Source organism: Falco peregrinus, chromosome 5 (genome assembly GCF_023634155.1).
Source record: "Falco peregrinus isolate bFalPer1 chromosome 5, bFalPer1.pri, whole genome shotgun sequence".
NCBI classification, from domain to species: domain Eukaryota; kingdom Metazoa; phylum Chordata; class Aves; order Falconiformes; family Falconidae; genus Falco; species Falco peregrinus.
In genome coordinates, this window is record NC_073725.1 from 33112485 (window position 1) to 33321872 (window position 209388).

At 37.5% G+C, this 209388-nt stretch overlaps 1 protein-coding gene across 1 annotated transcript; it reads left to right on the top strand.

Annotated features, from left to right (window-relative positions):
- The first annotated feature begins 1540 nt into the window (after positions 1-1540).
- On the top strand, positions 1541-193571 carry AGMO (alkylglycerol monooxygenase). The gene is made up of 13 exons (XM_055805891.1): positions 1541-1717; positions 8255-8385; positions 21702-21853; positions 78451-78554; positions 84411-84506; positions 98229-98295; positions 99877-99942; positions 100047-100126; positions 101309-101443; positions 101928-102044; positions 110307-110389; positions 111897-112002; positions 193104-193571. Exons 1-13 carry the CDS (start codon positions 1589-1591, stop codon positions 193182-193184), a joined length of 1347 nt encoding a protein of 448 aa, XP_055661866.1. The 5' UTR covers positions 1541-1588; the 3' UTR covers positions 193185-193571.
- Positions 193572-209388: the final 15817 nt, after the last annotated feature.

Below are 209388 nucleotides of genomic sequence, written 5' to 3' on the forward strand. Positions count from 1 at the left end.
TACCATGTGTCATTGCCTGCAGTGAAGGATCTCGTCAGAACAGTGTTGATTTGTGTGATTTAGAGAAAATTTGGAATTTACATGAATTCAGATTTTAGAAATTAATAAATGTCTGTAAGAACCTGTGACTACCATGAATAAACACTAAAATTGACAACACTAGGGTATAATTTTAAAGCATTTTAATAGGTTTATTAGTTTTTACTTGTATCATAGTACTAGTATAAACTATAATAATAAGAGTACTCAAATCTTTCACCATTTTAAAATATTTGTTCTTTGTTCAGATTAAAGTAAAATATTTTATTGGTCCTTCCAGTAATTTTCTGACATTCATCCACTACAACTTTGTTAAATTATTCAAACTGCAGAATATTGTTTAAACCTGCTGCCCCGCTGTTGTTTAAAAGGCAACATATTTAATAAAAACATCACAAATGTGCCCTATTTCAGTTATTTTAATGCTGATTTGTACATGTTTCTTTTTCTAAACAGAAACTTTCAGCTATGAAATTACCTGTCATAGTTCCCTTCTAAAAGTCAGGGTTGATTCACAGTAGAAAGTTTTTCTTGATTTATTGACTGACAGGATTTAAATTGTGGTAAAATACTTTACAGCAGGATTTTACCACCCATTTCTTCTGCAAAGACCGTAAGTGGGCCTGAACATTTGAGATGAAGGGGCTGTGGGACATTCTGTTATTTTATTTCTGGCTAATCTATTTTATCACAAAGCTTATTATTTATAGTAACGCCGAACATAGAGAGTATGATTGTCAAACATTTGATAGGGAAATGCATGCTCCTGAGCTTCACATTGGAGGCCTGAATGTGCAAAGCTTGTCTTTATTCCCATTTCTAAAAGCTGTTTTCTACAAGGACCTAGCATAATATATTTGCACTGTTTCTTTGTATTTTCTTAGTTTACATTCCTTTGTAAATGAAAATGTAATAGATAGCTTCTAGTCATGTTGACTGGAGCTGTGCTAAGCCCTTCTGAAAGTTTACAAAATAAAAACTCTTAATGGGAAGAGTGCTGGTCTGACCCATACAGCTGAACTACAAGGCCAACACAAGCACACCTTGGCTTGGCTCACAAAACCCTTAACATTTTAATTTTATAAAATTCTGCTTTTTATGCTGAAGTCAAAACTTGACCAAAATGTTGTGTGTGTGGAAACCCATCTAAAAATGAAAAAGGCTAGCCTGAGCTCTGCTGCTCGGAGTTTTTTGCGGGTGAGAAGGGATCGGGGACACGCAGTGGGCAGGTGTGTGAGCGCTTTCTCTTGACTCCAGAAGTGGCCTGCGTGTGATGTCATGTACAAAGACCCCCAAACACCTCCAGAGCAGCACGATCCATAGAGAAGCCAGAAATTCCAGGCTCTCCCCAAAGCACCCAGCTTTCAAGCCCCCCCAGCGCCATGGGGTAAGGAAGCACGGCCGGCCGCGCTGCGCCGCGCCTGGGGCCGGCGCGGCCGGGCGGAGCGGAGCGGTGCGCACGGGCGGAGCGGAGCGGAGCGGTGTGGCCGGGCGCTCCCTCCCCCGCCCGCTGTCAGGACACCTGCGGCGGCGGCGGCGCGGCCGGGCCATGGGCAGCCAGGGGGGCGGCCCGCCGGCCACCTCGCCCGGGCAGCAGCTCCGCGCTCTCTTCTACGTGCTGTCGCCGGGCGAGAGCGCCTTCCGCACGGTGGAGGAGGTGCCCGACTACGTGGAGAAGGTGAGAGCCCCCTCCGTTCCCCCCCTCCCCAGCTCCTCCGCCCTCCCCCCACCAGCCCCGCGCGCAGCTCCCGCGTGCCATTTTTCTAAAAGCCACCGGCGGCCAGGGGGGATACGATGTCCGCGAAAGGGCACCTACATTAAGACCAAATACCTTGTCTTGCACTGACTGCTTGCATTCCTGGGCTTTCTCTCTGCAAGCTGCCTGCCTAACCGTGCGCTCTGATGTATTTTAAATGAAGGCTCAGGTGCTTCCTCCTGATACCAGGAGCGGACATGTTCAGAGAAGCACTCCACACATCTGAGGGTTGGTGCTAACGTTTTTCAGGTTGTCGGTGCTGCAGGATGCAGGGACAGCAAACTGAACTGAGCAAACCAGAAAATGTGATACTGTATTTGGCTATTATAGTTCTCAAAGTCAGCAGAAAGTCAGGTCTCTTTGCGCTATTAAGGCAAGTGCTACACGCTTGGTTAAAGAAAGAAAAATAAAAAGATCTATCTAAAATAAAAATTAAAGGTTGTTTAAGAAAAATGAGAACAAATATTTGTGTTGGGGCCATGCAATCTCCTAAAGCTCCACAGCAGGAGTACAGAGGTCAGGGTTGACAGCTCCCTTGTCAGCAGGCAGCAGCGTATCCCTCCCTCCGGCCCTGCCTGCTTCTCCGCTTCCCTGAAGGCACCTTTGCACCCTTCTGTCCTACATATGGCACTGACCTTGGCACCCAGCTCCTGCTGAACCTGGACCAATGTGAGCTTTTCATACAGACAGCAGATAAACACTATTTTGCCCTTGTCAAAGTGGATTCAGTCCAGCATCGCTTGAGGATCTGCAGTTTTCAGGCGGGTCCTGGTAGCTCTGACTGCTTCCTCTGCCAGGTGACCCTTGGACTGCTGCGCAGCAGCTGCTGTTGGGCTGCAATGGGGGTGTCCTGGGTTGCGCAGAGCAGTGCAGCATCGTCAGCAGCTTTCTGGGAACTGTAGTATGCGGCAGCTCCCTTGCTGATGGCTGTTATCAGCAAACGTTGCCCTTTGGATAAGGTAAGCAGACAGCTGCTGTGAACGCAGACTGCGCATGCACTGTCTGATCGATGGAAAGCTTTCCTCAGAGGCATTTTGCAACTGAGCTATAGCATCACGTTCGAGGAAGACTGTCTAAAGCTTGACAGTGTTTCCCAGTCAGCTGATCTCTCCCTCCAGCTTGCTCTTTGTCCATCTCAATCCCTTTACTGTTCGCACATTTTCAATGGAGTATCATTCACTTTCTTGCCAGCAGCATTCCTTAACATCCCTGGACTTTCTTCTCCAGGCAGACCTGTGCAATATTTAGCTCAGACCTTGGCCAAACCTGGAATTTCTTTTACTGGGCACACATCTGTAAAAGTTTGTGGAAGGATTCTTAATACTTCTTTGATTAAAAAAGTGCCTGCAGGCATCTGCTGTTGTAGAACACTGTTGTGATAAGTTTGTAAAGGAATATATACCTCGCAAAAAACTACACTTAAATAAAAGGTTTCCCGTTACGGTTATACTTTCCTATATAATTGCTATCTTGGGTTAGGTGTACTAGAATCCCCCTCTAGTGCGTGTGTTGCCAGAACGGATCTTTTGATGCTTGGTTAGATCAGTGTGTAAGTCTTTTAGCGGTACAACTGTCTTAAGTGTATGGCTTTGGTCTGAGCTTAGGCAGTGTTCACGCCTCTTCTTCTGGCCATGTGTTTGTAGGCAGAAGGTAACTACCTACAGTTCCTCTTCAGCAGCTTTTGCTTATTTGACCTACTAGATCAGCAGCTTCTCTTGGACTGCTTAGGGAAGAATTGCAAGAGGAGCAGATGCATTGGTTTCAGCAGGGCTAGATTTAATAGTGACCTGATGAGCCATTCAGAGGGGCTTGGAGTGGTAATCCCTTGAGTTGGTACAAATACAGAAGTGGATGCTTGAGCTCTGCCCAACATAGAACAAAAGAAAATTTCTAGTTTAGAGCTGGTAATAAATGAAAGCCTCAGCTCAAATAATTTACTGTAAAAGATGGTAATGATGATGCGTGCGTGAAACAAACTGCTGGTTACATCAGTGTCTCCTAAACAGTTTTGGGTTTTTTTTCTGAGACACCTGATAGAAGTGGGATGTAGATCTTGGCTCTGTGATGTATCATGCCTGTCAGATGGTTGAGGGTATTTCTAGTACCTTAGATCACATGGCTACAGCTGTGGGGTTATGCACCTTCCAATGTAAGGTAGGTGGCAGAACTTCCTAATTCACTCAGATTTTCATATTTTTTGTGATCTGCAAAGTTGACCACTTCGGTGACTTACAAAATATATGCACTTCATAGGAGTAACTCCTTTGAGCTAGTCAGCTGTGCTGTTACATCTGGGCAGCAAATGACAGCAGTGGGTGAAACAGCTCTGATGTTGAGAAAAAAGTAAGTTGGTTAGCTTAACTTGTGTGGTGTACTTCCTGGCTGTGGTTATATTACTTCAGTTTTCAGAGGCAGGACAGCTCCTGGTCCCTGCATTGCACTCTGTATGTTGGCAGACTGTACGTGAAGGCCCCAAGTCCTGTTTAAAATACAAGCTGATCAGCTGCCAGTGACTAGTAGAAAAACTCTTTAGAAATTCCCAGGAAGAAGTCACCCCTCCAACTAATCTCCAAAATTCTGGGAAAAGGGGTACAAATCCTGGACCCTAATCATAGAATTTATTTTTATGTGAGCTTCGGTCATGTAGAATTTGAAACCCTTGAATCCCTCCCTAGAGAAGAGAAGGCGTATGTCAGTTTTCTTTCTCAAGGGCAGAACATCCTGACTCTTATATCATACACTGATGCTTTCCCTGTCCCTTCACGAGCATCCTCTTTGCTACAGATACAAGGTTATGCTCTGCATGCTCTGCTTTTTTGATTCTTTCATAATCTACTAATGGGAAGATCGGGTGCTCCTTTTTGCTTGCTGAATATAATTTTCATGAACAACAACTTTACATTGCTCCTTGTTATCTTCTGAAATTATCACTTGTGCTCAGTAAAAACTTTCATGAGTCAGACTCGGGAAAAGCGTGCACTGTTTCTTCTGCTGAGAGCACCAAAATGAAAGCTTTCAACTTAATAACCACTGTTTTTCTTTTCTACTTACTCTATGCTTTTGAGATCCTAAAGATTATGTTCACATTTACGCTCAATTCATATTTTAGGCTTTACTCCTAAATAATGAGGCACAGAACCTTTGTATTTAGTTTTACATGAAAGTTGAGTGTCTTACGTTATAAGGACTTGGGACTTTAAGAAAATAGAAACTGTTTCAAGACTTGCACTAAACCCATTAATTTATGCTGAGTTTCAACTTAGGATATTATTTTTTGAAACTGGGTGTAAGGCAGAAACTGATTTTAAAGGGTCCTTTGCATTCTGTAAGAGTTGGATACTTGTAAGGGAACCCCTCTTACTCAGTGCTCAGAGTAAGACTTCAAGTTATGGATCAGTTATTCAAGTAAACCACAAGCTAATGCAAATGTCCAGTAAGTATTTCTGGTAATGGGTGAAGAGAAAGAAACTGGAAACAGAGACAATAAAACATTTATAGACCAGAAGGTATCGAAAGGATCCATCTTCTGTGTCTGACTTGCGATGCCAACAGTGGCTATTTCTTAACTTTGTGCCGTTTTGTTTGTAGGGGCAATCCTTGAAATCCTTGCAGAGCTACCTATCCTCAACAAGTTCCTTATATGTCTTCATTGTTATTTTCACTTAAACAAAAAAAGGCGAAAAAACTAAATTAATGGTTCAGTCAGTGAGACTCTTGTCTGTCTTACTGTCTCCTTTTTTTCTGAATTATTTGCATTATCCTTACACTGTTTACATCTCATCCTTAAACTGTAGGCTGTTTGGGACAGGGAGTACCTTTTCCTTCTGTTTGTATGGCATCTAACACGGTAGGATCCTGCTCCTTGACAATAGCTGTTAGGTGTTATGGTCACATAAATAATAACATGCTAGTCTTGACATAGTTGATCCCTCTGATCTGCTTTGGGCAAAGCTTAATGTGGGTGTGTGGGAGGAAGGTAGTAATGTCTTAGATACGAAGAGGTATGCCATAAATCTTTCCTTATGCAAGCTGCTTGATGGGCAGGAGGTTAAGGCTGAATGTTTCTCTGTCCTCCTTGCTATGGCACTCCCTATTTTTGAGTCTAAAAATGCTGTCAAATGCTTGGCAGTCTCACAGCTTCACAGAGGGAAGAAAATATTTAATGAAGTCAATGGGAAAGAAGTTATATTAGTGTGTATTAGTACAAAGTCAAGTATGTTAACTGTTTGGGAGGTTGCTAGGTAAAGTGAATTGCCACATAAGAATACAGGCATTGTGTATTTCCTATTCACTATTTTCGTTTCTTGAATAAAGCGGCCCACTTTTTTCTGTCCTGAGCCCATTCAATTTACAGTGCAGCTTCTGCTGTTCCGTAACTTCAAACTGTCTGTAGTCTGTGCTAGACCTGGCTCCTAATATTGTGGTCAAGTGTTTCTTGCCTTAGTTGTTCTTTATAATAACTGCTGGAATGTACAGCTGTGGTCATCAACCTTTGCTTGATAAGTTAACAATCAGTTCTTTAACTATATCAATTAAGAAAACTACATTAAAACTCTTGGTTTATTATTTATTGTATTTAGAGCAAAACAAGGAGTATTTATATTTTCCTGGAATGCTTTAAAATGATTTCAAATAGAAGGTTGTACGGTTTGGTTTGTATTTATTTATTATTGATTTAAAATATCCAAAGATTTACCATGTTGGTTTTCTTGGGTGCTGTTTAGGCTTTATCTGTAGATCTTCCTTGGTTTCAATTTTTTTTGTGATATCAGTTAGTGCATATCCCAACCAGGCTTTGAGAGCAAGCTAGGCATCTAAATTAAAAAGTGCCATGTTGATACTAATCTCTGTTCATCTGTTATTGTAACCTAACCCTGAGCTGCTGAAGTTTATGAACTTTAACATTGCCTAGATGCTATAAATCTCTTTCTGCTTGCATGGTTTGAATCACGTAGTTCTTCTTCGACTGGGCAATCTGGTCTGTATCCATCTTTGTCTCTTTAGTGTCCCAGCCTGGTAGGAATTCCCAGATCATATCTCGCTTGGCCACAAAAATGAGCACCCTCCAAAATGCAATGGCATTTGCAGAGACAACATGCTCCTTCCATCAAAATGTTGTATAGGTGTGAGCAGCCTCCCTTCTACAGCAGTGCAGTCCGGAGGGTTTCAGTCTGTGAATCTGTGTTTGCAGGTTATTTGGAGGGGGCAGCTGAAGATTACTATGGTGCAGAAAGTCTCACTGGTCTTGCCTGCAAAGCATGGTGGGAATTTTATGCCTTAATACTACTGAAGTGTTGTCTGAATGTCTCCAAGGTCACTTAAAAGTTTTCTACAGAGGGAGGGAGGCAGGCAGGCAGGCAGTTGAAGGAACATTCATGTGCACAGAGTTCTGATGCAAGTAAAGCTGCTCCTCCCTGTGTACCACGCCACAGGCTGCCTAGATTTTGGTGGCAGTGACTGATATGCTGCTGCTGCCTTGTCATTCCTTCCATTAACTCCAGTGTCAGTAAAGAAAGAGTATATGCTCTACCAGTTACTGTTACTGAATCTTTTTTTCTTGCCTATGCCGATGAAAATTTGAGGGCAGCTATAACAATCTTTGTCCGCTGATGAAAAATGGTGTTGTGCCTATAATGTTACCAGCTACAACTAGGCACAGCCGTACCTTTCTGTACTGGGTTCCGCTGTTGTGCATTTTCAACTTGCCAGTTGATTTGGGACACAAGACAATGTGAACTGAAACCTAGACTAAAGCAGTGTTGTGAGATGTTTCAGTGTCGTTCATCATTGTATTTCTCTTCAGAAAGGCAGAAAATTATTTTCCAGTTAGTACAACCCAAAATAAAAAAGAGAGCACTGTGTGATTCCTGATCGGTCTGGGCAGAGAATATATTGTATGGCCCAGATCAAAATGGACTGCGTAGTTACTGGGTTCTCTGACGAAAACGCATACAGAAGAGCTGTTGCTATCTTCAGCAAAAAGCACGGCAACATAAAAGAAACTCGTTTTGCCTTTCAGATAATATTATTGGATGCCAAATTCAGTGGCTGAACACATTCAAAAACCACTTGCGTATCAAATTGAGAGCAGATTCTGTTTTACCTTGTGGTTAGAGGAGTCTACAAATGTTGCTGCTCTCACTGGTTTACTTGAATATGAGAATATGAGTTTGGAAAGACTTTGTGTTTAGTTTTGATGCCCTTTAACAATGTATGTGCTGAAGAGACAAAAGAAGATAATACGGCAAGAGCTTAGTGCACTGGGTTTATGCTGGTGTTATGGATTAAATGGTGACCTTGGTGGTTCTGATTTGTAAGGTCCATGTGGAGCTTTATCATAGTAGCAGCTACTGAGGTGCCAGCCAAACCAAGAAGTATCTGGCTGAATAAACTGCTGTTAGGAAAGGTTGAGCTAATTCTATTTGTGTTGTGACTTCTTTTCTTCAAATTGTTTTTCAGAGTATTCCGTTCTTCATTACTTTTATTGGGCTGGAGTTTGCTGTCAGCTGGGTTCAGAAGCGTAAACTGCCAGGTCGGATCAATGACGGCATAAGTTCTCTTTCTTTAGGTATCCTGTCTCGACTGCCAGAGTAAGTATGTGTGTTATATTAGCTTAAGACTCTTTTTTTAATCAGTAAGAAGGAAGAAGAGAGACATATATTGAAGTTGTTACTGCTATCCTAAAAAGATTAAAAAAAGGCATCTAGATCTTACTTCACTAAAATGAAGTAAGAGTGTAAATACCTTTCTAATCTGTAAGGCTAAATATGATACTTGCAGGATGTTTTCCAGCTCCAGGTATATTAATTTATATTTGATCTTGGCTGTTACCTTTTGCTGATTCTGGGTCTTCAGATGACTTGACCATATCTTATGTTAGACTATATGTTGAAATCTGAGTTTTCTTTCATTAAACTTCAGAAAGAAGAAAACTAAACAAAACCAAAAAACCAGATCCATTATTTTCACTAGCCTTAAAAAAAAGTGTGCATATAACCAGATTGATAGAATTGTGAATATGCATGTGATCAAAAGTTCTTTGAACTCTGTCATAATCCTGTGTTTGACTTCAGTGGATTTCAGTGCCTCAGAGAATTGTTGCAAACATGGTCATCTGATCTACTTTCCAATGTAAAGGTCATAAGATTTAGCTGAATTAGTTCACAGTGAACAGAGTTGTGTTTTAAAGCAATATCCAGTGTAGATTACTAAATATCCAGTAACAGGGAATCCAGAAAATTCTTTATATAGTTTCTCTAAGTGTTTTTCAGGACGTCAAATTATTTCTAAGGAATATCATGTTTGAGATCTGCCTTTGCATGATACGAGTTTCCAGATGATAGATTTTATTACGTCTTTTCTGTTAGAATGGGATTACATTTCTATTCCCAATGTATGAATTTACAGGTTACCATCAAATTGCATATAATCTGTTCATTACATGAACAAAAGTTTGTTATTTGAATTTGACTATATGGTGTATGTTCAAGTCTTTCAGTTATTCCCACAGTCCTTTTTCTGAATCCTCTGCAGTTTTTCAGACTTCTTGGTGCTGATGTCTCAAGTACACTCCATACTGCAGAAACTACTATATCAGTGCCAAATAATGAAGTAATTTGTTCTCTATTTCTGCTTCTTGTTCCTCCCTTTATATATTCCAGGTCCTTTGAGCAATCCTTCATCCCCAAATATTTTTTGGATTCTGTGGCTTACATTCCTCATTCATAGGGAATATGTTCTTATGCTTGGCCACATAGAAATACATAGATTGTACATTTGGTTGTCCTGAAATAGTTTGAATCCATGAAGTGTTGTCTTTGTTATTTAGAGATCCCTGGTTTTTGTCACTGTAAATTTCACTAGAAATCTTCTTTGAATCCAGGTATTGATAAAACACATTAAAAGAGCACAGTAACACAAACATTATCCCTTCTGGTGAGTAGCACCCATTTTCTAAAATGTGTAAATCAGTCACTTTATAATCTATTGAATGTTTGACATTTACTTGATTTTTTTTTTTTTTTAATTTTAAAATCAAGGAAAGTTTTGAAAGCGTCTGTGTCTGTGCCTTTAAATTAGGTACAAAGACAGCTTGTGGTGGATTATGTTAGCAGGAAGTATCATGGGCAAAGCCTTTTAAGGGGTATGGTAGATAAATAAGGTCACTTAGAGACACTGTCCCAAACTCTTCATATATCTGCAAATAAGAGGCATAAGCTTTTAGCATGAGAAATATTCAAACATAATAGCTGAGAATTTCATGAAGCTATTTTTGCAGCTAGTATACAACCTATGTTGAAACCATTTTGTTGCTTTTAATATGACTTTTGAGCATAATCTTGAAGGAGAAACATCTGTTTTCTTGTTATATTTTAAGCTGTAATAATATATATCAATACATTAGACTTATGTGCACCAACACACAACCCTGATAAAGGCTTAGTCTAGTTTGCATGCACCTAGTATTGAAATAGTTCAAATACTGCTTCTTCAACTTAACCCAGATTTTCTAGACAGTCACACATTTGACTAGTTTACCATGCTAAATATTTTTTTTTTCATCTGAAGTATTCAGGACTGGTTAAGTTAAACAAAGGGACTGAGATATATGTAAAGTAACTTTGAATGGTTTTGCGACGCTTTTTGGCTTTATTTTAAGAATACTAAAATGCTTCAAATGCACTTACTCCTGGAAGAAATGCTTGCTGAGAAAACTAGTGGTGTGTGTGTGGAACGCAGCTTTGCAAGGTGCTGAGTACTTTTATTATTTTGGCACTCAGTACTTCACTGCAGAATTTGGCTTGCGGGCTATGCAGTTTTCTTTTGGATAAGAATTATTTTGCAAGGTTGTTTCAACTGAGTAGGCCAAATGATCCCTAAGGACACAAAGTTTGCAAAATCAGGCAAATCTGCAGGATCAGTACACTTATCCATTGCTACACCAGCACAAGAAGTATCTTCCAGGTTGCTTGTGCAGCTCTTGTGGCTGGAAACAGAAGACATTCTTCAGCAGCTCTTTTAAAAAAAGAGTTCTGTAAAGCTTTTAACTTTCTGACTGAATGTGAAAAAAGTAGGCAAAATATAGACTTCCTAAATTATTTAATCACGTTACTATCACAATTCTAATGGTGATTGCTCAGTGTAACAACTATTTTGTAAGAGGAGTTGTGAATAATAGACTGGCTAAAAAGGCTTGAAACAAAAACCCAGAACAGTTTACATTTCTGTCTTCTGCATCCATAGTGTGAAAGAACTGGGTCAGAAAAGAAAGGGAAAAAGGAAACAAAAATCAAATGCAAAATCTGTTGCTAAGACTTTCACTTCAGTCTTTCCCTTTCAGGCAGAGAAAAGGTAGGGAAAGTTGACAGAAACTGCTAAAACAATATTTCAGCAGAACCCGCAGCATCAGGGGAAATAGTAGTGCAAATCATTAACAGCTGAAGGTTAGATTAACACACCATTGATTGTATCCTCTCCCAGGGACTAATTTTCATTTTCTCAACTAGCAGCAATGGTTTGCCACTTCCTTAAAAAAAAATCTGTGGTTGAATCTAAAATGGTGGGCTTCGGTATATTAGTTAGAATGAAGCTTCAGATGCATCGTTGCAAAGAGGTCTTTACGCTAATGAAAAAATTAGGAGTCACAGACCATATTCAACCTCTAAGTATGTTTTTCCATTTCACAGTCTGTATAACAGAAGTACTGCATATCTTGAGGGAAAACAGTATTTATTCAGTGTTTCTTACTTCATTGTTGGAGAAAATGCAAATCCATAAATTGTTGATATTTGTATGTCAAATACTAAAAATGTAGGTGCAAGAGGCAAAGTCTAATTGGGCAAGGCAATGTGTTTTGTTTTTAGGCTTATTAGACTCAACAGCATGTAGCAAGTTGAATTGCTTTGTGCATACACAGCATTTCTTGTAAAATAGCTCATGTATTTCTTAAATATAATTCTCTCTGCCTTAATGCATACTATGCATTCCTCTGCATGTGTGAATACTCAATGTTACATGCAATGAAAAGTAATTTGTGGGAAAGGGAGAAACTGGAATTACTAAGCTTACTCCCATCATCCTAAATGTTGGTGGTTGAAAAATTTCTGAGAACTTTTATTCTAAATAAATAAATAACTTTTCTAACTAACTATTGCCAGGAGATTTGAAATGCTGCTTTAAAAATACACTCCCAAGAGAAAGTTTATTTTGGGTATAAATATCCACTATGCAAGTATGTGCATTATTTCATATTGACCCATTTCTTCTTTTAAAGCAGCAGAACATAAATCAACCCAAAATGTGTTTGGGGGATCCGAGGTAGGTACGTTTTCAAACTAGTTGGGAAAGTCTCTGTTCTTTATGGTTATGCTCAGTTGCCAGTTTTTAGTGTTCAACTCTGCAACACAGTCATACAGTGTGTGAGTGTGTATATATATATTGTCTAACAGTTTTTTCAGTCGAGTCTGCAACTTCTCCATTTCTAAAGAGAACATTACCATATTAATACATTATTTACTTTGGGTTCTGAAACAGGAGATTGGAGTTCTCTGAAGTGTTGTTGAACATCAGAAAAGAATGAGAAAATACTTTTTGTTTAGTTCACGCTATTACGCATCTTAAGGTATCTGCACATCAGCAATAATTGAATCAAAGGAGTACAAATCCTGTTTCTGCTGTAGAGCAGTGTATTAATATTTTTGTACGTCATCTAGATTTTACCCAGAAGTTAGATTGAAGAGGCAGTTCCATATACATCGTAGACCACTGCTGCCAAATGAAGCACCTCTGACTGACTTGTACTTCTGGTTGCTCATTCCTGCCTCTACACCTTCTCTCCCCTTTTGCCAGCATCAGCATTTGTGTTGCCCTATGATGAAGTGGCCCAGGAAGCAGGTCCAGCACACCCCACCCCCCCCCACCCCATCATATTAACCTTTATCAGTCTTCATGGTTGTGCAAATTTTTGGGCTAGTACAAGAGATTGGCTTGGAAAAAAGCAGTCAGGGGTGCAGGACAAGAAATACCCAATTCTTTTGTAGCATTACTGAAGTACCTGCTTTAAAACATACGTTGAATTGCAATCTGAAACCGGAGGTTCTCCATTCTTAATAGCAGCACTGATTAGAATGCAGAGCTGATTAAAATATTCTTGGTTCAAGTTGGTGCAAGCAGTTGACAACCTTGTGGAGCTGGCAGTGTCTTGACAGAACACAAATACTTGCCTGCATGGATGTAGCCATTTAAAGTATGTCCTGGTTTCCTGAAGTATCTACTAGACACGCCATGTATGACTACAGAAAATTATAATCTCGTAAATTAGTGGTGGCATGTCTTAGAAGAAAATCTGGTACATGCAGTTTCCCAGAAGTTATATTTTCACTTCAAGGCTTATTAGGTACATTTTTTCTCCACATCTGTGTGACTAAGGCTTTGGACAGATGTTTATTTAGAGCATGGTCAGATGTATTGCTTCTGATCCAGCTGCCCCCTCAGATCTGCCAACATAACTGCACATTTAATTGCTCCCTAACCTGGTCCTGACAAAGTGATCCAGCTAAAAGCAGAAACAAAAGCTCCCCAAGAACTATAAAAGAGGTGTTTAAACTCAGCTGTATTCATTTTGACAGAGCCAGGTCAGGGAGCGGCTATGCATGCAATTAAACTGGCAGGTCTGAGGGCTGGTAACCACCACACTTAGGGCAGTGATGAGCAGATGGGGCCAAACTGGAAGGGGAATCACTGAACCTGCTTAAATGGCAAGTAAAGCTGCTGTGCCATACCATGCCCCTAAACCAACCTAACTGCTGGCTACTGCACTTCTGCCCTTCTGTACTCATTTATGTTGTCCTCCCTTTCTCTTGTGTTGGGTCAGGTGCTCATCTGATCCCATTTGGAGTTATTTCAGTTCTCTGTGGGAGCAAAAAGGTATTTGCTTAAGGCAGAGAGACAGGCAAGTGAGTGGCAATGGGGCAGCCAAGAGCTGTCAGGCTCTAGGCTCAGGCTCTACTGAACCTGCAGTCACAACCATGGCTGCAGCAGATAGCTGTGCCAATTTAACACATTACCTGTCAAGGCATGTTACTAAAACCAGGATTTTAATAGGTAACAAGCCTGAAGAGACAGAACCTACTCACCTTCCCGTTCCTCCCTCTCTCCAAAAGCACCCTCCTGGCTGCACTGTCCCATACGCACCGCTAATTGTTCCCACATTTTGCCAAAGGTCGCAGCCCTCACAGCTCTGTGAGAACAGGTTTTGAAATAACTCACTAGTCTTCTGTAGGTAAAACAGTCAGAGTAGGGTAAACAATTTCAATAAGAGGGTGGTGCTGTGCAGCAGGAGCTGGTAGGGTTTTCAGCAGGCAAACCTGATTCTGGAAGCGGGTTTTCTAAATCAATTCCGTTCATGGCAGTGACTGTCCATGTGAACAGTCTTTCTTTGGTCTAATTAGTTTTTTTTTTTTAAATCTAGTTTGTCATTGATAAGTAAGTGGAACTAAATCAGTAAAAGTTAGGATAATTAATCCACATGAGAGTTACAGTCTTCTCACTGCATCAGTTTTAATGCAGTTTTATAAATTTGGCTTCAATTATGCTGTGTCCTCAGGCAAGTCCAAATCCAGCTGTGCCTAGTAAAGACACTAGTACTTCTCACCTGCTGTCAGGTGCTCCATCTTTGCTGTTAACTTCTCTGCTTCTGTCAGTGGTGAGTCCTTCCCAGGCATATCTGCAGCATTACCTTCAGCGGTTTAAACCGTAGAATTTTATTAACCTGGCTCATTTTGTTTGAAGCAGACTGGAGAGCACCCCTGTGGGCAGCACTGCTAGCAGAGCCCAGGAGTACCAATGACCAGCACTAGACAGCCTAACACGCATGGAGTGCTTTTTGGTGATGAGTAAGGAAAGCTCTGATCCAGAGTTTAAAATGAGTTTCTAAATTAAATGACATATATACTAAACATTTTTGTTTAATATAATAAAGGATTTGGGAGAGAGACTTGGGAGAGTTGAGATGTTCTTGGACTAATTGACTGAAACAACTGGTCCCTACCTATCGTAATGTTTTCGAGATTGCTGTATTTCACATAAGCTTGTCAGGGAGCCAATTACTCTTTTAGGCTGTAACCTCTTACACAGACACAGCTGTTTGCAGAATGTATATTTGTCTACATCCTTAGTATTGCATCATTGCCTTTTTTGGTACAGTGAGGCCAGTAAATGGCTTGGTGATTGCCTGTTTGTGCATCTCACAGCCCAGCTTTGCACCTGCCGTGTCTTTAGAAAAAAAGACAAGCTGTCAGTGTGTGTTCTCAAATATACTTGTGCTCTTCTGACTGTGAACAGAGTTTATCCTTATTGGAAATATGTCATTAATTAAATTCAGTAGTTTCTGTAGCTTAAAAAATATACCAGTTCTCAAACCTATTAAACATTGTGTAGATCTTTATTCCATGTTTCTATGTTTTTCTTTAAGATAAATTGTGTCAGTTTGCATGCATTTTGAAAAAACTCTACACAGAAGTTCATTAGAGTACCCTTCTGACTGAAGCACTTCTCTGCTAAAAGATGCATTAAGCTTAAACCAGGATTCCACTAGATGGAGCACAGGGGTAGCGTTTTTAGAGCTGGCCAACCTAGTTTCCTGGGTCAACACCTAGAAGATATGGGAACTGGCAGAAAATGTCTCTGATCCTGTAAATCAGTGTTACAGATCTCAAAAGAATAGACTTTGACCACTGTGTATATCACAGACAAAAAAACAAATTATAATTTTAAAAGTTCAGAAGTAGGACCAAAGCTGTTCAGTAGAAATTCTTATGTAAATATTTTTCCTCATTTCATCATTTGATGTGCTATAATGTCTCACAGAAGTTATTTCACTATATTTTCATAGGAACAGTCATCTGTTACCAGTTCCTTTGTTCTAGATAAACTCAGAACAACTCTGAGTTGAATAGAATACCCTTTTCTCTTTCCTCATTACTTGCTTATATGTGACCTTTGAGAATATTACAGGCTTGTTCCTAATCTAACTTAAACGGTAATGCAAATTTGCAGACTTCAGTGGAACAATCCATTAGGAGAGGTCAAAATCAGATTCTCTATTGGAAAAAGGTACTAAGTAAGCATTTGTATTACACATCTATTTATACAAATATTGAAAGGTCGTGTGGGCTCGCAGAAGATGATGTTCTAGAATCTCCCAGTATGCTGTGTCTTGAAGTTACTGGAACAGAATTTACTGCTGGGTGTGCTGGGCAGGTATGCATAGGTCTAGAGAAATACAGCTTCCATTCTCATGAAGGAAGAAGAGTAAGCTACAATGCCAGAAGCTCAGCTGTTACTGAAGTTTTTGAACCAGAATTTATAATCTTTTAAAGATCACATGTAATGAAATTTACCAGAAGACTTTGCATAAACTTAAGGCAAAATGTGTTACTACTATGGATTATATCACTAAAGGCAGTGGAACTTCTCATGAAAATATTTAAGTTGTGCTAGTTTATTAATTGATTGCTTATTTATGTATTAGAGCAAAGATGAACAAGTGCACCTGAATTACATAGACAGGACTTGGACTTAATAATAAAAGAGCATAACACTGACTTGTTCTTTTCCTTCCAAAACCTGTTGTTTTATGTTTTATTCCACCCACTACTGTAAATTAATATTAGTGTCTTAAATTAAAGGATAAAAAAATGAAGTGCAACAGGAATAGGCTTGGTGGAGAAAGGTCAGCTCTGTCAGACAAAATGTTATGCAATACTGCATACAACACAGCTAGTAGGGATACTGAAGTCACCACCATTTCACTTCATTTTGCCTGTGGTAGGTTTTTTTTTCTCCTTGAGGAAAACTGGGGATTTGCATTATTTAGGCTAAAACGCTATAAAGAGGGAAGCCATACTGAGGAAGAGGAGAGGCTTTGAATCAGCTTTTGTGTCTGGTGGGAACATTTTCTCAAAATGTAGGTGCTATTTCCTGTAATCAAGGGCTTTCCAGAGCCTGATAATAATTTCCCAGCTGTATAATTTTGGTGAATTATTTTTTAGCCTTGGGTTATTTCATGACTAGTTTTGCATATTAAGAATGGGAGAGGATCATATTCATCTTGATGATAGAAAACAGGGAATAGAACTCCCACAGCTCTCTCTCCCTTTCCCTCCACCTTGTGGAAAGTTTGGCTTTGTGCTAAAGCGTGAAAAAAGCTTTGACTGCAGTATGTCAGGCATATTTCAGCTCGATTTGTGTCAACTCTAATAAGTCAGCTGACAAGGTAATAAATTGGGTGTCTGTTCAAGACCTGGCACCTGTACAGGAAATAAAAGGGGATTTCAGTTGCAGGAGGTTTGCTTTGTTTTGCAAATGGACCTTTTCTCAAGGCTCCTCGGCCTCCTCCCCCCTTCTCTTTACTGAAATCATGTTATCAAAATGTTTATTTCAGTTGTGACTGGAGCCAGTTTTTCATCAGGAAAAGAACGCTCTGTGACTGTCCTTGGAAATGGAAATCCTTGTGCTTTCCACTCTGAAACAAAGGCTTACAGAGCATTTAATTATTCATGTATCCTGCTGTTACATATATGGTCTGAATAATTTCATATTATTGAGAAGAAACTGCCTTTGTTCAACATTTTGAAACTTCACATTCATACAGTTTGAATCAGGCTAGGAAAACTGAATTTATTTAACCCAGGGAAACTGTGTTAGTAGTATCTTACTATTTTTAATGATAATATAACCTTGTGACCAGGGTATCTTAATATGTTTCCCTCTGTGCCTGACCTCCAAGGATGCAAGTCTGTTTATAGCCCTTGAGAGCTGAGCTTTTGTAGGTCCAGCTGTAGAGTTGTGTTTTTAGCTCTGGGGTGCCAGTTTGGTTCCCAGTGTGACACAAACTGGTGACTGCAATAGTGGTGAGAGCCTGAGGTGGTTTCCCTGGGGTCTTCTCTTTCAACACACGGATCTTCCTTCATGCTCAAAAGAGAGACTGTTAACAGCTACTGTCTCTGACCCTTTTCCCTTTGGGGGACTGTCCTGGGCACCATGGAAGAGGTTTCCTAAACCTTTGGTTTCAGGCTGTAAGGCTGATCTGTGAGTTGGAGGATGCAAAATAGGACTTTGTATGCTTTGAAATGGGCAGCTGCTTTTTCTTCCAATTGAATTTCCTCAACCTTTTCCCTCCTTCATTATCCCATAGGGATCTACCATAAGTAGATCTTCATTTCCTTGTGGAGATTTCATCTCCCAGAATTTCCTCCTTTGATTTTTTTTAATTAGAGGAATTGATAATCTGGCCCAGTAGAAGGAGGAGGGGGAAATGGTTTATTAAAACAAATATTATCACCTTTGAGTAAAGTATGTATGAACTTTAGAAACAAGGGGATGAGATCTCTCTCTCAAAGTCCAAACAGTTGCCTAAGTGCATACTTTGTACATAATAAGAAAATCTTCAACAGAAATGTTCAAAATCCGAGAAATCTATGCAGTGTATGTAATAAGGTTTTCTGTACAGTCTATCTGTTCTAGGATTTATTACTCCTTATGCAGAGGACTGGACTGGATGACAAAAGTCTTACCTATCCGCTTCTGTCATATTTATGGTTAAAACCTAACATTTAAATGACAAGAAAGGTTTTTTAAGTTTTCTTCAGTATTTGCAAGAAGTGAAAATGGAACTAGAGGGAGGAAAAAAAGGGCAATATAAACCTTTAAAACTCCAGCTGAACTTTCAGAATTATAATTGAAAGCAAGCTCTGGACTTTCCTATCTATCACACTGTAAATTTTTTAAAAAATATTTAGCTAAGCAGCTCTTCTTTTTCCAGCACTGCATAGTGATATGATGGATTACTCTAATTACAGTTAATCAGCTAGTGTTATGTGCTGTAGAGTTGTGATTCAAGCATGAAGGAAAGAATGAACAGCAAATTACATATATAAAAAATGTGTTGCAGGGTTAGCTCAAGTTTTACACCTTGGCCTCAGCCTGGGGGGGGGGGGGGGGGGGGGGGGGGGGGAAGGACTCAAGGGTGAAATACTGAAAGCTGATAAAAAATGGAGGAAATGTACCAGTTCACGTATCTTTGGATGTACTGCAAAGGCATTATATGTTAATAAAAGTGAAAGAATAAAGTAAGAAAACAGTACCTAATAAGAACTGATACTCTATGTTGCCAGAGGTGTTTTAAATTTCCTGGCCATTGAAAAGATGTTAAGAAATGCCCATTTCTTTGTGTTTGAATAAAATCAGCTCCCTTCTGACCGGTTTTGAAAGGGATTGAGAATTTATACTGAATTTTACAGATGCCTCGTGAGGTGAATTGCAAAAATCTGGTTGGACACCTATAATCTTCTTTAAAAATATTTATAGAACACAGCTCTTATGAAAATTAAACATGTTCCAGGTGTGTACAGTCCAACTTCTGGGCATAGCTAAGTTGTTTTTGAAGTGGTAGATACACCTGTTGTTGCTAGTCAAGAGAAATTCTTCATCTGCCAGCTGCTGAAATGAAACTTCATGGGTTTTGTTGTGTTTTGCAAGAGAAAAACTGGGATGATTGTGCTAAAGGTAGGAATTAGTTGCAGGCAAGGTGTGGCAGCTGGCTGGGGAAAACACATTTGTTCTTTTCTTCCTGAGCAACAACTCCTTGTAATGCTTCAGCTTCTTGCGATAAAATGGTGGATGTGATACTGTTCTGCTTGCAGGCTAGTATCGGGAGCTTGGGATTTTCAGCTGATTTTGTTCCTTGTTAATAGAGAAACTAGTAGTGGGAAGATTAAGATGTTTCCTTCTAGCCTTATCCAAAACACTGTTGTGGGAAAGAGGTGCTAACGCCAGAAATAAAAAGCTCTGAATGGATGTCTCTGCAAAAATATGGAGATGGCTGTAAAGTTCAGTCATAGCATCATAGCATGGGGGATGGTTTGCAAGCTGACACAGTCATGTTTGCTGAGGTTCCCTCATGTGTCAGTGCAGCTACCCAAAAGAATAGAGCATGGCCGGACTGTTTTCAGGGATATATTCCAGGTGTGTGAAATAGGGCTTTAAGAGGAGAAGTATAGCGTGCCCTTTTTTAGTTTTGCCAATTTAAGTATTTTTGGGCTCATGCTATAAACTATATAAAAAAACAATCTACCTGAAAAAAAAAAGGGGGGGGGGGGGGGGGAAAGGCAAGTTTGGGAATAAGCATCATTCAGAAGTGTCACCGAGACAAGTATGAAAAGACATGGACAGAGAGATGCCTGGAGACTTTCAGCTGATTTCAGTGTAAGGTGAAGCTTTAAGGGCAGAGTAAAGTGAAAAAGCGATGTTGGACTGTGACAGTCTTTCAGCAGAGGTTTTGCAAGGCTGACACACCTATGTGCAGTTTGTTACCACCTCTATTCAAGTGGTTTTTTTGCAGGTGTGACATTTGCTATCCCCATTTGTAGTTCTCTGAATTTGAATCCCTTAGTCTTCCTTCAACCATCAATATGATTTACAGATTTCTAAAGTCTTTCACAACTTTGCACAAAGGCATTGTTCTGCTGATAATACTGCCACCCTCTCCCAAAAATATACCAACAGCAAAACATCTAAGAACTAGATTAGTTTTTATTGTGTGTAGGTGATGGTGCTAATGATAATCTTATTTCTGGCTCTTAGGCCCTAAACTGAGGTACCTTTAATCCATTGATACATAAAAAAGAATATGTGTGATTTTCCTACAATTAGTATTTTTCCCTACTCTTTTTCTGCATGCTGATTTTCAGAGGCAGCTCCAGTTCAGTTCACCACAGTCCCACAAACACAAAACGGCAAAGGAGGGTAGTGGCAGGGCGTGCAAGGAGGCTGCTGCAGATCATGCTGTGGACAACTCTCTTCCTCAAAAATGCCAGTTTAAATATGCATCAACCTACAGCTGAGGCACCATTTCAGCTACCTAAGCCAATTGTCACTTGAGCCACCCCAGTGTCCACAGCCTCTCATTTCTGTCACACTGGGGCTAACACATCCCAATCTGTACAAAAACTCAACCAGCAAAACCAAAGCAATTTGGAGGCAGATCCCTCTCTGAATCAGTGAAACAAGGTGGGAGGTGGTGGGGCACTGCGGGGAGTGTGTGATCTTGGCAACCTAAATTTGTATTAACCTAAACAGCTGTGGAGAATTACCAGTGGATCTGGCCTGCCCATCCCAGAGCTACTTTCTCCTTCTCCTGGTGTTAGCATTCATCTGTGTTAGGTCGGGGGTAGTTGATCACTCCTTGTTAGCCAGGAACTGAGCAGCAATAAAAACTGCTGTTTGGTGGCTTTTCCGCCTTTGCAAATTCATGGGTTTTCTCCCCCTTTCTGGCAGTCCTGCCATTTTTCTCTATCAATTGCCCTTTCCCTTCTTTTTGAAGGCATTGGGCTTTGTCTCCTCCTGCTGTGTTTATCCCCTTTTAAAGTGAAGTGATATGCAGAGCAGATTGAATATCTCGTGGCTTCCAAAAGTCCTGTCACCATCCATGCCCTTCCTTACAGTGGAAATAGTCATGGTATTTTAATGTCATACATTAGTATTTGAGCATAAATGCTGCTATACTTCAGTCACCTCTACCTTGTAAATTAGCAGGGATGGCTTTCCTCCAGATCTTGGAAGAACAGGAACACAATAATACCTGCAGAGCACTGGAGTGCTTCAGCCTTTGAGCATGCTGCAACATAAGTGATGAGCAGGTAGGGTCAGTTTCAAAACCTTGTAGATCTTAAGCAAAGGTTCCACTGAAGTCAATAGTAGTACTTGACAGAGGTTGCAGAACTTGGAGACTGGCTTTATATGTGTTACAAAAAGACTCCCATCTGATAAATGGTAAGTATAGAGTAAAAATATTATGTAATTAAAGTTGACAAAATTATTGATAAAACATTTTGGATCTCTGTTTCAGTGTTTTATTCAGAAGTGTTGACTTAATTAGTTATATCTATATATGGGATAAGTACAGACTCTTTGAACTGCCCTGGGACTCGCCATGGACATGGTATTTGACACTTCTGGGAGTGGACTTTGCATACTACTGCTTTCATCGCATAAGCCATGGTAAGATTTAACAAGCTTTTAATGTGTTAAAATAAAAATTATATGAATTATTTATTAATAAAGTGAGGTATTTAGTTTTGTTTCTATACTTAAACTACTATAAGCATACATAGTTGCTTTTCTTCTCAAGGGTTAGCAGAAACTCACTTTTACTTTGAGCATGGAAAACAGTTTATACATCATAATCTGTATAATAAACGTGGTTATGTGAAAAGAGTATCAATTTGAAAGCAGTACCACAGTGAAAGTAAAGTATCAGGGAAAAAATAGGGAGTACATAAAAATTAAGGGTTAGTATCCCTACACACCTGTATGAAAAATGCAGCATAGTATATAGATAAGTATTTCAAAATAATCTAATGGATGTACAAAATGGAGAGTAATAAAAAGAAGGGTGGCCAAAATAATGAAAGGACAGCTGACTAAATGTGTTTTAAAATATATTTTTAATTATTCAATCATTGTTTAATTGGTAAATGAATAAAATTTTTTCTATACTTTATATATCTATGGGCATAGGTATATATGTATGAATAAGTCATGTTAGAAATCCTGTCTGCAATTAACACTTGACTACATAAATGCAAGTCTTGCCTTGTTTTTTTAGAAGTATGTTTTTATCCCTTTTAGCTTTTATACATGGAAGAGAAAATGCACAGCTTAGAAAGGATTTAACTTTTATTTATTGTAACAGTGGAAGCCCATGTAAATCATCCACTCATTTCTGTACACATATATTTGAAGATGTAATAATATCGACCCTTGTGTGCCTGTGTCTTATTACATATTTCTGTTCTATACCGACAACATATTTTTGTTCTAGCCTTGTATATCCTATCTGAAAATACAGTAACACTTCTATCAATCCAAATTTTGGGCCTGATCTAAAGTCCGTAGCGATGAAGTAAGAATCTTTTTGTTGTTTAAGAGGCTTTGGTCTGGGCTTCTCAAGCCAGACTGCCTATAGCTCGCAAAAGCGGTGGGATCTAGTGACAATAGTTTATGTAATGTGCTTTCAGAAAGGGAAAATGTTTTGATGCCAATAGGTCAGCGGAATATATGGAAGTAGGTAAGAAAGGAGCCTGAGCTGCAGCGGGGAGTGGGAGGGAGGAAGGGTCCCTCCCGGGTGGGGATGGCAGGCAGGCGTGAGAACAATGCAGGGTGGGTGCAGGGGGACAACAATGGTGGGGGGACAGGGCGGGAGGCGAGGAAGCAGGGGGACCTGGAACAATGCAGCCGGGGGGACATCGCGGCCGGGAGCTGGGAGCCCTGCGTGGGTGTACGCGAGACTGGGAATATGCTTCGCAAACAATGACATTAACAGTGCTGGCAGGGCTACAGCCTCAGGCTGAGAACTGGACCAGAGCAGGAGGCTATTCCTGCATTTTAAAATAAAAATAATTGCCTTCAAGTGTTGGAAAATCACTAGCCAGGCTGTGCTTTCACTGGAGTCAGTGGTAGAATTCCCACTGGCAGAGAAGAGAGCAGGGTCAGTTCTGTGCTCTCTAAAGCAATTGCATGTATTTCTGTTCGTGCAGCAACTTTGCATTTACTCGTCTGTTTTTCTCTGTTCAAAGGGGGTTGCACACTTTGAAATGAATCTTGCTAGCTGTTTTAGAATTAAAATCCAAACCAATTCTGCCTAAACGTAATGGAGTTGAGGAAACCGTATAAGAAAATACTGCTCTTGTGTTAATAAGGTCAGTGCTGAGCATTCAATAAATGTTAATTTACTCTCCAGATTACAGAAATACTGCTTGCAGTTAGGTCTGAGCTACTCGGCAGGGAACTGATGCAACATTGTAGAACATCACTTGAAGTGGAGATTTTAGTTTAACCAGTGCTTTTTTCTCTGGTCAAGCAATGGTGAAATCTGTAGCACAGCAACACAGCTGCGAAAGTTGGCCACTTTGGAAGTTGTTAAGGAAATTTAAGTGTAGGAGGTGGGTTTAAAAAGTAAATTGTAAACTCATGAAAAATACCTTTGCACTTTGAGAGGCCAGGGCACTGAAACAGTCTCTGGTATAAACGGACAAAACACCCTTGCACTAGAAAGTGACAGGGCCTGGTAATTCAGGCTTGGATCCCAGAGCAAAGTTAAAAATTAATAGCATATGTATATCCCAGGAAATTCAAGCTGTGTGGGCTTATGTGTGGGGATGTAAATAATAGCGCTAATTGTTTCAAACTGGAAAACTAAAATTCAGATTCATTTTGCAGTTGCATCTTAATACTTTATTATTTTTGATAAAAATAATAATCATCAACACATAGCTTTACTTGTCTCCCAAGCAACAATGTGATAATTCGAAGCCCTGTCTTTTTACTACCTTATCTCATCTCATGTTGTCCATGCAATAATTGGATTGTCCATTCTGCTATTTGAAGAAATCGTCTGAGTCATTACAGATTTTAAAGTTTCTTCTGTAGCAGAAACTCTACTATACAGTATCAGGTTTTTACCCAGCACTTGGGAAGCTATTTTTTCCTCTTCACTATATGTGTGTAATAGCTATTATCATAAACTGAAGTTATACAGCAACAAGAGGAAGTATTTTTAGGTGTGATCTCATTTTGCAAAGGATAGAGTTATTCTAAGTATGTGCTTGTATTTTCCATTGTTTGCAGTAGCCACTAAAAAGTTAGAAAATAAAATGTTTCACCAGTTATTCCAGCATTCTTCTGGGCTTGATCCAACAGCCATTGCAGTCAATGGGAGTACTTGGTTAGCCACTGCTTTTTCTCCTGGTGTTTTAATGAATTTATAAATCAATGTAACTCTTCCCTTTGTTTCAGTAAAAACACCCGTTGTGGCTGTACTAAGGAGAAAAGAACGCTGTAGAAAATCACAGGTTTTGGTTTTATATATTTTTTTTTTCAGGGAAGGATATGTGTGGGTTTGGGGGATTTTTACCAGTTATTTTAATCTATCATATCTGGATTACCCTTGAAGCTTCCCCTCCAGGTGCAGAGTCCTTGCAGAGTTACTCTTGCAGGAGAGGGGGATTCGGTGGTCCCAGAGCAGTGCCAAGCCCCAGCCCTGGTGCAGCACACACCTCCCCGTGCCCTGGCCTCACAGATACTCCTGTTGCAGCTACATGAAAACGGCAGTAAGGAATTTGGAGGCTCTGTAAACTAATTTCTTTAGCAGCCACACCTTTTAATCAGGGGAGGAAATCTAGAGACTTCCAGATCCAGGCAAAAACAAGAGGCGCACTTGTGTGGAGCCCAGGTCCCGGCTGTGGAGCGGCTGGCTCTGGTGCGGGGTCTCTGCTGGGCCCAGGGGCACCCCCTGTCTGAGCAGAGCCCATGGCAGCGGCTGCGCTCCCAACCCTGTGCCCCAACAGGGGACAGTGGGGACCTGTAAAACTCTGGTCCTCAGTGTCAGGGAGTAGTTTTTAATCTGTGCTCCCCGCGGGATTGCATCCTGCAGAGCAGTGTGATTTTCTGTCAGCCAGGGGACCCTCCTCTCCTCTTTCAGGCCTTGGAAGAAGCTGTCCAAGTCTGGCAGCCAGCAGATTTAGAGAGCCTGTGTCTTTTTAACGGCAGCTTCCAACACCTCTTCTTTTGTTCTCCTTTAGTGCTGGGGAATTTCCATTGCTTCAGCGTCCCTCCCCTCAGACAACCTGGGAGAAGCGCGTTTCCTTCAGCAGGCCGACCTCCGCAGCAGCTGCATTGTTCTGCCAGGGCTGCGGCGGCCCGTGTCAGCCGCTTGCCCCCATTGTCCGCTGGTGGCTTCCAGCTGCCCTGTGGGATACGTGACATGGTCCCTGTCAGCAACGGGCCGAGCCAATATGAGCTGATGGTTTGAGTTATGTGCAGAGGTCATAAAGTAGACCTCAACTGATAAGCGTATCCTCAGCAGATTCCCCAGCTGCTACATAAAATGTTGAGTTAATGGCGTGTCTCTTAATAATTCTGAGTTTGTTTGTGGTGGATGAGAAATAAGTCTTCTACTATACCAGGCATATTGTGGAGAAATAGGCTCCAAGTTCCACAGATTCTCCCACCCCACAGGACCGATATTTTGGCCAAAGCCAGCTTCTGAAGGGTCAGAAGCCAAAGAAGAAAACCTGAAAACTCATTTCAGTTTTGTCCCTCAAAAGGCCATGCCTCAGGTATGTGGCAGAATGTCTCAGCTGAGGATATTGAGGAGGTTTTCTTTCTAAGATTTCCAATAATCCGAAGCTTTGTGAACTTCTCATATTCTGTTTTGTATAATTTTAAAAAGTGGGTTTCCCTGTTCATGGCTTACATTGCTTCTTACTTTTCTCCCAGTAAGCATCTTTTCTTACAGTTTCATAGAACAACTTCTTCGGCAGCAGAGCTGACTTCAGAAGTTTCTGGCTGCTCTTTCCTACACCATGATGCAGTTTGCCACCCACTCGGTTCTGGAAAAAACCTCCTGCACCACGACTGTGTGCCTGAGGTCACTGAAACAGTCCATGTTGAAGAACAGAGCTGTGTTGAGTTTCCTAAACAATTTGGCTCAGTTCAGTAGTCATGGTGTCAACTTAGCTGTGGTCGAGGACATATGCAACATAAGCCAGACTGGCTAGCACAGAATCTATGGGAAACTTGGAGACTTCAGAGAGAGCAGAGAGAATTTTCTCGGTCGGTAGTGCACAGGCAGGTAACTCACTCTTTTATAAGGACCCAGAATGGACAAATCGAGGCAGGTAGCATCTCAAGATTCATGCCGTTAAAATGACTGGAATAGGCAACAGTAAACCCCAGTCCTGTTCTTTCTGCTAACAATATACGTAGTCTGCAATAATAATCCTGATATTATCGCTCTGGACACCAGTGCAATGCTGATGAGGAACGAGGAGATAAGTTTGAACTTGCAAGCCTGTGAAGACAGCAGGGCTCACAGTCTCTTCACCATCTACATTTACTGCTCATTTTGGGAGGTTGCATTGGAATCATATGATAGTGCTATCTTTATTTATCTGACCCATTCCTGCCTTTGAAGTGCTCCTTTCATCTGCATTTTATAATGTATTTGTCTGAAGTTGGTATATTAGAATGGACTTGTTCAGCAGATTTTATATTAAGAATTGATAGTATATTGATATAATCTTGGATTTAAAGTATTTCAGATTTATGGGAAAGTCATTATAATAAAATTATGTCTGACTTTTGTTACTGGCAATATGGTCAGAGACACAAAGTTTTCTTTTTGGGAAGATCTGTATTCCCCTAGAAATATGGTAAATGACAATGTTCTTTTACATGCCAAAGACTCCATCTGAGGGGCAGAGGGAGAGGGTTGTGTGCTGGTGGGTTTTTAGGCTTGTCCTTGCACTCTCTTATCTGACCAGAAATTCAGTACTATATTGATTATCCAGCGTGAAACAAATTTAATTCCACCCCAGTGAAAGATAGAAAACTTTGGGAACTGTCAAGTGCCTGAGTGAGGCTCTGCTCTTTCTCGTGTCACAGCTTGTGTTGATTGCAAAGGGAATTGATACCCAGTGATTAAGAGAAATATATTCTCTTCTTGTGAATTTTAGAGAAAACATTTTTTGCCATTCTGTCAGGTGTTTTTTCTTATTTTTTTTAAACAGGCTTGGGAGAGCAGGATATTAAAATGCTGACTCTGCTTGCCTCACAAAAATAGCAAAAGCAATAGCTGGTTGTCATATTTTCTGTTCTATCTTCTGAATGATTCTAGTATAATACCTGCAGACAGCATAACATGAATTGAAAATAAATAGAGTTCATGTGATTATGATTCATTCCCTGCCTTCCAAGTCCACTGTAAATAAACGACACCATTTGTTATTTCTGTATGCTTGTTTTTATACCTGTATCTTTTACCTTTCTCTGACTTTTCAGAAATAAGAGGTGCTCCTTTACCAAGTGTCATTTAATTTTCTGAGAGGACACTAAATTTGTAGAAGACCACCGTCTATCTAAGCAAACCAAAATGTTGCATTTCGTTTTGAAATGTAAATATATATTTTGGTTGAGAAAGTTCGCTTGAAAACTACCTCAGCTGCAATGAGGCTTCCTGACGTGGAGTGGTCTAGGGTCCCATAAAATTATAGGAGCCTTCTTGTATTGTTTTCAGGTTGTTATTGTTCGTAATAAGTTCCTGTTGTTTGAAAGACTGATTTCTTGTATACTGGCAAGAATAATGTCCTGATATGAAGTGAGGTTGACTCATTTAGTCTGTTAAATTTATTGTGGCACATACAGAGATAACAAGACCCTTCTGTTTTACTTTAGAAGCTGTGAGATAAGTGACTTTCTGAAAAATCTCCATAACATGAAGAGCTTGGAAGATGGAAATAAGAGGAAAGCCACTAGAGCGTTCTCACTTAATCTTAATTTCTGAATATCCAAAAGACATTTACAGGTGAATAGATTTTCTAAATATGTGAAATGCCAGAGGTTATTAAGAATTACGATGACAACCAATCTGCCAGGAAGTTGTATGGCAGACAAAGTGGTTGGCCATGGATTTTTGGCTCTTTCGAGCTACTGCCTCAGAGTGGGAATATGATGTAGCAGAGGACAGGACATGTCTCATTGCTATAGGTGAGGAATTAAGCTGCATGATCTGAGTTCAAAATATAGTTCAAGACATAAGCAGCTTATTTTTTTTTTTTTATGATAGAAGGATACCAGCAGAAAAGTCAGTATACACTTGCCATGATTTTTACAGGTTTTCTGTAAATACCTGGTAATTGCTTTTCTTTGTCGCAGGATACTGGGAGAGGTGGACCTCTATGGTTGTTATTAGGGCTTCATATGTGTATGAAAGCAATCTTTTTGAAATTTTCTGATATACCAATATATCTTTTAAATATCATGACATATGCATTCCTGAAAGCGTGAGCTGACACTATTATGACACTTCTTACACCAAGCATTCAGGTGGTAATTCCATCTCCTCTCAGCACTGTTTATCTTTTCTCAGGCTTCCACCATGAAGAGGCCTGGCAAGCTCCCCAGTACAAAGTGAAAAAGAAACCATATTCCTCCGTTTTCCTTGCTAGTCATCTTTTCTTATGATTGGGAAAAGGGGCCAGCACAGTTAATATTCCTCTTAAGTATCACGCAAATCCTGCTTTGAGGGTTTACATAAAACATTGGCATTCTTGAGGCTCTATATGTAGACATGCATTTGCTAGAGGTACCTATTATGGGTGTTTGGAGGGTAGAGTTTCATCTTTTTCCTACCTGCAGTGCCTGGATTGTTCCTGAGTGCACAGACTGGGGAAAACGCTCTGGATCAGCTTGCACAAAATCAAGTTTGTAACATGCTTTTAAAATAAAACATTAGAAAATGTAGAATAAATATCCTTAAATATTCAAAGCTGTGGGAAAAAGTCACTTTTTTTTTTTCACTTAAAATTTTCTTTAAGGTGGTAAAACCTAAAATTTCTGAAGCTTGAAATGAATTAAAAAAGGCATTTGTGAAATGACTGTCTTCTGAGATACCAGGAAACATTCATAAGTATATGGACTGAGCAGGTGGATGTAATGAAGAAACCCACACATTGCACACATGGCTGTTGTGATTACAGTCATGCTCCTGACTATTAAACTAATCTGACAGAAGCATCACTGCACATGAACAACTTAAAACAGTATCTTATGGGATGAAGTGGGAGAAGAAATTTTGCTATAAATTAGCATGGATTGAACATTCAAAAAGTCAGCTGTCTTCACACATTTGTATCCTTGGCTATTGCTGCCCTCTAGTCTGTGCATGTGCATTTTAACCGGGAAAAAAATCACTCCCTTTTTAGTCTTGAGTGGAGACATGAGTATGAAAGCATCTAACTCACTATGCAGAGAAACAGTTCATTTGACATGCTTTTCCAAGTGTGCTGCTGAAAACCAATGAAATGGTGCATAACACTTGTACTTCTTAAGGTGTTATAGAACATAAAGTAAAATATGAATTATCCAAGTTTTAAAGTGAACCTTTTTGCAGTTAGTGCATGTGGGAGTGGAGAAACTAATTCTTCTGCAATAGTGTGAAGATACGGGGCTTTACCTGAAAAAAAGATTTGAAATAGTTCCATTACACACTATTTGACCTCCTAAATGTTTTAGAACCACCTTCAATCAGGTAACTTCGTAAGTTGAAGAGAGAGACTGTACGTTTGGAAGTTTAACTACTTCCAAGTTCTAGAAAAGCAGTGCAGCTATGTCTGTCTTTTATTCTTTTTTTGAAACTTATATTTAGAGTAAGTGAAAACCCACCTGAGAATATATATTCTTTTTTCTCTTGACCTAATTTTAAGCCATGTTACTTATTTCAGCTAAAGGCTTCTTACTTAGAAACATAAAAATGCTCACTAATACCTATTTCCTGAATAAGCTGCACACAGATCACTTCGTTCAGGCTCATTTTAAACACATTTTTTTCCTAAACCAATTTTAATTACTTTGGAGATGTCAGTTTTGGATACAGCAGCTTTGCAGACTGTCTTGCTGTAGGGCTTTGTCCTAGACTGGAGGGATGTTTGAAGATGGGCAAGGTTCATTTTTATGCCCCTTCCATGTTTTGCCAATCTCTTGGAATTAGTAGGTTATCAATGAAAAGTAGCAAATGTAGTGACAGTTTTAAATTTGTGATATGAAAAAGTGATTGTAAGGAATTCGATTTAGAGTAAAAGCACACGTCATGTAATTCAGCAAACAGCAGCAGGGGTAACTACTTTTTGTCACTTAAGTTTTAAAGTAGAAGCAGAGGCCTAGAGATGTAAAAGGCATTGTTAAAACAGATGGCCCACTGAAATGCTTGTGCTTTTTCTGTTACAAAAAAAAAGTTGTTTTTCTCCTGCTGTGCTAGTAAAAGTTGCCTGATCATTATTGCTCTGTTTTTCAGTCTGTATAATTTTAGCATGGAGAAAGAAATGCACATGCTGTCTCTCTGCATCCCTGCCTCTGAAGCAGCGCTTTACTTAATAGTCATTGTGAAGACCTATAGTATTTCGTAGTTTCAAAGAGCTGTTTTGAATTTTCTTTTCAAACGCTTCTCAAACTGTCCAGAATTTAGCTTTGGAGCACCTTCACAGTCTACCTGCAGGGAAAGGTAAGGTGGCTCCTGGGGCATGTGTGCAGTTCTGTGGCTGGGGGATGTGGAGCAGGGACATGGACGCAGCTCTCCTTCTGGGGAGATGGGCCGTTCTGAAGGGCTTGGGCTTGCACTTCTGTTCTTCAGCAGGATATTGTTAAAACTCTCATTTCTGGAGTATTAGGACTAAGGATGTATCAGAAATACCATTGCTCTTTCCATTTATTTCATGCTCTTTTTGCAATTTTTTCTGTAATTTAAATAGTGTGTATCCATAATTACATGTGTATCTTATGCATGTATACACAGACATTTTTTAAATTATATGTGGTATTAAGTTGTGACTGAAATATTTCCCAGTGTGTACAATTGATCATTTCAGAATTAGCTAAAATTTAAAAAAAAATAAGTTAAGAAAAAGATTGTGCTTTGCTAATTACACCCTCAGTTTTACTGACTGATGTGCACTCCTTGCAAAGAATAGGCACATGATTATTTGCAAATTTGAAAAAGCTTTTTTTTTTTTCTTTGAGTAAGAAATTTAAAATTACTTTTTAAAGCAGACTAGAAGTGCATTCCACCCCAGCCCCCAAGTGGCAAGCTGTTCCTTTCAGGATATTACTCAGATTTCTAGAAGCTGGATGTCTGTAATAGTTTCCCTTGCTTGCTAAAAATCTAGTGAGGCCATTACCATTTAAAATACTTTATTATACATTTCAAGATTGGCAATTAATATTTAAAGTGTGTGTGGAGCAGACAAAATATTATTGTGTCTGGACAATGTTCTTTGCATGTATGTTTCCTTCAATGCATCTTTATTGCCTTAATTAAAGTATTTAAACTGCCAAAAATGCTTTTTAAGTGTAGGAATGGCGATGTTTTCCACATCACACTCTATCTAAACTGATAGCATGCTGGTGGAAGATGTAACAATAAAAATTGCTAGCCAGTTTTTTTGCCTTTTCCCCCCTCTTTTTAATAGCTAAAATTATCAGTAAATCCTTTTTTGGCATAACTTTTCTTTTTTCCCAACCACAGGTATTTAAATAACCTACAGTATTTCTCCATTAGTTTTCTCAAGAATTAGTAATTGTCAAACCTGAATAAATTCAGCAAGGTTAAATATTTTAAAAGTAAAATTACTTTTTTAAATCTTAATGAAGATACGCTCTAAATAGAATGTAAATATCCTGTTGCAAGAAGATATCTGCAATGTTCTCTTGTATAAAGCTGTATGAAAGACAGGTATCCTAAATAAGAATTACTCAGCTGTTATAGTATTCATAGCTGGGTTTTTTAAAGCACTTGGATTTGGGCACTGGATGTTGGCCTCTGCAAATTATTTTGAGAGCTAAATGCAAACCGAAGCATTGTGAAAATGTCTTTCTGTTGATGGCAACCAAAAATTGTGACTATTTAAGTCATATTGGTATGCATGCATGGGGAAGTCCAAGGTTTTGTAGGGTCCATGAGGACTCTCGAATCTATCTAGTTACTAACTTTCCAGAAACTCTTACAAACTTTTCCTCTGAAAAAAAATGAAACAATGTTCAGCCTCTCTGATGAGGACAAGTAAGTGGCAGTCATTACGCAGACTTACTAGGAAAATGGGGGGGGGGGGTATTGCTTCAGAGAATGCAGAGCAACATGGACACGCAATTTGTAAACATGGGTGAGATTCTCCCTTGCTACTTTTAATACAATTAGAAGAATTTCTTTCTATTTAATGATCATATTCCACTCATATCACTGTTCTAAGCATACCTTGCCATTTTATAGCTGCAAGTTCAGCAGTGGCAAAACTATTGCTCAGTATAAAAAGGGGAGTGCAGAATCTCAGACTGTAATAACACTATGCCATGCGACATGTTTTCACAAGGAATCATTTCAGACATCAGTGATGTCAGGTTCATGCCTTCCATCAACTGGAAACTGGCCTATTAAAGTGAGACAGAAAAAGGTAAGTTTTTTCTTTTGATTTTACAGCACAGTGGTGTAAGGAAAGTAGATGCTTTATATGTGCATCATATATTTTACATGCTTTTGTGTTTTTATTTAATTTCATTTTAAATTATAGTTCCTATTAACACATATGGATGCTCAGATCCTAAAAAGTTTGTAGTCATAAAATCTCATTTTTCTTCAGTAAGGTAACCTATAGTGTGCTACAGATACAAAAATAAAAAGTGTTTCTTACTCAAAACTACCTTTTAATTATTATACTCTTGACTGGAAATTACCTTCTGTCTAAAAAAAGAAACAAAATAAATAAGTAATTAAAAAAAGAAACTGTTCCTGCATTGTTTGTTGCTTAGAAATGATGTGAGGCAGGAATGAGCAAACCTGTCAAAGCCAACTCTCAAGTCTTTCCCACTATTTGTGGCTTTGCTTTTCTGATTGCTCTTATCCACTCATTCTAACATGAAATTTTAATTCTTTTAAATTATAAATGTTGTTGTGGTACTTAAACATGAATTTTATTTGTTGATTTAAAGTTGAAAAATAAATCTAGAAGTAGTATAGAGAAATGCAGAGCTAAGTCTGTAACCTTGTTATATCATTAGTAGCTTCCTTTGTACCATATGGTTAAAATGAATCTGAGTCATGAATGCTTTGTGGCATTCCTATGGGACAAATGGCAGTGTGCAAAGTGCCCACAGTACACATAAAATAAATACATTCTAAATGATAGAATTTTAAGAAGCTGTAATATTAATTTATGCTCTTTTGTCTTTAAATATGGTATGATTTTCAAGTTAACCTCTCTTCTAAGAGCACTTCCACTTCACCAAGCAGAGTGAAGCTAGAAAGCATGAAGCTGGTTTAAAGAAATAACAAAGGAAAAGTGAATGCGACCTCAGTTGAACAACAGACTTAAAAAAACCTCATTGCATAATTTGAATTCTTGTCCAAAACGTTTTGCTAAGCAATTCAGATTGGATACCAGGTTGGTGATTTGGAAAATTTAAAGTCAGCAGTAGCTTCAAATTACTGAATAGCAAGAAAAACTAAACTCATATTTAGATAGATTCAGAAATGATTACAGAAATATGTATCTTTGGTAATAACATCTGAGTCTCTTAGAGCGGTTTTTGGTTTTATTCCCCCCATAATTAAACTTCGAAGTGTTTTGCAAAGGAGATAAGTGTCATTATGCCTCTCTAAAATAGGGGAAGGAGAGCACAGGCAGATGAAGAGACTTCTAGAACAGTGGCAGAGCAAGGGACAAACTCAGGGGTGACCTCCTCAGGCTGGTTCCTCCAGTCCAAAGGCAGTGCTTCCATTAAAACAACTCTACAAAGAAGGTTATTTTATTTTAAATTAATTGATTTTGATTTGTAACTATCCCAAATCTGAAGTTTAATTGGCATAAGTTTTGCTATATAATTTATTCACAAATCAGTCTGTATTCTGATTTGAATGGTTTCTTCTGGATATATGTAACACTTTAAAATTAAAAAAAAGCCTGTTTAAAGATGTATGATATTTTGCATGTATTGCAGATATAACTGTGTAATAAATACAATTGCATATGTATGCTCCCTGTGGCTTCAGAAGTACATATTCACAGAATAAAAACTACAGTCAAAGGAATCCAGACTGCTTATTTTTATACTTACTGATATCCCAGGGAAAAGGTAAAAAGCAGTTTATAAAACCTGGACAAAAGAAGGATGTAACTTTTTTTTTTTTTACTCCCCTGGGCTGAATCTCAGCTGAAATAACTGACAGTTTTTGGACTTACCGAAGGAAATGATGAGTGAAGATAAATATCCAGATGTTTGCAGGCCAGATGTGTAAGGTTACATTTTGGAAGGCATGAATGCTCTACCTGTGTCTTCTGAGAAGGAAGTTGTAAATAGTAAACATGTTAAATTTTTATTTCTACAACTTTTTTGGGAAAAAAAAGGGGTTCAGAGAAAAATTCTGTTTTGCCTTCCATCTAGCGTCTTAAAAACAGATGCAGGTTGCACATGCAAATTTGCACTGCCCACAAGTGGGATTTTTTCAATACCCATTATGTCTGTGTGGCTAACTTAACACCCTTTGTGCATTGTTTTTAATTTAGGTAGGGGAGATGCAGCTTATGGAACTGTCTTAATTTTCCAGCAGTAGGAAATAGGTGTGTCGAGCCTTCAAAAGTTTCCTATTTTCTGTTCCCATGTTTCAAGCTCCTTATTTACGACAACAAAAATTTCAAACCTTGACTTTTTCCCCTCTTTCACCCGCCTACGCTGTCTCTCCCTTTCCCACCTAACATACAGATCTGCTTCTTTTCAAATAAGTTGTTGGAAGCGGCTGCCTGCTCATAGAGCAGCACAGCTCATCTCAGCTTGTGCTTGCTCTCAAACTTGGGAAGGGGAAAGAAAAATCTTGTAAAAGTCAAGTAAATAACTTAGCTGCTAGGCAGTAGGAAAAATATTGGATTTGATTGTGTATTATTCCCATATGGGTGAGATATATTTAAAATTGAAAAGGAAACCAGCTCCCTTAAAACTTAAAGGGACAGATTTTCAAGAATTGGCAGCCAATTTTCACCTATAATTGTACTTAATGTGGAAGGGATTTTCCTCTGCTGATGAGGGATAAGAGGGTCTTGCCACCAGACTAGCAGCGACGCAGAGGAGGTGCCTTCCAGCACGTAGGTGTTGTTACTTGCCAGATCTTTCTCTCCTTCCTTGGGCTAAAGATCTCCCATGGCCTGCAGGGCCCCAGAGAGGCAGTGAGGGCTGGAGCCTGCCCCAGTGCATGGGAGGTGATGAACTCAGTTATGTGAACTCCTTACTCCTTTAGGAGCTCCAAAACAAGCATGTCAAAAGTGAACCCTTTTTTTTTTTTTTCCCTCTCTTCCAAAAGAGAAAAAGGCTTTTACACAGGGTTATCCTTTTCCTGGGCTGGCAGTGTTGCAACATGTTCGAGCCTTGCAAACTCCCTTAAATGGCATGGCCTGTAATTGTAAATGGAAACAGCCTTGAAGGGTTCTTTGTTTGTTGTGTTCATGTAGACTTGTTTTTGTATTCCCATTCTGCCAGTGTGTAAATTCATTAAAAGACATAATAACCATATAATTACAGAAGTCCAGTCTCTTCCTCAGAAAAATTAGAGAGCTTCCAGAAATCCTTGTCTCAAAGACACAGGCTGTCCAACACCCGATTTCTTCAATGACTGACTTGTTTTTTCCCAGTTGTGTATGAAAACAAATAGGGTCTGGAGCATGACCTGAAGATCAGCCATTGCAAGTGTATAGAAATAGCTTGTTTTAATTTCAGTTTAATCCTCAAAACATTGCTTGGAAGTGTCACGTACTCGGGACAAGGGAGAATGTTAAAAGGTGCAAAGAAAGTGTGGAGGTATCACCAGATGCAGCACATACTGTGACAAGTATTTGCTTATAGAGAGAGAAGGGAAGTGGTTAAGAAGAGAGAACAAGGTAAAGGGATGAAGAGTGACCATGAAAAAGAAGCGATGTAGTTGCGGTGGTGTATATATCTATACGTATAAAGAAGTGGTATAATCCTGGTCCTGGGAGGCCATCCCTGCTCCTAGGGCAGCTGCTGCTCCTCGTGACAGAATAAATTGCCAGGCCTTGGGGAAAAAAAACCCCTTCAGCTAAAGGTTGAGTGATGAGCTGGCACTCGGAAGCTGCCCTGATGGAAGCTGGTCCATCACTGTGGTTATGGTGGGCACCACAACCCCCTGGGAAGGCAGAGGTTCTGGACTGTGCCACCCACCTGTTCTTCCCACTTATGGCTGTGGTTTCCTCATGTGGGGAGGGGGTGGGCAGGACAGCAGTGACAAAACACATAGTTCAGATTTGCTAGTCAAACTTTTGTTTTTCAGGCATGTTGTGGTGGCTTATATGCATGTGTTGCCAGGTCTTGCAATATTATTGTCTGTCTCAATAACTTTATTTGCAATGTTGGTTTTGCTGAGATTATTTTTCTTCGGCTTTGTTTTTTGTGCTTATAGGACTCATTTACTTGGTTTTGTTCTGCATCTTGGAGAAGTGAAATCATTTTTATAATAATGGAAAGGGTCTAGACTACAGCAGTTGAAGCACTAAGAGAAATTTTAGATACCACAACAATAACTGTATAGAAGGAGAAGGCTGGGGCAGGCAAGGTTGGGTACATTCAGATAGGAAAATGCTGTGGGTCGGCCTGTATGAGTGGGACAGGGAAGCGCTGCTGGATGCGGGGGAGAGTGTGGGGAGGGCTGGATGGAGCCGAGGAATGTGACAGAAAACAGTAGGCATTGGAGCAGTGTGGAGGAATGTATGTGGAGTCAGGATGAGTTTAAGAGGAGTGGTCTGAGGCTGAGGGAGGAAATTTATGATGTATAGATTTATGGCTACTGCATGAAAAAGTTGAGGGATAAAGCTTTGTCCTATTGAAGCCTGCAGAAGTTCTGCTGTTCGTTACAAAATGAGAGTTTGCACCAAAAATGAAGTACTCTTTTTATATGAGGCACTAAGAAATCCTCTGGTTTTGTATAAAGCTAAAATGAAACTATGGCAGTTTGATCAGCCCTCTCTGGTCTGCTGAAAATACTCTAGTCACTTCCCAATTAGTTATGCTTCAAAACCTTGTGATTGTCAAGCAAGTATAAAGATTTTTCAATGTGTAGAACTGGCAATAGTAGGTTTTAGTGGATGAGTTGGGGGAAATTGTCCTCTACTCTCTGTTACAAAGGAAAACGAAAAGGCAGTGCTAGAGGACTATATTTTTAGGTATATTCTGTATGGGGGGTTTGTATATTTTTTTATCTCTTTAGAGATATATCAGATTTTTCATTTGATTATGTTCAATAAAAGGCTGTAGTAATATTTTTTAGTTACATACAGATTCGTATCTATTAGTTGAGTAATACAAGCATCCCTTGAGAGGTGCGCTACTGGGTGTTAATATAATTGCTGAAAAGTTTCACACATTTTCTTAGCTGGGAATAATACCTAATATGTAGTGTCTTTTGTGTGAGGTGATAGCACAACATTTTACACATTAATCAAAATAATTCACAGAGCTTACTTCATCTTCCACTCTAGTAGGATATGGTTACTACACAAATAACTTTAGGACAGGAAGTAAGAATAATACTGTAATTAACTGAAATTGCAGGGGAACTTAGGTAGTCAGAATGTAATTATGCAAGGCAGAACTCAGTCAGGAAACGGGATTAACTTTCCTGTTCTTTTGAAAAATGCCAGATGATCGCTAATATTTATAAATGGTTTTTACACATCAACTGAATGATGGTGCCTGTAACAGAGGAGCTGCCTTTAAAATTATGCTAAGCAGTTGGTTCCTCTCTGACTCAGTGATAAAGATGCTTCCTCCAGAAGCAGCTGTTAAATTTCCTTCTTGCAAGATAGATTTCCTTAGCGGTGTCACATCCAAACATTGGCCCAATCTCTATTAGTTTGTCAGGACTAATTTGTTTGCAGTATATCCAAAGTCAAATTGAAAATGACTGAGTAAAACTGGTTTATTTTAGAAAGAAAAACAGAAGTGCATATTCTATGTTATGTCAGACAATGATACAGGAAAGTTCAGCATAGGAGATGCTGGCTCAATAGTGAAATGTAGTTATCTCTAACTTTCAAAGGATTACAAGGCCCCTCCTAACTTTAGTAGAAATTGTTTATATAACCTGGATCATTGCAGAAAGTGTTTGCCACTTGGTTCAGTAGTGGCACAATAGAAGTAAAGTCAGAATTACTGTGCCAGAAGAAATGGAAAATAGGAGTATTGTCAAATAAAATCTAAATTCAGGGAATGATACCTAGTTCAGGAAGAAATAAATTGTATCTGTGATTTGCTCAACAGAGAGCTTTGGAACGCTAATTGAAACCAAAGTATTGCAGCCCCCAGGTCCGACTCAGGTGAATGCGATATTGACAGTGGCTTTGAATGCTAAATACTAACAAGGTCAATGAGCCACGGTGTAGTCCTACAGTATGCTGTCAGTCCCCGTACATGAGCCACAGCAACTTTTAATTGCAGGCCTGGTGTTATTCTACAGTCAAGCCATGAATTTCACCTTTGATTATTTTATTTATTTATTTATTAGTTATTTTTCAAATTGTGCTTGCAGTACTTTTAAGGATTTTAAAATTAAATCGACTACTATGTTAAACTTTGAAACAGGTTACAGCTGTTAGCTATTTTGAGACAGATAATTTTTTTTAAAGAAGAATTCAATTTTTTCTTCTGAATTTCTTTTCTCTCCATAACTGTGAATAACTCTGTGAATTCTCTATAACCCACTAGGTTAATACACTACATTTACAGTATGATGACCATTAAATATGTTATTTTGTAAAAGACAGCATGATGTTATACTGATTAGATTTTAGTGTACAATCATTATTTATGATGCTGTAATCTGACACTTCAGGAATATTATTCTCAGTGCAAACTAAAATTGTTAATTCTACACCAAATTTTACTGCATTGACTGAGTCTACAGGGTAAAATCACAGTAAATCCTCTGCCCTTTGAATGATCTTGAGAGATTTGTTCTGCTTTTGACATGTATATCTGTATGGAAATAAGATTTCAGTAAGCAGTATGGTTTACATTAGATGCCTAAGTGCCAGTCTTTCTGATCATAGCATCCTGAACGGAAGCGCTGAGGTGTGACAGTTCTGTACCTTGCTTTAAGAGAAAACTAACCGAAAGCTTACTGCTGCCTTTTTTGCTTCCCGTAGCGGTGAGCAGATCAGCAGAGAGATACAAAATGTTAATCCTTCATACTCACTAAAGTATGTCTGACATCATGAGCACAATTCCACGGTGTTTCTTAGGGAAAGACTTGCCAAGACTGCTAAGAAAATGTTTTTGTAGGGAGCCTTACTTTGTCCTGACATTTATGTGAGGACACAATTCGCTATGAACCTTTTAGTCTTCCTCTTCCTTCAGAGAATAATGAAAGGAGCCTATTCATCCCAGTCTCTTGGCGTTTTCGTGGAAAAATAATAGTTCAACTGCACAGGCCCACTCCTCATCTGAAATATGAGTAAGCCCTGGAGCCAGAGCAATCTGTGCCCACTGCATATTTCTACCAGGACGCTGGACTGTTGCCACTGTTAATAATGTTGAACCTAAAGCCAGCATCCACAAATTAAAGAAACAGATAAAAATACTTATAAAGATCAATGCTTATAGTATAAATATACCGAAGATTACATTAGAAAAAATATGTAGGATAACTGTTTATTATTACATTATGTTTTAAAATATTTACACTTAGAAATGGCCTTCACTCATTTTGTAGTTGGGGAATATTCCTTTGGGAGCAATGGCAGGATGTTTTCTGTTAACCTCATTTTTTTTTTTTAACTAGAGAAGGAAAACCTTTTCTAGCCAATTTTTCTTTTTTTCTCCCTGTAACTAGGTAATAAAATTGTATCTAAAAAAACACTTGCTAGAAAGTGCTGTTATCTGTTTAAAATTTACGGAAATACTGTAGTTTAATGGTACAATAACTAATGCTCTATTATAGAGGAATTCCTCCGGAAGAACAAGTCATGACTGCAAGTGCCAAATAAATCTGGTGGTGTGACACGGATAGTAAGATTTCATAACAATAGTAATCTAAGGGTTATGTTTTCAAAGCAGATTGTGTTGATAGTACTGCAGCTGACCTGGCCATGTTTGATTTGGTGTATATGTGAGGTATGCTACTAAACTATTGAGGACTGAACAGTGTGACTCACTGTATATAAGGTAAAGACTCATGGATTTATAATCCAGATTAAGTACTTTAAAACAACAACAAAAAAGGTATCGTGGCTGTGGAGTTCTCAAAAACCTGAGTCTTTCCTCAGATTAGTACCCCTAACTGCAGTGTTATAACCCAAATGCATGACTACCGAAATAAAGCAAAACATTTTAATAATGACCTATAAAAAGGAAAAAAACCTAAGAAATTGAAGAGGAGAAATGAGGAGAACCCTTTTCAAAATTAGAATATTATCATATAGAATGAATTTAAAAACAGAATCGCCACAGGCACTCTCCAGGTATAATATGTAGGAGAAGAGCTGCAATTTCATTGCTACTGTGAGTTGCAAGACTGCTGCTGTGACTAGTATTGGAGTTAGAGAAACAGGTAAAATTCTTAGATTCATAATGCTCTGAGCCTCCATGTCCTTGTGGTATTAATGGTATTACACACACCACCACCACCACCCCCTGAAAGATTCTTAGATCTTGAGAAGTGGACCCTGTTGTTCTTAGATATCTGTTTTAAAGTGCTTATATTTTTACTAACACATTAAATAGAACAAAGTATTACTCAATTTATTCTTTCAGATAATTTAAAAGTACTTTCTGTTGCTGGAAGTTCTAAATACAAATCTACAACAAAGTTTAATGATCCTATTTTATTACTTGTTAATACATTTGCTTTTAATATTTGAGAAAAAGTATTCTATACCTCTATAACTGTTGCTATTTAATTTTTTTTCAGAGCACCTGGTAAAAATGCAGAGCAGACTTCTTTAAGAAGTTCGTTCCTCATTTATATTCTGGAAATATGATAAAGAACCAAAGTTTTCTTACACTTTCAGGTTTCCAATTAAATGCGACAGTCCTGGCAATTGAAGACATATTTTTTTAATGAAATAAGATTAATTGCTTTTAGGACTATAAAGTTTTTTTCCGATGAGAGGGGTTTTATTGTTTTCATCTAATAACTGAATCAGAAATTTTAATTTTCTAGTTGACTGAAGCGATGTGCTCAGGTTTTGTATGAGCATGATTTGCAATGGTATAGATTCCTTAAAGGGTGCACAAAATAACATTATTTTTCATAAGGAGAAATGAAGGACTGGGGAGTTCACTCAACACTTTTTTAGTGAATATAGATGACGTAAGAAGCATAAATAAAAATGTTATCTCAGAAATCACTCATAATTTGGTTGCTAGAAACATTAATTCCATAGCGTAGTGAAGGGAGTAATTACTACAGCAGATGGTTATTTTGTAGTGTCTTGAATATGGTGATGGTCTTGAATATGGTGATGGCACTGTCATTTTAAAAGAACATGTGTAGAATTCATATTTTGTTTAACACATGATTTATATAAATTTCCAACCATATATTAATTTTAAATAATAAGTAATCGCTTTATAGCAATGCAGTAGCAAGTACCAAACCCCTAGATTTTAAAATTGTATGTATCAAAATTAATTATCAAGGTATGTGTATCTGTGGAAATAACATTGTTTTGAGAGGTGATTCCACAAAGCTGATATTTAAACATCTCTATTCTAGCTGAGAGAGAGCGTGAGCAGGCGAGTGCGCGAGCTTGGTACATTAGGACCATAGTGGAGTAACTTGCCACTAGCTCTACAGATAAAGTGAAAAACATTTCCATTACTCAGAGTTCCCATCACTTTGGAAGATTAGGTGACCTGAGGGGAAAGGTATAAACCATAGCTGACCTAGTGGTGGAGAGGGAAACAGGCATGGCAAAGAAAGGGCTGAATTTCTCAAGATTTTTATTTGTCTTGCTTCTTTGGGAAAGCAACTGTGAACTGTTGCAAAGTAAGGCGTGAGGACAGTCGCTGCTGTTGCCTGAGAAATTAAGGGGTCGTTTGAGTTGGAGCCTCCTTTGCATGTGGAAAAGGTCAACGGAAATATTACTGGGGCTGTGCTGGGGCTGTAGCACTTCCCTGCTGGCTTAGGAGGGCAGGCCTTTCCCTTACTGCACTGTGACTTGTAATGTACTTTACATCCAACCGTAGTGGAGGAAGTATGGAAAAGTCATCTTTGCAGGAAGAAATGTTTTTGAACCTGTGCACGTCTAATGGATGGCTATTTTTATATGTTCATAACTTTATAAATATATGGATTATTTTCTCTTTTAAAATGTTTTCTGGAGACAAGTGAAAACCTGTAGACTCTATGAGGGGTGAGGCTGCAAGGGTAACAAAATGTATTGCTTGATAAAAATACATCTTTAAAATTAAGTATGCAATTGTTGAATGAGAAACAACTTCTGCTAGTCAATGTCCTGAAAACTTGAGAACGTCCGTGTGATTTTCTGTGTATATATTAACTTCACCTGTTACTGAATGATACAACTGTTGAGTTGTACCTATAAAAATATAACCTTAAATAGTGCCTAAAGTTGCTGGTAGATAATATTCTTGCCATAGCTTATAATGCCATGTTAAATATATTTTAAATTGTATTTGATTATAAAATAGGATTTTTTTAAAAAAAATCAGTTTGTGATACCCTCAATATGGAGCTACCTAGAATCAGAACCAGAACTTTCCATTTGCCAGCCCAAAGTGAATTGTCAGCCACATTTTCAGGTTGCATCTTGGTTACTTGTGGATTCTGCATCACTAGGTTCTACTTTTCAGTGCAATAACCTGTAAGATGAGTCCGATCAGTTAACTGAGGTAAGCCAAAATATATCAATCTATTTTACTAATTCATTAGATTGATCCTATCCTGTGATCCTGAGTCACTGTGACAATTACAGGAAAATTTATAGATCTGTGTTTGAACTGAGCACCAATTTCTGATATTTTTTGAAGAAGCTTGGATTTAAGGGAGAACACTGCACTACTTTCTCATGTCTGAAGGGAACAACCTAAGGAATACTTTTTCTCTGGAGAGACTGAGTAACATTGTCTCTTCCAGAATAGCTGTGTTCTGTGGTAATTGTTCTTGTGGAAGTAACTGCTACTCATGGGGATGTCCTTAATCTTGCTGTTTTATTTCTGATAGCCATGGAAAAACAGCTCATTGCAAGCTCTAGGACTGTTCTGACAAAGCAGGATCAGTTTGTTTTACATTTTGCTGCCTTGGTTTGCAGTACACAAAAGAACTAGTTGCAAATTAGCTTGGGTAATTCTACCCGACCTAGGAAAGTCTTCACACTTGGTGGCTTTTATCTCATATTGCTTTAAGCAGGAATTAGTTTATCCAGTAAGGACACATAGAACATATGCATCCTCTGAAAGCATATTGTACTGGCTGCTGTTTCACTGCCTATGGAAGAGCTTAACCACGGATTAGAACATACCTTAAAGCAACTTTCAAAATCTGTGTTGCACAGAATGATGGTTAAGTTTTTGGGAGTGGTTTTAATTAATGAAGGCAGATCCATAATTGCTAATATGTTGTTTGTAAAGGTAAGCATGATTCAAAAATTTGTGGTTTTATAAAAACTTTTTTGTATGTGTGAAATGGCTCCAATGAGAAAAATACGGGTTTGTATAGCATGGATGTTATTTTACTACTAACACGTTCTGCCTCAATAGCAACATGTGCATATATTTTTGAATGAAAGACTTTTGCAGTTGCTCAGTGTTCAGGCTGAATTTATGATGAAATATTTAAGTGCTGTTAATGTTCTCTTTAAGCAAATTAACAGCTTTTGTGGGGGGTCAGTGTTCATTCAACTTGTTTCCTTACTCTTAAAATTGTCCATCATGTGAAGGATTTGTTTCATTGATGTACTCTCCTACTGGCCCAACCAAAACCAAAACAAAACCAAAAAACCCCACCAACCAGCAAATTCTAATTTAAGACAGGATAACCCCCACTTCTATACACAGTAAATGGATGTGTCAGGGAACAAAACCTTCATTCCCTCTATCTGTCTTACTAGACTTTGGAAGCAGTAGCCTTCAGTTTAATAAAGGCCCTGTCCTCCAGCTGGATTTGTGAAGGGAAATGCTCCCACACAGAGCTGATTGAAACTAATGCTTCTTTTATGTGAACATGTTATTCCTATCTAGACCTTACAGTACGTGATACAGGGAATGCAGTCTACTAGTCATCAGTATTTTATAAAAGTGCACAATTTAGTTTGTGATGTATCAATACCCTGTCATTTTACAAGCTTCTATTTATCATTCAAATAATTAGCATTGTATAGTGCTTGTGGTTTCTTTATGTTGTTGATTTCTATATTCACTTTAAAACTTGATTTAAATTCCTTATGCTTTTTGCAGTACATTACCAATAAATGCTTCTTGCACATTGTTCAGTTTATAGCAGAGAATATTACTTTTTTATTGGTAATTGCACAGCAGATTATTATGTGGTGAAAAAAAATCCATTCTTTTCCTAAGGCATAAAACCAAGTTCCTGTCTGTTTTGCGGATGTTAAAAATCCCTTGACACTCAAAGAAGAAGAGTGGGAGTATTAACTCTCAGGAACCCTTGGCTGAGTATCCATGAAAAGAGTCTTTCTCCTCCCAGCACAGGGGACTAAGCTTGTTAGGAATGCTTACTGTGAAAGAAACACTTTATGTAATCTTAATAAATAAAATAAATTTAAGAGCATTTTCATAAGCAGGAGGGGAGGAATGGGAACAAGTTCAACTTTTTATGTTATTAAGAAATATACAGAGTAGGACAGATTATCAGAGGATTTGTCCAAGCTTCTAAGCATGAACTGCTTTGGGGAAAATGACTGTAAAAACAATTTTCCCTACCTATTTTTAATATTTGATAACTTCAGTGGAAAAAAAACCCAAACAATTTTTCTCCCTCTTCCAAATGATATGTGCAATAAATATCCAAACCATTTATACTGTAAAGGTCATGAGGGCCTTGGAAGTACATTTTAACATGGTAGCAAAGAATCTCTTAATTATTAGAAATGACAGGAGTTTTTCAGTCAGGGTGACCGCTCTACATACTCGAAAAATATTAGTGACTGGCACATAAAAATAAAGGGTCTTGCACTGTAATTCAGTATAATCAGAGCCTCTATAATGCTTTTATTAGTTTGCCTTGCAAACCTTTTACAGATTTTGCGGATTTGCCAACGTTTCCAAATATGTAAAGGTATATAACCCCACCGGTACAAGTCAAGCCCTTAGAAACCCACAGTGGTTCCTGGAGGTGCGGGTTATCTTGGCTGACACAGGTCTGGCAGATAGCAGGAGACAGGGCTACCGTGCCTAGGGGGACTGCTGGCCGCCTGGGCTAGAGCCGAGGGCTTTGTGTGCGCTGGTTGTTAAGACAAACAGGGAAAGCGAGTGCCAAGAGAGACCGCCCTGCAGAGCTGCGGAGAGATGTTATTATTTTTAAGAAGCAGCCCTCTGGTGATACAACAGGGCTGACCCTGTTAGGAGAGGCTTCATAAATCTTTCTCAAGTGAAAGTTCCTGGCCGTGCAGGTTGGAGGGCAGACAAAAGAATCAAAAGAGCCAGGATGTGAAGTCTCTGTACTGTACATGGGAGGGCTGCCTATGGGACTCTGCAATAATACAACAATAGCCAAGACTGCAAGGCACAGCTTCAGTTCACTGCCTGCTTTCAACTGCTTCTAATAACAGTTTTAATTTTAGATTCCTCATGGCCTTCTGCATAAATTCTTAAAACTGTAACAATTCCTTAAAAAGAAAAATTAAATACCATTGAAATCTCAGCTTAGAAAACTCTCTCTTTCTTAGCAATAGAATAGTAATTAAAGATGGTGATTAGAATAGAAGACATAAAAAGATAAAGTGGCTAGAATATAAATATGTTGAATACACTTTGACTTCCCACGTATTTGCCGTACTGTGGTGAAAAGAGCTTTATGTAATGTATTATCTGTCAGCCTACAGGAGACCTTATTATCATGTTATCATTTCCTAATCACTGGAGTGAGATGCTTTGCAGTACAGGATCTTCTCAAAGCTGACTGAAGAAGCTCCTTGGAGCATACAGATGGCATGCCAGTCTCATAGTCCAGAATGAAACTGAGAAACTTTCTTTGTGGTTAATACTTGCACCTGTTCAAACATGATATATGTGTATGGCATATACATAGCCTTTCTCACTCCATCTGTGCTGAAGCCACAGGCCTTGGTGTTTGCCAGCTGTGTACTGGTGACCCTGCAAATGGTATAGACACTTTGCAGGTCCAAAAATCACAAGACTTCTGCCATTTTGAGCTAACTGGGCTTATAGTAGCAGTTAGGTGGTTTTGCATTGCAGCAGGTATTAGAGATGATGTAATCCCTAATTCTGGTGTGTACCTGAAGCTTTTTTTTAATCTCTCTGTGCAGTTGTGCATAACCAGTTGGAAATCAGTTGTGTTGCCCTGGAATCCGTATTTCTTGTGCAAGAAGAAAGGGAAGGGCAGAGAAGTGAAAGTATCATATTCAGACAAGAATACAGGGCCAGCTTTAAGGGTATTTGAATTGAATAGGGAGACTCAGGTTTTTCTACTTGGAGCTGGGACAGGAGCAGAATGTATGTTGGTAGAGTTTATGTGCTGTAGTATTTCTAGGACAAGTTTTCCTTTCTTTATTTGCTATTTTAACATTTCAGCATACCATCATTCCCCCAAGTGGAAAATTTACATGAGGTGAAACATAATGAAAACAAACAAGCAGCCTTGATTGGCTTTGCAATTTATGTAAAACGTTGGCAAGAGCTTTGATTAAGGGTTTAAATTCACGCAGGCTTAATCAAAAAGAAATTAAAATCCTATAAAAAAGCTACTCAGGATTCCCTTACAGAAACCAGAATTGTCAGCAAGAGCTAATTTTGTGTGTTTATATCAAGCCCGGGAGAAAGGAATGGAAAATAGAATATAATGGGCCGTTGAAGTGTAATTAATACATGTACTCCGTGTACTTCCAGAAAATATGATAAATGATACGCGCTGCAGAGCTGCGATCTTGGGGCAATACTACTCACTGGAAGACCCAACCTGATCTGGTTGACAGGGAAAGGTACTACCCTTGCAGATGCAGCCTCGTGGCATCCTTGAGCCAGGAATGAATGAAGATAACCATAACAGCTGGTAATGGGTGGAATTAATGTTCCTCCACAGTAAATCTGCCCAGACTTTTACCCCCTTACATTATAACCTATGCTCTTTTTTTCTATAGTTCAGGAAATTCTTACTGTACATGTTGGAAATTCTCAGGCAGCACATTATACCTAAACAAAATCAGACTTTGTTGTTTTCCATATGACTGAGTTATCATTCACATTATCCATCATCAGGAATGCAAGTTGTGCATTGCAGTGCATTTTAATTACATACCAGGAAAGAAATAAAATGTAGACTAATAAGTTCAGAGTAGAAAGAAAGAAATGGAGAAAAGATCAAATTTTTTAAAATATTTAATGCTGATTTTAAAGAAAGATTCTCTGCATTAATGATTTAGCCAGTCGTTCTTTTACACAATCTTTTACAGCTTATCAGACTGGAGAAATACGATTAAAATAAAAACAAAACAAAACAAAAAAACCCCAACCAACCAAACAAAAAAACCCCACAAAAACCTTCAGTATTTGACAGGTCAAGATTGAATTATTTTTGATAGTTTTTGTTAGTATTTTATTATTGTGGCCTGAGCCACCTATTTTATAGCAAATTTCAGAAAGGTGTGGATCTGAAAGGAATTTGGCCTGATAATTCTCATTGGAGATGCCCTGACACTCCTGTGCTTCCCAGTCTTTACCAAATGAAAAAAAATCCACTTTTCCAGCGTGTGTCAGTAATGTATGTAGGTCAGTAAGATGCAAAATGAGCAACGTCTGTATTCTCGCTAACTAATGTTCACCAAAACTTTTGAACTTAATTATGGAATTTTTAAATGAAAAATAATCCACAATAATTTTTCTAGGGGCATGTTATTACTGGGACAACTAATAATTTCCCTTATGAGGGTGTCAGCTTTTAATGTGTCTGAAGCTATTTTGTATTTTTAGCAGGTATTTCACAATTGTAAGTAAGTTTGAAATATGCCAAATGTATGATCCCAATGGACTCTGCTCAGAGAATAGGTTATAGCAATTAGAAGAAAATCAAGGTCCTGCATGTTGGCATACATGTTGCTGCCATACTAGGAGGTCTTTATTTTAGCCAGCTACAGACCTTTTGTATTATGGGGAAAGTAATCAATAAATTGCGTGCTAGTAACAACTGTTCCATGTATCACATCATATTTCTGTATTTCAATACCCAGCAAGGGTAGAGGGTCCCCATATTTTATTATACTGAACTGTACCTGTTCAGTTCTCAGTCAGGTTAGGAAGAGTTGTTTTCCAATTCATAGTAATTGCAACAGCAAAAAAATCACTTCCTTCTGCCAAAGGGGAACAAAGCAGGGCATTGAACAGAAAACTGTTCACCCAACATTCTTGCTTCCCCACTGTCTGTGGCCTTAGTAAGGAATTGAAAATTGTGCAAAATAAGTGAACTGCATTCCTTGTAAGAAATCTTCATGAGTAAACTGCTCAGATGATAGTCATAGTCCCTTAAAAAAAGTCAAAGGTGCTTCTGACAGTAACAGTTTAGATGCTTTGACACTGGGGCCTGAAGTATTTAGACTGATTTAACAGGAAACCATTTTATATGAAGTTCTGATTATTATTTTTTTTAATCTTAAGAAGGGATTCAATTTGCAAGCCCCCAGTTTATAATACAGGCTGTAGATACCAGACATGAATGCATATACTGTGAATGTGATTCTGCAAAATACATTGACTTTTTTAAATCCTGCAAAAAATGGGCATGGTCCATCATCAGCTTTCAAGGACACATTCATTTAGTAAGTCTTCATAAAATAGCAGATAAGCCGAGTCTTGTTATGACAACAGGTTTCTTGGAGATGCTCAATATTTTGTTTATGACTAAAGCAGTAAGGTTAGAAGAAGGAACCATAACAAATGCAGAATAAAATGGCTTCTGATATGCATTCTATCTAACCTTTAGGTAGTCAGTATAAAGAGTTGAATGAAGAAAGAGACCATCTTGAGTTAATCAGAATAATTGCTAGAGATTTAAATCCTGTTGCACACAAGTAATTTTTTATTAAAACTGATTTGAGAAAGTCTGCATTTAATATAAAAAGCAGGCTTTTCTGCTGGCATGGGAGTGAGAACAGCAGTGTGATCTGTGATGACAGCACGTGACATGTCCAGTGTCCTAGGATCCAATGGTTGTTTTGCTTGGCCAGCATCATGCAGCAAATTCCATAGGATTTTGTACCCCATTGACTGTGCTGGTGACAAGATCTGAAGTCACTCAGCAGACAGAAAATCAACAGCTATTCGGCATATTGCTTGCATGTGCTTGACTCTACTGTTTTCTGTAAGGTTTATTAGCTGCTTTCATTATTTTTGGTAGTAAGCATTGCACTTTCTGATCCAGAACAAGTTTAGACAGCAATAAAAAGTGATTTTGTGCTGTTTTGTACAGTTTTAACTGTCTTTAAAAGTAGAAGCACATGACAGTTTATTGAGTTGCATTGATTTTAATGAGTTTTCAGCAGCTCATCTTGGATATTTTTTTTTTAAAGGTTGCAATTCCAATGTGAAATTTCCTCCCTAATGCATTTCAGTTAGTTGTTCAGATTACACTGTAAAATGAGATATTTCCTTTTTCTTCTTCAGTGGCAAAAGTTGGCATACTGTTTGTTTCTCAGTATTTCAAATAACTGCTCAAACAAATACCCGTGTTTGTTGAAAATTATTTCCAATTGCGTGTACTGGAGCTTCTATATGTGTACCTGTGAAAAAAACCAGAGAACTAGCATTGAATTCTTACCCATTAGTGAATGAAATTCCTTTTTGAGCTGTACAGTAATTCATAGGCAGTGTTTTTGTATGGCCATTACAACTGGCATATCTCATTACCTCACAAATGATATTAAATATTTCCTCCCAAAGGGTTATTTTCTTTTCACAGCATCTTTTGCAAACATCAGCGTAAAAATTATCTATATTTAAATGTCTTTCATTTCAGTGTTCTGTTGAAATAATTTTAACAGACAAAACCAATTTCATGATATATTCTGTCTTTATTAACAAATAGCGTGCTATTAGGAAACTGAGAAACATTTGAAAAGCACCATGTCATGGATAACTTTGTGTCTGTGGTACTGATCCTCATTTTAATATGTGTAAAAAGCTGCTGTTAAGAGAGGGCATATGTATGCCAGTTAGATCAAAGTAGTTTTTTCAGTAAGCAGTAATTCATGAATGTCATTCAAAAATGACCAATTTGACTTTGCACTTACAAAGAATATAAAGAATTTTCTTACCATGGAAAGCCCAGGCATTGCTTTTACTTTGCATGTTTTGGTGCCATCTGTGTATCAGTAGCACATTACTGTCACCTTTAAATCTTGCACAACTCTTTTCCAAAGCACACTTTTCTGCAGGAAAGGAGGAAGCCTTTTCTCTTACATATTTACTGTCTGTGGTGGGCAGCAGCAAACAAGTGCTGGGAGTTAATCTACTCCTCCCACTCACCTCTTCCCCAAGAACAAAAAAACCCCCCATCAATATATTTCTTTTATCTGACTCAGCTTATGAATAATTTGTAGGAACACTTGGCTATGAATAAGCCCACAGTAATATTCAAAAGGAGAAGTGTGTATGTACATGCAGATTTTTTAGGTGTCTAGGTTGGCTTTTAACAGTCTGACACTATGTACAGATGATAAATGAGCTGAGTGGTCACCAAAGGACAGACACGTGCATAAACAAATATATGTTTGAGGAATTAAAAAAAAAAAAAAAATTACAAGCATGCCAGAAAGCAGGGTACCTTTAATGTGAATATATATACACATCTCTAAAGCTTTTTTTTTTTTTCATTATTTTCAGTCAAATTCTTTATTGTCCAATCTATCTTCCTTTCTCCTTTGTACAAGATCTTTGGCTGCACTTCTGTGATGAGTTTCTAGACATGGTTCTATTTTTTATTTTGTTGATCTTTAAGTATGCAAAATGCTGATGTATTAGCTCTTCTACAATGAAAAGCAATTAATATCTTGAGATGTGTTTTGGAACAAGTCTGGATTCACAGTCCTGCCTAGGACTGGATAGGGTTTACAGTCCAGGGATCCCTGCACCTATGTTAACACCAGAGAAGAGCAGGTCGGTTGTCTGTATCCGACAGGATGACTTAAGTACTTTAAGCAGCAGCCTTTCAGGTGAGGGATCCAGCTTTCCCAAGACACAGATATTGGGACTGCAGGGAAATGCTAAAGCATGAGATAGGCAGAGTTTGAAAATGCTTGTTTGACATTTACTTTTGGTTGTCTGAAGTTCAGGACAGCGCCTGGCCTTCTGGACACCTATACCTTTCCCCACACACGTGATGTGGGCTAGAAGTACTCTTGGAGCTCCATGCCTGACTTGTAGGTGTTTCTGTGCTCACTGTTGTTAGAACTGTGTTTTTATAACTGGGTCCAAATGCTATCCATGCTGGGAAAAGCAGGGGTTAAAAGGAAAACTAAACAGATGACAGAGCCAAGGATGACAGTCCCACTACTCCTCTTGTTTTACAATCCCAGCCAAAACCTAAGCCAGTGAGCTGAACTGCCCTGTTGAGTGTTGTGAGTGCCAGAGCGAGCAGGAGTGTGTGGGTGTACAGGAGGGGAGAGGGGAAGAGCAGCAGAAGAGGGACGTGTGATTGCTGCTTTGGTTAGAGCAAACTACCAGATGGGCTTTGCCGTGTGGTCTGACTTCTCCCTGGAGTTCTGTTCCCCTTCCCACAGAAAACATTTCCTTTCCGTGTCTCCAGATGCAAACTGAAGTAGGACTTTAAGGCCTTTCCACTTAGTGTGAACCCAGCGTAGCCAGGGCTCCACAAGGGAAATCCCTATGAGACTGGTTTTGGCAGATTTGCATGTCCCTTGTAAATCTCCACATTTCCATTATTTTTGGTGGACACACACTGTTCAATGCTGCCAGGGCAGTCACCAGATCTTCAGGGAGAGCTCTCAGCTTTCCATTGCTGCAACAGGCAAGGACTAACCAGAGGTGAAGCATCACCACCTCCTTCCAGGGCTTTGGAGAACGCAAGGTCAGAAGGAAATCTGTCTCAGAATTTTGAGAGGGGCAAGGCTGTAGCTGAACCAGAGCTGGTCATTGAAGAGAATAAGCTGCCAATCCACAGGGCTGATAGGAAGAGGGGGTGAAAGCAGCAGCTGGCAGGAGCTCTAGGGAGAGGTGGGAGTTTCCCAGATATCATTCTAATTTTTCTCCTGTTTCACATTTCTTCCAAGATGCAGTTTCACTGATTGCTAAGCATTTTCCACACAATTTCGTTTGCTTTTTTATTATTTGGCTTTTGAGTGAGGAAATAGGGGGTGGGTTGGGTGGGTTTTTTTCTGTTTTCCATCAGAAAAAAACTTCAGTGACTGTCCTGTCACGTTCATCAAAAACATGCCACTGGGGCTCCCTGGCATCCTACCAGAGGGGAAGAGAGAGTAGTTCAGAATAAAACCTCAATTGATAAATGTCAACTCTGATAGTGTGTTGCTGTTTTCTCTTACCTGTAGTATACTGCTGCAGCGTCAGCAGCTTTTGCTGATGTTTGACTGTTGTAAGTTCATGTGAAGCTTTTGGATAAGATTATTTTTAATGCATCATCTACATAAAATGTGTTAAAGTTAAATTTCTGTCCTGGCTTAAAATCACTTTTAGCTTAAAACCACTATGAACTACATTGGTCCAATGTTTTTTTAGGAGTCTATATGATTCTGAAATAAAATAACAGAGCAAGATACCCTGGGCTGAAAGCTTGTAGATAACAAACTGTATTGGGTTTGTGTGGCAAGATTTTTGGTAGTGGGGAGTCTACAGGGGTGGCTTCTGTAAGAAGCTTCTAGAAGTTTCCCCCATGTCTGATAAAGCCAATGCCATCCGGCTCCAGGACAGACCCACCAAGCCCATCAATGATGGTGGTAGTGCCTCCGGGATAACGTATTTAAGAAGGGGGGTGGTGTGGGTGGTGGGTGTTTTCAAGATTTGCTTTTATTTTCTCAATATTCTCCTCTGATTTGATTGTTAGAAAGTTGGACTGATTTCCCTGAGTTGCATCTGTTTTGCCCGTGACAGTAACTGCTGAGCGATCTCCCTGTCCTCATCTCGACTCACGAGCCTTTTGATACATTTTCTCCCCCCTGTCCAGCTGATGAGTGGGGTGACAGAGCAGCTTTGGTGGGCACCTGGTGTCCAGCCAGGGTCAACACACCACAGTCATTTTTGGTTCCCAACATGGGGCATGACATGAGGAATTTGAGATCAAGATAGTAATTTGGAGAGGTAACGGGCAAAACATGGACTGAATGCAGCTAGAGGGTGAAAAGTGGAATGATTGTGAGGAATTTGTAGTTGTAGTTGTAGTGAAGGTCTTTTAAGGTTTAGGTTTTACTTCTTGTTATCCTACTCTGATTGTGATCGGTAATATTAAACTAATTTCCCCCAAGTCAAGTCTGTTTGGCTTGTGACAGTAATTGGTGAGTGATCACCCTGTCTTTACCTCAACCTAAGAGCCTTTCATTGTATTTTCTCTTCCCTGTCCAGTGTAGGAGGGGGGAGTGATAGAGTGGCTTTGGTGGGCACCTGGCATCCAGTCAGGGTCAGCCCACCACACAGACAAATCATTTTAATTCTGTAGGAGACAGAGTATTGACAATCTATAATTTTAAGAGTGAAAGGAATAGCCTTTGGCCAGGCCCAGAAAACATCAGCAGATACTGGTACCCTCGTACATTGTCACTGTTCCATTCTCTAAAATTATTTTCTGCTTTGCCTCTCAAAGTAGGAGAAGCACTTCATTTCCTGGATGTTTGTATTTAAAATCCTTAATGTCAAGTAAAGCTTGACAGAATGCAGAAAGTAACCTCGAATAGGACTCAGAAGATGTGTAAGTAGCTGAAATTATTTCACATTTGAAGTATATCAGTGAAGAATTAAAGAACTGTGAAATAAATCTTGCTTTGTTTCAGCATAAATCTTTTTTCAGCAGACTGTGGTTAAAAAACCCCTGATCGTTGAAGCACAGAAAGTGTTAAACTTTGGATTTCTAATACGTACTGTTACTGTGTTCATTCCCATAACATATGAGAAAAGCCTCCTCATAAACTTATAATACGCACTTCTAGTGGCCCAGCAGCATATAATAAATATATCTGCTTTTTGTTAGCAATGTATCTCCTAGCTGCTTGAAAAAAATAATAATATAAAGACACTCAGAAGGGAAATGAATATTTTATTTTATCTATTTGTTTCTAATTTAAAGTTGAAAAGGAAGGTGAAGCTTTTTCTGTCTGTAATAAATTCGGATTTCCTAGAAGGACACGCAGATTCTTTTGCACTTATCTTTCAATTTTGTATTCAATAACTCTTCCAAAACACAATACATCATAAAATATTATTTATACAAAACATAATAAAAACCTTTCCTTTACAACTAGGTGTTTGTTATTTCTGAGTAGTCTAAAACCAGAGACTTCAGGAATATCCATCCTAGGAATATAGGGTCTCTGGTATAGCCACATATAGGCATTTGAAAGGCCTTCTGTTTCAAGCCTCTGCTGGCTTTTAAATCACTCTAATCTCTGCTGCTAAAGTCACAAAGTAATGAATGTTGTTTGGTGCTGACTGGTAGATTTTAGAGACAGCCAGAATGCCATGATACCCTAGAAGAAATAATTAGGGTTCAGACTAGAGAAAATAGTGCAAAAAGCTGTCTGAGCCATTCAGATTTGAGAGGCAAGCTGACCCTGTGTTTTCTTACGTCAGTCAGCAGAGCCGGCCTGTGCCATCTCCAGAACTGTGCCTGTTCAGATTATACACAAAGTGTCCTCTCTTCACAGTAGCATGACATTTCAGTTTGTCATGTTTGTACCCCCAGCAAAATGACCAAGTGTCTAATTGCTAATCCAGACTGGTTTTGCTCTTCCACACCAGATATCCAGGTCTATTTTTGCCAGCCCTCAAAACACCTTTTGTGTTTTGCTGGAGGAAGTCTGTACTGCACAATCTGCTGAGCCAGAAAGCTGAAAAAGTCTAGCTCCTTTCATTTTCCTGGGAATCTCTGGGATTGCACATGTCCTCACGGAAGGGCTGGAGAAATGGACCAGAAATCCCACCACTCTGGAAGGGTGCTGGAGGAACAGGCTGTGAGGACAAGGAAGGTCTCCTTGTAATGGCAGTATTGGGTCCCTCTGGGCACAGAGGACTTTTCCCACTGCCCAGGGTACCGAGGCCATGTCTTCCCACTTGACCCCAGGTATAAACTTTTTCTGTTGCCTGGTTAGGGAAAAGGCTGCAGCATGAGATAAAAAAAAAAAAAGAAAAAAAGAAAAAAAGAAAAAAAGATGTTTGGATTTCATTCCATATGCAGTGGATTATCTGTGACTTTGGGGAGGACAGTGCATGCCTAGCCCTATTTCCAGGGTGTTCCCAGCCACACCAAGTAATTTCTAGAGAAGCCCCAGGAGTACAGTACTTTGCAGGAACAGGATGTATTTATTTGCCAATGTGTGGATTTAGAGACTGATCACATCAGAAAATCTTGGGTTTGACCTTGGGTTACATATATGATTTGTGTATGTATCCACACAATATATATACATTGATGCTATGTGTGTTCTTATAACATGTACAGTTCATGTGATTTGCATGTATCTATTTCAGGGTAAGAAAGACAACACTGAGCCGGTGTCACTGTTTTTCTCTTACATGAAACTAAAATTTTGGTAGTGCAGCTTGATTGATTCCAGCTATAACAAATTTGGCAAATAAAAAGTAAATTTTTCCATTTTTTTAAGCAAGCCCATAGAAACAATGTTGAAAAAGGAAATTGTATCTGGCAAGGTAAAGCAGCCTGGATTGCTATTCTTTACTTCACTGCAACATACACGCACACAAACTTTGAACTTCATTGCATCCTAAATTCCTGCTGGCTGCATTTCCAAAGATTCAAAATATTTCTAATAAAAGAAGTCATCAGCCAGCTTTTCCCTCTGATTTCTGAAATAGATGGTGTGACATGCAGTTTCCAAAATTAATGGATGAATCATAAGAAGACATACTTCATTCTTGTTTATAATTTGAAAATGTTGGCCCTTGTGTTTAGGAACTTTTTTTTTTTTTTCATTATTCACAATTTCATTATTATAAATGTGGGAAAAGTTCATAGTGGGAAAAGAATGTTGCACACACACACACAGATCCCAAAGCCAACCCCCGCATTGCAATTTTCCTATTGCCTCACATCTGGAATGTGTAACTTGCAAATTCAACCATAACAAGAATTATGGTTGAACAAGTTAAAAAGTTTGCATTTGATGAGGAGTAACGCTGACCCTGATAAGGACATATTTTTTTTTTCTTTATATGAAGCCACATCTTTTTTCTTAAGGACAAGAAAAAGAAAATATGTGCTAACTTTTAGCCTAAACTCAGGAAGTTAAAACCCCGCTAATGAGAGCTCAAGCTCACACAGCTGGCTTGTAATCAGGACTGACTGTACTCCACATTATCTTGCACATATATCCAGTCTTTTTTTCTTCTTCTTTTAAACAATTATCTGTACATTTCAGCTGGGATGTGGTGATTTTTTCAGTTCATAGTTTGTAGCTCATATTTAGTGAATAGCGTAGTGGTGGGTAAGTTGAAAAAGGGGTATTGGACTGGAGATTTTAACTTTATCTTTCATTAAACATAATTCATAATTTTTGTACTAATAATTGGATGGAGTAAAATAAGACCAAAGTGAAAACAATATAATTCACCTAAAATGATTATTTATTTCAAAGTATGCAGAAATCATCAGCATAAAAGATAACGTTTAATCTATGCCTGATATAACTCAACTGAATTCAGTAAAAGTACTTCATCGATTATTTTCTCCTTTCATCGTTTCTAGTTGGACAATTAAGTATTATATTTATGGAAACCTTTGCAAACCTGTTGTGTCTCAAATCCTGATTATAGATTTTGTGCAAATTGACAAAATCTAGTTCAATACCAGTGTCTAAATGTAGAGTTCATGTTCCCATGAGCTATGCAAGAATGTATAATATGTGAATCTATAGCTGAACAGTAATTTTTTATCTTCTCTAACTTAACAAAACTCTAACAGAGTTTATAAACATCCATTACAGGATGACCTAAGCCTGATTCAACAATCTTACAGTCTTTGTAAAGAAAAGATCAAATGGATCCAATTTCCATTTTCCATGGTCAAAAGTTATGGATGGAAAAATTGCATAAAAATTCTATGAGATCATAACCACCAAGTTATAAGATTATGATTCTGTTTTCAGGGCTGATACTGCCAAGTAGAGATTTGAGTCTTGCCAGAGGTGCACTTCATCCTGCATGAGTAAAGAAATGGAAGATCTGCAGGCTGACAGAAATCAAGCAAAAAGCTTCCTAAAGAACTGTAGAAAAGTAGAAAATTTTCACTGTGATCCCCTAACAAAAGTTTGTCAGGAAGTTACAATTCAGTAAACTCGTGAAGACCTACTGCATTTCCAAATAGTGGGAACTGGGAGGGAAGATATTAACTGAAAGGTTCAATTACATAAATATAACAATGATGATCATAAGCAAGTCATATAATCAAGAAAATGGAAAAGAGGTGGATCAATATGAAGCCACAGTGAACACTGAGGGATACTGAGGCAAGCTTTATGACCTTACTAATGCTGAAGATTAATAAATTTTTACAGATAAATAAATTATTACAGATAAGATCTCCACAGCTACAGACTGATCTGTTAACTGCTGATGAATTTATGTGTGTTACTTGTTAAAAAAAAAAAAATAATGGGAAGATTCCTGACTACTGCAGCTAGATGCATGACATGTTAGGCATATTTTTTTTCAGATGTGTGCAATGGAAGTATGCTTTCCTGAGAGCTTAAATCTTTCCACTCAATGATTGAACCATTCTTCCTATCTGCTCCCATTACTGATATGTAAGAGAACGCTGTAAAATATGGGTGGACACAAGATCAAACGCACCCTGGAATTTGCTGATCATCTGAAGTTGAAAAAGTCAGGTGTTCAGGATAAAGATCTTCACAGTGAACTCCCCTAAGTGAGAAACACCATTATCTTTTTCAAAATAAGTTGAGCTGTTTAGCAACCTCCTAAAGAAATGCAATATATTATATTAACCTGGCTGTCACCTCCTTTCAATAGCTCAGTTTCCGGATTTTTCTCATGTCCTACAAATTCATGGTTTTTTGTGCTTGATGTAGTTTTGGTGGTGGTTCTTTCCAGTTTAACTGCAAAGGCAGCTAAATAATTTAACAAGGACAATGTTGGCTGTGCAATAAACTTGGCCAAAATGGAAGTTATTGCATCCATGGATGCCTAAAATTATTGATTGAAAAGCAGGTGCCTGTGAATGGTGCAAATTTCAAGTATTTGATTTCCAGATACCGTTTCTGACACTTGGCATCTAAACAAATCTATTGTATCTGTAAGGAAGATGATGAAATGAAGGCATTTCTGGTTTCACCAGGTTTCCTTTTTACTACTTTCAGGCAGGTTGTTGTCTTTTAGAAATATAAAACTGGTTTGTGCTCATAAAGAGGTTGAAAGCCATTAATAATATTGGCTATGCTTACCTTCCCACTGTACTGCAGAAAAGGAATCAAACTTCTGAATCCTACAGAGCATCTGGCTTTCCCAGCTCAATATGTGCACATCATGCGGGGGTTGAAACACCAGCTTCAGCATTTCACTATGTTATTGCTGTATGCCCCAAGAACCAGGAAGTAAAAAACCCAGAAACACAACCTTCTGCCACACCACCATCCTCCTCCATTCACACCCTCCATCCCCTGGCATTTTCTTCTCTTTTAAGTTCAGCTGCCCTCTCACTCTGACTGCTTTGTTGCTCAGGTGCACATCAGCTTTTTCCTTGAGCTGATTCAATTTTCTAATCCACTATACTGCCAAGGAAAGGCATATTTTTACTTTTCCATGGGTGTAAGATCCAGAGACATAGGCAATCTTAAGCTACAGGTAATGTTATAGTTATCTTTATTATCATCTCTGAATCATCTCATCTATTTAAAACTGTATATATACTAAATTTCAACACTCTTGTAGGAAAAAAATGAAAGATTTTTTACTTTAATTTTGATATCCATTGCATTATATTGTCTTTTGTATGAAATGAACAGAGAACAAGACTTCAATTAGTAATTACTAACTAGAGCAAAGTCACAACATATCCATGATAAATTTCACCTTTATTGAAGAAGCATCAATACTTTAAGTTATAAAGATCATTTAATCTGCATAAATATAATATTAAAAATTTTGGGTTCTTATGTGTGCTTTAGTACTTGGTATAAGTCTGCAAAATCCTGCAGAATCCTATGCATTTGGGTGATCCATAGCAGCAAGATAATTTACACCTTTCACTTAATCCTGCTGTCCACGAACAAACATGGTTGATCAGCTGGACACCAGTATAGGTTGTTAATAACTTATTAGTGCTATTGAACAGCTGATCCTGCTCTACTTCCTATTTTAACTTGAATTCCCACTGAAAGAAATAGGCCTATTTAAAACTTGTCATTATTTTAAAAATACTGATAGATTTAAATTTACCACAATCTATTTTAAAATTTGTTGACAGTACTTTTCATAAGAACTATCCTTTGTCCCTAGCATTGCATTGATTCCGCCCATTAACTGCTTAACCAAATTATTGACTTTCCCACAGCTATAAAGAAATTAAGACATTTTGGACTTAGTAAGTAAATAGTTAAAGTGCATACTTTATATCTGTTAAGTTCTTAATATTAGAACTGTTGAAGTTTCCCTGGAATTTCAGTATTAACGATTTCTTTGTTATTAAGTTATATCCCCTAGCCTCTTTTCTTGGAGGCTTTCCTTCGACGCTTTCCTTCATGGCTCCCTCAGCAGTACTGAGGCCACACGTAGCAAGTACATAGCTGATCCTTATTTACAGAGGATTTGACTTATCCCTTCTGCTTGCCCCTTGCAAATTCTCCTTATGACCTCCACATTTCACTCGGTCAAACCCTGGTAAAATTCTGCTTTTTTTTGTGGGATGTACGTTTTATGAGAGAATATAGTATCATTTTCCCTGGGTTTTGGTCATTGTCCTCACAATTGCTATGGTGAGGTTGGTTGCACAGATGATGTATTTTGAGCTGAAAAATTTTCATGACAGTTGTGTAAGGCTGCCTTAATTGCAGCAGGCTTTCTCAGCCGTCCCTTGGCTGTGACCTATGACATCTTCACTCCCCTACTTCCAAAATCATTTCATAATAGAACCCAGCAGATCTCGTCTGTGATAAATTGTAATTCTGGGTTGCAGCTGGAGATCTCATCAGATCAGTGCAGTGTGTTCTGGGGCTCATTCATTAATCCAAAATAGTGGCCACAGGCAAGTCCCTACATGCACGTTTGAAGTTTTAAAGTCCAGTTCTGGTGAAAACTGGCCTAGTAAAAGAGGCAGTGAGTATCTGTGTTGATAGTCAGTCACCTCTACCCGTACACCAATGTGTGACTGTACTGCAGAGGGGATGTCATTAGATAAAATATAGTAACATGCAGAATTGCAGAGTATAACGTGTTTATGGACTCAAAATGTTACTTGCATGTTGCCCAGCTTTCTTGTTTTTACATTTGTATAACTTTGTCTTCAAAGGAGCCATCTTGTTAAAAGCTCAAAATCGCACCTAATCTCCTCGTGTGCTGTCCATAGCCTGCCTCTCTTCCATATTTTAAGTGATTTTGTACTGATCTTCTGGGCTGAAGAAGCATCAAATCCATCTTGACATGCAAAGTGATAAATACCTGAGGGGCAGAGGAGTGTTCTTGTTCTTTGTTGAGGGCCATAAGCATCACTTGGGCTCATGGCAACGGGCCTAATTCTAAACCAGAGTGTCCCATGAGGAAGTTGCTGAGGTAGGACAAAGCCATGTCTTGGAAAATCAGCAGCAGTGTATGAGTTGGAGCTGGTGAGTTGCTCTCACAGGCCCTGGAGCTGTCGCTTGGCCATTCCAAAGACCTGGTGACACCCAGAGATCAAAATGTTAGGCATTACACTGAAACAATTAACTTGTATAGATTTGGGATAAATGGCTGGGGGGGAGGTGGGGGGGGAAGCCAGAAATTTCAGGCCAGAGCAGCTACGTTTCTCATCTCATTGATCTTTTCTAGTATGACCAGAGATTAGCCAGTAGGTTATTTTTTTTGTCAAGACTTCCTCCAACATTTTGACATATAACAAAAAGTTACAAAGGAAACAATTTTATTTTTTTTTAGTTCTGTGACATCAGCAAGTTTCCTATCTGGAAAAAAAAATGAAGTAGGTTTCTGAAAGTGACTAGGACAATCTTCTGGATGTTTATGGTTGGTGATCATCTTGATTTATCTGAGAATTTAATGCAAATGTTTGTCATTTGTGGTTCACTCTTTAAGCTGCAGGAAAACCACCTCACCTGTGGATTTCGTGGTACACAAGGTCATAAACTGCATACCCCTTAGGTCATGAGGTTGGGAATTTATGTATAAGGTCCTAACATCCATAGGACACCAGATGTGTGAAATTCTTCCAGAGTTTAAGTTTAACAAAATGTATTTATGGTCTCTAGAGAGTCCTGGTTTTTTTCACAGGCTTTAATATCTCTTGTTGCTCTAGTCTAGTGCTGCAGCTCAAGAGAAGACTGATACAGGCTACTACTGTACCTACACACTGCTGAAGCCTCAGCACCTTGCATTCAGATAGGATTAAGCCCTATCTGAAAAGCTGCTTGTGAGGGGGACTTTTTTCCCTGAGCTCAATTTATACACCATTTTTGTTTAGTCAGAACAGATTATGATAGGAATACCTAAACTGTTTCAAAACTACTTAGGTGATATAAGGCAAAATGCGAAATAATATAATAATGACATTATTTTTCTGATTTTTTTAAATAATAAGCATAATTATAGAAAGAAAAAGTTACTTTTATCCTTAAACTGGAATAAAATGAAAGCTTCCAAGCAATTTTGATAAAAAATGTCCAAAAACCTTTAAAGAGTTGAGAAATACCAATGCTCACAGCAAATCCACTCACAGATTTTTCTTTAAACAGTTCTTTATCCCTGGTTAGACTCTTGAAACCATGAGGTTTCAGTCTAATTTGATCTGTTCACTTGATTTCTCTACTTGGAGAGGAGTTGCATTAAATGTGAACAGAAAGTTGTGAGCATGCTATTTATTTAGTGTTGTTGAGAATTCTCTGAGAAGTGTGGTTGTTACGAACTTCCTGTTTTGTTCATGTTCATTTGTTGATCTAAGACTGAAGTAATTACACTTGAAAATATGCTAGAAGGGTCATAGAAGTGACTGTGGTAGCTGGCATAGAGTATATTGGTTTTGCCCTTGATTCTTTTCACTTTGTAAATGTCCCTCTGATATTTAGACTGACTATGTATAAGCGTTCTGCTCTTCTCTGCTGCATTAAAACAGAGGGAGAGTAAGTAGTCCAGAATAAATATCTTCATTAAAATATGCAAAGGCCGAATCAAATCTGCATAAATGAACATCTGTATATACCGTATGCTAACACAATATTTAGTCAGATGATCACACAGGGATTATGGCTGTGGACTTCAAGAGAAAATCCCTCAAAGAACCTCTCAGCATATTTTGCTGCATAGTAAGTTCTTTCAGCTCAATTTCTTGCATTAATGCTGATTTTATTGTGGTGAATTAATGTTGCTGGCATTAACTGATGTAAGACATGGATAAATAAGTTGTTTCAGTTCAGTTACTTACACAAAGGCTATCGAGACTATGTGGTGTAAAATAAAAGAAGCATTTTTAAATCTCTGTGATTCTGATTGAAAAAAAACCACTTGAACACACAAATAATCACATCTCCGTATGTAGCAGGTTGGAAATTAATGAGACTCTTGAGACAGAACTGCTCATCTGACTTTCCTTGAAATGTAAGAATGCTGAAATACAGTGAAGACTTTCCCATCTCTAAAGCTCTGCTTTACCGCAACAGTGGATACATGTATAAACTAGATCAAGAAAAGTCTCTGAATACAGATACGGAAAAACTTTGAAATGCATCAAGCCGGAAAAAGATGGGAAAACCCATGTATTTCCTGCCCACTGTGTCATTTCAGGGAGGGGTGCAACTCCAAGAAGTTTATGGTGACATCCCGATTTGAATAATCCGTGCTCTGTGGAAAGTCTTCTTTCCATCAGCTTTGGTTATGCTCACTCCACCTGTCATTCCATTGCCAGGCCAGCCCAGTATGTTTAAAGAAAATTTGCTGTGTACTGCCACTGTAAATGGCAAACAAACCAGCCCAAACCCCATACCACATGTCAATGAAAATGCCTGTATGTCTACAGAATCAGGATCAAGAAAATGTACGAAGTATGTTGTTAAAGTAATTCCTGAAATAAAATCTATACTGGGAGCCATAGGATACTTTTAGTTTCAAACTGGTCCTTCAGCATTCCTCTGGAATAATTATGAGAAAATGAAGCAGCAATCCATAATTATGAATATTAGTAGTTGAAGGAAGTACCATGTTCTATGCCTGCTTTAATAAACATATATAAGGAATAGATGTAGTTTATGCATTTTTGTAGTTTCCTCTAAGGCTCCCAGTAGATGTGGACTGGAATTTGGCAGTTCTTCATGTGGCCTCATGCTCCGCCTGCACCTGGAATGCTTGAAGAGCTGAATCAAAACTCAAACTCTAATTGATCAAGATGACATTTGAACTGTAAATAAATATAAATGCAGAATAATCTCATAACTTTTGTGAGGTGTATGATAGGCACAGTTTACTCTTAAATATGATAATGTATGATATTAAAATACAGTGGAGAGTGCTATTCTGGAAAGTAAGGATAGGTGTTGCGTGGATTGCTTTTATGTCCAGTCATAATGCTGTAAAACTTGTCACTCCTGTAGTGTTTGTTAACTTTTTCAGTGGATTATTAGAATCTTTACATCATCAGAGTATATACCCCACGACTGGTACTAAGTTTGCTTTGCTAACATGGATTTAAATCTACTGTCATGCAAAAGCCATTCCCATATTAGTTTGAATGTTAAAATAAGCTTTATTTTATATGTGAAAATTGCTTGTATAGTTTTGAAATAAATTAATGCAAATTGGGAACTTAGAGATGTTATTTTTTTTCCTTGCACCTGCGAAATACTTTCCTGAATTTAAATTTATAGCCTCTGAACTGTGACCCATGTTAGATGAAGGAGAGATTTAGGCATGGTTGGTGCAGTTGTAGATTAACGTGTCATGGAATCTGTGTGACTACAGGTTAGTCATGCCCATTAGTTTTCCTTCAAAATTTCATCTTTTAATACAGGAAATATGGTTTAACTTTAGATTTTGTTTGTATCTTAGTAGCACTTAATCCTCTAGATTAAAGGGTTTTTGTTTTGTTTTTTCTTTCCCTTTTTATATGGTTTGCTACATAATTTGTGTTGTTAAAGGCAAAACTTCGGTTACACCTACCAGTTTCTCCTCTGGGTAGGCAGCATTGTAAATTATTAAATACAACTACAGACAGTGTCATGATAACTTTTAATGTGACGGTGAAGTGAGAGCATTGATCTTATGTAATTTGAGTCAGAAAAATCTGAACAGGTAAACTATTTGTAACTTCTTACAGCTGAATAGGAACATAAGTAATATTAGTAACAGAAAAAAGGCCATCTGGTCCAGCTTGCTTGAGTTTGTTTGATTGGTTGGTTATAATCTTAACCACCTGCTTTTCCACTGAGCTCTATTTCACCAGTCCTATCCTATTCCAGAAACAAATGTATCTGTCTCTTCTACACCTTTATAAATCTTTCCTTATAACTTTGATTATTCAGACCTTATGTGGGCTTATGGTGCAGGACATTCACAAAGTCTCAGAAGAGATTGAAGCTGGTAGGTTCTGGATGCTCAGCAAATGCATGGGAAGAAATGATCCTGATCTTAAGGGGGCTGTAATCTAGCTTACAGAGAAAATATGTGGGTGATTGGAAGAGTGGTGTGATAAAGTTAGGTGAACATCTATGTGGTGATATGATTGCCTTGACTGATTACAAAATGTAGATGTTTATTTTGCTTTTAGATTTAACAACAGACACTTGTACAATTTATAATCTGTACTGACATCCTGCTAAGACACTTGTTATTCTTTTCTCCATTTTTTTTTTTCAAGGCAGTATTCTCTTTCTTGTAGTTTTGTGGGGGATTAAGGAGAGTATATAGTACTCCTAAACTACAGTTCTTTTCACTACTAGTAGAGGGAAGTAAACAACTCTGTGAAGTAACATTTTCACTCTCTAAAGTATGGAACAGAGAATATTTTTGTTCTGCCCATGTCTCAATTTCCATTTACTTTATCAGACATGTTGCTTCTCTATAGCAGTTGTTAAATAATTAGGAATTTTATTTAAATGGGAATTAAATTATGTAAATAATCACTTACTGGTTTGAATTGTTTCTGAAAATAATTTCAATATTCATATCCTTCAAGTTTGTTATAAAAATGTGTGAATTTACTGTCCTGATGTGTTTCAGCAACTAAATCTAAATTAGGTTCGCTTCTGTTAATACAAATTTTTTTCTTTTTCTTTTTTTTTTTTTTCTTTTCTTTTCCCCTTCTTTCCCCTCTCTGGAGATAAAATAAGAAAGACTCCTGTGCTATAGCCACTGTCCTAGATTTTGTGATACTGGCACCAGGTGCTGTAAACTAGTTTGATTATCTGGGTCTTGATTTCCTAGCGTAAGCTCCTAACAATTCCTTTGGGTTTTAGCAAAGGATATTCTTAGCCTGAACTGGCACCTTTGTGCTGTGCCTCCCTCTGGCCATTAGTCAGCTGCTGCTGAGTCTTTTTGGCCGAGAAGCTGAAAAAAACCCCAAACAAACAAACCCTTCATCCGTTGCTGGGGCCTTCTGCCGAAAAATGTGTTAGCACTGGGATGAATATGGGGTAGTCATTTAACTTACAAGCTTTGAGAGCTTCCATGCTGTCTATAGAGATAATGGGTACTGGTGTGCATATAAAATATGCTATGAAATTATACATAAATGCTTACTGTTTGATATGTCTTAACACACTGTAAAACTTTGTACTTACAAGTATGTTTTCCATAAAAAAATCAACACTTTGCAGATAAAGAGAAAGATTCTCTGTTTTCCTCTCCTCCCCTGCTAACTGTGGGAGGAGACTGGCTGTGGAGTAACAGGGTTTTTTTTGGTAGACTGGAGTTACGTTTGGCACAATCTGCGTGAAGAGGACAATAGCACCCTCTCATTTTGGGTCAGTTCTTTTGTCTAGCAATGGATTTTAACCAGGGATTGCGAAGTAGCAAACCCCTTCTATTTTATACTGAAAAGGAAATACCCTACCCTTGCCAGATAATAATGACACTTTATAAAATAGAGGAGCCTATTTTTCTTAGGCAGATCTGTTTCCTATATACAATTATAGTGGTTGGGGTAAGTCTGTAGTCTAGTATCTTGCACTTCATAGCTTTACTGCTTGGTTTTGTGTGTTTGGAAAGTACCAAGTACAACAGATGCATCCTGCATTGAGATTTCAATCTTAGCTTATTTTCTAGCTTAGAACAAACAGATAAAGGGTAAAAAATAATTAATTTAGTAGGATGTATTAAAATGTCATAATTAATCAGGTAAAAATCTTTTTTTTTCCCTGTACTTGGTATTTTCTCTCTGTGAAATCCTTTCCTTTCTGTTAGCTCTGCTACTAATTATCCAGCCACTAGCTGTGGGCCTTTAAAGTCAGAAAATGCAACATCAGTCAGGACACATGTGGCTGCAAAAAACAGTGAGCATGTAGGAGGAGTGCCTTTGCAGGTCAAGTGCTATAGCTGTTCTTTGACAAATCAGTCTGAATTAGCATCATAGGAGCCTGTTGGTATTCCTGCTCCCCCGCACCTCCGGCTTCATCTGTTAGCTGCTGCTGTTGCCAGCCCTCATTTTGCACTCCCAGACCTGTGATCTGTTTCAGTATTTGCTGGCAGCGCTGGAGCAGCTTCGGCCCCACAAACATCACTACCAAAACCTACGGCAAACGTTGAAATGAATAATGTACTGGAAAGTCTACTGCAACAGTCTTCAACTAGTAATCATTTATTAATATTTTTTGGGAAAAGGAAACGGAATGTCAAGTAACTTCTCTGGCTGATGGTCAGAGTTCCATCAGTAGCAATGGACGCTCAAGTGAAAAGCTTTCTTAAAGGCTTTTTCATGCCTTTTTGCTGAATGTGTTTGATCATGCCAATACCTGGACCCCCATGGATGGCTTGTGTAGACCTAATTTAGGCATGTCTGTGTTCCCTGCTGAAGGGACAGGGCAGGGACTGGTGGGAGAGAAAACCTTGAGGATAGCATTCTGGTGCTAGAGGCATCCTCTGGATCCTTCTAGCTGACGTGCTTAAAGGGTGGGCTTTACCAGATGGATCCCAAGCTGGTGGGGTATGGAGGCAAGTTTATGTCCCCCTTTTTTTTTTCACCTTCACACTGAGGCTGCATGCTTTGACAGTTGCCTGTTCTGGTCTCTTTATCTAATCCATCTGTCTACATGGCTTCCATGTCCTTCTTGTTAGAATGATAAACGGGAAAGGCTATTAAAGTTTCAGTGTGCTTAACAGTGTCCAGAGACAATCTATTGTATGACAGGTGCAACAATAGGTAGTTACTTGATGGACGCAGAGGATCTATAGTCAGCTATGTGCTTTTTAGGAATGGGAGTTTAAATCCTGACGATGCTGGTCCAAATGTATTCTGTAGAAGCACAGATTTCCTTTCTGCATGCATCATATACTCTGTAAATAAGCAATATAACTGCCATATACAATGGATTTATGGCTGTTAAATAAACACATGGTATCTGTTACTATATTGGTTCTTTTTGATTCTCGGAGAAATAATTTGACACTTGTTAAACAAATGTATAAATAAATATGGGTCATCCATCTCACTAAAAACCTGAACTTGATTTCAAAGGGTTAACTGTCCTTTGTTTTGAATTGTATAATAATATATAATGAAGTTGTTTCAAAATCTGTTAAAGTTAATGGGTATTTTTCACCTGAATTCAGTAAGTTTTGGATCAGGTCCGTAGAGAGCACAAAACTAAAGTGTCTGTGTGGCTCTTTCTGTGGTTTGCAAATCCACAAAGGAGTGGGACAAATGTGGGTTTTTTTTTTTCCCCTAGAGTATTTTTAAAGTCTATTTAAGCAGGTTGATGTCCCCCAGGCATTCCTTATATCTCAGTACATTTCAATAGATTTGTTTGCAAATAGTCTGCATTTCCGTATACCTATAATTCAGAAACTTGGCTTAATAAATCATCTAAAATACTCTGCAAGAGAAAACTATGTAGAGTTAATTCCTCTTTTACACCAGAATAACTCCATTGACTTATCAGTGCTATGGCTTACTGTATCTGGCTTGGAAAAATGAAGAACTGACTGACTGAATGAATGCAGGGATTCAACCTACAAGGTAGAAGTTACGTGAAGGGGGCATTGATATTTCCTTTGAAAAAAAGTATGTTTATGCCTTTGAGTAAGAGGACTTCTAATTCATTCCAGTTCATCCTTTGGTTTTGTGTTTTGTTTTTGGTTGGAGATTGTGGGGTTTTTTTCTCCTCTGTGTGTGTGTTTCTCTAGCATTCTTTAAATTTATTGTTCTGAGGAGCAAAAAGTAAGATTAATGTGGCTGAGTTCCTATCAGTTATTGTTTTCTTCCTAATATCCTGCAGTTTTATGTTGCTTTAACGTATGCACTTTCAGAGTTTTGAACATTGTGGGAAAAGGTTTCACTGGCATCCATTCTTGCCATTAAAGTGCTTCCCATCTGAATATTGCCTGCCAAAGTATGTGGTATCCTGCAGAGCAAGAGGATGAGGACATAGATTGCAATGAAGCTGAACAGTTTGCACTTCCTAACGGTGACACCAGACATCAATCTTTTGTAGAGACAGCCCAGAATACAGGAGAATAAGAACTCTCACCCCCACTCCCCCACCAAAAAAAAAAAAACCCCAAAACAAAAGGAGAATTATCTTCTCTTCTTTCCACTTCATTCCAGCAGTTTCCTTCTAAGATCCTCCAAGATGAATATGTTCTCAAATTGCATAAGCTGACATTTTGGTGGCTGAGACTCTTTTCATTTATTTTTTTTTTCCTTCCCCGAAAGCATTCAAGGAAAAAAAAAAAGTAGGTTCTCCGAAGTAACTTTTTTTTTTTTAAATAAAAAGAATTTATTTAATTTAGTCTCAGTTCTCTTTATCATCAAGCTAAGGAGTAGAGTGCTAATTTGGTCACAGTTAATGCATTTTGCACATTTATGCCACAGTTTGACATCAGTATTCAGTAACACTAAGTTATATTGTACAGGTTGGCAAATGCTCAGAACTAAAGATTGCGAGTGCTGTAATCAGCCATATTTGGAGAAGCTTGAGTCAAGTCTGCAGTTTCTATAAAGTGGCACAGATCTGTAGAAGTCACTTTGCACCAGCTGCTGAGGATCTTCTCCTTTACGCAGGAATTTGTTGCAGGTTTTTATTTTAAGATATAAATCTAATTTCACCAACAGGAAGATTTATATTTGTGCAATTAATGAGCCATTTGCTCCCCTTTGTAGTAAAAAAGGTGCAGAAAGAGCTAAGTGCTGCAAAAAATTGCTACATCAGTGAGCTGCAGAAGTTAACATATACTGTGTCATTCAGTTAGGAGACTGTGAGGATGTAAGGTGGATGAAACTTGCTATAACTAGTAGGAGCCCTCACTGAAGAAGAGATAGTTGAAAAACCTGAGCCCAATATTGGTGAGAAATGCTTGACAGGGCGTGGGGCTGTGTTCATAAACAGGATTTTATGCTATGATTTAGTTATCCAGGGCAACTTTTTTTTTTTTTTTTTTTTTTTTTGGTACAAATCAGAGCTGTTTGTCAGATTCTTGCACCTAAAGAATCTGTTATGAAAGTCAGAAAAACTGGAAAACAGGGTGCCTGAATCAAGCCTTATACACTCACAAAGGACACAAGTGACAGCGTAAGAGCTGCCACCATCATGGTTCCTTATGATCCAGAGACTCAGAGCTTTGCTGCAGAGATCATTTAGAGCTCTGGCAAACAAAACTTTATCCAGCTGCAGAGCTGCTCCCAGCAGCTAGGGAACTTGAACAATTAGATCCAGAAAGATGTGAGAAACGGGTTGGTTAGGCAAGTTGGTATAGCAGAATTTGCGTGTGACCTGCTGTGTACTGAAAGACTTGTTAAATATTCCACTATTTTCAGGGGTTACGTACAAACATGCTAATAAGACTTCTGTGTTTTCCTTCTGTTTGTTTCTTCATCTTCTTAATTTTTCCTTGTGGAAGTGTCCAAATCCAACGTTTCCAATGCTAAAATTGCTTTGGATTGTTTATCGTCTCAGTATCTTTCCCCACAAAGGAATGCACATTCATTTTTCTATTACGACTATGAGTGAAGTCAGAGATTGAGTCACTGTGAATTAATTTCTGAATCCTTACCTAATAACCTTTATTCCTCTGTGGTTTTCCATGGCATGTGTGGAAAGAGACTGCTCAATTCCTGGCAACTGTATGAGAAGCTCACAGACCATGTGATGGGACTGTCCTTATGTAATTACCTGGGACTCTTACTCTTGTTTACATTGATATAACTATGCTGCATGAAGTTTGTTTGACCCAGGCAGCTTAGCCTTCAAGGGAACTAGTCCTACTAGAAGGGACTGAGCCTTCAGGTACGCTGTGCTTTTTTCTAGCCTTTCCCTTGATGGGTTATGCTTATGCAGATGCCAGGAAATAACACAGGGCGTGTATGGGTTGAGAGGACCATTATTTTTTGACTGGTCAGTCTCTGCTTTTCTAACCATGTGATACCTTAAATATTTTACAGATTCAGAAGTTTATTTCAGTATAATTCACAGTCCCCCAGATTCTTGCTAAGAGGGGATGTGATCTGGCCTGTTGTTTGTTCTGGTTAGCATATGTAATGCTTTGGCTTGTCTTGATTCTTCCCACGTTTCCCTAGACCATTCTGCATCTTAAGTTTTGCAGATCTTATTGTGGATTTTTCGTGTGGGAGCAGTTTTGTGTTTTCAACTGGTATGGCAGCAGATCAAGCAGGAGGTTTTGGCTTGTGCGCAGATTCTGGAGGCAGGTTTTGTAGAAGGTTGCACTGATTTTTGGCTTGTAAGCCATGGGACCATATACCATGTGTTACTTGATTATAAGTTAGCCCACTCATGAAATAGTTTGCTGACCACATATGGTAACTTAAGAAGAGGTCTGAAAAACAGAGATAATACTGAACAAAGCACAGAAAAAGCACTTATCTCATTACGGAAGGATCAGATGTGGAATGCCTAGTGAAATTTCCTAGTTAAGCTGCTGGATTGCAACCATGTAGGTTACAGAGCGTCTTGTGGTAGCGTTATTTTCTGTTTAACACTGGCTGTGTGACATGTTGTATGATTGCTTATTCTGGGTACCACAATATATTTCATTTCAATATGACCAAATAGGACTAAATAATGTTGAGGCTGAGGAGGTGCTTCTGTGTTGTTCCACTTCTCCTGACACGGAACCTCTGGGAGCAAAGGTTAACGTAGACTGTTTTTCCTATTATTCTAAGCAGTAGTGGAAGTCCAACTTTCTAAATGCTGAGAATTGGTCTGTGTCAGGTACATACACAGATTGATCCTTCTCAAGAAAAATATGCAGAAGAAGAAAGCTGAAAAAATTGTTGGAAGCTCTATAATGAATCAAATCTAATTCACCAGTTGAACTCAGATCTCCTTACAGCTAGTATTTTGATTTACACGTGATCATCCTGAGAATATAAACTGCTAACGCTCATTGTGGCCAAGGCCACAGTGTAAGAAAAATTTTGTTATTAAAAAACTGAACCAAAACAAAAAACACCCACCCCACCCCCCCCCCCAAAAAAAAAGAAAAAGAAAAAAAAAAGAAGTGTATGTTTCCTTGTATACATGCTTCTTTGTGTGTGGTATATGAAAATCTTCCAGATAAATTCCTTGGATCTAATCTTGTTCTTATTTAACCTACACAAGTCTGCACTTATGCTAGCATAACTAAGAAAAGAATTTGTTCCTATAAGAATTATATTTCTAGTAAGAAGGAAGCAGAGGCTTTTGACAAATAAGGTATTTTGCAACTCTTATTGAGCAACACTAAAACAAAAAATGTTAAGTTGGATCAGAAGAGCAACAAAAGAGGGACTGCACCACTACAGACTAAACAGGAGAGTCATGTGTAGGTCATATCTACTTCTGTTGTGGACTAATCTGTGTAGGTAGGTTTCTGTTTTCCTGTCACGTGTAATGGATTCTAGGGTGGCTTCCCAGTTTTAATAAGGGCATCCACTCTGGGTCCCAAAATACAGTTTTTTAGCCAAATTTATTTAAAAAATCCAGTAATTGTCCCTCCCAAAACCAAAACTTAAGTGGTGCTCTGTTTCGGTGGTTATTCATCCAATGATAGCGTAGAATCCTGTGGGTAATGAAACTCTTTGAAAAAGCCCTGTATGAGAAGAGATTTATTCAAATATTTCAGAAGCATCAACAGAAGAAATCCAACAGAAGAAATCAGAACAAGGCAGGAAGCTAGTAAATTATCAGTTTTATTGTAAATAAGAAAAACTAGTAGTTTAGTGGAGAAATTATTTAAACACTGTGTATTCTTCTCTGTTTGATCTTTGTAGGGAGGGTTGAAATGCATAGAAAAGGAACGATGGGAAGTTCTACCTTCCAGGCCCTTTTCCATTCCTCAGTCATCCTGGGATTTCTAGCAATTCTGACTGGAGAAAAGTAGACCCATGAGATGATCCTGTTTCTGTTGCTTGTGGGTGAATGCAGCACAGAGAACCTGCTCTGCAGCGCTGCAGTTCACAGCTGCTCTAGGAAGCCGCAGTTTTGATGCTGGGGTTGGCAGGGATCACGCTGGCGGTGAGGGGTTTCTGGCCACGTGCTTGGCCTTGTGGAGTTCATCATAACATGGTAATCTGTGGCACAGCAAATGTCATTTTGCTATCTTCTGAGTTTCTAGTTAGGTAAATTGCAGTTCAGTTTCTCGTTGAATACTGAAGGTATCTAATCTTGTAAAAGATGGCAAACATAGTGAAACTGAAGGTTTTGTTTAAATTTAAGCAGATGCCAAGGGGAAACTTTCACCTGTTCTCATAGCTAGTGTCAGCATTGACTGAAAGAGAATGGAAAATGTACATGACTTAGCATGTGGATGTATGTCTAAATCCTCTGTATTTTTTTTTTCCACTCTACTTTAGATCCAGGTTTTATAAAGCTGTGCACAAAGAAATTACCCCCTTTTAATTAAAAGGTCTGTCTAACATTTTCTGTTCACTGAAGAGTTATCAAATCTTTACCGTTTTGCTGATTTTGAGGATTGTGTAAAATGTTTGTTTTCGTTGACATCACTCCTTGAAGTGACTAGTTTTTTTGGCATACATATTTTTCTCTTGCTGTTAATCTAAATGTATTGGGCTGTGAAAATCATGAGAAGCCACAGAAATGAACAACAGTGTCTCTTTTTGAACTCTCTGCATTATGTAATCTTGAAGAGAAATCTTATGTATATGATGACCAGTTTCTATTACCACGAAAGAAATAATTCAGAAGTAGTGAAATATGACCCAGGCATTGAATCTGTTTTTGGGTCTCACAAAAGGGAATTTGGTTAGTGCCAAAAAATGAATTTGAAATAGAAAAAAATTAAAGATAGGTAGGATCACTGATTGCCATACCAATATGATTGTATGGTGAAACATTACTTTTTATGTTTTAATTAGGAGGAGGAGGGAGGGAAGAAGTGGAAAAGAAGGATAACATAATTAATCTTTCTTCTTTCTGGAAAACCCAGAAAAAAAGATAAAGTGGGACTGCTGCAAAAAACCTGGCTCCAGCTTCTTGATGATTAGTATTGCAAGGCTGCTATTAAGTTCCCCTAAAGCCTCCCATTTCTCTCTTCTATCAGTAGGATTCATATACCAAACTAATGCTAAAAAAGACAAATTTCATTCTTCCTTTAGAATTAGTATTAGGATACAAATAACCGCTTGGAGCTCACTGGTTTTAGCAGCTGCAGGTCTGACTGAGATATCTTCATGGAGACTTAAAGAGCTAAAGCAAAAACTGAGGGCCCTATGATAACCTGTTGATCATCCAGCAATTCCTGTGTAGCACCAATTTCCTTTCCTTCTTCATTTATCTACATCCTTCATTCTTTTTTGGGGATTACATGTTGATTCTTTTGCTTTTTATATTGAGTAATGGAAGAAAATATTCATTGATTCTGCACAATGGTAATAATAATGTATTAAACAATAATTAACTCCAGCAGCAAGATGTAGTTGTTCTGTTCCTCCCCAGATGCAAAAAGCTTGTCAGGTCTCCACCAATTAACAGGAACCTGGGGAAAGCCACATCAGGAAAGGAGGTCCTTGCTGTGCTAGGTTTTAATTTCTATTAACTTCCCTCAGAACTACATAAAAGGAAATGCCACGTTTATGTTCTGTTAGTTTTTAAAACAGCAGACAATGAGGAAGGCTTCCAAGACCCAACTGGGTGCAGTACTTGGGAACGTAAAGCTGGCCCTGCTGTGAGCAGGAGGTTGGACTACAGACCTCCTGTGGTTCTCTCCAGCCAAAATTAGCCTATGACTCTATGATGTTCACTCTTCTGAATCAATAAGTTGTTTTTGTGCATATGGGTAGTGAAGTTATGTAGTTTTTAAAATTGTATTTACCAATCATATTTGACTTGGAAAACATCAAAAACTCTATTAGAGCATTGTCTGGGTGGCTCCTCCAATTCCATTGCCTACTTTTTTCTTGTAGTTTCACAGGAGAATTTGACTGGAGAAATACACAAAATGCAGTAATACTTCCTGTTTCCTACATAGACTTTTTTTTTTTTTTTAAAAAAAAAATCTGTGTTGGAATTGGCCATATGTCAGTCTTGCTTGCTTTTTTTGGCCATTATGCAAAAACAGATTTAAGAAAATGCATCTGAGAGAACCTTTATAATTTTAATTTCATTCAAGTAACTTCTCTCATTTTGTTTCAGGTTATCATCATTATGAATAAAAAGGTGAAACCCCAACTCTTCTATAGACGCATAAAAATACATTTTGGTTTCTGTCACAGGTAGTCGGTGAGCAGGCAGCTGTATTCCTTGAAGAGTGCTTGGTCTGTTTCTTACATTTCTGAGATGTCTTCTAGGCATTGCGATTGTAATATTTTTAATGTACTAATGGTCACAGACTGAGTTTTGGGGTGATCTATTTGACATTTCTTCATAATGTTATTCTTTTGCTTCAAACAAAAAGTTGTTGATGATCAGTTTCTTCAGATAAATTTTAAAGGCAAAAATTATTTCTGATTGTCAACTCTGCCTGTTTGCCAAGGAATTTAGCATAGTCTGTACCATTGATGTCAGCAAGAATAGGATTAAGGAGCAGGATTTAATTTACTTAGCTGTAACAGAAGAAGTCAGAAATAGATTTAGCAGTTAAGTTACTTGTGGCGGTATTGTTTGTTGATGTCCCTAATATTCCTTTGGTGTATTTTTGAATAATAGATAGTTTAAGTTGACTCGCATATCTGAAAGATTAACTTTTTACCAATATTCAGTTACCTTATTCCATATTCTTGTTAGTGTAAGAGGCAGTTTAACTGAAAAATGAATGCTAATAAAATGCCTTTTTAGTAATTCATTTTGAAAACCATTTGACCTTAACTACAATGAGAGTAGACTGTAAAAATCATCATAGATTCCCTTCCTTGAACTTTTCATAATGCTGAAAAATGACTGAGGGAAAGAAGCAAGATCCAGTTACTGTACCCTGTTTGCACAGCTGTACTTCATTGAGCCGAGGCTTGTGTTACACACAGTTTGTGATAGGAAGTAAATGCTTTTAAAACAGCTAAAGAGACAGGTCTTTAACCTCCACCTTTTCAGATGCTTTGTTCACTCATTTAGCTTCTGTTGAGGTCTTGGGAAACATTTCAAATACAAATTATTACTGTGTACTGAAGCTCACCTGAATAATTCATCTCCTAGTGAGCTCATTAGGCAGAGATGCATTAAGGTGATGTTGTGATATTTTTGAGTGAGAGATCACTAATTCTTGATATCGTGAACAATTTTTCCTTCAGGAACAAATGCATTTAAAGAAGGAAGAATTCTCAGACTGAGCATTAAGTGTTTTATGATAGTTGAAATTACAGTATTAATTCAGCATTTGTAAGGATCTTCAAGGACTTAGAGGACATTGAAGAATGTTGTTGTCATGTGAATTACCAAACTGTCAAAATTCATTAGTTCTTTCAAAAGTTCTCAGTTTCTAGCATACAAGACTGTTACCTCGTGTTATGACTCTCTTGTCTCCTGAAATGGTGAAGACACCTTGAGATTCATTAAGAGGATTTTTTTAACATTACTTTACATTGCCAGTACATGTTAATCACTAGACCTAAACTATACCTAAACTATTTGATGTAATCCTGGCACCAGATAATTTCAGGACTTTAAACACACATTATAAGATCATTCTGTGAATGTGATTCTAATGCCTGTGAAAGGCACTTCTCTAATTGCTCTGGTGAAACAAGTCAGTGGCAGTGGGAGTTGCGCAGCTGGCAGCCAGCCAATTAACTTTTAATTTATGTAATCAGCTGAGGCTTTGTGTACACTTCATCCCTAGAAATACAGGTGACCTTCCATTTAGGTTTATGCCAAATAGGCATTATTTGGGCTGCATTAACCACCCACTTTCTGATTTTGCTATAATTAAGGTCATCCTCATAGCTATACATCTGACGGCCATGAACATTTCTGCCTTAACCTCCCACTTGAGACTGCACAAGTATCAATATACACTGCAGAGGGGCCACCCAGATCTGCACCTAATGAGAAAATGCCTTGAAATACAATCAGGAGTTTGAAGTACGCTTCTTCACTGCAGTGTATGAGAGGTGTCATGCCTTCAGAGGACACGGCTGACACTGGTTTTGCCCTTATTCCAGCGCCTTTTTTTGAACTGTAACACCACAGAGGCACCGCTCTGCTGTGGCGGGTCCGGAGCCCCCAGCAAGCAGCCGTTTGTTTTGCCATTTGTCACTAGTGGGCAGGCAGAGGCTGTGTTTGCGGTCTGTGGTATAAGAGGCCTTGAAGATTTACGTGTTCCAGAAAACGGTAAGCATAACAGTAGACACCAGTTAAGTTGTTTAAATTTGAACTGTAAGAGTTCTGGAACGCTTTGTGTCCCCTTCTAGGCTTAAAATGTAACTTCAGTAAACAAACACAGGCATGAAAGCATCCTCAGTGCTCGTCCCTCTGAACCCCATAACAGAGCTCCTACAGACTCACATTATCAGGACTCAGCTCAGGCTTTCTGGCTGTTTTAACTCTAATCACAAATCCTTCTGCTCTTCCAACGATGATTTTAGCTCCTGCCACAGCCTCACCTTTGTCAGCATGAAAATTACGCTGACTTGTGTCCACTTACTGACATTTAACCCAGCCTACCCAAACTCAGCTCTGAGCATTAGGTTTTATTACTGCTATACTATGGTAAAATAGCTAAGTGTAAGTTGGGAAATTAGTTGCTTTTAGCTTAAGGAAAAAAGTAAAAAGGCCTTGAGAAACAAATGTTGCTTTGTTCTCTAGTACATACCTCATTAGAAATTATGTGTTTTGCAGAGGTTAATATACTGTGGGCAGCGCACCAAGTACATCATAGTTCTGAAGATTACAACTTATTCACAGCCTTGAGACAATCTATACTGCAGAAATACACCTCCTGGGTAAGTTGCACAAGACCTGACAAACTGATTAATATCAACAATAATTACTAAAAGTGAAAACACAGTGTTTATTTTCCTTCAAAGAGAAACATACAAAATTTTTAAGATGTTTGACACTGAAAGCACAGAAGTTGAAACTGAAGAATCTGAGAATCATAAGCTTTAAAAATACATTAATTAAGGCTTTTACAACAAACTTGAAAAAAGATACAGTATTTAAGTTTAAGAAGGCTAATTATAAACCTCATAACTTTTTGAGCAAAATGGATACTTTTTTCATTTGGTTATTCATACATAAGTACTGGAAAAGATCAGAATATAACATAACTACTCTAGTCGGTGTAACTGAAAGATGCAGAGAAAGAAATCATTGCTAAAGATTGCTTTGGACGTGCAGATGTATTTATTTGTCTCTGCTCATTCATGCCATGTTTTAGTACTGCAGTTAGTAAGGACAGTATCCCACTTCTTTTACCTAATGTTATTTCAGATATCATTTATATTAAATGGTGAGCTGTGTACATATGCAGTATAAGTGTAGTACTCATTTAGAGATTTAAAAATGTATATTTCTAAACACATTCATAAATGTAACATACTATTTAGCGTTCAGTTGGGCCCAGGATAACTGCGAATTCCTCAGTTGTGCTCTCGTGTTCTATTTTAACTCTTTTTTTTTTTTTTTTTTTTTAAACTTGGGTTTTAGTTTGTTTGGGTTTTTTTTGTTGTTTTGTTGGTCTTTGTTTTTTTCAAAAAAGAATAATAACTTCAAAATTTTAATTTTCAGAGTTAGAGTTCAAAACCAATATTCAATGCATTTTTGTATATATAAAACATATAAATGCTTTTCTCCAGTGAGGTATAATACTGGTGGTGGAGGAAACCCACAATCCTTTGGCAGTCTCTACCGCTAAACTATAAATGACTCAAAGCCAAGACTGTGTGCTCACACATGCAAATCCAGTGTAACTCCATTAATTTTGGTAAAGTTAGTCTAGATTTATGCTCACATAACTGAGCGTGGACTTAGCCTGTTGTTCATAGCTGTTTGAAGCTGATGACAATAAATGAGTTACAGCGCTAGGTTCCAAAAAAATGACTAGTTCCTCTGCAAATTGTGAAACAGATACTGCTTCTTACATTTGTTTCTTAAAGTCTTCTGTGTAAATTCTTGTTATTTTTTTATTCAGAAAAGAATCATCTGATGTTAGTAGACTGCCTCAAATGTAAATGACCGTAATGAACAATAGCGGAAGGGATGCATCTCTGTCACAACTCTGCTTCCTATGTAAATACTGCCATGTTAAAGATTTAACCTTTGTACATAGACCCTTGGGACCATATGTGCAAATGCTTAACAAAAACAATAATTCAAAAAAGACAAAAAGCCTGTGTGTACATATGGGTGCGTGCATGAGCACTTTGCCTGCCTGTGTGGGTTTGAGGATGATACTTCAGAGAGCATAAAATATTTAGGCAGGCCAATATGTCTCCGCTGCCTTAGATTCTGAAGACCATCCTCAGGACCACACTGGTATCACTCAGCAAATAATACATGTACATTCAAAATTTATTTGCTTTGAGCAAAGGGAAACAAACCAAGGAATCTGTGATACTTCTGTGTGCAGTGGTTTTTTTTCACCTGATATATGGTATTAGCTGAAACATTTGATTAATTTAAATATTGGTTTCCCTTCCACCAGAACTTTTGAGAAATATGCCAGTTTTATTTCTCCAAAGCCTTACTGTGCATGAACACAATTCTTGCTAATTTTTGTAGCCCTGCTATTTTTTTGAACTGCCATGCTTGTCCAAAACCCCATGGATGCATCTGCCTCGAAGCTGAAACTCAGTGAAGCCTTTAGTTAATCTTTGAGAGTGAGCTGATGTTGCTGAATGTGTGCTGTTGAATGCAGTTTGACATCCAGTTTTGTGGAGGCTGTGAGAAAGTTGTGGTGGATGGTGTGGGATTGTGGGACTGTTCTGCTGCCAGCTCTGTATGTGTTTTAAGTTAAACGTTGTAAGATAAATAAATCAGCATATTAATCTGTGTGGGTTGTGCTCAAGCTGATTGAAAAGATGTGAAATGAAAGAGAAGAGGAAAAACATGTTTGAAATACAATCAGTGATGTGAGATGTTCTGAACTTGGAACCAAATGCGTATTGCTTCATGTTGTTTGCACACACCAAGTGCTTGTTGCTCCAGTGGAGGGGCCATAGAGAAGCAGACCTGCTGTTGAGACTGAGAGGTGGTTTGGAGTGCATTTTGTGGGAAAAAAGTGTGGTAGAAAAAAATGTATATGCATTTTTAAGAAGAAATCGTCAAGTTAATGCTACATTAATACATACTGATGAAACAGTTGAATTTTGTGTAATTGTTAAAGGAAAGAGTTGCACATACACCTTGAAAAGTTATGATTTAATTCTTTGAGTATCAGTTCTCAACATTCCTCCAAGGGCAAGATTTTATTGCAAGTATTAGATCCATAATAATTTGATAGCTTTAGACTATACATTTAGATAAAGCATTGAATTCTGCCTTGTTGGTTTAGAAGCAGTGGAAACATCTATATATAAATCTGGAAAGGGAATAGCTAATGCTGTTCTTTACAGCACAAAGTTAACTTCTTTTCTACTGAGGAGTCTGGCATGTCTGAGATCTGTAAGGCAAGGGTTTTGGTTTTAATCCTTACCTCTAACTCCTGCAGAATATTCACAGAAGTGTAGGCCACCTGAACTAGCTGCTGGCAGCTGCCCTGCAGCCCCTCCATGGGCCACATCGGCAGGTGGCCCCGGAGACCCAGTACGGAGATGGAGGGGCTCAGTGCAGGAAACTCATCCCTCCTGCTAAACCTCAGGAGTTTCAGATTTTTTTCCCTGTCTGTAGTGGAAGTGTTTAGAAGTTTTTACTTACAAATGAGAGGGAGGAAGTCGGAGAGCGTGCAGGGGGCAATGCCTTAAGCTGCAGGCACGCAGCTGTGGTGCAACAGCCCCAGGTAGGAAGCCCTCTCCATGCCCTCACTGAGCGCCTTTCCCATCAGGTTATCAGTTATTGTGGTGCGCTCTCAATCTCTGTTGCTGAATCCACAAGTGGGAAAAGATCTGTGAGTGTGATAAACGTTTTTCAGCAGTTTTAGCCAGAAATTCCATCTTGGAGCCAGGAAAACTTTTCTTCTACAGATTAGTGGAAGCTGGTACATTCCCATGAAATGTTTTGATTTGGCGAATTGGCATTTCCAGTGAAAAACTATTTAGTAATTTATACACCCCCACCCCCGACATTTCTCTTGTTGTTTCAGTGGAACCACAAATAGGAGAAACCAAATCTTTTGTTTGGGAGAGGTTTTCATTCCTCTCCATGGGTTCTACTTCTGTAAATGATCTTTGAAATCCTTTTTGTACAAAACAAAGCTCCCATTGCAAGGAAACAGAGGCAGTTAGGAAAGCATTCTCCATTGTCAGTCTCAAATTTACCTGTAGATTTATATAAAACTTCCCTCATCTCGCCACTTAGAAGGGAAATCCTAGTACTCATTGTGAGAAGTAGGTTAGAAAATAAATATGAAGATGATCCTTTCTTCCTCTCCGAGTCATATGTAAATGCCACCAAATCACCTCTGATACATTTAGGGAAAAAGCATATAATTTTTAAACCTGCTTTCAGTCCTGCAACCACTTCCATGAATAATCTGAAAACCATACTTTTTTTTTTTTTAATCAACTTCTCAATTCCTTTTAAAAAATTTCCTGCCTCTTATCGTGCCATTAGACAGGTACAATCAATAATAAGAAAAAACTGCAGTACCTTTACTTAAATGTGGCTGTGTCCCCTACTCCTTTGTTGCCATCTTTTTAAGATAACCTCTGAGAAAATCCGTGCCAGCCTTATGGCTGTTGTGGCACAAGTGTCTCTGTCTCTCTCTCTCTCTCTCTCGTAGCTCGCCTACTTTCAATAATTAAATAGTAAGGGGGTCCAGGTTAGCAGAAGGTGGAAGAAGGAACTCGGAAAAGAGGTTGACTCCATGCTAGTGTTTAGGGCGTTTCTTGTAAAGTCTGGGAGGCTTGCACTACATTTCTGTTCTAGAGCATGGAGAATTGTGGGTTTGAAAGTTGCTCTTCTGTTTAGTAGTCTTCTGCACATGGCAGTCTGGACTGTGCTTTTAATTCTTAAAGAAGTCTCTTGCCCACTTCTACTCCAGAACTTCATGCCTGAATGCTACATCCCCTCAGTGTCATTTACTGGCTCCCACCTTGGGTAAGAGTTCCTATGAATTTTTGTGAGTTCACTTAGACTAGAGTGATTCTTAGGGACTGAATGTGCAAATTTCACCTTCAAAATATATTTTGCTTTCTTTTTTGTTTTATAGATGTTATGTGAACACCTCAGCCTTTGAGAATCAGGTTGATTAAAAGAAAATAGCTGTTTACATTATTTCCTCTAAGCTCAGCATAATCCTTCTACCACCTTTTAATGTCTTTATTTCTTGGAAAAGAACTTTCAAGATATTCAACCAGAAATGCCCCATGTGTATTTTCTGGAGCAGCTGTGATCCATGAAGCCTTTGAATGTAGTTTTTGCAGTTGCTGCTGTCCCAGCCCTACCAGGTGATACTGCAGGGACTTAAGGGTTTCCTTCTAGTTCTTCAGTCACTTTCCGGTTGAAACCAGCAGACTGTGCTGGGATTGCAGGGCCTTACTCCTCCACTGGCTTGTGACCGGGGTATATGGCTGTGGTGACTTTCTCAAGAGCATCAATCGCATTGTGGGGACAGGGGTGCAGTGCTTTCTCAGCCCCGGAGTGACATCTTACCTGTTGGGCAGGCCTCTTGGCAGTGACTGAGCCATTAACTGCTAGGAGCAGACCTACGCTAAAGGGATTCCTGGTTCAGGAGACCTGCCATGGCTATGAGATTGCTCTTTCTGGTGTTCAGAGAATTGGTTTGCATGAGCAGGACAATAGGAATTGGAAAACAGATTTTGTTAATTTTGCTTTGTTTCACAGGGAGCTATTATCTGCTATCCAGATTTTCCCTGAGTGCTAAAGAGATTTAAAGTTTCAAAGATACCTCTGCTACTGTGTGGTTTAGAAAAAAATATCTCTATTTTATGAAAGGATTAACTTCTTAATGAAGCTGGTATAACACAATGTCAGGTAGGAGAAAAAAAATTCCTTTTTTCTGAAGAAAGCAGACTGACTTTTAAAACATGAAGGTCTTGAAAGTCTTTTTCTATTGCTCAGCTAGTTAAGCAATTAATGGTGAAATTCCTGGGACTTTACCCTGTAGGTAAGTTACCAGCATCTTTTCTAAGCAAGCAGTTTTTTGAAACTGTTTTCATGGTAGTGCATCTTTAGAACTTGGCAATGTATCGAGGCTTCAAGGGAGATGCTGTGAGAAAGTCAGGGTGAGAATTTGTAATTAACTTTGAAAGCCAAGTAAACTGCCTTGCCCTTAAGGTGCTCACGTAGGGAGTTCACATGGAAAAGCTATAGTGTTATAGATTTACACCTTGCTTACTCTATGGTAATTCTCCCATATAAGTGAACCCTTCGTGTCAAGGATATGTTGCTGTCTACTCCGTATAGTACACAGAATAAACATCTAATCACAGGATTTTCTGAGTTTTCTTTATTTTTCTACTTGCTTAGTATGACTTTCTGGAAATTACTTCTGCATCAATTTATGTCTCATTTGCTACAGCACATCTAGTAGTAACATAATAATCAATATCTGTTCTGTATGGAGGTATTAGAAGAAGCAATTATCTTGTGCAATACTTTGAGCTCCTGAGATAGTGCTTTGTTATATCATCACAAGTATAGAATATCTAATGTATATTTTCTTTCTCATTTTTCAGATTTTCAACTTGCCAATGGCTCTTTTCATTCCCCCTTCAGTGTTTGCTGTTCATCTACAGTTTAATCTGCTTTACCAGTTTTGGATACATACAGAGGTAAACCAGGTTTTTAAGCCATACCTAAACAGTTAGCCTGAACAGTGTCCTGGAAATCCACTAGCAGCTGATTTATTGTGTAAGAAAAATCTTTGTCTGACTTCTTTAAGGAGAAACATCTGTTCATTTTTATTCCTTTTTCTGAATATATATTGCTAAGTTTATAAGAAGCAATGAGGCCAGTTGGTCCCAATTAGATTAAAAAAAAAAGTAACTGTAAGGAATCAAAACTTTTTGCTATTTTAATACAATATTTTCCTATCTTGCAGCTTATTAAACATTTTTGGCAGATACTGAAACTGATTTCATTTCTAAGATAAATATTTTAGGGGAAAATATCCAAAACCCAGTGCTTCTTAAAGATCATTTAGAGTTGCAACTGAAATCAGATATTGTTCCCTTTTTAGTGCAAATAATTATCAGCCAAAAAATGTTCTTTGATTATCTGATGGCTATTTGTTTATGACTGCACCTGTTTGTTTGTTTTGTGAGTGCTTAGACCATATCTAGTTTAGTTACATATACAGTTAATAACCCACTGTAATTAGTAAGCAGTTTCTCACACTTCTCAGGTAGTTGAATGCCCTTCTGCCTTCTCCCTTGCACTACAGTAGAGGTGTTTAAAGTATCCCATGTTACGTGTCAGTAGCATATTTCTCAGTAGCCCCTAGTGGGCTGTGGGCTAATTACAACACTTTATTCTGATTATTCTGACTATACAGGTGCCTTTTTCCCTCTGTAGTTACATTATGCGATCTATAGGACAATCCTTTTGGAAGGCAATTTTATTTTCTTTATCTTCCATTTTAGGTGATTGCATTGCTTCCATTACAGGTTTTGTTTTCTTTTTCTCTTTCCTGTGTGGTTCTTTAAGGAAAAAAAAAAAAAAAAAAAAGAAAAAAGAAAAAGAGGAATGAAGCTACTTAGACTAACCCAATAGCAAACTTCTGTTGTTGAAATTTCACATTGGTTGGGCACATTTCTAAAATCATTAATACACGTCTGATGCTCTGCAACACCATGTGACTAAAAAAGGCTTAAAGTGTGACACATCACCAGAACTGGCATAAACTCAAGAAATACACAATTAAGCTTGTCAAAATGTTTTGAAAAAATCTGAACACTTTGAAATTATACCAAATGGTATCGTATGGTAGCAAAGTTTCTTTGACTATGCCTCAGGTTCCCCAACTGTGTCTTGCCATTAAGAAAAATATAATATGCCTCACTTATGTCTTCTCTGCTGTCTGAAGCCATTTCTTCCTTGGCTGAGAGGTTTCCAACATTCTACTGTGGAGCAGTAACTCAATGAGCCTCAGCACTCGTGCCACATTGTGTGTCTAAAGTTTCTAAAGTGAATTTCAGAGGCTTATGAGTTGCCTCTAAAGTGCTAAATCCTTCATAGGACTTAAAAGGAATTTCCATAGTGTATGTGCAATGTGCCAAGTTTAGACACTAGTCTAAACAAAAATGAATTTCATTCCCAATGAAAAGATAAGCACTCCTTACTATGAAATTATTGTGCCAGTAGAAAAAAATAGATCTTTTGTACTGATCCAGTTGATCCAATCATAGATCTTTGTTTCTAAGGGAAGTAATTCTTAATGTTGATATTGTTGATTTTGTAGTGCAGCTGAAATTAGTTGAAATGCGTTGAAGTTATGTTTTAAGGTAAAAAATTATGTCAAAATAGAAATAGAGTTAGACCACGTATTAGCAGATTTCCTGCTCTCAAGGGCAAGAGCATAACAGAAAAGAGCAGGGAAAGGAAGGGAAATGGTAGCAGCTATTGCAGCCATGCACATTTAGATTAGCCAATATTTTTGGTGAAATGAATATGACACGTCACCATTATACTGTTGGGGGTTTTTGCAATAACTATTAGAATTTAACTGTTTAAAACTGTGGCATCTCTAATGTTGTGGTTTGTTGTTTTTTTTCTCGGTCTTTTTGCTGAATGTTAACAGTTATAATTATCTTAAACAGATTATAATAAAATTAAAATCCTTTTCGTACGTCTCAGTTTCCAGCAGTTTCCCAACATACGAGGTTTGTTTTGGTCTGCAGGCCTGGGGTTATATATAAAACAGCATCCTGTCTCAGTGACTGCTACTGAGATTCATCATCCCCCAGCAGCTCTGGTGTCCTCTGGGAGCCCATCGTGGGTGCTGTTACAGGGTGACAGTAAACGTTATTAGGGGTCTAGTGGAGATACACTTTATTATTTCTATTCTGCCCATGCAAGATGTAATGGTTTGCTTCTAAAATGCAGGAGCGTTTGATAAGAAAAGTTAAGTTTGTCCACAGATTTCTATTGTTTTTAGTCAGTGTTGATGTTTCTTATAGACAAGATTTGGCCCCATATTGACTAGTCAAGTATGTTTGGAATTTGTAACTTCACGACTTTTGATTGTACATCAGTCTCCTTCAGAAAGAAAATCTAGGAAGATACAGATCTCTTTTCTTTAATAGGCAATTTATTTTTTTTTATAGCACTGGAAAGCTTTATAAAGTTTATGCACAACTTACTATTTTACACAAGAAAAAAACTATGATATGTAAGTAATAGGAAAGAATAAAAGTATATCAGAGTTTCTGAGGGAAGATATTTTGGTTTGGGGGCAATTGAAATTTAAATCAGTAATTACAAGAGAACAATCATGCAGTGCTGAACCCTTCTATGCCATGTTTCAGCCTAGGACAAAAGTTTATAGCCAAAGTATGATGCCTGATATTTGCCTGTACTTTAAATTTGAATGTGTCCAGTGTTGTTTCAAACAATGCTGAGGGAAGTTTCTTGTGTTTCAACTTTGACCTTCTTCAAGATTTGTTACATCATTTTTTGTCCAGTTTTCCTACCAGCAGATCAAACAATCTATTTTATTTTAACGCAAGTGGCTCATATATTCTTGAGAAGACAGTATACCAAATCATCAAGATGAAAAGTACCCACTCATTCTATCTCACTGAGACGTATTTCCTGCATACTTGGTATGCATTAGCTTTTGGTCTTTTTTATATAAAAGAGTACAGCATTTTAATAAATTTTATATGAAGATTACACCATGCCGTTATTTTAATATTGCAGACCTTTTATTATTACTAAAATCAGAATGGGCTATTGATACAGGGAAGGCATTTATATAATTAATAAAGAAAGGTTGGGTGGGCTAGATTGAAAGCATGACTTTGCTACTTCACTTGCACATTGCATTTTACTGTATTCTCCCATTACAAGAATTTTTGCTGTCTGACGACCACGTTCTTTTCACTCCTGTGCATTATTGCACTGTGTACATGGCAATCTGAAATTATATGAGAAATCTTCCAAATATTTTTTAAAAAATCTCTGTGTAGCACCAAGGTATTGAAATAAACCCATAATAGTTTATTTAAATGAAAAATGAAACAAACAAGCAAACAAAAAACCAAAAAAAACCCCAACCCCACACTAAAAACAAAAACCAAAAATACCCAATCCAAAAACAACTGAAGAAGACACTTTACTGTAATGGTGCGTAAAGATAGGTTCTCAATAAAAGAAGAGAAAACAACCTTTGGTGCTATTAAATTCTATTTAGGTCAATGGAATTGAGTTAGTATATCTGCTCTTAAATGGTCTGGGAGAAATGTTTCCATGACTCAACTATTCTCATCTAGATCATAAGGGGAGTGAAAAAAAAATACTTTGTTCAAAGAGCACTAAAAATCTAATTTTTCAAAAGCCACAAAATGTTTCAGGACTGTTACTGACAGACAGAAATACTCCATTTCAGTTTATTTTTACAGGTGATTCGGAAGGTCTATGGTTTATATTAAACTATATCCTTCCATTATGCATTTATTACAACCAATAAGTTAGGTGTGTTTATAACCTGATAGACACCTGTGAAAAACAGAAATTAGTTTCTGTTGGTTTAGCTGTAATTTTTATGAGATGTCAAATTGTATTTGGAAAGTATCAACTGAATCAGTCCCTGATGGTAGTAAGTGCAGAAGCAGATTATTCCTTGCCTGTTTGATCTTTGACATGCATTAGTTTCTGTTTAATTTTCTAATTTAAGTGAAGAATGTAATCTGCCCTTTACCATACTCACAAAAGTCAGGTTTCTTAAGGCATCTTTTTTTTCCTTCTTTAAGTCTTTCTACCTCCTCAAACTCTGGAGCAGAAAAAGGTGAGCCACTACTATTAACCAGGAGTAACGTGGGTGAAAACACGCAAGGAATGGGAAAAATTTTGGCAACACCTCATGCAGGTTGGAAAAAGAGATGTGAAATTGCTGCAGATATAGGCCAAAATACATCAGTTTTTGTCAGAAAATACCAATTTGGTAAAACTGTAACTTGGTGTGCAAGTATACTGTGTTTGTCAGAAAATATTTTGCACTTACGTGCAGTGTGTACTGGTCTAAGTTTCTGCCTATGACTTTCTTTTCGTTTGATTTCTGGTCAGTTTTCTTTAACGAAAAACTTTGAAAGAGAGAAAAATTGTGGAAGCTTCACGCTTTCATGGAAAGGAATTCCGTTCCTGGCAGGAAGCCATGGACAGCCCATCTGGGCTTCCCGAATACAGATGAGCTGTTGTGGCCCAATCCTGACATCAATCAGCTTGTACGGGGAGTTGAAAGATGGCCTAGGAAGATGGCTAGATTGAGAGAACATGTTCTATGTTTTGTTTTGTTTTGTTTTTTTTTTTTTCCAAATATAAGCATAGGGTCAAGAAGGAAGTTAAACAGGCAGATTGAAGAACCAAGTAAAATTAAGTAAAATGTATAAAAATGTACATATTTCTTTTAAGGAGCAGTACACCTGTGGTCACCTTACCAATAGCAAAATCTGTTCTTGAAATTCTAGAGGGCATGTGTGTCCTTAGGTCAATGTGATAAATAAGTGACAGCATGAGACAATAGATAAAATATTCGGTTATTAATTCCCAGGATCTAACAGTTGAGATTGGTCCTCTATTTCTTTGCAGATTTAATTTTTCCATTTTCTTGGACCTTCCTTTTCCCCATTGTGTGCTGTAGCCTTATTTAAATAAGCATGAAAGGAATGCAGGAGCAAATAAGTGTAACAAGGTGCATTTCAAATGCTTTCAGTAGTTTAGTAATTTAGAAGTGATTTAGTAATCTGTTTCTTAAAATTTAAAGGTAAATTTGATCAAGAAATGAGACTTTGAATTTAAAAAGCATTTTAATAAAACTTATTTGACTATAATGCTTTTCAGTGTTTGCAGTGGGAAGAAGATAGTTTTGTTTTTGTGGCTGTTTTGTGGAGTTGGAAAAAAAAATTTGGTAATGAGCTAAAATCTTCACTGGTTTGGGAATGAAAAATGGAGATGTGGTGCTGGGAAGTAAGAAAATCTTGAGGCCTTGTTTACAAAGATATATATTTATGCTTAATTGAAAGTAATGTGAATAGTTCCTATAAGGTCAATAAGTAATGAGTCAAATTTAACGTGCAGAAGTTTTTGCCAAATGGTGGTATACAAATAGTGTTAAATGGATCACAGTGGAAACAGAGTATGGTGGACTGATATAATTTCCTGGCCAAGATGAGAAACATGGTTTGTTTGGGTTTTGTTTTGTTTTGTTGGGGTTTTTTTTGTTTTGTTTTGTTTTTAATAAAGTGTCACCAGTAAAAGGTAAATTCAATAATAATCCAATGTGTTGGGTATAACTGTGAAATTGCAGTCTCTTGAATTCGCTGCTGGAAACTCATTTTGCATTCAAGTAGCATATGCCAAGAAAACCTTTCATTTTCTGTATTCTAGTACATTGGTTCATGTAATGAAAGAACAAACTTATTTTCTTCAATTAAGCCACTATAGCAAAAAATAGACATCAATCTGTCTGATGTGCCCATCCAAATTAGAAAAACACACATCTGCCCTAGTCAGGTTACAAGGGATCAAAAACTTAACATTCACAAGACTTTTGCTAAAAGTCATCAAAAAGATAACTGTAATTACAGGTGATTACAGCCATTCTCCTAGTCTGATGTTCCAGATTGTGTCTGACTACTTTCAGTGACACAGATGATTTAAGTGGAATTCCTAGAGACAAGTCATGTCATCTGACAGTTTACTGGCTTTTAGAAACTGGATTTTCTCACTGCTACAAAAATCCAAGAAATTATTCTAAAACCAATAGGGAATGAACTAGTTGCTGATTTGCATAAAGAACAAAATTTTGGTTTACAAAATAAAGTTCTGCTCCCATTCCTGATAGCTGATGCTTTTATAATTCAGAAATTTATTGTTTGCCTGCCACAAACTCTCAAGTGTTTACTGTAGAGAGGAGAACAAATAAATCAGTAAACACCAGGGAGATAAAAATACTTTCTTTAATGCAGACAGTGTATTTGTAGGTCCAGACAGGATATATACACAATGTAGATAATATAACTCAAACATGGTTCCAAGAAACTAAGAGACCTCACTGCTTCAATCCAGCCTGCCTGCCACAATGGCTTACAAAATTTTCTGAGCAACCCGCAGGATGGAAGTCCTGCCACCATCACACTTGCCAGAACATGGAGAAGAGCAAAGCTAACAATATCACTAAGTAGAAATACTAGCAATAACTGCAAAATGTGTTCTGCTTTTCCATTTTTCACTCGCTCCACGAGGGGAAAAAAATATTACCTTTCTTGATTTATAAAGCGTATAACTCTTCTTTTTGTTTTAAATAAAAATAACAAGAGAGAGAAAATAAAACATTCATAAGAGACCACGCTGTTCCTGTCCTGCTAAGTGTAGGCTGCACTTGAGCATGGGTTTATCAGGAAAAAAAAAAGTGGGATGAGGTTTGGAGTTCCTTCCTTGGCACCTAGAACCTCAGTGATGGTTATGAGTGTTGAATTTACATCTTGGTAGCCCCAAAATGAGACTCCTATTTTAACACTAAGTGCTTCTTCACACTTTTAGGCAACTACCCAGAAGTGCCTTGACATGGTGAATTAAGTATTTTATTCTCAGCTAGCTTCTCTTTCAACTGAATTGCACAATTGAGAGGGTCTTTAAAAATATGTAAGTAATTTAAATGAACTAAGCAGAGCTCTGCACCCAGTAGGTCTAAGTTCAACATGCAGCACAGAAGCCATGATCTTTTTCATTCAAAAAGCAGCTGCTCCAAGATAATTGGCTTATATTGGTGATTTGCATTTGACAGGCAACAATCCAAGCAGAGGAACCCTTCCCTTTCTCTGTTGAAGCTGGGTCACTGGTGAGGCCAGAAATGAAAAGTTTATGGGACAAGAACATAAGCAGGAACTTCACTTTTCATCTTAATAGTTAAGTCCTTGAGTTTGAGCGTTGGCTTCTGGTCCTTGCACCAAAACCTCTTCTTGCACAAGACAGCTGTGAAATGTTTACTTCAGCAGCAGTGGGCCTGACTATTGCTAATCTGCCTGCAGAAACCCTAAAACTAAAAGTTGTACTTCAAGAGTTTTATTTAGCGACTTGTGTCTATTAAGTCTCTGGAGAATTATGAAGATAAAAGTGAAATAAGCTATTTAGAGATGCAACACATTTCAGTACATTCTGCATCCTGCAAAAGGATCTAGGCAACTCATTTACCAGATAAAGTGAATATAATGAAGGATGCAACATTGATGTGGAGACAAGTTAGGGATACTGCTCTCTCTAAAAAAACCACCAAACATATTATGTGTAATACTCCTGAGTTTTTCTCATAGCTTGTACTCATTGAGAAGCTATTTAAATTAGTTGTGGTTTCAAAGCCAACAGATCATTTGAAGACCCTTCTTTGTCAAAAACACAAAGTTTAGGCTGGTGACTATGTTTTGATCTATTTAAAGAGGAAGGTGAAGAGCTACGCTTTGCTATATTTTAGTTGTTTTCAGGACTGCTGTACTGATTTATTACATTCTGTTTTTTTCCCCACAATTGCCAGCATGTTTTTGTCAAGCTGCTGAAAAATACTGAAACTGTATAGCAATTTTTCTTCCTGAAGTTGTTTAAAATGCTTAACTTGATATATGACTGAAATAATTACTTTCTTCATGCTCTGCTATTTGTAATGCTGCAATTAAAACAAGCAGTTAGTGTAGGTTTTCCCTCATTTATAGTGGACAAATTGGTTGAAACTTCCTATCTGTGCTTATCTTTCCCACAAGGCTTAATTGGATTTTTAAAGAAAAAAAAAAAAAAAGTTGCATCCACTTATTGTGGATGTTAATCAGAAAGTGTTAACTGAAATATTCACGTAAGATGCCAATTTGATTCAAACCTTACCTCCTTGCTGAGGCATTAAACAATGCAATGTGACAACAGCCTGCCTCCAAGATAATTTATTATAAACACATTTCCTAAGTCTGTGTTTGTTATATAAATATGCCCTAAACTGGACTATCCATTAAAACTAGGCTTTCACCTCCCATTCCTACAATCCAGATTTATCAGAAATTCACCCCCTATGAAACTCTTTATGATCCCAACAGGCCTGATTCCTCTTGCTTGTTTTATTTCTAAACTATAAATATTGTTTTTTCTCTCCTCAGTGTGGAAATTTGGCCACATCCATTTTACATGCTTACTGGAGTAGAAAACTGCCTAATAAGATAGGAAAACAGTTGGCGGTGTATAAATCAGGGTTTGCTGAGGATTTCAAAGTGTGAAACTGGCAGATGAGCACATACCCTTGGAGTTCTGCCTTTCCCCAGCTTCCCTGTGGAGATTTCACATGACAGGTTTGATCACCAGGGCCATCTGTATAAATACATGGGTGTGTCATCCTGAATTAACACAGCAGCTCTACTGGGGAATGTAATTAAGGTCTTATTTTTAAATTTCCCCACCAGACTGTCTGAAATATAGATTTCTATGCCAGGAATAAAAATATTAGCTTGATTTTGATGAGGAAATCAATAGTAATATGCGTTTTACTACCAACTAGTCTAACGGAAACCCCAAAGTTAAGTTCAGAGTGCTCCTTAGTGATGCTCCAGGGATGAATGTACCCTCTCCTGTCCTGCAGATCAGTAACACTATGATATTGAAAGTAGTGCTGTGCTACAAACAGCTTTTCTTGTACTCAAAGAAAAAAAATAAAACACACACAGGACTGTAACATTGCCTGCTCTACTCGGTTGACATTCCTTCCTAACATTCATGTTGAAACGGAGTTAAGTAAAGATTCATGTTGTAGTGGTGACAGGAGGAGTTGTTACACAAGATGTAAAGTTTCCCTTGGATTTCATGTCACGATTTTTTCTCATTATTTAAACAAAAACTACATTGAAGTGGTGCAGGTACCAGGCAATAAAGATTTCCCTTGGTGCTGACAAACTCTTGAGACCGCAAACAGAGGTGCTTACATGCCGAAAGCGATATTGCATAAAGTTCTTTTCCTTTAGGATAGAGATTCATGTCACAAAGGAAACATCTTTATCTAAGAACTACTGTTATAGAAAAAAAAAACCAACTAGTTCTCATTGTATATGAAGATTTCACTTCCAGCACGTTTTAATCAGTAATGTATGGAAACCATTTCTAAGCATGAAGCTTTTAGCCTGCCTTATTTATTGAACTGCTCTTGGAATTGCTTCAATTATTGTCAGTAATTCTGCTTTATTATTTTTAATATACTATTATAGCAATATCCAAGTACAACGGAGGAAATATGTTGTTTTAAAAAAGAGAGGAATAGTGTTTTGTGGGGAGATCTGACAAAGCTTTTATAACTGGTATACATAAGATACTTACATACCTGATTTGTAGGTAGTTTGTTGAGTCCGTTTGTAAGGGATTTGGCAAGTGAAAAATTATTGTTGTGGTTATGGGATGTTAAAAAATAAACAAAGTAAACAAGAAAAGAGTTTTGCTGAAATGCTGCAGTTCATCTGTGGGTCACTGGCACAGGAGTTGAGGGTGCATGTGGTGTGTTGAGAGAGGAAAAAATGGAGACAGGAATTGATTTAAAACAGTAGGTGCCTGTATCAGGGAAACAAGCACAAAGGTAAACTCCCCAGCAATATCAGTCAAAATACAAATAAGGTCATCATTGGACTGTTGTTCCACTATTACTCCTTTTTTAGTTTTAAAACTCCTTTCCAGTAAAAAGGTTCTGAAACAAAACTTTCTACTGCATACAAAATTTATAGTAGCAGAAAGTTTTTTCTTTTTTAATGAATACCATGATTACAAGCCACAAAACCTGAGCTGTTCTGATATTCTTATCACATTTATATTGTTAATTTTAAAAAAAAAATCCTGAAATGTGAACATTGTGAAAGCCATTTTGAATATAAAGCTATTTTAAGCTGAAAATGCTTTGCTGTCTTGAATGGCTGAGACCTAGCAGTGTATATGCTCTGGTGACTGGTTGCAACTGCAGTGTAAGCCTGGTTACTGCTACTGTGAACACTTAGGAGCTCCTTTGCAATTGCTGTTCTCCAAGGAAAATGTCTTGACACAGGGAAGGCACAGAAGTGAGGGCAGATTGACAGCTGAAAGGTAGATGGAGTACCTGCCACTGTCTTTCTCCTCTCCATTGCCTGTTAGGCATTCTTTTGAACATCGGCTGTTGTTACACCACATTAAATTTTGTTACAAGTCATTCCCTACAAACTTCATTCCTTTCCCTGACTGCAGTAAATTCCTGTCAGCTTGACATGACAGGTTCAGAATCATGCCTGGCAAAAAAATGTCTTACTATCCTAGCCCTGACAATTTACTTTGGTGAAAGATCTGCTTATAGGAGTTTTGCCCCAGTAAAATGGCAGAATATTGAAGAAATCAACAAAACTAATAATAATAATAATAATAATAATGATGATTATGATAATAATAATAATATGTTCTTTGCCATGTGGTGCTGCAGGAGCCTTCAAAATTTGGCTTTCCAGAGGTGATATGCTTCTGTTTGTTGGAATGATATATGCATATATTTATGAAATACACATTTAAAAAATATTGATAACATTTTTGGCACCAAAAGTTTTCGTCTGACAACAGTTTTTTTCTGTTTTAGAAATGTGCTAAATACATAAACTTACTGATAGAAAAGGAAGTTTCTAGAAATAGCACCCTTTACCATTTTGAATATCTGGTGAAAAAATAGTTTTGGTGTGTTTTAGCCAAAGTGTTGATTTATGGATTGCTAATTTCAGCATGTTGGATTTTTGCTTGGTCAGGTACAGAGTTCTTTACCACCTCTGAGTTTAAAAGTCATGTGGTTATAATTGTTATCTCAGATGATGTTTCCATCGACGTATGGCTAGTATGACTGCAATGGAGGTAACCTTGGCTGAAGAACTAATTGAAGTAGGCTCAGGCATCAATCACTGATTATGCTGCAGAAAACATATTTCAGTAGATTTGTAAATGTCATCACCCCCCAAAAAAAACTATTTTAAAGGATGAGAGGTTTCATTTTCCAAAGAAAATACTTTCTCTAGGATTAGTCAGAAGTATTTATTTAAAATTTTACATAAATTCCTGAGGTCCTTAGGGAGCCCCAAGAGACAAAGCTCTACTTTAGCATATTGATGTATTATATAGACTTTGAAATGGATGAATTTTAAATTTAAAATATTAATTTAATCAGTTGGATATTGAAAAATTGAAGGCATTCATTCTGAGGCCATTTTATTATAATCCACCTGTAGGCTAAAAGTGAATACTGCTGTTCCTAGTGATTCCCTTCTCTCCTAGTGCAGTTTTGGTTTATTTTCATAAAAAAAATTCAAATATTGAGCTAAAAATAGACTAAAACCAAGGGGATCAAAGTTAGGTGTGGTCTATTAGTAGGTCTAATAGATAAATCACTGCTCTTTCAGGTACTGGGCTGCAGTTCAAGACATTTGACTTCGATTAAATTAATTTAGTGGTCACATCTCACATATCTTAAAACAATGAAATTTTCTGCTTGAGAAAGGTGGGAAATGAAGCTAGTATGAATGATGAACCGTTTCTCACCTTTAGGTGGTCTTTTCAGACTTGAACATATTTTGAAGCAGAACTGAGAAATAGAAGTGTTCCTACTTATGTTGTCCTTGGCTTCTGAGTTAAACAAAACAAAACAAACTTGTCCCAGTATTCTGCTTTTCCAGTCAAGTGTGTGCAGGATTATGAGACAGATGCTCCAAATGTTACAGTTCTCTTTATCTGAAGAATTTTCTCATTTCTATACTTGTTTAATTACAGAAATGCTGTATTTAACATATTAAGTAGAAACTCTTAGCTGTTGTTAAAGAAAAAAATGAACTTTTTTTTAATTCCTTTTATTGTAGTATTTGCCTGATTAATGAAAATTTAAGTTCATCTGAAGAATGTCCAGCATCTACTTTTTGAGTCCAGATCTACTTTTACTTGCACAAGTCTGAATTAAAAAGAAATAGACCTGGCATATTTTAGGACTTCATTCTGTAAACCTTAAATTAACAAATAGCCTCGTATGTTTAGTTATTTATGTGAATAGGCTTGCTCTTATGAGTAATGACTTTCTGCCTGTCTACTGAATGTGTTGTTTGCCAATATTATCTCTACTACAATATTGCAGATCACCCATTTTGGCAGTATAAGTATTAAATTTACTAATTGACTTCTGTAAAAGACAAAGTTACATGTTCTGGGTTTTGTTTCTTAAGGTCTAAGCATTTTTATTTAGCTGTTCTCCCCACCCCCTTCCTTTTAATTGCAAGATACTATGGTCATTATCAGACATGGTGAATGGATACCATTTTAGGATACATTTTGACCAGAAATTCTTTTTGGCCACCCAGTGATTGCATCTATTTGTCATTGATGTTTTTGTGTTTGGGATTAAGCAATGGCTGCTCTATCTGGATATCCACACACTTCTGCTGAGCTAACAACTAAAGCACATTTGAAGTTAGTGCTGCCTTTCCTCTGGCTTCACAGCATAGGAGAGTATCTAATTTAGCATAAACCCCGCTGATACAAAATTAATTAGCATTTTCTGACAAAGTTTGAATTATTAGGGTAAGTTTATAGAAATCAGCACTTTATGTCATTTTTGGTCTAGTACTAAAATGATGAAGGCTGGATTTTCTGTACTGGTGAATCATTGCCTTAGATCACAGCTCCACTATGAATTTATGCTAATCTACTTTCTTTTAATGCCTCTGACTCATGCTGGTGTATTTGTGACCATACGTTGGATCAGATTCAGGAACTGATCCAGTTAAACTAATTTAGAAAAACAAAACAAAATTAGGTTTAACTTGCATCAGTTCCCTAATCAGGTTTGTTGTGTTACTGCATTTGTGCTGGAGTAGAAGGGTATTGCTAGAAGGAACAAGCAATCAAAGGGACTGAAGGAGGAAGGCATACTTATTTCTGCATTAGTGCCAGTCATTTGTTGATGTAAAGTTTTCACGTAACTGGGATCTTAGAATTACACTGGATCCCAAGCAGTGCCGATGGATGTGGGTAAAAAAATGTGACTGAAATAATCTGTACAGATTCACACTAATAATAAAAATAAGAAGAAAATGTGCTGCTGGATCAAAAAAAGAAATATATCTTTTAACTTGCATTTTACTAGATTTCATTTTTTCATGAAAATTCTTGTAATATAGTGAAATGGTTCTAGCAAAGAAATTGCATTCTTTTCTTTTTATGCAGTTCTCCTTAAGGTGAACATCCTCTTCATGCATTTCCTCCACCTCTGTTCCCTCTTCCTTTTTTATTTTATACAATGTTTTCAAATTCATTGAAACACTACTTTTTTTAAGGTTATCACCAGCCTTGGGCCTCTGGAGTGGATTCTTAATACTCCCAGTCATCACAGAGTTCATCATGGTAAGCTAAAAGTGTAACCTCTTATTCCTCAGTGTATTTTTTCTCATGATCATTATGTGTATAATAATAATAAAGTACTAAAAGTGTATCGTAAAATTAGTTTTACAGAAATATTTTAATTTTGATCATTACTTCAAAAATAGTCCTTGTTCAGTTAGAAATTTTACAGTATTTTAAAAAACTTCTTTATAATTTGCATTGAATTTTAACTTTTTTAATGTTTATGTTTCAGACTAATTATTGAGCAGAAATTAATCCGGGATAACATAAAATAATTTGAAGACTTTGAGCAAAACGATTCTATGTTTGTAAACATGAAAAGTGATAGAAAAATATTTTACCCTTCCCTGACTACTAAAACATCATCAATTTGTCAATCACTACGATGCTTTAGCATTCAAATTCAGGGACTGAAACTGTGAAAAAACATGGTTACTTTCTGGAAGAAGTTCTAGAAGAACAACTGTTTTAGAGGAATTTGGTTTCAAATGTCTGAATTATTGAAAAATCTCACTTAACACAAATCCATTATGATTGACTTTTCATCCATAGAGGCATTCAATACTATACTACATATGTAAATCTGATTAATAACTATATGACAGGCTGAAAAATATCATGAACATATCTGAGTAATAAAGTGGATTCCATAGATGCCCTTGGCTCCTCCAGCATGCAGAGATAACAAGTAAAAAAATAATAGGGGAATAGAAGAACAAAATAATTTGAAACAGACTCAAATGCAGTTGTTACAGAGGATGTTATTAATATTTATTATATCATTCATGTGTAAAGTGTTTATGGCACTATGTAGACTTTTTAAAAAGGCTGTGGTGCTGTGAGTGTCTAATCCTTAAAATTTGCACAAGTATTGGTAATCCTGGAGGGAGACACTCTGCTCTTATTTGCTTTGCTGTAAATCCAAACTAATCCTCTGATCCTGATTGGAGTTAAGCAGTATCACTCTGGAGCCGATCAGGTGTTGTACAGTCGCTCCAGACAATCTCCACAAACTTGAGGACATGTGATCAATTTTTCTTCGGTCATAGTTTTGATAGGACAACTTATATACAAAGATATTCCCTAGAAAACAGGAGGATCACCTTTCCTTTAATAATAATGAAAGCAGGATCAGACATATGGCATAGAAGATAGGGGCAGCTGAAAGCCATTAATGATTATGTATAAATGTATTTAGCATATATTTTCTTTAATATAAACTGGTGAAATGATTTTTTGTTTGCTTTTTAGTTTGTCTATAAATCTATTTTGAATTTAATTTAGTCTCCAAATGAATATATTTGTTTAACAGAAATTTTGGTTATGAACATTTGTTTTGTATGTTGAATCTGAGTAGAAAGAGATCAATAAGCCTAGTAAGAAAAAAGAAATTTTGTAGATGCATAAGGAGTGGTGGGTTAGCAACCTTCTAAAATTATTTTTAGACTTTAAATTGATGGTAATTATGATTTCCCTTTGAGATTATAAATTGATGCTAATGATGAAGATTTCCCTTTGTAATTCAGTTGCATGTATTCTTATACATGCAATTACTGGTCTCATAAATGATTTTTATTATAGGTAGAAATCCTTACTGCATTGACAAAAATTATGGAGGCACACTTATTATTTGGGACAGGATATTTGGTAAGTTGAAAAAACCTACTGTCTCTCTTGTCTAGTTAGTGTGTCACGAATATGTATGCTCTTGAATTTGATTGTTGGTTGTTCTTTTTTTCTTCTTCCATCAGGAACATTTGAGGCAGAAGATGCAAAAGTTGTATATGGCTTAACACATCCAGTCAATTCATTCAATCCCATCATGCTTCAGGTGCTATACTTTGTATCACCAACTCTGGTATCTACAACAGGCACTCAAATTCAAAAAAAACTCCTCTCTTGGGCATGATTGAGGCCATCCTTGCATTGCTGCACAGTCAATTAAATTATCTACAATTTCTTCAGTGTTTCATTACAAAACAATTATTTCTACTCACTGCATTGAGCACGTGCAGGGCTTACAGTCATCATGAAAATACAGCACAGTAAAATTAACTAATTACAATGGCAATATAATAGGCCATGGACTGAATTGTGTCCATTTTGCCATATGCAGAGCAGTATGCAGTGAAACACAGACAAAAATATATATTTCATCTGTTTGTCTTCTCTAAAGATTGCTGTTTCATCAATAATCCCATGGTATAATATCTTATCTGTTTTTATCACTTCTGCATATTTGCTCTTCAAGGTACTCCAGAATGATTTGTGTTGACAGTATTATATATCAGCTATCATGGTTTCAACAAAAACCTCCAGAACAGGTTGAATATAGTTGTTTGTTTTTGGGTTTTTTTTAAAAAAAAAGGAAAAAAGAAAAGAAGAAAAGAAGAAGACAAAAAAAGAAGAAAAAGTACTTAGTGCAGTGCTTGGATTTATTGGTTCAGGCTTCACTTAAAATGGATAAAAATTCTCTGTAAAAACCTCAGGGACTGAGGAGTATTGAAGTCCCTGTTCACTTTTCATGACTTTTCACCCAAGGAGGCATCTCAAAGAATGAAAAATTCTATCTGCAGGGGTGTCTGGGCTGGAAACTGGAAGGATGGCCACAGCCTGTGCAATTATATCCATGCCAGTCGGATAAGTAATTTAGTTATTTGAATGTGTGTCATGTCAAGGTGCCAGTAACCACATTTTAGTTTAAAACTACCATAAATACAGCTATACAATATACTGTTAAATGCTCTGGATTGATTACAGGAGAGATAGATTTTCCTCTGGGCAGAAGTCATTGTAATCCTCACTATAAACCAAGGGCTTGATATGGCTCCTGCCTATTTTAGTCAGGTTTTCTGAACTTCTGACTGTCTTCATCTATTCCTAATTTATTCTCTTCAGAGACTTTGAAAAATTATTTACTTGAGAGCTAAAACTGAATAACATACAATGTTTTACTAAGTTTTATTTTACTAACAATGAAAAATTACTTGCTGGTTTTTTGGGTATTTTTCAGTTACGTCCCTTGGCTCATATTTGGAACACATTTTGGGCCACACCTGGATTCTGCAGTAAGCTTTCTGTCATATTTAAAGGGCCAGGCTGGGGACCAGGCAAACCTAGACTTGGCCTTCCTGAGGAAATCCCAGTGGTAAATAGAACTTTACAGGCTTCAGTTTTGTGTAATTTACTTGGACCTCTTTATGCTACTGGATCAATGTTAAAAACTCTACACATGCTATTTTAAATTAGCAAATTAGCAGTCATAAAGCATAGGGGAAGATGAAATGGAAACAGAAACTGAAGGAAATTAATGTTTTAGCTAGATTTTTTTCTTTTAATTTGAAGGAAAAAATATTTTTTATGTATCTTTTCATTATTCATTTCCTGAAGAGATTTTCAAAATTGTTCTATACAATATTGTAATTTCTCTTTTTCCTTTACACACACACACTCTCTCTCTCTCTCTCACTTCAAACTCTTTCTCACACTAGATAGCAGATAAATTTGGTAGTAGATTATCTTGTGCAGCTACCTATGTTCCTTAATCTTTTTCTATGTTTGGAAGTATAAAGAATACTAAGGAATAACAGGTTGGAGCAGGTTACTGTTGAAGGCTGTTTTGCTTCATACAGATCACTGGAAAAGAAGTTCCCTTCAATCCAAGTGTACCAGCTTATCTCAATTGCTATGCAGTTGTACATTTTGCTGTAATAGTGGACTTCTATACTGAACTTCTTGCTACTGTGACTGTAAGTAATTCCTGTCTTTATGAAATAGCATCTGATGCTAACAGGAACATGACAACAACATGTTTAAATAATAAACCATTGAGTAAGGCTCTACAGCCTGACTCATATCTCATTTAAACTATTACAATAGTAATTTAATTCTGTAAAAAGTATCAATGTAAATGGCTAATCATATAATTATGTGATATTAAACACATAATGTTTGATATTACTAAACAATATTAAATAGCATATTAATTATTTAAAGATGAATATGCTTAAGTTAAGCAATGAAATTAAATCCGAATGTTCCATAGATGACGTATGTGTCTGCTTCAGTTTTTAGGACCTCATATCTCAGACCTGAAACTTTGTAGGTTTTACGATGTCAAGGTTGGCCATATTGTTAGATGCCAATAATGCCCAAGCTTTATAAGGAAGATTGCAAAGGTCTTACAGTGCTTGCAGGTGGGAAGCTTGGTGTCAGAACTTGACAGAGCTGGAGGAGCACAAACTTAGGGCAAAGCCTTCTTCCATTCTCAAAAATATAGCAGCACTGAAAGAAATATAGCAAGGAGAGGCACGTATTTACCACCTCGTGTTTAGACTGATGGGATCTCCCTGGTAACATGATGTGTGTCCTCTGTGGGTACTTGGCAGTCTCTGAAGGTGAACTACAAGGCCATCTCCACCTACAAGAAGTGAGAGATTAACTGCTTCCATGGATTCACACCCTTCCAGCCTCCTTTTCATTCTTGTTTCCTCGACAACTCTTTCTACTTTACTAAAGCTAAAATCTAGTTATGAAGTGTAATTTTAATGCATCTAATATTCCCACAAATCAGTCAAAGACCTATCAAAATGGAAGAAAAGTCTCAATTTGATGAAATGTGCTTTTGCTGCCTTCTTAAACCCTTTCTAAGACCTCCTGGGTTAAAGAGCAGTCTTGGGGGGTGTGTGTGTGCGTCATCCACGTTGCCACAGGCCTGCTGTCAGGGTGCCAAGGGCCCTGCTGGGTTCTTCAGCCTCCACCTGCCTGTGAACCTGTGATGTCCTGCCATGCTCACCCAGCGATCTGACCCTTGGCCAGCAGTGGTTACTGTCCCCTGCCCATCATGATGGATGTTGCGGGACAGCACCCTTCCTGCTGGGGCCATTGTCCTGTCCACAGGCTGCCACTGGCCCCCTGCCCCTTCCTCAGGAGCAGCCCCTCTCGCTGCACCCCGATGCCTTTGCCCATGACCAACGTGTCTGAGTCCAGCCAAGACACAGATGTCTAGAAATAAGTTTCTTTTGTGTACCTGAATGTGGCTATCTGTGAAGGATTCCAGAGGATTGCTAAGCTATTTCAAAGCTGTCAGAAATCTAGTCGGAATTTTGCCATTTTGGTCTTCCGACTTGGACTTCCCTTTCGCATCCCAGGGCAAGAAGGGCAGGAGAGGGACTCTGCCTGCAATAATATCTTGGGATATGTGGCAGCAGGCCTATATCAGCTCTGACAGCTCTGCATATAATAGCTGATAACAGCCCTTTTTTTTCACATTTGTTGTTAGATGTATTCTGAGTAGCCCATCAGACTAGTAGAGTGATACAATTTTTGAGAAGAGTTTAAAGGGTAAGTATTTTATGTAGAATTCCTGATATAATATAAAAGCTACCTAGGGCATACTGGTCTGATTAAGTTACTCTACACAGTGTTCACCTCTATAAAGGGTCACACTGCAACAGCAGGGAATTCAGAGATTACTAAATCATCTGAGGCTTAGTCTATTCTAAGTAATTTCTGAGGACAGGAAATTAAGCCAAAGGTAAGGGTAAATACTGCCAATGTATACAAGATATACAGTATAAATTATTGCCAATGTTCTTATACTGAGAAAAGCCTCTGCAAGATTTTCCGGATATGCTTCTAGATTCCCACATACCAGAAGAAAGTCATATTTGCATAGGGATCAAACTGTGGTTTTTTTAAGTTGGTTGTTTTTTTGGTTTTTTACTTTGTTGCTGTTGCTTTTAGTGGCAAGAAGTAAGGAGTCTGCTCATGAGTTTTTTCCTATTTTATTCTTTTCTCTTTTTGCCTTTTTCTGGTCAAGGAAGGAAAAATGAGTGATCCGAATTGTTTTCTCTGCTGATAACTGCAGCTGTTTAAGAATAAGTAATAAGGGAATGTGAGAAATGCACCCGAGCTCCAGATGATCATTAAATTCTTTCAGTCATGGAGGAAAAATCTTGAAGATTCACCATTTATGAACTTCTTATAGAAAAACAACCAGAAAATTCTCTGCAAAAAATTGCAGGGTGATAAGGTAGTAAGGATAAGAAGTAGAGCACAGGGGACTAGAAGCACCTCATCTCAGGGCATAAACCTCAGCGTGGGCGTAGAAAGTGCTGGTCCCAAGGCAGAGTTCCAGCATTGCTCTGCAGTACAGTGGGGAAGCTGTCATGAGAAGGAAGCTTGTGTATGAGTAACTTTACTTGGCAAAAGTCTTTCTTCAATATCAGTTTTCCACTACCCTGAGTTATGAAATGTCTATGGATACAACTGGAACTTTCTGTCTGGCTATGAATTATGTCATAACTGTGGCATAGCTCCATAAATGGAGAAAGCTAACTGTTTTCCTCATTTTTAGGTATAAGTTCCATTTCATAATAGCCATAAGACACAGCACACAGCTATTGCATTTCTCAAGTGATTACAGTTGCTCAGTGTTTAGTCTCATGCTCCGCAGAAGTGTTAAATTTCTCTATCCATAAAGAGCAACCATATACCTTCAGTCTGAATGACCTGTATTTAACTTCAAAAAGAGGAAAACAAGAAAGAACAAATACATATTTTCCACAGAAGAGAGTGTACAGTGGTTATTTTCTATATAGCGATCTGCGCTACATCCAGAGAACAAAAATTACTTCTGAGCTCTGCACATCTAGATCTGATCCAAAGCTCATTGAAGAAATGGGATTTGGATCAGTCCCACAGAGAGTGCTAGGAGTGTAAAACTACAGTACGTTCAAAGCAAAAATCTCATAGCTCCAGAACTGCATGTGTCACATAAATCAAAGTGAAGTTTACCTTAAACACATTTTGCAGTGTCTTTTTTATTGTTGATAGATACCGTAACATTTGCTGTGCTTATAATGCTAGGAATATGCAAGCAGTTTCAGTTACATGAAAAGTAATAAGGGTTAAGGTAGATTTCTTGAAAGCTGAGAACACAAGTAGTACATCCATTCAGTAGGATATCACCAAGTACTGTATATGGAATATCGCTAAGAATGTACAAATTTTTTTTAGGAATTCTAAGTTAAAATAAATTCATACAGACAAGGACACCTAACAGTACAGATTTCATAGCACTGTGTTAGCATTCTTCATTTGAATATCAAAAGTGTCTGATATATGACAGCAGGGCATCTACTAACTTAAAAAAACATGCTGATACCATGCCTAGCAGTTCTCTTGAAACACTGAACACATCAGGATGAGAAAATGCATCCATGTTATTCTTCAAAAGGAATAAAACAACCTGACGTCTTTGAAATATAAAACTCAGTTTGGAATATTTGAATGTTTATGTAAATGCATATTTGGAATAACGCATTTTCTTTGTTAAAATGAGCTATTTTTTATTACTAAAAATCCCATAAAATAATAATGCTATGGTATTCTATTGATTATAAAGCCATGTAAACTTCTTCCCAAATTCTATAACCCCCACACACCTTTTTTTTTTAAGGCTCCAAGGTATTTTTAAAGCTTTCAATGAAGTCAAAATCCAACAGAAATATTTTTTTCTGTTTGATTGCAGCCAATAATCACATTGCAAAGTTGTGGCTGTCTTGTAATTGGGGAACCTGCTGTGGTCCCACAGGCTTCTTTGTTTATACAAATACTCCAGTATATAAATACTCATTTATTTTATATATACATCCATGCATATTATATTTAAGTGGAACAAGGATGCTAGCACTAATGAAGGTGTAAAAGACACGTTCTTTTCACACTGTAACTTGTGTATGTAGATTTAATATATGATGTTTAGTTTAGTGATATAACGCACTGACTATTTTGTTGATTTTGGTAGAGGATTGCCTAGAAAATGGATGCCTTAGCTGCCAGCATCCACTTCATAGGGCGATACGTGTTTGAAAGTAAATAAAAGAATTGAGGCAGCATGTAACTATACCACTGGAGCTGTAAAGAGAAAGTTATGGAAGCAAACTAATAATGCTAAAATTTATGCTACGTGGCTGGTTTTCTAAAAGCTGTTCTTCCCAAATGGTACCATACTGTATTTCACTGCAAGTTTCTTGATAGTCCTTGACTAGGAACACAAATAAGGGAGCACATTTTATTTTGCTGTATGCAAATGTTGTGTACGTATCTACAGTGAACGGTAACTTACACCTTCTATCTTCATGCTTCCAAGTAAGGCTTTATGCCTCACCCTTCATCACTCCAGAAAGCTGAAGACTTGGAAAGTGGGATGCTGCAACACTATTCAGGCATTATAGTGCCATGCATTTGGGTGAATCCGATGATAGTGCCAGTTTGCAATGAACTGTGTTCTGCAGGTTGCGCTTTAGAGTCCTCCAGTCCTTCACATTCTGGGCCACAGATGCTAGTGGACCATATGAAGTTTTACAAACAGCTAGTACTCAAAATGTTATGGTTCAAGTAGGAGAGCGTCTGAAGTGAAGTGGAAATTGGCCTGAAAAACAGAATCTGTAAAATATGATTATGCTTGGCTTAGGTAGTTATTATGCCAAAGAACCTCGTATAGCATTTTAACCATTTAAAGATAAAGGCTTGTTTACATTTGAGTTTGATTTTTCTAAATTATAAGGTTGCTTCAGTTCTTCTGATTTACTAACTTACATTAAAATGTATCCCTATTCCATTTTTTTTTTTTTTTTTTTTTTACTGGAAACCTGTGTTTAAAACTGAACTGCAACTCACTCAATAATTTCCTTTCAAGTTCTTAATCTATACTTCTTTCTTCTGTGGTTAGATAAATGTGGACAGTTAAATGATAACTCCAGGATCCAGTTTTGCACATCTTAGAGAAGATGTTTAAGAGAAATTTGCAGGGTCACACTCCAAATTCTTGTATTCAGTCCTTTCTTTCCTTGTGGAGAGGAAGCTGCAGTCTGAATTACAATATTAGTTCCTCTAATACAAATTAGTTCCTCTAATATCAAGCTTATCATTATTTAAATGTCAATCAACAGAACAACAATAATAAAAATTGTTATTGTTTCCTGAAAATATATTAAAAGAGAATTTTTTATATTTTTTTCCATCTTCTAGAAAGAGCAGGTGAAATATATCTTTAAGCAAAGAAGAAAAAAAAAAAAGTAGAAGTTATGAGAGAAAACAACACTAAAATATGACCCCAAAATATCTGCTATGGAGAAGTGTTTCTATCATCCACTCAAACCCAACTCAGTGCAGGGACCAAAGTAAGACTGTAGACATGCAGTCTAGCTAATGGTAAGAAACAGAATCATTCAGAAAGTTCTCTCTCTTGACTGATTACAGGAAAAACTTAAGTTAACAACCAGTTTTTAGGCACTGCAATAAAGGTATTTACATGAAGGTAGAATGAAACAGAGCCTAATTTTTCTGAAACTGGAATCACAAGGAAACCCAAATGCCTAGGACTTGGTGCCTGGTTGTAGAATACTAGCCAGCTCAGAACACAGGGAGGGCAGAAAAGTGCAAAATCATGCAGCTTTTTTAAACTGGAAGTTGGAGACACCCTTATGCATTAATAGCAGGTACTACTGAATCCTTCCTGAACTCAAATGTTAACATTTGTTTCTCAAAACTTCTGCAGGTTCATTCATTTTCCATAAAGTGTGATTTTAGCCATATATTGTAAAGTAGTGATTACATTAATTGCTTAAAGTATAGATTTGATGTTCAGTTCTCTTTCCTGCTTAAGGGGGATACAAAACCTTATGTTCCTTTTCTCAGAATAGTGCCCTGCCACTGTGGGAACATTTTTAAGGCAGTCTGTAGAAGCCAGTGCAATGCACTGGAAACACAAAGCAAAATCAGACCTACCTGCCCAGAAGGACTAGGTTTAAAAAAAGGTGTAATTCTCCAGCTTAAAAATGAGGACAGTCTCTAAGGAGGGAAGTCTTGAATTCCAGGCCTAGTTCCCTGGCAAACTCCTTTATTTGACAAGTAACAATCATTGAAAAACATATAAAAGCATTTCTAAGAAATTTATGGGTAAGTTCCCGTATGTCTGTGCCAAATCATGTTTTTCTTTGCTCACTTCTTGAATTTTTGTGTGACCCAGTTTCTACAGGAAGCTGAAGTAGGAATTGAACTTACTGTGGCTAGATGAGCAGTTTAAGAACTACTCATTTTATTAAACTTAGAGTCTGTGCCTGATTTTTATAAAAAAGCTCTGTCCAAAAATGTTGTCACTTCAAAACAAATTGCTTCATGTTAACAGTGGAAAGTCTTAAACTTAGGATAGCTGTAGGATTTTTAGATTCTAGAAACTGAAGTTTTCAAAAAGAGGACCCTCAATTTAGTCTTTCATTGGCATATTTTAAAACTTGTACCTGGAATTCGCAAATGTATTCCAAGTGGTACAAACATTGATAAAGGATTATAAGCCCATTAGAGCAATTTTCCCTTTCTTGTCTTGAGCAAGAGTCTCAACACATAACTGCTGTACTGAGTCCCCCCAGGGTTCGATATCTAGCTCAATATCCTGTCTCCTGTCATGGCCGATAGCAGAAGCGCCAGGGTAAGAGCAAATGAAAACCGTACAGAATATCCTTTCTCCAAGGTCTATATATAAGTGGATGATGGTGGTAATCATCAGTCTGAGGTGCTCTAAGTTTATCGTAAGGAGAAGTGGAATATATTGGAGATGTAACAGTGCATTAATGAGTTTGGTCTGTCCTGGTATAAATCTGTACAACAGTGCCTTGACAGGTGTCATTTGTGAGAAGTGTGTTCTGGCTTGTAAACTGGTGAGGCTGCTGTTCAGCTCACTCATTGCTGGGATTGTGTTTTCTTTGTTCAATAGCTTTGTTAAGGATATCTAAGTAGGTGCTTGTGATTCCTCAGAAAAACAGCAGAAACCTACCCAGCCTGAGTGTGTGGTTTGATGTGTTTTGCAAACATGGGCACTGTAAGTTCACACAGCTGTAAAACTTGAGAATATCCTCCTGTGGCCTCCCACGCTCACAGATACTTACCTTAGATCTCTTCGAGGGGTAGGGGCCACCACCAAAGGAAGGTAGACACGTCACCGAATGGGATTTATTGAAATCAGGGCAGACATTCATAGATTTTATTTTTCCAGTGCCTGTAACCTTGAACTGCAAGGTGCTGTTCATAAACCTTATCGCTAGTGAAGCCAGAAAGCATTCCTATAACTCAGCCAGACCTACTATTTTTGTCTTGGGTTTTTTTTGTTGTTTTTTAAATGAAAAAACAAAGGCTTTTTAAAACTAATATTTGAAAGGAAGTCAGGGAGGGAACAAAAACACTGATTAAATATTTGATTTACAAAGGCAGCTGTGTAGAATGCAAAAAATATTTAATAAATGAAAATAAAAAAATCAAGCGTCACAAAATAATTTCTGTTTTCCTGAGTTTTGTTTATATCATTTCAATGTAAGTTTCAAGGACATAAATTGTCAGTCTAGTACTCATCCAAGTATTAACACACATGTTAATGTTTAAAAATGTTTTAAGTCTCATTGAAGTTAATGGTATGAGTTGAAGACTTTTGCTGAATTGGGAACCAAGTGTTGGGTTGTCATGAAGGGACAACATTAATTTTGTTTCTTCTTAAGTATGGTCATGTTGTCATGTCATGTGAATTCTTATTCTCACCAATGTATTGAGTTTGGTGTCCATTGGGATCATAGATGACTATTTTAAAGACCTGGTAACAGAAGAAGAAGAAGAAAAAGAACAAGACTGCTGGGATTTTTATCTAGAAATGAATTTGTCCCCTGTTGGGTAAAGGCATAAGGGAATCAAGTAACTTTGGGAAAACACATAGTATAGAAGGGAATATCTTAAACATTAATTTAGAAATACAGCATTCAGGAAACAACTGTAAAGGTGGTTACTCCAGGTAAGTGGGCTATCCAGAACGAATATTTTTTATTGCAAAATTGAAAGTAACAAATTACTTTAAAAACAGGCACTAACATCACTGAAGAAATTGAAGCTACCATACTGTTAAAACTCAATTTCTCTTCAGAAATTTAACCTAAATGAATGCTTTGTCTACTTTTTAACAGATGTTGTCCCAGGGAACTATTCTCCTGAGAATTGGCTTTATCATTCTGTCCCTGACCTCTTTCGGACTACTTTTGGAGAACAGGCAAGAAAGAAAGCGTACCCCTTCTTTTTTTTTTTCTCTCTCCCCCCGCTCCCGCATTGTTTATCACTATATGGAAATCTCAAGTGTGTCAGATATTATATCGATAAAGAAATATAGATACCCTGAGACACATGTGTGTAGTGGAATGAAGCTGGGTTAATTAGCATTGATAACATACAGCTGTGGGTTGGCTTCAGGGGCGGTGGGTTGGCTGATGTAGATGAGGTGCAGGTGTGGCTGGTTAAGTGGTTGAGAGCCAATGGAGAGAGAGCAGCCGAGGAAGAAGCAGAGAGGAAGAAACAAGAGAAGAGAGAGTGGGCCTTGCATGAGTTGAGATGAGGAGAAGGTAGCAGAGGGACTGGCATGAAGAGTATGCTGGTATGAGATGGTAAAAGACCTTGTTACAGCTTGATAGTCTGGAGAGTGCTGCGATACGTGTGTTGCCTGTTGACTAGAAAATAACGCATCACTAACCAGCACCTAAAGCCAGGAGTGTTCCCGTAGCAATTAGTGGCAACGTCTATAATGTCCCTTGCAGAAAAGTTATAGAATGGGCTACTCATTCACACTCTATGCTTGCATTTGTTGTTGGGTCCACATCTCTGAGTCTGAGACACTGGCAGGCCAGTGAGACCTGCAGGCTGTCCCAAGGCTGTTCAAGATCAGACTGCAACCATAGTTCTGTCAGTCCTGTGTGGCATGCCATAGGTGTCAGGTACTGCGACGGTGTATGAAAAGCATGCAGTGTAGCTCAGAGTAGACTCAAAATCATGTGAAGGAAGGTGTAGAATTAAGGCTAAATTTAATCAGTATGGAATCAAATCAAATTGGTTCTTGAATTCACCAGCCCAGTGAGACACATGCTACGGAAGTAGCCCATATGGGCACTGTGACCCTAGAGAAGAGTAAAGAGCAGCTTCAGTTTCCTACAAAGAAACTATTTCCCTGCCAGGGCAGAAATGTGGAATAGAAGCTTGTTTTGAGGTTAAGGTGTCAGTTCTGCTTTGGGCCTGTTATTCATTATGTTTTCAGAAAGGAATACCTTTCACTTGTATGGACTGAACAGCTCATTTCAGGATAGGTGAAAATCTGTCAGTGTGCCAGAGGTGTGTATAACTTAGGGAGTTAATGTGAATTGGTAAACATTTACAGGAAAAAAACCCCAACCACCAACCCCCCAAAAAATGGATGAAAAGATTCTGAACTACTTATGTAGCAGTTTTCAGAATTGTGCTGTTGTCCAATTGATCAAAAGACAATAACCATATATACAGCTACATTTGTGTGAGCTCGGGTATAGTTTGTGAGGAAGTGTATTCTCACCACCAGAAAATTCAGTGTTATAAGTCAATGTAGGGTGTACACTATAAAAACTTAACTATAAGGTTAAGAAACATGGCTTGGTGTGAGTGCAGGACATCACAGACTATTTCTACATTCTCTTTTTCACTAAAGTTAACAAAAAAACAAAGATTGGACGTTAATCTTAATTACTTCCCATTCCTAGGTCCAAAGCAGGAATTTTGGAAATCACCCGTTGCTTAGTCTTCGTAGGTGTGTACAAACTTGGCTACTTAAGGAGTCAGTTTTCTTCCTTGGGCTATGCATATGAGGTAAGACATTTACTTTGAAACATCTATGTTGATGACTCCAGATGTTTTATCTTTATAGAAAAAGCAGAAACACTAAACATTTTTTATTTTGCTTCCTTTTTTATTATCCTGTATAAGTAGAATATTGATTTTTTATCTCTTTATTTCTCACTTATGATTAATTTGTAAGAAAATTATTGGATTTTGTTACAGAGATGCCAATTTACATTGAAAAAAAAGAAAAGTGTATATTTAAAATTTCTTGCAAGAATAATATATTAGTGGCCATGTGCTTTGAAGTGAACAACAGAAATATGTTGCTGAATTTGAATTCATTAACCTACCTTTCATGGAATAAATCTGAAAATGCTTGGAGGCTGGAAGTGTCTTAAATATAAAATAATTTCTTCTGTACTTATACTGTACCTCAGAAACAGACTTTTAGCAATTGACAAAGATAGGATACTGGACTAAACAGACCTTTGGTCTGAATATGGTTGCTTATGTGTTCTTAGGACTTATTTTTATCCTGTTTGTGACTTTCATTTTTTAGTCTACCATATTTTTTTTCAGTATGGTTGGTATTTCAGAATAACACTTTTAATATTATCTGAGTTAAGTAACACTGAATCATTAATACAATTCTCATCTGAATAACATTCCCAAGCTACCAAGTGCTGGTTACCAGCAGAGATAATTATTGGCAAAATTATCAACAGGTTGCTAGATTAGTAGAACTGTTACCAGAAAGTTACATTTTGGCTTAAAACCAGAAAAAAATGAAACAAAACATTAAGGATTGAAACTCAAACCAAGTTCAAAATGGTTCCTTGGACTTGAAACATCTGCAAAGTTTATAGCAATTTTCCTAAATGCAGCTTTCTGGTAGTGGTGCTGGTTCTTTTGCTTTTCTAAGAAATCAAGTAATAGGAGAATGGGAAAATATCTTATGCTACTGTGGGTCTTCTTTCTTTTTATTTTTTCTTTTGTCTTTTTACCTGTGATAGGAAACAATAACTATTGGACAGTACTTAAAGCTAGATAAATGCCACTAATGAATAATTGTTGGGGTTTTGTTTGTTTGTTTGTTTGTTTTTTTCACCCCATATTGTCACATTGTCAAAGTTTTGGTGTATAAATCAAACAGTTCTTGAATTCCTTTGATAAGTCTGCCAGACCTCCAGAGATATTTTAAGGATTTTACTTGTTTAAATATAATTTGGAAAATGTTTTCATTAGTTACTGAATAGCCTACAACAGTAGATAGCCTTGAAGCAAATAATTCTAAAATTTGGCAATTAATTCTATGCTCCTTGAGATATAGCTCTAAGACTTGCATTATTATGTATTCTAACTGCATTTGGGGAGAATTATATGTCAAAAGATACACTCTCAATTTAAAAAATAATATAATTCATGTACTTGCCTTGTATAGGTGTATGTGTGCATATAGGTAAGCCTGTCTCTTAGTAAGAAATGAGTAGAAGAAAATGATCAGATTGTCATTTCTATTGTTTATAGCTATATACAGCTTCCTGTTTTTTCATGAAGAAAATAAAATGGTTCTTATTCTGTCCTTTACATGTATCAGTGATTAAAATTTTAAATTTATTGCCATCTTGAGTTCTTCCCTACTGTACTTTTCTATCCTTTCTTGTGTCTATTGTTTTTCCTTTTATCCTTTATATTATACTTCTCCGTTACTCTTTTTTTAGTCCCTTGTTTGGCACTGACTAGGTAGTCCATGTTTAACAGGAAACAGAAGGACCTTGCTCACAGTTCTCTCTTGCTGAAAGAATAGGTGTCGTCCGAATCGTTTGCTCTCCATGACACCAGATTAGATAATGCTTCTGAATAATGCCAGTATGTCAACACTAGAGACTTACATTTCATCGTAAATCAACAAGTTTATGATATTAATGGCTTTTGTGATCATAGAATCATAAAAAAGTTTGTGTTGGAAGGGACCTTTAAAGGTCATCTAGTCCAACCTCCCTGCAATGAGCAAGGACATCTTCAAATAGATCAGGTTGCTCAGAGACCCGTCCAACCTGACCTTGAATGTTTCCAGGGATGGGGCATCCCCCACGTCTCTGCACAACCTGTTCCAGTGTTTTCCACCCTCATTGTAAAATATTTCTCCTTTATATCTAGTCCAAATATTTGTGAGGAACTTCAAAGGGTCCCCTGTTTTGATATAAGTGATCTGTTTTTCCCTCAATGCATTATAGTTTCTGGATTAATAATAGCAATGTTCTTATGAGTGTTAATATTGTTACGATGGGATTTTAATAAAAAAATTCAGGGCAAAGGGGAACTGCTAGAGATTTGACAATTTATCAGTTTGTCAATTGAAAAGTCTTCAAATGTTGGAGTTTTAGGTCAATATTGACCAGATCAATTTGAACCAGCAATACCAGAAAGTAAAATAAATAAATAAATAAAAGGTTTTATCTGAAATTAAGTCTAAAATTTGTTTCTGTTCAACGAACAGGTCATCTATCTTCCATAGAATAATAGTATAGATAAGTTTGAACATCTTGAGAGGCACATAAATATGAGGCACATAAATATAGATCTATCTCATAAGCAATTTTAAAAATTTCTGCTACATATGACCTAGTTATTTTTATCTGCTTGCTTTTCAGCTTCGTTTGTTCTGTTTTGCTTTCAAATCCACGTACATTTTTTGAGAAGTGTAAATGAAAATATGTATTTAATATTTTGATTGCCTCATGTAAATATCCATCTTTAACATACACCTAGGTTTAGCAGACTAATCTTTTTAATATTATATTTCTAGTGCTCATAATTTGTAATACACTTAAATAATGTCCTCCTTACTCATCATCTCTATGTGTTACCAAATAAACAATTCTTTAGCAATCCAATATTAATGAGCAATAGGAATAGGTGCATGACATTATGTAAAAGAGTTTCTGTTGATTATTTTTTTTGTCTATAAGTTATGCTTTTTGGGGAACATTGGGATAAAGAAAAATGAACTGCAAGAAACATGATGGCACTACTCAATGTGTCTAGAATTTAACAAATAATTTTGTCCTAGCATTCTTAAGTTTATGTTGCACATTGCAGCAGATAAGCGCAAGACTGATTGTGCCAAAAGCATGTTGAATCATTAGTGAGAAAGTATATGACTTGTTTCTATATATGCTGGTTTTTTCCGTATGTTCATATTCCTCATGAATATTTTAGAACCAGTAGATAAGATTTCAGAAGTAAATATCCTTGCAATACTATTTGCAGGGTACTCTAATTAGCAAAAATAAGCAATTTAAACTTGAAATGATTGCATTAAGCTCATAAGAAGGTCTGACAATTATCAGAACTACTATGGGAGGAAGGCCGCCTGGGTGAAAACTAGAAAGAAAATAGAGAAATGAGAGAAAACTAGGAAAGCAGTGAGAGAAGAGCAGAGAAAACAAGGAGCAAGCCTTTCCCATTATGCCATTAAATTAGCTCGGGTGGGTGTGAGCAAAGCAGCGAACGATTGCAATTCCAGCATGAGGAGCAGTCCTGCCCTCTGGCTCCAGCCTCTTACCCTTGCTGCCCAGCTAATTGGGTTAGCCAGCTGGTCCGACTTACGCAGCCAAAGATTTTTCTTCAGATAAGAGATGTAACTTGTGGTGGAGCAAGAAATGTTTCTAATCCTGAGGCTCAGGGAAGGTGGAAGTAACATTAAGCTAGAGGTGTGTAAGAACGAAGGAGTTTTGCTTTTGCTAAAGCTGCAATTTTAATGTGGTTGATAATTGTCCACAGTCTAGTAATGATACTTTGAAGTTGTGTGTTACCAGCCTTGGTTCCATATGAAAATTATGTTATTTTTCTGATCGTTTCAAGATATTGTTTTCCTTGCTGCTGTATTTGAAGTCCTTCCAAGATACGATCCTGGGGGATCTCTCCTGGTGCCCTTTCCTTCTCCAAACAAGACAGTAATTTGAAGTTATCAGAGTTAGAAAAGTGACCTTTTTTTTTCTTATGGAAGGCAGAACAATGCACGTTTCTCAGCATGCATTTTCTGTTTTGTGCACTGTATGTATTTCACATGGATGGCTAGGTGAAAGAAGCAGGGGTTCTTTCATGGTTTGTTTTGTGTGTGTGTGTGTTTAAGCAAAAAAAAGTTGGTGATGTTTGAGCAAATGTTTAGACCTTGAGAAACTTGTTTCTTGGGTGGAGGTCACTGAAAACCTTGATGATAGGGGCAGATATATTTGACTGGTTAGATAGTAAACTGAGGAGCTAGAGCTAACGTGTTTCTGCTTGAAGATCTATGCTGCCACATCCTATACTAGTTAGTTTTCTTTAGGCTGATTACTTCATGCCTGTGTAACGTGATGACCATGTGTATTACTACAGCCAAATAACTTTCTGTCAGACTGGGCCTGGAGTCTCCTAACCACCTGGAGGTAGCAGAAAACATTGCTTGTGTGTTCAGTTATGTGACAGTTCAGCAGGCACGATATGTAAAAATAAATCTGTGATGATGGTGCACCTCTTCAAAGTGTTTCCATCCGACTGCTTGGCTTTGGCATCAGCCAGCATATTCCATGAGCTGATTTTGGTCAAGCACTGGCTGTTATTTGACAGTAGTACTAATGAGGAGCAAGTAGAAATGGGAGCCATTGACATGTTGCTGGAACTCTTTTAAGTATTTTCACCAACTCTCATAGTGGCTGTGGCTCAGTACTGAGAGACACTCTTAAACTAAGAAGCTAGGAGTGAGGAAGCTGGAGGAGGAAATACAGATATCTGTCTTGATGTGCTTGCTTGTCTTTTACCTTTGTCTCAGTGAAGGCATTGTATCTGAGAGTAAACCTCTTCACTCAGCCTTCTCCTGCGCTGCAGCTTCCTGGACCGCCTGGCTATGAAAGGATGGCCAGGCATGTATTAATTTACAGGCTGGAAGGGCAAAAATCTAGGACAACTTTCACTGGGGAAAAGAGAGAAAGAGCGGTTGTGTACATGTGTGATATTTTAAATTAATAACTTGTTTTCTTTTCTGTTTTATATGAGCATGTGGTGCGTTAGAAATATAACCAACTTTGGAAGACATATAAAATCTTGTGCTGCAGGATATAATTCAGCCCTTAAGCAATGAAGGCAGAAGTGAACTTCATTATGGTCAAATTGTTCACTTACCCCTCCAGAGTATCTAAACTTGGTAGATGCAGCAGCTCCAAATGGTTTTGGAGGCAGTATTCTGTACCGAATGGACTGCTTCTCTGACCTTTGATGCAATTCTGGTATTTCTTATAAATGTGTCAGATAATTTCTCTGGATAAAATATATAATATCTCTTTATTAAAGAACTGATTTGCACTGTATTCTGTGTTCCACAGCAGTCCCTCTTAATGTGATGTATTACCACAGTACTTATTTCTCCTTTCATCGTACAAAGACTTGCTGTTACCTCACTTGTTTCTTAGTGTAATTTACCAGCGTTGGAATACTGACTTATGAGTACTGACTTAAAACAAACATTTACTCATAAGAACTTATTTCCACATCAATGATAGTTTTCTGCTCTGTAGCCTTTTTCCTTAGTCCCTCGTTATGATCATTTGTGCCACATTTCAAAGAGCAGCATATCCCGTATTTGGTTTCCATTAAGGTGAAAGCTCCATGCCCTGTGCTATGATTTATGGCCTCTGCATTTATGCAGTCTCTGAGTCCTAACTAGATTGGCTTGTTATTTGAAATGTATTTTAGAAATGAAGGTGGAGATGGAAGGAAACTCTACTGCCTTATGATAAAAAGCCTTGTCAACACACATGGAATTAAACAAACAGGAGTTGTAATCTATATTTTCTATGTTAGCTTCATTCAGAAAAGTCCTCTGTATCATGCAGTGTATCCCAGGGACTGGACCTTTAATATTCTTGACAACTGCCCTAAGGGGAATAATGTCCCTTAGAAAAAGTCACAGTAAAATCTGGCAGTAGATTAAGTTAGTTTCCACTTAGGTGTGACAGCAGAGTCATTACTGATTTTAGACTTAGCCAGTTTGAGAGTCGGCTTCACCACCATCAACTAAAGACTATGATGTATAGTTCCAGATGCTCTGGCCAATTGACCGTAAAATTGCTCCGCATTTCTGGCAGAGCAGCCAAGCTGGAGCTTTTAAAATCTCCACTCCCCAAGCTCAACACCCTCCCCCCTCTGCTTAAAAGCTGCTCATTATTCTTCTTCTGCCCGCTGATCTTAGCAAAAGAAAAACTTCTGGAATCAATTAGAAGTGTCTGCACTTGATGAGATTTGCACGTGAGTTCAGAATTGCGAGGCTTTGATAGTGTCAGCCAACAGCTGCAGTTTCAGGTGGTAAAATCGGGGAAGGAATTTTCCAGGGTTTATTTACAATCATAAAATAAAACAAAAATCAAGACAAGTTGGAAACCATCTAACGTGTCATTAAAATGAAGCCTGAATTGGGTTATATATTTATTTTGTCTGAAAAAAGTAAACTGGTGGTTTATTATCAGGATCTTTTCAATTACTTTGCAATTATTAGGCTATATAGAGTGGTTGTAATAAAATGCAAGCTATGGTCTGCTTGCTGTAGTTTTAACTATGAAAGAGGCATCTGCTATTACTTTTGTCACTTTAATTGCTTGACAAGACAAGGAGGTAGTTATACTTAATAGAAATCAGAAGCGTGCAGTCAACGAGGAAGCAAAGGTGGTGTACTCTGAAGATAGAAAATACATATTCATGTATGCTGTTTGAAATTTTGTGTCTTGTTCTGTCAACACTCGTGTTGATAGTTGTGAAGATTATTTTCTGGCCCTTCTTAGCCCAAAGCAGTGAGCAATTGGCTTGTATCTGTATGTAATGTTTGTTTCAAAGGTAATAGCCATGTCAAATGAAATTACTAATGTTCAGTTACACAGGGTGTCTTTGTAAAAATGAAACTGTGCCATTTCACACATGTTGTTACTAATTTGCATTGCAGGCTTGTTTGGTTCATTAGTCAAAGCATAATTCTTCTAAAGGCCAGTAATGCTACAAACCCCATCAAACTGCATTCTTCTCTACATCATAATAACACATGGATAATAATAGAAATCTCCATACCAGTGAATTACTTCACTGATATTAATCCCTGGTGACAACTGACATATTCCACATGGGTAGATGTTTCTGTCTGTGTAATTGCAGTTCCAGTACTAAAGTATTAACTGACTTTTAATTATTATTTGTTAATGCACAAATGCCTGTATATGTTTCATAGCTGGATTTTTTCTGCAGAGCTAGTACTGTTAGGAAAACTAATCTGTAGAGTATTTTTACATTTCTTTTTCTCCCATTAAAGAGGCTAACAAAATAATTCTAGTGAAGAAGTACTCAGATAATTCCTTGTTTGCAGTATTAGTTATCTGTGTAAGCACAGAGGCACCTCTGCATCACAACACAAGCAGTGCTGGTGTGCACTGGATTGAGAGGCAGGCATGCAGACAGACCCTGCGACGTATGGATTCTGTTGGAGATGTGCAGGCAGTCGGCGCAGACTCGTGTTTCCTATGCTTGACAGTGCCAGTGCTTACTGCTCAGTTTACACTCATACATTTTACATTCAATGCTGGTTTAAAAGTATAGCATAAAGCATATTGAAACCTCTGAGTTAAGGGCAAGGGTGACATGAATGATTGCTGTGTCCCGAATGAAATCCACTGGGTTATTTGCTGAGATTCCCATCCACGCATAAGTACCTTCTGCATATGTCAAACTGTGTCCCCAACCGTGCTGAGCTCCCCCCTCAGAGCAGGGAGACTTCCAGCCCCACCGCACGCGGCGGCTGTGTGTGTGTGTTTGGTAGCCCAGCTGTCTTTAGCCTTTCAAGCTCACCTCTGGTGTATGTGTATATTAGGACAACCTGATAGGCAAGATTAGTAGATTTCTTTCCAAAATCAGAAAGTCTGCCACCAAAACTATTGCAGGTGGGAATTGTCCTAATCTTAGAGAGGAGAGTGTACCTGTATTCCAAAGACCGTGAAGGCAGATGGCTTAGTTTGAATTTTATCCTCAACATAACAGGCTGAGGGATTGAATTAGATCTTAGAAGATGACAGCTTTAATTAAACTAGCTATTTCTGATGTGGAATACATCTGGGTTTGGTAGATATAAGGTGACCACAAAGAACCAGCATAGTATTTAAAGCATTTTGGATACTTTTGTCTTACAAGATTTAAACAGAGAAAAACCAAATGTAAAAAGACATGCAGTCTGGGGTAACTCAATTCATATGTCTTGCAAGGAAAATGGAGATACAAGATTCTTCTTTCCATAAACGTCCCTTCCCACTTCTGCAACAGTGAGCAGAATACGGCAGCTGTGAAAACTTAGCATTCCTGGAACAGAATGTCTGTGCAGGACACACAGCTGGGCTGTAGCATAGGCCATTGGAAAGCCAAATCAATACCTGTAATTAGGAAACCAGAAATTTAATCAAAATATACTTGAATATATTTTATTAGAATTTATGATTAAAAAAAATTAATAATCTTTTTCTCAGTCTATTTTTTCAGAAGCTTCTCTTGAAAAACAAAGAACAAAAAGCACAGTAAAAGTCAAGCCTCTGTTTTTCTACTAGCAGCACCTGAAATAACCACAGAGACTGAAAACTAGTTCAGGACATCTGGGCAATTGCATGCTAAATTCTAACCAGCCAGTGCCTCCTGCCTAAAGTGGGCGATAGATCAGTAAGATAAAATCAAGCCATTATCTGTGCTGTGATTTTTTTTATTATTATTATTGCCTTGTTATATCATTCCTTTGTGCAAGTTCTGTTTTCTATGATGTTTAGAATCAGGGAATATAGAGAAAGCGACAATGCTATATTTATTTTTGCATTTAGGTATTACGTAAGGCAAAGAGAATGTTTTAAAATATCCTTCTCCTGCCAATGCCAAATAAAAATTGCCTGATGAAAGAAGATTAGCAAATGCTATATTTAACAACTAATTCCCAAATGCAGAACACACAAAACATTTTGTATGTTTAAAAGTTGGAAATAGGTGTTATGGGAAAAAAGTACGTGTAAAGCTCTAGTTATCACTTGAAACTAAGGCAAAATAATGCAGCAACCCTCTATGGAGAGTGAGAGTGATCACATCTGTCCTGACAGAATTTGTTTTGTTTATCTTCATATGGAGCCCATGAAATGCCTGGAATAGGTTGTTTATTTTGCTGGTTGGAAGCTAATACACAGTTGAAAATGCCTGGGTTTAGTTTAAACGTTTTCAGTTTCATGGAGCAAAGGATGCTATATGTTGTCCTTAACTATTACCTGAATTCATTGTACATCTGCATGTGACTATAAATCTCTAGATATATTTATTTATCTTCTTGTTGGCTTCATGTAAGTTGGCTAGAAAGAATGGTCAGATATTAGGAAACGGTTAAAAGTGTAAATTAAGCAGGATGTTAGGAAGCAGAATCTGGCCATTAACTGCATTGTTTTATATCCACATGTCTCCATACCTATCTCTAGTTTCCATTGCCTGCAAACAATCTAGTTAGAGTATAACATCTCAGGGCAGATACCCGCCTTTGTGCATACATAAAAGGGCTTACCCCACTTCTGTGCTCTGTCTAAGCAGTGAATAGAGCCACCATCATCCCGCTTATATTCCTGGTCATTTTTTGTTCCTGACTTTCAAGTGAAGCTTATTAAACAATTCCCTTGTTCAGAAAACTCAGGGCTTATCTATACGTATTTTTTTAAGTTCTCTGTTGTCTTCAGCTGAGTACGATCTAATACAGTACCAGGTGCACTCAGGAGACTAATTCTAATATCTTGTTGGTCCATCTCCACTTTAAATGGAAGCGTTGACCTAAACTGAGTCCACTCCAAATGTATACTTCATACTATATGCATGCATGTTAATTAGCTTCTGTGGTTATTGAGGCTTATTAAAATTCATCTTCAGACTATAAAATGTGTAAAAAAGGATCAATTTTTTCACTTTCCTTTCTCCTTCTTTTCCCTTTTGTTACATTTTTTTTCTACGTGTGAAAAAGGAAAAGATATTAAAAAGGAAATGGAGAAGATTAATATGAGGACTCAGACGAATTAATTCAAAAATAGAAAAATAAAAAGCAAAAAATATATATTATTAATGGTATATTATTAATGGGGAATTTCCAAGAACAACTTTAATCATTTTTAGCAATTGTCTTTGTATCCTTGGCCATGATTTCTAATTAAATCTATTGGCTCCAGACAGAATTGTTCATACCATTTTATAACACTCTGTTGGTAAATACACAGTAGTAAACATATTTTGTTCCATCCATGTGCCAAATATTTGAATCTGTCAGTAAATGCGCACAGCGCTGCTGGAGTCTCAGACTGCCATTTCTCGATGTGCTCTGCCCTTTTAATTCAAGTAGTAGAGAACTATAAGAAAATTTTATTTTCTGGTTCACTAACCAAATCAAAATAAAATAAACCCTACAAAATAATTTGAGGTCACTCAAAACTGGAAGTCTTTTCACTTCTTTTGCAAAATGGAAGACAAATACAGACAAGTTGGGGGCAGGTAATTAGCATATCTCATTCTACTTGGACTCTTGGACTGATACATTTTTATTTCACTTTACAGTTGGGTAGTTTTTCCTTACTATTATAAAATGAGAACAGTGAAGTGCTAGAAGAAAATATTGTCTGAAACAAAGTAATCTCATTCAAACTTATCCATTTATAAGAAAATCAAAAGTCTTCAATGTGCTGTAAGCTCATTGATCTTGAAATGACACATTTCAAGAAATACATTGAGAAAATTGTCCCATCTGTACTTACAAGAGCACAGATTAGTGAGCGTTTCATCTGAATAGTTGTATGAGGATCTTGCTGATGTGGGTAAGAAGCTTTCCATTAGCAGAGGGCAACTGGATATTAAAAAGAGCAAACACTGGAATTTTAACACAGTCCTTGGTATTGGTAGAATATTAGTGCTTGAGTTTGAGTAATGTATAATGACAGAAACAAATTGGGGTGTGAAAAAGCTGATCTCAAAGGTAGCTCATGTGAAACAGATCATTCTAGAGTAAGAAATTCTCAGTAGAGGCTCCATGAAGGACTTAAAAAACCCTTTCATAGCTTGAAGGCCAGCTGAGTTCGTCTTGGGGGGGGAGGCGCGCGGGCAGAGGGCAGGGGAGAGAAAGAGTCCGTGTTGTAAGAGTCTGTGTTCTACATATATATGTAGTGCATAGCTATCAATGAATTATATCAAAGAAAAAGAAACAAATTTTAATAATAGCATGGTATGTTCTTATATAACTTTTATTTCCCACTGTAATGTCAATTTATACAGTGTTACTCTGATTAAGAACAGTGATAGAACAAATATAGTTTTATAACCTTAATTTTTATATAAATTGATGCCATCTTAACTTGGTGGTTTTAAGTATCTTATTGGACTATTTATCACCATCGAAGTATTTACTAATTTCTTCCAAGTTCTTATAAAAAGTCTCAATACACTGTATGAATCAAGTCTCCTCCTTCCATGCAGTGATGTAAAACTGACTGCTCCTTTCCTGGTTAGTGGAGAATTAAGAGAAAAACAGGATCTTTAGTGGAACCAGGTTTATTTCTTCGGCTTTGTAAACTTTGTGGCTTTCAGAACTTATTAGCATCAAATAAAAATCGAAAACATCAGATTGAAAAACTAACAAAAATAATAGCTGTGAAAGCAGCATGCAAGCAAAACTGGTCCATTTTTCCTGGACAGTTCACATAAAATCTGCCCAACCAACTACTTTACATTATGTGATGTTTTATTTTGATCTTTGTGGAGATCAAATTATGTGGTATTCAGGACTTTATTTTGCTTTGCAATGTGCAGTAATCCATACTATTAAACTCTAGCATATTGCAACGTTAGAATCTGCATGTGTTGGACTGCATGTCTGGGCATATATGCCAGTAATTTCAGAGAACCCATAATGCATTTGGCAGTGGAGATTGATTTTTCAGAATTATTCGTGTGTGGACAATTGTTTGCCTCTTGGCTTAGACAGTCTTTAGAATGTAAATCAGCTTTGGAAAATTGTTGTTGAAAGGGAGCCATGTTAGCCTAATGGCTCAGAAACAGAAGCTATAGTTAATACCTTTCAAAACAAAGGTAGGTCATCAGCTGAATAGCTGTCTGAAGGAAAACTGAGCTAAGACAGCTGACAATCACTTTTACCTTCAGTGCAAGGTGTGGTCGTCTTTGGGGGAAGGACTTGGAAATTGGTGACTGTCAAGTATGTTATTAGATGCAACATTATTCTCTGTTGCACTGAGTATGCATATTCAAATATTAGCCAGGTTAAAAGCGCAGTGGAAGAACAGCGTGGCGGTGAAGGCAGGCATGACAGACCCTCTCCAGTCTGTGCAGGGCATGACTGGTCCAAAGGGTACCTGTAATGATCTGGGAGAGAGTTAGGTTAAGGATAGGAAGTAGGGAGGATCTGTACATTCTCCCAAACTTCTTTTCTTACCTCCTTTGTAAAGGAACTGAATGGTAAGAAGTTGCTTCTCTTGATACCACCCCAGCAATACTTAAAATTCAAACTTTACAGGGAGAGTGTGAAATAAGAAAGGAGCCTTGGGTTTTTACAGCATTATCTGCACATCTTCTATTACATTCTTCCAGCCCAGCTGCCCTGATTTCTAAAGTACTTAGTCATGACCTTGCAGGTTATCTCTTTATAGTTTGGGGACAAGGTTGAGGTGGTTGGATGTAATATAGGCATATGCTATTCTTATTTCTCCTATGCTCGTGAGTTCCTGAATCAGTCATTTAAGCCTAAATGTGATGCTGGATTGTTCTTTTGTCCCAGACTGCAGAGGAGATGTTGCTGTTGTTCATATTCATCAGCAGGAGTTTTCTCCCTTAAAATTTGTATGAAGTCATCAAAACTGCAGGTTCAGCTAATGTTGTAGTAATGCCAGGCAAGAATGCTGTATGACTTTTCCCCACCATCATTTCCCTATTACGGTTAATGCAGTCCATCTTACTGAAACCAAAAAGCTATTGCCAGTACACCTCTTAAATTATTCTCAAGCTGCCAGCTGTGCCATTTGACTTTGATCCTTTCTTTCATGGTAATTGTCATGCTGAAATGTAAAACTAAAATATATTCTGCACGAAGTGCCACCTTTTCGTACTTTGGAGGATATTAATCTTCATGAGATTTCTGCAGATTTTACGTGCTATTAATAGTCTTCTCTATGTGCTATTGCTGCCATCAAGTGTAATTATATAATTATGCATGTGTAACTATTCCTGTACAGTAGTTGTTAAGGAATGCCAGCTCTCTGGAGCTCATTCACATCCGGTATTTTCATACTGCTTAGCTTAAAAATAACACTTAGCATTACATGAAACACCTCGTTGTTTTATTTTAATGGAAGCTAAAAAATATTGAAAAACTCTGATTGGATATGCACTTTGAAGTATGTTGCTGAACAGAAGAATAGATTGCCTTGTGATTAGCTGAAATTTGGTAGTTTAGTGACTTGCTTTCCTGTTTTGTTTTGCTCTCACTGTTAAGATAATTGAGAAAAACTGTGGAGTCATCAGTGTAAATAAATCCCTCCATTAATGCAAACAATCATATTCACCTTTCCAGTGATTATTACATGCTAGGAAAAACAGCTCTAAAATATTTTTTCTGGCCAATCTGGTTTTAAAAAATGCTTTTTAAGTATGAAAATTGGTATTATATCGGATTCAAAATATTGAGAGGAAAATACTTTTCAACTGTTTATTTAGGGCTTTAGGGATCTCATTGTTAACATTTGGATGGTTTTGACCTTTGCTGTATTAAGGAGGTCTTGAAGCACCTTGCTGTCCATTAACTACAGTATCAAATCTGTATTTTAATGCACTAATGAGAGGCTGGACTGCAAATAGTAAAATGCTTCATTGCTACAATTACTGTTTGCAATGTGCTGCTTAAGAATAAAAATTTTGTTTACTAACTCTGAAGTCAACCTAGTTGGCGTCCAGGTATTCTAAGAGTTGTTCAAGGTACTGTCAAGTCCCAGAACAAAATGATAATAATGATAGACCTGCTCCCAGCCATGTACAGTGTAAACACGAGACAAAAGGCAGCAGATGAATGTGGACAAGTATTAGGACCACTGGGGGAGAAATCACAAAGTATTTCTATGAAGACTGAGCTTGTTGATAATGGCAGCTAAAAGAATTAGCTCAGGGAACAGAGAGATATGCTGAAGAGATCCTTAAAATGTTGAAAATTAGCTTACTTTTCACAAGAGAGCCAAAGGAAATATACATAGAGAGGAATGACACAACCAAAGGAACAGTCTAAGATACCCATTTATTTCAATAGCATTCTGAGTGGACATCAGTGAGGTATAAAGGTTTTGGCAGAGTTGCTGTATTGGAGATATGAGAAGATGAGGGCCTGGATGAGAATCCTGGATGCGTGAATGAATGAGACTAATTATCTCGGTTATGTTGTTAGGAAAGAATCTGCGCGTGTGGATATGGGGAATCTCAGGAGAGATGGAATCGAAGATGATATATAAACCATCATGATGATATCTAGAATTATAGGGAAAGAGGGAGGTAAAATTTAGCTGGAAACAGAGGAAAGAAATAATTCAAACTATATTTAACCTAAACTGACAATGAGACACATAGTAATATTGGGAAAGCTGCAATTTATCTGGTGGGGGGAAAGGGTTGAGGCTTGGAGAAGAGAGTGGGATCTGCATAAAGATGATAGAATTTGTGCTAGGAGTAACAATATCTAGAGGAGTATAAAAGTAGAACAAGGACAGAGCTTGCACAAAAACTTGGTGTACCTGAACTGTACATGATAGCATAAAAACTTGATGTATCTGTTGAGCCCTACATAATGGCATAATATAAACTTTATTTATACTAATCTATACAAAAGATCTTTCGAGTAAAAGAAAAAATGATATAAATATTTTTTATTTAAAGAAAAAAAGTCAAAATATACAACAGATTAATAGATTTATCCTTGCAGAGTTCACAGTGGTGAGACTTTTTTTGAGCACATGCAAATGACTTTTTCTGGCAACTGGGACCAAATATTATCCCTGGTCATGATGCAACAGTGCTTCAATACTACAAAAAGACTTTACCATTGTCAGAGAGAATTGACTGAGGATTCCTCTCTGAAATAGCGATTGTTCACCCACCAATATCTTCTGCAAAAGCAGGAATAAATTGCAGTAGTGTTGAGAATTCATTAAACAGTGCTTGTGACAATTCGACAGCCAGAAGAATTAGTGACCAGGATGCTAGATAGCAGTTAAATCTTTGCCATTGTCTGTCCTGGCTGGTGAACACAATAAATGTGTAGACACTTGCCTTTAATCTGGGCAAATTTAATTTATTAGCTCTCTTCATATGAAAAAGGACTCTAAAATAAACCTTAATATTTATAAACATTTCCAGAAAAAAGGAAAGAGCAAACCTTGTAGAAAATCTTGAGTAATATATGAACAATGATAAGGAAAGGTTTCAGGAGAGAGGTTCAAATGACAAGTTCTCGTGAGATGTAAGAACACTGGAAGACTTCGTGATGAGAAGATATGAGGAAAAATAAAGTGATGAAGTTGTGTCAAAGGATGTGATAGAAGGAAAGGAAGGAGTAGGAAAAGCAACCTGATTTGTCAGGTAAATGGGCAAGTATTATGGAAAAATATTATTGCTGAATGGTATTGCTATCACGTTTCTAGGAATTGAGTGTTAATAGCGATTTGCTGGATTGTTCTCATATAGTCCTCCTACAAGATGAAAATAGTAGTAAAATTAAAATGAAAATTAAATCAACACAACAGCTGCTTGAAAAGTTTCATAACAGCAAGTTTGGTGCAATTTTGAAAAAGTAAATAGAATTCTGAACTGACATTATCTGGGTTGGTATGCTTTTTCTAAAGAAGAGGGAATGAAGATGTATAGGCAAATTATTATTGTGAAAGTGGTACATCCCATCCTCCCTTCTAAAACATTTTTATTTTTTAACAACTTTAACCCAATGCATGATTTGGGACTATTTTGGGGATCTACCATGCCTGCAGGAATGGCTCTAAAGTTTCACTGTGAGAAATACAGAGATAGTATTCTTTTTTGCATTAATTTAATATATGCATACATTTCCAGAACTGGAAGATAATATACATTAACTTACATTTAAATAAATTATAGAACCCAGATGAAATGATTAACTTCTTGAAGAGCAGTGCAGCAGGAAAAGACATAGATGATTATAACATCTACTGTGGACTTTTGCATGTGATATTACTGTTTAAAATAGCCATAGTACATACTTTGTGTGTTAGTGAAAAACATAGATTGGAAATGTTTGCATCTGACCATAATCTATTTTAAGGAAAAGAAGAATATTGCTTAGGTGGTAGTGAGAAGTGTGAATATTGTGATTGGCTGCTGCACAGAAACTTGCAGACAGGTAGTATGTGGACAGCAAATGAATTGCTACTGTGTAAGCTTAAAACTGTAGATGCAAAAGCTAAAATAATATTTACCTATACATGGTATAATGAATCTTTATTGGCAACTAGTATTCACAGACTATTTGAAAGGTGGTATTGGCCAGACGCAAGTTATTTGGCAGAGATCTTGCCTAGTATATATTTGCAGAGCCTGTCTGCTTAAGGATGCTGGCAGGTTTACTCTGATTTCTATTCCAGGTGACAAATTTCTATCCAAGCATATGAGTGATCAAATTTTTTCCACTGGAATCTGGGCACTGTAAAATTTCTGAAGCTGAGTAGAAAAATCGCAGGATTTGCTTAAACTATAATAGCCGCTGCATACCAGTGTGACGGCAAAATATTTCCACTTGGACAACATCAGGGCAAGCTGCACTGAATTGAACTAAACATTTTTCTGGAAGACTGATGGTATTTTGTTGCCACTTGACAATGGCGTCTTCTTTTAACCTAGAAGCTGCGATCACTGTAGTCTTCAGTTAATTTCTGTGTGAAAATTGAGCAACAGCAATGGAAAGTACTGGTGCGCTAGCTTTATCTACCAAAGCAAAGAACTTGGTCCAAACCAGATGAAAGCTATACCACCACCACATTAGCTTATTTTTTTGCAATGCAAAGCCAATTAAGAAATAGAACAGTTTCCATTAGTTTATTTGTCTTTCCTGGAGCAATTACAATTGCTAAACTTTCCTAAACTATACAAATGTGGAGTCTCCCCTTGTGACAGGTTGTTTAAATTTATGACTAAAGCTAGCATTTCCATCTCCAATAAAAGCCAAACAGACATTTAATTATGGTGCGTGACATTTCTGACTAAAATAGAGCCAACAGAGCCTGTCAGACAGCCCTCATTGTTCACGGATTTTGAACAAATTGGGGATCTGTGAATTTATAGTCAGGTTTTTCTCTACTATTGTTTAAAATAGCACACATGGAAAACACGCCATGGGTGTGTTGTAATTCAGCTTTAATGATGTAACACTTGGTTTCAGTCAATTGTTGGAGGATTGCAGTAACACTGGTTTAGTGCTTCAGACATTGCATGTTCCTTAGCAATTACAGTCCAGCTTTCAATAATGGCTGTTGGCGGGATATCCGCAAGTGAAGTCATAGCAATTTTGAAAAAAGAGCTAATAAAAATACACCTGCCTTGTAGTGGAAAACGAGCCTTTAATATCTTTACTTTGAAGTTGAGTGAAGTCCACAGCATTAACTAACAGATACCAGTATTATGATGCAGTAATCCACTCCCCCAGGGGAAGTCAGGGGATTGAAATATGAAAGGCTACTATTTTCTAGTCACATATTTTTTAGTCACCATAACATCATGAAGGAAGAATGGGAATAACGAGGTGATAATAAAAACTGGAAGGGGTGTTAGCTGTAAAGTTAGGAATATGAAAGCCATCGCAAACTGTAATTCAGGGATGCTACAGCTTAAGTGATGTATAATGAGTCAGTTGTTAGTTTTAATACAATTCCTTATTTAAATACATCCAAATCCACTTTTTGTTAGAACAGCATCTAGAATATTAAAATAAAATCTAAGAAAAAGAATAAAACATAATTTTTCACACAACTTCTCAGCTCTCTGTTCTTTTTCTATTCTAAATTAGTTTAGCTTTTGACAACTTTTTTCAGAGCCACTGAATATTTGTGGTCATTAGTAATCCTCGGTTGGTTTTCTTCACCAAAAGATCTAGGGTAGATTCCTTTTGTCTTTTTGTTAAATTGTCCTTTATATTCTCTCCTGATATACTTCATATGTTTTGAGTTATTTTTCATTTTAGGAAGCATGTGTGGTTACGTCCTTGTAGCATATACACTCAAGTTGTGTGTCTTTCTAGGGAAGTCCATAATGCAATAGTTATATGTAGTTATAACCTTCTGTTTGGAAGAAGTATAACAATATATTTTCAATAAAAATTATGGGAAAAAATACAACCTCTTTAGCTACTTCTAAAATGAGAATAGGAACATAGAGGATCCATTCCTGCCTATTGCTAAATTAGTGACTGCTTAGGCAAATGACAGAATCTCTTTGTGTTGGTTTAACTGAGTAGAAAATGAATCCAAGAATGCCCACAGTATAATGTGTTTATTAGGTATGATTACTGTGTGTGTAAAGAGCCTTCAGAATTACACTGTGATAGGCCTTAAGCAATTGGAAGTTATACCATTGCAGGAAACAGTTCCCTGCATTCTTGTTTTTGTTCTGCACAAAACTTTGTTGTCTATTGTAGCATATTTCTCCTGTCCATGGTGGCAGTTGTATTGGTCTTACTGTAGTGAACGTGCCTGAGGAAACTTTAAGCCAGGATTGTATAATTAGAGCTCAGCTTAGGCTCACAGTTGTTTGGTGTGATGTATTATGCAGCTATTTTTCAATGACTGCTATTGCAATTAAGATCCAAACCGCAAAATAAATTGTATGGGTATATACTGACATGGGCCTCAGCATAGTTGGAGGGGAAGGGAAAATGAAATGATTGGTATATTCTTAGCACAACAAGATCAATCAGGAATTTCTACATTTAATTTATCAAAAAAATCTAAAACATTTTGATCAGGAACTTGTCTGCAACTCAGTGCAGCTTAGGAACCTGCAAGGTACAAATCCCACAAACAGACGTTTAGCTACAGCTGTGTTAGAGACTCTTTTTCTTAAAATAACCAGAATTTGAACTGTATACATTCAGAGCTGGATGCTTCTTCTCTCATCCTCATCCTCACCCCCACCGACATGGTAGGGTCCTCTAACTGGAAAGGTGAAAGATAAAGGGCGCTTAACCCCATGCTGGCCTGATCAAACACCATTCCCTGCTAACACAGGAAGAAACATTCATCAAAGGGATATCACTTGAGTATGATCCTACAAAGACACGCACACATGCTTAACTTCACATTAATGGGACTATTTAGGTGCATGAAGTTAAGCATGTGTTTTAAATCTTTGCTGGATTGTATTCTATATTTTCCTTTCCACTAACCTGAGCCTTTACGTGAGGCAGTTACCTTACTGGTCTGAAATGCTGAAAATTCTCTCTGTCTATGGAGAAGATTTTATATGTCTGAATTCACTTATTGATCTTCCCTAGTTGCCATGGGATTTTAATTTTATTATGTCTGCATTTTTCTGTTTTTGTTTAGGGTTAGTGGCACATTTTTATGAATTTCAAATAACATGTATAGACTTGCTACTTTTTCAGAGCAAGTATTTATATGATCACTCTTCAAATAAAAATCCAAATAAATCTTGTTTTATATTAAAAATATCTATTGTTAGTGATAAGATGTCTAACTTTTGTATTAATTTTTACTCTTAAATAAGTCTTTAACTTTCCCGCAACATTGCTATAAAAGAACTAAGGGAACTATCTATTTTACTGATTTTTATTGTACCATTTTGGAAGTGAGTGAATTTGTGCTGGGTTGGAAGATTTTCTATGCAGCATTCAATTTAGTAAAAATAATGTAGAGAAATGCTGAATCAGAGAATAGTTAGGTTCTGGAAATAGGAAGAAAGACAGCGAGCTCTTAAGCTATTGCAATGTTCAATCCTATAGCTAAATTTAAGTACACTGCACTCAGTGCTAGTCACAAAGATTTTGTTGTGCTGGGTAAACCAGATATATCAGGAAGCCAATCCGTCACACTTCTTACAAACTTCATAGTACTGTCACTACATATTTTACTGCTGTTCTTTTCTTTGTAGAATTCAAGTGTGTAATTTGCATCATTACTCTGAAAGTAAATTGCTATTGAGCCTTGACACCTGCCAGCACTGGTATTCATTTCAAGCTGTAAAGCGCTACTTTGAAATAAATATTGGGAAACTCATTAAATGTTGTCAGCTGTATTGTCCATGTTAGCATAAAAAAATACAGGTAAATATTTCTGGTTTCTATTTTCTACTAAAAAAAACCCCAGAACTCTTTGTGAATGCTTTTCTATACTGTAAAAGTATTTTCTAAAGCTACGACCCCTGATTTTTATCAATTTAATACGCGCATTATTTTTTCACATATGTTCCTATATAAGAAACATGTACAGTTTCTGGTTTAATACTTAGAAAGTTCAACATCCAATTAAAGGATTAACTGGGCCAAGTCTGACAAGAACTCTGAAAGCGAAATTCCCCTAGTCTCCGTTATTTCCAAATTCAGACATAAACTAAATTTAACCAAACTTAGAGACTCCATAGTGCTTAAAGTCAGTAGAACCTAGACTCTGACCCTGGCTGGTGGATAACTCAGAGTCGTTTCAGAGGAGTGGACTCTAAATATCAGAGGAAATATTTTTTTCTGATTTTAGGAGTTGCATTAATGCTTATCATCTCTGCTTTGCTCATTGCTAACAGGATTCTTCCCTGCCTTGTGAAGCATACTTTTCTGCTCCACCTTCAGGTGGACTGTGTCTAGCTGGCTTTAGTTAGCCAGGACTGGACTGAGATGCGTCACACTGAAAATTACCCTTACAAATGTAATGTATTAAAACAACAGTGTCTGTAATCACACATATTCAGCATATGATTTCAGCTGGAAGGCGTATATAAACTTGTATTAGTTTCTTGTGGTGTTGATAAATTTATTTTTTTAGAAGGTCAAAGGGAGAATGTGAAAGGAAGGAAAGAAGTCTTACCATTAGCTGCATGTGCCCTTCATACTTGTGGTCCCACAAACCAGAGTCGCCAGTCCGGTTAAAAAAAAAAAAAAAGTTCGTGAATATTTTTCTTTTTTCCCTTAAGGGAAAGTCCAGTGACACAACAGTGCCTGCCAAATAATTTGTGATTATCCCACTCTTTTCGTGAACTTCCACCAACTCAAATCCTAGTGAGTTCAAACTTACTGTCTTAATCTTCAGATCTTCTATGCAAACTCTCACTCTCCTACTCTGTGCTCCTGACTTCATTGAGTCAGTCTCCCATCACCTCTTGTTTCATTCAGGATGTCAACCTTGAGCCTTTGTCTGATTCAGTGTTCATTCTATCTGGTTGATAGAATGATTGTTGAACTGATTTCTTAGGTTGCTATTTACTAATGATTTCCTTAAATCCTTTCTCAGGATCTACTTGTTTCAGGGCTTCTGAAAGGCAAGAGCCAGTGTGTTAGAGGGCTAGTCAAAAAGAAACTTTTAGAAGGCTGCTTGTTTAAGGATGTGCTGCGAGCTTGCATCGCAGCACGGTCCCTTTTATCTGTAAGCTCTTGTTTGTCATTATAGGTTATAAGCTCACGAGAAAAAAGATGGTTTAAGGCTTCTTTGTAATCATTTATTGAAACCCTGATCTTAATTTCAGCTGTAGAAGTTGACTGTGGTAAAATAGTAAATTGACAAGGCTACCCAAAATGAATTGCTGAATTCTGTGTTAGTAGACACTGTTACAGCTTAGTGAACAATATTCAGCCAAAGATATGTTAAGAATTTGCAAAGAGGGATCTGTGACCTCTGTGAGGGCCCTGTCCTGGGCCACGCAGCAGATGTTTTGCAGTGGCTGGGAGGGAGAAGCCATGAAAGCAGGTACACAGTACACTTTGCCCTGGAAATCATCGGGGGATCAATCAAACAGTATTAGAGAGCGTTACTATAATGAAACCCTTGCATCTCTGTATGAGACTAGAAATGGAAACTAGCAGCTCGGAGGGGAGCGTATGACTGAATTTATGTTAGGAGGACAGAAAAGAGTCATAGATAACAGCCCAGGGGCACAGACCTTTCATGCTGAGAATCGTGGCCTCAAGCAGAGGTGTTAAATCAGCGTTCCCAGACTGAAAAATTTTACATCACCGCTGAGACAAATTCAAGCTTCCTGCCCTGATGGAGCCATCTGATGGAAGCTCTGAGCAGGGAGTTGGACCATGATCATATAAATTAGACCAGATTTTCAGAAGAGGAAATAATGTAGCTGTATATGCTTACTGAAATAGTCTTTGGAGTGAAATGTCGTGATAACATATAGTGACGCTTTGCAGGATCCTTTGAGAATTTATACAGCTACTAGGCATATTAAAGAAGGGAAATTGTATACTGAAAATCTAGTAGTTAATAGCCAATGACTAAGCATTAACCAGATTAGCAAAAGTAGCACAATTCTTATTTGACTATTAACTGTGCTTGCAATTTTATATGTACAGCAAACTTCACGGAATGATAGGCACTGAACTTGAGCCTCTTAAAGCATTGCATTTTCTTGGATCTGCCTAATAAAGCTCCTGCCATTTATGTGTCCAAATTGGTTTAATCTAGGCACAAGTCCGTGGGAAAAAAACACTCCATATTGTTGCCTTTTCAATCCTAAATCAGAGAGGTTTTTAATGTTTTGCTTTAATGTTTTACATGTAGAGTGGTATGAATCTCAATGTTGTAGCTTTTTTATGTATTGTGTAGATTACACCTGGCTGCCTGACAGAAAGCTGTCAAAGTAAATTACCAGAATTAATTACCATTCAGTAGATGAAAAATTAAATAGGGATGCAGAACTCATAGGAGCTCCACAGAGTAATATAGTCCTATACAGCTCTCTATGATATGGTTCATTAGGTGTATAAATAAATCTTTTCAATACACTTTGGCAGTACGGAAGTAAATTGTCATTTTAAATTAAAATCTCGTAAGTAAGCTAGTATACACCTCAATATCTGAAATACACTTATTTTTGTATTGATGCCATGTTATTGACTTAACTGCCAGTGTTCTTTGGTCACCTGAACTGGATAATAATAAAAAAAGATGTGAAATTATTCTATTCATTTAGAATTTGAACTTTCTTATACATCTTCCCAGTGCTGCATACCCCAAGGGAAAAGAATTCCTTTATTAAGTCTGAAGCCTAAAATTCCACTGCCTCAGCTCTTAAGAGGATTTTAGAAAATGAAGAACCCCGCCTACAAGAGAGGCTGAAGAAGGGGAAAATAGCCATTTTACAGGCCTTGGGGGATTAATAAGTCTTCCCATATTCCTTGGAATCTCATTGAACTAAAGTTACAGCACGGCCATGGAGACAAAGGTCTTATGCCTTTTGCTTTCCTGATCAAAGTGGAAAATATAAATTTTTGGAGAGCAAATGGTATTTTTCCCCACTTACTTTATCTCTAAATCTCTATGCCAACGTTTGTTTTATAGATTGGAAATTCAGAGCTTCAGGTTAACAAATTATAAAAAACGAATTATAATGGTTTTGACGCTGTAGTGGTTAGGACATCCTACATATCAAAAGTACAAATTTCTGTGTTAGTGTGGGAAAGTACGCTAAAAGTATGCTATTTATGTCCATGCTGGAAAGATTGAGATTGTCGAACTGCAAAGGTAGAATAGAAGATTTAAAGAATTTGCCTCTACTTAGACTGCTCATCTGGGAACTGACATGATAATACTCCTGCAACGTGATTATTTACAAAGAAATAATCTACTGAATGCAGTGGAAGGGTTGGCTGAACTTTAGTAAAACTAGCTGGGAAGGACAGAAAAGAGGGAGAGGTCAGTTGAGAGTGGGTATTCAGGGGAACAAAATACTTTTGGATAAAAGGGGCCACTTTCAAATATAATTTTCAGGCTAGGCACAATTAGGAGACAAATATGAAGGGGGGGTGGGGAACATAGAACAGGCCAGCAAGGAAAACAAGAAACAAAAAAACCCCACACAACTGAAAAAAATTCCAAGAGAAAGACTGTTTATAGTCCAACAGGAAATGAACAATAATATCATAGTGCTTGTGAGATGAGTTGAAAGGAGAAAATGGAGAGCACTGAAGGCCAAGCTAAGATAATGCCTTTCCTTTCCACAAGTGGTAGAATGCAAAGGGTCGTGAAGAAGTATTCCTGAATGGAAAAGGCTGAGGGCAGAACTGTGACATGTGTAGCTACGTGCCTATCTTACTTTGGCAATATAGCAGTAAAAATGGGTAAGTTTGGGTATTTTACCTCTGGAAATGGGGCCACCTTTGAAACTGCTAGACTCTATATTAGAATAACTTAAATCATGTGTTTGGACTGGGTTGCAGACTTGTAATGGGTCCTGTGAACTGAAAACAGAAAGCAAATGTTAAAGAGCATCATAGGTGCTGCTTACAGATGATGTAAGTTTCTTTTTTTATGAACTGTGTGTGGCCATTGTGTCACTGTTGTGGTTTGCTAGTGTTCGTAACTGTTTGCACTTGACTTTCACAGATAGAAGTAACTCAAAAAATTACAAAGAGGGCAAAAAGCACTTGTGCAAAGACTTTTTTGGTAAGAAAAGCAGGGAATGGAGCAGGGAATGGAGCACTACTTATATATGAAAGTAATATGGGTCAATTTTCACTTGTGTGTTTGGCCATTCTGGCAGGCCTTTTTGTGTGCTTTGCATACTAATACTGGTTTGACAATTCTGTAAGGCTCAATCTTTTATTTTAGTAATATATCACTTCTCAAAAGTCCTCAGTTGCCTTATAGAAAGGTGAGAAATTTCAAATGTACTGATGCCAAAAGATGTAACAGCAGATGTAGTTTTAGCTCAGAAAGGATAAAACTTGAATAGGCATCTCTGTGAGGGATTATTGAATGTGGTTTTGTGTAGTGGCATCTAATTAAAGGCATCAAAGTGTTTTATTGAAGCTGGACCCAAGTGACATATATGTCTGTCATCTCCCTTTAGCATGTGCTAGTTGCAAAAGGATGTGGCAACCAACATTGGATTAAAAATTAAAGGACGCTTGCATCTAATGTAAAGGAAACTCCTCCAACTACCAGAGGGTCCTTCCACAGCAAATCAAGCTCCTCTTTCCTACTCCCAAAATGTATGTGTCTTGTAGCTATTAGCTTATGTCATTATTATAAACCTGATTATTTTTTTTTAATTTAGGGCATACAACTTTAATGACAGTTCTTCATAAAAAGCTCTTCTGTCAGTAACTGTTTTGTCGTTGTTGCTGATGCTGTGAAGTTGTTTGAATGTCACAACATATTGAGTACTCTCAACGTCGTCACAAAACTTTGAGACATTCTTGCCTTCAAGACTAAGAGCAAATACCAATAAAGATTTAGGTGCAAAATGCTTTCAAATTTGCTTCATTATGAATTTTTCAGGGAAAATGCTATGTGTCTTTCCATAAAATTTAATCTTAGTGATTTCAAACAGAAAGGTTTAACAATTTTCTTAGCAATATGTTCTCGCAATTCAATTGTACGTATTCCATCAAATTATGTAGTAATGATTCAAATATGTGGTGCTAAATGTCTTTTTACTCATACTTACAAGTATACTTATCAAGTCACTGATACCTTCTTCAACTGAAGTTTGGTGAACCATTTGTTAAAGCACCAAGAAACATTTTAAAAATCAAAGGTAAAGACGAGAAGATCATTCATGGCTATTTACTCCCTATTGAAATGAATACCAAAGAATGTTATTTGTCATGAATTCCCAATTTTGTCCACTTTTTTTAAGGAGACAAATAGGTACAATAAGAGGACACAGACAAACAGAAATGGAATGGATATCTATGTGTTTCCATATATATATATATATAAAAATAAAATATACATATATTTGTTGAACATATGCACAAATATGTTGTATGTCAAACAATATAGTATACAATATGGATCATAGGGAAAATATTAAAAATATTTAGTATTTTTATTCATAATGATAAGCCAGATCATCGCTAGTTCTTTTTCTTGCCTCTACTTTCTTCTGAGGTCTTTTGTCTATCAAGAATCCGAAAATAGAGGTGGACTCACAAATTGCTAGCACTTACAGATACATTGATTTTTCTTGGTATACTGTTGGGCACCACAGGTTTGTTTTGTCAATATTATGGTTGAGAAAGCAAAATCCTCGAAAATTATTCATTAAAATATTTTTACAGGATCTTGCAAAAGAAACATTTTAATCCCCTCTGTTCAAAAAAGAAAAAAATAAAATTTCGAGAGAGCCTTATGTCACCAACTGGTCTGTCCTAATTTTTTTTTTTCATCCCCAGGTGAACTAATAATAAGCAATTTATGTACTAATTTGCCTATGTTGTTTTGTGTCGTGATCATTCATTATTTTTCTTATTACTACTCACGTCTAATCCTTTATCTGCTAGACATTACTTTCTTACACAATACCCACCAAGTGCTGGCTCATCTGTCCAGCAGAATTATTTTTATTATACATTTGTGTTTAAAAAAAGTAAAATTCACCTGTTACTTATGTAGAGCTGCTGTGTGCTATAGCTATTGGCTGCACTATATAAGATGGGATGATTAATAAATTTAGACAGGAATCAAGTTCAGTCTTTATCTTATATATTAGATTTGCTTCTTTAAAAACACCCCAGTAAACAGAATAATGAAACATTGGAACCCTCTGAGTAAACCCTTAATCAGCTTTTACCAATCTGGTGGCAGGTGCATAGATGCGCAGTCTGAACTATGTGCTTGGGTTTAGTGATGGGACATAAAAACTAACAGAAATGAGAATAAATCATTCAGGCATGGTAACATATTAATAGCATATTTCTCTACGGCAGAATGTTCTCTAGTCTTCAGAGATGCAAAATATTAGTATTATTGTAAATTAAAAAAGAAAAGGGCCTGAAGTAATATTTTATGCATTGTAACTTTTAGTATTAAAAGTAATTAATTGATGTGTTCCCCCCTCCACCCCACATCAAATTATCAAACTTTTCAGCTTAAAATGTCACTTTACAAACCTCACTAGTTGTAGGGAATCTATATCTGAGGAACATATGTTGGCTTAATGTGTCAATAAGAACTATCTGGTTATGCAGTTTGTACATACTTGCATGGCCAGGTTCAGTGATGGGCCTCTGCTTCATTGATGCAGCGTGCAAGGCACCACTTGCATGGGAGGACAAAAGAAAAAGTACTAGACTGCTTACCATCAACTGAAGCTAGTATGTAAATGTAAGTGCAAAACTGAAAAAGAAAGGAAAAAATGAATGGTGAAAGGATGTGATTGATGGCAAAATGTGGTTTTGGCCTTGGGACTTTCACAAGATTCTGTAAAACCAAGGAGTTCACAAAGGCTTAAGAAGAGGCTAAGAGAGTTCATGGAAAAAAAAAAAAAAAACATAAACCCGTGACTGGATCAGGGATTCCTTGAGCAAGAATGACTTGACAGTTTGACTTGACAGAAAGAAGTGCTAACTTGGATTTAGAGGACTGCGGGCTTTTTTTGTTGTTGTTTTGTTTTGAACTCTAAATACCAATTTTCCATGAAACTTTGATGTTCTGATGTTTGCAGTTAAGTATGGTATGATTAATTCCTAGTAGATATCTGCTGGTAATACAGTAACTTGTGTTCTGTCAAAAATGCTGGTAGTCTTACATACAGTACTGACCAGCTATCAGTGATCATACTTAAACAAAAAGAAGTAGGGAATTACTGATTCAGAAAAAATCCTTGATTGCTTTAGGAAATTGATTGTCTAATTTGCATATTGTCTAATTTGCATAATAAGACAGCTTGACTGGCAAATATGGATAGATGTAGCTATTGTACAAAATGCATCGCTGATTTTGGATAAAGAGTGTATATGATTGTACCCAAAAAGCTTTTTGAAGACCAGAAAAATAATGAGAAATATCATATACTTAAAGCAAAACATGAAAACTTATTACTACCTTTGCCATTTGTATCTAAACAACCTACTTTTCAGACGGAAATGTTAATTTTGATTTACATGCATGTTTACAGTAAAGTTTATGGTAGGTACGCAGGTGAATATGGGTATTTAAAGTACTTCAGGATTCAAATGTGCATGTTACTTATAAGAAGCTTTCGTATGGAGTTAGAAGCTGTGGCGCTGTTATTGGAAGGATCTTCAGATTATTAAAGTCTTTTCCTAATGTTGACAATGACAGCCATGTAAAAGAAACTTTTATGAGTTTGTACATACTTAAATGAAGTTATAGATACTGTAGGAGTGTTGTCAAGCTCCAAATGGTTTAGGAAATGGTGACAGTAGTGATTCCATGACTGCCTTCCAAGATCTTTATATGGCTGGTTGTCTTGAGACACTTTAGTATCCCCAGAGGGCTCGGAGTAAGGTAGGCAAGACAAGAAATTCTGCTGGCTTCCAGGGCCCTGCTGCTCCAGGGCTAGACAGAATTTAGGCTGTTTAGTAGCTTTATCGCAGGGGAACTTGGCAGTTTCAGCCTTGGCTGTCTTCCTTGGCTAAAATGCATTAGGGCCACCACTGTGCGCAGCACATGAAAGGTAGGATCAGGGATATACGAGGAACTCTGGGATTGCCTTCTGGCCTCACACTGTTTTCTGCATTAATCAAGAAATGAATTGCTATTTTAGCCAACTGCACTCCTAGGGATTTGAGGACACCTAAAATGCATTGCAAAGTGTAAAGAAAATAAGAAACATTACAAAAATAATTGGGATTTTTTGTCCCTTTGTTACTTCTCTTTTAATAAGGGTCCCTACAGACCAAGAAACCTCAGCTAAATATTACAGCTGTTTAAAATTCCATTGCTTGACAATCAACCCATTTTTTTCTGAAAAGGCTCACAAGCTAAGCAAAACGTCAGCTATGTGAAACTACAAAAGGCAAGGCTTATTGTTTTGGTGGAATATCATGCTAATGTACTATATTGCTTTGGTACCCAGGCTAATACATTTGAGCTTCCTCAGGCAGCACATGGCCTTTGCCCTTGTGGGCAAGCTCTTTTTTGATGACTTTCTACAAACTGCAGCAAGTATTTCCTTCAGGAAAATAATAATTCCACCCCCCCACCCCCCCCCACCCCCTACTCTATAGCAACGTGATTTAGTTATTGCAGAAATCCAGGTTTTACTAAAACCTTTGGTCAGGTATTTAAAAATAAAAACATTGTTCAATGAACATCATGCTCTGCCCTTTTGTGAGCAGTGGTACTATACCTATGAGTGCACTGAATGCATTTCACATGTGTTTGTGTCCTTTACCCTTATACACACTCCACAAGGAAACTGAACTCCCTCCCTGTTTTCCTTCCCACTTGCAATTCTCTCCAGCCCCTGACTTCAGTATAACCACATCCGTCTCATGTCCTTTGCCTCTTTCCCTGACATACCAACAGGGATATCAGGCACAGGAGGTGGACAAGGTCCACCCTTAATGTAATGCTGGGGGCAGTATGGCGGAGAGCCACAGATTCATAGAAACAGGTTAAGTGAGGTGATGACTTGGGCTCTGAAAGGCGCAGAAAACGGATAGAATTAATAGAAATGGACACTGAACTGTAGGGCTGCAAGAACCACAGATGAAGCTCCAGTCCTCCTGCCTTCCCCAGGCCAGGGTCAAGAACACTTCCTAACAGCCGTCCTGGCAGATGTGTTTCTAACCTATTCCAAAGACTTTCAGTAGTGTTGATTCCCCAGGCAATGTATTTCAGTTTTTAATGGTTCTTGCAATTAAAAAAGTACTAAGCCTGAATCATACTTGCCATCTCTTGTCCTGTCCAATGTGGATATAGTTTTATTCAGTTTGTTTTTCATACAACTATGTTTGTTATCCTTTATGTATGTATTTTTGAGGATATTTTTAAACATATATATCTGTTTATAAATAGTTCATTTGACCTTTTGTTACCGTATGTTTCAAATATTTCCTCAGCATTCCATCTTGTGTTTGGAATCAGGAAAACTTCATTATTCAGGCAAATTTATATCTTAATATACTTTCTTCATAGTAGGGGGGGGGGGGGGGGGTTGTTTTGGTGTGTTGGGCTTTTTTTAAGGTATTACGAAGTATCCTTAACTTTTTTCACTTTAGATAAATTTTTCTTGAAAACTTACAACCAATTCTGTAATTTTATTGAAAACTTCATTGCTGAAGTTCATTGCTTTTATTTCTTTCCTAGTTGTTCCTATCTCAAGCATCACAAAGTAATATTTCATGGTCACTGTGACCCCAGTTGTTGGATTATGTTTTGATATTCTCATTGTGTTACCCCTGAAAGTAAGAACCAAATACAGAGGGTCATCCCTTCTTACTGTTTTGGCATGTTCTGTAGCAAGGAATTGTATAGTAAAAAAGCTTATTGGACAGGCTAGGTACTGCTTAAGGGTTTTTTCCCCTCCAAATATGTCATTATTGTTGCATTATTACCAAAACTCATATTGTGGATTTTGCTAGTTACTCACAGAAAATCTCATATTCAAAAAAATAAATTATTAAGTAGTGGAGATGTTGGATATGATTTTCAATAATATCAGTTTGGTCTTGTTAAGTCTAATAACTAAAATTAACTCCAAATAGAAATGCAGACTTTTATGAAAACTTGGTATCACATTGAGTATTTTTCTAGTCTCCTTAAGCAAAAGCAGCAGATTATCACATGTTCCAAATCTTTGCTGGTTACTCTTTCTACCTTTTTTTTTTTTCTTCTTTATTAACCTTACCTACAAGTTATATAATATAAGGTTATTCAGAGCAGTTCTATTACCATCTGATTTTTAACTTAATCTTGAGTGACGTGCTATAAGGAGTAAGAACTAAATCACATGAGAATCAATTAATTGGCATTATCAAGAAGTCTGTAAAAATAATTGCTAAAGCAGAAGTCTTTAAGGTTCTGAAGCATTGCACTACCTGGAACACAAGCAGCAAGCAGCAGAAATTTGATAAACCAGGAATTTTGCCAAACCTTCTCAGGCTGAAGTCCAAATGATTTTTTTTTTAACCCAGCCAGATTTTCCATACTGAACCAAGGAAATTGCAGCCCAGCAGAGTCCTAGGAGCCCTTGCATATACTTCATTGCGAGTGAATGTCTGTCTGGGTATTTTTGTTGTAGGTTTGTTGGGTTTTTTTTTAGTGGTGTCTGTATTAGATACCAACAAAAGTGTATGTTAACAAGCTGACAGAAAATAAGATGTGAAAATACTGGAAACGGTGCTTGCATAACAGAATTTATGATGTGATATGCATAATGTACAAACTGAGGTTTTGGTGCTGCAAAAGTTTACATACGTTATTAACATTATGTACATGAGTAATTCCTGAAGGATCGGATCCTACAAGTCTCACTCAAGTCACTATTATTTGAATATGTTTATGACCACAAGTCTCAGCTTGCTTATCAGAGGGAATTAAAGCACAATAGCTTCCAAAGGTCTGTAATAAAAACATTGTGTTTTGTTTGTTGTAATGTTCCTGTAAGCATTTGTCTTCATAATGCCACAGAATAGTTTTCTTCATTTGACAGCGTCATCTCAGCACACTTACACATTTGAGTCCATGATTTAGACTTAGCTGTTACTGGTGTGCTTTATCCATTATGCTGAATTTCCAAAATAGCCCTTGAACCAGTTTTAATCATTCTTCGTGTTAGCAGACCTACAGTTGTCTCATAGTCATCAAAATAGGTTAGGTGATTACAGTTCTTAGATCTAGGTGAGAAAAGGCAAGTCATGCAGGAGGAGATAAGAGAAAAAGGAAAATCTATATGCAGCATGACCTTAGCAAGTACATCATGATGGCTGAAATCATGTCTTGACATGATAAATGGGCAAAGAATAGCCTGTTCTGCCATGACTGCTGGGGCAGAGGTCACTCACATGGTAATGACTGGGACAGCGCTATCCCAGTATAATGGAGAGTTGGGGGATGGGGAGCTGAGGGAATGAAAACCATTGCTAATGTCGTTTTAACCGTCCTGTAAAAAAGGAGCCTAAATAACCATAGCTTTGATCACTTACTGCAGCTGAGTTTTTTTGAAAGCTTTTTATGTTTGTTTAAATGAAGTTAAGGGGTAAAAACATGAAATAAAAACTAAAAGTGAAAAACAAACCTGATCCGCCAAAAGTAAGCTAAGTTGTTCAGGTATGTAGCTGCTCTCTGCTGCAGATGCTTCTGAAATAATTACCGAGAGAGAACAGAGATAGATTTTACTACAACATGTAACTGATGAGTGATGGCTTGTTTCAGTACAGAAGACGATTTGCAGTTTTGACTGTAAAAAGGGCACACGTGACCATGTATACTGGCAGCTTTCATATGCCCAGGATATACAAGTGTTCAGTATAACCGCACCTATAAACATGATTTAAATGAAAATTTTCTTACCCATGGGAGGAGGACTGGGTCCCTGATGTGTATGAGTCTGTATGTGTGTGCTTATGAGAGAAAGCTGTATGGAATGATGAATAGCACAGACAAATATTTTTGTCAGAATAGTGTAATTTGCTGTCCACATGTTCTTGGTAGAAAGCTGATTTCAAATACCTGAATTATGGAGACTTCTTACCCAGAACTACATTCCAACAGGTGTTGTGGATCAGGTAAAATGATTTAATTGCCAGTTTTTTTTCAAGTGGGGGCAGGAAAGCAGTCATCCAGCACGGTGGAGTGCCAGGGAGCAGCAGTCGGTAAGATTCCCGCTGGGGATGCCTGCGATGCGAGGAAGCCCTTCAGAAGGTGTAATGTGACTCTTGTGTCTCCTTCCAGTAGCTACTGAAACAAAACCTAGGGGGAAGCTTTAAAGCAACTTTCTTTAAAGGTGAGGGAGTACTCTTCTCTGATAACATCTGTCAGATTGCAAGCATAAAGCCGGTAGTTCTGGCCTGGTTTGACACCGACCTGGATGGCCAAAACAGGAACACAAATCAGGTCCTGCTGGTAGCTCTGTGTATTAAATTCACAGTTTTCTGCATTAAGAAGCTGCAGCAGCTGAAGTAAGCCTGGTTCAAACTGAGGTATGATGTGTCTTGCAGTTTGAAATAACTATCTTTATAATGTTACATTGAGGCAGGGCAGCTTTGGCAAATACAGGGCATCCACAAATGAGACAGCAGACTCCTCCTTTCTTTGACTTTTTTTTTTTTTTTCCCCTAATTGAAACAGTGTTTTGTTTGTTTGGGTTATTGCTGTTGTTTTCCCCTTCTTACAGTTAGTGTGTGAAATTCTAGTGATTTGTTAAGGAATGAATTTGTGGGGACACTGACCCGATCTGCCTAGCCCTCTTCAACTTGTGAAAGTTTGGAGTGCTCAGTCAGCGCTCTTCCAACAGCCACAGAAAGAGTTATTGCATAAAAAGATGTATGTGTTTAACTATTCACATCAAAAAAAAGGTAGTTTGTTTTCTTTCCTAGGAATCTTTTTCCCAGGAGAGTGAGCTTCTGTTGGTCACTGGGGGCCAGGGGCATTGCCCAGCAGCCGCACAAGCTGTGACAGGTTGACACAAATGGTGACTTTGCAGCAGCCCTGGTGGGTCTAATTCATGGTGAAATATGTTAGTGTGTGGAATTGTCTTTCTAGCTCCATTCCTTGGGAATACTTAATACATGTCAGTGCAAGAAATGGGGAAATAGACTGAAGAGGTTGTTAATCTTACGACTGATAATGTCATAAAGCTGATTTTTATTTTTTTTTAAAGCATCAACAAGCCTAGATAGAACAGGAGCACTACTAGGGCTTAGGATAACTTCACACATTGGTGGGATTGGGGCCCAGCAGTAGTTATGGCTGTGCAGAGCAGCATGGGGCAGATGCTCTGTGGCTGCTCGACCCCCCAGTTCTGCTGTTGTGTTGGTGGCAGGCTGCAGAAAGCCTGTGCATGTGCAGTCTCACCTGCAGGACTTGGACATGGAAATTCTGGTGGGGCTTGAGTCCATCTTAGTAGGCTCTTTGTGCATGTGATAGACAAGTCCATCCTGTGTGAAGAGCAGCTTCAGGGCAACTCTTGGCTGTTGGTGTGAATGCAACTAGGAACCGCATCTGTGTTGTCTGCGCCCAGCTCTGAGGGTCCCTGTCAGACCTACCTGCCCTGCAGGCAGTGAACCCTCCAGGAGACTGTGAGTAAAGATATGGACTGCCCTAGAGGTTCGCTTATGCAACACAGGTGTTTCATGCTCAGAGCAGTGCAGTTGTAGCCACTGAAATAATAGTTCTATGAGCATATTAATTTTTACTGATGAAGGTAATTTTTAGGATTTAGACTATTTAGCTGATGTACTAGGTAAAAGCCATTGCCTCTAGCATTAGAAATTGTGCATAATCATCTTTCAGATAAATCTTTTCCTTAAGTTTGTGAACTGAAAATCATTGGAGGCTGGGAGGGTGTTCTTGAAAGACAGCCCTGTGCTAACACTCTTCCCTAGGCATTAGCTTTTGGCCAGTTATAAATTGGATACTGATCTAGACAAACTTTTTTTTGTTTTACTAAGTACTTTACCTCCTTCTTAACAATCTTAAGCAATGAACAGAGCAAAAAGAAATCTGGAAGTTTGTCAGGTAAATTAATTCCAAAGATACAAATATTTTTATATCTTTTTACATGCATTGCTTGTTCAGTGTGGTCTATTTCCTTTAGTCTACACATGTGCGTCAGGCAGTGCTACTAGGTAAAGAAAACCTCCAAAAGAACACAAGACCAGTTTCAAGTGCTGTGGTGTGTTGTTCCCCCCCCACCCCCAAGCTCTGTCCCATATTTATCACAGACTCTCAAGTCAATTCTGGACTTTTCTCCCTTCTGAAAACAAACTCCGAATTCCCTCATTCCTAGTGTTTAAACAAATAAATAGAATCCTCCTCTTAAAAATTTATTAGGTAACCACATATTACTGTTTTGAGATTTTTGAGTTATTACCAATATTTATTATTACAGTCTGCTTTGAGTTGTCCATGACAGCTTATCTACATTGTAGGGGTACAGCCTAGATAAATACAGAGACACCGAGCCTGATGCCTGCAACCTGGATTATTGGCTCAGTCATGGCACTTGATAAATATAATTATACTTTTTCTACAATGTTTTTGTCCCAGAGCAGGCTAGTAGTTTTTGCTCAGAAAGGAGCACAAACTAATAAAGCCAGAGAGATATGGGAACTGCACACATGACCATCTGAGATCTCCCTGCCCATGTCCCCGATCCAGTGGAGCTCTGGGTATGGAGGAACAGTGTTCTCACGGCTGCCTGTAACACTCCTTAATGCTACTAATTCCAGGAACACTTGCTGTTTGGGCTGTGTCTCTCACTAGGAGACAGCTCACATCCCAGTTTGTGCCTACGCCAGCAAACCTGTCTCCTCCCTAAACACTGATCTTGGTAAATCACAGTCTAAACGTACTGTGTTGTCTGTAGGAAGCTGATCAAAGAGAAATCTTTGTTTGGGCTCAGGATGGACCAGGTTTAACCTGGACTGACCCAGTGTGAGCTTCTCTCTGTCTTCTGCTCCTCTGCATTTTTTCTATTCCAGATGGTATCCCAGATGCCCAACGTTATTATACATACCAGAGAGGTGACAGTATTTGTATTACCAGTCAGTTAGTTGATTGGAGTGCTTTCTTAGAGGCCTGAAGAATTTTTAACATAAAGAAGAGACATAACTAAGGAAAAAGAAGGATCAGGACAGAATCAAAGGAGGATACATGCTTTGGCATACTATTCAAAGTTGCCCATAGTATAGAATTGAGGCTTTAATAATCATTGTCGTAGGGAACTCTTTTAAAAAAAAAATCATCATTGCAGAGTAGAACAAAGGATTTACAAGACTTTTCTAGGTGAATACTAAAGGAGAGACCATAAAGACACTGAAAGACTCTTGATCTACCGTTCTTTTTTTTCTTAAGTATAAGAGATATGTGGGCTCCAGATTTCAGTTGGAGCCCATAAACATGAAAGAGTTTTTCCCTACACTTGAACAGAAGAAAGTTTTTTCTCATGGTATGCTTTTCTGATGTTTTGATATGGTAGAGAATTTTGGTGGTTGCTGTATGTGATTTCTGTGCACATGTAATTTCCTCAAGCTTAATGGCTTTCTTTAATGGCATACATAATTCCATCAGTTTTCTTCTAAGTCTCCTCATGTTAAGTAGACATTTTCAATTTGGCCTGTGTAAGAAACCATCATATTGGAGCACAAACTGAACTTTATGCTGAAGGTCTGTTCTGGCACCTAAGGTTTTCTGTGCACTTTTAAACAGATTTGAGCCTATAAAATTCCAGGGTTTAGATTTTTCAATAGCTGGTTACTGTTCTTCATACTGATAGCAATAAAAAAAAATAAATAATTTAAACAATTCTGAATTAAAATCACACCTTATTCAGATCAAAAACTGCATGAAACAGCTCTTATCTACTATTCCATGTATGTACAATGTAAAATTACTGTTTGTGGGCTTCATAGTAGCCCATCTTCCATATATTTTGTTGATAAATACGCCTTTAAAAGTAATACATTTTGTTTAAATGTTGTAAAGTAACGTCAGACACCCAGAGATTTCAATGGATTTATTATTTATTTATGTTTACATTAACTAATAAATATGCCATCACCATAGTGGAATTGTTTTTCTGGACAACTGCTTAAAGTTAAAAAAAGCCCCAATTATTTATCACTCTGAATGATAACAAATGGAACCTTCACTTTATTTTATTAATACTGTCATCTGCAAACCTCTTCATATACCTTGTATAATAAAATAGCTGTCACTTTTGAATGTGAAATTAGGTATGTGGTGATTATATAAAAATGAACATTCTTCTGATTCTAAATGTGAAAAGCTGACCTTTTAAAAACACTTTAACAACTTTGGGTGTTATCATAAATCTTACCAATTCTTTAATGTTGCAGTTTTTTGGTTGCGTATATTATACTAGTTCTTCCACAAGTCAACTTTTGTTACAGGGAATTTTGGGCCTGGGGCCAGGTAGAGCTTTGGAGAGCTTTTAAGTTTGAGAGCCTGTTTCACAGCTGGAAAGCTCCCCAAAGTGAAGTGATCCCAGAAGAATATGTTTCCCATTACCCAAATCTCTACCAAATCATGCCTTGTAGCTCTAAAATAATTAAGACTTTGGAAGCCCCAAGAGGTCTTTTTTGATCCATGAATGAAGTTACCCCAGGTTCAAATAACTAAAGCCTGACTCCCTCTTAACCAATGAAACACAAAACCCTTCCATTTGTCAATGTAACATAAAGAGAATGCTCCAAAATGTCAGAGCCTTTACACTTTAATGGATTCAACCTCAGGACATGTCAAGAGTTTTGATTGCAATTGTTGGAGATCAGGCTGAGGTGTCTGTGCAAATCCCCAGGGCAGAAGGGTTAATGTTCTATAAAATATGATGTAAAAAGACACATTGCTTTATTTTGAAGTTTGAATGATGATGAAATTGATAAAATCAGAAGAAACCCTTAAGTCCCTTGTGATGCTATTAGTAATACATTCTTTTGCAGAGTAAGAACCCTGTGATTAATTTTAAAAGGTGAGCTACTGCTGCTGCTATAAGAATAAGATAAGAAATAGATAATTGTTGGAAAAGGTAGCATACCAAGGTATTATGAAGCCTTTTATTTATTTTCTATTAAATTAAAATGATACAGTGGCTATGGAAGATATCTTACTGAGAGAACATGTAGAAGTATCAAGCAGCATTACTAAGAAGCTTTTCTAGATTTACTAGAGGAAGAAATCTACTGGCAGGATTTTGCTGGAAAAGTAACAGGATAGGGTTAATATGAGTATCCAAACCTCACTGAGATTCAGGAAGAGAAAAGGAAGATATTCACAGGCTATGATTCCTACAAGATGAAACTCATAGGAAACATGATAACATAACTTGCTTTGCATTTCTTTCAGTATTTATTAGAAAAATTCATCACTTTAAAGAGTTTATTAGAACCTGCTGTGCGATTATGCAATGTCAATGTAGTTTCCCGTCTACTACTTCTGTGACTTCAATAAGGGGAAAATTTTTCAGGATGCTAACTTTTTGAAAATTTATTCCTGTATTCTTGTGCTTGTTTAGTGATCTGTGGATAGCTGAAAAAGAAAGTGGGATATGTATTGTGAAGGGACAACTAATGTCTCTTGGGCATCTGAGGATTTAAATGTGCTCACAAAACAGCCATCCATGTAAATTTAATAATCCTCATTTGTAAATGCTGATGAAATTTTAATCCCTCAATCATTGGCACCTGCAAAATCTGAGAATTAAAATATGTTCTCGAACTTGATTTTTTTAATACAAAACCAGTCTACTGACTAGAATTTCTGATGTGTAACAGGTGGTATTAATTTAGAATACTTCCATATTTTAATACAGTATAAACACCATAGTAGTTAAGGTATTCATTTAAACAGCAAAGCTGTAAGGAAATTCATCAAGCACAATAGAGCTGTTTACGCATCTTCCCTTTAGCGTGTGCATATTTACGGTTGGACTGCCTACTGGATGATGATACTGAAATAAATGTGGCTTAAACAATACTGTTAAATTGGCCAGTGCGCCTTATTTCTGGTCAGACGAAAGTATTCTATGCTTCCTATGTTCACTGCTTAGAACCTGTTTTGAAAGAAGAGATGCCAACTGATGGAGATTTTTTGCAATCACAATTATGTATACCTCATGAATTGCCAGCGTTCAGTCAACTGGCAGCAACTCCAGACCCTGGTGACTGATAGCTAGACTAGACTGGTAGATAAAGGATTTACAACCTCAAGAAAGGCTATCTGATGCAGCTAAGTGCAAAACTGTCATTAAAAATTCTTCCTTGCACTGGGAGTACCTAGCCTTCAGCTGCTTTGCTTGCTGAATACTGCTGCAGTCTCAACATATGTTGGGAACCAAGACAAAGTTGCCCTGCCTATACCATGGGGACTCCAATTCCAGTATACTTTGTTACAGAGTATTGTCATGGCACTGACAGGTTCAAGCTCCCTTCAGGATGCAGCAGCAGTTGTTTTGTTATAGTGCGCATGCTATTGGGACTTCTTCCTCATTCCCCTGAAGTATAATAGGCTAGCAAAGACATAAGTTGTTCAGAAAGCAGAAGATCCAGATGCAATTCTTTTTTTTTCTTTCTGAAGAGACAAATATACATCTTCTACCTTCCAGACCAATATTTGAATCAGCAGATTTATTTTATGTGGTAAATGTCCTTTTAATGCAAACTTTCATGTTGTAATTGCATAAAAAACAACAAAAGCACAGACTGGAGTTGAGATTTCTCAATCCAGTGGTCTGTAGAGTCACGTTCACCTTTTTGGTAGACATTTTCTCTCATTTCTTAAGTCTTTTATTCATTCCTCTATAGAGGTATCATTTCACCAGGAGTGAAAGAGTATTTTCCGCTTCCCAGTATAGATTTTTAATATGGCAGTTGGAGCACGCAGAAGAATGGATGTGGGTGTGGATGTGAGGAGAAAATTAATCTTCCTAAACAATTTATCTCATGACTTTATAACAGAGTAATTTCTTGGAGGGTGACTTTGTAAAAGCTTGGCACAGCCATCACCACCTGCTTTTATACCTACATTTTAAGAAGAGTGAGTCTTGCTCAACCCTTTGAGGTACCCATTTGTCGGGTGCTTCACCTTAGGAAGCAGGCTTGAATACCTGACCCTCGAGGTAGACTCACACTATAGATCATCAGTTAAGTCCAGAAGTGTTCAGTTGTACTATAAATTGAAGCGCTTAATCTCTGGGGAGAAAAGGTATTTTTCTGTGGTGGCTGGTTGCAGTTCCCTGATTGGTGTCCTAGCCCTTTTGGACCTCCTTTTGAATATCTTTCTTTTCCCTGAATGCTTATAAGACGTCTTAAGCATCTACATAGTGTGAGTGGCATCTGGGTTACAGTTTCTTAGCAGGTGCCTAAAGTTTAGGAATTGCACCGTGGATCCTGCCTTGGGCTACATTTGAACCTGTGACCCAGCGACGTAAATTTCCAAGTTGTATTTCCTTCCTTTTGAGTCATTCAGCTCCAGCAAATTATTCTTGCTGTTGCTAAAAAGGTACTGCATATTGACTGCTGACAGGTTAGACTCTCTTTGTCCAATTGTTTCACATATTACCAAAATTTGTAGATCAGACCTGGCAGTGTTATTCTTTTGTGCTTAATGCTAGTCTTGTGCCTGTGTTTCAGGATTCAACTGAAGTGTTCCAGCAAAAATAGCTGCAATATAATTAAATTTATTGTTACATTCTCTAATTTTTCTATTAGTCACTTTTAAAACTGGAGGCCAAATTTTCAGCTGGTGTGAATTTCTTTAATAAATTCCTTTCTTTCCAGAGTTCCCTTAATAAATTACCCTCTTTCTGGGATGTGAAAAAAAGTGCATTGATTTGTGCTTTGAGACTGCATGGATTAAACTTGACATCAGCTTTTCATCTGTTGCATTGATCATATTTAACAAGACCTACACAGACAATATGTTTATAAGGACTGGCTATTAAGTGTGCTGTTTCTTGTACTGTAGATAGCAAACATGGCCACTTAGCAGCCAATTGTATTTTATTTTATTTGAATGTTACCACGTGGGAAGGCTGACAAAATCTCTCATGTGCTCATTTTTCAGGAACAGTGTGTTTATATTGATATTAGAAATATTTATGCATCCAGCTATTGGCAAACAAGAGTGTTTGCTTTTTTAAAGAAAAAGATGAGCGGGAATGGGTGGTTTCTGGATGAGAATGATTAATCACGCTCTCTATGTGCTGAGCTAGGACTACTTAATTTATAATCTGTAAAGTTATATAAATTATATAGAATACTGATTAATAACATTCCCAAACAGAGTTGGATTAAAGTTTTGGTACTTTCATAATTATATGGGACAATATTTGGGTTATTTATTGCTTTGAATTCTGTAATTGGCAGTTCCAGTATTTTTTTTTTTCAAAAGTAATATTGGTCTGAGGAGGGACAAGGAATTGGCTTATGCTTTGATGTGTTTCTGGAATAGAAATGGCTTGGTTATGCTTATGTTTATTTTCATTTTCTTCTTGAGTTTCTTCCTCTTCCTCCTCTGTTTAGCCTTTTGTACCTACCTGAACAAACACACTTTCACTTCCACAACCAATATTTCATTCTGACTTTCAGCCTCATTCATATTCTTTGCATTCCTTTTTAGCAATGCACACTTGCTCACTCTTATAACAAAAAACATGCATTGTGGTTAGGCAGCAGAGGTCAGCGCTAGCCTTGTGTCACAGGTCAAACAAGATCACTTACATTCTTTATCAGGGTCATTTCTTCTCCCTGGGTGGGATAGGAACTGTTCTTAGAGAGGAAACAGCACAGATGTTCACCACTCCTTCAGAATTTCTGCTGCGTGGTTTACCATCATCTGTCATGTAAACTTCCAAAACAAGGAATGAATCACCCATAAGTTATCCTACTAGTTGTGTTCAATATTCTGACAGCAAAGGAACTTCAGTGTATTTAAATACACTTGTGATTTATGTAAAAAGTTAAATCCATATTTTTAGTTACATATTAAGATATCTCCAATATTCATAGAGAATATTTACAAAAAGCTCAAAGTGTTTATTTCTGGATTTTCATAAAGATATATTTTTCTGTTGCATATGATTACACGCTTCCTAATATAACTTGACTTAATATTATAAATATTTGTTCCTTTTTTTTTTTTCAATGTTTGTGCAGAATATTAACACTTCAGTGGTATGATTCTGGTTAAAAATGTTTGCATCTTTTGTGATATTTTTTCTCTAGCTGAAAATAAGCTCTTTTGCCATTCTTTTTCAGCTGTAGAAAGGGAGCGTTACTAGTATTTCTTAGTATTCTTGCATTTTATTGATCCTAAAGGAAATAGGACATTAATTATGCTTTCACTGCTGAGTATTCTTCTATTCATGGATGAATGAGGTAACACGTAAGAAGTTCTATTACTAACCTTCCCATTCATGGCTGAATTTTTGCCAGTCTGTCAGCAGCATCCCACTTTTAGGTAGTTTTATGTCATAAGCATTTTCTAGAAGATATGTCATTTTGCGTTTACTCCATGTTTACCCTCTTTATTCCCAAAAGTTGGAATATTAAACTGCCAGCATGAAAAAAACCCACCAAACAACCAACGAACTTTTATTGAGAAGTTTCAACATTTCAGGTGCTTTATTCCACTTTTTTTTAAAAAAATGTTTGCTTGTATTGGTTTTCCTCCAAAACCAATAGGAGTTCTTTGCTATTGTGTTCACTTGCTTCAGAAATCAACATTTCCTGTTTCTTTTGAGGCATCAGCACAACTAATGAGCCTTTCGGGTTCTTCCTTGCGTGCCTGTGTGAATATACCTCCGTCTACACTAGAAAGTAGTGCAGCGCAACAGCAGCTGATACCTAGAGCAAACTGGTTGGCGCTGAGGATCTTGGCCAATGCTGTGCATGTGTTGCTTTGGCCTTGCTGTAGCCTGGTCTGCAGATTGAATGCCCAATAGCAGCTGGAGTGCTGCCAGAGGGCATCTTCCATTTGCCTTTTGCTCCAAAGGAAGCCAGTTCTAACACTCCGGAGCTGCAATGTGAACCAAAGCTTAGCTACTGGGGGAGAGCAGGAGATCTGCTTTTAGAATATGCTGACCTCAAATAAAGCATTGTGGTAAATGCATTCTTCGCACCTTAGCATTTTCCTAAGTACAGTAGAAATTCAGTGTTTATACCAAGAGCAGCGTTCTTATCAACATCTAGCTGAGTTTGTCACCTTGTATTCTCATGTGTTCTGTTTCCAGGGGAGTTCGTCCCTTCTTGCAATCAGGACTGAGGAGCTCAGTTTCTTATGCTATTGTAAAGGCCTTGTCAAACAAATTGAGAGTTTTCATTTAGGTTTTGAATGAGCCAGGATTTCATTCCTTAACTGACTAGTCACAGAGAAAACAAGGGGGAAAGGAGAAATATAAGGATCATGGGAGGCTGCCATTACTTCTGGGAAACCATACCCAGTACAGCTGAGCCCAGGTCCAGAAATTACGAAATCATATAACAAGGATAATTAGGTAAAGTCAGTCTACTGACTTCACAGCATCACCCCATGTTATTATTGTTGTGTTACAGTAATACCTAGACGCCTGTTAAGGTTCACCATCTCATCATGCTAGATGAGTCTCTTTTCCACAGTCCAGGGACAGGACAGAACTTAATGAGTAGGTAAGACACAGGAAAAATGGTCATCCAACCAAAGATCCCAACTGATTTTGCAAAAGATGCAGTAGTTGTAACATAACTCACTGGTAAGGTATTGGAATAGGCTATGTGTTAGGGTTGTTGTTGAAGTCGGTAGTACCAGGCCAACGGTGTTTTGCAGTATTTGCTCAGATACATTCTGAAAGTTGCTCTTTTGCTTCAAACCAAACCAAATAAAATGGGATATGTGTACTTATTTTGGTAAATATATGCAAGTATTTTAATATGCATGCGCATGTGTGTGTGTGTGTAGGGATCTTTCCATAGCAGAACAGCTATCTCGCTGAAGTTGGGGTTACCAGCTCAAAAATAGTTAATGGATGTTATCATTTGATCTAGTCTTAGTTGTTCTTATAAAACCTGTCGCTTTACAACATAGTGTAGATGTACTCTGTATGAATTAATTACGATGTTCGTGTCACCACAGTGTGGCACACTTACTTTTATCACATATAACCTTCTTGACAAAGTATCTGTGTATGACTTCCTTTATTACTTAGCATTTCCCCAGCTTCATTCAGAAAGTTACAATGGAGTCAAACTTGTCCAGCAATGCTGTTTTCTTTCAGCGTGGTGTTGTACCTTAAAGCCACATGTAAGTGTGAGTCATCAATTTTTTATTTGTACTCCAAATATTCTAACATTCTTTTTCAATCCTCAGGGTTTCAGGGTGCACACACTTATTTCTCTCTAGTTTTGAAGAGATAATACGTCATAAAACATAATTTCTAATACTTTTAATACTTTCTTTTTTTTAGAAACCAAATTTTTTTAGGGAGATTTGTTAAATGACAATGCTGGAGCAGATTGATACATTGTTCTCTTGAAAATCTAGATGCAAGAATTTGTTGATTTCTGTAAATGGAACAACTACGTGCAACTTTTGAGCACAGAAAAATGAAATACAGATATCTAGAGGAGCAGCAGACTTGTCATCACTCTGCCCAACACTTGCATCACATTATAATCCTGAAAAAGCTTACTGCCCTATTTCCATTAATTTTCGTAACTTATTTTGGCTGTTGCATAGTCCAAATCTTGCACAGTCCCAGCATTTAATTTTAAAAATGTATGTGCTTTGAAAGTTGTATAAGGCAAGAAGTATTCTTTCACTTTTTATGCTGTACCTCAGATTTACATTTTTAGAGTGTCCATCAGCTTTGGCAAAATGAAGATTAGTTTGATCCAACTTCTGAAGCTGGGAGTAAGGCCAAGACTCTGGTAGTCAGAGATCTGCAAAAGCGTGTGGCTGCTCTATTACCTGATGCTTTTGGCCCTATTTTCAAGATTTTTATATACTCTCTTTTTCTTGTCTGTATAGAGCTTATATTTTCTTTTTCTCTGAGGCTGGAATCTGGTACTGTTTTCACTTAGCATCTTTTGCACATCACTAAATGCATTATGAAGCTTTTCCCCAAGCTCAACTCCACTACTCTGGGGATATGTCAACAAACAAGTGGTTGAGCTAGCTTAACCATGGCCATTCCCATCTCTTATTAATATTTCATCTTAATTAATAAAAGAAGCCTGAACTTTTCCAAAACACTGATGCTTCAAGGAGTAGCCTTTGTTTCACCCCATAGGTTTTCTCAGCACGTGAGCATTGATTTTAAGTGGAAATAAAGTTTTGCATAATATGCAGATGAACACTTAGGCATTAATAACCCAGCTATATTCAATCAAAATAGGAATGGTCCAATTACTCCACAAATACAATTCACTGAATCAGTATCTGTGGTTTAAGTTTGTCACAATGTAACTAGCTCTGCTGAAACTGTAAACTGCATTGTGAAAACAGACATATTAAGGGAAGTCTCTTATCTGCCTTTTTTAATACTTGTTCTGCAAACAATATTTAAATTAATTTATCAAGATGTTACAGGCTTTAAACCTGAAATTTGCAGACATGAGTTCCTATTTAGAAGTATTTTTGAGAATTTCTTCTTAATGTTATGTATTACGAAGCATTTCAGAAATGGCTTTGAAGACATAGAAAGGCAATATGTTCCTACAGACAGCTTAACCACGGAAGCAGCTGTACTATTTTTTTCAGTTAGAGCTATCTACAGAGAGATAATGAATGAGAGGAGACAAGGGATTTGTTTTTACGCTTTCTATGTGTTGTTGTCTAGTTTTTGTTTGCAATTAACTGCAACAAAAATAGTGAGCTGTTGAAAGTCCATCTGCAAGATAAGATCTAAGATTTGCAAATTGAAGGTTATCAAGGTATTTTAGGGATTCCTTTTGTCATGCAGAGAAAAACCGAAATAGGGAAAGAAAATGCAAAAGTTGGCAATTGGTCTTTAAATGCTTGTGGTAGTAAGAAGAATACCCAGAAAATAAAAAGGCTCATTATTAAACACACTGAATTAAAATGTAAATTTAAAATGCTACCCTAACTCTCCTATTCTAAATGAAATGAGAAAAAGGCAATGTTGCTAATTATAAAGTATCATATATCTAATTCCGTAAAAAACATGAAAGAATTAGTGGAAAATTAGGATACTATTGCTTTGTTTTCTGGTAATAAGTTAATTTAATGACAGCAAATCTACTGCTAAACTATCAACCAGTAGAATATTTTGAAAATTTAATATTTTTGAGATTTAGCATTCTGAAATATTGTATTTTTTTGTTTAGGGGGGAAGGGAAGTGGCATCTTTCCCAGTTTTGAATTATCATCCACATATTCTTGGTTTTGGAGCGGCCTTTCTCTCCCTCTGTCCCCACCCCCCGGTGTCTAGATACACTTTTCTACCTTCAAAAAAACCCACTGTCCCTCCCACTTTGTTCTTCTTCCTCACACCCTATCAATGCTTATTTTCAGGGATAGAAAAAGGAAATTGTAAGTGTGGCATATAGGGAACTCTTGACACACTTTGCAACACAAGAAGAAATAAATCGAACTTGAACTACTTAGGCAATTTGTTGCAAATGTTTTCAGCTAATTCTCCAAGGCTTTCCCCATGACACCGGCAGAACTTCCCACCTTTTTTAGGGTCACTCTGTTGTGAGTTGGCTACATCACATGTGTGTGCTTCAGCTTGACAGGTCACAGAAAGTATAGACTAGCCTTTCACCTCCAGCTGCCCCTCCACTCGACTTCCTCTAAGCAATATTGGCTTCTGCAACTAAAAACTGCTTTTCACATATAATGAAATTCACAAGTGCATTGGAGGAAATGTGATTTCTTTTTTTTTTTTTTTTCCTGCCCCCACAATTTCAATAGCAGTTTATTCCTTTAAAAGGCAAATTGCAGAAGGGAATAACTTTGAAAGCAAACTGGAAATATAAAGACAGGAAATGAGTCTGTGACTGTATAACTGAGTTCATAAATGGGTCCTTTTTTGGTATGAAACTGGGCTTTTAAAGTAGAAAAATCACCTACTTAACAAAACCATTCGCTGTTTCAGCACTGCAGGAGCATGAAATAAATCCATGTTTCTTTCTAATATATCATTCATTCTATCAAACTATTTCCAAATGACCAGACTTCTAGCAGTGCAGCAGAAGGTTCCATACCTCTGCTGGGATAGTGATTTTTTTAAGTATAATCCTTTGAGTTTCCTTGTTCATTCGGGTTTACAAAAATGCCTATAAATCCTCCCTTAATCTGAAGCTGAGACAAGCATATTCTTTCTCAAATTATGAGCTACAGATACTCGAACTTCCTGCAGAAACCCCTTTCAGTTCTTCTGCAGTGAGGATTTCTGTATTTTGATGCATTCAGATATAGTCTGTCCTGTATAAATCTCAGAGTATTTGTACATGCTTGTTCTACATCAACAGTTATTCAGAATCTCCAAGGTTGTCCCTGGTCACTGTTACAGTGCTATCATGTCAAACAGCATTGATGAAACACCTAAATCACTTTATTAGCACAGCATTAAAGCTGACCTTGCCTGCACTGTTTAGGGCAGAAAGCAACCACTGTAAACTCAGAGTTTCTCTCTAGCTTGACTCCATCTCCCAGGTGAAAAATACAAGTTAACAGCTGCTTTGTGTTGTTTCTCCCCCAACCTCTGCCCCAAATCAATCAGTAAAATGCATGTACACACAAGGCATGTCCATTGTAAAACAATTCTGTAGGATTTAGACTTAATTGACTAAAAAGAACGTTTCCTTCAAAATTTCCTAATTCTTCTGCTTATTGAGATTTTATTCTTGTTTTGTTGTTTTGAACTTTAAAATGAAACACTCCCAAGTGTCTTTCTTTAGTCCACTTTTCCGTCACAGTTTCTTACTGCTTTTTGGAAACAACTTTTCTTCCAATTCAGAAGTTTGAGGAGAAAGAAATATTGCAAATGCTGTTTATGCTAAATGTAAAAAAACCCCAGAACTCAGGTACTTCTTCAGATTTGGATTACCTCAGATTGTGTTGCGCATCAGAAGATGAAAGTGCTGCATAGCAAGTGTACCTTGCATGCAAATGGGAAATGAAGGCCAAAATCATTATGCACATTAGAAGATTAGGGATGATTTGTGGCTATCAAAAGTCTTTAAAAAAAAAGGTGGTAGTGAATGGGCTGGAGGTGATGCCCGTGCTCTCTTCAGTCCATGTGGCTGAGGCTAGCAGCTATGATGGGTGACTGGGATCTCTGCAGGTTCAGATATTCTGGTTCCAGTAGAACGAGATTTGACCATGGAGCTTTAGAAAAAATTTTCTTCCCCCCACCCCTTCTCCTTAGAAAGCACCCGTATGCTCTAAAATGTACTTTATTGCTGTAGCCTAAAGGTATCGTGTTATTACTTTAAGGTATGTGAACTATATAGATCCCACATAAGATGACTGACAAAATGATCGAGTAGTTAGGAAGAACATCCTGTATCTCTGAAAACCTTATTTTGGTCTTACTTAGTCTTTAATCAGTTTTGTGTTTGCTTTTTTGTTTTGTTCGTTTTTGTTTTTTTTTAATCTTGCAAGGATCTGTGAAACAGGGAATGATAATTAGATTTTCACTGTAGACAGAGTAACAAAATATACTGCAATCTCAAATCATTATTGGCTACTAAGGAAGAAGCTATGGAAAAAATATGGTGTGGGACAGAGAGGAGGGTGTTAATGACAGTTTTTCTTTGTATTTTTAAAGTAATAAAGATGGCGCTTTGATGAGTCATTCTACTATGTATCTGAAAATGGCAGATCAAAAAAGCATGAGCTATATTTGTTTTGGTATTTAATTATGGTCAGCAAAACCTGTGAAGCTGTCATATTGCTTCCTTCTTTTAATTTATTTGTAAAGGTGATTTTGTCTATTTATCATGTTAGAATGTAGAGGTTTTTCTCTCTTTTGACAGGTTATGTAGGAATGGTATTTTCATTATTCCTGTGGATGGGAACTTTGAGGAACATTATAATTTTCTTTACTGACAGATGAATTCTATTTTTTTAAAGAAAAAAATAATGGACTGGATAACATCTTAAACTTATTTAAATATAATTCTTTTTTTATGTTGTTTTAAAGAAAAAATGTTGTCTTGAATAAAATAGACTGAAAACATCTTAAACTTATTTAAATACGATATTCTCTACTGTGTCTTACGGGGAGAGTTTCTTTTTCAAATTCTGAGCCAAATTCTACCATGTTACAGTCATACAGTTTATATTATTTGTAATATTAGTGTATTCAATTCGAAATATAGCCACCTTCAATACATTTTTACATTCAAAATTAAGATACACTACCTACCTCATAATTACCCCAGGGATACAGAAATTAGTACTGTTTAAAATTAAAGTCACTCTTCGTCTAGTCTTAGACTTGTTAAAACATAAAACTTTCGAGTGGTTTGCAAAACTGAATCAACTCAAAGTTGACTGAAATATTTTCTTTCCATAAGATGATCATATTTTTTCAGTAAGTTCTTATGCTTAATTAAGAATTTTGATGAGTTTATTTCAGGATAGTTTTCTCTAAAGTGTATTTGAAAGATACAAACTTACATTCTAGCCAGATGAGCGTTCATGTATGGTAAATTTTGGATGCTAGAGTAATTTGTATAAGCAGTATTACTTTCTAAATGGCTGGCTCTGTTTTCCACTTAAAAGATAAAATTAGGATACTGTCTTTCCAGAATATATTTTTATCATATGTCTAAAGGTATTTAAATGAGTTTGTATACAGAATACCACTAGAAATATTTTCAAAGTTGGACAGGAGTAGACACACATCTGACTACCTTTCATGCAAACTATATCCAGCTTCTGCATCGTATCAAAACCCTTCCCTTGCCCCTGTTCCCTTCACTATACTTAATGCTGGAGGGACATCTGTCCCTAAAACTAGGAGATGTCCAGCTGCAGAAGTGGCCTAAGCCACTAAGCATTTCAGCTTCCAAATGTATACCAGACGTGTTCATATAGAGCTCTGCTGGTCAGACTACAACCAGAGTATCAGAACAGTTATTTCTCACTCATTCTGATGGGATAAACTAATTCAGCAATGTTCAGAGCACAGTTACACAAATAGTTGTCAAAAAAGGAGTGGTTAGGTTAGGTCATTTAAAGAGTTACCACCAAAGAGTTTAAGTAAAGTAGGTTCAATATGAATTTGTGGAAATGCAACTGCACAAGATTAGATGGCAAGATTCACTCTATTCTGTGGAGCAAATGCACAGAGATACGTTGAAATCAAGTCAGAATAGAGTTGGAAGCAGTTTACAAAGATCAAAGGTATAAAGGGCTAAAGAAGATCCTCCTGTTGAGTCACAAGGTTTAGAGTAGATCCCCTTGTTTTCTGAACTCTCACAGAGTTTAGGTGCAGCTGGATCCAGCCTTAGTCTCAGACTTGGCCAATGGTTTATGTCTAAAAGGGAAAGATACAGAAAGTGGGGTAAAGAGTAAGGGAGACTCTTCCACTGAATCACAAGGTTCCGAATAGACCCGCTTGCTTTCTAAACTCTCATGGTGTTTAGGTGTGGCTGGATCTATTCCTAGTCTCAGACTTGGAAAACAGATTAGATCTAAAGGGTAGAGAGAAAGAAAAAAAAGAGAAAGTTTGTTTGTAGTTCAAAATTATTCACAAGGTTTTAGCAGCAAATCAATAAAATTTGTTTTAAATCACAAAATTATATGATTAACCTAACTACTTCAAGCTTCAATATATATTACAGCAAAGGTATACCTACTAAAAGTTTGCTCTCGGCTTCAGTGAAATACTCAGTCCTATGCCTTTGCATTCCTCAATGGGCGGAGGGTTGAGCGTGGAGAAGCAGGGGTATCAGCCCAGACCCTGGCATCAACTTTCTGGGACCGTCCCCCTAGTATCACAGACTTAGTGGTTTGTGAGCTCTGAGCGGCGTCCCAATCATGAGAGCTCCCAGGGTCTCACTTTAGGACCACTGTTCGTTTGTAAGGCTGTGAGATGATTTGCTTTAGTCATCAGCAAATTTCCATTCTGACTGCAACCTGAGTTGGTAATTTCTCAGAAATTCCAAGCACAATGTATCGTTCCCTCAGTTGTCACTCGGGCACTCGGGCTGTGGTCTGTCAGGAACATGCCAGGGTTGTCAGGGAGTGACTATTTCCATTCTTCTTCCCTATTTTGACCAGTCAACGGGAGTTCCAGTATGGACAGTGTTGTTCTCTACCTTAGCCAAATAAGAGTTATTACTACAGTCAAGGGCTACTTAACCACCCAACTCATTACTCAGGTACTGAGGCTTAGCTGCATGAAGGATAATCATAAATGAATTGGTTTACAGCTCTCCTAATTTAGACAACATCGTATGTGCACCAGAGAAGTGAGCTTTTTTATTGACTACTGCATCACCAGTTTAACCCATGAGACATAACAGAAGGGTAGCGGTGGTAATGCCCTTCTTAAATCTGTCTAGGACTTGAAAGGAAATTCAAATTCACCATGCTTTTCTGCTGTCTGATTTTGCTTATGCTTTTCAAATTAGGATGCCCACCGATCAGGAGAGAGCCAGAGTAATTTCTGGCATGCTTGCGCTCAAGCTCTACAATTTTGTGTCAAAATCTTCAATATTCCATGAAGAAATTGAGCGCAAGGTCTGAGGGCTAAACAGGATGATTGAGCCACCAAGCTGTACTCCTTGTCTCTCTGGTTCAATGGGCATATCGAGCATTCAGAAGATAGAAGAATCTCCTCCAATTTTTACTTTAAAATGCATTACGTTTTTAGGCACTCAGATCCAAGGGAGACTTCAGAGTTGAAAATACTGAAGAGTAGGAAAGAGTTTTCTTTGCTCCTACATCTTTGAGAGGCATGCCTAAGCCTTCTATTGAGCAGCTTAGGTGGATCCCTCCTCTGTTTGCCTGTATTTATGAACTGGATTTTGGCAGTTTTAAATCTCTGTGTGTACTCTGAAGGTGTATTTGGCCTCAGGTGTTTGCCTTCCAATTCCCATTATTGTCTATGTAGGTTAGACCTCTACTGCCTAAAAAGTAAAAAGTAATTTATTTTTTTTGCAAGATTTTTTGTTTGTTCATTTGTTTATTCCCAGACTTTGCAGTTTTTAAAGCTCTCTGAGGCACCAGGGAAATGTTTAGTCCTAAAAATTCACTTCTTATTACTGAAGCTTTGTATTCCTGGCAGGTCTATCCTCCTAACTTCTGACTTGATTAACAAAACTCCCCAAGCTAGCCTGAGTTCAAACTTGGGTCCCTCACGCAAGAGTTCTTCAAGAATTCTATTCCACACCTATTTGCCAGCTGTTTCCTTCTGACCTTCCTGTTGCTGAAGCCTCTATCCACCCTTGAGAAAGCTTGCAGATTGTCTTGCACATCTCCCTGGACATGCATTATCTCCTACGCTCCAGGCTTTGTTCCCTCCCATAACCATCCTGGTCTCCACACCCAGCAGTGTTATGAACTCCCAGCCTTCAGGACACTTTCCATGTATCTTTTACTTGGATGTTAGGCAGATAGTTTAGCATTATTATTTAGTTCTATTATTCAATAGTATTTCTATGATAATATTTTAAGTTTTTGTTGTTTGCCTTGAAGTAAGAATCATCATTATGCTTAACTTTGCTAAAGAAAAAAAAAATTACTAATGTATGCTGGGTTTTGGTTACAACATTATATGCTGAATGAGTCCAGGAAGAAATTAGCTGCATAGAGAGAGAAACAAGGAAGATGGAGAGATCAGAGATCCTGTTCTATACTTAGGCTTCCATGAAGGAATTCAATAGACTAGATTAATTAACTTTAGCCTGATTTTTCAGGGGACCTTCAAAATTTTGTGCTTCACCAACACACATAAAAAATGAGTGAAAAATGTTTCTTGAATCATAGAAAAATGTTAAATGACTCAAGGTCATCTTCAAAACATCCACACTGTTGATGGAGGTATTATGATCATAAACAAGGGAATATGGCCAGCATATCTTGAACCATAGTGTTTTTTAACTGGCTGCACATATAACTTCGAGAGCATTTTATAGGACAATTAAGTTACTGTGGCCCTGTACATTTAATGAATTACTTTTCAGTAATGGCTGGATGGGAGGTCCAAAGGTTACTAGTGAGTTATGGTTCTTTCTGAAATTCTTAAATGGTGAAAAATACCTATGTTCAGAACTTTGTTAGGGACAAGAAAAATCACTCTAAAGAGCTTTTTGCCCCCCCCAAAAAAAATCTTTGGAAAACCCGATTTTTGTCTCAAGAAATAAAAATGCGGGGATATGGCCTGGGAATATCCTGATAATCAGTTCAGGCAGGAATCAAATGTTTCGGATTAGGTAACTCTTCCTGCCGAGATCCCTTGCACCAGAGGATCTGTTCAGCAGATGAAGAAAAGTTGCTGGAACTAATTTTTCTAGAAGAATTTTTTTACATTTCTTCACTCTAATCGGTTACCTCAGTGCACAATAACAAGAAATTGAGAAGAGTTTTCAGAAGCTGCAGCTCCTGGTCCCCTGTTACCTCTTTGAGTTGTCTCATTAAGGAGGATGGGGCTGCAGACATGAGTCAGTTCAGGATTTTGCCCGGTGGAACATACTAATTTTCACAAGAGAGAAAGGGAATTTTTCTGTAGTTCGCTGGTCCTTCTGCTTACTTTCCTACACTAAATCTGTCATCTGCTTACAGTTTTGCATGTGCTTATGTGCATCTAGCTGAATCTTAAAGAATTGCAGATGTATGTGTATTTCTGAGAAAGACATGCCTATCATTCCTCTGAGTTAAATGGTCTTTCAAACATCCTTCAAATACATATTTTTCTTGCTGGAAAAGCTTTCTGCTGCATGACGGTATTTCTTCATTCAAGATAGGTCATGACTGTAGCATTGATAATGGTTAGTTAAATACTTAGAAATTGTGACTAAGAAGTTCTATGTATACAGTGCCTTGGATAAACCCCATACGGAAAAGAAAGTACATCTTTTTGATATGCTTTTTGTTTCATGTACATTCAGTTACCTGAATGCATGCTCTTGTGGTCTAGACACAGTTCCATTTACTTGCCTTTCTAGTGTTAAGCATTATTAGAAAAGTTTGTAATTGTGCTTTCATTGTTCATGGCTGTATCATTCTGGGTTGGTTTTTTTTCCCTGAGCTTCTGTCATGGCTGATTCCTAGTAATAATAACAAAAAAATGCGAAGGAGAGAGACAAAATGAAATGAAAGAATGAAACAGTCCTGAGAAATGAAAGCTGAAAGCCAAGTATATCACCTGCTTTGAACTAATCCCATTTTAACATGTTATAAAGACTGCTGTGAAATTTGATGAGGGCATTATTTTTCATATTTATAGCTGAATGCAGTCCCTAACCCTTTTAGGCTTTGAGCTTTGGGGGCAAAAATGCCATACCAATATTATTCGGTATCAATCAGTATTTAACTCTGAATTCAAACATTATCTAAACTTTGAGTTAGTTTTATTTTACCGAGGTTCTGAAAGTATAAGTAAGATGAAAGGGAAAGAGGCTCACCATAAAGTTTTCCAGTCACTGAGGCAGATGTAAAGGAAGCTGAGACTTTGCATTGTGATTTAGTGTAAGCATCTCTGGCTTTTGGCAGGTATCTCATATTTTGCATATATTGTCTTTGTCCTCTACACTTGTTCAAACAAAGTATTGCAAATCTGATTATGAGAAAGGAAAAAAAAAGGAAAAAAATAAGAGACACTATTTCTGTGATCTCGCTTTCTTCTGAACCAAATCCTCTGTGCCTCAGTCTATCCAGCTTCTTTCTGTGGAATTTTATGGGATTTGCAGCTCTGAGCATCAGCAGAGCAGGAATGAGCATGTGTGACTTACCCAGGGATATTCTCACATACTCTGGAAGGTGATTAGTTTCTTTTTGGTACTTCCACTGCAAATGGTATGATGACTCTGCTTTGTACTTCTCCAGATAACGTGTGTCGGAGTTTACTCACATTTGATGCACAGAAGGATATATTCACTGAAGAGATTTCCTCAGTGCATTATAATGTGTTGACATTCCATATAAGTTGCTTCTGGTGCAGCTAATACATATTTCAATGTCAGTGCTTAATGAACACCCAAATTAACCTTTGTATTAATATTTACATTTTTCTATTGTGTTGTGTTTTATTAAGACGAGAAGTGGATCCAAAATAGCTAAAAAAGTAACATCACATAAAAGAAAATTAAGTGATTTAGATGTCTTTAATTTTTGTCTTTATTTTTGTCTTTAATAGCAAATGGCCTATTAGAGAGAATATGAAATAGTTTTCTGCCAAACTGAAAGGTAGAGGACTGCCCTGAATTCAGCTGCTTTACAGCAGTCTATACAACATTAAAAGTTCTGATGCACCTCAACTTAATTCTGAAAAGAACTTGCCTGTAATACATACCCTTTGAGTCAGTATCTTTTGATGCCAGTTTGTTGAGCTGCTGAGTATAAGCTGTTGAATTTGAGTTACTTTGCCAACAAGTCAACAGGATGTTGACAGAGAAATCATGACTCAATGGAAGAAAAACTACTTCAGTACTAGGAAAAGCAACTCTCTTAACAAACTTTGTCTGTTCTTTCATATACTTTTATCACTCCAGAATATTCTGTGGTGTCAGATGGCAGATTTTATAGCACAACTGATCACAGTTTGAGCTGTTCAGCAGTTTTTAAGTGTCAGTAGAACAAAAGCATGAGCAGATCTTTACACAAATACGTAACTCAACTTTCTGAAACAAAGGTGAGTCTTTGCTTTTCTTTCGGTAAATCCTAGGGATGCACTAGGTGAGAATGTGTGCAACATATCCTTTGAGCACATCACAGAGCTGGCAGCTGAGAGTAGGGTGGATGTAAGTCTTTGTTAACGCTGACTTTGCTCTGCTCCTGGATCAGCACTGCCAGCCCTGGCATGATTTAGAAAATCTTGAAAGGTTTGGGTTATGGAGGCCTGTCTCTAGTTACATCCATTTCTGCCTTATAGTAGTCTGTTTCCTCATGGGCAAGATCATGACCCAGCATCTCTGCGGTGCTAGAGTTTGGCCTGATACACACATCAGTGGCCCAGCACAATCCTGAGACAGCTGCATGGTTCTTGAAAGACAACTTAGGAGTGCGTTTGTATGCATCGGCCCCTGGCAGAATATTGCTGGTTTGTGCTTCTTGTTATTTTATACCTGGGAGTATAGATGGACTGGAGTGGACAAGAGTAGAGTGGACAAGAACCTGATCCTTTTTTAGATCTTAAATTTTATGTTAGTACAGAGGCAAAGTATTTATGTACCAAAAAAAGCAAAGTCATTCTGACAGGTTCTTAATTTTTTATTGGGCATCCTTATATTATTTTGACTTATCTAAAATAACAGAACTAAGCTTGAATATTAAATGATATTAGAGATGCATTTGCAAGCTGCTGTCTTATTTAATAATAGTCAACTAATTAAATTATCTCCCTAATCTGCTCTCTGTGACTCACTAAAATTGTGAGAGGTAAAAATAGCATTTTGAAAACTGAATAGATAGAATGTGCCATACCTCAGCTGCTGTTGTTTTTTGTAACTAATGGGGTAATATATCACACCACAGCAACTTGTGCTAAGTTTAAGGTGTTTTGGAAAAGATAATTTAAAGCCATTCACACACAACCACTGGTGTGGGCAGCCAACTGAGCAAATCAGTAAATTGTTGCATAAATTCTGGCAATGTCAGTCATTCATGTTCAAAAGCATCACCACAAAAACTGAAGTAATGGATACCAACAAAGGCCTTAATTCTCAGAAACAGGTAATTAAGTGGTCTATTAAATTAAAGTTTGGGGCTCCTAATCTAGAGAAGTGACTGGCTGGTATTTGCCACCTTCATCTGTTTTTAACAGGACCTCTAGCAGCCAGCCTGTATCACTCACTATGTGAGCTACAGTGCAGACTGTCCATTTCCTTTTTATTCCATTATATATTTTTTAAACATGAAATAATTTTTTTACAGCAGATCCTAATCTCTTATCAATACAAGAAATAATTGGTTTTGATTTCAGCTTCTAGAAATAAGCATTATGTTATGATTTTCCTGTCAGCGAACACATTTTTAAAGGGGGAAAAACTCTAAAACTAGGTGAGAGAGAAGATGAAATCAAGCGGAAATGCATTCCTCACAGGAGACAGGCTAGTTTTTCTTCTTACTTTTTTTTTTTTTTTCTAAGCAGTCATTAAAATCTGTTTCCGAAATCTTAACTTTATCAACTGCAGATAGGAGGGTGGAAATATGTGTGGAGAAATTATTTTTTGAATTAGGTCCATTTTCCCATAACTCCAGTTGGGAAGCGTGATAAAATTATCAATGAAACATCCTAATCTGATCCTTAACCAAAGGGATGTTGTCCTATGAATCATCTGTGTTTGTGGGAGGCAACACTGAAACTAACAGAGCAGGAATGGGACCCAGATGTTTTCTGGAAAGCTGGTTGTGCTGTAGGCTGTGTGTATTACCTAATGTAGGCGACCATATGGAAGAAAAGGTTGGAAACATCCCATTACAAATCGTATATCACTGAGCTGACAGCAAAGATTTCAGCTTATTTTTATTTAAATCATGAAAGCAGCTGCTCAGCTGTCCAGCTGTATTAAATTTAACCCTTTTTCTGGCAAACGAATTTTGCTTTATGAAATGGCAGCTGAACAGTTTGGTGCGCTTGCAGAAAAACCCAGGTTAGAAGCTCCTGTGATAACCCTTGCCCAGTCCAGCAGCACAGCACTAATGATGGCAAAGTCTGCCGCTGGGTGACAGTGTCGCCACTCGATACACCTGTACTTAGGAAACACCAGCAAGCCTCTTTCCCTGCCAAGGCTGCAGAAGAAAGGTATACGAACTATGGAAAGAGAGCATTTGTATTCTTTTTTCCTTTTAATCTACTTATTTTTCAATTGTTGCACACCTTTAGAGTAATTACAATTTTTAAAATGTTATGCCCTTCTATTTTCTATTTTTCATCTCTATTATTATTTTTTCTTTCCTTAATTTTCCTTCCTCTTCTCTTTTGGTGTTTTCACATGGTGTTCATTTCACTCTGTCTCCGGCAGCCTTCTCAGCTCCTCTCTGCTGTTCTTTCTTCTGGCTCTATACTTTTTTTTTTTTTTTTTTCCCCTGCTCTCCCCCTATTGTTTTCTCTCTGTCACTAATATATAGGATTCTCTCAGGGACCATCCCTTTGCTGCTTCTCTGCCCCCTTCTATGCGCTGTTTACTCTTTATTCTGTCTATAAAGAATTTCCTCTTTCCATAGATTTGATATTTATATAAAAAAGCACTTAGTTTGCAGAAAGGCTATTCTCATCAGTAGGAAACAATCTTTGGCCTCCAAATCAATCCTTCACCACATGTCTCAAGCAGCTTATTGATTTGTTATTTTTTAGTACTCTTTTGCTAGAGAAAGAGACTTTAAGTGAAGCCTAACAGTTACAGTTAAGTAACAGCCATACAGTAAGTACAGACTTTAATTTCCTGTGTAGAAATCTGTAGAAGAAATATAAGGAGTATCCAGCATAATACTAAACCAGATTAGTAGTTCTGGCATGCTAAAGCAAGTTTGTCTCTTACTGTTTTGGAGGCTGTATGCTTTATCCTGTGCTATGTCTACCCTGCTCACCTCTATGTCAGAGTCCTAGGTTTACCTGTCAGAGCGTGGAGGTTTTCTTATTTACATCCTTCATGTTTTATATTGTAGTCATAGTCCTTTAGGACTACAGAATATTTTAGAGGAATTTCTTCCCCATACATCAATGTGAGGCTTTGGCATAATGGTATGCTTATGTTACTATTTGTATTTGATACAAATATTTACATCCAGATTAATTATCTCTTCCCTAAACACAGTGGAAACAGAAGGAGCACAGCAGCAATCGCTTCCCACTAGTGCTTTACAAGAGAGCTGCTGGCATACACACAGCCTAATAACCTCCTAAAGTGGTAATCTAAGGCACTAAGGTGTGGCTGTGGTAATGGTATCAATCCCTAGTTAGTTTGGGAAAGAGATAGGAGCAAGAACTGAGATCTTCCCCTCTGGTTAAGAGCAACAGAAGGTGTTGTACCTGGCTACAGAAAGGTTCTTTGTGCCCAGGTACTGTGAAAGGCAGCCAAAACACTGCCCTCTTCCAGAAGTAACTTCTGTGCTAATGCTCTGTCAATAATTCCACATGATTTCTTTAGTTCCTGGAGGTTCAGCTTCCTTGCCATCATCAGAATAACTGATTTTCCATGCCCTCCCCCCTCTCTTTTCCAGTTTCCATTTCCCTTTCTATCTCTGAAGGCTGTTCTGAAACACCCAGATATACCTACAATGTTATTTTCATGCCTATAACAGTTTGTTTTCTGCTAAAACCTACTGTTCTGACTTTCCAAGATTTTCCTCATTGTTTTATGTAGCTCACGCTCACCCATTGTGTATAAGGTTTGAATCTTTCTGTTCCATAAAACTAAATTTTCCCTTCCAGCCTATTAGTCAGATGCCCAGTATCATGTTAACAGTCTGCACCTGTGTCCAACTTATGGTTAATACACATTTTCCTTCCTTGCATTCAAAATGATAATCCAGTTATTTCTTGGACAGTTCTGATGGGGCATTCATCACTCATACTGATTCCCTTCCTGCTGAAGCAGCCTTTCTTCCCTGGTGCAATGGTGTTACCTCTGTGTGTTGGGTAGCATCTGCTCCTTTCATGAATACACCATGACCTGGATCTGTGGGAAGACACTGATCTGCACTGATTAGTATGTATCTTGCTTGACTGGTTAGACTTACAACCAAAACGTGCCTGGAGTATTGTGTTCCTTTAGGGGACATATGGAAAAGTTTTCATTTTTTTCTGAAATTTTTGCTTCTTGCAAATACAGCAGTTTTGGTGAAAATGATTGTTTGGTTTTTTGCTATCAGACATTATCCTCTAACTTTCTACAGAGTCACTGTATTTGCACTATTTGAAAAGCATTTTGCTTTATATCTAATTGTTATAAATGACTTATATTTACAGTCATTCAAAATAGCATTATCTTGTTTTCCTTCCCAAATACGATGCCTTATGGGCATGTTCTGCAAATTGATATATTCCTGAAGTTTTGTTTTTCCTAGGGATGCAAAATTATTCAAATCTCTGTTGCTCAACCTGATAGCATGTTCTTCCTCATTTGTTTCTCAGTTTTTATGTAAATCTAAGGCCTTGGACTAAAAAGAAGTTTCAAAAAACTACGGTTTGTTCAATATGTAGGGTTTTTTGTTTTGTCTTTTTAAAAAAATTGAACCATTTCTTGCCTGATTTTTTTTTTTTTTCCCTAGCTATTTGGCACAATGTTAGGTAGTCAGGCTGGACAGCAGAACTGAACTTCTCTGTATTGCTGTTCATCAGCTTTCATGGACCTGTGTTCTCTTTTCCTCAGCTTCTTGTATGTGGTAGCTAACTATGAGCTAGTATCAGACCTTTGTGATTAAGACAACTAATGTAATTAGTATATATGCTAATGTAACAATTAGTAAGCCAACAAATACATGAGAAATGACAGTGTGGAGGGGAGGGGAAGTTAGAGAAGGGTATCTCCTAACTACGCAGATTACCACACAGCTGGTTAGGCAGCTGTACATCTTCTAGGCTATCTTCATACCTTTCAGAGCCCCTTCTTGCAGGGAGGGGGCAGAGGGAAGCCACGGTGGGTCTCTTCCTGCAGCTCGAGGCTACAGCTCCTGGGGCCTTAACACAGAATCTCACCCAAGGAATTCAACCTGATTTTGCTGTGAGGTCCTCCAGGTGGCAATGCAGACAAACTAACAGGTCAGAGTGACGGCTTAAAAATACTGAGCTGAGAACTTTTAAAGTTTAATTACCAGAGTAGTCGTTTGAATTGTGTTTAATTTAAAATGTTTATCATTCAGACGGGACTGCCAGGTTCACGTAAATGAGAATTAGGCACAAAACAAAAGGGATAAATTTGGTTTATGTAATCCCATTATCATTAGTTACTTCATAGCTAAGATTAGAAGATGAAATACTTTTAATGTTAAGAAAAATCAAACCCCACAAATAATTACATTTAAAGGAACTAAAATGACTCACACTATTAATGGTGCTTAATTCTCCGCAGTCATGTATATTGGTGGTCATTTATCCCTTGAGGAATGCATATAAAATGTTGCTATTATGATTTTATATCATTTGTACCAATTTTACAAAGACAAAAAAATGTGTGTAGTTATAACAAGATGAAGATGCAACTTCTAGATGATTTAAAAACTTTAAACCTCGGGAAATACAAAGCAGCTAACATGTTTAGACTAGAGATTTTCAGACAATGAATTTCAGTGTGCTTATATTTTGCAAACTATCATTTATGTATCAAAAGGTCTGCCTGGTGACAGGATGTTCCATGTCCTGATTCATAAACTTTAACCACAACAAAGCCAAACAATAAGAAAACAAAGCCTCAACCCTAAGTTACATAAAATATTTAAATAAGATCTTTTTCTCTATACTTGCTATAGCAATGTTGCAATAGAAATGAAAACAAACTCCTAATGCCAATCTATAGGACTTGATGACTTAAATGACTATTAATTTTTATAATTATGTGAAAAGGTGATTAACTTCACAGAATGCCACAATGTCCACTCCTCAGCATACCAACTTGGCAAGATTGCTTTGTCAGGGAAAGGAACTTTAGAGGGAATTTAACCTTGTCAGTGACACTTACATCCCAGATGCTCCTATTTGGAGCTACCTGTAAATATTTTTCAGAAAAGAAAGTCTTCTGGAGTTTCATGAAATGATACCTGATTTCTTAGTTAATTTTTTTCAACGTGATCTACCGTCTGAACTGCCATGCTAGTTTTTCATGTGAAAGGAACAAATATCTCACTTTAAATTGGCCACTCCGATGGCTAGTGTCAATAAAACCCCACACAACTTTTCTGATTTAGAGAGTTATATTTTTTTTCTGATAAGATGAAAGATTTAGGTTTTATAGCTGAAGTTTACTACGTGCATTTTATTTTTTAAAAAAATGTTGTACCTGTTTATGTCAATTCAGTTGTTTGGATTTCACTTTTACTTGTAGCTCTGTGCCACGCTGCTATTCTATCTGTACAGAAAACTTTTAAAGAAGTTCCTGACATACATGTTTTGTTTCCTGTCTTTTTTTCTATGTGCATTACTATGATATAGAGTACTGCTTTGGCTAAGCGTTCCACACATAAATGTACACAGACAATCTTTTGTGACATATTACCTGGCCACACAATTATCTACAGAAACCACACAAATGCTCTAAGGGATAATTAATTAATTTATGTGAATTAATAAATACAAAAATTCATGATGTGGATTACTATAATGTTATGTAATTTAGAATTCTAGAACTTTCTCTAGGCTGCATTAGTCACTTCAGATAGTCTGATGTGGAAAATATATTTCTATTCTGTAGTATGTCACTAGATTTTAACCAGAGCATGAAAAGAAAAGGTGGTTTATACAGCCAGGAATTTTAGGATCTGTAATCACATTCTATGTGGACTTCTTATGAGTGCTGCTATGGTTTCCCTGGTCTTCTTGTTGTCTATAGCAGTTATAGATTTTGTGATTTTATTACAGACTAAAGTTTAGCAAAGCATTTGGGGAAATATCTTTAGTTTGTGTTATGTTCTATAGGTTTTTCTGGAGAAAATATTTGTGTGGTTTCCTGTCACTGTGGGAACTGAACTTGTTTCAGAAAGTTCTTCCAATCATATGTTTCTAATACCCATATCCCATGAAACTCCTGTACATTTGTGTTTCATATTGTGGAATTGATATATGTAATGGATTTCAAGTATATATATATATGTATATTTGTTTATAATGTTTCATCACTGCAATAACTAAGCAGTGATAACAGTCCAAGTTCCAAATTGGTCTATCATGTGCACTTCACATAGATATGACCTACAGTAGCTGTATTTGTCTTTTAATGACCTAGGTAAAAAAAGTTACACCCTACCTGTCAGCTCCTCATTTGCACTTTTTTGTCTGCCTGCCTGTCTAGGTTGGTTGGTGGAATTTTTTTTGGGGGGTTTGGTTTGTTGGGGTTTTTCTGACCCAGGTGCTACTCTTCTTCAACCACAAGCTAAGCTTGTTGAAACCTTCTGAGTTTTCAGTCGCAGTCTTCTTCCAGGCCTTCAATGGTATATCGATATAAAGAAAAAACGTGTTCTTTTTTCCCCCCTATTCAAAGAGAACATATTACTTATATACTTAATGATAAATCCTTAATACTGTTTCCATTAGCTAAAATTCTTTCTGACCTTTTTACCCCATTATTTATTCTGATATGGTATCACCATCCACATATTCATAGATGGATTCTAATGTGAGCTGTCCAGGATGGGAACTGGGCATGTGAGGGGTGAGGGGTTGGTACGTGATAAAAACATGCATGTTGTTCGTAGAGCAGGTGAGATGCCAGGCCAGGCATTGGTACACAAGTACCATTGGAGAGTGACACAGGCTGCTGTGACTAAAGGGCAGAGAAAAAAGATAAAGTGATTGACAATGGAAGAACTAAAACCAGCAGAGCTTTACTGTTTGTTTTTATTGCTGTTGGTGGTGAGATTCTTGGTGTAATAGCAGGATGGTGAGTGTAGCAGTGAAAAGAAAAAAAGAAAAAAAAACCAAAAGAGACACAACTACTAAGGAGTTACAACAGTGAGTGAGGAGCTTTTTCCCCAGGAGAGCAGCAAAAATTAAATCACGAGAGTTCTGTTGCTCTTCTGTGGAAGAGGCAAATGTTCATTGTGCTTTATATGTTTATTTGTTATGTGTCCCAAGAGCCTGGGGTTGTGGGTTTTTTTATCTTTTTAACTTTTGTGAGCTTAACAGGGGATATATACTGACACGCAAATGCTGCTGACCTCTTGGCTTTTTTGTTGTCTCTTTAACTGCCTTGGTATATGAGTAAATAGGTCTCCTTGTGCCACTCTGCATAGATGAGGCAATTTTTGATTCTTTCTGAATGGTTCTTCTTCTACCATATAGTTGACCTGGTGATGGCAGATTGTAGGTCTTTTCTTTCCTCTGTACGGCCTTAGGAAACCTACCATTCCCTGGACTACAAGCCATATTTGAGTGAGTGCTGGTAGAGTGGTTTGCCTCCTTGCTCTGGCTTGTGAAATAGGAATTCATCTTTCACTCTGCAGAATCCTAGAATCATTTAGGTTGGGAAAGACCCTTAAGATCATTAAGTCCAACTGTTAATCTAACACTGCCAAGTCCACCACTAACACATGTCCCTAAGTGCCACATCTACACATCTTTGAAATACCATCAGGGATGGTGATTCAAACACTTCCCTGGGCAGCCTGTTCCAGTGCTTGCTTTTGGTAAAGAAGTTTTTCCTAATATCATTTAAACTTCCCCTGGCACAACTTGAGGCTGTTTTTTCTCATCCTGTCACTCAGGGAGAAGAGACTGACTTCCAACTCGCTACAGCCTCCTTTCAGGTAGTCAGCGAGAGCAATAAGGTCTCCCCTGAGCCTCCTTTTCTCCAGACTGAATAACTCCACTTCTCTCAGCCACTCCTTGTAAGACTTGTTCTGTAGACCTTCATCAGCTTCGTTGCTCTTTCTCGTATCTCAATGTCTTTCTTGTAGTGAGGGGCCCAGAACTGAACCCAGCATTCAAGATACAGTCGTGCCAGTGCCGAGTACAGGGGGCCGATCACTGCCCTAGTCCTGCTGACCACACTGTTTCTGATCCAAGCCAGGATGCTGGTGGCCTTCTTGGCCACCTGGGCACACTGCTGGCTCATGTTCAGATGGCTGCTGGCCAACACCCTCACATCCTTTTCTGCTGGGCAGCTTTCCAGCCCCTCTTCCCCAAGCTTGTAGGATTGCATGGGGTTGTTATGATTCAAACACAGGACCCGGCACTTAGCCTTCTTGAATTTCATACAACTGGCTTTGGCTCATGGAGATCCAGCCTGTCCAGACCCTTCTGCAGAGCCTTCCTGCCCTCCAGCAGATCAGCTTTCCTGCTCAACTTGGTGTCACCTGGAAACTTAGTAAGGGTGCACTCCATCCCCTCATCCAGATGATTGATAAAGACATTAAACAGGACTGGCCCCAATACTGAGCCCTGGGGAACACCGCCTGTGACCAGCCACCAACTGGATTTAACCCCATTCACTGCAACTCTTTGGGCCTGAGTATCCAGCTGGTTTTGTTTGTTTTTTTTTTGACCCAGTGAAGAGTATGCCAATCCAGTCTATGAGCCAGTTTCTCCAGGAGAATTCAATATTTATGCCAAAGATTGTTCCCAGTCAATAAAGCTATAAATTTCCATCTGATTATTTCAGCTGAGAATCAGGGTGATTGGATACTGTTAAACCTGCACATGCTTCTGCCTAGTTACCAGTGACTATAAAACCCGTTGTATTAGACTTGATGCACCAGATAAGCTCAACTGGGCTCAAGAGACAAGACACAGTTCTTGGAGGCTTCTCAGGGACTGCCTTCCCGAAAGTTGTCAAGTACAGGGCAGATGTCTGGAATACAATAGGTTGTCTTCATACAAGGTTAGACGTATGTTTAACATAGATATAATAGAAAATTGAGTTAATAATATGATGCAGACACATCAAGCATTTTTAATATGGCATGATCTCTAGGAAAAGCAGAATCCATAAAGAAAGAGCCAAATAATTGTCATTATAAAAATCCATTGTGAAGTCATTCTGTTTCCATAAAAATTGTGTATAACAAGAGAATTGAAATGTGTTGAATAAATTATTCTTCTAAAAGTACATCTAAACATATCTTACAGAAACATAGCAAACTTCTTCACGAAGGTAGAAAATTTTCAACTGTATTTTTTAATGCAAAAAGCAAGCAAGAAAACTCAAATCCACACTTACATCTTTTGGGTTGATAAGTTTTTCCTCCTCACCCCTCATCTCTGTAGCAGGCTCCAGTCATATCAATCCCACACAAAAGCTTCAGTACATTTTGGCAGAATAATGATAGATGTTTACTCTTATTTCCTACTGCCAGATATACATGTCATACTGCACATTTTATTTCATTTTTAATCAGCCACACCTGCACAACTCTCTGGTTAAGATTTTAAGCCATCGGAATAGAACTCTCATTTGATCTGGTTTTTAAATGAAAATATCCTAGTAAAATGCTTCATAAAGAAAGCATGGGTTTATGGAGATAAAATAATTAATATAGGTCTGAATGCTTTTACATATGCTTTTTAAACTCTAAAATTGGTTAGCTATGTTAAAGATATATAAATAAATGTTACTTCTTTCTCTCTTACATTGTTCAGACAATTATATTTCAGTACGGAATATAAATTCACATAGGAATCAACAGACTCTGAAATCGTAACACTGACAAACCACTGGGCAAAATTACAAAACTATGAAAAATACATTTTTCATTTTACAATTATTACTTGTCCTTATTATGAATGTGTGGGAGAACAACTTTTCAATGAGCCCCTTCAAGCCTATTTTGGAAACTGTACATAGGGATACCATTGAAAAGTAGCCTTTGCTATTGCTCCGTAGCAGCCTGTGGAAGATGCCAGGTCCCAGCTCACCCTGAGTGGATGCAGAGATCCTCTGGGAGTCACCCCTTGTGCTACAGTTCCCCAGTATTGTAGCATGGCTCATGGCCTGCTAAGCGCACAGTAAAGCATGCTGACCCAGTTCCGCTTCTGTGAATCAGCCCTGTAATAAGTTTCTACAGGAAACTACTAGCTGTAGCTAGGACAAACCTATGCATTTAAATTAAGTCATTGTGCGGGTTTAGTTAATGAAGAACTCTTGTTTATTTATTCAAAAATACATCTGTGTCCAGATGCGTTTTGTTCTTCTTTTTTGTCTTTGTTCCTAAATGCATTTACATAATCCTGTAGACTCTGATAAGCTCTCTTCAGTCTATGGATAGCTCATTCATTTCTTTTTCTCTCATTAGTGGCAGCTTGAGGTGCTTTTAAGTCACTTTTTAAATCAGTTAACTCCTCCTTTATTCTAAAAATATGATGGTGGTATTATGATATTAGTAGTAAATCCCTTTAGTTACAGACTAATGTTCCTGCAGTATCTGACAATATTTTCTTTAACAATCATGAGACTCAATGCCATATTCCAAATTGTCTGTAATAGCCTCTTCTCAGGTTCTATTATCTGTCATCACTATAGACATGCCTATAAGTCTTCTGTAAGTTTATCTTGTTGCTAAGCTATTTTACTCATCTGGACAGCATTTGTTTTATGATGCAGTATTTGTTCTCATAGCTGAAAAAAGTGGATTTCTTTCAGGCTTTCAGGGTTAATCCTGTTGGTTTTTTTTTATGTGCATATTCCTATAGCAGGGGTCCTCAAACTACGGCCCGCGGGCCGGATACGGCCCCCCAGGGTCCTCAATCCGGCCCCCGTTATTTACAGACCCCCCCGGCGGGGCTTGGGGGGGAAACCAAGCAGCCGCAGATGACTGCCTGCCACTGCATCCGTGCGCCGGCCCCCTGGTTAAAAAGTTTGAGGACCCCTGTATAGACTTCATTAAGATTACTTCTGTGAGTAAGGTTAGTTCTTATGACATACATATGAATTTTTCAGAAGTGTACCTACACTTCTGTAACACTGTTCCCTTTCACTCTCCTTTGTTAATAATTTTATGATAACATACTTATTTTCCATATTTTCTGTATGATTCAATATTTAAGTATGTATACTTTCAACAAAAAAGTAATGTTGTGTTTTTATATTACTGCTGAAAGTATGATTTGGCTGATGTATATGCCTAACTACAAAAAGCTTCTATTCTGAGAGTGCTTGAAGGACATAAAATCAGGAGATACTTTCAATAAAAATGTGGTATGTGCCATTATGAGTCAGCTGAAGGGTAGAAAAACAGTTAAAAGAGCTAGCACAGCCGAATATTTCAAATAACTAAACTAAAACCAGAGACAGACATATACTATTACCTAGGTTAATTCTAGGTTAATTACCTATAATCAAAACCTTTTTGATCCTTCATGAACAATTGAAAATTATTACGTTCTTATTTAAATAGGTAGTGGGGTATTGATTCTTGTTGTTAGAAAGGGACACTTTATCTTGGGCAGCCGTCTGACATTTTTCAAGACCTCTGTCACTTGATGTGGAGAAAGAAACAGAGGACTGCTCACTTTTTAGCTGCCAGGGTACCAGGTTCTGTGTTATAAATACTAGGACAAGAAAGCAGAAAGGTCAGGCACTGGCTGTTTTGGAGGTGCAATGAACAAGTTGCAAAGGAGTAAGTGAGACAAGGCAGAATCAAGCTCTTGTGTATGACACAGGCAGCAAAATTCTCATATGAACAGTTTGGGGCAAGTTGTGGCTTCAATACAGTAGTTCTTGTTCTGAATTTGTGACTTTCTTACCAGCTCAGACTCACTGACTTCTCAGTGTGGTCAAGCAAAACCACACCACTTTTTACCTCTAGTTCCATTCCTAGAAGGATTCTTAAGTGATCCATCCTGCTGGTGGTTTCTAAGAGGGGAGCAGCAGCCTGTGTGGCTGAGCTATGAGATCACCACTCAGAGTGGATCAAACTTCTTATCCTTATGGCTTAGAAATATCGCATCTACCATGCTGGAATTGACTTCACCAGCTTTAAAGCTTCTCTGGTCTGAAGGAGCTCTCAGACACTGAATAACAGAAAACCTTTGTAGAAGCTGTCAAGCCAAAGCTATTGCTCTGTCGGGGGAATGTGCTGGCTAGGAGAGCAGCTTAGCTGTTAGTGCAAGAACATCAGTAATGCAGTTTAATCATTGAGCTGAAGCAGAAATAGGTGCCTGGTGTCTAGGCAGTGATCAAGACTGCCAATAAAACACTTTTGAGACTGAGTGTAAATGGAAGGTCTTGATGAGCAATGGGGCAGAGGGAGAGCCCTGAGCAAGAGTGGTGCAAGCAGCCTGCTGCGAGTCTGAGCAAACATCATTCAGACATCTTGTGGGAAGAATGCCGTTTTGATTATCTGATGGGGAGAATTGCCGCTTTTATAGAGCTGCTCCTTCCCAAAGCTTTCTAAAGGCAACGTTTATCAGCTGCTTACTTCCCCTGTTGATAGAGATGTTTTTTCATTTCATAGGAAGAGAGACTGTGACAGAGGGGGCAGGTGCTGTCTGAGCACTGCAGGTTAGCAAACAGGTGCAGCCATGAATGAGACTGACGGAGCTATCCTTAAAATAAGGAAATAAACTAGTGAACTCCAAGTTTAGCCGATAGTGCTTCTGTCATTTCACTGAGCAATTAATAACTATTAAATCCAGGGGTTTTACAGTCTTATGCATGGGCTGTTCTGCTGTTTACTTATCAGCTATAACTATCTACATTAATTAAGTGTGCATTAATCATGTAAGAAACACATAATACTTCAAAAGGTAGAACTGGAGAAAAATGTTGAACAGTATCAATAGAAGGGCTTCAAACAAGCTACATAACCTGTCCAGAACAGAAGCATAGGGTTTTGACCAAGTATATCTATGAAAAGAGCTTTGGACATCAATATATATAGGTGAAAAATGGCAGCTATGAATAATTACTGAACACTTACTGAACGGTATCACAATCCACGTACTAATGTAATGTAATTTCAATGAAATTTATGAAGTAGCTGATGTTATATACAATTCTTGGCCAAGTCAAAGTATAATATAACTTTGCATATACATTTTCTTTGATTTCAGAGTGTTACACAAGGGATCAATATGGCCCCACAATTCAAAATCAAATCCATATTATGTCATTCAGCCTACAGTCTGATGGAAGAAACAAATCTTTACAGAAAATGTATAGGCTATACATATTTTATATATGCACTTGGATTTCTGTGTCCATGCATTTATATATATATAGGTAGACACACACATGTCTGTGAGCGGTATCTTTTCAATGGTATGCAGTATCATTTTTTCCCTGAAATAGTCTCTGCTTTCGTAATTAAGGTCTTTATCCTGATCACAAAATTTGTGCTCAAGTTGGGAAGATGTGGAGCATTAGCACATGGTCTCACCTTTTTTATAGTTTGAAATCCTGAAAAAAATTCTTTTTGAACATTTTTTATGTTTAGGCAATCAGTACCTGTGCTGCCAAGGCTTATTGAAAGCAGCTGGATGCCTGCCTCTGTCCTCCCCCTTTCTTGGAACTGCTGCCAGAACAGGTAGTCAGAAACGGAAAGTAGAGAAATATTTGAGCATCTGTGCTCTCTCTCTCTCTCAGGAAAACAGCTGTGGCTTCCATAGGAAGCACTCATTTTTTCCCATCAGCCAAGACTCTGGATACCCTTGGGTCCAGTTTTGGCACAGCAAGCCAAGTAGGATGCAGTTTATGGCTTCGAACTTATGAGAGAGACCATTCGGGCGGTCCCATCCCTGGCAGAACACTGAGAGAAATTCCCCAGGCTGCAAGCCACATGTGGGCCTCTGACCTTTTATTAGCACACCATGGGAGAGGTTAACAATTGTTGAGACTTCAGTCCTCCCTTTGACATACAAATACAACAATACCAAGTAGCCTTTCCAAGACAAGCGTATTTAGGGCACAACATCCTTTTTAATCCAGGATTCAGCAAAGGGGGGGCCTAGGGAACAACACAAAAACTTAGTCTAAGAAAATTATATATTTCTATAAAACTGAAGCCTGGATTGGTATTTTTTCCAACATTCTGCAACTGTTAATAGTATAGTGATTTGTGACTTTTTTTAAACCAATGTAATCATGAGATGGAAACAAATTCTCACACCGTTTTTAGCTCTTCATGTAGTCAGTGCCATGATTTATGGAACTAAAATTGCTCAATAGCTGGAGCAATATAAGAAATGCATGCAATTATGGGTTTTTAAGGATGTCTGTTGTCTTACTATAAATACATAATTGTTGATTAAAAAAAAAGTAAGAATTCAGAATTATTGATATGAGGCTTGTCAAAAGAAAAATCACAGAGGGCCACATCTGTGTCTTTTTGACATGTCTTTGTCTTAACATTACTGTAGTGAATGAAGTTTTCAGTTAAGACAGGGATTGGAAAGTAACTCCATTTTTAGGAAACAGAGTCATTTTCTGTTTTGCAGCTAAGGATCAGTAAAGGCTTAATATCTTGCTATATGCTGCCTAATCTATGGCAGATAATGCAGATTGAATATGCGAGCATCCCAGGCTTTTACCATAACCCCTTGATTATTTGTTCAGCCTTAAAGGCAAATTTATTTTTACTATGCAGTCCCATGGTTTAAGTGTAGAGAATATGCTGAGCATAAAATAGGAGTGAGCTGTCTCATGCTTCTGCTTCCAGTCTTTGCAGCTATCATCTGAAGAGCCAATGCAAGCTGATCTCTAAATGTAATAATCCTATGACTGCTCTGACTGAAAGCAGGTTGAACCCTGTCCAATGCCAGAAACTGGAAAAAAAACCCAAAAATAATTAAAGAAGCAACAAATCCTACTTTTCGTCCTTTTACTAAGGTGACAACCACATCTGAGAATGAAATTGCTAAAGTCTTGTGCAAGGTTGGTTATTGCAAAAAAAAGAGTTGTTAAGTAATGGTTGTTGCATGTGCTTAGCAGTCTCATCTCCATTAACCACTGTTGGAAAGTAGATCTTAGCAAGTGTTATAGGTGAAGAGTCCTTTTGTATTCAGTGTGAATAAACAGAAATACCAGGCTGGTGGGGAGCCTGCACTGAAGAAAGATCAGTACAGCTGCACCATGGACACATGCGTGTCCAGCCATTTACCCACCTTTCACAGCTTCCTTACATAGCTGATTCCAATGCTATTCCATTGTTATAGCCAGCTCTTATGTAATGAACACTTTAGTTACAAAAGATATTTTTGTTGCTTTTATTACCCTGAGCAGTAGCTTATCATCTTCTTTTCTTTTTGTGTTTTTACATGCCAGAAGATTGATCTTATTGTCTTTCCCGAGTCTTCCCCCGCCCAAGAATACATAGCAGTATTGCTTCAAGCTTTCCTACAGGTCAACTATTCTAAGCCTTTATTATTCTTGTTGTCTACTTGACAGTAATATCCAGCTTATCCATGTTTTCCTTAAAGACATCATCACCTTTCAGAAGACTGGATCAATATCTGTGGTTGTACATTAACATGAAATACTTCTGTTAATATCTTCCACATTGATACTGGCATCTTTTTGTATCAGTACTGTATGGCTGAGATGTTTTGTTTGTGAACTGCTCAAACTCCAATTTTTTTCTGATGTAGTCCTGACCAATGATTATTCCTCATGGCATATATGTGTATTTGGTTTCTCTTAAGTCTAGTATCTTCCATTTCTATTAAATTACACACTTTCTTCAGTATCTCCAGATTTTTTTAAAAAAAGAATTATGAAATCTCCTCCTGTTTTCCGGGAAAAGTTGTTTCATAGTTTTTTACATTTTAGAAATGTCATGATATACATGCCTGCTTTTTCATCTAAATTCTGATTTCCCTTTCATTTTGGTATAGTTGAAACTTCCTTTCTAGAAGTTTCTTCCGCTCAGTTCTGTACCCTCCACACGGAAGTTTCAATTAGACCATAGTGCCCTAGTTTTCCTAGTAGAAAGTCACATGGATCTTTTCCATTAATTTTATTTCTTTTTTTTCTATAAGGTAATTAAAAAATACGACTACATTGGCTTGACATAATGATGGCAATATCAATGATTTAGCTTATTTGAATATATTCGTGGTTTATATAATCAGAAATGGTGAGTTTTGGGAATGGGAGTCTTCCTGGACAAGAATAGAAGTAACAAGCCAGGACACCGGAAGAGTGTCTAGAACCAGGCAAGAAGGAGAGACACCAATAGCCAGAAGGAGATCTAGTTTTCCATGTAAAGGGATGGACAAAGGACTGAACTGACCTCAGCACATTTTTCTTCTCCTTGGAACTTAACAAGTCACAGCTTACTGCATTTGGCCTCAAAAGAGGATTAGCTGGCAGGAAGGGTGTGTTCTGTCTATCTTTAACTTGGACACGTATCTTTTATGGCAAGATTTTTCCTCTGTGGTACCAATGAATATTAACCCATTTCATTTGGTCAGAAGTTGATTTTATTGTCTGGTCAGTTGGTTTGGTTTGGGGTTTTTATGCTGAGAACAGCCTTCCATGCTCTCATTGTTCAACGAAAGGATTCCTTTCTTCTTACAACATGTTGGCTTTAAGAGCAATCTTCATTTCAAATTACTTTTAGCCTTGATCTTCCTCTGTCTTTCTAGAATACTTTTCTGGTGTTTTTTCACTGTGCTGGAAATCCCTTCTGCTTGTCACTCAATTGTTTGACCCCTCTCTGCACATTCTTATTCCTTTCTTTCAAATTTGCCTTTAGTCACAGTAGCCAGCTTTTTCCCATCACTTCTTTTCAACATCTGCAACAAAGTTTTTCCCGTCAGTGATCTAATGTCTGTGGGTTATAGTTAAAGGCTGGGATTATTTTTTTAATACTTTTTTTCCCCCACACAATGGAAAAATTCCCGTTTTGGAGCTTGTAGCTAGTCTCTCAAGAGGGTATTTGGTATACCAGTGAGTGGAGATGTTCCACTTTGCAGCCACCTTTGTCAGAGCTTTCAGGCTGACAGAGCACTCTTGGTTCTGTTCACCACCCTGCCAGGGTGCTCACACACAACTGCCACACTCTGAAATGAAACCGTCTGTGTAGAAACGTATAATATTTTATTTCTGCTAATGATGGAGAGAATGGACACTGACTTCCCTGACATTTTCCTGCAATGCCAGCATAGTATTAAACTGATGTAAAAATGAAGGGATAGAAGAGATTGAACTATCTCCATAGATGCTTATTTGGTAAATGTTGCACAGCTAGGTAACATACAGTCCAAATTCTGAAATGTTACGTTTAGCAATTTTTCTTCCATGTTCAAACTACAGTCGTTTTTCTTTCTGTAGCTGCAATTTCTCTGTATTTTGAGGCAAGGATGCAGGCATAAAGGAGAGGTCCCTCCGGCATGGGCTCCTTTAAATGAATTTGCCTCATCTTTTAAGTAAAAACTTACTTCAGTGCAGGATTAACCAGTACCTAAACTTTTCTGAAACCCATGACCGTATGAAAAGAATACCGAAATACACATGTCCAGCCTTTCTTACATAGAATATTGCATTTTAAAGCATACATTACCTTAAGCCTTAGAGAACAATTTAGATTTGATTAAATACAAGATCTCTGTGGTAAACTACTGATTAAACTAAACTGATCTTCATATTTCTTGAATAAGGGAGATTAAACTGCTCTTTACATATAATTTAATTAATATCATATGAAGTGAAATAGTTCTTTGCAGATGTCTGGTTTACTCTTCAACTTGTGTTTGAGCAAGAGGTGATGCAGTGGGGTATATGTAATTATGCTACAGTTGGTGACAGGCGCGAGAGTAAATGAGATGTTTCATCTCAATGGGTACATTTCCTGTTTAAATGTTTAAGAAAATAAACTTGACAGCTTTAGCCAAACCAAGACAGGAATATCTGAAATATTTTGTTTCTGCAATGAACAGCTACTAATATCTCTTTCAATCTCATTTGGCTTGTTAGCCTGCAACAGATTAAAGTGGTATGTTTACAGATTAAGTTTTTTCATCTTAACTTTTATGAAAGCTTTATTTTTAATTGTTAATTTAAAATACAGTAATCCAGAAAATTTCCATGCCAGTTGTTTCTCAGCTTTGAGGGAAAATGGAGGCTGAAAAAATGCAGAATATTTAAAATAAAAACGGTGACTTTCAGAATTAAGGACTTCTAAAACTGTTGATCTTTGAACTTTTTTATTTAGTACTGTGTTGTCAAAAATGAAACTAAAGCAATATGAAGGAACAATAAACAAATTCTAAAATGATACTATGCTCCAGAATGTGTAAAAAAGTATGTATTTTGTTTGAGGGTTTCATTAAATTTTTAAGCCTGGATGATGATTGATAATTTATAATTACAAAATGTTGGTTTTTTTTTAACATTTATGTGCAAAACAATGAAGCAGACTTGTTCTAGAAGTTATTTTTAAATGTTCATTGAACAGCTAAAAAGAATTTTTTTTTTTTAACAAGTTTGTACTTTGGGGACAACTTGAAATCACTAAACATTTTAGAATGGTCTAAGAATTTATAGATGGAATTAGGTAGCGCTGTGGGACGTATTCTCAGATGTTTCAGTAAAATATTTTAAAACAAATTTTATACTGAGATACAAAGATTTTATATATATTTTAATGGGTATACACTGTCACCAGCTTGCATTAGCTCATCACAAGGTGAAGATATAATAATTATTAAAATGGTTTGGTGTTCCTATTCACATGAATGGCAGAAAAGCTTCTCACTTTAGTGAGTTTTTCTCTCTTTTGGGGAATGAGGTAAAACCTTCCAAATCCTGCTGCTTAGGTTATGAATTATTCTGTGACCTAAGAGAGAAGGAATTTCATAGGTACCATCTAAATAGGGTACATATATCTAGGCAAGTGATTTGAGAAGCAGTGGGTTGGTTTCTCCTGAGTGGAGGACATGATGCAAGGTATCGTGCTGGATACACATAAGCCATTTTATGTCTAAATATAACTGCAGTAGCACTGCCTGTGTAAAAAATCCTGATGTGCTTAGCTGAGGGATGGGACTTACTAGCTTGTGTGCAATGCCAGGAAAGACCGAGTCAACCTGGTGCTGTGCTGAGGGAGATTTAGCAGCTTATGTTCTTGCAAGCTCAGGCACCTCTGCAGTGCGCTTGATTTCATAGTGGGGATGTGCCCAGCTGTGAAAGCAACTGAGGAATATATATCCTTTCTCCAGGTCTTTCTTTGTCTTTCCTGGATAGGTAATATAAGCCTTTTAAGGTATGGGGGCTTTTGCAGCCTATGTTTTCATGCATTATCTAGCTTTAGAGTCTCAGACCATATTTTAATAAAGGAAGGAATGTTTAAAACATTTAACAGAATAGGAAGGAGATGCATATATCGCTTGCCTATTATTTTCTCATTATCTGTTAATAATGAAGTAAAAAACTAATGAGACATATCATAGTAGCAAGAAACCAGTCTGTGAGTGAACTATCAATATGCTTTGTGGGTGTTGAAGGTACTTGGCTTAATCCTGTGTGTGCCAGCTGTCTCTTACACCTTGTTCTAGGTCAGGGACATGCTGAATTTGTGAGATGTGTGCTGCACTGGTAGTCTGTATGTGTGTCATGAATCCTTATGGAGGATTTCCAGACATCCTGCCACATCTTGGACAAATGCTATGAAGCCACTACTGTCACAGTTGTCCCTGTTCCCTTCTATCCGCAGTTCCTTCACCCACCCACCCCCCTAAATAAATAAATAAAGGAATAAATAAGTAGATTCAGCTTCCCACTCCCTTCTCCATATATTTCCAATTGTGTGGAAGGCATCACACAGGGAAGGAACCTTCTTGTTTCTTGGCTTCCCTTTCCAGGTATTGTTATTCCAACTTCTTTTGCCAGTGCAATCTTGATTTGTGTACTATACTAGATCAGTGATTTCTGGATCTGCTGTTAATGCCATGGCATTTCTCTACTAACCTCAGGCTGCTCATCTCCAAACATTGCACTGAGAATGAAGATCCATGCATTTATTACCCAAATCCTGACTTCCAGAAGTAGTGAACCCCTTTCCCCATTTCTGAAACATATATTTTCTATCTCCTCTGTGGAGTCCAGCACCTGAAGCAGCCCTGTGCAGAGAAATGGGGGAAATGCACCGGCTGGGTACTTGTGAAAGCTGGAATAGTTTATTCAATCATTTTTTATTAATATTAGCATTTTTAATTAACTGTTATGTCTGTTTATGATCTCCATCTTTACTAGAAAAGGACAATGACATTACCCAGATACAGTCTTCCCAGATAAAGTCTAAAAATTACTCTGCCCTTGTTATTTATAGTATGAAATGATTTCTTGAGCCTTTGAAGAAGTCATGTCCAGATTTGTAGATAAAGAATATAAAAAGAACCTTTTTTTAGGTTTTGCAAACATGCAAATCATGTTTGATTTGAAGTATCAGTTAAACTATTCCCAGTATCACATTGAGAGGGCTCATCGTTTATCATACTTGCCAGTACCAGGTCCACTTTATGATGTGAACAACCAGCCTAATGAATTATGTGGATGTGCTGGTCTTCCTGAGCCCTCTCCAGAGCTAGGAATACATTAGCCAGCACAGAGATGTTCAGAGAATTCAGTATCATAAACACGGCTGTTCATGTGGTGTTGTACCCCAGATACAGCCAATTCATTGCACAGTTGCAGACTGCCTCTGCAGTGAAATTTGGAGTGAACATGTCTGGGCAGAATCTGAGAAATATCAGAGAACCACTGAATGATTTAGGTTGGAAAGGATCTAAGGTGGTGTGGTTCAGGCCTCTTCCCCCTCCTTAAAGCAGGGCTATCTTTGGACATTTGGCTACATATCTAGACCAATGTCTAAAGCCTTCTAATTCTATCCAGATTAAATTTGCAAAAGTAAAGACACAGTGTCTAGGCAACTCAGATTTAGAAAGCCATTACAAAACAGAAAATGGCAGAAAATTACATTAGTGATCAGCAGCAAAGCTAATAATGCAGAAGTGGGTGCCTGAATTTAGCTGATAATTTTAAAGTACTTTACAGCCTAATAAACTTTGATCACTCCCCTGGGGATTTCCTGTGAAGAGCAGACTCGGTCCTGCAATCAATCCATTAGTTAAGCTGTCTTTGTTCTTGTGAGTAATGTTATTTACATTTCTTTAGATTGTTCAGAGAGACAATATGGACCCTTTGGAAATAGAAAGACTGTGTGAAAGGAGGTAATGTAAATATTTGTAAAAGGACTGTCCTTTTCCAACAGTCTAAAGAACAGTCTATAATTAATCTGTAGTTACTTGAACAGGTAAATGTAACAAGTTCTTATATTAAGGCAGCACAAAGTTTGCATTTAACTTTGCTGGATATACAGTTGTGAGAAATTCCACTTTTAGGCCTAGCTGTTCCATATATGGCCACTGTCCACAGTAATTTTTCATTTGAAGACAGAAGTGAAACTATTGTTCTTATACAATATTATTTGTGGAAGGATTTTTCTCAGTGTAAAAATAGAGAAAAGTACTATTTAATTCTATCTTTATTTCAAACCTGGCTGAGTTAGGAGACTGGTATGTGAGTATTTTTATCAAAGGACAAATATTGGTTTGGACAGTACAAGAAAGAATGAGAATTTCTGTGACAATAGATTTAGAAACTGCAAAGAAAAAAACAACAACAAAAAAACCCCATCAAACCAAAACAAACCAAAACAAAACCTGTTAGGGTGCAAGACAGTTGAACAGAAATAGAAAAATATCTGCACATAGGATTCAGGAAATATGTTTTCCCAGGGGCATTAGAAACGTACTGGCCAACTGTAGTTCAGGTTGCCTGTTGGAATGCTTTTCTGCTTCTTCCTGCTGCCCACGCTATTGTCTGCTCAAAATTCTGGCACATATCATCTCGGCTTTCCATTGCTGACATCACCTGATTGCACCGTTCATTCAAGTGGGTCAAGCCTTGTAACTCCAAAATATATAGCAGCAATCAAAAGAAACTGAGCTCCAACCTACACAGCAAGTTTCTGCTTGGTAGCCCCGTACAGCTGGCTCTGTTCAGCGTAGGTCAGCATTGTAGCAGTAGAGCCAGCCAGAATTGCTGTCATGGAAGGGAGGATGTGGCCCCTTAATTTTTTTCCCTGATGGTTGGGTTTTTCTCAAACCTCATCCCCCACAACCTTGCAGCATTATTGTTTCATGACTACGTTATTTCCATCGAGTACTGGCAGTCCTGACATTGATAGGCAGTGAATCAATACTTTTATAGAATCACAAAGCCAAACTAGTTCTGCAGATCCACAATGTGCAGTATGTGTTTTTTTCATTCTGGATGTAATAACTACAATTTGAAGTACGCCCCCGCAAGCATTGATTGTGTGGCTTGAGAACTTCACAATAAAGAATTTAATTAAGAAAGAAGAAACTGCATCACTCCATTTTGAAATGAAAAATTCACGCGAGATGTTTTTTTCATTTTTGGGCTGTAATAGCAATAATCGTCTTTAGCTGAGGACATTTCCTGGGGCTTAATGGCCCATGGCTGTGCTTCTTCAGGTGATCATCATCTCCCAGCAGTCATTAATCCCCAACAAATGCCCTGCACCTCAGTCATTAAATGTGCTTAAACGTGCTTCTTCTGAAAATGAAATACTTCTATATTTAATGCATCTTCCAGGAATAGGAGTGATCTTCCTGAGGTGAGGAATGAAAGGAGTTTAGTCATGTGTCAGACAAGTACTAATTATGACAAGTGGATAAGATCTGTTTCTGGAGATAGCACAACAAAGAATTTTTCTACAGTAAGAGCGTGTTATATGTAAGTCATCATTTTCTGTATGTCACGATTCATACTCATCCCAATCACGTAACAGCCAAATCAGAAATACAGAGAGTTATTTGTAGTTGGTTTTCTTCTACGAGGCATCTCAGCAAAGGAATAAAACATCTCACAAAACACGGAGAGTATGTGCCTGCAGCAATGCTTAAAAAGTCTTTCCATTGCATAGCTGTAAAATAAAGCTATGCAGTTTTACAAGGTGTTCGTGATAATGCAAGCAAAAAAAAAAAGTTAAATCTTTCATACCTAAAGGTCTGAAACTCTTATAAGTAAGTCTTTAGGTGAGAATTTTATGAGTCTTTCTTACAAATGGGACCACAAATACAGCACCAACAGTGTCATCAGAGGTTTTAAACACAGCCTACCACCCTTGCTCAAGAAGAATTAAAGCCTTCAATGAAAATAGTCAAGGAGAATTTGTCTTGATAGAGGTTGAATGGGGACTGGATTTTTTTATTTGATTGGAATTCTACTTACTGATGCATTGCGTTATTTCCATCTCCTGCTACTAAGTATGTAATGCATAGATTATATGGAGCCTGTATCTGTCCCAAAGATGTTGTGAAAAGGGATCAGACCTGATCCCATTATGTTCCCTTCAATGAGTGCAAAAAGAGTACCTTTTTAGATATTATGATCATTTATTATTTATGTTGGACATTCAGATCTCATGTACTTTGGTGAGTGACTGTATAAATGAGGACAGAAGTAGATTTTTGGGCCATGCATTGTTAAATGTTGAACGTTAAATGATGTTATGTTAAAAATGGAGCTTTCCTAGTCAGTACCTTTTTGATTGCAGGTTAACCTGAAAAAAGAAATATTATAACCTGACCCCAAAATTCCTTTTCTTTTAAATTTTCTCTGTCCCTTCAAACAAACAAAAAAATCACCCCAACAAGGCATCTTCCAGTATAAATGGAATGTTTTGTTTAACTCACAGTAAAAAATTTCACTTTAGTAACCCATAACAACTGCCTTAATTTTTCAATTTTCTAAATTAGACAAATTTTTCTACATGAAAGACAAAGTTTTATTTAAGAAAACTTAAAATACAAAATTTCACATATACACGTGCACATGCGTTTTATCCTGCTCTTTTTCTTGGTTTTTGGACAAAGCTATTATCTGAATTAGACTTTACCCTGCAAGTATTCCTACTCATCCCAAAGCAGTTTTCAGCAAGTAAACTTATTAAATATATATATTAATAGATCTTTCATTAAAATTCACTGACTAAAATAAAATATGCACAAAGCCAAGGACAAGATAAAGAATATTACATCTTTAAGTTCTTTCCAGTCTAGTTTATATCTCATCATAAATAGTAGGTTGAGGCATCAGTACTGATCTATTCTACTGCAGCTAGAACACTTATTTTGCTGTAGATTCTATTTAAGGCTACTTTGGTTGTATGGACCTGACCGTGCAACTTACCATGGCAGCATTCTTCAGATCATTTGCCAAAAAACCAGTTAAGATTTTAACACCAGATGTGACACACATTCAGTGCAATTATTGTCCTGTCTTATTATATATGACTCCGAGTACTCCAACTCCAAACTCAATCACAAAGTAGGGACAGTCATGCAGACTTTGCCAGTTATTTTGTTTTGGTCCCATTCAGAAAGAACAAATTCAAACAGGAACGTACAGAATGAAGAACCATAGAAAAAAGAAAGCATATGCTCCTGAAGTGAATTTATCAGTATGCCTAGAATTCTTGTATACTTTCTCTACTGAAAAGCTCACTGTTTTCACCCATTCATTATATTTACAGACAAGTATAATTTAAGAAATCTTTTATGTAATGTTCCTCATTTTAAATTCTCTGTTGTAGGTTTTGTTTTCCCTCTGCGCTGCATTCTGGGGAATCCAAATTATGAAGCAGATCACTTCATCTAAAGATAAACATCGCTGAAAGAACAGATCTAACATCACTTTAATTATGGGAACATCACCTTGGAATAACCTTTGAAGTTCCTTGGAATTAGTCAGCCATGAATCTTGCTGAATCGCAATCATTTCACTTATGATAGGAGAGGGTTGTGATTTCATGTGAAAGTTTGAAAGGTTCATTGGAATGTGTATTCATTTTTATTTGATTTTTTAAGAAATCTGCAATTTCTCCCAAATTTAGATAAAATATTTTCTCACAGCATGTAATTTTACATTCAAAGGATTACAAAGTCTTAGAAACCATGTAAAACTAATTGCATTTTGCAGTGATTTTGTAAGTAATCTTATGTGAAAAGTATTTTTCACAAGAGGAATAATTAAAATCATATTTGTTGTAACCTGGTATAAAGTGACTGACTGTCTTCCTATTGAGGCTAAACGTAAACATATGTGAATGTCAGTTTTTCCGTAATGATTGAATTACACCAGAATCTCAGTGTCATGCCCAATTCGGTGTTCATAACATACAGCTACATGAGGATGAGTAGTTGAGGCAAGAAAATTATTAAAAGCAGCATGATAAAATAACTCAAACTAGTATGAGCTGAAACATCTTCAATAAGATCGGCTGATGTATGTGTTGTATAATGCAGACTTGCAGTTTAGACTGAATTATTTAAGGAGTACACCTGCAGTTGCCAGCTTTAGACACTGATCAAGCCAGCACTTACACATGGGTTTCCCATTGTCTAATGTTATTCACGTGACAAAATATTTGCAAGGCTGGGCGCTTAATTTCTGGTAATTTCCTGCCAGGGTGATCTCAGGGGAGATGCACGTCTTGTCTTTCAGGAGCTGTTGGAAAGATGGTTTGTACTAAGATAGGAAAATTAAATACAAATGGTAAAGGGAGTCTCCAAACAGCAGGACTGGCAAAAATACTGGAGCTAGGTTGTTTTTCTTTCCTCACACTCTTCCAACTTTTTATTTGGCTCCAAGACTTTTAGAAGTGCTTAAAGTCAAGTAGCTAAAATATGTAGGCTGTCTTGCATGCTTCAATACCTGGATAAAAAAATGGGTTTATGTTTGGATTGGGGTTTTTTTCGTATTCCATTTTCCTTTAAGATGTTAAAGACATCTCATATTTAGACAGCCTACTTTCAATTAACCCATATTATCCACCTCTGACTGTAACAGATGCCACTGTCTACATAATTGGATGTTTCCAATAAATTGTCAGAAACATGGTAATGTTTCATAAATAAAATTGATCCATTGTCTAGTGATACTATCAGCTTAATTTTATATAACTTTTTTTTAAAACCTCAATTTTTAAGTTACTCCATTTGTGTGTCAAATGCCTTGGTGCCTATCACTTTAGATTATTTTCAAAGACCTTGAAATATTTGACTGAGAAAGCAGGTGTTACTTTGATTAGAGGTACTAATATCTGGGATGCAAAATAAGGGTAATACCTTCCTAAACTGAAGGTGGGTTTGAATAGAGGACTAATAGTGGATCTTCTTCACTTTACATAATGAGAAGATGAAAAAAATGTCCCATGAAAAAGGCCTAGAAGAAATCAGATTTTAAATACTTGTAGACATGTTTAATTCCAACTTTTATTCAAAATGAGGTAAGTTTCCAGTGCCATTTTAAGAAATGGATAAATAAATACCTCTGAGTTTAAGAGTGGAAATACAATCTTGTGCCTAACACACCAGTGCGGTAGCCAGGAGCTTTCTCTGGTACCACCAATTCTGACCAAAACCTATTGTCTCTTTCCCTGAATTTCTCCATCTGTGCAATAGGGGTGATGGCAACACTGATGGTGTTGCTCACCATAATCAAAGTACTGTGTTTGAGATCTTTTCCTTAGAAAGTTATTATTAAATATTTAAGAAAATTATAGAATCTGATTCCAGAAATACAATACAATCTACAAACTTCTTACATCACCCCATAAGTTAGAGTATCTATATTGTAAAAATTTGTAATAGTGACATCAGCCTCACAGGAATATTTTGAGGTCGGTTTAATACAATGACTAAGTAACATAATGAAGAGTCAGTCATATTGAAATTCAGTTTCCTTAACAAAATAAATCCTTAAAAGAGACAGGAACAGGATAAAGATTTAACATTTTCTGCATTTAAAAGTCTTGGAAGGACAATAATGAAGATCTGAATTAAATTAAATTAATTTCAAAGATATCTTAATGAATGTCATTGATTACATGAAGTAATGAAAGGAATGGGATTTCAAAGGTTAAGTTAGATGAAGATGTAAATGTTCTACATAAATCACCAGTTTCTCATTCTTGTCACTATCAGTTGCCTACAAATAAATTATCACTATCAGTTGCCTACAAATAAATTTAAAAATATATATAAGCTAGTGACAAATATAAAAGGCACAGTAGTTTAACTAAGATCTTACCCAAAACAAAACAGCTGTACTCATATGAGGGCAATTCTAATAAATGAAATATGCAAGAACCAGGCACAAAGTGTAATCCAAATACCCGTGCTACAGCTTACTTTCTCAGAGATCATGAACTCTACAGAAACCTTTCTTTCCTACCTTAAAAGTGTCTCATTTCTCAGCTTGATGGGAATCTGGAAATGAAACATTCCTCAGCTTCAATTTGGCAGCCACAGTTTGGCCAAATGAGGGCGTGGGGGGGTTCTACTATTGGGAGCATCTAACATGTCTAACAGAACGGCATCCCTTATAAAAAGTGGCTGATAAAGGCAACCTAGTCATTAAAGCAAAGGACAAATAAATTTTCTCTTTTCCAAGGGGTTTTAAATCCCAATTTCCTACTTCTAAGGACTTGGCATTTTCTATAGGTTGTTTGAAAGCAAGGTGCAGGAGAGGAGCAACATTCTTCCCACTGCATACTGAGCAACACAAAGTGCGAGAACAACTCGTCTGTCTGCAGGCTTGAACAGACTCATCATGGGTGTCCAAGACTCTTGTGCTTTACAATTACATCCACTGGGTATGTGTGAGCAATCTTTTGGATACAGACTGGAAGCTACAGATTGCCTTTCCCAGAGAAGAGGGAGTTTCAGCAACAAGCTAATAGAAACACCCTTGGCCACATCATTCTCCCATTAGCTATATGTTAGGTAGCTATATCCCTGTCAACTTGCTTCTCATGAGTTTTTTCAAATATAAACTATTTCAATATTTTATGCACCCTGCACCAGTACAGGATCTAGTTCATACTGTCTTTATAGCCACTGCATAAGGTATAACAGTCATCCCAAAGATCTCTGTTTTTATATAATCAAGACACTCCGGAGACTAGCTAGCCAGTGAATTGAATTATGTGTAGTTAATATATTACATGCAGTTAATTGAATTAATTAAATGCTAACTGCAAAGATTGCTTATTGCTAGGATATGTTAGTGATATTTTGGTAAGCCACCCTTCTCCCCTCACCTTTTTAATATTCCATTGCTTGTTTCTTAAGAGTTTGACCATGTTGTGTGGTTTAAACAATTGTATGGGATCAAGTGAAATCAGGTAAATTATGTGATAGAGATAGATACAGATATAATAGATTTTGTGCAAGTAATGATTTTTCTTTTAGAGAGCCACTGTTTCATGTTTCTGGAAATAAAAACACTGTGCAAGCTAAAGCCCTAGCTCACATGTCCAACTGAGAAACTTCATAAATAACATTTGTAATATTTGCAGTATTGCTTAAGACTTCCTTTTGGTTTTGTTTGTCATTAAAGTCCCCAGTGGCACACCTTGGAGGGAAAATGTAGATAAACAGAACTTTTTTTCAGCAAGAGTGTTAAAAAAAGTGACTTCCCCGGTTCTTTCCAGCTGTTGTAATGTCACATCCCTACACATGGCCTTTCCTGGACTATGTACACAGCAATATCAAGTTACTGAAAACCCAGAAGTAAGCAGCTGAAACCTGTGTTCTCTTGAGACCTGACCCTGTGTCATTCAAGTCACCGAAAACTTGCTGCTGACCTCAGGATCAGGGCAGAGCATTCCCTGTAACAAAACAAGAATGATGCAATATTTACTGCAAGTCAAGCTTTGGTATGGTGCATTAATTAAAAGCAATACAATTGCACAGTTCCTTGTTACCATAAGTGGCTAACAGGATGTTCTGTTACATTAAAATGAGAGCCCTTTGATGGATAAATGATGATGGGTAAAGTTGTAAACTGTGTATACCAGATACAAAGGACCGAGCACTCCCTTCTGTTGTCTGTCCTGTCTCCAGTTTTCTCTGAAGTCCTGGATTAAGGACATCATTACCTAAACCATAATCTAAAAGGAGGTAGTTGATCAGATCTTTTAAAGCTTCCTTTTTTACAGGAAAAAATTCTTTGAGCTTTCAGGATTTTATGTCATGCGATTAGACACTACTAAGCTGAATGGCACCAAAGGTAAGAGTTGTTTGGACTTTGCCTTTCAACTTGTGATACAAAGATCTATGGCTCAGGGATGGAATTCATCAAGAAGAGCAATAGTTCTCAGAGAATGCTCAAAGCATTGCCACGTCTTGCACTATTATGCAAACTATGTTGCCCATAATTTAAGTTTTTCTTAAGACTCTAGCTTCTGGAATCCTGTGACTGCTGCTTTTTCTTTTTTTTCTTTTTTCTTTTTTTTTTTTTCCCCCCATGCATATTTGCTTTCTTTAACAAATGTTTCTGACTGCTAAAAACAAGAGCTATAAAAGGTTAAAAATCTAGAGGCAAACAAGAAGATTTTAGTAGGTAATATTTTAAAGTATTTTCCCTTTTAACCCACCCTAGTAATTATATGAGGCTTGACTCATGATTTTTAAACTCTTGGGGTTGCTAATGCTGAATGCAAAAAAACTATTCTTGGTCTATCCTTCTTCCATAAAACCTCTGGTTCCAGCACAGCCCTATACGATGGCCATGAGGCAGAGTTTTGCTGGGTTTCCTGGTTCCCTGCTGGTGTTTGACCTATTCAGTTTGGAATTAAAACAAAGCGGACCACAGAGCCAGCTCCCTGGGGGCCCATGACCCTCAGTAGCTCTCAGCAGGCACAGACCTCAGCCACAGTATGTTGTGGTACCTACTACTCCCAGTAGCTCTGGTCAAGGCAAACAAGAGACGTACTGTGGTCTTCAGGGTTTTCTCTTTCTATAGAGGAAACAAGTGTAAAAATATTGAGTTTGAAATGCAGGTACAAACTGCAAGGTAAAGCAAAAATAAGGTATCTCACATACTGAGAAGCACTTCCGTATTAATACCAGAGCCAATGGAAAACTTGGCTCGGTCCTTTGTCATTTTTGCCCCACCTATGGAAAACAGCAGAAAAATGTGGAAACATTGAGTAAGAATGAACTGCTGAGTGTCCTTGTGTTTATGGTTTGGCAAAGAAAAGTGATACACAATGAACCCTCTCCCAGCGGCCCCTTGCTATATTTTAATGCTTCCTCCTTTATTCTTTCTTCCAATTGTTTGTCTGTCTGTCTCTCTCTCATGCTTATTTGTTTTTGAAAAAAATCTCCTTTCTTGCTTTAGGTTCATTATGTGTGGAGGTACATAATGGCGTATTTCACATCCACAGATATGTTATTTTATTTTAATTGATGAGCCAAACATACTTGCGTAAAGGTGACTACTTTCTTTACTGTTCCTGTTAGTCAAAAGACCCTTCTAGTATTCAAAACACACAATATACCACTCATACATTCTTAATGTTATATTTATTTATTTCAGATGTGTGTCTAGTGTCCTCTAATGATTCATTTTCTATTTCCATGCCAGTAACATAACACTGTCCTTTTCCCAGTTTCTATTTCCTCTCCTGTTTCTTTGCTGTTAATTCCTTGTCATTATTTGTTGTCTCTTCAGTGCCATGCCTCCGCTGTCACCGTCTCCCTCTGCCTCAGGATGTGCTACTACAGCTTTTAAGCACTATTTTCTAACCTGCTGATTTTAGTGTGGCGGAGACAGGAAGCCCAGTAGTAATAATGTTTGATTAAAAAGAGATTAAATTAATAAAGAAAATCATGGAACATTTTAAGCACTATGGAGTTTGTGGTATTTCTTCTGCTTACGTATTTCCACAAAACTTGAATGTGAGTACTTATCAGCACATAAATTACAGTTATAGAAATGTTTGCCAGGAAAGAAAAATACTGTTAAGACAATTGAACTACAGTTTTTTAGATCGAAGAATAACCTATTAACTTACTGAGTGTGATCATGCCTTTTGCTTATGTCTGTCTGCATTGAGGTCATGAGTCTGTTATTTGAAGATAATGGCATTACTCCTTTGCTTCAAGTAGCAGCATTTGTGATTTGAGTTCTAACCGCCCTTTACCTTCTCTCCACTCATGACTCATGGCTGAATCATTACCTTTAATCATTCTGAAAGCACATATTTTATTTTTGCGCTTTTAATTACAGTGAAAAAAAATGCTTTGAGGGAGGGTAAGGTGTTAAACACTGCAGCAGTGCAGGTATGTACCAAGATGCTTATTTTTGGAAAACATCAGCTACTCACAGTTTCCTATCCATCACCACAAACTGGATTTCACACTGGTGTTTAGCAGAGGAAAGCCTGATGATCAGAGGTCAGTGAGAGACATGAAAGGGATATTTCTGAGATTCTGACAGCAGTTTGCCATTGAAGGTCAGATCACTTTTGGTTTTATTTTATGTATGACTAATTTTCCCTGAAATACAGCTGTAAGAGAGAAGTAAGTATTCACGCCTTCATTGCCAATAATAAGATATATACTTGAATATACTTTTTTCATTGCCAGAAATATTCCTGTTATTTATGGGAAAATCTAAGAGTGCCTCATGCCTATGGTTAATTATGGTTAATTATGTCTGATAATTGGATGGTATAATGTATGTAACTGACCTTATTAAAAAAGAACAATGAACAAGGGATTGTGCTACAGAAGCAGAATTATTGCCCAGTAGTTTTTTCCCCCAGGACTTTTCCTTGCAAGAAAGCCCTGTGGTTGTATTAGAATTCAGTTCGCATAGTCCTGGGTGTTACAGGACCACCGAAGCTTGCTGTGCACTACTAAAGGCTTCCTCTTTGAACCTTTTTATGGAAACTGGTAATATTTTCCCTGAGGAATCAACTGGCTCTTAAGATGTGACAGGAAAAATAACTCATCTCTGAGTGTGGCTGAGGGACATCTGAGCATTGGCAGTGGTGGACATCGTACATATCAAGCAGCCCCAGCAAGGTGAGATGATCAGTCTTCCTTCCCCAGCGTTTCCAGGCAGGGAAGTGGAGATGGACTGGGGCAGCAAAAGTTGCAGAGAGGGGAGCGCAAGTTATAGCAGATCCTGCTGGGGCAGCATGGCGGTATGCCCTGGCAGGGGGATGCAGCAGAAGGTTGGCAGTTATAAGCCTATTGGACATTAGTGAATACCATGAATAGCATGAAGTCCCTCTGATTCAAAATGGAAAGTTCGAAAGAACAGCTGTGACAGAGAAGATGGTCTACAAGTGGTACGTGTGGCCTGTTTGTGGGCGGTGGTGGTGGCTGTTGTTGTTATTCTTTCTTTGGGTTTTGCCTGTTCAGGAAGTTCTCCATCACACTATGCCAAAACGGCACAGAGTAACCGCTCAGAGATGAATTTTGTCTTTAAGCAGCAAAGGTATTTATTTCATGCAACGTTGGGGAGCTAGCCGATTCACACCGGACAAACTAGCTCCAAAGTTTTCAGTGAAAAGCTGGGTATTTTATGTGGTTTATGTGAGAGGTTACAACATCTTCCCATACATATTCATTTGATTTTGACACCCAATCATTCCATTCATAATAGGTGGGATCTAGGTGGAATAAAACTTTCTTTGGTCAATGATTTCCTGACTCATGGCCTCCTTATCTCCTTCAGGTGCCCACCTTATCTTTTCTAATTATTCAGAGTACATTCCTTTAACATTGTCAGTGGTACATTCCTTTAACGTCCTCAGTGGAACCTTTTCTTATTCAGAGTACTTTTCTTATTATTCAGGGTACATTCCTTTCTCAACACAGAGCATCACCCAGAGCATTGTACCAAACTCATCCTGACTGATCTTTTTAAGACCTTGCTCTGTTTCAGGGTAAGTGCAAAACACACTTTTCTATGAATATTTTAATGAAGAAGATGAAATTGTATGCTGGTAGGTTTGAGCATTTGACATCTATTCGCAACACACTTCTTGGTGGTCCTGTCAGATTCTACTGCACTTACATGCAAGATAAAGAAAATGGGCAAGATGCAGTATTGGCCATTGAAGCTGATATAAAGACATCCACTAAAGTGCAGAATCTAGAACATTTCCTACTGTAATGTTCTCATTTAACAGGATAAGTACACAGGGCTGTATACAATACATATGAATCACCAGCAGAGACCACTTCTAGTGGATGCAGATGTCCAGTATTAAATGTATTTCTTCTGAGTTTTCAGAATAAATAAGTGTTCAGGTAATATTTCCCCTAGATAGTATTTCACAAACAATATAGTTGTAGGCAGTGTAACACAGACTAGTTGCTATGAGGTTAATTTTTATCAGTGTGTGGAAGAAATTATCAGAGATATCTTGCAGTCAGATTTTAGTGGGAAAGAGCAGTAATGACCAATAGTACTGTTAATAAGAGTTAGAAAATATTAATCACTGTATTTTTAATATTAGTAAAAGTAACTCAACATTTCAAGTTCAGTTGTACCGTCTGAGCTCAGTCAAATTTGCCAAAAATGTGCACTGGGATGTTTTTGTTTTTTCTGGAACATTTTCTGGAACTTATGGAAAATGTAGTTATGTAGTCTAAATATAATCTGTGGAAAATACTCTACTGTAAGGCCTATTTTCCTGTTAAGGAGATCACATGCAACAGTATTAATAGTGCCTGAGTCCTTGAGCTTGTCTGATTAGAAGATTTAGATTTGGTTTCTAAGATGTGGAGATTTATGTCTGAATCCTTACAGAATAGGATATGTGGATATACTTTTGTTTTCCAGAAGGCATAGTCATATTTCTCAACCACTCTCTAGTATTTCTGGGTAACTGCAACCATAACCTCTGTGTTTTTACTGACTACATACGCAGCATACGCTAAGGTTAAAAAGGTACAAAATAATACTACATGGCTATGTTCTCACATTTGCTTCCTCTGGGGAACAGCTTCTGATTAAGAAGAAGTAAGCTAAAGTGTAGGTATAGAAATAGTATGTAGAAATATATTTTTCTTCCATGGTTTCTGCATCTTATTTGCTTGTCTGGAGAAAATAGGTTAATTTTTTCAACTAGGCATTGGAAGTCCTATCAACCTTTTCATAGAGTCATAGAATGATTTTGATTGGAAGCAACCTTAGGAGCGCCTTGTTCCAACCCCTCTGCCATGGTAGGGACACATTCCACTAGACCACGTTGCTCAAGCTCCATCCAACCTGGCCTTGAACACTTTGAGGGATAGGATATCCACAGCTTCTTTGGGCAACCTGTTCCAGTGTCTCGCCACCCTTTTCAGCTTTTCATAGCTGTGGTCATTATTTACTTCATGTTTTGTTTTCTTTATCTCTACAACCAGTATGGAATTAGAGGCTAGATACAATTCTATACTTTAGATGACTGAGAAAATCTGATTAATACAATCCCATTAATGATTTTGCTGTGCTATGGCAATTGCTATTGGACGCCACTGCTTTTGGCTTTTTCTTGCTGGATTCTTTGAAATTTCTCAGTGCCTTCCTTATACCTTCTACAGGGAAACTACACAAATGGGGAAAGCCAGCTAAGCTAAGGACCCTACACCGTCTCCTGTGTATGGATTACCCATGCAAGATTTCTTTACATCAGGAAGAGTGACGCTGTGCACTTTCAGTCTGCTCTCTGGCTGTCTGTTTTACAAAATCTCTGGAAGTGATCACTCAAATAAACTGTTTAGACACTGTATGTGAGGACCTGGGCTCTACTTTTCTCTAATAAGCCAATTCTAAAGTGAAAAGTCTCACAGATAAGGTTCCTGCTGTCAGTAGCACACCAGAGAAGATTACTAAAAGATGAAAGAGTAACCCCTCCTCTAACAAGCAACAGCAGGTAAAAAGCAAATGAAAAAGCCACTTGCTGTGTTCCCTAAGAGCTAATTTTAGATTATATGTGCTCAAGTGCTGCCATTTCTGGTGGAAAGAAACCCTGCGACCTGTAGTGCATGCTCATACTTAGCGGTTTCCAACATGCACTGATGGTTATACCTTATGCAGGTTCCCATCATCCCAAAGCAAAGCTGGTCTTGGGGAAAAAAAAAAAATGTTTCAGCAGATGAAACAGGAGCAGCAGCTTGGTTCCGTTCCTACAGTGTTTTACTAAAAAGAGCTTGATTCTTAGCTGACATAAGCTGGGTAGCTGTGCTGACCTTAGTGTTTGATTGTTACTTTCTTTTTGGCTCACTGAATTTCTTCACATCCTAAGCTCATTAAATTGTGGCTTATCCAAATTCCTGCTAAGAAACAGTTTAAAAGATAAGTATGGTAGCATATTGTAAGTTCTGTAACTTAGGGCAGAAATTTTTTACAATGACATTTATAATACAAAGGTTCCCTAGACTGGGAGCCACAGGCTTGTCACTTGAACCATCCAAGTGTCTGTGTCTTTGAATTAATGCACAGGTCCAGGGTTCTAGGCAGAGCAAGGAGAATTCCTACATGAGCAATAGGGCTCTAGCGTGGACAGGTCATTTGCAACAAATTATTCAACTGCTCTTGTCTTTTTGGTCCTTCAACTAGTTGCTTGAAATAGACTAGCAACCTTTTGGACGTATTTGTTACTCAAAATAACTGCAAACTGGAACAATGTTCACAAGCAGATCGTAGGGAGCCATGAACATGGGAGCTGTTTGCATTGGATACTGACATCTTGTGGTACAATTTAGTTTGGGGATGGATCCTGATGCAGTTTTTGCAAAACTTGTACCAGTGAAAATGCTCTACTAGATAAAAACGCCATTCAACATATGGGCTTACAGAGATTTATAGAAAAAGTCATTATGTTTTCTAAAGGAAGATAGCCTCCCATTCCCTGGTGTGTTCCCAGGAATTAGGGGGTACAAACTGGTTTTTTTATTTTTTTAAAGTAGCTGGTCTTCCAAGGCAGAAGAGCTGGTAGAGTCATCTCAACATCATGTAGTAGGGCTGACACAATAGCTATGTAGGGTTTATACTGCTTTTCCAAGCAGTATAAAATGATATTCAGAACAAGAAAAGATTCCAGTATTCACACAGAAAATATGCTTTTTCAGAAGATTTAAGGGTTAGAAAAAAAAGAACAAAGTATCGCCTTGGTCAGTACAAAAGCTGGAAGATTTCTGTAGCATGGGCAAATATCTCTGAAATCATTTTACTCATGTTTTACTTATCCGTTTCAAGCAGCGCTATCATGTTTTGACAGGTCATTCCAAAAGCAGTAGTAAAGCTTCATAGCAGACTTACTCAAAACGCGACCCAAAACAACAGGAAAAATGAGTGTTTGTAAAACACAGTGCAGTAATGTGCAAAGTAGGCTAAAGAAAAGGTAGGCTATTTTCTGTAGTTGGATCGAGAGAGAGCAAAAAGCTAACAGGAAAGTGCTTAGTAGCCCAGACACTCAGTAGGTTCAGTCTTACTTTCATATTCAGTGAAACTATTAGGTATTTTTGATCTAATAGCAAGGGCTTAAAGAATGAAAAGACATGCACTGTTCGGCAGGCAGCTGCTCACTTCAGTGTCTAGCTTAATGAATTGTGCTGTCACGCTGGGATTTGAAGCAGTCCAGTGAGTAAAGCTTCCCTGCTGCCTTTCTCTTTGACTGCATTACACAACCAGCTCTCTTTTATATTTTGATAGTGACATCTATTGGAGCTTTGAAGAATAATCTCTTTGGGAAAAAAAAAAAAAAAAAAATCCATATATGTATTAGTAAAAGAAAAATTGTTTAATGACTAAAAAATTTAGTCTAAACAAAAGATGATACATAAAAGAAAAATGTGGCAAGAGTTCAAATCAGATTCAGGAAAAAAAAGTGACTTTCTCTCTTTCGATGATGGGTGAGCTTAGAAACTTACTCAGATGTCTGAAGTTTGTTTAGAAGAAACGCATCAACCAAAGCTGTAACCTCAAAGTGAAACAAATCCAGGCTTTGACTGAATCCCCTATAGATACACACACGACTGACAAGTATTGACAAGACCAAATCTAACCGAGTGGACACAGTGGCAGTTCACCAGTCAGCACAGACTTGGCAAGCCGTCCTCGTAAGCTTCTGAAGTCTGTGCTGTTAATGGGACACAATCATCCAGACCATTCAGAATGAAATTAACTCTGTTTTTTCTAAGCAAGCCATCTTCACACCTCTGGATTATTTCACACCTCTGGATAACATTGTGCATATGGCTTGTGTCCGTTTGGAGCTTACGGCAAGTGTCGTATGCTTGTCCAGAGATGTAAGACCGATACACAGTGAAGAAGTGTGCCTAATGGGTTTAAATTACAATAAATTAGCCAATGTATTTACAATTTTTTAAAATACGTGTACTATGAGAATACTCTAGCATTCAGTCCCTTGTGTCAGTAGTAGGCAGTGCTGAGTAACACCACCTCACAAAATCTCCAGAAGTTAGGAGATATGAAACCCACAAGGAGTGTGCTGTAGTCCCCAGGGCAGCCCCTTTCCTTTCTGTTCCTTGTTCTCCTGAGTCCCTTCCTGCACATCAGAGAAATGTGCCTTATTTTCCTCAGCCCATGTCTCTCCATAACATCTGGCCCATGACAAATATTCTCATAAGAAAGTTTCATGTTTATTTGCTAGAAGTTGTGACTTTGGGGGCTTTATCCTGGCTTCTTTTCTACAGGGATATGATAAAGGATTCCCCAATATTTCAATGCTGAAAGAAGTAGGAGATTTCTTTGTTGTGCCAGATTATAGATTTTGGTAAAGTTTTATTTTCTTTTGGGTCTTTTTCCGTATGATTTGATTTCAGATAAATCTGCTTTTTAAATGAAATGTATTTTCTCAAACAACCAAAGGCTTTAATTGCATTTTACTTGTTGGTATTGTCTCACATATCTAAAGGCCTGGTTTTTCTTTTATTTATTCTGGTGTAAATTCACCAGTAGCAGCATGGCTTACACCCTATTGACTCCATTATGATAATAAAAACACAACTCAGACAGGGAGCTAGTAAGACAGGGATCTTACTATGAAATGAAGAGGTGAAGTACAATCTTAGAATAATTGATTCAAACAATCTAAGTGCAAAAGTATTTGATAAAACCTTGAATAACTTGACAATTTTCTGAACTGCATATTTTGCAAACCTCTATACAAAACCCCTTTCATATCCCATATAAAACAATTGATAACGTCTTCAGTTATTGTTCTCATATAAATAATAAATCAATTTCTCCTGCTGCTGAGTGGAACATGTTCAATTTTTACAGCCACTATTACGTTCTCCATTCTTATTCAGCATTTACACAGCCTGAAGGAGAAATAAAATGTTAATGATGTTGTAAAGACCCTTTTTATAATGAAAATATATCCAAATTAATATCACCTTTTATTTAATAGGAATACTATTATATCATATTATTTTGTTTTAAGAGTGTCTGTAAAAAGATAAACCAGGAAAGAGTCAAGCAGTTTAGTCAGTGTATTGCAACTTCTCTGTGCAAATATTGCTACACAAAGTAATCTGGGTTTGGTACTCTAGCCATTTGCAGTTTCATATAAGCAGCCATATAAGCAGTTTCAGTGATATCAGTTTAAGGAGGCTAACACTGCAGAGTCACTTTTCTCCATCTAACTGTGCTTTCAAGACCACTGATTGATCAAATGAATATAAGGAGAGAATACTAGAAGCAGCAAATGAAAGCTTCTTTCTCTAGACTCGAAGATAGATATTCAGGGAGAGATTGATTTAACTGGAATGAGTAAAACTCGCTAAAATCTGTGCTGGTACTTTGTGAATAAGATCACAAGAGAAAGAAGGTGAGGCCACTGCAAAGGTTTTTGTATAGGTACCTGGTTCTGGTATGGCCAGGAACTTTTAATATACCTGACCATCCTCAAGCAGACTCAGAAAAGGTTTTCAGGCCTCTCTGTAGCATACAGTTGCTCAGAAAGGCTCCAGCCTGTGTTTGCTGCGCTAATAGGCTCCTTGGAACATTGTGTCCTGAGAGCACAGGACAGAGACATCCTGCCTGCGCCTGTCCTATCTTATTAAAATCCACCCTCATCTGAGCTGTGAGAGACTGCAACTCTCTGCAGAGACACCTGGATGCCTGCTACATCCCTTTCCCCAGTATTCATGCTGTGGGGATAGCGTGTGGATTCAGGCACATCACCAGGTCCGTGTTGATGCAAGGTAGTAGAAAAGCACTGCACTGAAGTAATGATCCCTCCCAATGACACCTGAACAGGTTGTCCAGCCAGAGCTGCAAAGGTAAAAGAATTTGTAGACTGAAGAAGGAACATACATACGTAGGGAAAGTTCTAAACCCAACTAGATGAATAATAATGTTAAAAATATACTAGGAATAAATCTACAAGGAATGGAAAAAAGAACTCGTCAGCAAAGAAAACTTTATCTAGGAAGGGAAAAACTAGCAAGGATCAACTAAAAGCTGCAAAACATTGAGCTCAGAAGTTGTAAAAGAAATGGAAAAATAAATTTAAAAAGTATGACTACAAATCCAAATGAATGCCTTGTTTCAGTTTTTAATTATGAGTAAGATATAGAACATAAAGGAAAAATGATGATGGTTCATGACTTTGACTATATAAAAAAGCAAACAACTATTTGAAACAACACTAAGTAACCTTAATGAGTTCAACTTTGGGCACCCATTATTCACTGTTCCAAAATAATGAGGAATAAGGATGCTTTCATCAGTGGAGAATAACAGATACCTCACTTTTATTAGATAAAAGAAGAAAATTCTTGAAGTAGTTTGATGCCTGCTAGTCTGACCTCAATAAACTCAAACGTGTTTAAAAAAGGAAGAAAAATTAAAAATGCGCAGGTAAATAGGAAACAGAATAAAATGCAGCATGGATTAACCAAAGCGTGGTCATGCCAGACTAAATTGCTGCCATTTCTACATGGGGTAACTGATTTTTTAGACAAGAGCTGCATAATAGGTCATCTATCAATACTTTAACAAATAATTGTATGTGATACTGGATGGGAAATTATTAGCAAAGCCGGGAGAGATTATGATAAATGCAGGAATTATAAGGCATGTAAGGAAACAGACAAAATGGATGACTAAATGCACTGGGTCTTTTCAGCCTCAAGAAAAGCATGCTGAAAGGGAATGTGATTGTGGTCTATAAAATCACAAGTAGAAAGGGCATCAGTAGAGGATGCTTATTAACTTTCTTTAATAATGGAAAATCTAGGTAACATCAAATGGAGTTATAGGCTGTTTGGTTCAAAAGAACACGGAGTACTATTTCACCTGCCACATAATTAAGCTGTGAAGTTTACAGCTACAGAATGTTATAAATATAAAAAGTGTTTATGGAGTTCAAAAATACTTAGATGGATTTATGGAATAAAAAAATCTATCATGGGCTATTAAACACAAAAATCATGTACTTTCCCTAAGCATCTAAGTAGAAGGGAAATTTTGGTCTCACCTAGTTAACCTGTTCTAATTTTCTTAGGAGAGTCTGATAAAATCCACCCTGGGAGTTAATACTGGAACTCTTTAAGACTCAGTCTTGGGGTTATTATTTAACCTTTCTCTAATTTTACCTTGGCAGGGAATGTTTGAATGCAGAAGTGAAAATTAGCTGATAAAGCTGAAAGATGTCAGGATGGACAGATCTGGATATAGTATAATCTTAAGGAATAGAGTAATAGAAATTAATGAGCTTTAGTAATATGAACAGCTATGCCATTCACTGAAAGGCTAATGACAAAAACCTGCTGTTAACTCGAAACACAAGTGACCAAGAGTAACTGAGAAGGAAGAGCTGGGTTTGCTAGTCAGTTCCAGGGGTCTCTAAAGGGCTGTGGTTGGGAAAGAAGGAGGTGTTCAGTAAGAAATTCCTTGTTAAGATGGAAAAGTCCTAATGCTATTTTCACAAGATGCTGATGAATTCTGGTCCATAATACTCTAATATTAGAAAGAGTTCCAGTCACCTATGCACAGAAGAAGGCAGCAAGACTATTTAAAGACTGCAAAAGGATTTGTCTTTTGAAAAATAA

Coding starts and splice junctions, on each gene's coding strand:
- AGMO (XM_055805891.1), top strand. CDS start 1,589: ATGGGCAGCCAGGGGGGCGGCCCGCCGGCCACCTCGCCCGGGCAGCAG. Junction 102,045..110,306: donor AACTTCTTGCTACTGTGACT/GTAAGTAATTCC, acceptor ACTTTTTAACAG/ATGTTGTCCCAGGGAACTAT. Junction 112,003..193,103: donor CCTTGGGCTATGCATATGAG/GTAAGACATTTA, acceptor TCTCTGTTGTAG/GTTTTGTTTTCCCTCTGCGC.